The sequence below is a fragment of the Mustela erminea genome, chromosome 6, assembly GCF_009829155.1.
Source record: "Mustela erminea isolate mMusErm1 chromosome 6, mMusErm1.Pri, whole genome shotgun sequence".
NCBI classification, from domain to species: Eukaryota; Metazoa; Chordata; class Mammalia; order Carnivora; family Mustelidae; genus Mustela; species Mustela erminea.
Window position 1 is genome coordinate 17,973,830 of NC_045619.1, and position 288,358 is coordinate 18,262,187.

The following is a 288,358-nucleotide window of genomic DNA, read 5'->3' on the forward strand; positions in this document are numbered from 1 at the left end:
TGACTCTGAATAGCATTTCTGTACTCTGCAAATCACTAGAAAATTTTTAATTTGAAAGCTATTGCTTATAATGTGAAACAACCAAAACCAACAAAACAACAAAACCCAACAATACTTAGGATTGTATCTTACAAGAGGTGGTCATGAACTTTATATAAAATGGCATAACATTTTATTGACAATCTTTGGAAAGAAATATGTTCATATTTAGGATGGCTCAACATTTAAAAAAAAAGTCAGATTTCCCCATCGTTGCAATATTGTAAACCTGCTCTTCTTTCTCCATCAATCATTTATAGGGAGTTGAACTTACCAGATGGATTTCTAAGTGACATACTATGGAGCAATGGGAGAAGATGCACTCCTGCTGACTACGTATCAGAGGACCCTTAACAACAAGGATGCAGGTAGTGTATGAGAAATAATACACTTTTATACATTTTAGCTTCATTTCAGCCAATAATTTTGATTTTTAATTTAGTGCCATTTGTTGTATTTTGGAATATTCTCTTGGTTTCCATATTTATCCACATTATTGTGAATTATAGCATAATTTTACATGTCCTCATAAAAAATATATGTATTTTTGCCACCCTAGGGACACACTGTACCTCAGCTAGGAAAACCTGGAGACACAGCCCATGTTTCCTTCACCATTCTTTCTTTTGTGTACTTGTAAGGTGACCCTAGACCATTGGGGTGGGGCACGTGTACTCACTTTAAAGTAACTGATGTTGTTCTTGACAAGTTGCATGAGTCAAAGCTTTTCAGTACAGAAAGAAACTTTCTGGCATAGAAAGAAAGCAAGAATTGTCTGGTAATGTTAAGAATGGTATTACACAGATTTCTATTGCTGCTGTAACAAATCATCACAAACTTAGTGGTTTAAAACGATGAATTTATTATTTTACAGTTCTCTAGGTCCTAAGTCTGGCATGGGTCTTACCAGATTAAAATCAAAGTGTTGGCAAGGTTACATTCCTTTCTGAACACTTTAAGGAGACATTCTATTTTCTGGCTTTTTCCAGCTTCTAGAGGTTACTCTCATTTTGTGGCTTATATCATTTTATTCCATCTTCAAATCCAGTAACATCAGATCGAGTCTTCCTTATATCACTCTAACCTCTTTTACCTCCTTTTCTACTTTTTAAGGACCCTTGAGATTACACTGGGCCCACGTAGATAATCTAGGATAATGTCCCATTACAAGGTTCTTAACTTAATCATATCTGCAGAGTCCCTTTCACCATGTAAGGTCACATTTTCTCAGGTTCTGGGGATTAAGACATGGACATCCTGGGGGTGAGTTGGGTGGGTGGGCTGTTTAACGTCACTTCCTGTCCCCTTCACCTGCTCATTCTGCTCTGGCCACACTGTCACACTCCAGAGTCAGTACTCATTATTCCCGTAGTGTAGAATGCTTTCCCTTTCAAGGCTGTCCCCTTTAATTTGCTCACATCTCTGCCCAGATGTCCCTTCCTCAGAGGGCTGGCCTCTACCTGAAGTCCATTCTGTGATTTTCAACCTCTTACTATGTTTCATTGTTCTCCATAGTGCTTCTCACTACTCTCTGGCTTCCTTTCTGGAAAGTAAGCTCCTTCTATATAACTGACTTGATCACTTTGGCTCCCCTGTACCACCCAGTGTCTAAGCCAGTGCCTGGCACATAAGAACTCAAGTAAAGGCATGAATGAATCAATTTCTTACTTTTGTCTTTTACTTCAGTGAGCTGGACCAAAATGAAATCTCTATAACTCAAACTATAAGTTGAATTCAAATTGAAGTACAGAAAGCATGACCATTGCACTTAGCTATTTCACTGAGAGTGCTATTTGAGTATATAGTCTAAGTAACCAGATTAAGACTAACATCAGTTAAGTATGAACTTGATGTTCATCAATGTTATGTTTCTGTGAATGCTCCTATTATTGGTTATAACTTTTGAGACTAGAGATTGCCTTCTATGGAAATGCCTGGTACTAAATCCTTTACATGGATTCTTTTATTTAATCTTCTCACTCCATGACATCACAGAGTGTACACATTTACTGTTTTGTTTACCCCAGAAAATTATTTCCCCCTACTCAACACTTCTTTTGGGAAACTACTTCTCACTTCCACTGAGTGGTCCTAGAGGCAGCCCATTTACAGTACCCCAGCTATGCATGGGCACGTGACCCTGTCTGGGCCAATCAAAGTGGAGGTCTGGAGGTTGACACATAACCTCTGTCAAACTGATCAGAATTCTTCCCATGATTTTTTGGACTCAGGCTGGGAAGAGAGGTTTCCTTTTTCTCTTGAGTCAAAAACTGCCAAGGATATGAGCCCACAGCTGCCTGTGGTCTGTGGAGAAGTAAATCATCAGAGAAAATGGAACAAAGATTAGAGTTGAAAAATCCTCACTTATACATTATATATTTTTTATTTTTTCTGTTTTACCAATGAACAAACATATTTCAGGACAGTTAAATAATTACCAGAGCTCAAGTAGCTAGTAAATAGCTAGTAAATGAAGGACTCTGACCCTAAGTCAGCCTAACTGCAATAACCATCTTTTCTTTCCCTTTGCTGTACTATGTCCTGGTACCCCAGATTCGTTAAAGATAGCTACTCTTGCCCTTCTACCTGGTTTCTGAAAACACACAGCAGGAAAAATTCATGCTCTGCAGTACTAGAAGGGGACATTAAAAAAAAAATCTATACATCTTATATTCTGATACATTTGTTCCCTGAGGCTCAAGGACTCGCTAGAATGACAAATATGTTCTATATTTTGTACTAATTCCACTGGAGTGGGAGTGGCTTCTTAGACATTTGTGTTGATAAGGATTCTGAGGCTTCATCTTGGCTAGCAGAAGAAGTGGAGGAAGAAATAGGCTACTCATTATCTCTATGCTTCATAATGTTTGATAATTTGGATGACATTTTTGGAACTATTGAGCTATAAATTGTAGCCTACACATTTTTCAGGGAGTGGTGAAAGAAAGGCTCATTATTCAGTTCAAAGAATGTTTCAGTTGTTGGTCAAGGGCTCACCTGTGTTCCAGGCCAAATACCTTATTTATCTCTTCTTTATCAAACACCTTTTACAAAACTCCCAGACAGCCCTATCCCACAGTGATGGGAGCAGCAACATGACCTGAATTTTTAGATTCTAGAACTGAATGTCATTTATTGGAACCTCTCTTTTCTGGTGAAGGGGTGCTAAATCACAGCCACCCTGAAAAATTGTCATGCACTGGTATTGTTGAACGTTTTCTTACAATCAAATTGGGCCTCGCATTTTGTTGGGTGAAGTTCCATTTCTTCATCTTTGGTCCAAGTTACTTAGCAATGGCCATCAAACTATGCACCCACCATATTGTTTTGCATGTTTGACTAGAACATTGACAGATTAATAGGAAGGGTAAATAGCAGAGCACAACTGCAGGGGCCCAGTGTGGGGTGGCAGGATTGACTGCTCTGGACTTTGTTGTGTTTGCTCAGAGGAAGCCACAGCAAAAGCCTGCTGGGAGGAGGTGACCCGGGTCACAGGCGTTTGTTTCTTGTCTCTATAGAAAACAATTGTTTTCTCAATGGAAGATAGCTTTTTCTGAATCTACATGGTTCCACTGAGGAGGAAGCATTTGCCATTCCAGGGTGCTTGCTAAAACACACACATACAGATAAAAGGCCACACAAAAGTTCAAATTTACTGTATTTCCCCCGAGAATCCTTTGTCTGATGTGAACCAGCCTAACTTTGGAAAGTTTATCTAGAGGGTCTCTAAACCTTCACTGCTTCATGGTTAACTCCCAATATTTGATGTCTGTAAAGTTTTTATGAAGTTTCAAAATGATCCAACCACCTTCCCACACCTCTGATTGATGAGTGTGGAATCCATTCACGTTTAGCACTGTTGACTTTGTAGACTCTGGCTTTGCTGGAAAGCTATTTTGATCTCGAAATTGTTCTATTTGGAATTAATATGAGTGAAATATGTAAATGGTGAAGAAAAGTCTACTGTGCAAATTTGAATCAACCAAAAGTAGTGTAGTGGATCTATTTAAAAGTGAGAACTGTGTTTCTGGTTGATAGATTTTGTTTGTTTGTTTTGAAAATGGCTGATTTTATATTTGCAGAGTTTTAGGAGTTTTTGGAATCACGTTTATTTCTAATAGAAGAGTTCAAAGGGTTCTACACTGATTTTTGATTAGTATTTCTTGATCTTTCTCTGTGTTTCTCTCCCTAATACATATAATACATTATAATATATATTGTAAATAAATAACATGTAATCATTATTTTTGCTATATACATTATATCTATATTCTACCTACCTACCTATCTGTCTATCTAATCAGCCAGACCTTCTTCTGGATTTGGTGGGAAAGAGGTGTGAACAGGTGGCTCTTTAAAATTCCTCCTTTTGGTACTTTAATTAATTTTGCTTTGTCATGCTCAAATGCCTGTGAACTCTATTCCACCATCTCTCTCCATTTTCACTTCCTTTTCTCTCTTCTCCACACTTTTGCTTACTTTTCTCTTCTGCCTTCCATCTCCCTAGAGCTCAGATCTTGGATATTGTATGGAAATGTTACCCCTGGTGGTTTAGTGGAAGCCATTTTAATTCCTGGCTGTTTACTTCAGGTTCCACCGAGTTATATGTACCTCGTCAGCAGAAACCCACCATGTGGGGAAAACACAACTCAAAAAACTCTGAGGAATAAAAATTTTCATGACACTAAAAACTGGGATCAATCTGAGAATGAAGAAAAAACAAGGCAGCTGCACTTCTATGAGAAACACTCTTTTATGGCATTAAAATCCTCTGACTCTGTGCTACTCCAAGCATAGTTCTTGTCCTTAGGGAGCTGACAGACTTGGGTTGAGGCATGAGGACAGATCATTATTCAGAGAGTTATAAAACAGCATATCCAGTGCCATGGTAGAGTGACCCCAAGAGGCTGTGACAGGCACAGAGGAGACACCAACTCTAATTTCTCAAGATACAAGAAGATGCATGTATAATTGTTTGCCTACAATTGTATTGCAGCTTAATTTAAACTCCTTTGCAAGGCATAAAACAAAGGAAGAGCAAATATTTAGTTGATACCTGTATTGTAGACACATGATAAGCCTTGGGGAAAGAGCACTTGACTGTGGATGTAGAAATCACATCTGTCACATTCTCTGTGTAGGGTGTGAGCCTGACACTGATCCTGGGACTCCATGAATAACTGTGGAATGAATAGATGCATGACACAAAGCCCAAAGACCTTAATTACCAGTTATCAGCTGTGTAATCTTTAGCATGGCTGTGGGTCTCTCTAAGTGTCCCATTTCTTTACCGATCAGATGACTCCATAATGTCTGCCCATGTTCCAGTATGATCATAAAGTCAAGTCCTATTTATTGAGGACCTACTATGTGGTAGGTATTAGTCTAAGGATTTTCATGTGTTTGCTCATTTAATCTCCACAATAAAAATATGAAGAAGGTAATACTATTGTCTCCAATTTACAGATGATTATGTGTCATCAGTTTTTTTTTTTTTTTGGTGGACTATAAAGTCCTTTATCATTTAAATAAAAAGCATCGCCATTAATATCATTCATATTTCCAAAACAAAAAGCATGGGAATAGTCTTCTAGGACGTCCTATGTCTTGTCTGTGACTCTGTGGCTGTCCCACACTCAATTCTGACTGGGAGAATATTTTTGATATCCAACTTAATTAAGGATCTTTGGATCATAAAGAAGTGAAAGCATTTCAAATTTTCAGGAAGATCAATAGGTCTTTATTTTGAGTGTACATGTTACTGGAATTGGAAAGCCAATTCCCAGAATGCTAGCAGGACAGGCTGCCATGCGAAGGACCAGCTTCTCTTTGACAGAGCACAGGGCCTCTGCTTCCCCAAATGAGCCCTCCATTCTCCTCTCTTTTCAGTGGCATCTTTGTTTTTTTCACCATTGTTCTTTGTCACCAAGGCCCTTCCAACTCCAGTGATGCCTCAAAAGATGCCTTTTAGCATCTTCTCCCAATTCTTGGGTTACTTCCCTGTTGTATTCATTCTAGTTTATGTCATTGGTCCAGCTTATTTTCTCATGCAAATTCACCTCGCAACTCTTTAGTCACCAAAGGGTCTGAACAAGGAGAAAGGAGGGATCAGCAGTGTTCTGTGCCCTTGAGCCTCCTGGAGGCTGTGGCTGGTTCCTTTCTAGAAGGAGAGGAAAAAGGCAAACCTGAGACGGACATCTGTCCTTCATCTTATTCCTGTCCAGCAACTGGATCTAGTGTGAACTGAAGCATCAATTTTATTGTTTGCTAAATTTACCCAATAGAGCTTTTTTTGCAGAGTCTCACATTACAAAGGAAAGAGGTGGATAGAACTTTTTCTTTTATTGTTTCAGAGGTAGAATTTAGTAATTTATCAGTTGCATATAACACCCAGTTCTCATTACATCAAGTGCCCTCCTTAACATCTATTACCCTGTTACCCCACTCCCCACCCACATCCCTCCAGCACCCTCAGTTTGTTTCCTAGAGTTCAGCGTCTCTTAATGTTTGCCTCTCTCTCAATTTTCATCTTATTATATTTTTCCTTCCCTTCCCTATGTTCATCTATTTTGTTTCTTAAATTTCACATATGAGTAAAATCATGTGATATTTGTCTTTCTCTGACTGACTTATTTTGCTTAGCATAATACCTTCTAGTTCCACCCATGCCATTGCAAACGGCAAAACTGCATTCTTTTTAATGACGGAGTAATAATCCATTAAACACACACACCCACACCCACATCTTTTTATCCATTCATCTATTGATAGAGGTCTTGGCTCTTTTCATATTTTGGCTATTGTGGACATTGCTACTAGAAACATTAGGGTTGCATGCAGCCCTTTAAATAACTGTGTTTATATCTTTTGGATAAATACGTAATGGTGCAACTGGAGGGTCATAGGGTAGCTCTATTTTTAACTTTTGAGGAACTTCCACACTTTTTCCAGAGTGGCTGCACCAGTCTGCATTCCCACCAACAATGTAAGAGGGTTCCCCTTTCTCTGCATCCTCACTGACATTTGTTGTTTCCTGACTTGTTAGTTTTAACCATTCTGACTGGTGTGAGGTTTTGATTCGTATTTCCTTGAGGGGTAGAACTTTTAAGGATTGTTTCTAACTGAAAAAAAAAATTAAATGAAAACTTTGGTTTTTAACTTGTCGTTAAATAAGAAAATGGTCTTGGGGTAATGACTTCCCAGATTTTAAGTCCAATTAGAGAAGGTGCAATGATTTTGTAGTGTCTGTGTTGTCAACAATTAGCAACAGGTTATGCAATTGATTTGATATTTTACTACCTACGTTTTAAAAAATGGAAAATAAACAGAAAAGAATAGGGGTTAAGGTGCTGTGTACTTGAAGGTATTCATTGTTTCTTGGCACTTTTATTGCAATAATCTATGTGTGGTCGTGTTCATTGGTCATGGTGGAAGATGCATTTTTAACTATGGGATGTGACCAAAAGATCTGAAAAGTACTGATAATGGTTAACACCTGAGTCTGGGGTCCTGTGGTTCCTGGTTCAAATCTTGACTTTACATTTTGGAGCTATGTTACTTTGCCTCACTGAACCACAGTTCCCTCTTCAGTAAAATGGGTTAAGAATACTTAACTCATGGGGCGCCTGGGTGGCTCAGTGGGTTAAGCCGCTGCCTTCGGCTCAGGTCATGATCTCGGGGTCCTGGGATCGAGTCCCGCATTGGGCTCTCTGCTCAGCAGAGGGCCTGCTTCCCTCTCTCTCTCTCTCTGCCTGCCTCTCTGTCTACTTGTGATCTCCCTCTGTCAAATAAATAAAAATAAAATCTTTAAAAAAAAAAAAAAAGAATACTTAACTCATGCAAACAAGATGCTAAGGTAATGCGGGGAAAGTGTTTAGCATAGCATTCAAATAAATGGTAACTTTTTAAAAAAAATTAAATTGACCTCTGCTAATTATTACTTGATTGAATGTGGAAAGTTTCTGGAAATTCTGTACATTCAAGATGTGGATAGGCATCAGGAACTGGGAAATTGATGGCAAATAAAAAAGAGCAGAGAAAACATTTGACATTTTAATGTCATCTGGAAAATCCATTTCTAGGCCCCTTCGTGTTCTGGGTGAATTTAAGTCTCTTTTTCAATGCAACCATCAACAAAATTCATACTAAATATTGTTACAAATGCCCCCAATCCAATCCTCAGAGATTTTTGGAAGTAAGGTAGGGGAAATGGTAGTTCATGGCCTGGTGAGGAAAAGGAAGAGGTGGAGAATAGTTGTCTTAGTCCATCAGGGCTCTTATAACAAAATACCACAGACTGGTGGATTGTAAGCAACAGAAACTTACTTTTCTCAGTTCTAGAGGTTGAGGTCCAAGATCAGGGTGCTGGCATGGTCGTATTCTTGTGAGGACTCTCTTCTGGGTTATGAACTGCTGACTTCTTGTTGTGTCCTCTTGTGGTGTGAGGGGACTTCTCTGGGGCCTCTTTTATTAAGAGCACTAATTCCATTCATAACACTCCTCACGACTTCACCACCTCTCAAGGGTCCCATCTCCTAAAACCATCACACTAGGCATTAGGATTTCGACATATGAATTTGGGGTGTGGGGGAAAGTCACAAATATTCAATCATAGCATTAATGAAATAAGATGGGGCTATTTCAGGTACTTAGTGGTGTGCGACAAATGCTTCAAACATATTGTCATAAAACAGCAATCATTCTATTATGCTCATTAATTGTGTGAGCCAGGAATTCAGCCAAAGCACAGGGGGATGGCTTGCTTCAGTTCCATGATGCCTTGGGCATTAGCTGGGAAGACATGAAAGCCAAGGTTGACTCAAATGACTGGGTGCTGGAATGGTCTGGAGACTTCTTCACTTCTCTGTCTGGCATCTGGGCTGAATGACTTGAAGGCTAGGTTTAGCTAGAACAGTCAATCAGCACATCTACTTGTAGCTTCCCCAAATGATGTGAATTTCTTCATCGTATGATGGCCTCAGAGTGGTCAGACTTCTTATGTGGTGGCTCATGGCTCCCAGCACAGGTATTCTTAGCGGGTAAGGAGGGGGCTATATTGCCTTCTGTCACCAGGCCTTGAGCATCATGTGGCATCACTTCTCCTGTGTTCTATTAGTCAAAGCAGTCACAAGCTTGTGTAGATTCATGGCGAGGGGTCATAGAACCACCTAGCATCAGGAAGAATTTATGACTGTTCTCAAGCCATGACAGGGTCAGATGGAGAAGATGTTTGAATGCAGAAATTAAAAGGTGCTTTTATATGGGAAAGGTGGTATTACAGAGAGTCTTCAGTCAGGCCATGACTTTCATGTTCTTGTCATAAAAGGCAAGAAGGGAGGCAACTCAGGATGAAAGACAAAGAGGCAAGAAAGTGTCATTCGTATTTGATTTTAGATTGTCACTTGAGATATTTTCAGAATGGACTGAGTTTCCTCCTGACAGTTGGCTCTATTTAACTCAGAAACAAATTTGAATTTTGGGACCCCTCTTCTCCAAAAGGACCCTGTGGGAGATGTGGAAGTTGATGGTGAACTGCGGGGTGCAGGAGTAGCTGTCTTGTGCACTGCTGTAAAGATGTGGACAATGGATGGGGAGGAAGTTTATCAAATGAGCATCAGAAGTCTCCTCTATATCTCCATCTCTGCTTTGCAAAAATGGGATGGGAATTAGAGCAATTCTCAGTTTTAGTTCCAAGTTCATCACTAAATGTTTGCATGACCCTGGACAAACCACTTCACCTGGTGGATCATGTGCTCTGTGAGGTCACTTTCAGTTCTCAGTGACTGATTTCATCCCTTCCCAAATGGGCCAGATATGTTAATTTTATGAGCAAACCAAGCTATACATAATGCATTTTCTATCTATAAACTGAAAAAGTCACTTTCCATCTGTAATTTTGCCTGTCAAATGAGCACAGATTAAAAACTGAATGTGGCTGAAGGGCATTAATATGGGACTCCTGTTCTGTCTAATGGCTGCAGCTTTTCTGGAAAGCAATTTGACTCAATTTTATGTACCAAGTATGTTGACATGTCCGTATCTATTGATACCATTCATCTCTTCTGAGAATCCATCTTAATAAAATAGAGTGTGAGACCAAGATTTCTGTACAAGGATGGTCCCTACAATGTATTTATAGTTATGTAATAATGGGAGCCACCGCTGTGGTCCCCTAACAGATGACTTAACAGTGCATACAGACAATGATATTAGGTGACTATAAGAATCTTATTTTCAAAAAAAAAAAAAAAAGAAGGATTCATTCACAATAAAGTTGCATACAGTAATTAAATTCTGGACAGAAAAGGACTGGAAGAGGGCCCTCAGTAGGTTAAGTGTCTGCCTTTGGCTGAGGTCATGATCTCAGATGGAGCCAGGCATCCGCCTCCCTGCTCAGCCAGAGTCTGCTTCTCCCTCCCCCTCTGCCACTCCCCTTGCTGTGCACTCTCTCTCTCTCTCTTTTGCATGCACATGCTCCCTCTCTCTCTCTCAAATGAATAAATAAATAGTCTTAAAAAAAAACTGGAAGGAATAGAGTCAAGATGTCTAGATAGAATTATTGGTGATTTTGTCCCCTTTTGAGCCTTTCAGTTTTTTGAAAATCTTCATAATCAGAAAAGAAAATGAGTAGTATCGATAGATGTCTTTTACATATCTTTTTTTTTTTTTAAATTTCTTTTTTGTCTTGCTCTTGACAGAGTGCTCTAAAAGAGAGCTGCCAGGTTAAGACCTCTCAGAATTTGAGTCTTCGGAACACCAAGCCTTCTTCCTGAACCCTCCCCAAACTCCTTGCTCTCTCTCCCATCCAGCTGGGCTTCCCTCCCTGGGCGCTGGCTCTGAGGTTGTAAGGTGGGGGAAGTGGGCAGGACAGAGGTGTCCAGCAGGTCCAGTGGGGAAAAAGTTTAGCAGCGGATCTGTGAGTGGCTGTGGGAGACTTGCAGGCACCAGATAGCCTGTGGGCATGCATGTGGTCTCCCTGAAGGAGGCCTCAAATCTCTGCAACTATTAGCTAGATTTTACTGCAGTAAATTACCCTTGCTCTGCAAGAACATTAACAAATTACCATGAAAATGCTGTCCTCACCAGCACAAATGTCTCTCAAATGCTCACTTCAGTGTTTTTTTTTTTGTTCGCACTATAAGATTCACTTGTTAGTTCTACAGAAAAGGGGAGCCTGAGTCTCATAATTTGCACTTTGGGTGAATTCATCCTTCCCCTCTTTTTTCCCCCATAGGGTTTGTTTTCGCAGCCAGGCTTCTAGACGCTTGTAAAAGACAGGAGCAGTTCTGTGGGCACGTGAAATGGGGGGAGAATTCCAAAGTTGGTGCCTCCTGTTACACACCAAGAACGAGGAGATTGCCTCTTCGTCTGGAGTGAGAGAGGTCTGAGTTAAGATCAGTGAGAATTTTACCCGTAACACTCTGATTAGGAAAACCCCCACAGTTTACATTCTAGAAGTTTGCTCTCTGGTTGATAAAATTACTTAACCATTCTATGAATAACCATCACATGCATTACGTTTACAGTTCTTTGGAGAATAAACACCTTTCTTCACGCAGGGAATCTTAAGCTGTGTAGAGGGTAAGTCTGGGATTCAGAAAGGCAGGCCCCATTTATGAGGAGGAAGACCATACTTTGCACATCAACTCCTCTCTGAATGCTAGCTAGAATTTTAGGCTTTTCTGAACATTACATCTCATTAAGAAGTAAAAGCTGGCTTAAAAAAATCAGAAGGGTGATGAAATAAATAGCAGGTTATGAAATAAAAAATAGTATTCAAAATAAACATTTGTGGGTTGAACTTCTGTTACCAATTAAAGTTTTATTCTATAAGTGCAATCATGTTCAGACATAAGTTATTTTGGGGGAAATGTTATATGATTTATTTTGCATTTTTGAGAGTTCTTGTTTTTCTACCCATTCCACCCCTTGAGACTAAGTTAGAATTTTAACATGGCATTTCAGAAACAATGGCCTTGGAAGCCAGTTTTCAATTGTGAGAGTCAGGTGTCTGAGAGAGAAAAGATCCTTTTGAATTCTAAAGACTTTCCTAGCAATAATGTTGGCAAAGTGACCAGAGCTTTATCATTACAGAGTAGATGGATCCTGGAAAAATTATCTGGCAGCTTCCTTCCAGATAGACGAGAGATAGAAAGACTTTCTAAGCTAGGGCGAGGGGGAAGGGGAGGGCTGATGAGATATGGAAGGGAAGGCCCAGAAGATGATGGGCTGTGAGAGAGAGAGAGAGAGAGAGAGGAAGCAAAATGAAGCAGCTCTCATTTGAGAGGGCTGTAGGGGAAGTGAGATCCTCAGTAAGAATCTGGGTTCAGATAGAATAGTCTTCTTAATGTGTTCTTCTAGATCAGCATCATCAGTTGAGAACTTGACAGAATTCCAAATCTTTTGGACCCCACCCCAGACATACTGAATCAGGACTTCTGGGATGGACTCAGCAACTTATATGTTAACAAACTGTATTGGTTAGGTATCGGTGTGTAACAAATTATGCAAACCTCAGAAGCTGAAAACAATGGATATTCTCTTTCAGTGTTTGAGGGTCTGGAATCCGGGAACATTAGCTGAGTGCCTCTGGTTCAAGGTCTGTCATGGGGCTGTGGTCAAGCTGTTGGTTGGTCTGCAGTCATCTTGAAACTGATGTAGTCTTAGAAGGGATAAAAAATGACTTCTGTGTTCTATTCTTAAGAATAGCTCACATTGGAGGGTATTACACAATGTATGAATACTAGGAATGAGGGATCATTAGGGACTATTTTAATGGCTGTCTACTACAGAGTTCTCCAGGAGACCCTGATGCACTTCAAGTCTGAGTAACACTGAGTTACAGTAAGAGGTCAAGAGGACCATTCAGAAAAAAGTCTGAGAATATAAGGAATTTTGTACACCATGGATTAAGGATTCCAGAGGGCACAAAGAAAGGACTTAGGGTTGTAGCTTTGAAACATTTTTTTTTTATTTTTTTTTTTTAATTTTTATTTTTTTTTAATTATTATTTTTTTTATTTCCAGCATAAAAGTATTCATTATTTTTGCACCACACCCCGTGCTCCATGCAATCCGTGCCCTCTATAATACCCACCACCTGGTACCCCAACCTCCCACCCCCCGTCCCTTCAAAACCCTCAGATTGTTTTTCAGAGTCCATAGTCTCTCATGGTTCACCTCCCCTTCCAATTTCCCCCAACTCCCTTCTCCACTCTAAGTCCCCATGTCCTCCATGCTATTTGTTATGCTCCACAAATAAGTGAAACCATATATGATAATTGACTCTCTCTGCTTGACTTATTTCACTCAGCATAATCTCTTCCAGTCCCGTCCATGTTGCTACAAAAGTTGGGTATTCATCCTTTCTGATGGAGGCATAATACTCTATCCCCAGGGGTACAGGTCTGTGAATCACCAGGTTTACACACTTCATAGCACTCACCAAAGCACATACCCTCCCCGATGTCCATAATCCCACCCCCTTCTCCCAAACCCCCTCCCCCCAGCAACCCTCAGTTTGTTTTGTGAGATTAAAAGTCACTTATGGTTTGTCTCCCTCCCAATCCCATCTTGTTTCCTTTATTCTTCTCCTACCCACTTAAGCCCCCATGTTGCATCACCACTTCCTCATATCAAGGAGATCATATGATAGTTGTCTTTCTCTGCTTGACTTATTTCGCTAAGCATGATACGCTCTAGTTCCATCCATGTTGTCGCAAATGGCAAGATTTCATTTCTTTTGATGGCTGCATAGTATTCCATTGTGTATATATACCACATCTTCTTGATCCATTCATCTGTTGATGGACATCTAGGTTCTTTCCATAGTTTGGCTATTGTGGACATTGCTGCTATAAACATTCGGGTGCACGTGCCCCTTTGGATCACTACGTTTGTATCCTTAGGGTAAATACCCAATAGTGCAATTGCTGGGTCATAGGGCAGTTCTATTTTCAACATTTTGAGGAACCTCCATGCTGATTTCCAGAGTGGCTGCACCAGCTTGCATTCCCACCAACAGTGTAGGAGGGTTCCCCTTTCTCCGCATCCTCGCCAGCATCTGTCATTTCCTGACTTGTTTATTTTAGCCATTCTGACTGGTGTGAGGTGATATCTCATTGTGGTTTTGATTTGTATTTCCCTGATGCCGAGTGATATGGAGCACTTTTTCATGTGTCTGTTGGCCATCTGGATGTCTTCTTTGCAGAAATGTCTGTTCATGTCCTCTGCCCATTTCTTGATTGGATTATTTGTTCTTTGGGTGTTGAGTTTGCTAAGTTCTTTATAGATTCTGGACACTAGTCCTTTATCTGATATGTCATTTGCAAATATCTTCTCCCATTCTGTCAGTTGTCTTTTGATTTTGTTAACCGTTTCCTTTGCTGTGCAAAAGCTTTTGATCTTGATGAAATCCCAATAGTTCATTTTTGCCCTTGCTTCCCTTGCCTTTTGCGTTGTTCCTAGGAAGATGTTGCTGCGGTTGAGGTCAAAGAGGTTGCTGCCTGTGTTCTCCTCAAGGATTTTGATGGATTCCTTTCGCACATTGAGGTCCTTCATCCATTTTGAGTCTATTTTTGTGTGTGGTGTAAGGAAATGGTCCAATTTCATTTTTCTGCATGTGGCTGTCCAATTTTCCCAGCACCATTTATTGAAGAGGCTGTCTTTTTGCCATTGGACATTCTTTCCTGCTTTGTCGAAGATTAGTTGACCATAGAGTTGAGGGTCTATTTCTGGGCTCTCTATTCTGTTCCATTGATCTATGTGTCTGTTTTTGTGCCAGTACCATGCTGTCTTGATGACGACAGCTTTGTAATAGAGCTTGAAGTCCGGAATTGTGATGCCACCAACGTTGGCTTTCTTTTTCAATATCCCTTTGGCTATTCGAGGTCTTTTCTGGTTCCATATAAATTTTAGCATTATTTGTTCCATTTCTTTGAAAAAGATGGATGGTACTTTGATAGGAATTGCATTAAATGTGTAGATTGCTTTAGGTAGCATAGACATTTTCACAATATTTATTCTTCCAATCCAGGAGCATGGAACATTTTTCCATTTCTTTGTGTCTTCCTCAATTTCTTTCATGAGTACTTTATAGTTTTCTGAGTATAGATTCTGTGTCTCTTTGGTTAGGTTTATTCCTAGGTATCTTATGGTTTTGGGTGCAATTGTAAATGGGATTGACTCCTTAATTTCTCTTTCTTCTGTCTTGCTGTTGGTGTAGAGAAATGCAACTGATTTCTGTGCATTGATTTTATATCCTGACACTTTACTGAATTCCTGTATAAGTTCTAGCAGTTTTGGAGTGGAGTCTTTTGGGTTTTCCACATATAGTATCATATCATCTGCGAAGAGTGATAATTTGACTTCTTCTTTGCCGATTTGGATGCCTTTAATTTCCTTTTGTTGTCTGATTGCTGAGGCTAGGACTTCTAGTACTATGTTGAATAGCAGTGGTGATAATGGACATCCCTGCCGTGTTCCTGACCTTAGCGGAAAAGCTTTCAGTTTTTCTCCATTGAGAATGATATTTGCGGTGGGTTTTTCATAGATGGCTTTAATGATATTGAGGTATGTGCCCTCTATCCCTACACTTTGAAGAGTTTTGATCAGGAAGGGATGCTGTACTTTGTCAAATGCTTTTTCAGCATCTATTGAGAGTATCATATGGTTCTTGTTCTTTCTTTTATTGATGTGTTGTATCACATTGACTGATTTGCGGATGTTGAACCAACCTTGCAACCCTGGAATAAATCCCACTTGGTCGTGGTGAATAATCTTTTTAATGTACTGTTGAATCCTATTGGCTAGTATTTTGTTGAGTATTTTCGCATCTGTGTTCATCAAAGATATCGGTCTATAGCTCTCTTTTTTGGTGGGATCCTTGTCTGGTTTTGGGATCAAGGTGATGCTGGCCTCATAAAATGAGTTTGGAAGTTTTCCTTCCATTTCTATTTTTTGGAACAGTTTCAGGAGAATAGGAATTAGTTCTTCTTTAAATGTTTGGTAGAATTCCCCCGGGAAGCCGTCTGGCCCTGGGCTTTTGTTTGTTTGGAGATTTTTAATGACTGTTTCAATCTCCTTACTGGTTATGGGTCTGTTCAGGCTTTCTATTTCTTCCTGGTTCAGTTGTGGTAGTTTATATGTTTCTAGGAATGCATCCATTTCTTCCAGATTGTCAAATTTATTGGCGTAGAGTTGCTCATAGTATGTTCTTATAATAGTTTGTATTTCTTTGGTGTTAGTTGTGATCTCTCCTCTTTCATTCATGATTTTATTTATTTGGGTCCTTTCTCTTTTCTTTTTGATAAGTCGGGCCAGGGGTTTATCAATTTTATTAATTCTTTCAAAGAACCAGCTCCTAGTTTCGTTGATTTGTTCTATTGTTTTTTTGGTTTCTATTTCATTGATTTCTGCTCTGATCTTTATGATTTCTCTTCTCCTGCTGGGCTTAGGGTTTCTTTCTTGTTCTTTCTCTAGCTCCTTTAAGTGTAGGGTTAGGTTGTGTACCTGAGATCTTTCTTGTTTCTTGAGAAAGGCTTGTACCGCTATATATTTTCCTCTCAGGACTGCCTTTGTTGTGTCCCACAGATTTTGAACCGTTGTATTTTCATTATCATTTGTTTCCATGATTTTTTTCAATTCTTCTTTAATTTCCCGGTTGACCCATTCATTCTTTAGAAGGATGCTGTTTAGTCTCCATGTATTTGGGTTCTTTCCAAACTTCCTTTTGTGGTTGAGTTCTAGCTTTAGAGCATTGTGGTCTGAAAATATGCAGGGAATGATCCCAATCTTTTGATACCGGTTGAGTCCTGATTTAGGACCGAGGATGTGATCTATTCTGGAGAATGTTCCATGTGCACTAGAGAAGAATGTGTATTCTGTTGCTTTGGGATGAAATATTCTGAATATATCTGTGATGTCCATCTGGTCCAGTGTGTCGTTTAAGGCCTTTATTTCCTTGCTGATCTTTTGCTTGGATGATCTGTCCATTTCAGTGAGGGGAGTGTTAAAGTCCCCTACTATTATTGTATTATTGTTGATGTGTTTCTTTGATTTTGTTATTAATTGGTTTATATAGTTGGCTGCTCCCACGTTGGGGGCATAGATATTTAAAATTGTTAGATCTTCTTGTTGGACAGACCCTTTGAGTATGATATAGTGTCCATCCTCATCTCTTATTATAGTCTTTGGCTTAAAATCTAATTGATCTGATATAAGGATTGCCACTCCTGCTTTCTTCTGATGTCCATTAGCATGGTAAATTCTTTTCCACCCCCTCACTTTAAATCTGGAGGTGTCTTCGGGCTTAAAATGAGTTTCTTGGAGGCAACATATAGATGGGTTTTGTTTTTTTATCCATTCTGATACCCTGTGTCTTTTGACAGGGGCATTTAGCCCATTAACATTCAGGGTAACTATTGAGAGATATGAATTTAGTGCCATTGTATTGCCTGTAAGTTGACTGTTACTGTATATGGTCTCTGTTCCTTTCTGATCTACCACTTGTAGGCTCTCTCTTTGCTTAGAGGACCCCTTTCAATATTTCCTGTAGAGCTGGTTTGGTATTTGCAAATTCTTTCAGTTTTTGTTTGTCCTGGAAGCTTTTAATCTCTCCTTCCATTTTCAATGATAGCCTAGCTGGATATAGTATTCTTGGCTGCATGTTTTTCTCGTTTAGTGCTCTGAAAATATCATGCCAGCTCTTTCTGGCCTGCCAGGTCTCTGTGGATAAGTCAGCTGCCAATCTAATATTTTTACCATTGTATGTTACAGACTTCTTTTCCCGGGCTGCTTTCAGGATTTTCTCTTTGTCACTGAGACTTGTAAATTTTACTATTAGGTGACGGGGTGTGGGCCTATTCCTATTGATTTTGAGGGGCGTTCTCTGAACCTCCTGAATTTTGATGCTCGTTCCCTTTGCCATATTGGGGAAATTCTCCCCAATAATTCTCTCCAGTATACCTTCTGCTCCCCTCTCTCTTTCTTCTTCTTCTGGAATCCCAATTATTCTAATGTTGTTTCGTCTTATGGTGTCACTTATCTCTCGAATTCTCCCCTCGTGGTCCAGTAGCTGTTTGTCCCTCTTTTGCTCAGCTTCTTTATTCTCTGTCATTTGGTCTTCTATATCACTAATTCTTTCTTCTGCCTCATTTATCCTAGCAGTGAGAGCCTCCATTTTTGATTGCACTTCATTAATAGCTTTTTTGATTTCAACTTGGTTAGATTTTAGTTCTTTTATTTCTCCAGAAAGGGCTTTTATATCTCTCGAGAGGGTTTCTCTAATATCTTCCATGCCTTTTTCGAGCCCGGCTAGAACCTTGAGAATTGTCATTCTGAACTCTAGATCTGACATATTACCAATGTCTGTATTGATTAGGTCCCTAGCCTTCGGTACTGCCTCTTGTTCTTTTTTTTGTGTTGAATTTTTCCGTCTTGTCATTTTGTCCAGATAAGAGTATATGAAGGGGCAAGTAAAATACTAAAAGGGTGGCAACAACCCCAGGAAAAAATGCTTTAACCAAATTAGAAGAGATCCAAAATCGTGAGGGGGGAGAAAGGGGATAAAAAGAGGTTCAAAAAGGAAGAAAAAAAAAAAAAAAAAAAAAAAAAAAAAAAGAAAAAAGAATAGAAAAGAATTAAAAAATAAAAAAAAAGGAAAACACCTAAGAAAAATGTAAAAAAGAAAAAATATATATATTAGATAAACTAGTAAAAAATCGTTAAAAAAGAAAAAGGTAACAGTTAAAAAAAAAAAAAAATTTTACCCGAAGGCGAGAAAAAAAAAAAAAATGAAAAAGAAAAAAATTAAATTAACTGCAAGACTAAAAAAAAAAATCACAGGGAAAAAACCATGAGTTCCGTGCTTGGCTTTCTCTTCCTCCGAATTCTGCTGTTCTCCTTGGTATTGAAACCGCACTCCTTGGTAGGTGAACTTGGTCTCGGCTGGATTTCTTGTTGATCTTCTGGGGGAGAGGGGCCTGTTGTAGTGATTCTCAAGTGTCTTTGCCCCAGGCGGAATTACACCGCCCTTACCCGGGGCCGGGGTGAGTAATCCGCTCGGGTTTGCTTTCAGGAGCTTTTGTTCCCTGAGCGCTTTCCGTAGAGTTCCGGAGGACGGGAATACAAATGGCGGCCTCCTGGTCTCCGGCCCGGAGGAGCCGAGAGCCCAGGGCCGCACTCCTCAGTGCGCCCTCCGAGAACAGCGCCCAGTTACTCCCGTCTGCCTGACCTCCGGCCGCGTTCCGAGCTCTCCGAGCCTGCGACCAGTTCAAGGTAACACCGAGCTGTGAGCTTACTGTCGGCTCTGTCTCTGTAGCCGGCTTTCCCGTTCCAATACCCGCAAGCTCTGCGACACTCAGACACCCCTGCTCCTTTTGTGACCCTGCGGGACCTGAGGCCACGCTGAACCCGCGTGGGCTTCGCCCCGGTTTAGCCTCTGGAGCGATGTCCCTCAGCGGAACAGACTTTTAAAAGTCCTGATTTTGTGCACCGTTGCTCCGCCGCTTGCCGGGAGCCGGCCCCTCCCCCCGGGGTCTATCTTCCCGTCGCTTTGGATTCACTTCTCCGCCGGTCCTACCTTTCAGAAAGTGGTTGTTTTTCTGTTTCCAGAATTGCTGTTCTTCTTCTCTTCGATCTGCCGATGGATTTTCAGGTGTTTGCAATCTTTAGATAAGCTAACTAGCTGATCTCCGGCTAGCTGAAGCAGTCTCAGCCTGCTACTTCTCCGCCATCTTGACTCCTCGCTTTGAAACATTTTTGATGGTGTCCCACATTAGAAAATATATTTTTCATCCTTATGTCAGTAACACACACACACACACACACATGCACATGCACATCCCTGCCCCCCCAGCTGCACATAACAATATTAATCTCATTACATGTGATGTATTTCCTTTTCTACTGTATCCTGTCTTACTCTTTCATGTTCCATCCCTTTGCATTATACTCCATTCCATTTTCTCTAAATAACTGGTGATTGTATCCCACTAAACTGACCCTATGATATGCCAAGAGGTCATAATTAGCAGTTATAAAATATTTAGGAGAGTCAGGGAGAATTAGAAGATAGGGTCAGAACAGAAAGCAGATCTCAGTGAGTCTTGATAATCCTGGCTGATGATAATGCTATACTTACTCCCTGTTAGGCACAGTGCTGAGCATTCTATATAGGTATATATCTGTATATATTGTTATATATATATAACGATGTATATATTGTATATACTATATATATTGTTATATATATATAAAATGATATATATAGATGTATATAGATATATATATATAGATGTATATTATATATCGTTCTATTACATTTGGAGGAGCAGTTTCCTTAATACAAGGGGAAACTGAGGCACAAAGAACTTAAGCACTTTGCCTGATTCCATAGAGCAGGCAAGTGACCCACCCAGGATTCGAACCCGCCAGCGGCAGCTCCAAAGACTGGCTCTTCATGATTACCACCTTCTTGCTCAGGACACGGCCTGGACCAGGGGGAGGTGAGAAACAAAAGGTTCATGCATTGGTTTTTAGGACATTTTCCACTGATGGACTTTGGTGAGTAATGTGATCAATGACCCTACGACATCTTTGATAATACTTAGCCATCACACTGACAGTGCTTTCATGGATGTGCAGGCACCCCTAGTATTCTTCAAATCAAGTCGGGTCCATTGGACTTCCATGCCTTCCATGCCAGAGTTTACCAGCCTGGCTCCCTCATAGTAGGTAATGCCCTTCCTAATGGCAGCAATGCTTTGTCTTTACCCAAGGAGTTTGCTTTCCTGTATTTTAGTTTGGTAGACACGCTCTGTGTGTGGCTTTTAGGGGACATTCCAGTTGGAGTTGCTAAAGAAGGCAGCCTACAGTAGCACCCTATTGTGTGTTGTGGTATTAGGAGGGTGCTTTGGTTTCTGGCGGTAAACAATGTTTCTTTGTCTGGACTTCAGGCCATCTTCCATACCTTGTCAAAAATGGAAATAACACCCAGCTTTCTAGATGATGTGTAGATGGATCAGCAGAGCTAAGTCTTAAACTCCACTGTATCTACTCGGGTTCCAGACTAAGCAAGCATGCAAAAGATTTGGACAGTATGAATGTGACTATTTCTCTTTAAAAATCTTACATTTGCATAACACTTTGCAATTTCCAAAGCTTGTTTCCATATACTTCTTTTTTATAATCCTTAAGAGTATTTTAAGATTAAAAAGGGGTGGATAGTTTTTTTTTTTTTAAGATTTTATTTATTTGTCAGAGAGAGAGAGAGGGAGGGAGAGAGAACGCACAGAAGCAGGCAGAGTGGCAGGCAGAAGGAGAAGCAGGCTCCCCACTGAGCAAGGAGCCCTTATGTGAGACTCCATCCCAGGACCCTGACCAGAGCAGAAGGCAGATGCTTAACTGACTGAGCCACCCAGGCATCCCCAAGGGTTGATAGTTTCATAACCAGTTTTCTGTTTGTGGAAATGGAGACCCCAAATGTTAAATATATCATATAGAATCCTGGATGTGGAAAAGTTATGTATGTATGTATGTATTTTATAAAAATTTACTCATTCATTTATTTGACAGAGAGAGAGGGGGAGTGAAGGAGAGGGAGAAGCAGGCTCCCTGGGAGGCTTGATCCCAGGACCCTGGGATCATGACCTGACCTGAAGGCAGATGCTTACTTAACCCGCTAAGCCACCCAGGCACTCCTGGATGTGGCAATGTCATTTAACCTAAGTCTTTGTTTTACAAAGGAGGGAACAAAAGCCCAGAGAAGTCAGGTGGCTTGTTCAGGGTCACACAGCTAGTAAGGGCAGAGTTGAATCAAGAATTAAAGTCTCCTCGTCTTATCACAATCCGCTATCGCTAATCTAATTTCCTGAACGCAAGTGCAGACATGGCAAATATGGTATCATTTATGTCCACATGTCTATAAGTGTTATGGAAATGTTTTATAAATGCAAAGTGCATCTGGAATGCAGTCTTTGCATATTTCTCTAATCAGGAATGTATTGTTCAACTTCTTCAGAGACCTAAAATTTCCAGACTTTAATTTGTAAGCTCATGATATTGTCTGTCCTCTACATGGACGATGCAATGCAGGATTATGTTGTTAGGGGATTATGAAGAGCTATTTGTCATCTTCAAAGTAAGGGGAAGCTCTGATGTGGCTTGAAAAAAAAGACACTATTGTTAATTGTCTGCGCTAAGTGGCTGGATTGCCGGCAGTCTTTGCATTCTCTCTAAGCATATGTTTGAAATGGCATATTTGCATTTAAGTGTGAGAATATAAAATGAAATTTCATCGTAATGCAGTGAATGTGGTCCTAAAATTGTATTCTTATAAGACAGATTGCTTCATTGGAGGTTAGTGGAAGACAGTAATTTTAGTCGACTTGTCACAAGGACCGCGGAAGGAAAGATCCGTTTAATGGTGTTTTCAACAGACAGGATATTGGACCAAGGAAATACCTAAATGATCACAAGTCTCACTTCCTAACATACCTTGGATCTACTCATGCCAACGATAAGAATTTAAGTTTGTTAGAGGCTAGGAACCAATCATCAATTACCTGATCTCCAAATTCACATTTAACATATGTGCATTCACTCACATGTATATATTTAGCTCCTCTAATTTACAAGTAGGACTTTCTTACTAAAGTCTGCTTATAAATAGGTTGTTTATTTTCCACCTGGAAACATGTACTAAGTGTTCAAAGCTGAGCTCAGTCCTGCGGGTAGGCTCTGAAGCCAACCTCAAAAGCATTTGAAAACAACACTGTAAGGGTCTATTTAGCCAGAGCAGCCCCACCTCAGTTGAACAGCCATTTTGTTGTTTATGCAGTAAAACTTAAATTGACCCTGCACCCCCCAGGGGAACTTAATTAAAAGCAAGTCCAGGAAACCAGTTCCAGGTAGCAAAGCCCAAATACAAGGGTGGGTCAGGTCAGGTGGAGATAACAGCCCAAATGCAGGGATGAGTCTGGTCAGGTGGAGACATCCAATCAGTAGAGCCCACATACTGTCTCCCTAGCTACCAAGGAGTATGGGCCCCGCCTTTTGGGTGCCAATTCTGACCAAGTGATAGGCTAGTTCAAATGTCTATTATAGGGTAAATTGTAATTCAATTGGTCACTTATGTGTGACCTAGAATGACTGTGCAGCTTTCTCTGTGTGTTACAATCTCATTCGCCACCTGTGTGTGGCCAGGCCCAACCGCATGGCCTTTGCTCTTAAGTTAGTCTGTGAGGCAGGGAGGGGTCGCTCTCTCTGTAAGGGGCAGCCGCGACCAGTCTGTTTGATGGTTGGTTTGATTCTTGATGCTTGGCGTGAAACAAAACTTTGCTTGACCTTCGTTCTGTATCAGTCTCTCTCCTTTGACCATGGACCCATTATTGGGGGACCCAACAACACTGCAGCCCCCATGGCATGGGTAGTAATTTCAGTAAGTCTCAGATCCCAGTCCCCAGGTCCCAGTGCCCCAGGCTCCAGCACTGGGTCCTTTTTCACTGAGCTGGCTAGGTGCTAATCAAATCTACTCCTTCTCTGGAGCGCACAGTGGGACTGTAATTTCCAGCCTCACTTGCAGGTAGATGTGGCCTTGGAATTTGTGCTGGTCAGCAAGATGTGAGTGTGGAAGCAATCGATTCCATGCCCAGGCTTGGCCCAGAAAAGTCTCCCAGGATTTCCTATATTCTTTTCTTTTCTGTTCACTGGCTGGAAGAGAAGGTCCCCAAGTCTCAAGGGGCTCATCCAGTAGAGGTTCCTGAATGATTGTGTGGAAGGCTGACTGTTACATATCTTCAGGGATTATCAGGTATGCAAAAAGTAAATTTCAATTTTGTGAAGCAGTTGAACTTTTGGGATTTATGTCTCACAGCAGTGAGTGTTAACAAATACTCTTTTATGAATCCTGTGCCCACAGAGTTAAGCCACTTTGGTCTGAGCTTTTCAGGAAGACGGGATGGCTTAGGGTACAGGAAGCTCTCAAGGTAGCTGAGGAGGAAGGCTTCTTGCAGCAGAGGTATGGAGAAGGACAAGGGTATCAGGGTCCTCAAAATTGGGTGAAAGAGTGTCCTCTAGCTGTGGCAACAGTTTCAGGTAGAGCAAAGGCAGTGTCTTCAGCAGCTCTGTGCATTGCTTGCTTCATGTAATATTTCTTAATTGAGAGATTGGTGCTACACACACACACACAATCTTTTTTTTAAACATCTAAATTTTAATTTAAGATTGTGTCAATATCTGGAGAAAATGTGAAACCTAATTAGAAAGCTGTGGTTACCATAAGAATTCCCCTCTCTGGTCTGTTAGGAGGCCAAGCATGATAGGGATACTGAGGCCCATCCTAGGAGGCAAGAGACTCTTCTGACGGCTGACTTTGGCTTGAGGACTCCCAGGCCTTCTAGATGTATTTTCCATAGACGGTGTGGCAGTATAGGAAGCTTCCACCCAGCCTCCACTCTTTTCCTTTCTCCTTGCCTGCAGGGGTCAGACTTGTTTCTCCCCATTTTTTTTAAGAGTCATTTCCCCTAATACTTTTCTTCATTGTTTAATCTGTTGTGGCATCTTCTTCTTGGAAGATCTGAACCAACACAAAAATCATTCTAATCTGTTTGGAGGTATAAAAAGGGACCAATTCTCTTAAAATGTGAGGGAGCTGTGGTTGTCTCATCTAGTTCCCTGACCAGGTGTGACTCCATTGCAGAGCACGACTTGGCCCTTGAGCTATAGATGGCATCTTGGGCAGAGACCCCTGTGGTCCACTCAAGAAATAGGACCAGAGTCATTAAGAAAGAGAATTTTTGCTTTTAGGTCCAGGGATCCCTGATGGAGATGGGGACAATAGAAAAGGAGGAACATAGACTAAGACCTTGCTCAGCTGGATGTTTTCCACAGGGATCTCTTAGGATTATTAAATGGAAATCCATTTCGGGTAATATTTTCATCCCAAAGAAAGGACGATGCTCAGACACTGTAAGAAACATCACAATCTGGCAAGAGGCAGAGCTGGTATTTGAACCCAGATCTCAGTGTCACTATTTGTTTTACTCTTTCTAATTTGCCACATGCCTCTTTTCAGAGAGCAGTTTTGCTGTGAAATCTTGAAAAAGCACTGTCTGTTTTCTTTCTTACAAGCTGATGCTAGAAACCTACTAGTTTCAGAGTCTGGAGAAGGAAATGCCTCCTCCCATGGTTGTTGGATTCGCCCCCGCCCCCCATGTCTTCTTTATGTGAAATGTCTCATAATTAAAAAGTACAGATTCTATACAGACACAGAAGCTTTTCAGTATAGACCACATTTCCAAAAGTGGTTATTATGCATGGATGTGCTTGGAGAATTAGATTTCTGTGCTCTTGACTTTAATTGCCCTGTCTAGATATGTGATTAAGCTTTTGTTCTTTGTTTCAAGATGACCAGTCAATGGAGTTGTGTGGTTTTCATTCTATCTGAAGTGCAGTTGGAGGACAGGCAACTGAGCCCGCTGCTTTTCCCCACTTCTCCTTCCTAGTTGCTATGATTATTATTTCAATATATTCAGGTCTTATTAAACACCAAGACTGATATAAAATAGCACTACACTATGGCCAATTTTTTAGCTATGTGAAATTTTATTTTATTTTTTTAAAAAAAGTCGTACAGGAAGATAACAAAGACTGAAAATTTTACTTGTGCCTTTACCCCACCCCACCAAGACAGAGCATATAGATGTAAAGTTTGTGGGAAGTCGGGGCAAACATAGTTTAACACAAAACTGTAGGGCCCTGTCTTTGAACATCTGTTACTATGGCAACTGATTTAAAAGCTTGAAAGATCAGGTTTTTTAGGCAACTTAACTAGATGTTTTTGAAAGTATGGGAACTAAAAATATTTAAAAAACAGACCCTTGTAGATCCCCATTCAGCTGACCTGGCTGACACAGCAGTAAGACATTGTTGTGACAACCGGAGAGAATGCACAAAGGAATGTGGCTCATAAACAACAGCTCCAGCCAGGAGAGCTAGCCTGGGCACTAAGGCGGCCATTTTCTCTCTGTTTTCCAAGAGATGGTCAGCTGGGCGGAGCTTACAGACTGCCGCCCCTCCCCCTCCCACTACAGCAGTACAAGGGTGCTATTCGCTTCATCTTCTCTGCACCTTTCAGTCACAGATGAAGGAGCCAGCTGACTTTCTCATGGGGCACAAGCATGGAAAGGAGAGAAGTGAACTTCCTCAGAGAAACACAGTATGCATCTTGGAGTTACCTTCTGTGGATAACTATGCTAAATGTGACTTTCTTGGAGGAATATGATACAGAAATTGAGACTTACCTGCATGTTCATTTGGAATTGCAAACTACCAGAATTCTCTCTGTTGCATCTTATGCATAGGTTCAAAGTAGAAAGTAAACAAATAACAGTTTCCAGGGACGACAAACAAAAGGGTCCAAGTTCTGTGAACACAGTTCTTCAGCCATACTGGTGAACACAGTAACTGAGGAAAGATTACAAAAGGAAGAGGAAGCCTCAGGGTCATGCATCCTTCCCTCTGTGTCAGGAGTGGACCATTTAGGCTTCTTAGGAATTGCATTTTTAAGATGGTAATTGGTCAGATAATCTTTGTTTGAGAAGTCTTTTCATCATTCTTGTGAATTTTTCAAAGCAGATTATATTACCTTAAAACTCAGACCAAGAAAACAGAAATCACAAGTGACTGGATGAAGGATTTTACTAGCTTATTGACTTACTGCATAAAGTCACACATAAGAAACATCCTTAAATCTGCAAGGAATTTCTGTTTATTTATTTATTTACTTGAGAGAGAGAGACTCTTGAGAGAGAGAGAGGGAGAGCAGGAAGAGTCGGGGAGAGGCAGAGGGAGAGAGATAATCTAAGCCTGCATGCCCAAGGTGGAGGCTGATGTGGGGCTTGGTCTCACCACCCTGAGATAGTGACTGAGCTGAAATCAAGACTCAGGCACTTAACTGTTTGAGTTACCCAGGTGTCCCTGCGAGGAATTTCTAAAAGGAAAGAGAAATGGATAAATTCAGACTTAAGAGGAAAACTACACCTCGATTTCCAAGGTCTATTGAAAAAACAACCTCAGTCTTTAAGCAAGAATTGATTTGTAGAGAAATGTTTGCAGTACCATGTAACTAACTGGGCAAGTGCCAGAAGAAATATCCGGCTCAATTTCCAAACACTTACTTTATGTTTTGCTATTGGTTCTTTTCTCATGTGTGCTGTGTTTTACTGTTTGCCTGAAGAAAATGGTGGATATGGAGTTAAAAGTCTGCTTTTCCTGGTATAGTGAAAATGGCAGCTCTCAAACTCTGGACTTTTGAACCCAAACATTAGTGAACTGAGGCAGGAATGAAATGTCTTTGTACTGATCTTTGACAAGATTTGAAAAATCTCTGTTGTTTCCAGAAAATGTCCTATAAATGTCAAAAGCCATCATATTCAAAGGGGCTGTGTTCTAGAGTCATCAACGACAGCAACATCTAGTAGGCAAAGAAGAACACATAAGTCTGGGATTCTTAGTGAAGTTTATCCTGGATAAAGTAAAAAGGAATATTGTACATGTAGATGTTTTTAATAGAAAACAAGTAGATAATTTTAAATATCTCTTATTAAACTCATAAATACTTACTCTAAGCTTGACAGGTTAAAAAGTAACATGCAGATTCACATCTTTCTTTTCCCTCTTTCTAAGGAGATAATAGGATGAAAAGATCCATGGGCTTATCCTTAAGAGAAAAATCAGTGAAGGTAGAAAGAGGAACCTCACATCTTAGGGGATATGAGGGAGCCAGGAGAACTCTCAGACAGTGTGAAGAGGAACAGAGAAGAAAGGGCCATCCAGGATGGTGGAAGGAGACCTGAATAGTGGGAGATCTGTATGGTGCAGACGAGAGTTTATTTGAGGAAGAAGAACAAAAGACTGTATAAGTAAAGATAAAAAACAATGGAATATTACTCAACCACAAAAAGAATGAAATCTTGCCATTTTCAATAACATGGATGGAACTAGACAGTGTTATGCTAAGTGAAATAAATCAGAGAAAGACAAATACCATATGATTTCACTGGTGTGGAATTTAAGGAACAAAAGATCATGGGGGGAAAAAGAGGAAAACCAAGAAACAGACTCTTAACTATACAGAACGAACTGATGGTTACCAGAGAGGCAGTGGGTGGGGGGATGGGTTAAATTGGTGATGCGGATTAAGGAGGGCACTTGTGATGAGCACCAGGTGATGTATGGAAGTGTTCAATCACTAAATTGCACACCTGAGATGAATATTACACTGTTTGTTAATTAACTAACTAAAATTTAAATAAAAACTTATAAAAAATTTTTATTAAACATTGCTTTGAACCCAGGAAAGGTTTATGATGGACATTTCTACTTATTCCATTCTTCTTTGAAAATTATATCACTCCAGAACCATAGTATAAGAGCCACTTTTTTGTATGAGTAATTCAGATGAATTTAATCCAAGAAACATTTGTAGGTGTGAGAGACTGCTATGTGTGTACTCAGCTCATCATTTTGAAATAGAAGTCTCCATAGCTTCCTTTTACATGGTTTTTCTTCCTAGCCTCTTTGCTATGTTATCTGAAAGATAAAAAGACGAGAAAGACAGTTTTTCTCTCTGAGAGCTAATAATGTAGTAGAAAAGACTTGTATGTTCCTTGGTGTAGCAATACTATGATTGTCAGTGACAGTTATGTATATATGTATATATATTTGTATATGTATATATATAAAGTAACAGTTGTATGTAAGTGTTGTTCTAATTGTGAGGAGAATTCTAGCAAGAAGACAAGTAGATGGGATTGTTATTGTTGTTGTTGCAGGTTGGTGATGAAACAAGGAAATCTTCAACAAATGGTGCTTGGGCAATTGCTGACTCCTAGATATATCTAGATTATCCTTAGGAAAAAAAAGAAGTTTAACTCTTTACTCATACTTTACATAAGAATCAATTCAAGATAGATTAGAGACTTAAATATAAAAGACAAAGCTATAAACATTTAAAACACAATATAGGGGTGCCTGGGTGGCTCAGTGGGTTAAGCCTCTGCCTTCAGCTCAGGTCATGATCTCAGGGTCCTGGGATCAAGTTCTGCATCAGGCTCTCTCCTCAGCAGGGAAGCTGCTTCCCCCTCACTCTCTGCCTGCCTCTCTGATTACTTGTGATTTCTCTCTGTCAAATAAATAAATAAATAAATAAATAAATAAATAAATAAAATCTTTAAAAAAATAAAAAAAATAAAAAATAAAAGCAATACAGAAGAACATTCTCATGATCTCTAGCTAGGGAAGATTTTTGAGAACAATATATAAAAATATTAATCGAAAAGTCTTGATAAGGACAATGTATTAAAAATTAGTTCTGTTCATTTAGACACCACAAAGAAAATGAAATAATAAGTTGAAAAAGGGGAGAAGATATTTATAATACACATGATCCAGAAAGCATTAATACCCAGGATATACAAACAAGTCTCAATAACCACTTTACTATATATATTCTTTTATATATGCCAAATATATATATTTAAAATTATAAAAATAATGTATTTAAGTGAAATAATTTAGGAAGTAACATGACAGAGAAAGCATTTGCATTAACATTAATTTCAGAAAAAATAATTTCAATGCAAAGATATTTAAAAGGAAGAGGGAAATTCTGATATTTGTATAATTTCTAATACTTGATCTTATACAATTTCTGATATTTTATTTTATACAATTCTGATATTTTACACTTAAAAATGATAGTAATGCAGTAAACATTACATATATGTATGTATATGTATATATCTCCTGATAGAGGAGAAAAGATGTTTATTTGTATAATTGAAACACCCATAAGGAGAAACTAAATGTGGGTGAGTCTTCAGATAGAAATAAATGAGTCCAGTAGTCAAAAATTATTATGCCTATGGAAAATTAAGTAACATAATTAGCAGTTATTTTTTTTTAAAGATTTTATTTATTTATTTGACAGACAGAGATCACAAGTAGGCAGAGAGGCAGGCAGAGAGAGAGGAGGAAGCAGACTCCCTGCTGAGCAGAGAGCCCGATGTGGCACTGGATCCCAGGACCCTGAGATCATGACCTGAGCCAAAGGCAGAGGCTTTAACCCACTGACCCACCCAGGTGCCCCCCAACATAATTAACAATTAAATCCAAATATATAGTAAGCATAATTTAAAAATACATTTGGACAACTTATAAAAATCAATTATGTATTTACACATTAAGTACATAGGAACACTCAATGAATTTCAAAATTTGCTATCATAGAAGCCACATTGATGACAATCATGCAATAAAAACTTAGAAAATGCTTTCATTTTACTCTAAATTTTTAATTTGGAAGTGTAAAATTAAGAAGTAAAGGGTAATAAATGGAAGCCCTTCATATCAACACCAACCAGAGATCAGCCATACAGGGGCTAGGGAAAAATATCTAGCTTTTGGTGGCATTTAATTAAAAACAAAAAACAGTAAGAAAAAAAAGAAAGAATCAAGCTTTCAACCTAAGAAGCTTCTAAATGAGTAACAACATCCACCCTGATCATTACAGTTACTGAAGATAAAATTATTGAAATGGGAAAAAAGCTAGTAAAGTTGACCCATAAAACCAAAAGTTGAATGTTTGCCAAAAACAGTAAAATATTTGTCATATATAATAAAGAAAAAAGAGAAAGAATGGAAGAATTTTTATTTGATACAAATAAATGTATCAAATTGGTAAGACACAAACAGATTTTAGAAACATTAAAATGAAGAAGTACAACATCAAATCTATAAATATGTAATAACATTTCAAGGATTCAGCCACACGCACTCGATGTGAATTTAAGTGTGTAGTAGTCTCTGTCTTTCACAGTCTAAGGCCCTGAAGAAAATAAACTGAAGACTGATGCCAACTCAACATGACTTCATATGCTACCTCTGGTAGTGTTTATGGTCCATGTCTCCCCAGTGTATTTGGGTAAGTTCTGCTGAGCAAGATGTTGGCAATGTTTCTAATGGACTGTCAGCATTTGATTACAGATGCGCTTTGTTTGGCCTGCATAGCATTTACAAATTATTTCTGAATTATTACCAGTTTTTTAAAAAAAGAAATCCAGAGATCTTACTTAAAAATCTAGGTTTCTGGGGCACTTGGTTGGCTCAATCAGTTAATGGTCTGACTCTTGATTTTGGCTCTGATCATGATCTCAGGTTCCTGGGATTAAGCCCGGCATCAGGCTCCGTGTTCAGTGGAGAGTCTGCTTGAGATTCTCCCTCTGGCTATCCCCCCACCCCCTTAAAAAAATCTAGATTTGCATCACAGTAAAATTGGAGTTAGTGAGGGTTGGGTCGGGCCTGTGTTTTTCTACTTCCTGCATCCCCTGTGGAGTGAGGGGACCTCAATTTTAATCCCACTTCTGCCACACACCAGCAGGATTGTTTTGAGAAAGTTACCCTACTCTGAGTGTGTCAGTTTTCCATATTTGCAGGGTGGAGGAAATATTTGGCTTATAAAGTGATGGTTCAGGTTCATGGGTGTTAACTAAGGTACAGAACATGGAAACATCAACTAGTAGTTTCCTCTCTACCCTTTGTTATTGTTCTTATATAAAATCACTGCCAGCTGTTATTTAGTCGTAGAAACAAGATGTGCAACACAATTATTTGACAGAACATTCTGTAGTAAGTCATATCCTCTGCTTGGTTATTTGCACAATGATTTGCATGCTGTTTGATTTGGGTTTAATCTCATGATTAAAACCTCTGCTGGTTGCTAGCCATGCACCTTCTCACTAGCTTATGAACTCGAGACCTGTTTCTTTTCATGACCTCCCCATCGTATCTTCACCTGTCAGCTCTCTTCATTAGACTGTAAGCTTACCTAGACCCCTTAATCCTCCATTCTCAGAATGTTGAGCAAATCTTGGCATCTAATAGGCAACTCATTCATATTTGCTAAGTGACTGATTTTAAGACATTATTATATACAGAATTATATATTACCTATAATTATCTATAGTTAAATATAAAATACATAATTAATATATTTATATTATGTTCCATAATATGAATATAAAACTAAACATATAATTATAAAATTAAAAATATATTATGAGACAGAAATAGTGTATGTATAATTTCCAAGGCAATTTTCCTTTCAAATAATATGAAAAATTGTTTCTTTGCTCCTTAATGGATCTGTTATTTCTTAGTTCATTTGTTCTTTCATTTTCTTTTAAAACATCATTTGCAACAGAAGGAAAGCATATAGGATAGTGTCTGGCACATAGAAGGAATTTATTTGCTCATTCAACAAATTGATCTCCACTATTGTAATCACAAAGCAGTGTGATTTGTTGATTTGTTAAAATATAAAAAATAAGAGGCACCTGGGTGGCTCAGTTGGTTAAGCATCTGCCTTCAGCTCAGGTCATGATCCAGGAGTCCCAGGAAGGAGCCCGGCATTGGGCTTCCTGCTCAGCAGGGAGTCTGCTCCCTCTGCCCTCATCCTATGAGTGCTCTCTCTCTCTCTCCCTCTTTCTCAAATAAATAAACAAAATCTTTAAAAAAAAAGTAAGCGTAAAAAATAAAAATTCAGTGATTATCAAGACATGCATAGAAAGGTTGCACCAGGACCTACAAGGAACTGGCTGAATGGAGGGCTGATTTGATTTCATCAGGAAGAAGCCATGATGAAATAATCTAGCGCACCATTTACCAGACTGGAACACCCAGCACAGGGTTTTCCAGGGAAAACTACCGGGTTTTCCAGGGAGAACTACCTTGTTTTCCGCCTGTTGAAGATCTTGGGAGATCTGCTGGCTTGCACATCAGTAAGGTTCAGTGCTTGCAGATGTCGTTGGTCCCAGAGCTGTCATACCCATGTGATTGTGGCCCGGAAAGCAGATAGGAGATCATCAGTTACTTCTCTCCTTACTTTTGCGAAGAAATGGCAGTGAGCGTGCACATGTGTTACGGTTACACTGGCGTGATCTTGTAAGAATCAGATTTCACAAGATGGAATAGGGAATTAGGGTAAAGGTGTGAATGCGGAGGAAAACGAGCGTGTTGTGAAAATTTTAGCGGAAGTTGTAAAGGTTATGATACAGGTTCTTGATTTTTAAGAGAGAAGATTGTTTTGAACAATTGCATTTCCTTTCCAGTGGAATGACATTTCTCCCTTTCTCAACAGAAGGTTCTGTTTTTCTTTTTGTCATTTGAGAACACATTCCCTGATTTCACAATTGCCCATCTGAAAATTGCATGGGACCTGAAACATGAAAGACACTGTGGAGAACATCCTGAAGGTGGGGTCTTCTTTGCACAGCCCCTTAGTACAGTTCATTGTCGTGGCAGCTGAGGACTCTTCTGTGCTGAACTGTAAGGGTTCTTGTCTGATTGGAGCTGCGCTGGGTGCTGCTCTAGACCTCAGAGGCTGTTGCTCTTGGGTGGCAGATCCACGGAGTTGTCTGGGTTCAGAAATGTATGAAAAATAGAGACATATGGAGACGGAAGAAGAGGTGACAAGTTTTTGGGTATGTGTGGAAAGCGTTTCTTGAAATAGCATGGTTTGACATTATTGCTCCACTTTCTCTTTTTCTTTTAATAATCAAATTTCAGTTCAAAGGCTTTTACATTTGGAGAAATTTATTTTTTTTTTCATTTCTGAAAATCGGGCCCAAAGCCTCGGGTTTGTATTAACATTAACAGCAGTATAAAAGTACAAGACTGTCTCGCAAAATGTAAATTTCCTCCACCCCTTTTCTGTTCATTTTTCTAGTTAATGAAAGTTCCAATGAACTTGGGTTGGCTAAGGGGTGTTTAAAATCTCATGACCTTTTGGGAAAGTACAATACTAGGAGTCTAAATACTTGAAAGGAAATAGTATTGCTTTTCAGGGAGCAAAAGTAATTGCTTGTCAATGACAAATGATGCTGGTCATATAGCCAATTGTTTGCTTGCTATATAAGTGCATTTATTCCTTTCCCATTTAATGGTATGCATTAACATTCCCAAATCAAAAATGATGGGGATAGAGTAAGATTCCACCCACTGCAAGCACAGAGCAATAACACATTTTTCAAGGTGTGTTCTATGGGCAAATGGGAAGTTAATAGATGTTAAATGCTAATAAATAAATAAATAAATAAATAAATAAATAAATTCCATGGTCAAAGTTTTGGAATTTTGACTAAGCCAAAGTTTGCTGCAACTCATCAGGATGGAAGCTATAGTATGCAGAGATTGCCACACTGATTTGGCCCCAGGACCAGAGACATGAAATCCTCTTTTGATATGAAGTCAGACAGGTCTAGGTTGACCCCTGTGCCACTTTGGGCAAATCACAAAATCTCTTTGAACTCTGGTTCATCGGCAAAATGGGTCCAATAGCACACACTCCATGGCTTTTTGAGAACATCAAATGAGGTAATGCATATAAAACACTCAGCAAAGCTACTCCATAAGAATAAATGTTAATTTAAAGTTATGCCTTTATCCCAAATTTTGGAGTAGGGGTCTATAGTGAAATACCCATATGCATGGGACTAGGATTTAGAAGCAGGTCCTGCTACTTTCTTACTAATCTCAATAAACCTCTTAACTAAAAGAATTGGGTTCCTGATGCCTTCACCTTAAAAACACCATCATCATCATCATCAACGTCATCATCAAAAATAACTACAACAACATCTGTGCTCTTTTACAAAGCACATTTATGAGAATCAAGTTAATTTTAAACTTGTTTTGGAAACTCTCAAACATCATGCCATTTTATCCACCAATTCTTCAGTATGTATCATTAATACTTCATACCGAAATTTACATCTCTCTGTATTTGCACATACTTACCATGCTATTATTATTCCTGAAAAAATTATCAATAATTCATCAACATAATGTAATGTTAGTCCACATTTCTTTTACCCATATTGTCTCAAAGTGTCATTTTTCCATTTCATAAGATTGGGTGAAGTATCAAGGCAATTGCACATACTGTGTATGTTGTTATATCTTTTGAGTTCACTTTTATTTGTAACTCTCTCCTTGTCTTTTTCCTTCCAACCCATACCACTCTTTTGTAAGAAAAAGTGGGTTATTTTTTTGTCCCATATCCTGGATTTTGCTGATTGCTTCATGGATGTGTCTTTTAACTTGTTCTATCCCCTGTATTTTTGTAGACAGGTAGTTGGATCTAGAGGTTCAGTTAGACACTGGTGCAATTTTTATATCTATCTATTTAGATAGACATAGATATATGGTATATCATGTATCTATATCTATATAGATATAGATACATGATGTCTTCTTTATATAGATATATACAATATATATCATATATATATCACCTCTTCTTTATCCATTCATCTGTTGATGGACATGTAGGTTCTTTCCATAGTTTGGCTGTCGTGGACATATGCCTCTTTGGATCACTATATTTGTATCTTTAGGGTAAATACCCAGTAGTGCAATTGCTGGGTCATAAGGTAGCTATATTTTCAACTTTTTGAGGAACCTCCATACTGTTTTCCAGAGTGGTGGCACCAGCTTGCATTCCCACCAACAGTGTAGGAGGGTTCCCCTTTCTCCGCATCCTTGCCAGCATCTGTCATTTCCTGACTTGTTAATTTTAGCCATTCTGACTGGTGTGAAGTGATATCTCATTGTGGTTTTGATTTGTATTTCCCTGATGCTGAGTGATGTGGAGCACATTTCATGTGTCTGTTGGCCATTGATGTCTTATTTGCAGAAATGTCTTTTCATGTCTTCTTGCCCATTTCTTGATTGGATTATTTGTTCTTTGGGTGTTGAGTTTGATAAGTTCTTTATAGATTTTGGATACCAGCCCTTTGCCTTATATGTCATTTGCAAATATCCTCTCCCATTCTGTTGGTTGTCTTTCGGTTTTGTTGACTGTTTCCTTTGCTATGCAAAAGCTTTTGATCTTGATGACATCCTGATAATTCATTTTTTCCCTTGATTCCCTTGCCTTTGGCAATGTTTGTGGGAAGATGTTGTTGTGGCTGAGGTCAAAGAGGTTGCTAATTGTGTTCTCCTCAAGGATTTTGATGGATCCCTGTCTCACACTGAGGTCTTTCATCCATTTGGAGTCTATTTTTCTGTGTGGTGTAAGGAAATGGTCCAATTTCATTCTGCATGTGACTGTCCAATTTTCCCAACACTATGTGTTGAAGAGACTGCCTTTTTCCCATTGGACATTCTTTCCTGCCTTGTTGAAGATTAGTTGACCACAGAGTTGAGGGTCCATTTCTGGGCTCTTGATTCTGTTCCATTGATCTATGTGTCTGTTTTTATACCAGCACCATACTGTCGTGATGATTACAGCCTTGTAGTAGGGATTGAAGTCCTGAATTGTGATGCCACCAACTTTGATTTTCTTTTTCAACATTCCTCTGGCTATTTGGGGTCTTTTCTGGCTCCATATAAATTTTAGGATTATTTGTTCCATTTCTTTGAAAAAACTTGGTGGTTTTTTGATAGAGATTGCATTAAATGTGTAGATTGCTTTAGGTAGCATAGACATTTTCACAATATTTGTTCTCCCAATCCATGAGCATGGAACATTTTTCCATTTTTTGGTGTGTCTTCTTCGGTTTCTTTCATGAGTACTTTGTAGTTTTCTGAGTACAGATTCTTTGCCTCTTTGGTTAGGTTTATTCCTAGGTATCTTATGGTTTTGGGTGCAATTGTAAACAGGATTGACTCCTTAATTTCCCTTTCTTCTGTCTTGCTGTTGGTGTATAGAAATGCAATTGATTTCAGTGCATTGATTTTATATCCTGACACTTTCTTGAATTCCTATATGAGTTCTAGCAGTTTTGGAGTGGAGTCTTTTGGGTTTTCTACATAAAGTATCATATCATCTACAAAGAGTGAGAGTTTGACTTCTTTGCTGATTCAGATGCCTTTAATTTCTTTTTGTTGTCTGATTGCTGAGTCTAGGACTTCTAGTACTATGTTGTATAGCAGTGGCACTAGTGGACATCCCTGCCATGTTCCTGACCTTAGGGGAAAACCTCTCTGTACTTCCCCATTGAGAATGATATTTGCTGTCGGTTTTTCATAGATGACTTTGATGATATTGAGGTATATACCCTCTATCCCTACACTTCAAAGAGTTTTGATGAATAAAGTGATGCTGTACTTTGTCAAATGCTTTCTCGGCATCTATTTAGAGTATCATATGGTTCTTTTATTAATGTATTGTATCACATTGATTGATTTGTGGATGCTGAACCAACCTTGCAGCCCAGGAATAAATCCCACTTGGATGTGGTGAATAATCCTTTTCATGTACTGTTGAATCCTACTGTCTAGTATTTTGGTGAGAATTTTTGCATCTGTGTTCATCAAGGATATTGGTCTGTAATTTTCCTTTTTGATGGGGTCTTTGTCTAGTTTTGGGATCAAGGTAATGTTGGCCTCATAAAATGAGTTTGGAATTTTCCTCCCATTTCTATTTTTTGGAATAGTTTCAGGAGAATAGGTATTAATTCTTCTTTAAATGTTCGGTAGAATTCCCCTGGGAAGCTGTCTGGACCTGGGCTCTTGTTTTTTTGGGGGGGGGGGGGAGATTTTTGATGACTGCTTCAGTCTCCTTGTTATGGGTCTGTTCAGGTTTTCTATTTCTTCCTGGTTCATTTTTAGTAGTTTGTATTTCTCTAGGGATGCATCCATTTCTTCCAGATTGTCAAATTTGCTGGCATATCCAATTTGCTCATAATATGTTCTTATAATTGACTTGTATTTCTTTGGTGTTGGCTGTGATCTCCCCTTTTATTCATGATTTTATTAAGTTGGGTCCTTTCTCCTTTCTTTTGGATAAGTCTGGCCAGGGTTTATCAATCTTATTAATTCTTTCAAAGAACCAGCTCCTACTTTTGTTGATTTTTTCTACTGTTCTTTTGGTTTTTAGTTCATTGATTTCTGCACTGATCTTTATTATTTCTCTTCTCCTACTGGGTTTAAGCCTTCTTTATTGTTCTTTCTCTAGCTTATTTAGGTATAGTGTTAGGTTGTGTACTTGAGACCTTTCTTGTGTATATACCTTCCTCTCAGGACCACCTTTGCTCTATCCCAAAAAATTTGAATAGTTGTATTTACATTTTCATTTGTTTCCATGAATTTTTTCAATTCTTCTTTAATTTCCTGGTTGACCCATTCGTTCTTTAGTAGGATGCTCTTTAGCTTCCATATATTTGAGTTCTTTCCAACTTTCCTCTTGTGATTGAGTTCTATTTTCAAAGTATTGTGGTCTCAAAATGAGTCACAGTGATCCCAATCTTTTGGTACCAGTTGAGACCTGATTCGTGACTCAGGATGTGATCTATTCTGGAGAATGTTCCATGGGCATTAGAGAAGAATGTGTATTCTGTTGCTTTGGGATGGAATGTTCTGAATATAACTGTGATGTCCATATAGTGTATTGTGTTATTTAAAACCTTTATTTCCTAGTTGATCTTTTGCTTAGATGATCTGTCCATTTCAGTGATGGGGGTATAAAAGTCCCCTACTATTCTTGTATTATTGTTGATGTGTTTCTTTGATTTCATTATTAATTGGTTTATATAATTGACTGCTTCCATGTTAGGGGCATAGATATTTAAAATTGTTAGATCTTCTTGTTGGACAGATCCTTTAAGTATAATATAGTGTCCTTCCTCATCTTTTATTATAGTCTTTGGCTTGTAATCTAATTTGTCCGAGATAAGGGTTGCCACCCCAGCTTTCTTTTGATGTCCATTAACATGGTAAATTGTTTTCCACCCCCTCACTTTAAATCTGGAGGTGTCTTTGGGTCTAAAATGAGTTTATTGGGGCTCCTGGGTGACTCAGTTGGTTAAGCCTCTGCCTTTGGCTCTGGTCATGATCTCAAGTCCTGTATCAGGCTCTCTGCTCAGCAAGGAGCCTGCTTCCCCCTCCCTCTCTCCCCATCTCTCTGCCTACTTGTGATCTCTATCTGTCAAATAAATAAATAAATAAAATCTTAAAAAAAATAGTTTTTGTAGACAGCATATTGATGGGTCTTATTGTTGTTGTTTTTGTTTTTTAAATCCATTCTGATACCCTGTGTCTTTTGGTTGGGACATTTAGCTCATTTACATTTGCGGTAACTGTTGAAAGTTATGAATTTACTTTCAGGGTGACTATTGAAAGGTATGAATTTAGTGCCATTGTATTGCCTGTAATGTGACTGTTACTGTATATTGTTTCTGTTCCCTTCTGGTTTGTTACCTTTAGGCTCTCTGTTTGCTTAGAGGACCCCTTTAAATATTTCCTGTCTGGCTGATTTGGTGTTTGCAAATTCTTTTAAGCTTTGTTTGTCCTGGAAGCATTTTTTTTTTTTTTTTAATCTCTCCTTCTATTTTCAATGACAGCCTAGCTGGATATAGTATTCTCGGCTGCATATTTTTCTGGTTTAGTGCTCTGACTATATCATGCCAGTCCTTTGTGACCTGCCAGGTCTCTGTGGATAGGTCTGCTGCCAATCTAATATTTCCATTATTGTATGGTACAGACCTCTTCTCTCTGCTTTCAATATTTTCTCTCTGTCACTAAGACTTGTAAGTTTTACTATTAGATGATGGGGTGTGGACCTATTGTTATTGATTTTGAGGGGGGTTCTCTGTGCCTCCTGGATTTTAATGCTTGTTCCCTTTGCCATATTAGGGAAATTCTGTACTATAATTTACTCCAATATACCTTCTGTCTCTCTCTCTCTCTCTTTCTTCTTCTTCTTCTGGTATCTCAATTATTCTAATATTATTTTGTCTTATGTTATCACTTATCTCTTGAATGCTCCCTTTGTGTTCCAGTAGGTTGGTTGTCTCTCTTATCCTCAGTTTCTTTTTTCTTTGTCATTTGATCTTCTATATCACTAATTCTCTTTTCTGCCTCATTTGGTTGCACCTCATTAATAGCTTTTTTGATTTCAACTTGGTTAGATTTTAATTCTTTTATTTCTCCAGAAAGGGATTTTATTTCTCCAGAAAGGAATTTTCTAATATCTTCCATGCTTTTTTTGAGCCCAGCTAGCACCTTGGTAATTGTCATTCTCACCTCTAGTTCTGATGTGTTACAAATATCCATATTGATTAGGTCCCTAGCTGTCAATACTACCTCTTGTTTTTTTTTTTTTTTTTTTTTTTGTGATGAGTTTCTCCACCTTGTCATTTTATCCAGATAAGAATAGATGAATGAGACAACAGAACAATAAAAGGGTGGTGAGGACCCCAGTAAAATATATGTTAACCAAATCAGAAGAGATCCAAAACTGGGGGGAGAAGTAAGGGAGAAAGATAATAAAAAATAAAATAAAAAATAAAAAATATATATATTAGACATGAATAGAACAGAGCCACACACTTGATTTTGGGTGTATTCTTGTCTCTTAGAAGAAACTACTTCCCAAAATTTTAAAGAAAGAAAAACTTATATATATACAAAAATAAGGGTAAACATGATGAAGAGTTGGACTATGACTGTAAAGATGAAAATTTAAAAAAATTCTAAAAAAGGTATTGATAAGTTGGTTGAAAAAAGAAAAAAAAGAAAGAGGAAAAAATGTCATCAGGTTGAAGAGTAGAACAAAGTCATATGCCAGATTTAGGGTGTATTTTGATCTGTTAGAAGATAGTACTAAGTAATCTGCTCGGGTTCACCCTCAGTAGCTTTTGTTCCCTGAACCCTTTCCGTAGAGCTTTGGAGGATGGGAATGAAAATAGCCGCCTCCCAATCTCTGCCCCTGTAGGAACTGAGAGCTCAGGGCCCCACTCCTCAGTACACCTTCAGAGAAAAGCAGTCAATTCCTCCCGCCTCCCTGGTTTCCCACTGCACTCTGAGCTCACCTGGCCTGTGACCGAGTGTTTCTATCTCTGGTGCATGGCTCTGTTTGGAGTCTCCAAACCCAGCTGATTCCTGCAATGTGCTCCTGCACTGCTCCTTCCAGAGGAGGAAGGTGAGTCTCCCCGGATCTGCCACGTGTAGGGTCCTTGCTCAAAGAGTAGTGGTCTGACTGTGTCTTGGATCATGGTTTAAGATAACTCTGAGCTGAGAGCTCACTCCTCACCTCCATTTCTATAGCTGGCTTCCCCAGGCTGACACCTGGCAGTTCTGTCACACCAGAGTCTTTCTGTGACCCTGCAGGTCCTGAGACCACACTGTCCCTCTGAGGGTTCCACCCCCTGCTTAGCCTCTGGAACCATGTCCCCCAGTGGAGCAGACTTCTGAAAGTTCTGACTTTGTGCTCCACTGCTCCACTGCTTGCTGGGAGCTGGCCTCTCCCACTGCTGTCTATCTTCCTTTCACTTCAGATTCACTTATCTGCATGCCCTGCCTTCTAGAAAGTGGTCAATTGTCTGATCCTAGAATTGCTGCTCTTCTTCTCTTCCAACTCCTGTTGAGTTTGTAGGTGTTAGGAATGGTTTGATAACTAGCTGAACTCCGGGGACCTGATGATATTCCAGTCTACTCCTCCTCCGTCTTGCTTCCTCTGGTCCAGCTATTGTTCCTTGAGCACTTATTATGGGTCACGTTATTACCTTATTTCAACTTCAAAATGACCCTCAACTTTGACTTTTATTATGGTCATTATCATTCCCATTTTTAAGGATGAGGAACTTGAGGGGGAAAAGAGGTTATTACACAAGAGCTAAGCGTAGGATGTAGAATTTGAATCCAGTGTTTATGGTTTTGCCCCAATATTTTGCTGCCTATGATATTTAGGTAAATGTTTTATAAATGGTAGACCTCCATAAAAGGTTAGATATTTGTTTGGTGGAAATAGCATGGACTCTAGAGTCAAAACAGCCTCTATTTACCTTTCGACTTCATCACCCCCAGCCCTGTGGCTTTGGGCTCCTAATTCCTATTAGCCACAGTTTTTCAATCAAGAAAAGAGAAATAATGATGTGTAACTTGATGAAATTTTGTGAGTATTTGAGAAAGCATTAGAGTCTATGGAGACTCTAGCACAATGTCTGAAAGCATAGATTCTAGATCAATGGTAACTATTATGCCGGACCCCTCACAGTCTCTTGCATATTTTCATACTCAGTGAGTTTTTTTCTAATTTGATGCTAGGTAGTTACCCTCAAGGAATGGAGACAAAGGGGTAGTAGTGGCAGGTTGCATTATTACAGCTAACCCCAGAGATATAGATCTAGTTTGTAAATTCATTTATCAGCTCATCCCCACACCATTTATTTCTTGCCCATGCTGTTTGAGAAACTGGGAGAGGCACTGTCTACAGGGCAAGCAGGATCACAGGTGGAGCGTGTCCTCGAAGGGCTTCACTTCTGCATGGTGACTGGTATCGATGTGTTTCTAACAAGTAGGTACCAATGCTTTCCATCCATCCATTTGCCAAAGTAGGCCAAATGTCACCCAATACATGCAATTATAACAAACGTATAAACTGCACAAACCACCAGTGTCCTGTACTTTAAAAAAAAAAATCCATCTTTGGTTGATAGAGCTGAGTGAATTTTTATATTAAGCAAATAAAAAGACATTTTGTATATATATTTCAATAGAATTACAAATTACTCAGAAATAATTTTCAACTTGTTATCTTAAAAGGGGATGCCAAGAGCTTTGACTTCCTTTGGAACGTTCATTTGCCATAATTCTTTTTTTGAAACTCATTAAATTTTAACTAGATGCACACACTTTCTGCTCAACTTGGGGGAAAACATATTTTAAATATCTGTCAAGTCTGTCATCATTGCTCATAGAAATGTACCTAATTGTAAGCCTCGAAATGCTCATCTGCTCAGAGGAATGCGAACATGTCAACCAGAGAACACGCAGGGGATGCACATGTACAAATAGAGGGACACAAAATCTTCCCAGAAGTTTCCCGGTGCCTTAAAACTGGAAGGCTCAGTTTGGAAATTTTTCACTCAACCTTACTAAGGACTTGGGGGGTGGGGTGGGGAGAGAAAACCCACTTATCTTAAAGATTCATGATTCAAACGCCTGATAGAATCTGCAGTTTCCATAGTGCTGGGCTCTAGATTTCCCTTTAATGTAATTAAGCCTCAAGATTTATGAATACAACAGGCCAGAACTTGATCCGTGTTCATTTTCAATTACTGCAGTGAAAGGGCCCTATCCAGATGTCTCTATTTACAGCATTCAGGCAGGCCGGACCAGAGGCCGAGGGGGGAGGGCCCACAAATTGTCACACTTGTTAATTCTTCACAGAGGATACTCAGCCGAGGTCCTGGCTTTGACCCTGTGACAAAAGGCTGGGGGCCCCCGGGGCAAGGGCATCAATGCTTCCAGGGACAACACGGTGACCCACGGGGGTCACTCCCTCTGCTTTGTAGGTATTTGTGTAATAATGGGGTCCATTCCTTATTTTTATTTCTGTTACAGTTCTGGGAGCATCCAAGGGAAAAGACTGGCTCTGATGTGAAAGACAAACATATATAATGAGAGCATCAAGTGTCCCCTGGCAACAGTAACCACGATAAAATGCTACAGGGGAAATACACAGTATGCAGTGACCCACATAATCGGGCCTATTTTGGGAGCATTGTTTTATTTTTCTTTTGAAGCGTGTTGTGTTTTTTTTTTCTTCCTTTTTTCTTTTCTTCTTTCTTTCTTTCTTTAAATATTCCCAGGTCTGCAATTTAGTTTTGCTGGGATGATTGGAACACAAGTGTCTTATGTACTTGTTACAGTTATAGTCCTGCTCATGTGCATGTGGATTTTCAACCACCAAATACCCACCTGCTAGGGCGGCCTAAAATATTCCATTTTATTCCCTTTATTTTTGCTTTAAAATATTTCTGTGCTTTCTATGACCATTCTACAGGTTTCTTAGACGTGTGCTAAGTGTTTTCTTACACTGATGTGGGCGCTGGCATTGAGGTATCATTTTAAAAGGAAAATCCCACACAAAAGGCTTAGAAATAAGAGCCCAGCGGGAGACTCAGAACCTCTAATGAAATGAACTGCAGCCAGTAAAAAGCCCCAAATCCTACCCCACGCTTTTCCTCTGTGGCGTGTGTCCGGTCCACCATTTCATAGTCTCAACTCACAGACCAGAGTCGTTACCTTGTGAAAAAGAATGAATTGGGATATTGCTTCTGCTGAACAATAATTGGCTGTTCTATTAACGGGATACTCAGGAAAATGGAATTGTTGGCCAATTCTCTTCCATTTCAGGAGGCTGTTTCGTGAAAGTATTGCAAATCTCTCCTTGATGAGCCTCTTTAAATCAATTTTGGGTTTCTTTTTTCAGTCATGACCTTCACAGGACTCAAATTCATTTCTGTCAATTTAAAGAGATTTGAATGGAACAAGGGATCATTCAAAAATAGAGGTTTTTTTTACCCCCAGATTTATTTCATTCTTGCCCCTCAGACCGACATCTCCTTTTTTCTTTAAAAATTTGATTTAATTATTTAATAATTTTCTTTAAAAATTGATTTAATAATTCAATACTTTTAGTCCAGTCAGATTCAGTAACATTTCTCCTGCTGGCTCCAGTGAATATATTTCAGATACAAATGGCATCATTTCTGACCATCTAGTATTTCCTTTTTTGGAAGGTGCGTCGTACGAGGTATATAGGGCTCGAGAAAAAGGACTCTGAAGCTTTTTGTGACTAGTCATTCCTTCTGGAAAGCTGTTATCTTGACAATTCCAGCAATTGATCTGTACATTTTATAGAGGCACTTGTGATCACTCCGACTGTACTGCGAGGGAATCCCAGTCCTGTGGTATATACTGGAGCAGTTTTCCTCAGAACAGCACTGAGACCATTCAAATGGACAGGGATATTTCTTTCATTAAGTTGTATTTACTTAGTTCTTTTGCTATTTCTGATTGCTCTATTGATTATCAGTACATTTTGTTTTCTAAAGTATCTTCAAGTTTACATGGATTTGGTCTTCCTCTTCTTGTGGCCTCTTTCCTTCTCTCTACAGTCTTTTCCTCCTTCTCTCTTGTTCTCATATTTTATTAATCTCTGGATTTCTATGTTTTTGGTTATGACGATAACGACCATGTAAAATGGTTGTATAGGAAGGGCCGTGCACCTTTTTCCCTTCCTCACATACCCTTTGGTTTTTAAAAAAATGCTATTTTGAATGAAGTATATACCTTTGCATAATTTTGTACAGCTAATAATAATTATGGAAATTTCTGTTGCAAAAAAGTCCCCACAGCTTCAGTTTTGTGCCAGAAAACCTTTTGTGTAAAATCCCTTGCGTTAAAATCCCTGCTCAGGCAAGATCCCTGCTCTCTGGAGGGATGTGATACCAGGTTTGGGCTCTAGGAGGCAGAGCTATGGCAATGTATCCCCAGAGGACACCAGGAATGCGAACCACTCTCATGTAAGGTTCTCTGAAAACGCAAAGGTCAGGCTGGAGAAGCCCAGTTCAGTTAAAAGAGTGGACACAAACACGTCTGGAGGGCTGGCATGGGCACAGAGCCAACTTGGAGAACTTGGGAGCCCCGCCTGCAGAACTCTGGGCTGGGGCCATTCTGAGAGCTGGGGGTCACTGAGATCCTTATAATCATCAATGGTGTAGTCTCCTGGGTCTTATTCTGCCTCTTGTCTATTGCATCCCATAACCCCTCCACATTTGGGGCCTAGGTGGTCTTTCTAAAATGTATCTTTGCTTTAAAAGTCGCACCTTGGCTTCAGACTTCTACTGCCCTCCCACTGGCTCCAGGATAAATTCCAAACTTCTTTACAAATTTGTAAGGTCCTTTGCCATGGTAAACCCTGCTTCCTCTCCAGGTTTTTTCTGCCACTAAACTCACTTTCTTCTCACTTCTGCCATTTCTCTGAACTATTTTTTTTTTCTCTGCACATGCCATCATCTTTCTGTCATTGTATATGCTGCCTTCCTGCTCCCCCCAGTCTGAGCTTCGTTTGGACGGAGCTTCCTTTAGGAAGACTTCCTGCACTTTCTGGTTTCCCTGGACCAAGTAAACAACTCTCCTCTAGTATAGCAGCTGTGTGGGACACGTCTATTGGATTTTCTCTTTCACTGGTGGGTTCAGAAAACCAGAAGCACATGGGTAGAGAATGCTGGGTGTTTGTCAACAGCAGAGACAATATAAATAAGCCATTTATGCCTTATAAACATGGCTACCAGAAAACCCCCAAAACCCAAAACTAAAAATCCAACAAAAAACGTAATGGAATGTGGCATACAGAAAACGAGCTTCTTGGGGCTCCTGGGTGGCTCAGTCTGTTAAAATGTCTACTTTCAGCTCGGGTCATGATCCCAGGGTCCTGGGATCGAGCCCCACATCAGGCTCTCTGCTCAGTGGGGAGTCTGCTTCTCCCTCTCCCTCTGCCTGCTGTGCTCCCCGCAGCCCCCACCCTGGCTCTCTGTCAAATAAATAAAGAAAAGAAAAGAAAAAAACCAAGCTTCTTAAAAGTTCTTAAAACTTAAAACTTCTTAAAAGTTTTAAAAAGTGTTCCTGCATCCCGCTTGGCAGTTGGCTATAAATCATGAGTTTTGTCTGCAGTAAATAACTGGTTTATGCCAGATCCTCCTGCTGTATCCAAGTAGCTGCTTGTCATCTGCTGCTTGATGGAGATCAAATGATCCTGGTAGCACTGTGTGTTGTCTAAGAGTCTCCAGGTTTAAATGAAGGCTGCAAACCCTTATCTAAGAAAAGTACATGCCTGCTGATATCAGGCTTTTACCATCGTTATTTTGGAAACTCAGAGACCCATGTTGATTATTATAGAAATTTTCAGATGGAAGATTGTTGTATTGAGAAAACAAAATATTTTCCCAGTCAGTGAAAGGAGGATTTGGCTAGGTAGTACTTTAGAAATAGATCTGGGCTGAGATTAATTTAAATGCCACTCCCATGCTAAGTATAGAAATTAATGATGATTCCAAACAGCTCTAGGCTGTAAGACAGGGAAGCAAAGTTATCTTTTAGAAATGTCATTGACAACAAAGTTGTACTAGACTAGAATCAGGGTTCAGTTGATGTTCTTTTCCAGAAAATTAATGTCTAGTGACTTTATTAGATGTTGTTTCTCTTACTTTGATCTCCTGTATTAGATACACTTTCATCAGCTCATTCATCTAACCACTGATTCATCCATCCATCCATTTACCTATTCATTCCTTACCCTCCCACCCACCCATCAGTCCGCCATGTTTCCTTCTATCCATCTCTGCATCAGTCCATTTATCACACAGTAAATCTTTTGTAAGCATCTACCCAAAATGAGACATTCTTAGTTACAGAGGAGATTAAAGAACAAGCAAAACAGTCTCTCTTCTCAAAACGCTAAAGGTCACTAGTGGACTCTTAGATCACCACAGCGGGGTCCTAGATAGACTAAGGGTAGACTATGAATGTTGCTGTGCACTGGAAAGTGTGAAGCATGGTGCGAACAGTGAGGTGGGTGGAAGGGGGATCTGGGGTTGTGTGCAGGGGAAAATGGTGGCTCTGGCTGGAACCATAGCTTGGATAAAGGGACAGAGGTTCTTCAGTGCCAAACAAAAGAGTGTGGAGAAACTTTGGTGATTTCTTACAGGGGAAAATAATGTGAAGGCTAACTAGTCTTTAGGAAGATCAATCCAGTCGACTGGGGAGATGGATTGGAGGAGGGGATAAGAGAGAGATAAGAGGCAGAGAGACCTGTTAGTGCTTCAAGATAATTAGGTTGGCTCTGATCTGGGTCACTTACAACACATGGACTGGGCCACAGTTAAGTTAGGGGACTTTCCCATTCAACCTCCTCAGGTATGGTCACATGTCAGGATAGAAGAGAGAAGTTATGGTTATGTTATTCTTTTTGGCTTATGTTTAAGGTTGACTTTCTCCTAGATATTTAGGAGGGTGATTTGTTTATTCAAAAGAACTGTTCTTGAGCTAAGCATTCAGGTGGCTTTTGCTTAGAAGGAAGATAGAGTTACCAAGCATGAGTTGGAGAGTGGGGGAAGGAGAGGCCCTTTCTCAGAAACCAACCTTTTGTCCTTGCACATACTAGTTGTAATATCTTTTGTGTAAGTACTGTGAAAACAAATATTTGACTCATTAGTGATGTAGCTTTGAAATACAGCACACTGGGTATGGAAGGCTAAAACAGAGGTGAAGAATTTTGGATCAATTCTCAAGGTCACTAATATGAAAGAAAACAAAATTGGAATCATGCAAAGTATGGAACAGTAGATTCTTTTTATAGAGTGATAGAATATTTGTAAAGTTACTTCAGAGAAAAAATGTCTTCACTGTCTTGGAAGACAAATTGTTTCAACTCCCTGCATACATCAGTAAACACAGCACATATATGAATAAACTTGCCCCTTTTTGGTAGTGGGCCACTGCAATGCTTTCTTCAATGTTAAGAAAATGTCTTGTCCCCATGAATTTATTATCCTTGCATAGCCCCGTTGAAGATAACCAACCTTAAACCTCATTGCAGAAATGTTTTCTGGCTACCACTGAATTTTCAGTCTCTCAAGAAAATTGTCCTAATATGTTGAGCTCAACCCAGGGTTGGCTGCTTGTTGTCCCCTGAAATGCACTAAGCCTTCAGTTCATAGAATGATCTCTCAGATCTTGAGGGCTTGCCCAGCATTTCAGATCAACTGAAAAATTCTGGGAGTTAAACTCTTTTTCTACACTGTTTTTATGTCAACTTCTGTATTATCTATAAAATGCACATATCTTCGTGGAATAACACACATTTTTATTATTAAAAAAAAACAGCAGCCAAAATGATACCCAACCACACACATGCATATGCACTCAGTTGCAAAAAGGCCAGGAACAAACATTTTCAAATGAAGACAAAGGTGCCTTAGGAATCACTGCTAAATCACTGGGACCCATCGGAGAATGAGGACACTTGCAAGAGAAGGCAGAGGGGTTTTCTCTTCCTGGAAACGGGGGCGGTGGGGGAGATTGAATAAAATTTGGCACTTTCTCAGTGTAACAGCTGTGCCTGTCTCCACAAGAAAACACCATCAAGCAATTCGTGAATTCATGTTAAATAATTGCTCTTCACGTAAGGTGACTATTGTGTTCTGTCCCTCATTATGAAAATCTTGTGGTCTGATTTTCAGCACATTTAATCCTGTTCAAAACCAAATTAAACTCTGAAAGCATATGTTACTGTAAAGTATGAGTCACAGACTGTCATGATATTTTGCAGAAGATTATTCAGCAGCTGTCTTAAAAATAAAAAAGCAAAGAGCTACATCTACTCTCTGCTTGTTATGTGCCAGAGCCTATATTAACTGATTCATGGGCCAGCATTAGGGGAGTGTGGCGGGAGAGGCAAAGCTTTGCATTCAGAGGGTCTGGGATTAGAACCCACAACATCACCTTTTACCAGAGAGGAGAGTTTTCCTGATGGGAGGCCTGCTTCACTGTCTAGAAAATGCTGGCAAGAGATAGTTTGGCTGAGCCTCCCCTGGGCTGACCCTACATTCCCCAGACAGTGCTGGGAGAAAGGGAGGCTGTTGAGAAGAAGTCACCTAATGGCTCTGGTGTCTCAGACTGTGGCTTCCTCCCAGTAGCAGGGTTGAGTGGTTTAAAGGACACATGAGACAACGTGAATATGTTGTTACAAAATGATTAATTTCATTGACTTGACCAGAATCCACAAGAAAAGAAAGGGGTCTCTGATGCCAAGAAGTTTTCGACAGGCATGCTTGGATTTATAATATAAACAATTACACCCTTCTAAATATATATTTTTTTATTGTTTCTTTTGGTTTCCATAAAATATCCCGCCCCCCCCGCCAGAGAAAGCCTGTACCACATTCAGGGTACAGGGCTGCCTACCTCGCCAGAGTAGGCTTGTTCGTGGCCATCTTTATCACCATGAACATCGTGGTACCCTAGGCTACTCTCATTGCTGGCCGTGCAGCTCTTCTTCAGCTGAAACCAAGTATATACAGGTCTGCTGGGCTGCTGGGGTTGAAATCATGAAGTGATCCTTTACTCAAATCCGTTACCTCTTACAGACCCATGTGGTCTGACATTCAGAGGTCTCCACTGTCCTTGTATATTTGGCGCTCCTATTTGGTGAAGACTGGCATTCTCTCAGATTGTTAAAAAAAGTTTCTTTCTCAAATACAACTTTAACTTGTGAGTCAAAGAGCTAATGCATGTGGATGCCTGGCACATGTAGGTGTAGGTGGTTGATAAATGGTTGCTTTGCTTTTGCTATTAGTCATTGGAGGTCACAGAGCTAGAAAGGAAGGAAGAGACAAATGAAACATGTCAGGCTCCAGAGCCCATGTTTAACCCTCCTCACATACGACTCAGCCTCTCCTGTGAAAAGAAAAGCCAAGTTCACTCTTTTGATATGAGAGATTGGTATCTCTCAAATTTTGTTCCAGTTTATCTGATAAACACCACAGAGTGTGTTTGTATCACAATGATATTTATTTGGTTATTACTGTATAGTTGAGGTAAAATAATCTTAGTGTTTAATTGAAAGGCTTTTAATAAAACAGGGCTTGGTGTTCAATGCATTTCTCAATTTGATTTTGAAATATGACATTTTGCTTGTGCTCATTCAAAGGTTAAAAATTTGGACCTAGTTAAAATGTTAGTGAACAGAAAGAGTTCCAGAACATGTGATTTATAAGGCTGGGGTATCAGATGGTGTTTGCTGCCTTGGTAACAAGTCCAGTTGTGGCACCTGTGTTTATGTGTCATCTTACTTAATTATGCTCTACAAACTCAGAGCACCCTAGTTAGTTGTGAGGGCTCATTGCCCTGATCACTCAACCCATTATCAGGAGAAATAATACTGGGCTCCGTTATGACCTATATTTATACGAGTAAGAGTAGTGGATGGAATTCAAATGATCAGGGTTTTTTTTATGATTTTATTTATTCATTTATTTGAGGGGAGGGGAAGAAGGGGGAGGAAGCGAAACAAGCAGACTCCCCACTGAGCATGGAGCCTGACTTGGGGCTTGACCCCATGACCCATGAGTTCATGACCAAGATCCGATGCTTAACTAACTGAGCCACCCAGGTGCCCCTCAAACGATCAGTTTTATGTCCTTTTTCTCTCTCTCCCCTTATCTTTATCACTTTCTAATTGTCCATATCGTAAATTTACTTTCTGTAATTTTATTTTTGGAATTTCTGTATTTTATAATACCTGATGATACTATCAAATGGGAGAAAAGAATAGAGGGTTCTCTAAAGAATATATTGCTATAGTTTTGTGTAATCAAATTGACAGTAAGTCCTCCTTGATCATTCCTTCTTTTAAAATGTTTGCTTATTGAGAAAGATTAATAGGGTTAAACATATATCCCTCTTAGAAGAGTGTTATTGCTATAAAAGAGTGATGATTTTTTAGGTACACAGAGAGTTGATTAGTTGCATACGAGCTTGTATCATGGATAAGACTGGTAAATGAATCTGCCAGTGTTCAATCGAATGTTCAATAGAACGGATGAGAGAGGTTGGGAACCACAGCATGGTCTTCTGTTGTTCTTCCATCTTGAAAGGAATTAAGATATTAGTGAAAGCTCCTGGGGGTATATTTAGAGGGATTTTGAGGAGAGATTTTAGTGCAAATCCCTTATTTAGTAGCTGAGTATCCTTGGGACAGTCAGCCATTCTCTCATCTGAAGAGAGAGCATAATACCTACTCTGCAGGGTTGTTGAGATGTACTCAGTAAGTGCTGATCCCTCTTTTTCCTTAACCTAGTGCTTAACTTCTAAGACAGTGAATGGATGTGAGTTTAGAGAGTCATCTACTTTTAACCAGATTTGCCAGACAAAGGTTGCTCTGATCCCTATGGTGAGATCTCTCTGGAAGTAATTGTCAGTGGTGCCAGTCTCCCAGCTGTACTTGCTGGACAATGTTACAGCCCCAAATGTTCTTCTTGCAGCTCTTCTCTAGGCATTACCTAGAACGAAGATGGTAAATAGAGGCATACATTCCTCATCCACATGGGACTTGGCTGTGCTGTTGAGAATCATGCAGTCAGTCATGGTGCTCTTTCTCTAGAAACCTGGAAAAACTCAATGTCCTGATAACATTCCAGGCAGCCAATACCAATTGATCTGAGTTGATGTTCAGGTTGGAGGGGATTCACTCTTCTGACCAAACAGCTCTACAGGAAAAAATTTATAGCACACACATTTGAACACAATGATGGACACTCAGCGATAGGCACAAAAATATTTCTACCTTTTATTTACACAAGTACAGAGAAATTAAATGAGTTACTTGAAATCCCAAGTTGGCTACAGAACCAGGATTAAAACTGGGGGCTCTTGATCTCAAAATTAAGGCTCCTTTTGTCTAAGTTTTCACTCTGTGCTTATGAAAGGGTTGCCTCCCTGCAAATACTACATGCTGGATGACAAGATGGCAGTAGTCCTGGGGGATTCAGATGTCAGCGAGGATGTTGGATTAAATGGTTTTGAGGATGTCTTCTGGGCTCCAGATTCTAATATTCTCCCAACGCTGTCACTGAGGAATGCAATTTCCTAAACAGGAAAAGTCTCAGGAAGTAAGTTCCATGTCCGGAGCTCATTTATAATTACATATGCAAGACGCTAAATAAAATTTTGGTTAATTAGCTTTTCTCTGGTTTCATGAAGCGCAGCTAGTACTTCTGACCATGTCAGTGTGTTTGCTCATTGAAAGGTTGTGAAAATGGTGAAATTTGGAAAGTAAGGATGGCTATATAAATACTTTTACTCTTTTAAAATCAAGGAGCTTCTAAATGCATGAGAGAGATCATTTTCTTCTTGGTAGTGGAGAAATCTTATTCCTCTAAATATCATTTTTAGATAGGCTCTGTAAGAAAGTTGGCAATTGAAGATAATTCATGGCATATCAGAAGTGCACATCTGTCTGTTTCTGACCACGATGAATATTAAGTAGATTTTCAAGTTTTTTATTATGGGTAACACAGTGATGTTCTTATTGAACCCTAAAAGCCATAGTGAGCCTCTCTTGTCTCCCATCTTCCCCTTGCAGCGCTGTAAATCCAACTTCTGCCTGTCCTATTGTTCAGAAAAAAGCAGCCATATTGTGCTGATTGGTATTAAATTAAAGCAGAAAGAGAGAGGCACAAATGTGGAAGCCCATCTTACCAGCAGGGATACCGCTATCTTTTATTTTGCATTTTGGGAGGGTCAGAAAGTCATGACAGGCATCTGACCTCTGATAACCTCTTTGGTGCTTCTGTGCGCAGTTTTTGGGGGAAGAACTTAATTAAATACAATTGAATTTCCCTGCTAACATTGCCACTGAAAAGACTCCTTTTAAATGGCTTGGTGTTTGCTGGTGAGGAACAAACAAAGATGCTTCTTTTGTTCCTCAAAGAAAAGTTAGCATATGTTAGTTAAGGATTTGTGATTTCTTTGACTAGACTGGCGGGTTCCTAAAAATTCAATGAGTCTTCTGAAATGAGACCCACAATAAAAGATAAAGCATACAACTAGCTAAAACTCTAACTCTTCTTATGCATGATAATTATGGTGGAGGTTAGTGTTTTTAAGACTTCACTATGTTTTTTTGTACTCAAATAAAAATGAGGACCTTAGATTTATGATGAAGTTGCTAATATTTGGCCACAAAAAATATAACTGGTCTGTCTCTTGGATTCTCCAGCTACCAGAAGAAGAGAAGAACTGCCGGCAGTTGTATATCTAGTACTTTCTGTTAGGAAACCATTAACAAGAGGTGTTGACAGAATATGCAGTTTTGGTTATGAACAATTTATCATGCATATTAATGCTGATAGGAAGCTCATCTACAAGCTACACTTTAATAAAAAGCAATAACCATATAAATATGTGGGTTAAAAATCCATTTTCCCATTTTGATAATGGGAAAGTCCATTTTGATAATTACTAGGTAGTTATTTGTTATTCTTAGGGTTCTGAAATCAGAGGAACTGAAGAATCAATTTTATAATCAAGACCTAGAGAAAGAGTGGGTTATTTTGTTCAAGTTTGAGTCTTAGTGCTCATTTTGAGAGGAATCAGGTTTGTGTCTTAGATGCAAAGAATCTTTTAATCCCACATGATTTTGTTTTCCTTGAAGAGAGGATTAGAATGAGAAACTGATGCTTTTGAATTTAAAGTTGACTATTGTGTGCCCTAAGCCTACTTCCTTGACTCACACCCTCTTCCACTATTTGAGCTTTCTCAGGTCTCTCTAATTATTTAGAGGGTGAGGGGAAGTCAACACTTGACCCTGCTGACCTGTCTGGCTTCTGTCTCATCTCTTGTTTAATACTCAAGGTTGAACTGCTAAAAGTAGTGTGTGCTACACCCACAGCTTTTCTTTCCATGTCACTATCTCTCTGGAGTCTAGTCTCTAGGTTCACCCATGTGGGGTACTATGTACCCCAGCTGAAGCCTCCAGCTTTGGGGCCACCGTGTTAGGTTGAAAGCATGTACCCTTAGCAAGGGTTCTAAGCCAAGAGGATAAATGGAGGCTGAAATCCAGGTGCATTTGCAGCTCCATCAAACCCTGTCATGGGGATGTATTGGTGAAGAGAGGGCAACATTTTGTGTTTTGTAAATTGCCTGAAAGCTCCACATTTCTATTTCCCTATTTCTATAAAGAAATGCTCACACCCCATCATGGCAAATGTAATTTTTTTTTTTTTTTTTTTTAGTAGCAGTTAAATGACCTAAGTGAGGATTTCAGAGTTCTCTCTTGGTTTCCATTTTCTCTTCCAATCTCAAGGAAAAGCAAGTATTTGCTTTTAGCATAGTTGATCCCCGAGCACTTTGCAAATGTTTCCACAAAGCCAGCTGCCCTTTATAGATCCCCCTGGGAACCTTTCTTTTGGTTACTAACCCTTAAGCACCCACAAACCCTATTTGCGAAGATATTTGTCATACGGGAAGGGTCCATGAATCTTCAGATTTTCAGAGGAAAATGCTTAACTTCCAGTTTGGAAAGCTCTGTCCTTTGGCCAGGACCTTTGGGCTTGTCTGAAGACTAGCTTCTCCAGCCAAGGGAAGACAAAAATATGCAAAAAAACCAAACAATACCTCTGTAGTGTATCTTGGCTCACTCTGGTAGGCTGGAAAACTCTTGAGAAAATTCATCTTGAAAGGTTTCTTGGATTTTTTAATAATTTTGGAGCTAAGTTTCTGGTTATGAGTATTGTAGCCACATGGAATCTCAAGTTCACTTCATTTGCTTCCTCATAGTTCAGTACTGATTCTTCCCTGGGACTTTCTTTCATCACACCTCATTCTGCTCTTTCCCCTGGATGCGTTTAATGACTGACCTTTAATGCCAAGTGTTAAATTGAATAAAGGACTATAGTCAAATACTAGGAGGAATCAAATTGCAAAAATTGTCAGTGGCAGAGCCTCCGTAACTCCTGAGATGCAGTGCTGTCCAAAAACCTGATTGCGGATTCACACATCTAAGAGGTAGTTCAAATATGTCGACTCTGTGTGTGTGTGTGTGTGTGTGTGCGCACGCGCACACGCATGTATGTTCATGCCTGTGTGCACAAACAGAAAACTTGAACTCTCCAGCCCATACCACCTGTTTTCACATCATTGTTGTCACAAAAAGGTTTTCTTTCTTTCCTTCTTTTAATTAGCTGAGCTGTCCTATTTTTCAGTAACTTGCCTCTTCCCTAACATACAGGCTGTAAGCGTATTTCTTTTCATTAGACCTGGGCCTCGTTTGTCATTTATACCATACTTTTGCCTTTCTCTTTCATTTTGAAAGAAAGAGAGGTTTTCCTATTATTTTAGAGCAAAGCACCTCTGGTTTATGTGGCGACTCTTGTGGCTTTCTAAATGCACTTGATTTAGCTTTCAATGTGTAATTACTGCCAAACAAGTTAATTGCTTTATAAGTGTCCAAAATTCCCTGGTTTAATTTTGCTTTCATTTACCAACCTTCATTATACATCCACTGTTCAACATAAACACAAATGATTGTTAATGAATGCCTAATGCCATATTCATTAGAAAATCAGGTTAATGACTGGCAATGAATATCCCAGCTCCTTTATTCTTCCAAGACATTTTTTTTTTGCTTGTTGATTACAATAGTTTTTTGTTTTTGTTTTTGTTTTTGTTTACAAAGAAATTCTACCTGCAGTATAGGCTTGCTTTAAAGTTCAAGATAAAGCTTCTCTAAGAAATCAGAAAACCCCAACCCCTGATTCTTTCTGCTTACCTATGTCTTTATCCTTCAGAAAGAATCTCCTATAAAATGGAATAGTCAGAATAAACATGATTCCCTTGGACTATTGGCTATCATAAAGCCTTATTGTTTGGACAGCAAAAGTCTCAGGATTTTTGTATACAGGTGTTCAGGTGGTGCACTGAACAACTTGAGGAGGTATTGTTTGCTTTGCACTCTGAATGATGTGGAATGTGTTATCCACAATCTGAATAACTCAGGCAGTAGCACTGAGAAATCTGCGTTGAAATATGTCACAGCAGTGTCACTTGGGAAAGCATTCAGTGCATGCTGCTAATTGCCCTAGACAAGAATTACTTTCCAGAAGACAATCAGATATGTGAAGATACATGGTTGGAGTGCATGGCAGAAGGTCCATTGAGGAAGAGAACTGAGGTCCACATCATGGAGACAGGCCGATTCTTGTTTTGTAAGTGAGACCCCTTCCCTTTCTCACAGATGTGGAGTTGCTTTCCAAATCAAACTTGACAGCTGGGTTTTGAGGGCCATTTGTGTGCTGACAACAGAACAGAGGATTATGTATGGGTTTGAGCACAGAACCCAGGTGCTAAAATTTGGTCACTGGCTGGTTGCTACATGCTGGTGTGGACTGAGCAGTATCTAATAGGAATGTTGGTGATGTAGCATTCCTTCCAGTTCTTATGCTCTGTGACTCTTTTTTGGTATCATGAGTCAGTCCACCTGCATTCTTTAAAACTATTGATTGGATGCTTACTATGTGCTTGGCATGGATTTGATGTCAGGGATATTGTATTGAACACACATTTCCTGGTGCTGTGGGAAGAAAACAAGGGTGACTCAATGCCCCAATGCACTTGTCAGGTAGCACCAGGGTGGTATACTTACAGTCGCTCAGTGTCAGCACTCTGAAATCTTGTTATGCTCCCCACTCTTCTTTGGATCTTTTTTCTTTATTCTTCCATCTGGAAACTTCTACTTCTCTTGCCACAGTCCTTTTGTTTTCGTATTTTGATCTCAGAGACACCCCTGTCTTTCCCAGTTTTGTCTCTTTTTGGGGTTCTGTTTCCATCAGCTGAGTCTGCATCATCTATAGTCCTTGGCTGCACCTATGTCTGTACTCCATGTGTCTGTCCCTCATAACATTTAGGGTCACTGAACTTTCGCCTTAATTTGTGTGGTTCTCTGAGTACTAATTCTACCTTAGACTCTTTAACTTCCTCAGGGAAATCATGTAGTAGACTAATTGTTTTCCTGGTGTCTGGACATACGCTTGTAGCCTGGTCATAGATCTGTTAGGATATTGTCTTCATGACAACAGGCTTTGCAGGTCAATGAAAAGCTGAGGCATGATTTTAGCAATTATTAAACAATAAAAGTTCAAGGACCTGAAGGTTGTGACTAAATAAACAAATAGAATGTATCAAATTGAAAAGCAGAAGTATGAAAATAAATCCTGATATTATCTTACTGAGGTTTGATATTTTAGTATCAAAGTTCCAGGATTCTATACCATCAGCACATCCTCAGGGTGACCCCCAAATGGACCTATTGTAGGAATTGTATATTTGTATCAGTCAGGTTTCTGCTATGATAATTCTGCACAGCAAACAACTCCAAAATCAGTGGTTTTCAACAAGCAGCATTTGTTTCTTATTTATGTTCTCTGATCTGCTTGTTGGCCATGGCTCTGCTATGCTCAACAGGGACTGGCTTAAGGCCATGGCTCTAGTCTATTAGATTTGTCTCCTTGTTCTGGGACCAGTGACTACTTGGGGCATGTTTTTGTTTGTTTGTTTGTTTGTTTTCTCCTAGCTAAGATGGAAACATAAGAGACCAAGGCAAACCCTGTGTGTACATTTAAAGCTTCTGCTCCTGTTATGTGTGAACATGTCACTGGCTAAAGCAAGTCATGGGGCCTAGCTCAACATCAGTGGGACAAGGAAATACTTCATTTACTCAGGTGGGGAGGACTTCAAAGCCACATGGCAAAGGATATAAATGTTTAAATCTATTTCATCCTACTATATTACAAGGTTCTCAAAATACTTCATTTCTCTCATTCATAACATTTGTTCCAGTTGAGATTTTGCATTTTTTGATATGATACTTTAGCTACTGCCTGTGTTTTCTTCTGGACCTTGAAGGTAGGAATCGTGTCTGTCAGGATTCACTGTTGTTTCCCCAACACCTAGCACAGTGTTCTGGAAGATATCAGGTACACAACGAATGAAGAGCCATTGTTCAAGTGAATTAGCTTCTAGTCTCCCTAAAAATTATCACAGGAATGGAAATATATCTTTGTGAGAATTACTGGTGTGATACTAAGGGCTTGTTTCAAACCTTTCAGAAATCCTCTCGCTACATTTCCATTGTGAGACCTGCAACCCTATGGGAGAGGAACATATCCCATGCAAATGTGAGTAAGTAGAGTGGTGCTATGCAGAATGGTGTCCATAGTGGAATTTTTTGGTTTCAGTTGCTGGATGCATAAGAAAATTTGTATTTTGCTTTTACCTTATAACTGGGAAAGATTTTCTTTTAAATTTCAAAATAAGGAGAACATTAAAAGACATATCCTATGGAATTTTGTATCTCTGTCTGAGATTTATAGTACATTTTTATCTTTTCTACGCGGATTATGTAACTGAGAAAATAACTTATTCATTGGATAAGCAATAGTAGAAGTCACCGCACATTAGGTGTGTGTGCAGTGCTTGTGTGTGGCACAATGTACAGAAACTGGGACAATAATGCCATCTAATATAATCAATAACAATAAACGACTGAGTTCATCAAGTGAAAGACTGACATGTTTGTCATGTTCTCCCCCGTCCCATATTCTACCCACGGGTTGCTAATGATGTCCTGTTGGTGAGAGCCACAGTGTTTGTTGCTACAGCATGCAAATGCATGTCTATAAATGACTGCAATGTGCACATGGAGATGGTCGCCATGGCTGGCCTGTCCAGTTGTCATGGAGCTGTGGGAACTTCCCAGGTTCCTCCCACCAGAGCTCTGTGGACAAAAGTAGGATCTGGAAAGAAAAAAACCTTTCAACCAACACTTAAATTTACATCCAAAGGGCTCTAATTGCCTTCATTTCCTTACTATTTACCACACCAGAATGGCAAAGCCCTTTGGAGAGGACCACACAGCTCACTGACACTGAGGAAATCACAAAGTCCCAAGCATGTGTGGAGAGGGCCATGCTAATTATGTCTTCCAGAGTTTCTGCTTTCCAAAATTTGGGAATCAGGATTGCTCCAAATTACTACTTGTGGAGAAGTAGCATATGATAACTGCAAATATTCAAGAGAAGAAATCAAGAGACGTGAAAAATCATATTCTAAGAGTAAAGAAGAAGGCCAACTGTGGGAAGAGGAGAAACATGACCTAGTTGAAAAATGTGACCTGGTTTTCTAACTGTTCTTATATACCACTAAAGCACAGAATGTATCTATATAAGGTGTCTGAAATATGCTCTTCTACCAGTCATTTTTCCATTTGGGCTTCAAGAACCTCTTAAGAATTAACCAGAGGATTCCATGACTTTCCGCATGGACTGTGTTCAGGAGGAAACAGACCCCAGTGAAGTCCCTCTATTTCACCACTAGTATTTTAAGGCACTAAGAAGGCAAAGCTTTGTGGAAGGGGATCACAGGCCCATTTACTTGACAAGGAGTGACACACATCATAGGGAGGATTGGCGATTGCTAATTAGCTTATACTATAGAGATAGAGCGCTTCTCAAGCTTATAGACGGTGCCACCTGGGTGCCTAGCGCGCTCATCTTCCTACAGCTTAAGTGAGCACCAGGAAGCAAGTGCAGGCCTACATGAGATCAGGAGGTTGACATAGCTGGATCCTCTTTCAAATTATTTTGTTCCCTTTTTTTCTTTCTCTGTTTTCTTTTCCTTCCCCTTCTCTTTCTGCATTTGTGTGACTTTGGAAGAATTACAGAAGAGGACTAAGAGATTTTGAGATGTATATCTTCTAAAAACTTCTGTGTTATTTGTCATTGTTTTAGTATACTGACTTTATTGCATATTACAGAGTATAAGTTGTATATTATATCTTGTACATCATATACTACATATAACATATCTCATATAGCATTAGATATCATATCTAATATATTGCCATATATTACATATCGAATGATCTCTATTTGTATGTGTATATTTTCTAATTCCATACATTGTATATTAGATTTACTGACCACCTATGTTGGTCAGAAGGCTCTTCTGAAAGCAGCAGTAAAGAAAAACTCTTTGCCTTCCAGGAGCCTGTCATATAATGAGGAATGTAAATAATGGATAATTAAAAAACAAAACAGCAATTGCAGGTAGTGAAAACTGCAATGCTGTGAAGAAGATAAATAGGAGTAATCAGGTCAAAGATGATGTGGGTGGCAGGAGTATATGGCCTTAGTTAGGGTACAGTGGTCTGGGGAGTCCTCTGTAAAGAGGTGATATTTGAATCTAGTCCAGAGCTGTGAGAAAGAGACACCCAGGTAACATTCTGGTTCACAGAAAGTTCTTGGAGGCAAACTATTCCAAGCAGAAAGGACAGACTGAGACAGATTGGGTTTAGAACACTGAAGAGTGGACAGAATGTGACTGCACTGGAGTGGAGACTGGAGTGGATGGAGCAGTGGCAGGGGCCAGAGCACAGAGGGCCTCCTGGCCAGTGAAAGGACTTTGTCTTCTACATGCAAGGCACAACCTGTAATGAGAGTTTATTTTATAGCAGGAGATGAAATGATCTGATTTATTCTTGAATAGGTTCAGTAGGTACTGTATGCAGGATGAATTTTTGGGAAATAAGAGACCTTGAGTCCCATTAAGAAATTCTTGGATTGTATCAGAGAGGGGAGACAGTGGCTAGGACTAGGTTTGTAGCAGCTGAATGAGTTGGAGGAGGTAGTCAGACTTCAGAAATATTTTGGAGATGTAACTGAAAGGCTATCATAATGAATTGAATATGGGGTGTGAAGAAAAATCAAGGAAGAGTTTTGGACTTTTGGCCTAAAACCTGGGATGGATTGTGGTGGAGGTGGTGGGAATCTTGAGAATAGGTTTTTCAGGGAGACCATCAGTGGTTGCATTTGAAGAATGCTAAGCTTGAGATGCTTAGTACTTAGTATCTCGGTAGTTAGAACTTAGTCTCATGGTCAGACCTTGCTGCAAGAGGGACAAGGAAATGTCCGCTTACTGGGCACATCATAACCTCAAAATAGGGTTCCAACATAGAGGATGAGAGGATAATGGATGTGGGGGTAGGTGCCTAACAGTATCTGCCGTAGAAATAATAACAATGCGACCCAAAATATGGTTTCTAAAAATAATTACTCTGGAATGATTCATGAGCCAAAGAGGAAATAATGATGAAAAGTAGAATACTCAGAATGGAATGATAATAATTTTAAAAGTGAGAGATGCAGCTAAAGTGGTTCTTAGAGGTAGACTTATACTTTAAAAGTTATCATAGAGAAAAATGAAGGTTGAACAATAGAGAGTGAGGCATTCAATTTAAGGAGGAGTTACTCAAACAACAAAATGAATTCAAAGGAAGCAGGAAAAAGGAACTAATCAAAGTAAGAGGAAAAAGTCACCAAAATAGAAACCAAAAAATACAGTTAGAGATAATTAACAAAATCAAAAACTTGCTATTGGAAGGAGTGTATAAAATAGATAAACCAACCAAGATGGATCAAGGAAAAAAAAGGAGAAACAATATTATGGATGAAAAGAGAAACGTAAGTACTGATACAAGGGAAACTTATAAAACCTGGAGTCAATACTATAAATAACTTAAGTGAACAATTAAAAACACACTATTGAATCAATATCCAAAAATTTCCATTTTCTCAAAAATAGCAGGCCAAGAGTTTTGAGGCTGAGTTATTAAAATTTCAAATGTCAGGTAATCCTTATATAGAGGAAAAGGAGAGCCTCTTCTAAGTTATTTTTTTTTTGAAGTTGGTAAAACTTTAAAAATAAAATGGGATACTATGGATTAATCTCATTTATGAAGACTATTATATTAAATACTAGCAAAATCAAATTCAGTAATGTATACAATAAAATGTATCATAATCAATTAGAATTTATTCTAGGGATACTAGAAGAGTTTCTTATGAAAAAATCAATTCATGAGATATATAGCAAGAGACTTACAGAATAGAATCATATAACCATCCCAGTGGATATGTCAACATTAATTTATGGGAAAAAAAGCCTCTTTTACGAAAATGGGAATAGAAGGGAACTTCCTTAACTTGAAAAAAATCTATAAAAATCTACAGAAAAAATAATTAGACTTAATAGGGAGACTTCGGAAGCATTTCTATTAAAGTAAGGGAAAATAAGAATGTTTACTATTATTGCTTCTATTAAAAAATGTCCTGGGGACCAAAGCAATGAAATATAAGAAAAAAAAAGATATAAAAAATTTTTGGGGGGGAAAATAATATTGATTATATACCTTCAAAATCTAAAATTATTTCATAATATTAAAACTTATAAATTATTAAAACCAAAATTATAATTTACTTTGGAATAGGTATAACAAAATATTTGTAAAGCATATATGGATAAAAGTATAAAGCATTACTTAAGTGTGTGTAAAGGAGGGTCTGAATAAAGGAAGAGATGCTATGCTAATGAGTGAGAAGATTATCTTGGAATTTTCCTGAAGTTAGAGTGGGTCATACAAATTGCATGAAAGATAAAAGACTAAGAGTAAATGAGAGAGCTATGAAGAATAAAATGTGGAAACTTTCTGACCAGATATCGAAATTTTTGTAAAGCCATAAGACGACAGTGAGCTCAAGCAATGGCTGATGGGGGCACCTGGGTTGTTCAGTGGGTTAAGTAAGCATCCAGCTCTTGGTTTTGGCTGAGGTCATGATCTCGAGATCATGAGATTGAGCCCTGTGATGGGCTCTGCACTCAGTATGGAGTTTGCTTGACATTCTTTCTCCATTCCTCTCCTTCCTCCTGTGCTCCTTTGCCTGCTTGTGCTCTCTCTCTCTCTCAAATAAATAAAATCTTTAAGAAAAAAAAAAAGAAGAGGCTGATAGAACATAGTAGAATACATACTGCTTTCTGGAAAGGATGGCTTTAAGTGGTTCCCCATTTGAATCATGGAGCCATATCAATGATTGTACACTAAACACATATTTTAAAGTCATGAGCTATTCAAGGCTTGTATATAAGCTGTCGTGGATTTGAGTGGAGAAAGATGCAGTAGAGGTAGTCAAAAAACAAGTTAGTAACCTTGCAATGGATCATTTCCACAGCAAGTGGTAAAACAGTCATTTGAAGGAATGAACCAGGAGGTCGCTAGTCATGGGTGAGCTGAGGACTGTGGAAAGTAAGGTAAATGTAGGGCGGGTCATGAGAGTTATGACCTAGACAAGAGCATCAGTTCCTCAGCAGGTGTGTGTGAGTTAGATTTGCACAGGGAAGGCATTTTTAGATCTTCCATGAATGAGTTATTTGAGAAGTGGTGTGTCTTCATCTCAGCATGCCTCGGTAGCAAGCTGATTCTCCATCTCCTCTGTGATTTCAGCAGGAAATGAATCCAGCTGTGGCTCAGATGATCTGGGGACACATTTTATGTTCGACTAAAGTGCGTTGGCAAACTTTTAAGTGTGGCCTCTAAGTAATTTTAGAAATGTTTTCCTTTTCCAATATCCACTATGAATATCTGAGAGAAAAGAAGAGGAATGCCCATTCACTTTGACCCAAAACTGAAAAAAACTGGCCCAGAGGATAACTGGAGATTCAGTGTCCCACAGAAATGACACAAAGGTGGCATATCTGCATCCCTGGGGGAGGTCCTCTTAGAGACTCTGCTGGTGCCCAGGAATGTGCTCTGCCCAGAATCAGAGGGCACAGAGCTGGAAAGGGTTGCATTGCAGAGGTGGAACCATAGGCACAGAACTATGAATGAATACCTCATGCTTTGCCTTATAACAGACCTGGGTTGTTGTCAGTGTTAAATGAGTTAATTAGGGTTAGGTGTTTCATTCATTCAGAAAACTATATTAAGTGCAATTTATACCAGGCACAGTTTTAGGCTTTTAGCAGTGAACAAAATAAATGACCTTGACTTCATGGAGATTCCATTCTAGCGTGAGAGTCAGACAATACACTGAGAGGTCAGATAATGGTAAGTACTGTAGAGAAAAGGTAGGATCACAGAATGGGGGCATGTGCCATTGTTGAGTGTACCAAAAAGGATTGTTATTTGCACTCAACAGAAGCTGACTCTGGTTGATTTGTCAGAGAAAGGATTGAGCAAAATAAAATTGGTGGTTCACGGGATCTGTGGGAAGGCCACGGAACCAGATCTGGGGGTAGGCTTCCTGGAAGAGTGATTCAAAGAACATGGTACAGCTGATCGAATCGGTGGCCACCTCCATCACCTCCACCACTGAAAATGAGATGCCACAGTTTGCACTGCTGTCATTTCTGTAGGATGCTTGAACTTGCAACAGAAAGAGAAATAACTTCCTGCCATTACCTCCCATGTTACTAATTCATGAGTCTGGCTGCTGGTGTCAGTGCCTGGACCTTGACAGTGTCCCATTCTCAGATTTATTTTAAGATTCAACAAGTTAGGGCTAATAAACAACTTCAGCAAAGCTTCAGTAGGCAAAATCAACATGCAAAAACCAGTTGTGTTTCTGGATGCTAGCAAAGAAGAGTGAAAAGGAAATTAAAACAGTTCTATTTACATATTTATTCCATTTATGTATCTAGGAATAAATTTGACCAAAGAAGATTAGGATTTATATGTTGGATACTATAATAAATCCTGAAAGAAATTAAAGACCACCCAAATAAAGGGGCAGGCATCTGCATTCATAGATTAGAAGGTTTGGCATTACTAATATGATAACATCGTCCAAAGTGATCTACAAATTTAATGCAATCTGATCAATATCCCAACTTTCCTTTTAAGAAATAGAAAAATTCATCCTAAAATCTATGGAATCTCAAGGGACCCCAAATAGCCAAAGCAATGTTGAAAAAATACAAATTTGGAGAGCTCATACTTCTTCATTTCAAAACTTATTACAAAGCTATAGTAATCTAAACTGTGTGGTACACTCATAAGGTTAAACATATAGACCAATGGAATAGAACTGACAGCCCAGAAATAGACCTTCACACATATGGTCAATTGATTTTTGACAAGCATGTTAATACCATTCAACGGGGAAAAGGACAGTCTTTTCAAGAAATTGTACTAGGAGAGCTGGATATTCACATGAAAAAAAATGCAACTGGACCTTACACAAGATATGCAAATTAACTTAGAGTGGATCAAAGACCTAAATAAGAGTTAAAATGGTCAAAATCCTAGACGAAAACAGGGAAAAATTCTCATTCATTGCCATTAGTATAGCAATGATTTCTTAAAGATGATACCAAAGCAGAGGCAACAAAAGAAAAAATGAGCTGGATTTTAACAGAATTAAACACCTTTGTACATCAAAGGGCTCTATAAAGAGAATGAAAAGACAACCCACAGAATGGGAGAACATATTTACAAATTATATCTGATAAGGGGTTAATATGCAGAATAAATAAAGAGCTCTTACAACTCAACAACAAAAAACAAATAATATGATTTAAAAATGGCCAAAGGGCTTGAATAGACATTTCTGTGAAGAACATATATAAATGGCTAATAAACATATGAAAGGATACTCAACACCATTAGTCATTAGGGAAATCCAAAACAAAACCACAGTAAGAAACTACTTTACACACACTAGATGACCATTATTAGAAAAACAGAAACTACCAAATGTTGGTAAGAATATGGAAAAATTGGGGGTACCTGGGTGGCTCAGTCATTAGGCATCTGCCTTCAGCTCAGGTCATGATCCCAGGACCCCGGGATCAAACCCCGCACTGGAATCCCTGCTCCATGGTGGGCCTGCTTCTCCCTCTCCCACTCCTCGTGCTTGTGTTCCTTTTTCGCAGTCCCTCTCTCTCTCTCTCTCTCTCTGTCAAATAAATAAATAAAATATTAAAAATAAAAAGAATATGGAAAAATTGGAACCCCCTGTGCATTGCTGGTAAGAATGTAAAATCGTGTAGCCACTATGGGTATATACCCAAATGAATTAAAAGACTCAAACAGATATGAGTATGCCAATGTTTGTAGCAGCTCTCTTTACCATAGCCAAAAGTTAGAAACAACCCAGCGTCCTCAATAGGTGAAAGAATAAATATACTGTGGTATATACATTCAATGGGCTGAACCATAAAAAGGAATGAAGTTTTGATACATGCTACAATGTGGACAAACCTTGGAAACATTACGCTAAGGGAAAATTATTGTATGATTATACTTATATGCAGTCTGTGGCTCCAGCGTCGGAAACTAATCAGATGGCTTGCTGAATGAATATGCAAACATCGGGTAGAAAGAAGAGGGGAACTCAAGGGAAGTTCTGTATTTTTCATTCATTGAAATAGAAAGGATGGAACTGATAAACAGGTCCTTGGACCATCAAGTTAAGAAAGTCATGACATATAGAGGAAGTATATTCCAGGTAGAATGAACGGCAAGTGCAAATGTCCTGAGACAATAAGGTAGGATAAGATATTGAGGGAATAGCAAAGTCACGAGTGGAGAGTATTAGATGAAATGAGAGATAAGAGGACTTCCTTGTTGCCTGGACAGTCCAGGTTTATACCTGTCATTTCAGGATAATTGTCAGTAAGCTCCCTTTTTATACGAAAAAACGTACTGAATTGGGGCGCCTGGGTGGCTCAGTGGGTTAAAGCCTCTGCCTTCAGCTCGAGTCATGATCTCAGGGTCCTGGGATTGAGCCCTGCATTGGGTTCTCTGCTCTGTGGAGAGCCTGCTTCTCCCTCTCTCTCCGCCTGCCTCCCTGCCTACTTGTGATCTCTGTCTGTCAAATAAATAAAAACAAACAAACAAACAAACAAACAAAAAAACACATACTGAATTGGCCAATACCATTGTGTAGATGCCAGATCCTGTTCAGCCTGTCTGTCTGTCTGTATCTATGCGGGTTCCAGTCCTTTTCGGTTCAGGAAGATACCAATGGGGATTTTACTCTGAAGAAGATGAGGAGCCCCTGGAGGGCTGTGAGTAGCAGGATGTGACTTTGGTTTAACAGGACTGTTCAGCGGGCTTCTTGGAGGTTGCAGACAAGTTTGCAGGCGTGCATTTCTCTCAGGAGATGGGGCTCCTGCAGGAAGAGTGCCCAGGCAGCTGGCCCGATTCTCAAGGTCTCTTCCCAGGCCTAACATCTGGAGCCTCGGGCAAAACTTCAGGGTACCTGAGGGTGTTCAACCCACTTCGAAGCTGCCTTGCTTCCTGAGAGAGCGAGGGTGACTGCAGTCTGCTTGGTGTCTTGTAAGCAATCCCACACTGCAGGACCGGTTGCTAGAACTCGAATCCCGTTAACTTCCTTCTGTGATACACACTTTGTGCCTGAGCATCAAGGCCTGACATTAATAACAATTTCAGGAAGACTGTGAGTGGCCAAGGACTCTGAGCGCTTAGACAGCCTCCTTCACTCACGGTAGAGGTGACGTCGTTCAATGAGCTTCAGGGCTTTAGAGTGTTGAGAAAGGATGAAAGAAGCCAGAGAAAACCTGAGAGGCAGGACAGGATGGATTTGCAAAACACTGGTTCAGTTCCAGAGTCGAGTTTGGAATTACCATCGAGCCCTTGACTATATACTCCAGGTTCCTTAGCAATGTGATGTTGAGGGTGCTGGCACCTGCTTTCAGGTGGCTGTTGCTTGAATGGGTGGCAAATGGAACGAATGGTGAAAGATGGAGATGGTACAAGCAAACCCTGGGGTCCGATGGCCTGAGTTCAATTCTGGCTTTGCTGCTTTCCACCCTGTGAGATGCCCTAACTTCCTCATCTTCCCATGCCTCGTCTTCCCCTGCTTTCGCTTCCTCATCTGTAAGATGGGATAATGCCTCATAAGGCTGTTGTGGATTTAACGTACATTGCCTAGAGCAGTGCTGGCACATGTGGAAAGTCTGCCACACATGTTAGCTTTTGCTACTATTCCTTCTGACTAAGGCACTCTTTATGCCCCTCTTTCTCATGAGAACACTCCATTTTTTAAAAAAAAGAATGAAACTGTTGTCCTATTGTTTGTTTGTTTTTGACTTTTGGAAGTTAACTGGTATTGCATCTTATAGACTAAGACGTTGAAGGTCTTTGGAGGCTGGTCCATTTTGATTGCAGTGATTGAGCATGTTGTCCTCTGTTTTGGGAAGTAGGTGGATTATTTCCTGTGGAGGCCTCTGTTCATCCATCAGCCAATGTTGCTGGTTTTAAGCAAAGTCAAGCTTAGCTTTTACCTCAGATTTTCACTTTCCTTTCATATATGAGAAAAATCAAACTAAACTTCTGAAATTTCAAGGGAAAACCTTTTTTTTTTGGTTTATTTAAATCTGACTAGACCGGTAAAATTTAGAATCCTGGTGAACAGAAATGATGAAATTGATTATCCTCAGAAAAAATAAGGCAAGGATTCACTCATGTAGAAGGTGACATCATTACAATTCATTATAATCATTTAAAAACTTTTTTGAGGAGCACCTGGGTGGCTCAGTGGGTTAAGCCTCTGCCTTCAGCTTGGGTCATGATCTCAGAGTCCTGGGATCGAGCCTCGCATCCAGCTCTCTGTTCAGCGGGGACCCTGGTTCCTCCTCTCTTTGCCTGCCTCTCTGCCTACTTGTGATCTCTCTCTGTCTGTGTCAAATAAATAAATAAAATCTTAAAAAAAACTTTATTGAGTATTATCTGGATATAGTTATGAATCTGTTTTACCTGAGTAGTTTTCATATTCTGTTAATGGGTTACTTATATAACACAAGAACGAGTATATCTCAAGGAAAGATATATTTGGATGCATTACTCATCATAAGTATAATTATTGTTTAATAATATTATGAAGGGCTGATGATGAGATGCAGGTGTTTAAACATGCGGTGCCCATAGATCTGACGTAGTATTCAGTTCTAGGCATATACATTTTTAAAGACTTCTATTCACCAAGGAGACAATAAAACTCTATACAATGGTAAGTGTGTTTGCTAAAAACATGACGTGACTGGTTAATTTTTAATCTTTAGATTTTAAAATGGATTTTTTGGTGTGTGTGCATTGACACTTGTTTCTTAGCTTGCTGGTCTATACTTTAAACTTTAGCGTAAAAAATAAAACAGAGCTGTATCGACAAAACCCACCTCTCTGGGCCCTTACAATTATCTCTGGAAGGTGATGGGAGGGTGGAAGACACATGTGCCTTTCGACTTCAGACTATGCAAATAAACTTCAGAGTGGTAGTCTGAAGTTTTGACACGTATTTTCTACTTAGAATTATTGGTACCTTGGGAAGGATGGAGCTCAAACTTCTCACTTTCGAAGTGAGAAAACGGAGGCTGGAGAAGGTCATGATTTACCCAAGAAAAAATTGCTGGTGGATCACACTCTTCGTACACTCAAACTTGAACCTCTTTATTGTTGTTACAGAACTTTTCCTAACATGCTGTGTTGCCTCCTGTCAAATGTGAAACTCTAGCTATTTGAATTCTTGATTAATATATCCAGTCAATAGACACTTTTGAGTATCGACTATGTGCCTGTTCTAGGCTCTAGGATCTCTAAATTCTTAAACTTGGTTTTGATGTCACTATTCTGCTCTTTATTCTTCTATGGGCTAATGTTTCCTTCATTAAGTTCTGTGAGTGTGTTAATATGTTTGTGGCTTATCTTAAATTTTTAGCCCTTAATTGGGAAGGAGCTAAACTGAGAAAGAAAATTTCCAGTTTTAAATTAGGAAGAAACCAACATTTACTGAACACTGCTATGCACTTCATAGGTGCCTTTATGAAAAACTTACGAGCTGGCATTGAACCCTAAAAAAAGAAAAGCTAAATTATTTGATGAGGTTTAAATATCTTTTAAGTTAGAAAGCAGGGAATTTGTTCACCCACAGTTAAGATAGTGTCTGGCATCCAAACCACTTAAATTTTGTTGAATGAGTGAATGCATGTGTGATTGCTGGGCTCTAAACTCAGGTCTATATGGCTCTAAAGATCTTTCCACTATATTCATTTACCTTTTTTGTATCCCCTAGGGTTAGAAACATACTGGCTTTAAATACCACCTAGCGTATAAGCAATGTTTTCATAAAAACTTTTGCTTATAATGGCATATAAATTCCCTAAGACTTAGAATGCTCACATAGCTGTCATTATATAAATCTTTGAAGAATAAGAAACTAGATACCTAAAAAATTAATTTTTAAAATTATCATCAGAAGATCGAAGGAGATAACAATGAGCATAATAGAGCTGTGAATACTCTTCGAAATCCTGGAGGCATGAATATGCCCTCTTGATTTGAGGCAGCTCTGTCTGCATTGTGACTTCCAAGCTCTTCTGGTAATTTTCCCAATCCATGAAAGGGTCACAGCACCCAGACCTCACTTAATTAAATGATTTACATGGATGTATGATTTCAGTTCAAAATAGCTTACATTTCCCCAGGCTAAGCAACTTTTTGATGTTACCTCATTGTATCTTTCAATGGTTTTTAAAAATATGTTCCCATTTTTTAGGTGGGGAAAGTTGAATTCAAGAATGGCTAAGTAGAGGGGTACCTAAGCAGCTCAGTCTGTTAAGTGTCAGTTTCTTGGTCTGAGCTCAGGTCATGATCTCAGGGTCCCGGGATCCAGCCCCACATTGGGCCCCCCACTTACTGGGAAGTCTGCTTGTCTCCCTTTCCTTCTGCCCCTCCACCTGCTCATGTTTGTGCTTGTGCCCTCTCTCTCTTTCAAAAAAATAAAAAAAAAAAGTTAAGTAGAGATCAAATCCCATAGCACAAGTCCAACTACTACATTACCTTGGTTGTGGTTTATTTTCACACTCCCAGTAATTTGCTACCTTATTCATTTAAAGAATGAATTTAAAGACCATGCATTACTTATTATTATATTATGTGAAGCTGAGCCAGAGAAACACAAGTCAAATGGTGGCATCTACATTTTCTCACGTATAAAGAAATATGAGAACCAAGTTTATTCATTGCAGCATTCACCAAAACTCAGAAAATATTTATCAACAGGGACTGGTTAAATGCATTCTTAATACTATATAATAATATAGCCTTTAAAAGAATGAGGCAGGATGCTATGTGCTGATGAGAAGACATGCCCTTGATGAATCAATAAGTAGAAGAAGCAAATTGTAGGCAGTTAAGTATCATATTGTGAGAAGGGTGACAAAGACAAGGTGCATATGTACATTCAAAATCCTTGACCTTCCTTCGATGCTGAATAGATCAAAACAAACGAAAAAGCCAGACAATGTTTATCCTGAGGTCTATGGGATTAATAAATAAAACCCCTTTCTTCTTTGAATGAATTTTGAACCAGTGAGAAGACAGAGAAGGTGGCTGATAGATGTTGAATTACCAGATAGGTTAGGAATGTGATTCAGGTGTTTGGGCAACATGGGCTTTCTGTTCTGACCCGCAAAATGGCAGCCTTGCCTGAACTACCATGGTAGAACTTGGAAAAGGGAGAACTCCCCAAGGGTGTTTGGAAACAACAGACTCTTCCTGATAGGCTTATCTCATGACTAAAAGCAGACTGGAATCACCTGCTTTTTGTAGACCCCAAAGACAAAGGAGAGTGCATTGAATTAAGCATGCTCAGTTCTTTACTCCAAATTCCCTAATTAAGTAAAAATCTCTAGGAATTGATGAGAAGGCAGGAGTGATTTGCAGGCAGGGTCTTCTCTTCAGGACAAAACTGGAACATATGTTTTTCTAAAAAAAGTGAGAGGTTTTAATGGGGGAGGACCTACACTCCTCATGTGGGAATTTGTTCCTTAGAATGAAGCCGCCTCATTCTGGTGTTCAGAGGAGCCCTAGCCAGATCACCCACCCAGAAGTGAACCCAGTCAGTTCACATGCCTTGACCACCTCTACCAAGCTCATGGTCATGGGAATAAGCCTTGAATTCTCCAATAAGGGAAGCACATCTGCACAAACAGAAAGGAAACTCATCAACTAGGCTTTTATTCATAATATAGGCATACCTTGTAGATATTGTGGATTTGGTCCTAGACCATTGCAATAAAGTGAAAACCACAATAGAGTCAGTCAAATAAATTTGTATTGTTTTTTTGTTGCTTATAAAAGTTGTTTATACTATACTATACTCTATTAAGTGTGCAATAACATCATGTCTTAAAAATCCAACACATATATACATTAATTAAACTATACTTTATTGTTAAAAAATGCTAACCATCATCTGAGCTTTTAGCAAGTAGTAATCATCAATCACAGATCACCATAACAAATATAAGAATAATGAAAAAGTTTGAAATATTGTAAGAATTACCAAAATGTGACACAGATGCACCAAGTGAGCAAATGCTGTTGGGAAAAAGGTGCTGATAGATTTTCTCTATGCAGGGTCGCCAGGAATTTTCAATTTGTAAAAAATGCAATATCTGTGAAGCACAATAAAGAAAATGCTATAAAAAGAGGTATGCCTGTACCAAGGATCACCAATACTTAAGGGAAACCAATTGCACAAAAATAACCAAGAAGACCCAATAGAGAAATTGGCATTGGAAAAAACAGATATAATTCAGAAGCCAGAAGATGATATCTAATTAGTGCCTTCTGGGGAACTCTGAGAGAATCCATGAAATAAGAACAGCTGTGTCCTTGAAAACGAAGCCCTCAACAAACAGAAACTGTTCATGGACTCAAATATATGCTTGTTAAAAGTAAATAGTTTAACAGAATACTGCAAGAAGAAGTTGAGGAACATATTCCAGAATGTAAGGCAAGAATAAAACATAAAAATGCAAGAGGAAAGTTAAGTCATGGGGAATCAGTCAAAAAGTCATCAAAGCAAATATAGAAGATAAAGAAGCACAGGATAGACTTGGCCTGAAGCACCAGTTCCTCCTCACTGGTGTATCAGTGAAGCTGCAAGCAGGAGTGTGTAGGGCTGCCATGCCTAGGCTCTGATCCTCATCTTCTTGCATCAGGTTCTGTGTCACCCTTTCTCCTACTTCTGCTGTTCCCATTTGACTTCTCTCTCTCTCTCTTTAATGTTCAATTAGCCAACATATAGTACATCATTAGTTTTTGATGTAGTGTTCAATAACCCAATGTACCCAAGGTTGGAGAGCTCATTGTTAGTGCCTGAGACAGTAGTGGAGCTATGCTGACCAGTCTTTTTTTTTTTTTTTTTTAAATTTTATTTATTTGACAGACAGAGATCACAGGTAGGCAGAAGCAGGCAGAGAGAGAGAGGAAGGGAAGGGAAGCAGGCTCCCTGCTGAGCAGAGAGCCCTATGTGGGGCTTGATCCCAGGACACTGAGACCATGACTTAAGCTGAAGGCAGAGGCTTAACCCACTGAGCCACCCAGGCGCCCCTATGTTGACCAGTCTTAATGAACCTTTTGCTTCAGGATGATGTCAGAGTAAGCACTGTTGTAACACAAGTAGCCTGAGTATAGACTTCATAGAATAAATTCTGGACATGCCAGGGGAAAATGATTTGAGCTAAAGATTAGAAGTTTGAGATCTGAAACCAAATCAAGTTATGAAGATGCATAAAATTGATAATCTTACATATATTTAAGTTTGGGGTAGAGAGAGCCATTTGGACAGTTATTGGAATTTCTGTGTGACTCATTTTCCTCCTCTGTAAAATGGGGAGAGGAAAGTACTGATTTTATTGGGTTACCATCTGATGAATTCACAGGTCTGAAGGGTTTATAACAATGCCTGGTCTATACAAAGTACTCAAGGGTTTGTTGTTACTGCTATATGATGAATAGCAGATTAATAATAAAAGTTATTCCTAAAAGAATAAAAAATCTAGAGTTAAGGACAATCATGCCATCTTTCCCTTCTAAAAACAGGTGCTTCTCTATGTTTTTTTGGGAGGATCTCAACACTCTTATTTTAGAAATATCACAACTTCAGTTTCTTTTCATCCTTCTAATTAGATCTGCTATTATATATCAAACTTCTAACCCCTAGTTCAAAATAACTTTTCCCCTCTGAATTCCCAAAATTTATTCTTCATGATATATACTCAAGTTGCTTGTTTGCATTAGTACAGCAGTGCTCACTCTGACACCATTATCTTTGCCAAGAAGTGCTTTTCAATCTTCAGATTTTCGATAATGTTTGGTGGGAAGCATTGCATTTATTTTCAACAGCACAGGATTAAGAAATAATACTTTATGAAAGAAAAAATACCTCATTGTAGAAGCTTAGCATCTGTTTTTGCAATGACCTCAATAGGTAACTCTGAATCCCCTTTGGTAAATTTCCTATTAGAATTCTGGCTGGTCTACTTCTTATTTGTTAGAAATAGCTTTCACCAGAGGAAATTGGGCAGAAAACCTTGCCAGCATATTTAACTTCTTGTCCTTTAAGAAATTATACTTTGATTTTAGAGGTTTGACTTTGCTAGATAATGAAATTATCATGGTGGAACAAGCCATAGAAATAATAAATACAGTAATTCTTCTTTGCCTATTGTGTGTCTTTGCTATTCATAAATTTTAGGGCCTTAGATATTAGATACACTTACGTAAGGCCTCACGAACGGTAATTATCTTTTGGCCAAAGAAAAAGCCCAAACGAATGCTAAGCTGCATTATCGCTTGGCTTCTGACATGAGCTGATAATCAGATTTTCTTGCTTAAATCCATGGTGCTCGAACAATGCTACCCACTGTCTGTGCTTCCCGATATTACCCTTAATTAGAAAGAACAGAAACACAAATCTGAATTATTTCAAAATCTGGTTTCCATGGTCAGTGGTTTGAAGGGCTTAACTTTATTATAAATAAACCTGGCTTTATTGGCTAATGAAATCAGAAATGTGAAGCCTGGGATAGAGGGAGTGTAATACTCTGATGTTTACACATCAAAATATCCAGTGTGGGCAAAGTGTTTTGTAATAAATCTTTGGATAATTGAATTATGATTCCTTTGTCCAAGTACAATCTGAACCTCAACACTAAGGAGAACCTGAAAGGAACTTTAGTTTATTTTTCTTTAGAAGTAACACCTTTACATTTAGTAATATATGTACCCACAGCTGTCAAGGAGGTGTTGACCTTTCACTTTAGTAATATTTTTTTCTTTTTACAAATTTGGTCCATAGTTATAAGTGTGTGATGTTCTGGATGTATTAATTTTAAATACTCACATTGGGCTCTCTTTGCTACATAGAATTGTGCGTGGACTAGCTTCTGAGCAAAACAGATGATAGAATAAGACATCAGCTGTACTTTTGTTTATGCACTTGTTAAAAGAAGGCGAACAGTAGGCAAGGATGCCTGACCCCATTTGAAGGGCTAATTAGTAACTAAGTGGAGATGATAACTTTGTTCTTTTCCCGGAAAACAACATCAAGAAGCTAATTCCTAGAACTGCTTGTAATGTACATTGCATGTAAGGACCTCAGATGCTATTGACAAATATACGTATACACATGTATACATCACACAAGTCTATTTATACATATGTCCTATATTATAAATAGTATATCTTTATATGTATGTTGCTTCTATGCAGATGGCGGGGGCCTAAGTATCGGTGTGTTTGTAAACTGTGGCCCTAATTCCTTTTATTCTTTGTTTAATGGTATTTTTTATAAGGCCCTATCTTTTCTTCTTTGTGAATATTATCTTTTTCCTTTCAACCCTCATTAATATTTTCTCTGTGCTAGGCACTTTGCAACTGCTTTCTCACTTAAACATTCAGGGCAACCGGAATTACTCTTCAATCTGTTTTCCAAATGAGGATATTGAAACTTAGAGAGCTAGAATAATTTTCCTAGGATCACGTATCTAGTAAGGGGTGGAGGCAGGCTTTCAGTGCAGGTATTATCAATTCCAAATCCCACAATCTTGAGTACTGGTTGGACTGTCCCATCAAAATGTGTTAGCTTCTTTTAGTTTATTTCCTTTGTCTTCTTTGCAGTTCTGTCTCATTGGCTGGGATAGATAGGACTCTTTCTCCAGTGTTCAGGGACCTAGTTGGATGTGTCTAGAGTTCAGGTTCCTGTACTTAAGAGTCATCGTGGAGCTAGGTACTTGTGGAGATATTGGGGTCTTTACTACTTCCAGGGATAGCAATCATAGAGAAGCCTTTAGAGCCTCTGGTGTTCCTGGTAAGAAGTATCAGAAAGATACCATTTAGGGGCGCCTGGGTGGCTCAGTGGGTTAAAGCCTCTGCCTTCAGCTCAGGTCATGATCCCAGAGTCCTGGGATAGAGCCCCACATTGGGCTCTCTGCTCAGCGGGGAGCCTGCTTCCCCCATTCTCTCTGTCTGCCTCTCGGCCTACTTGTGATCTCTGTCAAATAAATAAATAAAATATTTTAAAAAAAAGAGAGAGAAAGAAAGATACCATTTAGATCAGCTGGAAGGATACTCTGGGACCAAGAAATGGGGGGTAAAACATCATTTAACCTAGACAATATAGAAGAGTGAGCAGTGAGTCGTGGCTGGTTAAACATGGTAGACTGATGACATCTCTCCTCTCCCTTTCCCCAGACCCTTCAGATTCAACAACAGAACAAAGCCTCCCAAATGGTATGTTGCAAATGGGTCACAGGTAGGCTGAGATATTAATCGATTTAGTCCTCTCGGTAGTGTTGTGAAGGGTAGGATAGCAGGTAAAGTCAGACCAATTGCCTTGGCCTTGAATAGTCTTACCCATTTACCCCATTGCTCCCTACAAATGTTATATATTTTTTGTCTCATGTGATTTTGAAAATGATTGGGAAGCACTGCTTTAAAACAAAATGCATTCACCCACAAGGTAAAAAAAAAAAAAAAAAGAGAGAGGAGATAACATTGAGTGAGCAATTTCAACAGTTCTTTTGAAAGCTGTCAAATTGGTTAAAATGTGGTCACTGACCTAACAGAAGGAGTGATTCCCAACACAAGTCTACACAGGGATGCTACAAGGAGAAGTGAATCAATTCATTCTACTCCCAAGAAACCTGGAACTTGAAGGTTTTTCATAACAGGCACAGGGCCTAAAATAAAGGGCCAGCGATAGTTTGGTTCCAGAGCTCCATTTTTCCTTGGCTAACCCTGTAGAGTCAAGACAAGGATTTATTGTCTGGCAAAATTAAACTAGAGAGGCTCTCAACACAGGGTCACTGGACTCAGAGATGATGTGGAATCTCCAAACACGGGTTTCTTGAAATTTTAGGTGGTAGTCTTGTGGGAACTTCAGACCCTTTTCCCTGTTCTATTCCCAGAATTTTGTCAGCCAGATAAGTATTTCCTGGGCTGGTATTTGGAGCATTCTTCTGCAGAGAAGGCAGAGAAAAGCCCTTCACAATCTGACATTGAGGGATCTGTCATGGGAAAGGCAGGCTCACTGCGTGTTGCTACAATGAAGCCCAGTAGTCAACAAGCCTTGCTCTAGGGAACCCAGTTTGCAGGCTGCATTTTAGTGCCTTACTATTAAATGTCAATGGGTAGCCAAGATTGCAAATAATTTTTTTATGATTTTTAATTTTCAGAAGAATCTTTCTGCTGATGCAAATGTTTCTCAAGCTGTTAAGAGTATTTTTATAGACAGTGACAACATTGGGATACATTTACGATAAATTGTTTTGAAATGTAAATTTTAGTACATCTAGAGTTGAAGATTTTTGCAGGCAATATTTTAAAAAATATTTAACTCTTCATACACATTTGTTTTGTGTAAATCTGAATTTAATTTTGAACTTAAATTTATACAACAGTATTTCCATGTTTCCTCTGACATTTCTGTCACTTGTGGAGGTCTTACAAGAAACCGAAGGTGGCTAAGTGATTTTCATATAATTCAAAACATTTGTTATGCAATTTCAGGAAGATCATCCTAACTCAGTGCAATTAGGGAGGCTGGTTTTAGCTCCTTACTCTGTGGCTTACTACATATGTTAACAAAAGCAAAATACCTCTTTTAGTTGTGAGTGTTTGTAGCAAGTATCATATTTTTCATTTCGAGGATAAGGAAAGTACCTAGGATTTTCAGACTCAGCTAATTGGAGAATGATGCCAACTAAGGCAAAGTGGGCATCATCTTTTCCAGTATCAGTACCATCTTTATCAGAATTAATCAGTTTAACCCAGAGTGAAAGAAACCATTCCATGACCGCAGACTGCATTTTAAATCCTCATGTCACTAATACATGTCCCCGGCACCAGTCAGAGCAGGAAGAGGGTTTAGCTCACCCAACTCAAGCCATTTTATCCAAAAAGCAATTCAAAGCCAACTTGTGCTTGCCACGTTGGTAAGGTGCCACGTTGGTGAGGTGACTGTGGCAACCCCAGACTCTGTACTCTCACCGTCAAACCTTGAACCTGGAAGTCTCAACAAAAATCTTATGATACTGGTTCTGAATCTCAATCCCTGTAGCCAACAGAATGTAATGCACTGTTGTGCTCAGATGTGGGCATTTGCTTTATCTCTGAAGTCTGGGAGTCTGGGGGGAGACACACATTTAACCAAAGGCATCATGATTTGGAGTCACATGGATGTCTAAATACTTGGTCCTGGAAGTAGGATCAAAGAATGTAGGGGCTGAAAAGGCACACATACCTTCCCCAGTGGTGGTGGTCATAGAGGCTGTAACCCTTTTTTTGGAGGAGACATCTGCTTTGGGTTAGAGAAAGGACTGAAGCTTTCCACATAGACCATTTTTGTCCCTGCACTCATTTGCCACCTGCACTGGATGGTCACCATGCCTGGCTGCATTTCTTTTCACACTAATGTTCAGTGGGAAGAGATTAAGAGCAAAGATCAAGATCACACAGGGCATGATCCTACTCCACCAAATGGTGCGTAATGCTTCATGTAGAAGAAATGATCGTTTTATTCCATATTTATGTTCAGACCCTGGGGGTGATATTCTAAGTGGCTGCCTTCAATCACAATTTGAATTTCCTGTTGCTGAAATCCCACCCTTATTTCTTGTTGTGGGTCTTCAGGGTCGGTTAAAGAATGATTCTGGATTTTCCCAAGTCAAATTGAAGAACTCTCTGTCAAAGAATAAGTTTCGTGAGGAAATCCAAACCGTTCTTTCTGGACTGCAGAGGTGATCTATTTTCATTATCCCATGGGGGCCGTGTTCAGTCAGAGAAGCTCCAATTTCTGTCCTTCTCTTCTTATGTCCTCTCATTACAATTGCTGCTAGGTATCCTGAAGCTGGTGCTTCCCCTGCAGATTGCCAAGAGAGAAAGAAAATACACCGTCATTGGCTACTGTACTTAGAATGGTTCCTAAACCCAAGCAAGAAAACCACGGTGATGTTGGCAAGCAAACAATTGAAAAGTACAGGTGCTGGCAGTATGCACAGCCCTAAAATCAACATGACTTAGGAGGAGAGGAGGTTGGAGAACAAAGAAAGGTGCTTTTCATTCAGAGAAATTTATTTCTTTTAAATATTTGCAATCTGCAGCCGATCGCATAGGAGGCCACTTGGCATTATTTCCCCACAAAAGGGAGGGCTGGGTGGTAATGAGCAGATGCTTGAGTGGCCTGTGGCGTGAGGTGCGCCATCCGTCAAGAAGATCAATATTGACTGTTCTTGTATCTTTGTGACGAAAGTTTGCTCTTCTTAAACAAAACAAAACAAAACAAAAAAATGGTCGGGGTTGTGCTTTAATATATAGAGCATGGATTTGACTTCAGGCAGTAAATCAACTGCGAACAGTAAAGACTGCACAGACAGGACTAAGTCCCCCCTTCCCCTGCCCAATGATAACATGTTCAGTGTTTTAAGGAGTAAAATATATCCTTAAAAAAAATTTAAGGAGTAAAATATATAAGGAGTAAAATATAAAATATAAGGAGTAAAATATATGACTCTGACCATCTTTTCTCCATCCATTCTTTTTCACTTCAGTTAAATCATACCTTGATGAAGATACCGTATGAAAGTCATGCTGTACAAAATGTGTTTTAAAATACACACTGAAGTGGTTCACTTTGACTCCGCCTATATCAACAAAGCAGCATGTCTTATGTAGCAGAGAGTGTGCTAGGCACTGGGGAGACCACGATGAAGAAGACAGTTGCTTTTTTGTGCCTCAGTTTCCCCAGTTTGTCAAGCTTAGATCACAGCAAGAATTCTGGTCATGACCAGCCTCCTATACCATGGAAAACGATTTATTCTTTAGATCAAAGTGTCATCTACATCTTTGACATGCATTCAAATCAGCTGAGAACTCTGTTAAAATTTAGATTCTGATTAAGTAGGACTAAAGCCAGGCCACAGAATCTCCATTTCTAACCAACTCCCCAATGGTAGTCTATGGATTTACTTTGAATAAGAAACATCTACATATTACTTTTATCACTCGTGTATGATGCTTATGAACTGTGCCCATTCCTGGGCCCCCCTCTCAAATTTTTGAGTCAAAAAATCTGCATTTTAACATGTTCCCCAGGTGATTTCTATGCACAATAAAGTTTGAGAGCCATCAATTAGTCAATGGGAAGCCACTGAACAGTTAAGAAGGTGAATGTTATTGTCTATTATTGTATTTATTCTATTGGATTTTAGGAAGAGAAGGTAAAAAGGGAATTCCACTGAGGTGAATGGTGGGAACTGTAGCAGGGGGATGGGTTTGAAGGACATTGAGATGGGGGTGCTGACAGGATTTTGTTATGAGTGGATCTGGGGGTGAAGAAGGTAGGAGGAGGCCAGGGTGACTTTCCAGGTTCTGGTTTGGATGTCTGGATTGCTGGTTGTGCCAATGATATGGGGAAGCAGGATGGTGTGGGGTTAAGAACACAGAGTCGGGAGTGGGGAAGAGTAGATTTGAGACCCATCTTCAGCACTGACTTATTTACATAGCCTTGGTACGTTAATTTTTTGTCAACAAAACATGGTTGATGGTTTTTATGAGGTAATATTAGCCCCATTTTGCAGAGGTAGAAACTGAGGAGTAAAGGGTAAATTGTCCAGCTCCTATGTGTGGAGAGGAGTGGGGGTGGGTTTTCCGCATACAGCCTTCCTTGTTGGATAGTCCCTGCTCTGAACCTTTAGCTCTAAGGTTTCTCCAAGGACAGATGGGCTGGGGTAGTTAGCGGCACTCATTTAGCTACTCAAAGTTTTCTCTCACTTCATGTTCTCTCAAGGTCTCTTACTGTCACCTCTGAGCCACCTCCTCCCTTTAAAGTGTAGCAAGCCCCTCCCTTTCACTTCTCTTCGCTCATCTGAGATATTTTCAAAAAGAGTTTACTTAAGATGGAACAAATACCTCTAGAGATAAAGCAAAGGCTGACAGCAGTGGAGACTTACAAGTACAGGTGTCTGACCTTGACTCAGTTTATCTCCCACATCCTGTTGCTGGTGCAGCTGGCCTGGGGCACTGGGTTCCTGGCTCTCATTCCACCTTTTAACATATTATGTGTCCTCTTAAGTTTCATCCCAGTAGGTCTGTCCTGCCTCCTTGGTCTGTAGTCATGGCCAAGGAAGAGTTCCTCCTCTGTTCCGTCTTAAGACCCTCCCTCTCCGCTTCAAGTTTCTGGCTTGAGAAACAAGCCTTTTCCACAGGGAATGGCTGGGGCTGGGGGAGTATGGCTGTGGGATGAAAATCTCAGCCTTCAGGAAAGACCCCATTCCTCATGCAAGGGTTGTTTGGTCTTATAGACCCAGTGAACTAACACCACCTTAAACATATATTGATCCAAACAGTAATATCCAATCATATCCAAACAATCAGCATTACGCACAAATGCTAGTGGGCAGTTGGTGCTGATTACATGTTTGTTGAATTGTTTAATTTCAAATTGAATCAGGCCATCCTAATTTATGACCTTGCTCCTATTAATTATCCAATATCTTTGCATCTTTCTTCTCTTTATTTTCCCCTTTTATTTTTTATTTATTATTTCAAGGAGACAAAGCTCAACTTCAAAGCTTGCCCTGCTTCAATCTTCTGTCATCCTTCTCTATGCCCTATGTTTCCAGTGACTGTACTCAGAATTACCCTCATCAGGACATCACATGGCTGTGACATCTCTGCTTTCAAATCTTTGCTTTAAAGTTACCCAGTCCAAGAAGGCATCTCTTATTTATGTATATAAATTGGTACATTATCCTCAACATTTTCCATTCCCCTTATCTTGTCTTATTTTTCTTTTTAGGAGTAAAAAAAATTGCCACCTGATATATTATAGATGTATTTATTTATTTTTATGTCACCTTCACTTAACATGTCAATTTCATAAGGACAGAGATTTCATCTGTTATATCCCCAGTTTCTGGAACAACATCCAGCATATAGTGTAACTCAATAAAAATTTGTTGAATGAACAGATAAATAAGTTAATTAGCCCCTTTAATGAAATATATGGGAAGGATGTGCATATGTAGGTACCTGGAGTCAATTGCAGTTACTATCAGGATTATCTTATTTAAAAAATAAAGAAGATTTTAAAATAATATTTCATTTATGGAAGTAAGCATGACAGGTGGCATGGATTATTTTCGGAACCATAGACCAATTTTATTTTGTGTATTTTTCCCTTTACCTTATAGCCCAGCCCTCCTCATGAAAGAGCTGTCTTACCTTGCTCCAGATTCACTGGTCACATGAAGAATTTCTCTGAATCTCTTAAACTTAGAAGTTTATGTTTTCTACATTTTCCAGGTAAATTCAGAAATAATGTCAAGAAAGACCAGAGTTTCTAAAGAAGCTCTAAAATATGTACAGGTAAAAGCATAAAGACTTTATTGAAGAACACTTGAAATATGTTTCAAAGTAGCAACAGTAAAGATTTCATTGGCTTGTGAAGTTGGTAAATCCATGGGACAGACTGGCTCAGAGCATGGCTGGATCCACTGTTCACTGATATTATCATGATTTTCTTTTTCTTTTTTAAAAAATGTCCATATTGATAAAATTCTCATTTTGAGAATGCTAATGGATAGCAGTAATGGATCTTGTCAGCTACAGGTTTATATGATTCTTAGAACTTGTCAGTTCAAAAATAGAGAAATCCTCTTTTGCTCGGCATCTTTAACAGTCCCCACCTCCTATCCATTGACTCTGCTTGGTCAGATCTGAGTCTCATGTTCATTCCTGGAACAATCAGGGCGTGTGGGAGAATACAGCACAGCAGTCAACTTTTGCTACCCCAGCATTTAACTCTGACAGCTGCATTTAAATTACACAAAATCGTGTGTGTGTGTGTGTGTGTGTGTGTGTGTGTGTGTGTGTGTGTGAGGGGTAGGGGGAAGGAGAAGGGGAAGCATAGTTACAGGACAAGCAAAAAGTATTATTTTGTGTCAAACCAAAATAATAAGTGGTTGCATTAATTACATTCTGTACAGTGCTGTCACAATAAACTATTGTGACAATTTTGGACCATTTCACTAACTTGAAAAGATAAATGAATTTATATGTCTTACCTAAGAGAAAAAAAGTTTTTAAGACGATTGATAAAGCTGATAACTGCTACACTCTCATTTGGACAATGTCTTATTTTAGAATATATTTATTTATTTACTTATATTTATTTAGCAATCAAGTTTGTTGCATATATATAGATATCAGGACTGTTTGAAAGGTTTTGTTGATTTTATATTTCCAAAGTTCTGGAGTAATGTGGTTTAAATGGGATCCTGTCACCCTGTGATCTCCACACAAACTCTTCTTTTTCTTCTTCTTCATCTTTTTTTTTTTTTTTTTTTTTAACAGAAGTTAGGAAACCATGTGTGTGTTGGTGGGGTGGTGGTGGTGGTGGTAGTGGAATTCATTCATATGGCTCAAAACCCAAAATTTAAAGAGGTTTATAGTGAAAAGTCTTGTTCCCACCCTTGCTTCAATCTGCCTCATTCCCCCTTCCCCATAGGAAGCTGCATTTTCTGGTTTCTTGGCAATCCAGCCACATTTTCTCTAAGCAAATAAAAGTGTGTCTGTGAGCAAATAGAAGTGTGTGGATTAGTAGCAACATTCCGGAATTTGCTGTCTTATTGAACACGTTAACTTGGGTCTCTATACACAGTGGTACACTGAGAGTTTCCTCTTCCATTTTTCTTGCAACTTCAGAGTAACATATTTTATGAATATACTTTAGCTGGTTTTCTTTGATAGACCCTACTGATTCTCTCTCCCCTGCCAAAAACCTCAATGAAATAATTAGGATTTCTCAGCCTTGATGGCTTGTATTAAAAATTACTGAAAATTTTGACCCAGTCCACTTTTGTTAGTTTTACAGAGAAAGAGTAATTTAGGATTCGTTTCAGCCAGCTAATGTAATTCAATGCCAACCCCTTAATTCTTTTTGAAATACAATGGAAGAATGGAAAGTAATTACCACTATCAGTATCACAAAAATGTGTGGCTTCAAGAGTCAGTATACTAGGATCTGATGGTTGAGAGAATGGGTATAACTTTGAGAAGTGTCATAGTTAAAACAACTACATGGCTTGCTCTGATAGCTCTAAATTCCTTGCCGTGCTGATATTCATCTTAAATTTGGGGACATGAAGTCTTTAAGCATGCTAGAATTGAGGGGGAACCAAGGAATGGGGATATGAAGAGAGCAGAGACTTTTCCAGAGATGAGGGTCTCACCTGGCCATAGGCAGGACAGATGAGCAGCAGTATCTTGGCTCTGGGAGCCATATCTTGACAAGGGCAGAACCCTATAAATAGCAAGGAGAGCAGTTAAGGTTAGACACCTAGGAGCAGAGGAGAGTCGGGCTACTTTGGTTTGGTTGCTTGGCAATGGAGAATGATTACTTATTTACTTATTTATTTTTAAGCAAGGAAGTAATGTAATTTGATTTTACCTAGATTTGTGTATTTACCAAGATTTGTATATTTCATGTGTTCAGAAAAAAAAAAAAGAGAGATCAGTGTGACTAGAATATTGTTAATAAACAAGAGAGCTGTATAAATAGAGATTAGACACAAACAAGGTCCATATTGTAAAGAGCATTTTTAGGTGACCATCAGGAGTTTTGGATTTTATTCTAAATACAGTGGGAGGCCATCGAAGATTTTAAGTGGAGATATACCATCTTCTGGTACATGTTTTAAAATGATCCCAATGTGGTTGTTTGGACAATAATTATAAAGAGGACAAGTGAGGAATCAGGGAGACCAATGAGGGGACCACAGTAAAAGTCCCAAGTGAAAGATGAAGGGAAGCAGATAGCCATCATGGCAGTGAAGATTTGAATAGGTGGATGTTGGAAATAAATTGTAGACAGATACTGTGGATGGTTAGGAAATGGGAATAAGGGACAGGTAGGAATCCAGAACGATTCTCATTTCTTTGGCTTGAACCAACTCAACAATGGTACTGTCACTTACTGGGCTGGAGAATTACTGAGTGAGGACCTGTTTTAGGGAGAAAAGTAAGAAGTAGAATAAGACCTTAATTCTATCATACTCAGTCACAAAGTTTGGGAGATTTTAGAGATTGCTGTCTTAATCAGTCTAGAGCAATTACTTTCACCCTTGAAATGGCTTCTCCATGCTGCCTCTCAACCCACTGCTTCTTGAATAACATCAGTGATCTCATATGCCTGGGATTTTTCAAGTTTCTCTTCTTATGACATGACTAAGGAAAATTCACAAAATTACAAAAGGACCATAGTAATTCATTTCACCCCCAAATGTCTCTTTGAAATGTGATTTTTTCAATTCTCCAATGAAGAGGTAGAATTCATTTCTCTATGCTTTGAATCTGTAGTTGGCTATGTGACTTGTTTTGGCCAATGGGACCTTAAAAAAATATGGCATGAATAGAAAATTGGAAAGTGTTTGTATATTGAGGCTTGCCTCTCTCACTGCAGGAAACTCTTCCATCATTCCATGAATGAGTTCAGACTATCTTACTGGATGATGAGAAACTTGAGATTGTCACCCCAGTTAACATTATGAGTGGAACTTTAATTTTCCTCTCCTAGGTGTGATCATGAGGTCAGGTCCAGACCCAGGATGATGGCAACGGCCAAAGAAGGATCTTTTGGAGTCCTGATTGGCGTGAGAAACTGGGATCTTCCTTCAGCAGACAGGTGGACCACACTGAGGACCACAGGGGAAGGGAGGGAAAACTGGATGGGAAGAAATCAGAGAGGGAGACAAACCATGAGAAACTCTGGACTCCAGGAAACAAATTGAGGGTTACAGAAGTGAGGGTGATGGGGTAACCAGGTGATGGGTATTAAGAAGGACATGTGCTGGGATGAGCACTGGTGTTATATGCAACTAATGAATCATTAAACACTAAACAAACATTTATGATGTACAATATGTTGGCTAACTGAACATAATAAAAAAATAAAAGCAACAAACACATTACTTAAATAATGAGAAGGAAGTAAGAGTGCTTGTTTTGCTTTACATGAACCAAATCCAAGTGGTGTGAAAAGAAGAGAAAAAGGAAGCTAAACCCATTTTCTTATCAGCTGAGCAGAAGTGAGCAAAGGCTATAGTTCTGTCTAATGGACCTTAACAGACACAGACATTCAAATGGCTTATTTATAGATGTTTCCTTTGTGACTTAGAATAAAGCTCTGAACTGGGGGAAATGTTCTTTTCAGAACTGAGAGCTAAGCACTTCCCATGTCCCTAGGTGTGCTTTGGGAAGGTTTCTGTGTTTACTACCCCATAATATCCTTCTGTTTGTGTTAATATCAGCCTCAACACAATGCATTGTCTGGAAAAGTCTCACCAAGATTGGAGACTCCTGTATTACAGACCACAAGGGCTTCCTGGAGAAGACTCATTTCTCCTCTTCCCAGGTAGAATATGAAGAGAGGAAATGGCCTCAAAATGTCTTAGTTTTTTCAAACATATCTCCTGCCAGTTTGCAGAATCACATCATAGCCGACCCCAGGTGGATGAAACTGACTGGGTCTTGCAGAGACAGCTTCCTCTTTGTTTTCCTGAAACTCTCTTGCTCTTTCTTTGCCAAAGTCAAAGACTCTCATTCTTTTTCTGCTAAAACTTGTGAGGAAACTCTTGGATTCTGAAAGGACTCTTTCACTTACCCTGGTGAAGAAATGCTGGCTCTCACTGGAACCTTAAATGCTCTGTACCTTTCTCACCACTTTCTTGCAAGAGCTCAGAGTGGGATTTACCATCCACCCATTCCTTGCTGAAAACACTTCCCATGGGGGTTGACAGAAATCTGCATTTGGGGCAATTTCCAGTTGTTTGGCTTTTGAGGGGAAATAGTGCAAATATAAACCCAAGGCTTTTCTTGGGAAATTTATGAAGCATCTTGTAGAAAGGGAGGGGGAGAAGGACATTTATCAAAGTGCCTGTGCTGCTGGTCCTCATATAAATGCTCTTTCTCCTTCGTTCCTACCAGACTCAAGAATACAACTCAAGCACAAAGCAGAGGAGGCACTGACAAGTGACTGCAATGGTGCTTTCTAACCTGTGTGGATTGAAACCACACAAATTTTGATTCTGTAAAGTCTTCCTTAGCATGCTGGATTAATCACATGGATTAATAAAACACAATTGCCTCCCCTCACTGGTGCCTCCTAGCTTTTGTACTTGCCTTCCCCCAACCCCCTTCATTTTTAAATTCTATGGAACTCTCAGGGAAAAAAAAGCATTTTCTGTGAGTATCCTGGCCATTGGTTCATTGGTTGAACCCACCTGGGAGGATGGCTCTCCGAATTTTTCAGTGTGCAGACCTCTTCTCTGAGCTTGTATAGCAACCTCTGTGCTTTGGGGAGAACTCAGGGTGTCTTTTGAACCCCACACTTTTTGCAGAGTTTGTTGTGAGTGAAAATAGCACACTGCAATTATTTACATGTAAACACAAGCAAAGACTACTTTAAAGGGGTTTAGTACTTGGTGGAGGATATTAGTTAAGGGCTTGGTTAGGGATATATATGTTGTTCTCAACTCTATTCAGCCTGTTTAGCTTCCATGAACCCAAGCCTCCCTGTCTTCTGGGATAAGATCAGCCAGCCTATGTCTAATTCAACAGCAGCTAAACTTGACGAATGTGATTACGGTGTCAGGCATCATTTTACCACTTCATATTCACTTAATCCTTACAGAGACCTTAGGATACATCATACTATCATTTCTATTTTCTGAAACTGGGACCAGAGATGTCCACTGTCTGACTTGAGGTCATACCACTGCTAAGTGGTAGAACTGAGACAAGGCAGATCCGGCATTCTCCCAAGTTGTGATCCTAACCATTGTACCTCCTTGCCTAAAGCCAGTTCCTTTCAACCTAGGTCAATGCTGTCTTCATCTAGTAGGTAGATTTCTAGGCTATGTTTGAACATTTCTTCATGAACTTTGCCTTTTTCAAAATGATAGCATGTCAGACAATTTTCTATTTCAGCCTCCAGCTCACAGTTATCATTCATTAGGGGGAAAACCCTGATGAAACCTCATAGGGAAAAGCAACAGAGAGAAAAATGGATGGAGAATAGGGAGCAGATAGTAATGTGAGAAAAAGCAATGTCTTGGAATGGATGGGCATGGATTTGGCACCTTGTGCTTATGCTTGAGTGCCATTATGATGTGGTGCAGGGGCTTGGTTTTACTCTTCAGGGTCTATCTCCTGTACAGCCCCCTCTTCCCTCACCTTCCCTCAGAGGGAGAATTCTTTCTTTTTCCTCAGTCCACTTGGTCTCTTCTTCAAATTTATCAGCAAAGAAGAATTCTGCCCTCATCAATTAGCTCCTTGGCTTTTAATATCAGACCAGGCTAATGGTGAGTGAAGAAGCAGGAATGTAGCAATGACAAGAGAAGAAGAAAAATAGTGTGAAGGGGAGGCAAGAGGAAAGGACAGGGAACCTGTGGTGCCAGCTGGTGTGACGGGGGGACGTTGGGGGTTTGGGAGTGGGGCAACATGGTGTGGGAGATATGGGGACAGCTGCTATTTTTATAGGAGAGAGAATGAGGGGAGAAGAAGGGCAAGGAAGGAACAGAATGAGAGGGGGAGAGGGAGAAAATAAGGAAGAATGGAAGAAAGAGGCTTTCAAGGAATTTGTTGTGCCTTATGCATCTAGACATTCTTCAGTATCTCTGAACTAGACTGAAATTAAGATGGAAATTGATTTTCAAAAATCTTTAGACACCCATTAAATTTATTTTATCTAGGCACATCTAGGCAAAAAGGGGCCACATATGGGATCCCCTCCTTAGGGTTTACCCATCTTAAAATCTCCAGGTTGTGGGCACATGCAATATCTTTTTTTTTTTTTTTTTTTGGTCTAACTTGAACCCCTTCGCTAGAATATGTGACCCATGACAGTTGTTTCTCTTTGCACATACACAGTGTAGCTATTTTATCTCTTCACTTTTGATTCAAAATAGTATTTTCTGAGTGCCTGCTCTGTGCAAATCAGTACCAAACAAGATGTAGTTCTTGGCATTTAGAACTGGCTTTTAGGAGAGGATGCAGAAAATAAGCCACTAAAATATATAAACAACATAATTACAGATTGTGAAAAAAAAAAAAAAAAAAAACCATAGTAGAAGTAAACTTGGAGCAATTCCCTGTAAAAGTGACAGTTAAATCTGGATCTGAAAAATAAGAAGGACCTAGTTACATGAAAAGCTCTGGGAAAAAAAGTATGCTATGAATTTTTAGGGAAAATGTCTTGGAAATATATTTTTAATTAGATTTCTTCACATATCTATTTTTTAAAAATCAGAATCTTGAGGAAGATCAATAGAATTTACCAATATGAACAAAAGAAAGAAAAGAACATTCTAGTGGACATGTGGGACAATGACCAAATTGCTAACACTTTTATTGTTGGAGGCCCAGAAGGTGAGGAGGAAGAGTGAGAATGAAGAAGTATTTGGAGGAATAAAGGCTGGAAACATCCTAAATTTGGTGAAAAACATAAACCCACACATTTAAGAAACTGAGAGAATCCCAAATGGATTTAAAAAAAAATCCACATTAAGATGTATCCAAATTAAACTTCTGAAAACTGAACATAAAATGAGCGTATTCTCTTACCCTTAAATCCCTGGTATACATTTTAAAAAGTGAGGATTTAATGTTTTAGGGGCAGGGGAAAAGTGATAATTGGTTGTATCAGCAGGACACAGCAAGAAATATTTGACACAGTTGAAAGGGTTTCACAGAAAGTAAGTTAAAGGGACCATATGCAGAGAGGAGTCTTGCCTATCTCGAAAGGAATGACATATTTATCTTTTCTTCTGAGGGAAGATTTTAATCTCTGTATACCTTTTCCTCCCACTGTAACATGCAGATAATAATATGGTCTTATTTTAGGAGCTACCTTTAATATTTTATAAAATACTATCCCATCTGTAGATCTGTGATGAAAAATTTATACAAAAAGTGTATTTTGACTTTTCCTTCATAAATAAAGAATTTAGCAAACTATGCTTACTCCCAGTACCTCTTAACTTCCTGGTCTTCAGTTATAGAATGTGGAATACTAATTTTAGTAAATCTTTGATTTAATTAATTATGAATACATTGATTTTAATTCAATTATGTATCCTTTTATATCTGAATCATATTATTTACCACAATTCTTTAAAACCAGTCTATAGGGGCGCCTGGGTGGCTCAGTGGGTTAAAGCTTCTGCCTTCGGCTCAGGTCATGATCCCAGGGTCCTGGGATCGAACCCCGCATTGGGTTCTCTGCTCATCGGGGAGCCTGCTTCCTCCTCTCTCTCTCTGCCTACCTCTCTGCCTACTTGTGATCTCTGTCAAATAAATAAATAAAAATCTTAAAAAAATAAAAAAATAAAACAAAATAAAACCAGTTTATATGCTTACATTTTTTTTTTCTATATTCACCCTCAGCTTTCTGCTCTTTCATTTTTAATTCTTACTCTTGATTAATTTTTCAGCTTATTAGGGACATTTTCAAGTACAATTTTATTTTATTTTATTTTATTTTTTAAAAGGATTTCATTTATTTGACCGAGAGCGAGAGAGGACATACAAGCAGGAGGAATGGGAGAGAGAAGCAAGCTTCACATTGAGCAGGGAACCTGATGCCAGGCTCGATCTGAGGACACTAGGATCATGACCTGAGCTGATGGCAGATGACCTGAGCTACAGGCAAATGCTTAATGACTGAGCCTCCCAGGCGCCCCTGAAGGAAAATTTTAAAGGAGGATGTTTACTTGGTTTGCTCTTTTTTATTTCAGAAAGGGTGAGCTTCTCGTTTGTCTTGCACATCAGTATTCTTTTAAATCCAACCAGCAAAAAGGCTGCCAAGGCTAGTGTGTGTGGGGGGCCCTAATCTTGAATTAGTCCCCCCATGCTAGTAAGACAGCCTCACCTTCCAGAAGAAAAGCAGTCTTCCTGTGTGTGGACATCTTCATTAGCAAATCTTCTCAGAAGCCCCCAGAAGACTTGCCTATAGGTCTCATTATGTTTAGCTAAGTCATGTGTCTTCCACTGGACCAATTACACTGGATGGAATGAGATTACCATTATTAGGGATTTTCCCCTGAGCTGGGAAGTGGGCTACTTCTTGGAGGTGTGGATACCTGAATGAAAGGTGACCTCTCTTTGTAGAGAACATGGTTTCTGCTGCACCAATAGTGTCTACTGCGTCTTCCTTACTCATGATTTGTTTTTTTACATAATGTTGGTTACTCCATTTAGTCATCCAAAGAAGATCTCAATTTTTCTATCAGACATTTAATTTATTTGGGATTGTTCCTCATCTTACCCTGCTCTGTCTTCTCTCTGCTTACTGGTTTTTGCCGGTCATCCTGTTGTTTTCATCTCATCCATTCTTTTGCTGGTTTCTGTTCCTGTTCTGTAAGGCTGTATCTTCTTTCCGTTAAGGATGCCAAGCTCTGTTTGGTTTGTTTGCTTGTTCCTTTCACAAAAATCATTTCATCCTTCTACATCAGCCACTTTTACTTTCCTTCTAAGCTCCTCAAAAATCTCCTCTACTGTCCAGAGCAAGAGTGCATCCCTTCCTATTCATTCCCTACCCTGAGCCCCAGACCATCTAAACATCTTGGCAGCTGGATCTACCATCTTGTCTTTCATCATAGAAGTGGATAAAATACGTGAGTCTTCTAGCCAGCCCTGGAAGTCTGCTTCTGTGCAGCTGTCCTTACATTCTTCCAAAACTCTTCACATCATCTCTCTCTTACTCAAGATCTTTCAGTGGCTTCTGATCACACATTCCTGTTCTTAAAAGGATGGACTGATTGGAGGACTCTGCCTCTTGCTGGTCAGGAAAACCAATCTGTGTCTATGCTGCCGAGCTCTGTTTTTGAAAATTCCCAAAGTGATTGATTGCAGGAGGTTTTTTGTGAGCCATTGGGATGATGCATTCTCTCCTTCATTTTGCTGTATATAACTGCATTTCCATTTGATGCAGCATTATATGAATTCATATTTTTTTCATCTTTGAGTAAACAGGAGTCTTTCTGGCCCTTGGTGCTTTCTAGAAGACAAGATGTACAAGTATCATTTGCTTCTGTTCATTATCCACTCAGAAGTTGTTAGAATCTTTTTCAGGCCTATTGCTGAACAGTAAGGTGTTGGTACAGACCTGTTCCCAGGTTTAGCTTCCATTACAACCCTAAACCCACCTCCACCTAGCAGTGCTTTCCCTTGAGAAGCTGGGACCTCCCACCCACTACCTGATTCTTCTTCTTCTTCTTCTTCTTCTTCTTTTTTTTTTTTTTTTAAAGATTTTATTTATTTATTTGACAGACAGAGATCACAAGTAGGCAGAGAGGCAGGCAGAGAGAGAGAGAGAGGAGGAAGCAGGCTTTCTGCAGAGCAGACAGCCTGATGTGGGGCTCGATCCCAGGACACTGGGATCCTGACTTGAGGCGAAGGCAGAAGCCTTAACCCACTGAGCCACCCAGGTGCCCCCACTACCTGATTCTCTGATACTCATGGATTATAAGAGGGATGACAACTCCAGGAAACACTGTTACCATGAAGCTCTTCTCCGACCTAACACTTGACATGTAAGGTCTACATCTTTTGGCCACTGTTCTCTCTCTCTCATACATCCAAGCACAATGTTAGGGCAGGGACTGGAAAAATACATAGCCTACCTCTAAAATCACTGGACACAATACATAGAGGTGACTATGTTTTATTGTTGTTTTCTTTTTATCTTGACCACAAACCCTGGACTGTGTTGGGGAAGTGGACAACTGGATGGAGGCAAAGCAACTCCCTCCTATTTTCCCATCAGCTGGGGCTATTTTGTTCATCTTCTAAAGTATGGATATTGCATTGGAAGTTCTCTTTCTATGTCATTCTTCATAAAAATGCCCCTCAGAATCCATCATGGAGTGTCTTACAGGCTTAGAATTAGTAAAATGTGAGGAGAGGCTGCACCTGGGAATGATGGCTGAAAGTTCACACGACTCTTCCAATAATGGATTTTTACCTGGTCGTGTGGGGATCATAGAATTTTTGCCATGTAATCTCATTTACATTTCATAGCATCCATACAAGTGGCAATTCCAAGAGATGGCATAGATAGTCGTGGCACTGTGATATCAGCTCTGGGGTGGACTGACAACAGCTTTTCTCATACTTCTAATCACTTGATACATCACTTCATTTTTTAACACTGAGTTTATCGCCCCTTTCTCTCCCCATTAATGTTAAAGAATAAGACTACACAGATAAGCAAGAATGAATTTTTTTTCATTTATTTATTTTCAGCATAACAGTATCATTATTTTTTCACCATACCCAGTGCTCCATGCAATCCATGCCCTCTATAATACCCACCACCTGGTACCCCGACCTCCCACCCCCCACCACTTCAAACCCCTCAGATTGTTTTTCAGAGTCCATAGTCTCTCATGATTCACCTCCCCTTCCAATTTACCCCAACCCCCTTCTCTCTAACTCCCCATGTCCTCCATGCGTTTTGTTATGCTCCACAAATAAGTGAAACCATATGATAATTGACTCTCTCTGCTTGACTTATTTCACTCAGCATAATCTCTTCCAGTCCCGTCCATGTTGCTACAAAAGTTGGGTATTCGTCCTTTCTGATGGAGGCATAATCCTCCATAGTGTATATGGACCACATTTTCCTTATCCATTCGTCTGTTGAAGGGCATCTTGGTTCTTTCCATAGTTTGACAACCGTGGCCATTGCTGCTATAAACATTGGGGTACAGATGGCCCTTCTTTTCACTACATCTGTATCTTTGGGATAAATACCCAGACATTTCTCCAATAAAGACATACAAATGGCTATCAGACACATGAAAAAATGTTCTTCATCATTAGTCATCAGGGAGATTCAAATTAAAACTACATTGAGGGACGCCTGGGTGGCTCAGTTGGTTGGACGACTGCCTTCAGCTCAGGTCATGATCCCGGAGTCCCGGGATCGAGTCCCGCATAGGGCTCCCAGCTCCACGGGGAGTCTGTTTCTCTCTCTGACCTTCTCCTTGCTCATGTTCTCTCTTACTGTCTCTCTCTCAAATAAATAAATAAAAAAAAATAAAATCTTTAAAAAAAAAAAAACTACATTGAGATATCACCTTACACCAGTTGGCCAAAATTAGCAAGACAGGAAACAACATGTGTTGGAGAGGATGTGGAGAAAGGGGAACCCTCTTACACTATTGGTGGGAATGCAAGTTGGTGCAGCCTCTTTGGAGAAGAGTGTGGAGATTCCTCAAGAAATTAAAAATAGAACTTCCCTATGACCCTGCCATTGCAAGAATGAATTTTTGATATTATGTCATTTGAAACTTGTCTTCACTCATAAATACCTTGTAAACTAGTCTTTGCTTCTAACTGTGACTTTGTCAAGGTGTTTTCAGACCGGATAAAGAAATTCCCAGGACCAATGTCATAGAGCATCTGGATACAAGAGGCCTATATAGTGAAACCATGTTAGTTGCTAAGGACTTCTGCCCAGGATGGCCCCACCATTGGAAACAGATTCATTTGTGTGGGACCGCCTCCTGAAATCACTCTTTCTAAGTCACTTCTTTGCTAACTAGATCTGGTAGAGGCGCATTTGATTTCAACATTCTCTAGCATGGTGTAGAGATGATTTATGAAAAGAAAGCTCTGTTAAATAGTTGACCTTGAACAACACAGTTTTAAACCACATTGGTCTACTACTATGCAATTAAAAAAAATGTAGTACAGTACTGTAAATGTATTTTCTCTTCCTTATGGTTTCCTTCATAACATTTTCTTTATGCTAGCTTATTTTATTGTAAAAATACAGTATATAATACATATAACATACAAAATATGTGCTAATTGACTATCTATGGCATTGGCAAGTCTTCCGGTCAAAAGTAGGCTATTAGTAGTCAAGTTTTTGGGGAGTCATAAGTTACACACAGATTTTTGGCTGGAAAAGGATTGGTGCTCTTAGTCCCCATGCTGTTCAGCAGCCAACTGTATACAGTTAAGTGCTAGTGTTTATAGTATTTATCCACTCATACACCACAGTTATATGCTGTAATGAATTAAGGTAGGTTAACCCATAGTTATACCAGCAATAACGTATTATTTATTTAAAGATTTAAACTTTGAAAACTTTTCGATGTTTAAACATCAATTTTATTTATTTTTATTTTTTATTTAATTTTTTAACTTAAATTCAGTTAGCCAATGCATAATACATATTTAGTTTTTGATAAAATTTCCAGTGATTCATTAGTTGCATATAGCATCCAGTGCTCATCACACCATGTGACCTCCTTATTGCCCATTATTGAGTTACCTTTGACAAAAAATTTGATAGATTTTAATTTAATATTTGATGGAGTATGATTAAGGAAAGTGATTACTGTCAAAACTGTGAAGGATTATCCTATGCTGCTTCTGTATTTGAAAACAACAGGATTTATTTTCAATGACTTTGTCACTTAACATTGGAGGAATCTAATTAATAGTGTACAATGCAAGTATTTCTACTATGAAAAATTCATCGCAGAAAGTGTGTCAAAGGAGTGAGAATTCTCAGATCCTCCTAACTTGACAAAATGTATCATTGTTTCAAAGACTTATTTAGACTGTCCCATATGCATAGATTTTATCATAGGGTTTCAATCATGGAAAATGTATGACTGTATATTCTGCTTTAACTTACCATCATATCATTTTTCTATAATGCCTCATAGTTCAGTTCAACAAACATTTTTACATTTTCTTTCAGTGGCTCAACAATTTACCCAGTTGACCTATTATCACTGAATTAGTGTTATCATTAATATTATAATATTATCATTTCTCCCTTATGGGACATACAGGTTGCTTTTACTCATTTTTTTTCCTTTCATGAATAACTTTGAAATGCTTGCCTTGATAGAACTCAAGAACCACGGTAACATCAACTATTAATAGGAGTGTCGGTAAGAATAGCCCCAATGAAGCATCCAAGACTTAGGAAGTTCTGAACAGAGGCAAATATAATTCCATCATTTGCTGATTGACTAGCTTAATCTGCAAATGTGGTGACGTTAAAAACACTGCTGGGTTTGGCAAAGGGCTGGGATTACAATAATAATAGCGGTAGTAATCATAGGAATGAGAACAACAATATCAACAATGATGGTAGTGATAAGAATGGCATCTACAGGGGTGCCTGGGTGGCTCAGTGGGTTAAAGCCTCTGCCTTCGGCTTGGGTCATGATCCCAGGGTCCTGGGATCGAGCCTCACATCGGGCTCTCTGCTCTTCAGGGACCCTGCTTCCTCCTCTCTCTCTCTCTCTGCCTGCCTCTCTACCTTTGTGATCTCTGTCTGTCAAAAAAATAAATAAATGGCATCTACAATTTATGGGGCACTTTATGCTGAGTGCTCTTCTAAATGCTTTAAGTATATAAACTCATTTGACTTTCACAACAACCTTATGAGTAAGATGCCATTATAATTTTTATTTTATGGAAGAGGAGACATACACAGAGGTTAAAAATTCCTTGTTATTGTAGTGCTGATTAAGATTTCTGTGGTGGGTCTCTTTCTCTCAGAAGGAGATATGGGCAACAAAACAGGGATCGGCATCTTTATTGTTGACTGAAACCAGATAGGCAAAACCCAGAGCTTTCCTGGTAGAGGGAAGAGACTGTGTGGTCTTTGCCACCTACTGGTGCTTCCATTGATCAGCCCACGGAGTTCTCGGATATAGTTCTTCATGGAAGACTTCAGTGTCCATTGGCTACACTCTGGCATCATCATGAACATTTCAGCAGTGGCCTCTGTGCCCTGAGAACACAGCTTGGGAAAGTTTGAATTAGATTAATTTTCATCTTTGTAGATGAGGTCAGGAGAATTTCTTTATTTTGATCCAAGACCCAGCTGCCCCATCTCCTCTCTTTATTTGTATCACAAAGATGAAAATGGCTGAAAATAACTTAATTTTATACAAATGCAGGAGGGGCCTCAGATACACGGCCTTGCCCTGTTTTGATCACTTCAGCTGACAACTGGTAACATGCCTAAGCCGAGCTACTACTCCTTGTCCAGATTTAAAGATGAAAGAGATAAAAATCTTTCCTTCTGGATATGTACATTCAGGGAGCATGGATACACTAATTGGTAGTGATTATTATGGTGCCAGTTCAATGAATTTGTACCATTAATGCTAGCGACCCTGGAGAAAAATGTTGAACTTTCTCCCCATGATTCTATTCAAGCATTACTAAAATTCTGGCTTCTGAAATGCCATAAAAAAGCATGTCAGGAAGCGTTCCTTAGCTGGCCTAATTGATTCTCTTAAGATTGTTCAACTACATAATGACTTTTATAAATATTCTTTTCAAAATGGAGAACTTTGTCCAGAGAAAAATCTTTGATTTCAGCATGTTTCCCTTTTTATAATTTTTTTTTTTTTTAAAGATTATTTATTTATTTATTTATTTGTCAGAGAGAGAGCGAGCGAGAGCGAGCACAGGCAGACAGAGTGGAAGGCAGAGGCAGAGGGAGAAGCAGGCTCCCTGCCGAGCAAGGAGCCCGATGTGGGACTCGATCCCAGGACGCTGGGATCATGACCTGAGCCGAAGGCAGCTGCTTAACCAACTGAGCCACCCAGGCGTCCCATCCCTTTTTAAAGCAATGTTTTAATTTTGCTGCACTGAATTGCTTCCCCCCCCCCCCCCGGGTAAAAAGAAGTCAAATTGAATTGATTTTTGTGTTTCAAATGCCTACATAGAAACATATTGAAAGACGATATTAAATACCTCCATTTTTTATGACAAGGCAATTGGGGAAATCATTCTGTGTGTGCTGGGGTATAGAAGAGTTTTGCTTTCATTCATGAACATTAGAATTTCATTTCGTTAAATCATATTGGCAGCAAACGTTGGTATTTTGGAAGTGGATCACTCCATTTGGATTTGTACTAAAATTTTGATAGCCTATTTTCCTCTTATTGTTTTCAATGTTACAACATCTCTATTGGGATTTTAAAATTCTCTGCTCACTGGATATGGAGTATGAGTTGTAAACAGGGGAGTGGGCAAAGTGTTCTCAAACACTGTTCTTGAATCTGTCCCTGGTACTTGTCTGTTTTTTTTCTTTCTGGCATCTGGAAGGGTGGCAGAGACCTGGTGACAGGACAATGAGGTTTTCCTATCAATGCTGACCCTCAGAAACAGACGTCATCTCTGTAATGTAATTCAGTCCAGCTGTCTCTGCATTCTGGAGCTTCCATCATGGAGTTTTATTCAAGAGTAGGCTTGTTTTTATAGAAAGAGGAAAATGCATATTTAATCTTTGAATTTGCCTTTGTATTTTTTTTAACCTAAAAGAGTTAAGATGTTTTCTAATTTGCAAGCTTTCTGATTAACTCTGCTTAAGCTTCTTCAGGAGTATGTATTATGAGGTAATAATACAATATAACTCAGGCAGATTTGAAGACTAGTTTGTGTATATAGAACACCTAGTACAATGCTCAGCAAAAGGGATCTCAATGCATATTCATTATTCTCCATCACCTCTCTTTATTTGAACATCATTTGTAATGGGATCCAATAAGACATCATTCCTTGTCTAGATCTCAGAATAAAATAACATATCACATACGAAATGGGATGAGAGGGGAAGTCTGATTCTGACACTTGATATCTTTATATCATTTTCAGTCTTAAAAAGTTGGTTCTTCTGTTAAAAGTAAAAGGTTGAGAAGGCCCATGAATCTTTTGAGTATCTGCTAAATTTTGAGGTTCCTCATGTGCCACATGTATCTAACCCAGTACCTGTCCACCTGGGAGATCCATAGAAATGCATACATGCCGGTGAATTGATCAGCTTGATGTAGATATATATATATATATTTTAATAAACATATATTTTTATCCCCAGGGGTACAGGTCTGTGAATCGCCTGGTTTACACACTTCACAGCACTCACCAAAGCACATACCCTCCCCAATGTCCATAACCCCACCCCCCTTCTCCCAACCCCTCTCCCCCCAGCAACCCTCAGTTTGTTTTGTGAGATTAAGAGTCACTTATGGTTTGTCTCCCTCCCAATCCCATCTTGTTTCATTGATTCTTCTCCTACCCACTTAAGCCCCATGTTGCATCACCACTTCCTCATATGATCTCCCTGATGTAGATACTTTATCCATCAATTTCATCCGTTCTCCATCCATCCATCCATCTTTATCTACCTTGCTTTTTCTTCTTTTTCCTCCTCCTCTTCTTCTTTACTTTATCATAATCATCATTACCATTCACCTACCTATACATTTGAAATACTGATCATGCTACATATCTAATAGGTGCATGGTAGGTAGCGGCTATCCTAGAACAGGAGGAAACTGAGGGATGATGGGCATGTAACACCAAAGTGTAGTCCCTCCAGTTAAGGGAAACTTTCTTTCTCTCTTTCTTTTTAAAATGTAAATGGACTTAAGCTAGGAGACCTTTTAATCAGGGCCTAATTGGCATAAAATAAATGGCACATATTTAAGGTACACAAATGTAATGAATTTTGACATACATAGACACTTCTGAAACCTTCAACACGTTCATGACCGTGAACATACCCATCATGCCCCCAAAGCTTACTCCTTTACCTTGTAATCCCTCCTTCTGGTCCTTCCATGCCTCCCTTTCCTGGGCCATCCACTCAATGACTGGTCTGCTTTCTGTTACTATAAGGTAGTTTGCATTTTCTAGAATTTTATGAAGGTGACATCAGGCAGTATGTCCTCTTTTTGGCAGGGAGAGAGGAGGCCTGTCTTCTGTCACTGTAATTATTTTGAGATTCACCCACATTATTGCATATACCCGTATATGCAATACTGGTATTTATCACTGTTCAGTAGTGTTGCATTTTAAGGTGTAGTGCAACTTGTTTATTCATTTACCTGTTGAGAGGCATTGGATTGTTTCCAGTTTGGAACTATGACAAAGTTAGTGCAAACGTTTGTGTATAAGACTTCATACGGACATATGTTTTCATTTCTCTTGGATAAATTCCCTAGGAGGGAAGTGGTTGGATCATCGGGTAGTTGAACTTTTTTCTTCCCTGTTGGTCTGGGCAAAGTCACATCAGCAGTGTTGGGAGTTCCTGTTGCTTCACAATCTCTCCAACAGTACACTGGTTTTGATTTTCATTCAAACAGGTGTGCAATGGCTTTCATTAGCATATTAATGATATTAATTGATAGTGAGAATCTTGTCACAGGCTCATTGTTATTCACATATCTTCTTGGGTGAATTGGCTATTCAAATTTTTTGCCAAGGTTTCCCTGTCCTTTGGCACAGCTCAGGGATTCTTTGAAGGCGGTGAACTGGACAGTTTCAGTGATTACCTCAGTTTCTGCCTCCCCTCCAGAGTCCTTGTGCTTTCCGATTTATGTTAATTTTTTTCTAACAGCTTTTTATTAAGTCCTTCCAGCTTTCCAAGACATACTGTTAAAGGCATTTTGTAATGTGACAATAGTTTACTTTATTGAAATTCTGATTGAATAATTTGAGTGCAGATGATCCTTTGAATATCACTTCAAGTTCTGAAATAAATGTCCTTGCTAGAATAGCACACAGATGAAATATAAATTCAAATGTGTATTTGAATTTACTCAATAAAATATGTATCTCAATATGTCACCCTGCCTAAGAGACCCAAAATGCAAATAATATTTATGTCTTAAATTGTTCTTATTGTGGGGCGCCTGGGTGGCTCAGTGGGTTAAGCCGCTGCCTTCGGCTCAGGTCATGATCTCAGGGTCCTGGGATCGAGTCCCATATCGGGCTCTCTGCTCAAGCAGGGAGCCTGCTTCCCTCTCTCTCTCTCTCTCTCTGCCTGCCTCTCCATCTGCTTGTGATATCTCTCTGTCAAATAAATAAATAAAATCTTTAAAAAAAAAAATTGTTCTTATTGTGGAAGTTAAGAAAAGTCCTCTAAATGTAATCTGTTTGTGGTTTAAAAAATCAGTAAAATGATGAAACATGGACATATTTATGCTTAATGTGAATGAATATTCCAGATTGCTTTTACAAAAATGTGCTTTTCTATGAATCCTTTTTTCCCCCCTAATTATGTCATGTTAGTCACCATACAGTACATCATTAGTTTTTGAATCTTTACCACAAAATAAAGATGAGCTCGTGCACTGAGGCTAGGTGGCTATGTCTTAAGGGGATTGGATTCAGCTAAAGATTTGATAAAAGTGCTGGAATCAGTCAAAATGTCTCCTGTCATCTTCCTCTTCTCCTGCTCCCACTCCTGTTGCACTGTTTCCCATTCTAACTCTTTCTGCAAATGTATGCATCAACCAGCCTTCGTGAACTGAGACTCAGCCAGAGAATCCACCTCTGTTATTAGATGTGCTTCAGGGACCCAAGAACTATAGGCAACAAAGTAAGTCTGTGGCCTGAAAACTGAAAGGGGTAAAGTGTTGGGAAACAAATAGAAACACTTTAGGAAGTTCTTACCTTGAGAAAGGGCTTTATAAAGAAATACAATGTGGAAGGAGAAGATTGTAATGATAAATGCAGCAGAGCAATTCCAGATGACCAGGAAACACTTCTTCAGTCCTCGTTAGAAGAACTTGCTGTGCAGAAGTCAGATGCTACTCTGAACTTTGCCAGGATGACATCAGTTTCAAGTGCATAAGTATAGGAGTAAAACACAGAATCTGAAATTTTGAGTTCCAGGAGTTGGTGAGAGAGTTGTTATAGATGTTCAAAAGGAATCTGGAAATGTGGGTCTGTTTCTTGTCCTACTAGAAAGTTTTGGTTGTCCTCTGCAGAGGGGAGATAGGGCCAGCAAGCAGAGAGGGTAAAGTTTCTAAGGATGCACAGAAGATGAGACAGAATTCCATGGCTGTGCTGCTTAATATACTAACCCCTAGCCACATCTAGCAATTTAAATGTAACTCAATTAAAATAAAATAAAATGAAAATTGAGCTCTTCAGTTGTGCTAGCCACATTTCTTATATTTGTTAGCCAGATCTGGCTAGTGGCTGCTGTACTGGACTGCATAGATATAGAACACTTTCATCTGTGTGGAAAGTTCTTGTACAATGCTGCTTTAGGGGAAGCTTACATTTTAGAAGCTGGATGGTTAGACAGAGATGAAAGGAACACCAGTAGGCAGAAAATGATAAAATCAGAAATGTAAAGGGAAAAGCAGAGAGGACAATGTGTAAAGAGACTGGGGAAGTTATAGATGTAAGGAGCGCACAAAATAGCAAAATGCTGCAAACAAATTTAGTGAAATGCTGCTTAGTGGACAAGAAGGAAGAGGACATAGAAGCTGGGTGGGCTCTCTGGGTGCAGTGATGACCGTCTGGAGAGCAGTTTCAGGAGTGGAGGCAGAATTCAAATAGGATTAAGGAATAAATTAAGAGTGAGAAAATGGAGGCATTCAGAGTGGGCCCCTTTCCCCAAAAGATTGGTTGTACAAGAAAAGAGTAAGTTAAGATAGCTAAATATCAGATATCAGAGCTAAATCATCTCAGTTGTTTACAGGTACAGAAGAAGAGATGGAAATTTCCAGCAGACACAGGGACAGTCCACACAATGTGAGGCAAGAAGGGGCAGAGGGTGAAAGGAGGAGGCCAGGCAGAGGTTTACCTGTGTCCCGAGGAAGGAAAGAGGATGAAGAGTAGATGCAAGGGGACAGACAGGCAGTCCATGAAGGGGTTCCTGGTGGAAGGCTTCATCTTCTCAATGGTGTTAGGGTCAACATGAGGTTCTGGGCTTGAGGAGCACAAAGGAGGTTTGTCTGGCCACCATGGCAAGGCCACAGAGATGAAGTCATGAATGCAAAGGAACTCATGCAGTATCTCCTTCCAAATTAAATGTTGGTTTTCTGGGGGTGTGAGTGGCTCAGTTGGTGAGGCATCTGCCTTCAGCTTGAGTCATGATCCCAGAATCCTGGGACTGAGCTCTGCCTCAGGCTCCCTGCTCAGCGGGGAGTCTGCTTCTCCTTCTCCTTTGTCCCTGCTCCTATGCTCTCTCTTTCTCTCTCTCTCACCTGCTCACTCTCTCTCTCAAGTACTTAAATAAAATCTTAAAAAAAATTAAATGTTGGCTTCCTAATGGAGACTTCTAGAGACAGTATCTGAACCCCAGATCATGACTCCCTGTAAAGAAAAGGAATTTAAGGGTAACCTAATAAGTGCAAGTAGACATACATTGGGCAAGGCAAGGAGACTTGATAGCACACGTCAGCTGGCCTCATGTGAGTAGGGGCCTGCTCCACCCTCCCTAGAATTAACCCTGACTGTCACCTCCTATTTACCCAACCAGCTCATTTGAAGCTGAGCAGTTTTTTTGTAGGGGACTATTCAGAGAATCATTTTTACAAAGCAGCCATTTAACCATTGATTAGGGAGGTTTGGTAGCACCATTTAACCATTGATTAGGGAGGTTAGGAAAAGGAGAGTGGGCTTGGACAGGTGGCAGAGTGCCATGGTGCATGTGGCTTGCTCTAGGAGACCCAGCTAGAGGGACACAGTCCATGTGAGAAGCCATATCCTATATTAAAATTCCCTGTCCCTCCAGGTTTCCAGTCTGCTGCTCCTCACGGCACCAGACCCTTGTCCCAGACCGACATCAGGGACTTCTAAGCTGCTGAATATGAGCGAACTTTTCAGCTGTGCACAAAGGGAAAGGTAACACTGCAGCAGACTAATGCTGACACTTTTTGCTTTGGCTTCTCCTTGGCTATCTTTCTGGGCCATAGACCAATCAGAACAACTCTGCTTTCATGTCTCCAACTCACTTAACTGTAACTTTCCATTAAAATATTTTTGATTATGCAGCAGAAGTACTTCCTTTAAGAGCAGGTTCCTTGGTGAAGCATCCCCCACCTTCCCTCAAGGGGCTAAACTTTGAACTAGATTTGATGTCCACTGACAGGATGAAAATAGGATGCCAGAGACTTGGGAATGGTTTGTTGGACCAAGTTATTGCTAATTCTCCTTAGGATGGAAGCAGAAGGGGGCCTGTTTCTAGTGCCCGAAATGATCCATGAAGAAAGCCACTTTAAGCTGTTTTATTTTTTCTCCCCCAGGGATGCATTGTTAGGGTTTTATGAGTTGATACGTATGGGGGAAAAAAAGGCTTGCTTCAAAGTAAGAGAGTAGACCCATAAGAAACTCCTCGCATGTTCCAAGTTAGCATTTGTTAATGGTTCCTTCAAATCAGAAACCCTAGGATTAAGCAGGTTTGATGTTTTGAGAATAAATTCATGGACTGTGAACTCAAAAATAGCCAAGCTTTGACATCTGCTTGGTGTTCCACACCATCTGAGGGAGTTTGCATGACTTATTTTTTAATCCATGAAATACCACAATGGAAGTATTTTATTCCTTTCCTACTATATTTTATCAACAGAAAGGAAACAAACTTGGAGGAATCAAGAGAGAGGTACTAATGGCGAAGTGTGGAGGGAAGTATGACATAGATGACTTTCAAACTATGCTGTTGCCCCTATATTTTCTGGCTAAAGGTGTATGGAAAACACTTTGTCAGCTGCTCTTTGACCCAAAATAGAGCGTGTTTTCCCTACACTTAATATTTTAGAGTGGAAATACATAAAAACTATAATTTTTTAAGTTCCTTAAAATTTTAAAATATTTGTGTATTTATTATTTATTTATTTATGAGTATAATTAGAGGCCAGTGGTAGTCAGAGGGACAATGCCATTAAATGGATATAATGTCTAATATCCACTTACAGTGCCCTCTGGCAGAGATTCTCCGGCTGTGATCTAGAAAATACTCATGGTTTCTAGACTGGTCTTGCACCATATTCAAGATTATTTATAGTATTGAAACTATTCACTCAATAATTGCTTATTGAAAATTTATCCATTATAGTCCCAAGCATCTACCAAGAATACAGTAGTGAGCAAAAAAAAGCAGTCCATGTCTTCAGTGAGTTTAATAATCTAGAAGGTGATACCGGTGTTATTCTAACTGATCACGAATGTAAAGAGAAAATGACAGTCGTCATTCATAGTTACTGGCCCCGATTCACATTTTGCTTGTGAGATTCCTCTCAACTGTCTCATTAAATCAGCACCCCTCTGGTGATTTATTCCAACAAAGCATTTCTTTTTTACCCGCAAATAAGAGGGAAGATCTTTAGGAACTTCTGACATGGTACGATGCTCTGCAAACTGAAGATATTTGAGAACCACTGACCTATAGCCAGACTCTGAGAATTACATTAGAGAACATGACAATTGCCTGTCTCTTTTTCTCAGGCTTTGTATGTTTGCATGCAGCATTTGCACGAAGGCCAAGGTCAAAAAGCAGTCAGACTTCCAAAAAAAAAAAAAAAATCTAAAAAACTTATCAGGAGTAAATCAGTGTTGCCTCGCCCTAGAAAATACAAAGATGGGTACAAACTTAGGTACTTTTGTCTTGCAGCATGTATACTAAATGCATGTTTATTTTCTGACTGCACGAAGATCTTTTTCTTTTGAGAGAAAATTGCCTATTAAGGCATTTACTCTTGGGATAGTGAACTTGAAATCTTAACTGGGTTCCTAAATCATGCTAAGAACATCAAGTGCATTTTCTGTTGGAGCAAGGAGGTGAGTGTTTAACAGTTAAAGAGGCCCATAAGTGCATCATCCTGCTTGAGACAGTAGTAATGGCATTCAACATAAATTTATGCCTACCTCTTATGCATCAAGGGCAAAAAAGCATCCTGGTGCTTGACTTTGACGTCCCAATCTTTATGTGGACTGAATTCATCATTTTGAAAAAAAAAAAAAAAGAAGAAGAAGAAGAAGAAGATTGAAGCCATTTTATTAAGAGAAAGATATTTGGTTTTAAAATCTGGTCATCGCTCATTGGGCTGTAGCCTCTCATGAAAAAAAAACAAAACAAAACAGAAAACCCCCCCACAAAATTACAGTTTGCTTCTAAATGCTATGGACTCCAGACTGTCACCTATTTGAAAGCAAGCAAAAGCAAACGGGACAGAGCTTGAAGCTGGAAAAGAAAACACACGCACACACACACACACACACACACACACACACACACACAACTTTTGTTAATGTATAGGCATTCAACTCCCACTGTTCATTAACACACATATTGCTAATGCTTGGCAATGAAGCGGACATTTTTCTTGAGTGGGGTCGAAAAACTAATTATTCGCCATATGGTGGTTGGCTCAGCAACAATTGCTGAAGCCGTGGAAGCAAAGGGAAGTTGGCCGAGCGATTTCTTTGGGCAGTTTGCACAGCTCTGACTCTCTTGACATATGCCATTCATGTGGCCTCTGGAGAACAGATGGGCCAGGGCTGGGAACGGAGGGGAAATCATGGCTGGGATCTGGTGGCAGCCCCTGTCTCTTTATCCTTCAGAATGACTTGGAGTCACATGGCATGTGAAAATAACAAGTAGGGGATTGTACTCAGAGAACTTCCCTGCCTTCTTTTTATAAAGCCACGGCGTAATTTTGACTGCCTTTTCGTATTTTGTTTATTAAAGGGATCAGGATTTTAGATGAAAGAGATTCCTTGGTTGTGGGTAGGGTCTGGCCTATGCCAATGACACTTGCTCATTGTCAGCAGGAAAAATGCTGGCAGTTTGATAAGGGATAAGAAAATAGAGGGTTTTTTAAATTAAAATTTAAATTACTCTTTATTTGTTCTCTTCCCATTTGTAAATCTCACATAGGCAAGTTAAGATAAGAGCTGGTTTAGATTCAGGATACTCAGACCTCCTGAAATGAGTTAGTGTGGGCTTTTTAATTTTTTTCCTCTCCTGAGGATCCAATGCAGGAAAGCCAAGAGTAATGGGCACGTTGTGCAGGCACAACTTGGGTGCTTTCTGGATTTTACATTGTCCTAAAGAAACAAAAGAGGAGAAGGAGAAGATATTGCCAATTAGAGATTAACTGGGCATTTATATGCATAAAAACGGCTTAAGCTAAAATTGTTCACTCAGCAACTTAAATTTTAATTAAGAAGCTCTTGCAGTTAGGGTACCAAAGTTACAGTCCTGGGAAGGTATTTGTGCTCCTGTTCTTACTTTTTCAATTATAGCCCTGGTACTCCTACTAAATATGAGACATTGTTCTTGGTCTTAATTCTGGAGATTGACTTCCCAAGCTGACTCCTCACAGAGAGGCATTCTGAATGCCAACTACAGTCGTTCACATTTTGTGAGCTTCTAAAAGCAAAATCACTTGGTGATTTGAAATTGAAGAATTATAGATCTTATTTTTTTTTTCTTTTGATTTTTTACATTTCAAATTTCTATCTTTCAAACTTTGGTGCTAATACAAGATGGTATTGAAAGAGGACAGTGGAGTTTTTTTTTAGCTCATCTGGGAAGTTGATGTTTTGAGTTTTTATAGCCAGAGCACGGTTTCCCTACTAGAGCTGAAAAAGGAAAAATGGGTTTTGTTCTTCTTTATGTTTATTTCTTGTTTCTGAAATTTATTTTTAACTTTTTTTTTAAGGACATATTTATTTGTCTTGGGATGTAGGGAGAGAGAAAGAGGGAGAGAGCGAGAGAAGAGCAGGGGCAGAGGCAGAAGGAAAGAAAGAATCCCAAGCAGACTCCCTGTTAAGCGAGGAGCCCTACCCAGGGCTGTATCTCAGGACCCTGAAATCTCAACCCGAGCCAAAACCAAGAGACGGTCCCTTAACCAAATGAGCCACCCAGGTGCACCTGAAATTTATTTTTAACTTCGGCTAAGTTTTAGACAGAAGGCCATGACTCTGTTCTCAGGTTTGTGTAGTTTTCCTCTGTGGCCCTATGAGGCAAGCATGATCAGCCTTTTATATTTTCATTTCTTGCCATCTGAAATTCCTCTCTTTGTGTATCGTGTCTTCAGATTACAAGTTATGCAGTTTGGAGTGGCTTCCTAAATATTTGTTTGATTCTCAAAACAGAGAGACAGACTGGTTGACTCAGGGTCAGCAAAGTTTTTCTGTAAAGGTCAGGGTAGTAAGTAGTTTAGGATTTGCAAGGCATTGGTGGGCCATATTTGGTCCCTGGGCCATAGACTGTGGGTTTACACAGTGTTGCTGTGCAAGTGTTGTAGTTTGTTCAAGTATTAACATCTCTCCAGCCAGGTCATTTTTCATTTCAGCTTCTCTTGGTCCTGCTGAAACCATCCTTCAGAGTCCCTTAAAAACTAATGTTCTCTAGCTCTGCCCCCACGGCTCAAAGTGTGGTCTGAGGACCAGCCTTATGGGCGTCACCGCTCAGGAGCTTGTTGGGGATGCAGACTTTTCCCCAGACCTCCTGAAACAGAGTCTGCTTTTTAAAGAGGGAGCACTGGGCAGACAGCAGAGCCCACTCAGAGAAACCCAACAATTCTCCAAGGCCATGCCTCTAATAAGAAACCAAGCCCAGATTTTTCTTAAGCCTGTCTCATTAAATGCCTTACTCTTAATCATTTGGGTACAGTGTCTATGTAGATCTAGAACTGTGGAATTTGAGGATCCACAACCAGAATCTTCCCAAACTGGAGTGAATCCTTTCAAGAATGACTTTTCAGCAGCAAGTTGGAAACTGAGACTGGGTCCTTCCTAACAAGTCCTGTTAGTGCTTCCCATGCATCTGCTTCCTGTTCTTTCCATCTATTCCTGCATGGAACTCTCCCTCCTTCCAACTTGTGTCTCTATACAGTTCATTCATTCAGAGGATATTTTTCAAGTGCTGTATGAGTTTCCTGGGGTTGCCTAAGAAATAGCTCAAAGCAAGTAGCTTCCCCCACACAAGTTCATTCCCTCACAGCTCTGGAGGCTGGAAGCTTGAAATCGAGGTGTCACACGGCGATGCTCTCAGCAGGCTCTAGGGGAGGGTTCACAGGCCACTTCTTAGCTTCTGGTGCTTGTCAGCAGCTCTTGGTGTTTCTCCACTTGCAGCGATGTGGTTCTAACCTCTGCTTCCATTACCAACTGACCTTCTCTCTGTGTGTCTCTGGGCCTCTTCTCCCTGTCTTAGAAGGACACTAGTCATTGTAAATTAAGAGCCCTCCTTACTCCAGTATGAGCTCATCTTAACTTACATATTAATTTCACCTCTAAAGACTCTTCAAATAAGGTCACATTCACAGGTGCTAACAGTTAGGACTTTAGCACCTGCTTTCTGGGGACACAGTTTAACCCCCGACAGTGGCAGACCAGCTACACAGTTTTGCCTTTAAGGAGCCTCTATGGAATAGAAAGAAAAGCACATAAAATATTTTCAGATAGGGATGAGTGCTGTTTAGAAATCAAACAAGGTACCAATATAAAAACTCAAGTAGCTTTTTTCGCTGGTGAAATTGTTGGAGGCCTCCTTGGTTTCCTCCAGATTTATTGAGCTATGATTGACAAAAATTGTATCTATTTAAGGTGTCTAAGATAGTGTTTTGAAATATTGTGAAATGATTACCAAAATCAAGCTAATTAACACATCGATTATTTCACATAGTTACTCTGTGTGTATGTATGGTGAGTACCCTTAAAACTTAATCTTGTAGGAAATTTCAAGGATACAATGTAATGTTATTAATTGTAGTCACCATGCTGTACATGAGGTCTCCAGAACTGAAAGTTGATACCCTTGGACCAAGGTCTCCCCATTTCCCCCACCACTCAGCCCCTGGTAACCACTTTTCTATTCTCTGTTTCTATGAGTTCAGCTTTTGAGATTCTACATATAAGTGAGATCATTGGTATTTGCCTTTCCATGTCTGGCTTATTTCACCCAGCACAATGTTCTCCATGACTCCTGCTTCATCCATGTTGTTGCAAATGATACATTTCCTTTTTTCTTAAGGCAGAATTATATTCTATTATCCACAGATACCACATGTTCATTATCCATTCATCTGCTGATGAACACTCTAGGTTTTTTCCATATCTTAGCTACAGTGAACAATGCTGTGATGTGTGTGGGAATGCAGGTATCTTTCTGAGACATCTTCATCTCATCTTCATTTTCTTTGGAAATATACCAGAAGTGGGAATGCTGGATCACACAGTATCTTATTTTTAAGTTTTTTTTTTTTTTTTAAGATTTTGTTTGTTTATTTGAGAGAGAGTGAGAGAGAGAGAGAATACCAGAGGGGAGAGTTCAGAGGGAGAAGGAGACTCTCCACTCAGCAGGGAGCCAGATGCAGGACTCAATTCTGGGACTCTAGGATCATGACCAGAGCTGGAAGACTGTCACTTAACCCATTGAGCCACCCAGGTGCCCCCTTACTTTTAAGTTTTTGGAGAACCTCTATATTGTTTTCCATAGTAAGTGTACCAATTTATATTCCCACCAACAGTGAATAAGGGTTCCCTCATCTCTATATCCTTGCCAACATTTGTTATCATATAACTTTTTGATAATAGACATCCTAACAGGTGTGAGATGATATCTCACTGTGGTTTTAATTTGCTGTTTCCCTGGTGATTGATAATACTGAACACCTTTTTGTATACCTATTGGTTATTCATATGTCTTCCTTGGAAAAGTGTTTATTCAGGTCCTGTGCTCATTTTTTAATCAGTTTGGTTTTGTGGTATTGAGTTATATGGACTCCCGTATATACTTTAATTATTAACTCCTTATCAGATACATGGTTTGCAAATATTCTCTATCATTCCATAGGTTGCATTTTGATTTTGTTGATTGTTTTCTTTTTTGTGCAGGAAATTTTAGTTTGATGTAGTCCCATTTGTTTATTTTTGCTCTTGTTTCTTGTGCCTTCTGATCTTTTTAGTTTGCTAGTACTTTGTTGATGGTCTTGAATCTATTTTGGTCAGGGATATTGACCTGTGATTTCATTTTCTTATTGTATCCTTGTCTTGTTTTAATATTGGTGTATGTTGGACTTATAAAAAGAGTTTTGAAGTGTTCCTCCTCTTCGATTATTTTTGAAAAATTTGAGAAGGATTGGTATTAATTCTTCTTTAAATGTTTGGAAGAGTTCACCAGTAAAGCTATCTGGTCCTGGGCTTTTTGTTGTTGTAGTTGAGAGATTTTTGATAGTTAAGGACTCTTAAATGTGAGCTACCTCACTGTGCTGTCCTTAGTTTCACATTTTGAATCAACTTGCACTTCGTTGCTTAAGGAATTTGCCCAAAATACTGATTTCACTACTCTGACTTATTTCCTCTATAGTAAATTTTAGGTTTGGTGAGTGAACCAGAGAAGTCATCACTTACTTTATGACCTATAAGAAAGCAACTTTCGAAGAAAGCTTTAGTACTGTTATCAGTGCAATGCCATTATTATGAAAATTAAATGAGCCAGTTTACACACAGTGTCAAGGCCAGGGCCCAGCACTCAGGTCCTTGATAAGCAATTGCTCCACGATGTGTGATTTTTCATTTCCTTCTTTTACCTCTCCTTTATACCTCTTTTTGCACAAATTGCTTTTATTGTTGCTCTCCTAATTAATCTCTAGATCTCTCCTAGAATTCCTTCCTCCCAATTTCTATTAATTGAAATCCTCTCCATTTTCCAGAGCCCATCTGGAATGCCAAACATCTTTTCCCATACTTCCCTCTGTGGAGTGTGGAGAGGTTAGAACCCTTCCCTATTCTGACTCTCCATAGGACTTTATGCCTCACAGCCTGTACTGCTGTATTGTATCCTAACCTACCGCCCCTTGTGGGCATGAACTATGTCTATATTCACCTCATTTATTTAACTCTACCTTTCTAAGCTAGTGATACATTTGATTTAGCCCTGCTCACTTCCCCAGCATCCTTGTTCTTCATGGTGAATTCTGATGCTGGGCTCCTCTCATTATTCTGCTTTTCCAATCCTACCATATCTCTCCCATCATTCACAATGCAGTTCTCTCTGTATGCGAGTGCTTCTACCCCTTTACGTCAGTGAACTGGGCCACACGCTCTTCCTATGTCCCCCTTTAGCTCCTTGAGTTTACCTTATCATCGTATTTTCCACATTGTCTGAAAATTGCAGTATATGGACCAGACATAAATGAGAAATAGCCTTGTAGAGTCCCCTTCCACCTAACAATCCCTCAAACGTTTTATGAAGAAATGAGTGGACTCTTCCTTGCAGTTGGAAGTATTTAGTGCTTTCATCAGGGTTAACCATGAACTATTATATCTTTTATGTTTGTTTTATTAAGAAAGATATACCAGTTAGCAGATATGAGTCTTCTCTACCATTCTAGGTACTTTATGTTTTTAAGATAAATGTATTATTTATTTGGTAATAGACTTGAACTTCATGAACTTCATCAGGGATTTTCTGAGGGTTAGAACTGTAGTTGAAGAACTATTGGATATATTAGACTGGTTCTCTTTCTGTAAGAAATGTGGACATTGGGGAGGGTATGTGCTTTGGTCAGTGCTGTGAAGTGTGTAAACCTGGTGATTCACAGACCTGTACCTCTGGGGATAAAAATATATGTTTATAAAAAATAAAAAATTATTAAAAAAAAATGTACAGTTGATGGTAGTTGTTCTGCAGGCCCGATCTAGGTATTAGATATGCTTGGTGTTTCTTGTAAAGCAATGAAAGATGGAAAATAAATAAAATAAATAAATAAATAAATAAAGGGAAGAGGGAAGGAAGGAAAGAAAGAGAGAAAGAAAAGGAAGAAAAAGAAAGGAAACAACACTAGGTGGGTATTGAGGATTTTTAGTTTTTGTTTGCAGAACAAGTAACTGACTTGTTTCTGTTTGTGTTATTTGCTTGGCCCATAGATATTTGAATTTGTAACTCCTTGTCTTTAGGTAGGAACAAGATATTTGAACAAGAATCAATATGTAAGAATAAAAGCAAAGCATTCCATGGTTTACCAGAAACTTTCTTACACATTGAATTTGCTTCACACATCAAGTTCCTGAGATAGATGGCAATAGTTATCTTTGTATTATGGGTGATATTACTGAGGTTCAGACAGTTTTATTTCAGTTCTCCTGTCATGAATGAGCTAGTATTCATCTCTAGGTTTTCTGTCTCTGTGTTTATTTGCACCCTTGCCCTGACTTGTGGGTAGTTAATGCTTCTCTGCCTCATTGACATAGGGCTGGCTATGTGATTGTTCAGGCCAGTGAAGGACAAACAGAAGTGTGTAACTTCTTGGCTTCTTTTTCCCCTGCTATGATAAGAGCAGTATCCCACATAGAGACCACTCCTTCTACACGAGGCTCAGAATGAAGCTGACATTGAGCAGAGCTGAAGCTAACTTGCTAATAAACATGAATTGTGAATTATTGAGAACAATTCTTTTATTCTGTTAACCACTGAGACTTGTTCGTTATTGTGGCATAACCTGACTTGAAATCAGATGCTAGGTGATTTCCCTAGCAGCAGTAGGGTCTAGAAGAGTGGTTTAGAGAACAATAATATCTACATAAGCTAAAGCAATCTGGTGTATACATAAGGCAATAATGCATGTCTTCCTTAAACATTTTAGCTTCCCTTCCCTTCTAAGATAGCTGAGGTCCTGTAATTCCACAGCCGTGCCATGCTGTAGTGCAAATGTAATGGATAAGAGATTTCTTTAGCTCTAACTATCTTGCGCCATTTAACCTTGACGAACTTAGTGTTTCTGGGCCTCAGTTATCTCATCTGTAAAATGGGAATATTAATGTTTGCTGACTCTATATCCCAGAACTACTACGGGAGGTTCCTATCCCATTGGTGCAGGGTTCCATGACAGTCTTTATCACACTATGTGGTGATTATTTAGTTGTCTTACTGTCTCTAGGCTAGGGCATCTAGGGGGTAGAGATTGGGCTTCATTAATTTATTGCTCTATGACCAATGTTTAGCACAATGCCTTGCATGTAGTAGATGGTAACAATGACTTGTTAGGTGAACTTTGAAAGTTGTAAGTCCTCTTTGAGAGAGAATGATGCATGGAGAAAAGGCCTTTCTAGGAAGTGGTATGAGTGTCTGGGACAGGCAGCTGATTGCACTCTCACTGAAGCACACCAAGCCATGTGCACATCCAAAGTATGGGAGTGATGGAGGTTTGGAGGGAGGCAGTCACTAATACTTCACCATCCAATTAACAGTAAACACAAGGAGGCAGAATAGCATCAATGCTTCAATGAATGGTAAAGCTGGGTGGGAGAATGTGGCGGTTTTCCTGGTGTGCTTACAGCATGGGCAATGGAGGCATCAAGTGAACCTGCCCTCAATAAGAGCAGGCTTATAAGAAAATAGCAATGTGACAGAAGGCATAGATTCTTTTTCCCACTTTGGGGTACAGTGATCCTGGAGCTGATAATCTGTCTAGTTCTGGCCTGAGGAAGGGAGTAAGGTGAGGGGTAAGAGGGAGGAATGGTGAAACGTTGACGTTGAGTTCCTCCTAAGCTTAAATTTAGATGCATGGAAACAAAATAGGTGAGGAAGACATAAATAGTCTTTGCAAATAGAGAAGTCAGGTAAGGACACAGATGATTGTAATTCAAAATGACACAGGTGGTGAGATAAAGCCCTCAGGGGAGTTAGAGCAGGAAAAGATAACGAAAAGTCATACAACTGGGAAGCAGAAGGTGAGGATTTAGGAACAGCCGTGACAGTGGACAAATGGCTTTCATCCTTTCCCACAGGGTCATGCTTGTCTTGGCCAACCATCTACAATAAATTCAGATCCAAATGGTGCTTCTATGTTGTGGGCCTGAGCAGCCAACCACATCAGTTTAAAGTTAATAGTCACAGATTATCCAGACTTTGACACCAAGGGATTTATTGAGACTAATGGGTCTAATCCTATTAGAACTCCCTGTGCACTCCTGGGAGCAATTCCTTTACCTCCAATGGAACTACCTCATTTTTGAATTTACAAAATAAGATAAGATAATCTGAAAATCATTATTGGTATTTAACACAGATGCATGCCTGTGAAGTCAAGAGCCACACCCTTTATATATAGGTCCATCTGGAATAAGATTGAATTCATTAAATTCTTTTCAATGGGGTATGAAAAATAACTGAGATTCCTCCCAACCCACCACTATAAATGTAATAAAAATGCTTTGATGCTGGTCCAAACAGGAAGGAAGATATAAAATCACATGAGAGTTATTTGTTAATTCTAACTGCTTCTATACTTGGAGAAAGGTAAATGAGCAAAGGCAGTCCAACAACATTTTTATTTTAAAGTAGGCTCTATGCTCAGAGTGCCCAAAGCCGGGCTTGAACTCACAACCTTGGGATCAAGACATGAGCGGAGATCAAGGGTCTGATGCTTAACCGATTGAGCCACCCAGGCACCCCAAACAACATTTTTATCTCCCTTAAAGTTTATGGCACTTCAATTTTCTTAAATTTTTGGAATTGTAAATCTCATCTGTTTTGAAGTTTGACGTCTTGACCTGACAAAATGAGTCATTTCACTTGGCCATTTCTTTTTATTGCTTCTGTCAAAAAACTGTCCAGAAGGAATGGTGATGTTATCACACAGCTATATTATAGAGTCGTAAAAAAGTCTTGAAGGGATATTGGCATGGCAAATGTCTAATGATGGAGGGTTAAGTTTAAAATATAAAATCATTTATATTACTATAGGTGTCATATATATTTTCATGGATATACATATACTTTATACATTTTATATCTATCATATCAATACATATATATTACAATAATCCATTTCTAGACAGAGAAAGGAGAAGACTAGATAAAAATAACATAAAAGTGCTAAGAGTAGTTATGTATTTTTTCCTTGTTTCCATGTCTTTTCTTTATTTGTCAAATTTTGTACAACAAATATGTATGCTTTTATCAGCAAATGAAAAGCCTTTATGTTTTATAAAAAGTAATGGCTCCTCATTTTTTCTCTTTTGGACTATCTTACTAACCATTGAAACAGCAAGGTGACAAACTGAAAGAGGTTAGAAATCCTTACACACAAACATACAGCTCTTAGACTTGAAAAGCATAGAGATAAGAGCCCTCCATGTGTCCCCATTGTGTTAAGTACCACCTCCTGTGTTGTCATAGCCCTGAATGCCTATCTGCCTTTCTACCCTCATCACGTCATTTTATAATCTCTGCACTTCTTTCTTTCTCCTTCACTAGGTCTGGATATTCCAAAGTGCACTAACCATGCTTTAGTTATCTTTGTATTCCTAGTTTTGGAGGTGCAGTCCTTGGAACATACTAGGTGCTCAATAATTGATTTCAATTCAGAAACATCCAAGAAATACAAAGGTGGTCCATCTCACTCTCTCCTTCTGAGGTACTGAATTTACTAGTGTTGGAGCACTCTGTGGAATTGATCTACCCCACCTAGAAAAGTCTGCCCCTTCAGAGTTCATTCCATTTTTTCAACCCCATAACTTGCATGAAAACCACTGCTCGAGAGGCAATCTTCTCCACCATTGCCTTTATATATATATATATATATATATATATATATATATATATATAAAAGAAAACTTGTCTTTCTAAAGAATTAAGATGTGTTCTGTTCAAGAAATGTTTTCACTCCAACAGTATGAAGTTTCCTCAAAAAAACTGAACACAGAGCTACCTTACAACCTAGCAATTGCACTACTGGGTATTTACTCCAAAGATACAAGTGTAGTGATCTGAAGGGCCACGTGCACCCCAATATTTATAGCAGGAATATCCACAATAGCCAAACTATGGAAAGAGCCTAGAAGTTCATCAACAGATGAATGGATAAAGAAGATGCGATATACATGCACAAACATACACACAGTGGAATACTCTGCAGCCGTCAAAACCTGTGAAATCTTGCCATTTGCAACAATGTGGATGGAACTAGAGGGTATTAGGCTAAGCAAAATAAGTCAATGAAAGAATGACAATTATCATATGCTCACACTGATATGAGGAATTTGAGAAATAAGACGGAGGATCATAGGGGCAGGGAGGGAAAAATGAAACAAGACAAAATCAGAGAGGGAGATAAAACATAACAGACTCTTAATCTCAGGAAACAAACAGAGGGTTGCTGGAAGGGAGAGAGGTGGGAGGAATGGAGTTGCTGGGGATGGACATTGGGGAGGGTGTGTGCTATGGTGAACACTGTGAATTGTGTAAGACTGGTGAATCATAGACCTGTACCCCTACAACAAATAATACATTATATGTTAATTAAAAAAAAAAAAAGTTTTCACTCAGTCGAATCTAACAGTGGGCAAGGGGTAGAGTTTTGGGAAGCTGGGGAGATGCATCTTCCTAGTGTGAAGGAAAGACTTGTTGAAATTGTGGAGGCATAGCTGGAGGAGGATGACTGAAATAAAAGTATGTTAGCTTGAGCGATACTATTAATATCAATGCATAGACTGAATTTGGAATATAGGACTTTCTGGTATTTTTATCTGCTCAGCTTCCGATGTCTCTTTTTTCTAGTAACATCACCCTCCTCCCCAATTCTCAGTCTCTGTAACTTAGGTGGGGCTGACGCTACTCCTAGTTTCATGAGCATATATGACCAAATGAGTCTCACCAGAGCATCTGATTCTCTTGGGCATTGTAATATTGATTTGAGTGTTGGTATCTGACCCAAAGCAGGCCATAAGATGCTGTCCTTGCAGTTTTGCTGAAACTTTTGAGAAAAAGAATCCTTTTTTCCCGAAGAGACTGCTAACCTGTTAAGATGTTGGCCTGGGACCACAGGTGATCATTTTGTCACCATGAAAGAGGAGACTGTCAAGAATGAAGCCAGTGCATGGAAAAATAGTGGTGAGACTTGGATCTGAATCTTGATGACATCATTTCTTCATATCTGAATTCAGTCATTCCTGAATTAAGATCCTCCTGGATTTTTCAGTGTAAAATAATAAACTCATTTTTTTGCTTAAGCCCATTTGTGTTGGATTTTGGTTGTTTTCTATGAATGGAGTCCCATTTAATACAGAGAAGGTCTGTCTGTTCTCACTCCATCTATGGAACTGAATTCCTAGTTTTGGACCCGTCTTTGGAATTGATCCACCCTCACCCAGAATAGACTCCTTTCATCAACATTCAGTTCTTCCCACAGTGTGACTTGCATCCTCCTGGAGGACCCCTGCTGTTGGACAGCAACCCTTACCACCATTCCCCTCCTATACTGATTGAAAAGATGGTGTCAACGTCCGGTCTTAGTTCTGTCCTCTAGAGTCACAGAAACTAGAGGTCTTTTCTCTTCATATATTTGAGGGTTTCTGTGAATCATGTCTCTTTCTCAATCAAACTGATTTTCTCCAGACTGAATATCATCTCTCTCCATAATATAGAGTTTTTCTTTGAGTGTGATCCACAGTGTTTTCAGAAAGACTATAAGACACTCAGTTTACCCTTCAGAATATTTTTTAGTATAACCATGTCCCATAAAATATAATGTTTCTTTGAAATTCAGGCTTACAGAGGCATTCTATAGGTTATTTGCTTAATCTGACAACCTTCTCCACACATCGTTTGAGTTAGAGTCACCTAGGAGCTCCCCACTTTAGGGGTCCTGACACTAAAGGTACATAGTTGTTCACTGGAGTTTGAGAACCACTTCTTTAACCATTTCATACACTCCTACATGTCCTACTTTGGGCATACTTTGGTTGGTCAGTGTTCCAAATTTTTGAAACTTCTGCAGTTAAGCAACATTTAGGCTCTGGGATATTTCATAAAATGAATTGAATGGCTTTTGTTTTTGTTTTTTTTATATGGCAGACATTGGTCTAGGCAATAAACATTAAGAGTTCTGCCTTACGGAATATACATTCTGGTGGGACAGCCAGACTGTAAACAAGTAAACAAACAAATGTATCATAACATAATTTCAAGCACTGGTGAGTCCTATGAGGAAATGTAAATCAGGGTAAGGAGAGACCAATGAGATGAAGAGATGTCTTTTTAGAGAAGGTGACCCAGGAAGGCCTCACAAAGGAAGGGGGATTTGCACAGATCCTGGAGAAGGCAAGAGAAATAATATTCTAAAGTAGAGGCACCAGGAACGGCATGGAGCCTGGGTGGGAACAAGCTTGGAGCGGTTAAGAAGCTGGAGTAGAGTTAAAAAGATGGAGGGTTGGAAGGTATGTAGGCAGAGAGGTTAAGAGGGGCCCAGATTGTGGAAGGCCTTGTGACCATGATAAGACATTTTTATTTTTTTGTAAGTGCAATGGGAAGTTGTCGGAAGGGTCTGAGTGAGGAAATTAACAGGATTTGATTTCACTTCTATGGGGATCCTCCTGGTGGCTCTATTGAGAATGAACTGAAGAGCATGAGAATGAACACCAGACCCTAGTTGTGAGGCCAGTAATGAAGGTTTGGTTCTTGCCTTTGACAACCTGTTCTTGTCTTGGTGATCTTTTCCCAGTGTTCTCAAGAGCACCACATCACGACAGTGAAAGAACATGGGCTCTGTAGCCAAACGGCCTTGGGTTTGAATCCCAGTTCTGTCAATTACTATCTATGGGGTGCTGCCCCAAATTCTTAACTACGCTGGGCCTTGTTTTCTTAATTTGAGTAAGTGAGGGTCATAATTATACCTACCTCATTAAGCTGTTGTGGGGAATTAAATCAGTTTATATAAGTAAAATGTTTTGAACGGTTCCTGGCCCATCACGAGCGTCCAGTAAACATTAAATTCTATTATTATTGAGCACAACATCCTCCTTCTTGCCTTAGGACACCGCTGTCCATTTTCCTCTTCCTTCAGGCTAACGTCTGCTCATCCTTCCTGCTTTGAACTGTCCCAGGAAGCCTTTCTTACCACTTTCATCACATCCTCTTAGGCAAAACAAGTCACAAGATGAGCCCAGATTAAGGGATGGGGAAACACACTCTATCTTGAGATGGGGCAAAGTCACACTCTAGGAGAAAGTGTGGAGAATTAGGGCCATTTCTGCGATCTACAACCAGAGAAACCAGGAGAACTATTGGCGAATGTTGCCATAACACACTCTTTCAGTCATCTCCGTACCCAGAGGACCCTGTCTCCAGACAGTTTCAGCATCCTGTTGTGACCTTCTACCTTGGTGTTGCGAGACTCCACTCTCCTGTTGTCCAGAATGCTGGCTCTTCTCTTGGCCATATTCACTGGCTTCTAAATGGAAACATTGCCAACAGCGGACTGCGTGCACGAGAGTGGGATGGGGGATGGGAGGGAGAACCTATGTTCCAGCAGCCATGTGCTCCTCGGGCTGTGTACTGAGTCCTCAGTGGAGAACACTGGGGTTTGATGCCAGATCTGAACGGCTCGGGACCACAGGCCTTGAGGTCTGTAAACATCAGATGCTTTTAATGCTGCCTTTCTTGCTTTGCCACGGGAGCAGTCGCTCAAAGAGGGAGTCCCTCCCTCTGCCCGTGAATGAGGTCTGCCTGCCAACACCAATTCCAGCTGTGAACATGTAATCAGCTCTTCTATGGCCCCAAAAGGGGAGTCCCAGAGGCCTAAATTTAATTTTCATGCATATTTGTCTTCTCCCTCCACTTTATGCAAACACTATTTTGTCGCCAACACAGGCGCCAACTGTTTTGTTTGGATAATTGCTCGAAGTCAACCCCAAACTACAGGGAGCTCCTTTTTTCAGAAAGCACATTTTGGTTAATTTTCGGTGAACCAAATGATATCTTCCTTCAGCGCTTCCTTCAGGGTTTCAGCAATGATTTCTGTAAACATTTTATTCATTCTGAAGCAGTTCGACAACAGCGTCAGGTTTATTCTCCTCCATCCTGGGTCGGTTGCAATGAGCAAAGAAAACAGGAGCTGGGCAGCCCCGCGGATCATCTGCTACTGCTGTTTTTCTTTCAAATAATTCGCTATTCATCTTGCCACAATCAGCTGGTCCTAGAGTGGCTGTAATAACCCAAGTAGGGGTTTGTGGCCATAATAGGGAGGAAGGGAGAGAGAAAAATGAACTCTTGTAAAACAAAGATCTTATTTTTATGGAAATGAATAGAAACTCTGAAGTAAGGATGAGACATATGGAAAAGCATAAAATATGAACAGAACGTTTTAAAATAGAAGGTCCTCAGAAATGCTCCATATGGCCCAGCCGTATTTAAGGTAACAGAAAACAGTTCACGTCGCAGCTGCAAGTGTTCATTCCTGGGGTTCAGGACTCAGTTCACAAAACTGTACTCTCCAATTTGTCTTGAAGAATGCTTTCTTTGTCTAGCTCCTGGGGCTAATTCTCTTAGGGTTTGGGGGGAGAGTTAAATGAGTAAGTTATTAATTAAGACCGACAATTTTAATTAATTGTATTTCATTCTTAATGAAGGGATAAATTACTCATAAATGATCTCTCCTCCTCCCTTACTTAATAATCAATAGTTATGAAAGAGTTATGAAAACTTCATGGAGTTTTAGAGCCTCTTTAGAGCTTAGGAGATCTACATATTAGAGCATAGTAACAACACAGTGCTCATAAGGAAAACATTATTCTAAAAACAAAACGACCCTGGACATTCAAAGGGCATCTCCTAAAAGCACAGCTCAATAATTAAGGCTAGCCCACAGTTACTATCTAAAGAGCCAACCAACAAAAATCACACATTTTACCAAAGATTTTCTGATTTTTACCATGGTATTAAAAATGACTTGGGAAAATCGGTGTGAACATCAAATGAGTTTTGTTATTTAGAATTCTCCATAGATAATATGCGTCTCAGTATTCTTTTTGCCCTGCAGAGAATGAAAGGAAGATTTAATTCACCAAATATGAAACTAAGTCATGCTGAATGCTTGAATCATAATACGTCCTATGCCGGCCTTACCATAGGAAAGCATTCTTTTTTAATATCCTGTGCTAGGGTGTAACTCAAATCTTTGGATACTGGCTTTGTGTTTTCATGATTTCCATCTGAAATTTGAATGCAGAAGATGAGATAGAAGGAAATGGGAACATAATAACAGAATGAAGGAATCTTTTTTTTTTTTTTTTTTTGGTATGACCTTTTTATTTTTCTGACAATAGAAGTCTCATTCTTACTTTTCTTTCCTCTTTAAGTTTGTAAATTCTGCCAGAACGTTTACCATGCCATTGTAGTGTCATTCTGTTCTCATTTTACTTTGTCTGTACAGTCCTGGTCAACTAATTTCATTTTTCCTGCTGCTAAACTGCTGGTTTTTTTTTTTTTTTTTTTTTTTGGGGGGCTGAATTGACTGGATGTTTGGCTTTGTGTAGACACAGCCTCACTGTAAGTTGGCCCCCTAATTCAATAATTCACCATGAAGACTGGTTTTCATCCTCAGTGTGTTGAACAGGCATCTAATCAACCATTAATTTCCTTTTTGTTGGATGAACATAGTAACTATTTCTTTCCTTCTGATGAGAAACAGAGGCAGAGAGGATTAGGGGTTGCCCTAAGTCAGAAAGGGAAGTTGCAGAATTTAGCCTCAGGAACCCGTACAGTAGGAGTGAAGTGGTAGAGAAAGGCCAGAATTTCTGGGAGAAAAGACATGGAGAAGACCTAATAGGTAGGTGCACAAATTCAGTGCTAGACATGGCTCTCAGCACTTTAAGTCAAGCCTAGAAGGTTCTTTTATCAAAGAGTTGGACGACCTTGGACAAGTCTCCTAGATTCTCTAAGCCTATTTCTTTATCATCCCAGAGTGAAACCGATTGAGTGGAACTGAGCAATATTTTATCTTTTTATAATGCATAATTGTAATATTTCCAATGACAAATGTAAAATTATGCATACTGTTATTTGGTGTCTTGTCATTTTCATACTTGTCTTTTGAATTTATTAAGGGATAGTAATAAATTTTACCATATTTATGAGGATGAAAAGTCTTCACTACTTATCTAAGTAACTTTGTTATAAGCACTCCACTTATTTAAGAGAAATATCAGATAAGCCTAATAGCAGTTTAATGAATTTAGACACTTGTGGTGGAGACCAATTCAAACTTTAAAAAAAGTGCAGTTACAGTTAACATAATACAATACTCTTGACTAATTTGGGGGGACCTGGGTGGTTCAGTCTGTTAAGTGTCTGCCTTTGGCTCAGAGGTCCCTCAAGTCCTGGGGTCCTGGGATTGAGCCTTGTGTCAGGCTCCCTGCTCAGCGGGGAGTCTATTTCTCCCTCTCCCTCTGACCCTCCCCTTGTTCCAGCTCTCTCTCTCCCTTTCAAATAAATAAACAAAATCTTTAAAAAAAATTGACTAGTTTTATTAAAGCTGACATCATGGATATCAGTCTGAATTATAGTGATCTTATTTATCTAAAGTAAATGCAATTTGGGCTGAAGCCTCAAGGATGATCTGAACCAGAACTTATGAGAGCTTCTAGGACCTCCCAGCTCATGCTTCTCCTTCTTCCTGCATGTCACCTTTTTCTTCAGAGCAGCATCTTCAACGAGGACAGAAAACATGGTCTCTGATAACTCACAGCTCATATTCCAGAGCATCTCTTTCTGGAAAGGAATAGGCATGTGGTCGCGTGGGTTCTAAGAATGAAAATATATTCAAAGAATCTGGTTGTTCAAGCTTGAGTCAGTTGCACAAAACTGTGTAAGGGAGTGTGGGGTATCATCTTAAATGATTTTCCCATTGTAACTGAAAGGAAGAATATAATAATATAATAATATGGAAACTCCCCTTTAAACCACTTTGAGTCATAGGATCTTTGTCCCAAAGAAATAATGTGTGCGTATGTCTCTCTGTGTGTGTGTGTGTGTGTGTGTGTGTGCGCGCGCAGACAGAATAAAACACGATTACTAAAGTTTAATAAAGCATTGACAAAAGAAATTCTTTTTTTAGAATTTGCTTAAAATATTAGAATGGTTACTTTTGTCTGTTAATGAATTTACTTAGAAAACATTGCCTCAGCTCTCTGAGTGCAACATGCTAGGCCTTGGGCTGGATTCAGAAAAGTATAAAATTGCAGATTCTTTCCTCGATTAATTTACAACTTGTTTTGTTAAAAAAAAAAAAAGGACATACCTAAGACTTTAAAATTTTTAAAAATTATTTATTTAGTATTTTTGAGAGGGAGAGGTAGTGGAGGAGCAGAGAAAGAGAGAGACAGTCTTAAGCAGGCTCCATATCTAGTGTGGGGCCTTGATCTCATAACCCAGAGATCATGATCTGAGCTGAAATCAAAAGTCAAATGCTTAACTAACAGAGCCAACCAGATGCTCTATCACCTAAGACTTTGAATTATAATGAGGTTAGGGTCTAGTGAGAATACAGGAAGAATTAGAACCACTTACCCTGAGTGTTGGGAAAGCACTGTGAACATAGGCAGCAGGGAAAGGGTTCATAAAAAGAGTGGTACTTACCCTGGGTCTTGAAGACTAATAGAAGGCAGACAGGTAGACAGCATTCCTTTGGAGGATATTCTAAGTGGAGTCAATGTACAGCATTGGAACAAAGACTCAGAGCCAAGGCAAGCAGCTGAGTGTTTCGAAACAATTTCCTGAGATATTATGTACGTAATTATTTTGCCTAGAAAATGCCTTTTTCAAAGATAGTTCAAAATTTGGCTTCCTTTTATCCCGTATTTGGTTATGCCTTGTTCTGAAATAATAGAATATGAATTTGTGAGGCTGTATTATAGTTAGTTGATACCTCGTCTATAGTACAAAAAAAGTTAATTGTTCCAATGCTAAATCCCTCCTTAATGTGCATAAGAATTTCTTTCATTTAACAGAAACTTATTATAGGTCAAGAGGTGATAAATTAAGACTTTGATCCTGTTTTATTATTGAAAGTTACTATTTATATACAAAAATTTATGGAGTACCTACAAAGATGAAATTGACATATCCTGTCTCTGTCCTCCTGGAGCTTGGAACAGTTTTGAAGGCAGGGTAATTTGATAAGCAATTTCAAGTGTTAATTGTTATGATAAAGCAAGTCTAAGGAACGATGAGAACATGCAGCAGAATGAGAGAAGCCATTCAGAAGTTAGGGAAAAGAGCAAGAAAAGGAGAGGAGTAGAAATTGGTCAGAGGAGCAGGGTCTGTGAAAGAGATGCCACAAAGAAAGAAAATGTCTGAATGTTAGGATATAGTATTGAAAGTATGACGTATCCAAGGATCTAAAAAGAACTCTCTTCTTTATCTTTCCATTTCCTGTCTCTCCCTCTTGACCCACACCATGACTATGACTGAGGTCAGAGTGACCTTGCTGAGAGATACATGCATTTTCACTACTCTTTCTCTGGCTTATTTTCTTTTCAGATTTCGTTGAAATAAATTCCAACTCTTTTTCAAGATGGTGCTTAACAACCAGAACTCCATAGTTCTAATATCGAACATAGACCTGTTCTGACCAAGATTGTCAAACAGGGAAGCTTGCTGTCTGCTCTTGGGTTTAGTAAATGCATGTGACACAATTTGTTCAATTCTGCCATCACACTTCACTTTGAATAGCCTTTACCCAAGACTCAGTGTTGTCAACAGACCCAGATCTTGAGTTCTTTTGTACCAACTGTATTAGATCTCACTGATAGAAATTTCATGGGCTTGTTTGTCTTTACTGTTAAGAAGACCATTCAAGACTCTGAGATGTTAAAATAAGTAATTTCTCTTTTCAGTGTGGAAGGCTATTCCTGTCAAGAGGAGATGCCATTTGGTCTAATGATTACCTGTTATTAAATTAATAATTTAATTGGATTGCCTGGTTATTCTAGGGAAAAGAGCAAGAAAAGGAGAGGAGTAGAAATTGGTCAGAGGAGCAGGGTCTGTGGTATATTCCTTATGGCCTTGAGGTATATTCCTTCAAGATGATCTCTTGCCATAATGTCTGCTGCTGATTCAGAGTAGTGAAAGGATATTTCTTAAAAGAGGAGCTCATCACTCAAGATCATTTGCCTCGTTGGTGTCAGCCATCAGGCTAATACATTTATTTGGACAACAGTAGGTTTTGACAGAACTTAGAAAGTTCTCTTTCTCAGTTGTGAAATATGATGGATGTGCCATACTGGTGACCTTTACACAAGGCCACATGTTAATATTCAGGAACTCCCTTTTGTTGGCCTCAAACAATGGCTGTCATTAAGAAAGCTTGGTTTGCCAATATGCCCTCTGTTAGGATGCTGGACCACTCCTGATTGGTCACCAGGAAGTATCATGTGCCTTTGATGGAAATGACATGGAAGATGTATGGTCAAAGTGCTGTGCTCAGCACCACTGCTGTGCAGGGGAGAAAACCACTATGACCCAAATAGCCCTGTGCTCAAACAATGTCGCACCAACCAAAGACAACATATTGGGAAGAAAAATGCTTGTAAACTGCGTGTGTTGGAAGATGTATTGGCCAGACGGCCATAGGGCAATCTTTGAACTATAGAAATCTTTAGAAATATTGTTTGGTCCTGAAACAATACTTACAAACCTAATTAATCAAGCATAGATGGTTTATTTTCAGGCTTTCCATAGTGTGTTTCTTTAATGCAAGAAAGGGTCTGTCGGGTTCTTTTTGCTGTTTCACAGAGGCACGTAGAAACTCAGCATGGGCATTCATGTTCATACAAGTTGAAGCTCTAAATTTCAAAATAATATCTACATAGATCTCTGGTGATCCCTTCAACAAAGGCCGAGATTGGGGGTAGCCTGGATTCCTTTTTCAATTGTTCCTGATTCTATGTGTGATTTTTCTTTCCACACTTCTTCATTTTATTTGTCAGAATCAGAATCACTTATTCATAGAATCATTGAAGAAAGAGCCTTATTTCTGTTGCATAATCTAGCTTGAGGAGAAAACACTTTTTCTTTTCTTTTCTTTTCTTTTTTTCTTTAACAGAATACCTATCATGAAGAGTTACTTTCCTGAACATGTACTACTGAATGGTGTGATTTAAATTGTTTTCCAGTCTTAGTATCATATTTTAAAAGGGTCATTGGGAAACTGCACATCCTCCAGGGGAAGGGTGAGAGATATGAACAACATTTCATGCAAGAAATCTAAGGTGCCATCTGGAGTGATACCATAGGCAGGTAGCACAAGCCTTTGTGTCTCAAGTAAGCCGTGGCTGAAATAAGCTAATCACTCAAATAAAAGAATTGTCCAAGTCCTTAGTTTCATGCAAAACAGTGCTGGGCCACAGTTTCAGCAAGACATGAAATATTATACGGGTCATGCCAGTTGAATGGTATGAGTACAATCCCCGAGGGTCAACTCCTGGTTATTTATTTAGAAGCAGGTTATCAACTGGGTGGATTATTCAAGCTCCCCACGGTGTCCTCCAGGGCTAATGTCACTATTCACCAGCTGGTTAGACTACGAAGAGCAGGAGAAGGAAAGGGGTTAAAATTCAACACATGCTTATAAACTTGGTAAGCAATTCAGATGAAAGATTTGGTGGGAAGAGAGATACTCGGGCTCATTAATTTCAGGAAGATATGCAGATTAAAAATGCAGTAGCGGTACTCTTTTATACTTGCCCGAATGGTGAAGATTGAAAAACATAGTCAGGTAATAATAGCAAGTGTTGGCAAGGCTGTGGGACAGTAAGAAGCCTTGTACACAGCTGGTAGGAAAGTAATTTGCTAAAAAAACACTCTGGAAAACAGTGGGCTCTGTACAATAAGGTGGAAGATTTGCGTACTCTGTGGCTTAGCTATTCCACTTCTAGAGAGACTAGTATACATGAAGCAGGAGTTGTGTGCAAAAATGTTCACAGCAGCCTTGTCTGTAATATCACACACCAATCAATAAGAAAATGGATGACTAGGTAGTGGATATTTATATAATGAAGTTGGGTTGGTCTGTGGATTTTTTTTTTTAACTCTGCATCTATGTTTTGCATAGTCTGGTAGACATATTAAGCTGCAAAATATGAAATTGCCTATATTTGAGCATTTTTGTCCTACAAAATAGCAATTTCATATGTTGACATAATGTTCTAAAAATAAAGAAAAAACATGTTCAGTGTAGTTAAGAAATATTCAGAGACTCACAGGACTGGAGGCCTGGAGAATAAGGCTGGAGAATAATGAATAGATCATGTTATTTCATCTATAGATGAGGAAGCCAGGGTCTAGAAACTTTCATTCAGTGAATCCATGAGAAACTGAGTACGTTGGTTCCCAAATTATGCCCTGTGTTTGAAAGAATCTGTCACCTATCCAATCCACTTCTGTGTTCCCTAGGCTGGAAAGTTTTGTGATTCTGTGAACTTAAAATTGAGAAAGGTTTATGTATCATGGGGAACAGGTGGTGTCATGGGAGGATAGTGAGGTATGTTTGAATGCTCTTCAGTTCTGATGTTCTGGTATGTAATGAGAGGCTGACTCTGTGTGTGTCCTTTTACTAGAGTGATATCAGAAGAAGAAACACCCCTCTTGCAGAAGGCAGGGACAGGCACGGTCACACTTAGCAGAATACCTGAGCTATGACAGGTGACTGCCCCTCCAGTGGCTACTTCATTCTCCCACACCCATGGTAGACATCAGCAATTTCCCCATGAACAAAGACACAGCCATGGAACTCTTTAAAAATTGGTTCCACCTCCAATTTGGGCTTCTGGTGTTTGAGATGAAACTTGTTTGCCCTTTTTTATAAGGGACAATGCACTAGAGCTGGGATTGTGGTTGTGATGAGCTGAGCAATGTGGACTAATCCCAAAAGAGAGAGAAGGTAAGTCATTACTCTTAGACAAGTCTGCAGAAGGGGAGGATGGAGGTTGATGTGCACAATGGAGAAAAGTAATGTTGTAACACTGAAGAGCATCCATCAGAGGGGTGAGAGATCCATTCAATTGTTTATTCCAAGAGAAGTTTCTGAGTATGAACTTCCTGCCTAGTGTTTGAGAAACTGTGGAGAATGATTCAGAGATGGTACTTGCCCTCATAGAGCTTACATTCTAGCCAGGAAGATTGGCATAAACTTGTAAATGATTACTTATATAAAATATTATTGTAATATGTTGAATAAAAATAAAGCAGAGTACAGAAGCATGATGGGGTCAGGAGGCCATTTGGAAACAAAATGGAAGAGTAAGATTTTTGAGAAACAGTTACCTTTTAGATTAAAAATAAAAAAATTTAAAGATTTTACTTATTCCTCTTGGAGTTCTTTTCTTTATGTAGATCTGAATTTATGACCTCTATTATTTTCCTACTCCTTGAGTAGTTGTTTTAACACTTCTTGTAAATCGGTCTGTAAACAATAAATTTTCTTCACTTTAAAAAAATATATTTTACGCTCTAGTTCCATCCATGTTGTCGCAAATGGCAAGATTTCATTTCTTTTGATGGCTGCATAGTATTCCATTGTGTATATATACCACATCTTCTTGATCCATTCATCTGTTGATGGACATCTAGGTTCTTTCCATAGTTTGGCTATTGTGGACATTGCTGCTATAAACATTCGGGTGCATGTGCCCCTTTGGATCACTACGTTTGTATCTTTAGGGTAAATACCCAATAGTGCAATTGCTGGGTCATAGGGCAGCTTAGCGAAATAAGTCAAGCAGAGAAAGACAACTATCATATGATCTCCCTGATACGAGGAAGTGGTGATGCAACATGGGGGCTTAAGTGGGTAGGAGAAGAATAAATGAAACAAGATGGGATTGGGAGGGAGACAAACCATAAGTGACTCTTAATCTCACAAAACAAACTGAGGGTTGCTGGGGGGAGGGGGTTTGGGAGAAGGAGGTGGGATTATGGACATTGGGGAGGGTATGTGGTTTGGTGAGTGCTGTGAAGTGTGTAAACCTGGTGATTCACAGACCTGTACCCCTGGGGATAAAAATATATGTTTATAAAAAATAAAAAAATAAATTAAAAAAAAAGACGAAAAAAAATATATTTTTTATTCATTTATTTGAGAGAGAAAGAGAGAGAATGAGTGGTGGGAGGGGAGAAGCAGGGAGAAGCAGACTTCTCGCTGAGCAGGGAGCTCAACTCAGGGCTTGATTCCAGGACCCTTGGATCATGACCTGAGGTGGAGGCAGATGCTTAATTGACTGAGCTACCCAGGTGCCCCTCTCCACTTTTTTATTATTGTTTGAGGAAGTATTTCTTCTTAAGTGTTGAAATATATTTTTGCTGGATATAGAACTCTAGGTTGGTGTTTTTGTTTTTTTTTCTTCTGGTACTTTGTAAATATGTCATTCTACTCTCCTCTTGTTTGCAGTTTTGAATAAGAAAACCACTTTAATTCTTATACTTATTCTTCTAAAAGGGGCTCCCTGCCTTTCCCCACCCCTGATTCTTTCAAGATCTTCTCTTTGTGTTTGGATTTCTGCAATTTGAACATGATATGCCTAGTGTAATTTTTTTTTCTTTTTGGTGTTCATCTTACTTAATGTTCTTTGAGCAGCCTGGATCTATTGTTTGTGTCTGCCATTAATTTTGGAAAGTTCTCAACCATCATTACTTCAAATATTTCTTCTGCCTCATTCTCTCTCTTTTCTTCTTCCAAGAAGGATGTGTATGTTGTATCTTATAAAATTGTCCCACAGTACTTGTAAGTTCTGCTCTGTTTTTTAAATTTTTTAATTTGAATTTTCCTCCATTCTTTTCTCTTGGCATTTTAGTTCAGAAGTCCTTACTGACCTATCTTCATGCTCACTGATTCTTTCCTTGCCCATGTTCAGTATACTGATGAGCCCATTGAAGACATTATTCATTTTTGTTTCAGTATATTGTATTTATAGCATTTCTTTTTTTGTTGTATTTTTATTGTATTTCATTTTTAAATAAAAGCTGTATATATTTAAAGTGATGATTTGATACACACACACATATATAGTGAAATGATTAATACTATAAAGCTAATTAAAATGTCATCTCTTCACATAGTTACCATTTTTGTGTGTGTGTGATGAAAGCACCAGAAAATCTACTCTTTTAGCAGATTTCCAGGATTTGGTACAGTATTATTAACTATAGTTACTATGCTGCACATTAGATCTCTAGATTTATTCGTCCTATATAACCACAAGTTTGTGCCCTTTGAGTAGCCTCCCATTTCCCCCACCTCCTTGCCCCTGGTAACTTGTGTTCTGCTCTCTGCCTCTATGTGTTCAACTTTGTTGGATTCCACAGATAAGTGAAATCAAGTAGCATTTCTTTTTGTTTCTTTTAGTTTCCATCTCTTTGCTTACCTTACTTATGTACTCTTTCTTATGTACCTTCTCTATTAGAGCCCTTAGCATATTAATCATAGTTATTTTAAATTCCCTCTCTGATAATTCCATCAGTGTCAGACCTAAGTCTGGTTCTTAGGCTTTGCTTTGTCTCTTCAACTGTGTTTCTTCTTGCCTTTTGGTATGTCTCATAATGTTTTGTTGAAGGCCAAGCTGGATATATGAAAATATAGGAACTGAGATAAAGAGATCCTTGGTGGTAGGGGGTATTGATATGAATCTGGCTAGGTATTGGGTTGTGTTTAATGTTTGTTGTAGCTGTTGGTGTTTGAAGCTTCATTATTTCCTGCATGTTCCCTCTCTATTCTTCCTCAGAGTGAGTCTTTGTCTTCAGCTCTTTCAGCTATAATATACTAGAGACCTGGTGGTATGATGATAAGGTGTGGGTGGGGAGAAACATTTTATGATCTTATTATTAAACCTCAGTATTTTAGGAAGTCTGTATTTCTGGGCTGTGACATTCACACATATTTCTTGTCTTTTACTTCCCTTATGTGAGACAAGATGGCTAAATGGGGCTGTAGTGGAATAACTGCCCTTCCCTGGGCTGAGATAAGTCTCTGGTATGTCTTTGCTATGGAGAATGCTCTGGGCATATTTTGCAATGACTATTCTTCCCTTTTATGCATCAGAATTGTAAAAGAATCTTTCTCAGGTCCTCAGCTTGAGGTGGTTCTTCTGGGGTGGGGTGCTGTGAGTGGGATTCTTCTAAGGCAAAACCCACTGAACTGTAGAGACCCCCTAAAACTTCACCATCAGGAGGTTCTCACTCTCAAGCTACTCTACACTTAGCCTCCAACAATTCATCAAAATTACCATTTAAATGATCCTACCAGTTTATGGCTTCAGAGGTTTCTACTCTAGGTAAACAGACCTTGATTTGAATCTTTGGATTCACCTGTCTCCAGATTGTTGGGTGCCAGTTTGTCCTGTGAACTCAGTTCTCAGAAGGGTCCAAGTAAAGCTGTTGATTTTTAGCTTGTTTAGCTCCATCTTGTTGCAAGGATAGGAATGTCAATATCCAAGCTGTTTCCATGTTGGAGCTGCAACTGAAAGTCCATTTCTTATATTTTCCTCCATTTTTGTTACCATTATCCCCATTTTACAGATGAGACAGATCCAACACAGACTCTCTAGCTCATAACTGCTATATAAAACTACCAGGCACATCCAAGTTACATTACCAGTCACTTGTCTGACTGCCAACTGCCTTCTGACTGACTTCCATTCTTGTCCCCTTCTGCCCACTTTTCCTTAGAGAGTTTTACAAAGGTATGTGCTACTGTCATCACTCATCTATGTGAAACCTTCAGTAGCTTTTCATTGCACCTTGTGCAGTCCCCCAACCCCTCCTGCCCCTTTGCTTCAGCTCAGTTCCATTCAGCCACTGAGGCTAGCACTCTTGGGAACACAAATCAGTATTTGTCATGCTGAAATGCTCTTTTCCCTACTCCTGAACAAAAAAGTCCTTTTCAGTCTTTGGGTCAGTCTCAGAGTCAATGTTACCTTCATGGATCTCTACCTATATTTCTCTGTCTGAGCCCCTTGAATTTTCCCCGACTTCACTCACCACAGTTTGTAACTGCTCAGTTATGACCTGTTTTTGGCATCTTCCCCAGGAGCTTGCAAACTCCATGAAGGCAGGGGTCACATTTGACTTAGTCTATTGGCCCCCAGAGCTAAATGCAGGGCAAAACACATTAGTAGGCATTCGAGAAATATTTTTGAATAAATAAAATGAGGCAAACCCCAGGTGGATGGAAAAGATATTATTTTCCACTCGAGTCCTTATTGCTGAAAGAGGTCATTCAGGAGCTATGGAGGGAGACTGGAAGGAAAATTTTCTTTTCTTTTTTAAAGATTTTTACTTATTTGACAAAGAGAGAAACAACGAGAGAGGGGGCATACGCAGGGGGACCTGGAGAGGGAGAAGCAGGCTTCCTGCAAAAAGCAGAGAGCCTGATGCGGGCTGGATCCCAGGACCCTGGGATCATGACCTGAGCTGAAGGCAGATGCTTAACAATTGAGCCACCCAGGCACCCCAGAAGGAACATTTTCAATAACAACAACAACAACAGTAACAGCGAAGCCTTGCTGAGTACTTCCTGTGTGCCAGGCACTGCTTTGAGCCCTTGTTTATTAACTTACTCTGCATTTGAACCTCCTCAAGTAGGTATTATGATTATTGCCACTTTATGAATGAGAAAACTAAGACAGAGAGCAGTTGAATGACTTGGTCCTAGTAACACAGCCAGGAAGGAGTTAAGAGAAATTTGGTCCAAGGAGTCTGGGTGCAGAACTTGTACACTTGGTCTTAAAGCTTCACCACTGCTCAAGGCTTAATGCATCACAGCCTCCTCTATAAACTCAACCCCACTTGCTTTCAGATAACTCTCACTCCATAGCTAGGAGACATGGTGTGAAGGGGCAGATTCCATTTAACTCCACGGTGTGGTTTAAGAATCTTTTTAAAGAGTATATTGTTGGAGTTTTCAGCATTAATTAAAGACCTATTTAAGGGTTGTATTTTATTTTCTATGAAGGAGATGACATCAATTAGTTTTAGCTCCTATTTGTGCCAACAGTCAAGGACAAAATGAGCTTTGGGAAATTAATCATCTCTGGATTTTATTCCCCTTCTAGGATAGTTGCCTCTGGTCCTCCCATAACATGAACATGCTAACTAGAAGCCCAAGAAAGCAAAGAGAGGATGGGGAGACACACACATAGGAGTTATATATTAAGGAAGGTTGCTGGGCATGGATGCAAAGGCCTGTGGCGCCGTGCCTGCTGATATTGTAGAGAGGCTGAAAGTGCAGGAGCTAAATGACTAGAAAACGAATAAAATGAATAAATCAGAATCTGTCATGACTTATCATGAACTATTTTGCTGCTCAAGAGAAAGATAAATTGCTTCTGTGGAAGACAGTCAGCGCTGAGGCTTATTTTATTGTACCTTGAAATCTCCTGTCTGCCACAATATTACTTCCAATGAAATTAGCAGCAGATGGAAGACCTGAGCGGCGAGATGACAGGCGGAGTCGCCTACACATGAAAAGAACTTGCAAAACTGGGATAATGGGAAGAATTTTTTAGCAAACAACACACCACAAAACAAGGGCCTCAACTAGTGAGAAAAGTTGGAGGGGTGGCTGGGGAAGCCTTGAAAATGTAGGCTTTCATGGGAGCGAATTCCAGTTATGGGGCCATAGGCAGGTGCCCTTTCTTCTTTGGCACATCAGAAGCCCAGCTGATAGCACTGATTACTGCCCAAAGCATGGACCCTAGGACAATGTCAGATCTGTGATCAGGGGCCACTGCTTGTTAGTTGTTATTGTGCATACTTCTGTCCCACTCTTCATCAAACCCAGTGCCCATAGTTTGCTCTGGCAATACTGGGATTGATTGTGCAGTAGAAAAACAAAGCCCTCTCAAAATAAGATGTAGGTCCCCACCCTAGCTTCTGTGATGCTTGACGAGTGGGGTGGAGAAGGTGCTTACTTGCTGACTTCAGTTTTCTCCTCAGAAAAATGAGGATGCCAAAGGACTATTGTCAGTCTCAAGGGAGATTACTGATGGGAAAAGAAATAAGATGTAAAGGAGTGTACAAGCTGTAAAGTGATACATAATGCCATTTTCCGAAATGAAGACTTGTCCACAGAGAGATAGTACTCTGAGGAGAACGACACCTTTGACTTCATGCTTCAGCATATTCATGATTGCTTGGACTAACTCATAGTTATAACAGTACCTGAAATTTCTAGTGAGTGAATTAGACACATGAAAGTTTCCCTGCTCACTAATTATAATCCCCATAGGGCTTACAAAGTACAGGTCCTGGGGTCCTGGGACCACATACCTGTATTTTTCAAAGCATGCCAGTTACTGACTAATGCACAGACAGGATTGAAAAATACTGCATTAGATTCAAGGGATGGCTGACCTGACAGAGTACTTGACTTGAAATCATGAAAAGTGGATTTTGGCTCAAGTTCTGTTACTATTTTGGTGGGGAAATTTGAAAACTTAAAAAAAAAAAAAAAGACTGGAAACCATTGGAGATTGCAAAATGTCCTTCCATTTGCCACAGTCTTTTGTTTGTTTGTTTGTTTAATGTTAAAACAACTGGTTGTTCTATTCAATTCAGGCAACCTGGAAATTGTATCAGAGAGGAAACTTGAAATTCACTCTGGTGTCCACGAGGGGCTCCGCATTGCTATGCTGAAGTCCATTTTGCTATAAATCAGCTGGTCAATTTAGTCTCAAAATGATCCATTCTGTTGACCTGAGTACCCTTTTGTCACTAGAGTAGTACCTAGTATCTGATAGGAGCTCAGTAAATATTGGTTGAATAATTAAATAAGAATAGTCACCACCTGTCCCAACACCATACAAGGAGGCTTTAATAATTATTTCCCATATATAGTATTACATATATCCCTGTGTATAATATGCTTATTATATTGTAAATACAATGTTACTTATTTGCTCTTCTAATAAGCAAGGAAATCTCTGTTGCAGAGGTAGTGAGATTCAGGTTCCTAGAGGCATTTAAAAAAAAAAGATGTTATTTATTTGAGAGAAAGAGAGAGAATATGAATAGGAAGAGGGGCAGTGCAAGAGGGAGAAGCAGACTCCCTGCAGAGCAGGAAGCCAGATGCAGGACTCAGTTCCAGGACCCTGGGATCATGACCTGAGCTGAAAGCAGACATTTAACTGACTGAGCCACCCAAACACCCCATAGATTCCTAGAGGTATCTAAGCAGAGGTGGATAGTGAGGGTGGTGGGGTACAGCCTCAGGTGATCTATAAGATCTCTTTCAACTCCTAACTTTTAGGATGTGAAGGTGTGTAAAGTGTCTTCGAAACTTCCATCCTGTTCATTGTTTGACAATAAAACAAGGGCAGATCAAATGCCGCTGGTTCTAGTGCTATAAAATTTCCACTGGGAGTAAGAGTCCCAGAGCTACTGTTTTGAAAGATTCCAGATATTGCTTTGCATTTAGGAAAGCCTGATGTATTTGTGTACCGTTTGAATTCTGGGCTTTAAGATGAAATGAGGCAATCAATTAAATATAAATAAAAGTTCAGTCTTCCTAAAGTGTTGAAGGTGACAAGACTTCTGGAACTCTAAAATTTGCTTATGCACAAAGCTTGCACATGCATCCCCATGGTGCCCAGCTGAATATTTATAAAATCAGATTCTGAGATGAAGATGGTATGAAGGGAAGCAAATGATACTGTGACTTTTACAGGGCTGGCCATAGGCCAAAGATGCAAATTGATGGCCTGTGGTGATTCAGAGAGCAGATGTGTTTTGTGGAGCCCACACTGTGTTTTTTAAAAAATTGAATGAGTTACCAGCATTGAAAAATTATAAGTTTTTACATATATAAAAAATATATTTCTGTTTCTCCTGAAAAGCCAGAAAAATCTGTCTACACTGGGACCACCTGCCCTCATGCCCTCAGGCATGGTCTGAGAAGTGGCTGGCCCCAGTTAACAAGACATATACTCCCAGGGTACCCCTCCTTGGCCTTTTCTCTCATTTCTGCTATCTGCAACGCCCCCCTCCCCCGAGGTATTTGCTTTGATTCCTCCTTTTGTAAACAAGCCTGTGGTTTAGCAAAAATGTGTCCTGGTACCCAACATGGCCAGCATCCTCTTTGCCCCATGCCCACAACTTGCTAAGACTTGTTGTGCCCTGGCACCATTTCTGCCACACAGTAGAACTCCTGCAATAGACTCCCTTCCCCTTCCCATTCCACACTTCCCACCTCTTGGTTTTACCTTTTTTCTACTTTCTACCCCCCAAATCCGAACATCTTTTTTTTTTTTTTTTTTTTTAATTTTTTTTCCCCAGTATGAAAAGGGCTGCTGTTAATAACTGCTCTGGGACAATTGGAACTATTGTGGATACCTGTTTCCTAGCACTGCTGTAATAAAGAATCACAAATGGGATGGCTTAAAACCAAATTGTTTTCTCCCAGTTCTGGCAGCCAGAAGTCAGAAATCCAGGTGTCAGTAAGATTGGCGCCTTCTGGAGGTTCTGATGGGGAGTTCCTTTCATGCCCTTTTTTTTTTTTTTTTTTAAAGATTTTATTTATTTATTTGAAAGAGAGAAATCACAAGTAGACGGAGAGGCAGGCAGAGAGAGAGAGAGAGGGAAGCAGGCTCCCTGCGGAGCAGAGAGCCCGATGCGGGACTCGATCCCAGGACCCTGAGATCATGACCTGAGCCGAAGGCAGCGGCTTAACCCACTGAGCCACCCAGGCGCCCTCATGCCCTTTTTTGAGCTGCTGGTTATTGCTGTAATCCTTGGCATAGCTTGGCTTGGAAATCCCACACTGCTATCCCTGCTTCCTTCATCACGTGGTGTCCTTCCTTTCTTCCTGTGCACCCCTGTTTGTTTCTCCTTCAGATAAGGACGCTCATCATATTGGATTATGGCCTCACTCTAACAACCTCAACTTGATTACACCTGCAAAGACCCTATTTCCAAATAAGGTCACATTCCCAGGTGCAGAGGGTTGGGACTTCAACATATCTTCTTGGGGGACACAATTCAACCCATTAGCTTCAAACCAGCTTTCTGACCTATGAAATGGACTTAATGATAGCATCTGTTAGTTATAGTTTATGTGAGGACTGATTGACCAACCTGTCTAGCCCTTCATACAGTGCTTCCAACAGAAGCATGTTCAGCCTCTTACCTCGCTTACCATGTCTTTACCCTCTTCACCTTCTCTCACTTTGGCACCCAGGTTCTTGGCTTGTCATTTCTGTTTTCTCAGTGTAGAAATATGAAACAAATAACCCATATATTGCCTGATTTCATTCTTCTTACCATTAGTTTCAAAGGTAATATTGAAGTGCATTCTTTTAAACTAATACGTTTGCCTTTTTCTGCATCTCCAGGAAAGATTCAGACTCCAGGAGCATGTAAAAGCCTGCTTTGTGCCCACCCACACACCATCCCGAGGTCTCCAGTTTTGAGCGCAGCTTCTTTGGAAGAAGAGAGCCATGCAGAAGCCAGTTCCTTCCAGACACCATCCAGTGAATGTGATGAGGCCCTACTGATCTTCACTGTCAGACGAGAAATTAAGAGAGCCAGAGCAGCACCTAAAGAGGCTTGGAAGAGTCCAGTTTTGACAAAGAACATGACAAAAAAGCCTATTAGATCCCACTCAGTCACTCCTTTGGACCTGGAGGCTGCAGGCACGCACATCAATAGGCATGCGAGAGTTCAGAACCGGCCCTCCTACAATTCTAGGGGTGATTCTGCCCCACTGGGTAAGGATTACTTTGTGGTTTTTGCTTTTTTTTTTTTTTAATTAATTAACTTATTTCAGAGAGAGACAGAAATAGCACAAGTGGGAGGAGCAGAGAGTGAGAATCTCAAGTAGACTCCACACTGAGCTCAGAGCCTGATGTGACTTTGAGATCATGACCTGAGCTGAAACCAAGAGTCAGATGCTTAACCAACTACCACCCAGGTGCCCTGACTTTGTGGTTCTTAATTCTTTGTTTCTCTCTTCAGTTGGTCACACTTTGTTTTCAGCTTCATATAAACAGTAAAATTACTGACTCAATGGCAGATCCTGTTCTAGAAAGTTCTATAAGAGCTATATCAGTCTTCTCAAATGGAAGTCTACTTGTTGCCAAGTTACTTTATTGGAGGAGAGAACAAGTGTGATTTGATGACAAGTAACGTGATGATTCAGGTATTGCACCAGAAAATAATGACAATGACAGTTATTGCTCACATATCAATCAGTCCAGCCCTCATTTAATTAGCTCTCACTATGGGCCATACACTGTGCTGAGCATTTCACATTATTTCCTGAAACCCTCCCATAACACCTTTAGGCAGGTCATGTCATGATCTCCATTTTACAGGTAAGAAAATTGTGAATTCATAGCACAGGATGACATATATTATATATCATATAACATCATATAACATATCATATATGATGACAGTGTCTCAAAATTGCTCAAAGGAGGAATGAGTAAAAATAAAGAAATGTACCAGAAGGAATGAGCTTTGAAACCAAGGACACCTAGGCTCAAATCTATCTTCTCCCGTTTCTGTTCTGTAGCCATGATCAGTCCTATACACTTTCTTTGAGCTCAATACTTTCATCTGCAAACTAACAACAATGACTGTTTTTAAGGGATGTGGTAATTAGAGAATTGATGTAAATGAACTTCATTGAACACAGCAGGGACCAAACAGGAATGGGGTGATGGTGGTGGTGTTTATGGTGCTCTTGTTCAGGCTGGAGGTAAGAAAATGTGAGGGAACAGTTGATATTCTAGATGCTCTAGAACTGTCATGTAGAAGGATGAGATTAATTTTACATAACTTTTTTATTGGAAACTTTTTTGGGTAGATTTCACTTCATAGGTTTATGAAGTTTGTTGGAATGGACCAACAGAAGAAAGAGACTGGGAGTGCCTGGGTGGCTCAGTGGTTTAGGCCTCTGCCTTCGGCTCAGGTCATGATCTCAGGGTCCTGGGATCGAGCCCCACATCGGGCTCTCTGCTCAGCGGGGAGCCTGCTTCCCCCTCTCTCTCTGTCTGCCTTCTGCCTACTTGTGATCTCACACTGTCTATCAAATAAATAAATAAATAAATAAATAAATAAATAAATAAATATCCTTAAAAAAAAAAAAGAAGAAAGAGACCGATTTTTACTCAATACAAAGGAGAATTTTCTTTGAACTGGAGGATAATGTCCTGTTTGGACTAGAAGTGGCAAAGGAGGGTCCGGTAGACCCTCATTCAGAAACACGCTCATGCAGAGATCACTTCATTCTAGGAAGCTGGGCTTGAGGATGGGATGCTGAGGGTGCTGGTTCATCAACTTTTTTTTTTTGGTCTTACTATGTGTATTGCAATGTGCTAAAATCTGGGCATACATCTTCAGTTTTGATCCATATGGCCATCCTCTGAGACAGGAACTGCCTTTTTCTTATGCTTTAGATGCAGAATCTGAAGGTCAGGGAGATTCTGTAACTTTAGGGCTGGAGCCAGGATTCAAGCCCTCTATTTCGACTCCAGGTCAGAGTATACCGATATTGATTTCAAACATGACAATAACAGCTCTTGGGTATGGAGCACTTACTATTTACTAGATGCTCTACTTTTAGCATGGTCCTCTCTCAGACACTTAACTAGTTTGCTTTTTCACTTCCTTCAAATCTTTATTGAAATTGTTTCCTTTGTGTGCATTATTTTTCTACTTTGGATTTATTACCAGCTGACACTCCCTCCGTTCTTCATCTGCTTCTTTGGTCATCCACTTTCCCATCCCCAAAACAAGAATGTAAGCTCTTGTAAGTGCAGATATATTGCCTGTTTTATGCTGCTCTGGATTTCCAGTGTCTAGAACACTGGCAGACATATAACAGACAAATTCTAATGAATGAATAAATGAACGAACAAACTTAATCCTATTAGTGACCTTGTGAAGTAGGTAATACAATCTTCATGGTTCAGGTAAGGACAAAGAGGCTTAGGCCAGGTGATGTGCCAGGATTTGAATCTACGATGGTCTGACACCAAAGCCTTGTTGATTCCATTACATCACACTCCCTAAGAGAGTTACAAAATGCATCATTACCGAATTGCATTCAGGAAAGGAATTCCTATTCTTTGTTTATTACGGAAACCTGACCTGTCTTAACATGTCTAGGTTTTATACTGTTGCTCCAAATTCCAGAACCACATCCATGTTCTCCTATGGAATTCCCTTGCACTGATTATTGATAGCAATGAACTGGTCATCTGCCATGGCTGCAAATCCAAATCAGCAAATATCTATCAAGACTCTAGTTTTCAGAAAGTAGTGTGTCTGCCATTCTGAAAGCTCTCACTTACATGGAGATATTGAAATGCCATTCCACTTTTATTTCCAGGAAATAATTCTTACACTGAAAAATCAAAGTCACTAAAAGTTTTCCAGTGTTTGATTTGGGTATGATGAGTGTGTAGTGAGAGATGCCTACTACATACCAGGCACAGTATGTAATGAGCTAATTGAATTGCCTAGATATAGACTGGCTGTTTGACACAGGTACCATGCATTTTTAATTTCATGCATATATTTTTTAAAGGTGAGTGCTCCTGTAGGTTGCTCCAAATATCCTATATATTTACGTGCTATTCAAAGCCCTTTAAAACCTGTGCAAAGTGATTTAAAGCACATACATTGTCTTAATTTACTACTGAAGAATTAGACTTTATGTATGTCAATGGGTAAAATTTCTCGGGGAAAATCTATGCAAAAGCAAATTTTATATATATATATATATATATATACATATATATATATACACACAGATACTCTCTCTCTCTCTCTCTCTATATATATATATATATATATATATTTAACAGTATTGACTGTATTGTAAAAATCCTCAGCTTTTACATAAAAAGTATTTGGGCAATTAAAGAAAAACATCAAATTGATTATTAGTATTAGTGTGTATGTATGTGTTGTATAGGTCTGGACCATATTAACTCCCTGATTGTTTTAATTTTCAGCTGGTTGAAACTTCTAATAAAACTTATATAATATTGCCTCTTGGGTGTTTAAATTATCAGTTGGAAGTCTACATGGGCTGTGGATCTGTTTGCTTTGTCCGCTCTCTAATTCCACTTAATTTTCCACTCAAACTTTTCCCTGATTTAGAACTTGTGGTCCTATTTTCATCACCAATTCTGTTTCCCTCCTCTCTGGAGCTGTTTTGAACAGCTTTCCTTGAACTAAAAAGTGTTATGAGGAGTCTGTAAAAATGATTTTTGTTGTTGTTGTTGTTGGAGGGGGTGCTTTTAAACAACAGGAAAGGAATAGATATCATTTTATTTGCTTAAGGCAATGCCGGGGAAGTATGCAAAGAGAATGTTCGGGGCCTCTCTCTCTCAGCACGTTGCAAATGTTGATTTCTCCATCAGTTATCAGCCGAGATTTTCTGAAAGCCGCGGCAGGGCGGCAAGGCCGGTGAATTCCGCACACTTCAGGGCCACTCCTCCCTTGTCTGTCTTCCAGGTCCCGCTGCGAGGCCTTCCACCGCCATCGGCCTCTGCAGGAAAAGCCAGACCCCCTCGGCTTCGTCGGGTGTCCGGAGTTCCTCGGAGCTGGAGCTGGCGGACAGGAAGGCAGTCCCAGCAGGAGCTCAGGCGGACCCCCATCGCCAAAGCCGGCCCCGGGGCGCGGCCCTAAGTCCGGCTGGAGGAGGCGCAGTTGCCATGGCACCAGAGATGCTCCCCAAGCATCCTCATCCCCCGGAGAAAAGGGGGCCCAGGGCGGACGCCTCTCTTCACGGCAATCTGGCAGGAGCTCCCCTTCCTCTGCGGGCCGGTGCTCCCACCCAGCTCCCCTCAAAGAAGTTAATCAAGGTTCGCTCTTCTCCCTCTGCCCGCCCACCCCAGCGTTTCCATACGGTTTGTTCACAGACCCCTCCTAGGCCGGGGTTGGGGGTGGGGGGTGGGCGGTGAATGCTCACTTACATTGACCGCTGCGAGGGAATTGTCCGCGGGTGCTGCCCATCTTCAAATCAATGCCTGCCCAGAACAACAGAAAAGGCCTCAGATGTACTGGTTTCCACAGAACCATTGTTAGGCTTTTGTGAAGCAGTTTTGAACCTAATAAATAATGTCAAAAGTCTCTATCGCAGCCAAAAATGTTCCTTTTGAAGCATTTCTAATAGTATTTTTGTTCTGCGGTGTCTCCCAGTGTCACAAAGAATTTGTGCCTCACAATGGGGATGGGGTACATCGCGTGCCACTTTGCAATGCGCCCACAGGGATTGGACCCCTCTTTGTTTTGCTCTCACAGGTAAACGGTTTCATTTGCCAACTTGAGCTTTGGTTTAAGGATGTTTTCTAAGGGCCTTTTGAGTCTCTAAACAGAGGTTTGGAAAACATAATTGAATGTCTGTAATTTAATAGTTAACATGAAATTTGATTATTCCTGATGTGCCTAGGGGAATTCTTCAGACTGTATTAGAGTTTTTATGTCAGAAACCTGAAGCTGGATCCTCCTTTGAGGTCCTAAACACTTGGAACTCAGTACAATGCAAAAAGAGATACTGAGTTTTCTTATTTTGGAATAAAACAACAACAACAACAACAACAAAACAACAACAACAAAACAACAACAACAAAAAAACACACCACTGGAGAGCCTTAGGCAATATTCTATCAAATTGGTCATTTTGGGCAATATTTTTTACTTCAGTAAACATAGTTTCAATGGCAGCTTTTTCCATGGTTTAATGCAGAGACTAACTTTATCACATGAGTTTATGTTTTTTTAATGTAGTATTCTTTTTTCATCATTGAAAGAGAAGCACAAATTAATGAGACCAATACATCCATGTGTAGTTTTACACTCAAGTTCCTTGCATTTTTTTCCCCAGGCTTGAATTCAGAGAGTCTCACAAGTGGAGTTTATAATTCCTACTGCATTTTCCACTGTTCAGTTCAAATTAATGAATACAGTATGCCCATATTCAGGACTTATCAAGTCTACAAGTCCAAATTTAAGTCTCAAAGTTTTAATAGGAATGAAATGTTATAGCTAGTAACTGCTTAATATTTAGAAGTCTGTTTAGTCCTTTAAGGATGATTTGATTTCTTAGCATTCTCTAGGGGGTAATGTATTTAAAAAAAAAAAAAAAAGATACCGAAGCTTTAGAGCATTCCTTCTTCCAGACAATGATTTATAATAAATATGTTATTTTTATTAGTTATTTATTAATGTGATTTTATTGTAAGAGAGCAAACAGGTAATCAGTGATAGTTGCTGTAGTTCCTTGAGGGGATAGTGGCATCTGCTCACTGGAATGCAGATGACAATCCTAAATTCAACTTCATGTCATTTGGTTGGAAAGAAATGTGTGGGTTGGGACACCTGGGTGGCTCAGTGGGTTAAAGTCTCTGCTTTCAGCTCAGGTCATGATCTCAGGGTCCTGGGATGGAGTCCCACATTGGGCTCTCTGCTCAGAAGGGAGCCTGTTTCCTCCTCTCTCTCTGCCTGCCTCTCTGCCTACTTGTGATCTCTGTCTGTCAAATAAATAAATAAAATCTTAAAAAAATATTAAAAAAAGAAATGTATGGGTAAACTCATGGCTTTATGTGAAATTTTGATTCTGGGATATTTTAATTTGTTATATAATTATGAGTTTAGGACAACTGATATTTTTTCAGATAAAGAAACTATTGCTTTGCTTGAAGTGATTCTAAAACAACTAACCAGAAATCTGTAATGGTCAATTGTAGCAGTAGGAAGTGTTTTAATACAGTAAATATATTCTTTCATCTGTGGAAGTACAAAATAGTGAATTTACTAAAAATACAATAGAGTAGAAACAATTCTATTCATAATTGAGAAAGGGGATACAAGCAAAAGATGTGAAATATGTGATATACCATATTTTATCATTTAAAAAATTTATCTTTTGGTAAGAGAGAGCAGGGGTGAGGGGTGGGCAGGGACAGAGGGATAGAGAATCTTAAGCAGGCTCCAGCACAGTGTGGAGCCCAACGTGGGCCTTGAGATCATGAAATCAAGAGTCAGATGCTTAACCCACACAGGCACCCTGATATACCGTATTTTAAAGGAGTTTCCCAAAGTGTGTTCCATGTGTATCTATGTATCTATGTATCTATGTATCTATGTATCTATCTATCATCTATCTATATTAAAAAATAGCACCTGTCAATCAATATCTTGCAATACTAGTGTCCTGTGGAACACTTATGAGAAAACTTTGCTTCAACTCTATTTTAAATACACCAGAATTCATATAAACAGGTAGGGTTCAAAGTAAGGATTTCTTTTCAAAGGTAGTGAAGAAAGAATCAGAGCTAAAGAAAGCAACCCTTATTAAATACCTCCAGGGCCCCATTATTCTTTGGGGGAATGTAACTAGCTGTTATGGTTATTTTTTTCTCATTTTGGGTGCACAGGATTGGGAGAAGGTTAGTCAATCCAGCCATGATCATGTTTTGACAGTGATAGATAAGGAACATTTCCATTGTGACTGTTAGAGTCATGGGCTATGAGCATTCAAGTTCTTCTGAATGACAACTACTTTTGTATTAGAATTTATACACAAATACACCAATATAAATGTAGTTAATCTTTTCCAATGCAATTATTTCTGAAAACAATGTTGAATTAAATAGCATAATTGAGGACGAATCAATTTTAGGATACAAATTGTATGTATTTACTTATAGTACTGTCACTGAGGAATAGAATAAGGTCCTATGGTATAAAATAATTGTTACTAAGATTCTGATTTATAGCTTGCCTGTATTTCTTCAGGGGTGTCTGATTTGACTTATGGTACATTTATTACACATATTGTCAGTGTCTTCTAAAGAAGATAATATACCAGTTTGCAAAAAAATGTTTTTCTGAAAGTCTCATAGGAAAATAGATATTGATCAATTTTTTTTTAAATTGGTGTGTTAAAGAAGCTAAGTGTTTAACACACTCTAGAAAGTGATATTTACAAATGAGGAATCCTTTTATAATATATAAAATAAATAATTATAATGACAGATAACATTTATTGAGTGTATATTATGTATTAGGGACTGTTCTAAGCATTTAGTAAATACGAATTCATTTAGTGACATGGTGGCTTTTTTTTTTAAGTAATATTACTAATGTCTATTTCACTGATGGAGGAAGCTTTACTTCAGCAGTTATAAGACACATATGTACATGTGTATGTATATAGACACAAATACATAAACCTTTAAAACTTTATTATTATATGTCCTACAATTTTATTTCATATATAAAGCTATCTTATTACATACTGTATTATTAAAGCTGACATGTGTACATATATCTATGTGTGTGTATTCCACTTATACAGATAGCATCTATACATCTATAATATATAACATGCTATTGGTCCCTAAGTGAGGGAGCTATAGAAACTCTATTTATATTCCTTTCCTCCTGACAGCAAGGTGCAGAGTGGCAGTTGCTAACTGTGGATTGACGTCACTTAATATGATGAAACTCTTTGAAGAGCTAAGTTGGGTCAGAGACTTATCAAATAGTTTTGCCTGACCCATCATCTCTGTGAATGAAGGTTCAGAAAATAAGGGAAGAGTGGAAGGATTTAAGGTCCATTAAAGATGACATCACTTTCTGAAGGCAGCGCTGGAGTTCACTGAAATCAGACTTTGTGGAAGGGATGGGACGTCAGAAATTGGGGAGCTAAGGAAGGTGTTGGGGTCCATCTAGATACAAAGAACCAAGAATTCATTCTAGTAAGTGTGACCTGAACATAGTGTCCCTCCATCATTTGGCTGGAGTTTCATCACTGTGAAATTGCGATGACATGTTTTGTTCACTGCAAAGGTGAATTTGGGAATTAAAGCATTTTGAAAAGAGAACATGCAAATGCAAGTCATTCTTGCGTGACTAATATCAACAATAACTGCCATAAACATTATCCTTGGTTATGCAGGGCTACTTTAAGGACTTACCAATGGCGGCTCACACTGACATAAGTATTCCTTCTGGTGACCATGCAATCTATCACGTCCCTCTCCGAGAAGCTTTTATATGCTAGTTCTTTACCTTCATCACAGCACTGTGGGGTAAGTCGTGGTATCCCATTTACAGATGAGGAAACCGAAACACAGACACAAAGCAATTTGTTGCAATGACGTTTGGCTCCAGCACAGATGCTTGCAGACATTCCATATTTAAAAAACAATGTACACTGGGGCGCTTGGGTGGCTCAGTGGGTTAAAGCCTCTGCCTTTGGCTCAGGGTCCTGGGATCGAGGCCCGCATCGGGCTCTCTGCTCAGCAGGGAGGCTGCCTCTCATTCATCTCTCTCAGCCTGCCTCTCTGCCTACTTCTGATCTCTGTCTGTCAAATAGATAAAATCTTAAAGAAAAATGTACGTAGCTGAGAAATTAACAAATCATTCCATTTAGAATCTCCAATTTGGAAAAGTTCAGTTGAGAGCACAGAATGCCAGTCAGCATTCTCTATCATCACATGCTATCTTTTGGTCCAACTTTCTATAAAAGTCTCAAACTACCCAGATAAGATGTGGAATAAGGCAAAGTTTTTATGAACTAGAGATGAGATGTTAAGGATTTAAAAGTCAAACAGTCAGACAGGGACCCAGGAAAGAGCTGGTTGTTTGGAAAGACTTGACATTAAGAAAGATTCTCCAGTGTCCAGAAGGTGGGTGGCATCCCTCCCCCACAGGCCAAGGTCATTATGAAGTGCAAGCCCCTACATCAGGACTTCAGTACAAGCCTGTCCCTATGTCTGGGCTTTTTCTCCTACCACTTCCTCCATACTCATCACCCTGTGTTTTCCTACTTCTACCGGAATCAATCTGATTTTTAAGTCAGTGATATTGGGGTGAGTAATTATAAAGTGTTTATTGGGTGCTTACTGTCCTAGGTAGTCCTATTTGAGAAGTGTGACTTCACTCAGCTACATTTATTGGGCATTCCCCAGGTGCCAGGCACTGGCCTTGGTGTTGGGGATATTGACTAAAAAGTACAGAATTCTTTTCCTTGACAAGTTCCACCTGGTCTAAGACTCAGTTCTTTCATTCATTTATTCTATCTAATTTATTGAATACTCATGATATTCTTTATAACATAGTGGTGAAAGCCATTTTGGTGAAGTAAAACCTAAGGAGTGAGACATGAAATAATGACACGATGATGTTAAGGTCTATAGTCCTTTAATCGTTGTTCAGAAATCCCAAATCTCAGAAGACTGAAAATTCTTTTATAACTCATTTGACATCGGCTATGACCCAGACTGGAGAAAGGCAATTTATAGCTTTGTCTCACTTAGTGTGAACCGTCATGTATTTTGATAAAGATACATTAATATATTTAATTATGGGATGTTACCTTGGACCCTAATGGATAGTGTTACATGAAACATAATTTGTGCACCATTACATAATACATAATTTATGCACTATCATATACAAAAACATTTAAATTCTCAAACTCAACCTGGGGGGTTTTGGAAAAAGGCTTTTGAAGTTCTCTAACAGATAAATACAGTGGGAGCTTATAGAAGGGAGAAGTCAAGCCAAGTTGGAGCTGGCACAGGCTTCCTGTGGCAGGATTTGGACTTGATTTTGAAGGATGGAGGAGTTGAAAGAACAAGGTAGTGAATGTGATGGAAAGTAATGATGGCAATGATGCCAATGATTGGAAGTTCCTTGTTAAATAAGGAACATATACACTTTTATGGGGCCTGAAGGTTATACATTTTGAGGGGATCTTTTTAAGGAAAATAATGCAAAATTATGGACATTGTTAAATGGGCTGGGAAAGACCTTTGCAGATGAAAAGCTCAGAAGCATAAATTTTAGTTATTTTTTTAGTAAATCCATCTTTGAGCAAGGCTAAAAACGTAGATCCTTTATTTTACAAAGTGAAATATACCTGTAGATTTATGAATAAATACGTATGTTGGTAATTGGAGGAGAAAAAACTTGAGCTCTTGCAGGAGAAATGAGTGAATTTGACTGTTTTCATCTTTTTGATTTGTTTGATATTTTGAATATTGATAACCACAGCAAACTGTCCTTTTTAAAAAAATCTAGGCATAATATGTATGACCTTTGAAAAATGGTTTAAAGAGTTTTTATTAAAGAATGAATCTAATTATGATTATATTTCAGAATGAATGGCCTTTCTCAATTTTCTCATGTTCGATTCTGTAGCTAGTCAACTTCTAAAGTGGTAAGACTTGACAATCATAAATAATTTGATATACTTAAGTGGCAAACTCTTTAAAGGAGAGAAGAAGCCATATGTCATTTAAAATTTTCTTTTTAAATAGGCTAGTCATAGACTGCCTTTAGATTTCAGGGGATACACTTGAATTTAAAAAAATCTTTAGAGATGAATAATTCAAGATAAAAATGGAAATTTCAATTAGACTACCTAGCAATAGTCTTTTCCGAAATTATGCACATTGATTTCTATTTATTCATAAAAATAATACTGATAGTTAATGTTTTGTGAGTACTTATTATGGGCCAAGGACTGTTCTGATTTCTTTGCCACAGTGTATCCCCACCCTCCTTTCTTTTTTGTATCTTTCATTTTGTTTTTGCCTTGAAGCTCTGACTGCCATTCTTGCTTGGCTTCTTTTATTTATTTTTAATAGGTTTATTAAGGTATAATTCACATATCCTACAAGTCCTCTTTACAGTGTACCCTTTGCTGTCTTTTTTTTTTCTTTTTAGTATTTTCACAGATCTGTGCCACCATCTTCACAAATAGTTTTGCATTTCTATCAGCTCATATAGAAACTTTATACCCTTAACTATTATCTTCTCCCCTCCTGGCTCTAAATGATTACTAATCTCCTTTATTCTCCTACTCAGTTCTCTATTCAGGGAATTCAATATGAATAGCATTATATAGTATGTGGCATTTTGTGGCTGGCTCTTTCCATTTTACGTAATTTGTCAAGATTCATCCATGTAGCAAGTGTCGCATTCATTCCTGTTCATGACCAAACAATATTTCATCATGTGCCTGGACCATACTTTGTTTCTGCGTTCATCAGTTGATGGACATTGGGGTTATTCCCACTTCTTGGTCATCCTGGATGATGCTGCTATAAACAGTTGTTTGGGAGTTTTGGAGTAGGCATATATTTTCATTCCTCCTGGAGGCAGTCTCTGCATTAGTCCTCCTGTACTCCCATGGTTTACTGTGGTTATCCCCTTTCCCACAGGTGGAAACAGAGTTGCGAGGTTAGAGCACTTGTCCAAAGTCATGTGACTTGCGCAAGGCGGAGCGAGGCCACAAACGTCGTGCTTCTCTCTAGACCTGCTCCTCTCAGAAGGGTTTCTAGGCTCTCCTTTTAAGGACATCTAAGAAATTGTACAAAAGTAATAACTGCCCTTTAAATACACTCACCCTCTGCCATTTACCTGTCATCTGACTAAATGCTACGCTCGTCTCCTAAAGTGCATCCAGAAAGTATCATTTTTACAAATGTTATAGCCTGCAGGGAATTAGCACCCCTTGCACATTTTTCATCATTTTAAAAACAAATAATTACGTTTTCCCCACTTTGCTCCAAATGACTTATGTTTCTAACAGGCAACGTGGCAAGAGGTTCGAAATGGCAAAGACCATCCCAAAACTGTCTATTAACGCATCCCCCCGCCCCCGCCAATTTTTCTCTGGGATGAAGTCAGTATTGCGTGTTAGTTCCTTCCTTCCCACACCTCCTCTAGGTTAAAGTTGAATTCTTTGAGATCGCGATTTTTTTTGTGTGCGACTTTAACAATATTCTCTTCACATGTCCTTGCATAAGCCCAACAATTGCTTGTTGACCCATTTTAACCTCTTTTGAGCGTCATCTTCAAAGTGTAACTGTCCTTGACAATGAAAGAGACCTTCCTATTGTCTGGTCCTTCCAGGCAATCTTTAGCACTGAGCTAAATGGCTTTCAGATGGAGGAGTTGGCCAGAGGAAGGAGACAAAGTAAGCTGTTGTTCCTGAGTGACTTTGCTTAAGTTTCCCTTTTCTCTCTTAGAATGGTGCCTTTCTATAGAAGATGACAGACGTTTTGACAGGTGCAATATGCTTTGAACTGTTGTGTCCGATAATTCTTTTGTCTTGGTTTTTCCCAGCAGAGTGGTACATCTTAGGATGCTGATATGCATATTGTTTGCTTTTCATTTAGTGTGGTGAAGCCTTCCTTCTCGCTTTCCCTCCTCCTCAGTCTTGAGGCCCTTTGCACGCATGTCACTAACCCAGACGGGAAGGCAGGCACTGGTGCAGGAACATTTCCCCAAACCTCCCCCCACTTTTTTTTTTTTCTCAAAATGGAAATCGCTTCTCACATAGTTTTTGCATTATTGTTTGAAAAAATAAAGAAAAGAAAAAGAAATTACTTAGAAAAGGACAAAACACAGTGACACATCAGACGCAATGGCCGGCAGAGCTAAAAACCCTAATAATGATAATACCTAAAACATATTGTGTCAGATCTTATGCTAAGACCTTGACATTGCTTGTCTATTGTGGAAAAAGTGGAAATTATCTATGACCTAATAACCCAATGACAACCATTGTTTACATTTTGGAGCATATCCTTTCATACATTTTTCTTTGCATATTATATTTTGCACTTTCTTGAGAAAAATGAACCACACTGAATATGCTGTTCTTTACACTGATTTTTGTCCCTATCACAGTGAATGTGCATATCTTTGCTAAATTAACAAATAGTTTATATCATACCATGTTAAATGTCTACATCGAATTTTTTTGTACCATCATAATTTAATTAACCAATTCATTGTGTTAGAGCATTTTTGGTACTTCCAAGTGTCACTATTGCGGATATTTTTTGTGATTAATATGATGAATATATCTTGTATATTCTTAAATGTACTTTTCTGATTATTTTTAAGTGTAAATTCCTGAGAGTGGAATTGCTGGTGAAAATGCATGCAAGCTTTAGCTTTTGATTATCTTTTGCCCCTGTCCAGAAAGATTCCTAAGTATTTCATCTGACATGCTCTCTGACTTCCAGAACTTAAAAAAGAGGTGATGTTACAAAAGAGTTAGCCTAAACAAAAATAGACACCAAGGATCCTGAATTAATCATTATGCCTCTTCACTTTTTATCATGGTAAATTAGAGCTACACAGATTTTTCTGCCTTGGTATAACAGGGGAAAGTTTTTATTTGACAAAATAGGGGACTTCTCTTATTTTAGGAACTAAAACTGAGAGCTTCCATGTATATAATGAAATAACACTAATTGTCCCATATCTAAACTGATAAGGAGACAGAAACTTAACATTGTCCTATTTGTTTCTCTGGATGTCCTTTTGTGTATTTTCATTAACTGTGGTCATTGCCTAGTACCTTGTACCAAGTATGACTAAGAAGAACAGGCTGAACCAAGATAGAAGGGAATCATCAATAAATAAAATAAAATAAAATAAAAATTACCTGGTTCCCTATAATAAGTAATTTTACTTTTTGTTTTAATTCATATTTTTTATTTTTATTTTATTTTTTCATATTTTTTTGTGTTAAGAAAATTTTAGAATTGGTGAAAGAATGAACCTACAAGGAATTTGGAATTGGGAGTATTGCTAACATTAGAAATAGAGAGATGTTGGGATGCTTGCCTTCGGCTCAGGTCATGATCTCAGGGTCCTGGGATCGAGCCCCGCATTGGCTCTCTGCTCGGCAGGGAGCCTGCTTCCTCCTCCTCTCTCTCTCTCTCTCTGCCTGCCTGTGTACCTGTGATCTCTGTCTTTCAAATAAATAAATAAAATCTTAAAAAAAAGAGAAAGAAATAGAGAGATGTTGAGATGTTTATGTATCTACTTTCAAAACCAGTTAAACATACTTACATATAAAGTGATTCCATACAAGCAGTGTTGAACAGAAGTCAATGAAGAGCGAGATCTGTTACAAGTCTGACATAATGGCATCTGGTTTAGAAAATGCCTGAAAAATCAAAATACTGTGCTCTGTGGAAAACGATGAAGTATGGCATCTGTGGTTTGGACCGGAAAAAAAAGACAAGATTAAATGTAAATATTTATTGAAAACAATGAGAAAAATTACTTAGAATTTTCAAATAAGGACACATTAAATTAAACTGTGTAGAATGCTACATGTAATTTTTATTTCTAATTTGTTTTTCTTGTAAACTGTAAGACCAATTTACTCTTCTTACTTGGTGACTCCTCAGTCTCCACCCATTGGCCCCCACCTCTAGCTTTCTATTTTGTCTTATACTGGGGCTTGCTACAGTCTGAACTTAACGGTGGATATAAAACATCGGCATAGGTTGTGAATTCTGCGGAGTGGGAAGAGTTACAAAGTCACTTCTGCTTTAGTTGAAGCAGCAGGACACTGGCAGTTTGGCAGGCCATGGGCCACGTGATCCGCTGACCTCTATCTGGGCTCCGTGACTCTGCCTAGTAACAATTGATTAATGGCGTATGGTAACTCTGAGAACAGGTCTCATCCGTTCCCCTGAGTTTGAAGACTTCCTCATTATCAGGCCTTTCACTGCTGCCCTTAGGAAATTTTACTCACAAATTAGGTTGAACAAAGTCTTCTCAAAGAAAATTATTTTCGGTGTTTGGTCATCAGGGAGCAGAAGGCCTGATGGTCATTTACTGCATTGACAAAGGGTATGGGAGGCAAGTGGCGATTATAGGGCCCGGACACTGTTTGGGCCTCCTCCCTCTGTGCCCCGGGGCTGGGTTTTCAGAAGAGGCAGTGTAATGAAAACTCTCATTCGAGTGACAAGTTGGCCTCAAACTTTTTTGGAGTGGGGACAGAATATCTGATTTTCGTGCTGGCATAGAGGTTATGTACACATTTGTTTATTAAGCTTTAGTATCCAATAGCCATCTGGATTTGTGACAGGCACTGCTAATTGTCTACCCAATACTCATTCTTTGCTTCTTAGTAACAGAACCCTGGTTTTGTTTAGGGCAACAATATGCTAGGTTCAAAATACTCTCATCTCCATACTTCCTGGTAGCTAGAGTCATTGTGTTAACCTGTTCTGGTGGACAAGTTATAAACAGAATTCTACTGAAAAAGCTGCCGTTTTCCTGATACAAGGAACACACACAGTTGGCATGTCCTTTGTCCCTTAACTTTTCTCCTTTCTGCTTCATGACAAATGCAATACCCAGAGAGGGAGGAGCCATTTCCTGACCCTGAGGACAACGGCCACAGGCAGAGGATGGTACCGCTGGAAGCTAGAAGGAAACTGAGCTGAGGGATGAGCCCTGAATTCTCTGGATTTCGTCTTATGTGAGAAAGATTAAACTCGTTTGGTTAAGCCACTGAGGTCTGGTGTCTATCATATACAATTGAATATGTTCAAATCCCAGCCTATCATTTTGCACTTGGGTGATGCTCTCTGGACCTCGGTTTCCTTCATCTACCAGGTGGGGTTGGCAATAGCTGTCCCTACCTCAGATGGTCGTTGTGAGGGTTCAGTGCAGTGGATAATGTGTGTCAAAGTCTTAGCAGAATATCTGACACGTGGAAGGTGCTAATTGTGTATTAACTATTATTATTATTGCTAAGGATTTAGCACGGGTGGCCATTAACTCTGATGTGCCACTGTGTTTTGTTTCTCTCAATATTCAAGTTTATCTCATCTTTTCAGAATCCAAAAGATGATCAGGTATTTACATTATTTACATTGAGCTAACATTTACTTCATCATCACATGATTCACTTCTCATCTATTGTATGTGTACCCAGTCCATGGACAAACTGCTGATTCACAAAGTCAAATATAAACTATTAGACATAATTGGATTATGACTTTTTAAGATTCAAAATCAATTAACATAGAGCGTTTTATTAGTTTTTTTTTTGGAGGTAGAATTCAGTAACTCATCAGTTGCAAAAACACCCAGTGCTCGTCCCATCACATGCCCTCCTTAATGCTCATCATTCAGTTCCCCCATCCCCCCACCTCCCTCCCTCCCAGCAACCCTCAGTTTGTTTCCTGGAGTTAAGAGTCTCTTACGGTTTGTCTCCCTCTCTGTTTTCATCTTATTTTATTTTTCCTTCCCTTCCCCTATGTTCTTCTGTTTTGTATCTTAAATTCCACATGTGAGTGAAATCATATGATATTTGTCTTTCTCTGATTGACTTATTTTGCTTAGCATAATACCCTCTAGTGCCATCCATGTCATTGCAAGTGGCAATGGCTCATTCTTTTTGATGGCTGAGTAATATTCCATTGTGTGTGTGTGTGTGTGTGTGTGTGTGTGTGTGTGTGTATCACCTCTTCTTTGTCCCTTCATCAATCAATGACATGATTTGCGTGGCTGTTTCTATTTCCAGAGGGACAAAGAAATTGGACTTTTTAAAGGGAAAACAAGTCATGATTTGAGCCCAGATCACCTACTGAGTATTAAATTAGAGATTTCCCTTTGTTACCAGGGGCAAGAAATCAAAAGTTCTGCTTGTGACCAAACATACATGATAGATTTGGAAGTTATATCTACCAGACTTTTGTGCCATTCAACTAACCAAAGAAACTTTGGAATTCTGTGTTGTCAACAATCAGAATACTTTTATTTAATAACCCTTCTATGCCAGGATGGAGGGATAAAAGTATGTCAGATTGACAGCAATCCATTCCACAGATAATTTGAGTCTGTTTTAGGTATTTTTTTCTCTCTTACCCTTGAAGTGCATTTTTGTAACATTTTTTTTTTTTTTAAACATAAGCTTCCGGAGACCTGATTTCTAATTTAAATTCCGTATTACCCTAAATATATTATTTCACTTTTCTGGGCCCTGGTTTTCTTATTTGGATAATGAGAAGAACTTTCAGAGCTGATGGTCTATGATTCTATGCTTTTTCCAACTTTGCCAAACTCCCTCTACTGTACCTATCACATCTTGGTTTACCTACTTTCAATAGTGTCCTTCCTTTTCACTATCCCATAGAATGCCTTAACTTACTCCAATTCACTTCCATACTCTGTGATCCATTCTTTTTTCTTTTTATATCAGACCTTAGAAAAGAGGGACAAACAGATCTAGAAGCTGAGAGATGTCTTAATTATAAGAAGAAACTACATATGTTTTGCCTCTTTATTTGCAAAGTCACAGAAATGGTAATACTGATGATGATGGGGCCATTTTGGTAGCTCAGTCAGTTAAGGGTTTGACTCTTGGTTTCAGTTCAGGTCATGATCTCAGGGTCCTGGGATTGAGCCCTGAGTTGGACTATCATACTCAGTGGGGAGTCTGCTTCTTCCTCTATCCTTACCCCACTCTCTTTCTCTTGGATAAATAAATAAATCTTTTATTTTATTATTTATCTGAGAGAGAGAGAGAGAGAGAGAGAGAGAGAGATTGAGTGTGGGAAGGGTAATGGGAGAGAGAAAGAAGCAGACTCCCCACTGAGCAGGGAGCCCAATATGGGGCTCAGTCCTAGGACCCTGAGATCATGACTTGAGCTGAAGGCAGACACTTAACCAACTGAGCCACCCAGGTCTCCCAAATAAATAAATCTTTAAAAAAAAAACAAAACTGATGATGATAGCTAAAGTGGATTGATTACTTAGTATGTGCTAGTCCATGCTAAAGCATTTTATACATACCTCTGGCCACTGAAGTATCAAAGAAATCTGTTGGGCTTCTCAGGAAAGACCTACTCATCATTGTTAACGGAGAGGCTCATGAGAAGTCCCAGTTCAGAGCAGCAGCAGCCATTTCTACACTAGGAAGGCAGGTTAAGAGAGTTCTAGAGATGCTGAATAATATCCCTGTGATTGCTAAACAGTGAATGGACAACCCACCTCCAGACTTCTTGTCAACAGAATAGCAAATAGTTACATGATTTAAGTCAGGTTTTTTGCCCCTTGTAAGCAAAAGCATTCCAACTGATATAAATGATTACGTGCCAGACAGTGCTAAGCCTTCTATACCTTATTTAATCTCACAGCAATTCCAAGAAGAAGGTACTCTCACTTCCCTCAATTTTGCAGGCGAGGAAACAGATTGAGAGAGCTAGTGCATCAGACCCAAATCACAGACTATTAGTGGCTTTGTTGTGTTCCCATCAGGCCCTGAGCCACCTGTGGTCAGAGAGCATCAGTCACTCCTCCTTGTACTTCTAGGTGGCAGGTAGATCTCCAGAGAGCCAGTGGATTACTGAATGAATGCTCTATTTTTCATGTCTAGTTCACTCTACCTTTTTTTTCTTTTTTTAATATTTGTCTTGGGCCGATATAAGGTCATGATCAGAGATGATACTTGTGAAGAGACCTTTCTGTTTCTAAGCAGGCACAGTGGAATAAAAAAATAAGAATTACAAATAATTGCTTACATCTGTTGTAGTATTGAAATTTTGCAAATGTGAGAAGCCCTTGCCATGTCACTTAATGTTCTTGGGGGACAGCTTTTATTAGGAACACTCAGGTGTCAAGACTCAGGAGAATTTCATAAATTCTGCCACAAGTCTTTGATGATACTCTGTAGCTCAAAAGCTCTTTTCATCCCCAAATTTACCTAAATGGTATCTTAGATGAAGCTGGCACAAAGTTTTCAGGCTAACTTTTTCCCCCTCCTTCCTAATTAGAATGGACTTTTAACAAAATATGTATTGCATTTGAAAATACTTGCAAGTTACTTTTTCTCTCTCCATCTTGGTTTTCTGGAACTGAAAGAAGACAAACTATTTACAAGCTTTTTCATGCATTCTGTCATTCACAAAACATTTATTGAGCAGCTACTACATGTGAAGGAAGGTGATAGGCACCTGAAACAGACTGGTATGGGAAGAAAACATTACCTTTCTCCTTAAATGTGAATAGAACCAAGTAATAGCACATAGAATCAAGAAGTAGCACAGATGGCCCACAAGAATGTCTGGGTGATATGTAATATTCAGCACCTGACCAGATGGCTTTCAAATTCAAATCTAGGAAAACGAAAAGTAAAATGAAAATGGTTTGGCCTAACTTTTTCTTCTTTCCTAGTAAATATAAAAGACAACAATTATGGTTATGAGCTTTATTAGTGTAATTAAAAGTGGTAGCTTGCTCTTGAAAAAGGATCTTGCATAGAAATCGATTTGGTTTTTCAACAAATGTGACCTTAAGTTTATTACATAAATGAGTTGATAAGGTGTTGATACACTTTAAAACTCCTGGTGAAAGGTAACACTGAATTCAAGTCAAATCTTGGGCAAGTGATGATGATGTTCATCAAAGTCAGAGGGAGTCTCCAAAGAGGGAGCTGGCTCTGGTGGTCGGGAGGAAAGCCATTTCCTTATTTGCTAATACCAAATCAGAAGAAGAATGGAACCAACTTCGTGAAAGACCATTTTCCCCATGGGTGCATGTGGGTACACTTTGGAAGGATCCATGGCACAGCTAAAGAAGGGCCTTGCCAGTACTGATCCAGTGCAAGCCTTTTAGAATTCTGATGAGAATCCCCCTTTGTTGGTCGCAGTTGATGGGATGCTTGGTTAAGCTGTGCGGGCCTCTCCAGGCTCTACTGGTTAGAGCCAAGCCCTCAACTGAGGGATGTGACTAGACTTCACAGCTTTGTTTGAGTAAGAAGTACGAGGAAATCAGAGTCATGTCCTGATGCTCTCTCTCTAATATTAGATGATATTTTCAAAGAAAAAAATGTCTAAACTGGAAAACCATTTTATCTTACCCATCCCACTGGTATTGCCCTAGGGAATTCTAGCTCCCAATCTATAATTTTCTGCCTTGGGAGACGAAGGCTAGTGGTATTGACACTGCAATTTAATACATTTTTTTTCTATAGCAACCCTTCAGCCAATGTTTTTGTAATTTACCCTTAGTTTTACAACTCCTTAGAACTATATTCTGAAGATGAGAACAGAGCACTTTAACATACAAATTAATAGTTTTTCATAAAACTAAGTGGTCCTATAAGATATTTTTGCTCTCCCTAAAAAAATTGTTATTTATATTTTAAAATTTTCATTTTTGAATGATTTGTTAAATTTTCTTATCATCTCTGCCCAAGGGAAAAAAAATCTTGCTGGAATTTTGATTGCACATTAAGCAATTTTGTACATTAAGCAATTTTGAGAAAGAAATTTACTTTAAATAATGTTGTCAACCTATCCATGAAAATGATTTATTTTCCTATTTATTCAGGTCTTTGTTGTATCCCTTAATAGAGTTAAAAATTGTCCTGTTCAGGGTCAGATGTGTTTATTTATCAGTGGTACTCAAGTGTGGTCCAGAAGCTCCTAGGGATCCCTGATACCCTCTCAAGGAGCCTGCAAGATCAAAATAATTTTCAGAATTATATTAAGAAGTTATTTATTTTTTAGTCTCATTTTCCAGAAGCTAAATGACATATGATATAATAGACTGAACACAGAAGCAGATTTGACAATTAGCCAAATGTTAGAGATTTCCAGAAATTCCAATGCCATTCTTACTAATTTTTTGGAAACACAGCTATTTTTCATTTAATAATATTACTCATGTTATATGTAATAACTTTATTATAATTCTTAATATTTAAATTAAATTTATCATTGTTAATGTTAGGGTCTGCAGTAACTTCCCAGTGTGTAAATGGGTCCTAAAATTTAAAAATTGGAAAACGTCTGTCTCAGGTTACTGTTTGTTGCTGTTGCAAGTGGTATTTTATTTCCTATTACATTTGCTAGTTGGTTATTGCTATTAGCATTTAAAAAAATAAACTTTATGTTTTAGAATAGTTATGGATTTCCAGAAAAGTTAAGAAGATAGTACAGAACACCCAGTTTTTCCTATCGTTGGCATCTTACATTAGTCTGGAGTATTTCATACAAGTAATACACTGATATTAATATATCATTATTAGCTAAAGTCTGCACTTTATCCAGATCCCCTTAGTTTTTACCCAGAGCCATCTTTCTCTTCCAGGATTCTCTCCAGGATACCAACTACATTTAGTGGTGATGCCTCCTTAGGGTTCCTCTTGGCCGTGACAATTTATTAGACTCTGTTTATTTTTGATGACTTTGACAAACTGACCTTCCCTCAATTAGGATTTGACTGATGTTTGCCTTATGATTAGGGTGGGGTTGTGGGTTTTGTGAAGAAGGTAATAGAAGTCCCAACATGACTTAGTCTTGATGTTAACCTTGATCACTCAGCTGAGGTGGTAGTTGTTGGGTTCCTCCCCTGTAAGGTCATTCTTTTTATTCCCTTTTTATGGTCCTCTTTGGAAGGAAGTCACTATGGGCAGCCCAAACATAAGAGATAAGGAATTAGGGTCCCTTTCTTTGAGAGATGAGTATTGTTTGCAAGTTTTTGCTGATTTAAGTTATTGATGCTTTGGCTGATTTTTGTATTCAGGAACCTCCTTGAACTTTATTGTTCTAATAGTTTTTTTGCATTTCTTGGGTTTTTATTGTAAATTGTTATGGAAATTTTGTCTTTTCTCTTTCATTCCTTATATCTAATTTAGAAGATGTTTCATGTTGAAACACTCCTTTAGGACTGTATTGGTCAGCTTTAATTAAGTTATGACATGATAAGAAACATTCCCATATCTCGAGATTTACAAAATCAAGATTGATTTCTTATTTATTTTTTATTTAAGATTTTATTTATTTATTTGACAGACAGAGATCACAAGTAGGCAGAGAGGCAGGCAGAGAGAGAGGGGGAAGCAGGCTCCTTGCTGAGCAGAGAGCCGGAAGAGGGGCTTAATCCCAGGATCCTGGGATCATGACCTGAGCCAAAGGCAGAGGCTTTAACCCACTGAGCCACCCAGGCATCCCAAGTTTGATTTCTTGATCATATTTACTCATCGGTAGCAAGTTGGTTGCAGTTGGCTGCAACTCTGTCTCCCTTCTTTAGTGACTCAAGTGGAAGAAGCAGCTCCTGTCAGAAAAAGCCTTCTAGGGGCTCCTGGGTGACTCAGTTAAGGATCTGCCTTTGGCTCAGGTCATGATCTCAAGGTCCTGGGATCAAGCCCCACATCAAGCTCCCTGCTCAACAGAGAGTCTGCTTCTCCTTCTACCTCTGCCCTGTTCATGCTCTTGCTCTCTCAAATAGGTAAAATCTTTATAAAAAAGAAATAGAGAGAGAGAGAGAGAGAGAGAAAGGAAGAGACTTCTAATGGAAAAAGGAAAGGAGCAATGGCTGAAGTAACTCTTCAAGTTTCTTGTTGGATGTGGCCTGGCCAAACTTGGTGACAATGGAGTAGGAAGTCCACTCTGCTAAGGGAAGGATCCCAGGATACAGCTCACTAGAAATGAGCCTGGTAGAGAAGACGGAATAATTAGAAAGGGTATTATGACCTTCCACAAATGCTACGAGTAATAACAATGAAAAGAGAAGTCTTACTATTCTTTTTCTAACATTAAAAGAGTGAAAAAAAATTTTTTTTAATTACGTGTAATTCTTGCTTTATGTCTTTGGTAGGTAAGTAGCTTCTTTCCAGGTTACAGAAGTTCTTTCCTATTTGTTGTTTTAATTTTTTAAAAAATTGATGTTGATATTGATAGTCATTAAAGTTTTTCCAGTATCTGTTGAGGTGAACATGTAATTTCCCCTTTGGTTCATTAACATAAATTAAATGGCATTTTTAAAATATCTATTTTGGGTGCCTGGGTGGCTCAGTGGGTTAAGCCTCTGTCTTTGGCTTAGGTCATGATCCCAGGATCCTGGGATTGAGCCCTGCATTGGGCTCTCTGCTCAGCGAAGAGCCTGCTTCCCCCTCTCTCTGTCTCTGCCTGCCTCTCTGCCTACTTGTGATCTCTGTCTGTCAAATAAATAAAATTTAAAAATCTTAAAAAAAAAAGATCTATTTTGCTTTTTGGGGAAAAAACGTGCTACTTGACTATGATATGTTTTTAAATATTGGATTGGGCTTATCTAGCCAATATATTATTTGGGATTTTTGTGTCTATTCTATGAACTGAGTTTGTAAGTTTTTGGTTTTTTTTCTTATATATCCTTACTGTGTTTTGGTATAACTCATAGCCTCATAAAATGAATTGGGCTGCTTTCCTTATTTTCCTGTGCTCTAGAAGAATTTATCTGAGATCAAGATTACTGGTTCTTTTAAAGTTTAAGAGGGAAATGAGAGGTATAAACTTCCAGTTATAAATAAGTCACAAGGAAGAAAAGTACAGCACAGGGAATATAATCAATAATATTGTAATAATGTTGTTTGGTGACAGATGGTGACTACACTTACCATAATAAGCATTTTGTAATGTATATAGTAGTCAAATTATATGTTGTACACCTAAAACTAATATAATATTGTGTGTCAACTATACTTCAATAAAAAAATAAAGTTTGGCATAAAGTTATCTGAGCTAGGGCTTTATTTTGGAAGGAAGAGAAAAGACCTTCTACATATAATTTCATTGTTTTTAATAGATGGTGCATTCAAGGTTTCTGTTTCTTCTTGTGTCAATATTGGCTTTTTTACATTTTCCCCCAAAACTGATGTGTTTAATATAGGTTTAAAAATTATTGATGTATGGTTATTCACAATATTCATTTATGGCATGAAAGGTAACTATTATATCCTTTTTTCCTAATTCTATCAATTTTTTTTCTTTGTTAATTAAATTGTTTTCAATTTTCACAAAAATTTATTTTCAATAAAATTATTATCCCTAATGTTTATAGATGAATTATCCCCAGAAATAAGGTTTTTCCTTTCAAAGGGTCAGCCATAGGAAAATGGAGATATAGGATATGCCAATAAAAATACAGAGTTAGGGGGGCGCCTGGGTGGCTCAGTGGGTTAAAGCCTCTGCCTTCGGCTTGGGTCGTCGTCCCAGGGTCCTGGGATCAAGCCCCACATTGGGCTTTCTGCTCTGCAGGGAACCTGCTTCCCACCCCCCCACCTTCCTTTCTGCCTACTTGTGATCTCTGTCTGTCAAATAAATATATAAAATCTTTAAAAAAAATACAGAGTTGGTGTTTAAGGATTAAAATTCAACTGAATTTAGGTAAGGCATTTACTTTAAGACTTTTAAATAAACCATAGATGACGAAAAAGAATGATTTTATTTCCCTCCAAAACTTATCTCTATTGTCGCAAAAGAAAACTCTAAAATGTTCTAAATGTGGATAGCCCCAAGTAGTTAAGATATCAGGAAGAAAGAGAGTTCAATTCTGGCATATCAGTCAGGACTCTGGAAACTAAAGGAAACTAATTCCAAATTGAGTGAGTATTTGGCTAGATTGAAAGAATAACAGCTGGAAACTTCTGCTTATTAAATTTGAAAAAAAAAAAAAAACCCAGTATTTCTGGGTCTTTTTCTCAGGCAGCAAATGCTAACATTTGAGAAGAATCCATTTATTCAGTACATATGAAAATATGGTTTCCCACAGTGTGTACATGCAGGCACACACACACACACACACACACACACGCTCACAAACCCCAGGAAAAATAAGTACCTATTTCTATGCCCAGATGAATCAATGTATGATAAATCAGGTTCCCAGATCAGCCACAATGAAAAAGGAGAATGAACAAGGGATTACCCATAAGCAGCGTTACAGCTCTGTAGGCTGCAGAATGGAGAGACCTAACGTGAGACTTCCAGGGGAAAGAGAAAAAAATTAAACCTTTCATATATACTGTATATCATACATACTTAATAACCACAGAAACCCAGAGAAACGGGTTTTATGGTTCTCAGATTAAAGATGAGGCTTGGTTTATTTACTTTTTTTCATTTTTTGAAAGAGAGAGAATTAACACCTTTTTTATGTGATAGATACATAGAGCATGAAATTTATTATTTTTACCATTTGTAAAGTGTATAATTCAGTGTCATTTAGTACATTCCCAATGGCTTGGTTGTTTTAAAGATGTACCTAAGGTCGGCCGTCTCATATGTGGAGACATAGGAATATCTGACTCCAGACAGCCAAGGAGACGTTTGGAGCACAGACATTGCGGCTGAACTGAGCTTGAATTCTGCTTTGCCACCTGACAGCTGTGTAGCCCTTGGATATACTACTTAACCTCTCTGTGTCTCAAATTCCCGATCTGTAAAACAGAATTATTAACAGTACCTACATCCTTGGGTTCTTGCGAGGCTTAAATGAATGCATAGTAAAGCATGGAGAATGATATCTGTCCCTGACTGTGTCCTTGTTAATACCCTCTTGTGAACCCAGAAAGGAGAGAAAATGTGGAAGCAGGGGTGGGCATAGGAACGCTCTTGGGAGGACTTTTCTGGACCCTGGACAGCACTCTGAATACTTACAATTCTGTTTTCCCTTCTTGGACTTGAACTTCCTAGTTAAAAGAGCCAGTATCTGGAGACATTCCGTAAGTGTGTTATTTTGAAACTGCAAATATGTCAGTGCTGCGTCAGACCTATTCAGTAATCCGGCAAGAGGCTGGGGCTTCTCCTCTTCCCCTTCCTGCCCCTCCCTCTGCCTTTCCCTCCTCCCCCTTCTCCTCTTTTTCCTTTCCCTGTTTCTGATTTCTGAGGTTGCTTGTCCTATTCCCATACCACCTCCTTATTACGCCTTCGACTTTTAGACATTGCATTCCTGCATTTTAATAAACTTGACAGATTTTCAGTCATGGGATTAGGAATTAAATGGCCCAGATCTTTCGTTTCCTTAATGAGAAAATGTGCCAGGAGAGCTCAGTGAGGTGCTCAAGGTGACGGAGGAGGCGGAGCTAAAATAACAGGGAGCCAAGGAGTGTCCTCTTGCAGTAAGAGTGGCCTGCTTGCCTTTACAGCAGTGGGGGAAGGGCACTATTTAATGATGTGTTCATTTTTTAAATAATTATTACAAACAATCATTACGGCCACCAACATTTTATGTATCATTTTAATTAGAAATTAACTACGTATATGCAACACCTTCTTTCATTATTACCTTTTTTTTTTTAACCTTAGTGACCCTAAGTGGAAAAAGAAGGCCATGCTCTTTTCCTTATCAAGCTGAACCCTGGCCAAAGCCTTCACCTCATGGGTCGCTGGTGGATCCAGGCTGGAAACGTGAATTTGAGCGTCCAGATGGTCTGATACTGAGTCACACCAGCACAGAAAGAGTGACTAATATCCTGACAGTGAAACATCAGCAGGTGTTGAGATTTAAGGAGGAAAACAACCTGTATTAAAAATACTCTTCTATTAGTGTCTAACAGGGAACACACTTGCTTAAAAGGTAATATAAAAATAAGCTGGAACAAATGAGCAAACTAGACTTCATGTGTGAAGATAATGAACTTGCCATTTATTGGAAGCAGAGAGCCTGACCAAGTACTGAGCAGAAAGCATGCTTGGATGACAGTCAAGAGACAGAGAAAAGCAGGTCACACACTTGTCAGGAGGCCTGAGAGGTCCTGCCGTGGCCTCTAGCCAGCTGTATGGCCCACCTACCCGGGCCTGTTTACTCCTGGGTGAGAGGAAGTGTTCAGATGGACCAGTCTCTAAATTCTCTCTAAAGAGACTTTCAATGATTCAAAGTCTACAGCTCTATCTCGTTTTGATCTTACATTACTTTCTATAAAGCTTACATTCTGCAGGAAAAAGAAACCACTGCCATTGCTGTGGCAGGTGTTGGAGGTCATAGGTTAGGAAACAAGAGTGCTCTTTATTGGAAAAGTAGGAAATAAAATCCAGTTTTCAAACCAGTTTCCCATGAGGGGTATTTTGACTTAATGACTGGGTGCCTAGGCCTTGGAGAAGATCCTGGTGCCATCACTGCTGAGCTGTGTGTCCTCGATCAAGGTGTGAAATTGCCATCATCCTTGGCCCATCATCCCGTGGTGAGTGTGCAGTGATTTCATACAGTGCTTGGCACACAGTAGGCACTCAATGTTTTTGTCATTCTCTTACCAACTCAGCAGATTGCCTGACTGTCTCTTTAAGGTCAAGACTGTTGAGTCAAAGCTAAAGAACTAGAAATAACATAGTCACGGTCATCATGATGGCTTAGGACAGTGTGTTCCTCTGCCCACCCAAGGTTCTTCCATGACGCCATCTAACGTCATGCTTCATTTAGTCATGCTCATTTACACCACCTCTCTAATCTCACCTCTTGGGTCTTTCATCACTGCGTTCTGTGTATTAATAAACTTGACAGATGTACACTCATGAAATTAGAGAATCCGTACTTTTCATTTCATAGATGAGAAAATATGCCGGGAGAGTTCAGGGATGTGCCCAGCATTACAGAGCTGGTGATGGAACCAAACTTCTGCTGTGAGGGGGCCGTAAGTCATAGCCATGTGGCCACATTAGGGTTTGTGTTTGTTTTTGAAATAACGATCAAAGGCTCTCAACATAATGATTGACTCCTCCAATGGCTGGTGTCTCTGTTCTTACTCATTCCAGTTTTAACAATCCAGGCTTCCTGTCACCCACCCCGAGTTTGCATTTACCCCACAGTCTTGAAGCGCTAGTCAATAGTTCTGAGCATTCTCTGTACACTGTCTTGTTTATCTTCCCATAAAAATTAAAGGCCTCATTGTCTCCATTTTACAGATGAGTAAACTAAGGCTCAAAAGGAGTGTCTTGCTGAGTCACATGAGTGGCATGGAGGCAGACTCAGGATCATAGCAAATGGAGTTTTGCTCCTCTGCGATGCACCTTCCTGCTCTCCCTCTGACTCAAAGCCACTTTCTAGAGCCACCTGTTTGACACAGTCACAGACAGACATGCAGAGTGGATTTAATCTCACCTCTCTCTGAAAATCGGATCTGAACATTGTGTCTTCCCAAGGACAACTATTTCGAAGTGGCTTGTCTAGTTGTTGTGGTTAAGCTCTTGTAGTCAATCTGGTAACAAGTGATTTCCAACTTAGAGTGTAAACAGGACACCTTCAAGCCCCTGTCCCCATCTACAGAGGAGGCCACAGTGGCTTGCAAAAACTGCACAGCTCTTTGTGACACACAGCAAGGTGCCCTTTGGCTATTTTAGAGCTGAGAGGAAAAACAAAACAAAACAAAGCAAAAACAAAACAGTTCCTGAATTACTGCTTTGTCCCTATCAGAGAAAAGAACACAATTCACATTTCCGGGTTCTTGCTTTTGTCCTTTATTTCATCATTCTTTCCTACCCTGCTCTAGGAAACTGTCAAAATTATCTCACTTAGCTATTGCTGTAATTAAAGAATAGCAAGAGGTTTCAGTTTTTCGCTCCTTTTATGTATCAATCTGACATGATTGCGATTTTTTTTCATTTTTCAGATCTAAATGTAAAATTGAAAACAGGAAATGAATAATCAAAATCCAATCTGAGGTTTCTTTAGTTTTTCACAGTTCTGTAGAATTTTTTTCTTTTCTCCTTCCTTCCCTTCTCCCTTCCTTCCTTCCCTCTGTCTCTCTCAGGGTCTCTCCTCTCCCTCCACCCAGCCCTGCCCAATCTAGAAGAAATGTTTTCCATTCCTTGTGTCTGGTGTACTCCTACGGATATTCTGAAACCCATTGTAAGTGTGACTTTTTCACTTTCCTTCTCTTCATCCCCGAGTAAGAGCTGCTTTTCTGTATCTTCATAGTACCCTAAATCATGTTTCTATCAGAGTGCCTTGCCATGTTGTATGATAAATATTTGCTGCCAAATATTTATGGATCACATGGTTCCTCTACTCAAATCCTTTAGGGACTTCTCATTAATTTCAGCATCACTTCCCAAAATCCTCACACTGAAATCCAGAATCCTTTGCTGTTAAATCCTGAGAACCTTTCATTCATATCTGACCATCCACACTTTCATCCTGAGATCCAGACATAAAGCTGAGATGCCAAAAAGGGTGATGCTATTCATATTTATATATCTGGCCCATTCTTTCCTTTGTGCTTAGAGGACCTCCCTTCCTCCACCTTTGGCCAGGAGACATCTGAACGTCACCACTCTTAGGAGCCCTTCCTGAGCCCACCTGGCTCCCAAGGTACAACTTCCATGCTCTCCCAGAGCACTCCTTGTACTATTACCACCATGCTAAGCATTCTGCATTGAATTTTTCTCCCCCACCAGACTAAGTCTTCAGGGGAGAGTCTGGGTCTTCTGTCTTTCTCCAACACCCAGATGAGTGCCAGGCACTTTTTGGGTGCTCCATCAATCCTTGTTGAATTTAATAAATTAAGAACATCCATGGCCAGTGGTGATTCCAATAGTCATTGCATGAATAATAAAAGCTGATGTATAAACTTGGCATAGGATAACCTGTGGGCAGACAGATGTTAAATAACAGACTGATTCATAAAACCATGCCTACGATTGCTACCATTGCTATTCTTTTCTTCTGAGTTTTGGAGAAGGAAACACAAGATGAGTATGGCCCTATTCAATGCGGTGGGCTTGGGCAGCCAGACCAGAGTGCTTCCCCAGAGTTCAGCCCAGGTGTTTCCTCTCAAATGAAGCTCCAGCCACACTTCACCTTTGCTTTACCTTGTCATCTGTCTACTCTGGACATTTATTTGCTTTCACTGACCAGTTCTTACTCAACTCTGATTTTTTATTTGACTTTGGCAGGTGTATAACATCATATTTTGAGGTAGTGCATAATTGTTTTAGAACAGTACTTCATTTTGCAGGTTACAAAACTAACAGTGATCCTTGAAATACCACAAAGATAATGAAGACAAAAAGTAAACACCTCTGAAGTTGTAGTCAGAAGTCATTTCCCTCCTAGTTTCTGGTTACTTTCCCTCTTAATTCCTGGCAGGCTGCAATCATAGGGCTCTGGTCGCAGGCACCAAATGGTAATTTATCATCTTTCTTGGCAGGCTTCCTGCTTCATCCTGCACCTGCCTTCTTGAAAGAAAACAAGACATCAGATACTTATTCAAATAATGGAATAGCTGATCAACTAGGTCTCCACACAATAGTGAGTTATCCATGATAAAAGAAGAACTTTTTCATGCATTTTATGTGACATATGCATCCTTTCTCTTAAGATTTATGAACCCATGACTATTAGTATTGTTAATATAATCAAACCTTTTACAACCTCACTCCGAAGCTTAAACTTATTATCAATTGGTTGCTGGAGGGGAGTCAATCAATTTCATAAATGCTTAAACACCTGCACTCTCTTTGGATCGGGGGAGAAAAATCAATACTAAGTCTTCATTTTTCTCCAAGTATAATGCAACCAAATCTTGCTTACAAGTTTAGTAGGAGGACTTGTAATTCAGACAGCCACACTTAACAGACATGGTGACCTTGATCCTGAGTGGTGGTGGTGGTGGTGGTGGTGGTGGTGATGGTGGTGGTGTGTGTGTTTTAATCACTCTTCCCCTTTTTTATTCCTGAATCCTAATGAAAGAGCGAGGAAAAAAAAATGAAACAGGCTTTGTTAATACCATTTAGAATTAAGTTCCCATTTGTGGTGTGTGTATTTTGCAACAAACATTTATTACATCCCTATTAAGGAGGCATGGTGCCAGGCCCTGCATATAGGAGGGTGCCTGAGATGGGCTTTTGCCCTCAGGAAGTTCCCCTAGGTGAATGAACAAAGACCTGTAAACAACTTATTCTAATGGTTATATAAAATCAGATTCATGTAATTGCTGAAGGTAGGGGAAAAGAAAAGAGGACAAAAGCAAAGGAAATGTAATGGAAAAGAAAAAAAAAAAAGAAAGGACAGCTTCTTAGATGTTAATTGCTGGTACTAATTGCAGGCTAGGACCTCCACTTCTGGAGGACATTTAACGTTTTCAATATATGGTGAAAACACGGAGGCAAGTATAAGCATTTTTAAAATACTATTAATTCCTTTTTGGTCACAGCTTTTTATTTCTTTGATATTTTGGAAAGATGTTTTTCAAAATGTAGAAGGACTGTGTCATATGGAGGAGAAGCTTACTCATCACAGGGAATTAACCAATGTTCACTTTTTGCCCTTTCCACTTAAATCTTATTTAAATAAAAGAAATAGAATGTTGCTCACAAACTTGAAGTCACCTTGGTTCCTTTTCCCACCCCAAAACTGGCCCTTCCTCCCTCTATCTGGGGGCAGCTCCTTGCTGAATTTGCTGTTCATGTGTTTATAAGTATACGTCACTGACTTACTCCTTGCTTTGTCATCTATAAAAGAAGCCATTGAGGCTAGCTGTCCTTCCCATCCAAAGGGGCTTGCTTGAGCATCAAATCCGATCCTGATGTGAAAGTGCTTTGTAAACTGAAAATTATGACTAAAAGGTTATTTATTATTTTTAATGGTGTTACTCCAATTTATGAATAATGGTCACAAGGCTTATGTGCTTATAACTTTCATAAACTCTCTCACACACAGAGACACACACACACACACACACACACACACACACACACACACACAGAAGCTCCTTTTTTTCCCCTCTCAGTCCTAGGCTCTGATATCTACCACATTAATATGTGTTATTGGAATGGTGCCAGGTCCACTGTAGGTGCTCAATGAATGCTTGTGGACTGGATGGTGTCTCTCTTTCCATCAGATGCTCAGCAATATGAGGCCAATGTCTATTTTCATTGCTGCTGGCTCCTCACTACCTGGAACAGTGTTGCTGAATTGACTGCAACCAGAGGAAGTTTCCAGAATGACGGCATCCTATCTGAGACAGGAAGGAGATCCAGGATTTCCACAGGTGAGCGAAAGATGGATGGACACTGCCACTGGGAATAGCGTGAGAAAAAGCTGGTAACACTGAGAACAGGCACCCTGTGCTCCTTCTACTCTGCTCTTTGTATGCTTCTCCTTGGATGTGGATTAGAAGGCATTCCTAATTAGCATATACCTTTTTAATAGTCATATTTTCTTTGTAGTTAAGTTGCAAAGCAAAATGGCTGCCAGGGGTTAGGATAATTACTGTCTGGCCTTTCTTGGAATTTTCCCCAGATACCCTAGAAGGTTATTTTTCCACTTTTTACACCTGGTGTGCTGTTTGATAGTGTGACACCTGGTGACTGGAATTTTCTAGCTCCCCACCTGCTCACAAAATATGTTATTTCTTTAATCTAAAAATACTCTACTTTTTTTTTTTAAAGATGTAGAACAGAAAAAAATGAAATTAAAAAGTTTGAACAGTCAAATGAAGCAAGAAACATTTGAGACTAACCTGGGTTCCATCTGACTAATGTTTTTTATACCTCAAATCTATAAAAAATGGAAGACATAGCCCCCACTTTTGTGCATGCTTATCTTGACCACGCTGACATTCCCTTGATTTGCTTTTTATTATTTAAAAAATTTCTTTAGAATTTAAAGACCATAGAGGAACACAAACACAGCTACTTTAATAATAGAGAAAAAGAACTTTGCAAAAGGGGCTGCTCAGATGAGCTAATCTAATAGAAATCTCCCATCCCGGATTTCTCTGGTAACACAGAGAACGTGCACGTTCTCCTCAGTAATAGCAGTCACCTGGATTGGCCAGGGCTAGGCCATCTGCCTTGTAACATAAAGGATGCAGACATAAATACATCCCATCCTGTGGATTTTGTTTTATGAGATCTCTTCTTTCTATTTTGGATATCTGGTTTTCAGAGCTCTGGTATCATTTCCAAATAAAAATATACTTTTGTATTGAATTATGGTGATTTGATCTTAAAAAAAGATCTCTTCAATAATACACTTGTCTGGTGTCTTTAGGAGATTTTGTGGGAGGTAATCGAAGGAAGACACAGTGCCTGTTCTCTAAGAGTGCAAATTCACCACAGATGATGTTGGCTAATTTGTCTGGACAAACATCATGTCCTCCGCTTATAAGGCTGACAGGTGACACTCCAAGAGGAGTCTTCCCACTAAATGTCAGTGAGAGGATATCTGTTTAAGATGATCAAAAGTAGCCTTGGTCAACAGATCTTCCAAGACAAGATGTTCAGGCATGGAGGTAGACAGAGTTGTGGCAGTGGCATGTGTTCTGTGAAAGTCAAACCAACACACCAACACACAAACCTGTCCAAGAAATTTCAAAGGGTGTTAGTGGGCAGTGTGTATGGATTGTATTTTCTCCAATAGATGCTAACTCTTGTCTTCTGCCTTTCCCATTGTCCATGTCTTCTACCCAAAGTGTATCTCAGTTTCTACGTACCGTACTGTCATTATGTTCAATGCCTTGACTTTGTCATCTGTAAAATGACATCAGTAAAACCAGTCCCCTGTCTGACCCCATGGGGCTTTTTTGAGCATCAAAAAGATACTGGATGTAAAACCCCAGTCTCTTTGTTAATTTTAAATTACTATTAAAACAGTATTTACCATTTTAGTTTCAAAATATGGGAAGTACTTGTCTGCCACTTTGGTAAAATGCAAACAGGTCAGGGACATAATCAGTCTTGTTTGTTGTGGCATCCCTGATACCTGGCATAGCCCCTGACCCCATGGAAGTCCCTGGATAATATTTGCTGAAGGAAAGCAAGTTTTGCAAAGAATGAGCAGTGATGTTGCTTAGACGCATTTGCCTAGGTAGCCAGGTCAATAAAAGAGAGGAGGAGAAACCATCAGAGATGAAAATAATCATTTCATCAACTGAAAGCAGCATATGATGAGAGTGTGCTATGGCTCTAGCTCTAGACTTTAATTTTGGAGGTATAAATAAATAATCACTTATTAGTCCATCTGTTTCCTATTCTTCTTTGGGATAGGCCCTACAAATTCCAGTCTTTAAGTAAACTACTTGAAGAAAAAGATAGAATAACCTGCAAAGTTGTGGAGTGTTGGATGGGATATGTCAGACTTCAGGAATTTATAGGCTAAACTAGTTCAAATTATGTAGAGTGGCACTGACACCCATTATTCAATGAGCTAATAAGAATGTGTCGAGGGTCTACTGTGTGCTAGGACTGTGCTGGGGATGGCGGGTGCCAGGGTCCATAGGGTCCTCTCTTTGTCTCATTGGGGCTTGTGCTGATTAGATGGTGGTAGTTCATTTCCTTTCTTATTCCTCTGGGGCACGGCAGTCAATGGGGTAGTCTACTCTGAATTAAACCCCTTCCTCTTCTAACCATCTCAGCAGTATCTGTGACAATGATTTATTTCATTTTAGATCAGGTGCAGTGACAAAATTCATTCTATTGCTGCACCACTGCCCCGCCTCTATGACCTAAAACCAGGCGAAGCTTCAAGTGCACATTTACTCCAGGAATGGGTTCTAGAAGTATCGTCACTCTCTCAGGTTTGAAGCTAACAATGCAGAGCATTAAGTAAATATATTCCAAGCCAAGGTACGTGCTGATGGCATGAACTCCACCAGAACTCAGTTTTGGGGGGGAAATTGTAGGGGGTGGGGCAGACCGTGTTTCACAAGCCAGCGTGAGAAACATAGAGGACAGGGAACCCATCCCCCAAGCCTGGTGTAGAGGATGAAAAATAGCCCCTATTCCTAATTCCTATTCCTAATAAGGAATAGCTCCAGGGGACAGTCAGGTTGCAGTTAAAGAGCAAAAATGAGGAGGATGTTCAGAGAAGAAGTTGCCAGTATGGGGCATTTGGCAGCTGACCAGTCTTTCCCAGGCTGCAGGGGAAGGGTCTGGAGTCACGAAGGAGATAGAATCAGATTAGGGGATGTACAGAGATGTATAAGGGTGAGAGTCAGACGACATGGGAGGTCCTGGGGTCATCAATAAGTATGCAAGGGCACGTCAGTGTTAGCCTTATGGTCTCAGATGCAAGCCCGGGTGAGAAGGCTGAGTGTGTGGAGCAGGAGGAACACAGAGCCTCGCGGGGAACACATGACCAGGCTGTCAAAGGTCAATATCTTCTTGGAACATTTATGGCTCTGCGTGTGTCTCCCTGTCCCCCGGTTCTGTCCAGATAGAAAAGATGACATCATGGCAGGCCAGCAGTGAAGAGACCATTAAAAAGTTTAAGTTTACTTAAATAAATTTTTTTCTTGTGGGTGACTGTTCAGCTTGGCCACCTGCTTAGTGTACCTTGAATAGAAGGTATTCTTAAGATAATATTCATTTTCGCTCCCCTTTTATACATGCATATGTGTTTGTTTTATAAAATTCGATAGGCAGAAAAAATATAATGAGAAAAGTAAAACCATGGGTAATTCTATTACTAAAAAACAGACCAGGGGCACCTGGGTGGCTCAGTGGGTTAAAGCCTCTGCCTTCGGCTCAGGTCATGATCCCAGGGTCCTGGGATCGAGCCCCTCATTGGGATCTCTGCTCAGCAGGGAGCCTGCTTCCTCCTCCTTCTCTCTCTGCCTGCATCTCTATCTGCTTGTGATCTCTGACTGTCAAATAAATAAATAAAATCTTTAAAACAAACAAACAAACAAACAAACAAAACAAAACAGACCAAACCCATCAGTATGGTTATAATCACACTTATAAGTTTGGTCTACTTTCCTTTTTTTAGACTTTTAAAAAAAGATTTTATTTATTTATTTGACAGAGAGAGAGAGAGAGAGAGAGAGATCACAAGTAGGCAGAGCAGCAGGCAGAGATCGAGGAGGAAGATAAGCAGAGAGCCCGATGCTGGGCTCGATCCCAGGATCCTGAGACCACAACCTGAGCCAAAGGCAGAGGCTTAACCCACTGAGCTACCCAGGCACCCCCATCTACTTTTTTCAGACTAGAATGTACTACCTCACACACCCAATTTCATTTTACTGAACGGAAATTAGACTGTAGCCAATTTAACCTTTTCAAAACTTGACACAGTAAGGAACCAATAAATAGTTGTTAAATAAAGGGAAAACTGAAAATTACAGAATTTAGTACAGAGTTATACCTTCTTAAAAAGTACTTAAATTTACTTCCATTCAAAGACTAATTTACTTTATATACATATAAACAGAAAAGCTTTGCAGAATTTTTGCATGAAGAATCATATATGAGGATGCCCGGGTAGCTCAGTTGGTTGGACATCTGTCTTTGGCTCAGGTCATGATCCCAGGGTCCTGGGCTTGAGTCCTGCATGACAAGTAGCCCGCTTTTTCCTCTGCCTGCCACTCCCCTTGCTGTGCGCTCTCTCTCTCTGATAAATACATTTTGAAAAATCCTAATAAAGGAATCTTATATAAATTTTGATGGGGAAATAATTTACAAATAAATAGGAATTATGACAATTACTCTTAGAGGAATATGGTCTCATAATCAGAGACAGAGTTCATGGACCCTGGTAAGATACATCAAATAAAGTGGTAATGAAATGCTAAGGAGGTAAATGATATAATTAAGAAATTTTGTAGCAAGTATTATGTTTATCCTAAGTGTGACGCTCCTAAATTTTCTGAAGGAAAATATCAGAAGAAATAATATACTATATTTAGGAAAACTATCCTCAAGTTTGTCAAGGTGAGAATTCAGCACACTACTAACATGGACATGAAAACTAGTTGAATTTGGCCCTATTGCTGAGACTTAAGATATGCCTTCAAATCCACCACTATATTAAGGTGGAGAAACTCACCTCAGCTTCTTGGAAATGATTTCTGAAAAAGCCATGCAAAAACAGACACACGTTTGCATGGCATCCTAATTGTGATTGTCATACTTTGGCAAAGCTCTGAAGATCACTTTGCCCACATTTAGTGAGGACCACATGATATTCAGTAAATTAATCTCCTTGCTATTTTTGTTTGGGCTCTTGTGGTTTATTATTATTATTATTATTAATTTTTAATTTGCTGGGTCACCTTGTACTCTTTGCCACTGGTTAGCATATCCTAATTTTCCCAGGGAAGAGTTGAATAGATAATCATTTACTTCAGACAACCTTAATGCCCATGACTTAGAAGGTTCACTCAGAAGCCAAAAGAGCAGAACTAATACACAAAGCTTGGTGTATCTGGTTGCCTGGGCGAGTCGACTTGCCTTGCATATGTGAAGATATTAAATTCCTATCCAGTTAATTAAAAGAGCTTCTTCATGTGTCAATGCAAGACCTACTCCATAAATGGGGCATTAGGGGTTTACTCATGTTTCAGGACACAGCACACTCTCCAAGTTTCTCACACTTTTAAAATTTGTTTGTTTTGTTTTATTTTTTATTTTTGTTTATTTGTTTTGGAAGTGCCTGCTGGTCACCTGTGCATTTATTGGCAGCAGACTTCAAATTTTTATTAAAAAAACAAAGTTGATATAGTTCTACAAAGATTTTTTGGGAGAGATAACTGGTTGGTTTTAATTTATTCAGATTATATAAGTTTTCCTTTCCTCTGATGTTAAGGTGAAAACGTACCAGTTCAATTTTGAACAGAGCAATGGCAATATTTTATGGAGAGACTGCAAAGTAGTAAATAAGAAACCAGGTGCTGCTGTTCAACAGACACAGGTATAAGTCCCATTCCATTACTTAATATGCAGTTGACTTTGACCTTGGGAAAGTTACCTAATTCCTCCTAACCTCAATGTGCCAACCCTAAATTGAGTATGATAATTGCACTTCCCTCACAAGGTTGCGTTCAGGATTAACTCCTATAGTTCATATGAAGTGTTCAGTACAGTGTCTGAATCATGATAAAGACTCCAACAGCTACTACTGTTACTACTTTTGGCTGTGAGACAGAAGAATACCTGAGAAATTTTAAAACACGTTTGTGAATACTATTGCATTTTATCATCAAATGGGAAAAGGGTGAAGTCATTCACAATGAATCTTTGATAAAAGGCGACATTGCAATTAAATTTGCTGACCTTCTATGCCAAAGTCTTCTACTCTACCTTTGTGGATAGTCTAAAAAAAACCCCAAACCGTGTATGAAAACTGAACATCTCAAAATATAAAGTTATTTTATATCTAACAAGATAAGAAAACAAATGGAGGGAGAACCCATTTTGTTATTGTCTGATTCCAGTTCAGTGTCTTTATATTAATAGTGAAATCTAAAACCTGACAAAATACTGGATTACAGACTCTAAAACAGAATCAACTAAAACAATTAGGAGTCAGGGTTACAATTTTCATTTATGTCTTTCAGTTTCTGGATCCTTTAACCTATTCAGCTGGCTGAGAGGTTTACTTTAATCATTACAGCTTTCTAATTAATCTTGATGTCTGGTAGGGTGAGGACACCATCTTGTCTCTTTTTCTTGTTTTTATTTAGATTCCAGTATGGTTAACCTTCAGTAGAATATTACTTTCAGGTATACAAGATAGTGATTTGACACTTCAACACAACCATCTTGTCTTTTGTAATTGTCTGGCTGTTTGATCTCTCATGCAAATTTTAGGATCAATTTGAAGGGTTTGAGTTAAAATTATGTTAAATTAACAGATTAATTTGAGGAAGCTTGATATGTTTATAATGCTAAATCTCTCCACCCATGAATGTAGTGTCTTTCCTTTTAAGAAATTTCTGTGTCTTTAAATGAAGCTTTATAATTTTTTCCAATAAAATTTTGCACATATTGACTTATGATCTCTAGAGGTATCATATAGGTTTTGATGCTATTATCAAAGGTACCTATCTGACCTTTCAGAATGAGGCAGGATTCAGAAAAGCTTTTCTATTGTCACAAAGCTCCCTGATTATTTTTGTTGATATATGGAAACAAACATTTTTTGTATATTGATCTTATATCCAGAACTTTAAAAATCCTTATAAGTTCTAATAGTGCTTCTTGTCTCTTGGACCATCATGTCTGAATGATAACATTTTTTAATGCTATTTATTTTGTATATTTTTTTGCCTTTAAACTTTTGTACAGGTTTGAGCCCTGGTATGATGTTAAATAGAAGTGGTGATGGGGTGTCTCCAACTTGTTGATGACTTCAAATTGAATGCTTTATCATAAAACATCCATTTGCTCCAGGTTTTTGGTATGTGACATATTTCTTGCCATTCTGATCACATTTTGATCTGCACTATGATATCTACATTGTCAGAGCATCCGTACCAAATTCTTTCCCTCAAGCTCTTATTTAGTCTTAGGTCTCCAGTCATTTAGGTTGTTTGAAACTTACTCTGTACTAAATTCCCCAGGAAGGGCCTTTTGGAAGAGTATTCCATTAGTTCTTACATGTTGGTAACAACTTCTCTGTGTCTGGTATTCTTTAAAGTCATTTTCAATGAGTATGAAAACAGTTGCTCATATTTCTGTCCCTTAAATATCTATCTTAGTGATGCTATTGATTTTCTTTTGGAATAAAATATTACTGTTAAAAGTCTGGTGTAAATGCAATAGATTTCCTTTATAAGTCACATGGTCTTTTTCACTAGATGCTCAAATGATTTTTTCCCTTCTTCTTTAAAGTTTATTGGTTTTGCTAGGATTTTTCTTTGCTATTGGTCATTTTAAGTCAATGTCAGGTAGTTAGTATGATGTTTCAATATGGGGTTTCAAACTTTTTAAAAATAATTTCAGAGGAGGGTTTTTTATAAAAATTAAAAATGTTTCTACTTTTTATATTCTTTTGCTCTGGTTTTATTCTTCAGGGTCTCCTAGTATCTGTATGTTAGATCTTCTTTGTCCATCTTTGTATTTGTCACTTTCTCACGAACCCTTTTTAGTATCTTTATTTCTTCTGATTAAAAAAAAAACTTTTCATTTTCCATTTCCTTTAATTCATTCATTTGCTGTGTGTTTTTTCCACCAGTATTCCTTCTATTTTATTCTTAATTTCTTAAACTGTATTTTCTTTTATTTTTAATTCTTTCCTGAGTTCTTTTAGTTTAGGTCTCAGCTTGAAAAATTCCGATTCATGTTATTTTTTTCATATCCTATATAATTTTCTTAATGTCTTTTAACTTATTTTGAAATGGTATATTCCATGTTGATTTGTTTGTGGACATACTTTTCTGGCTTTCATCATCTCTAGAAATGTTATGTTCCTTATTGCCTCATTTCTTATGACTTTATATGGGATTTGACCTTGATACTTCTTTTTTGCTCATTTTTACATGAAACTAATTTTCCTGACCTTTCAGACTGAGGCAGGATTCAGGAAAGCTTTTCTAATGTCACAAAGCTCCCTCTTCTGTTATTTTTATGTAACGTTAAAAAATATAGCTTCTTGCTCCCTAAGATTTTCTGACTGTCTTCTTTCCACTTGGATCTGAATTCTCTCTTTTTTAATCTTAATTTCCCTTAAATTGCTCAATTTTATTCTACTTCTAGTGGTTTCTCCACAGCATGGTTTCTTTATTGAAAGGAAGCCCATTTCAGGATTGAGAGTTCATAAGGGTTAAGCTGCTCCAACCCTTTCAATCAGTTGGTTTTAGAGAGAGAAAAATTCATTCTTGGTTTCATCTGGTGGTTTCAAATTGGCCCACTGTGCTTCCTAGTAAATAACTATCAGTTTTTTGGGGGTTCTGGTTAACATTAGACACAACCCTATTTGCTTCCCTGTACTTTGTCCTGCAGAGATGCTAATACCATATGTGTCTTGTGGTTGTTGGTGGTTTGTCTCCAATTGCTTGTATTACGGGATACATTGTTGCCTAATTCTATTGTAATTTTGTACATGGATCTTTGGTTTTGCCATTTAATTTCTGTGACTGCTTTGATGTGTGGAGGGGGGATTCAAACAAGATCAAAAACTACACTGCTACTGTCACTACCATTTCCCAAATCTTTAGATTGGGCTTTAAAAGCAAAACCCACAAATACAGTAACACATTCAATTATTTTTTTAAATACCATTCAATTATTTTTTAATAAGAGGTGTACCTGTGACCTAGTTATGCAGAAAATTTTAATATAAAGGGATAGAAAAAGATACACCATGCATTTATAAATAAAAATATAACTGGAGTAACAATACTAATTTAAATTAAATAGACCTTAAGATAAAAAGAATTATTAGTAAAAAAAATAAGTATCATTACATAGAAAACAATTTACCAGGAATATATAAATCATGAAAATAATCCCTAAGAAAATAATTTTCCCTAAGAAAATAATCCTTAAAACTGTATAGAGCAAAAACTGAAAGAAACTGGCAAATCTGTGATTTACAGAGACAATTTTAGCATATCAGTCCCATGCTTATTATGATGATCTAAAGAATATACAGAGAGAATCCTTCACTAAACAATTGTAGGATATGTTTTTTAAAGATATATGGAAATTTATAAAATACAAAACTATAGAAGTTCACAAATGAAAAATAAATATCAGGATTAATATTTCATAGGCCACATTCTTCAACCACCAAACAAAAATAACTGGACAGGAAGAATATCCCTCTTTCCAAATCCACGTTTGGAAATTTTAAAAACACCCATAATATGCTATGAAACAAAGATAGAATATAATGAAAGTTTAACATATTTAGAACTTGAGAACAAAAATACTTACTGCAAAACTTAAGGCATACAACTAAAGCTGTAGTCTTAAATGTATACGCCCAAAAGAAAGATAAATAATTAATGAGTTAAGGGTTCCACTCAAGAAGTTAAAACAAACAAACAAACAAACAAACAAACAAAAAAACCACAGAATAAACTCAAGGAGAAAAAGAGCACAATATTTTGAGAAAAACACTAATAAAACAGAAAAAAAGAGATTTTAAAAAGATAAAAGATGGTTCCTTGAGGATTATCAATTAGCCAAAATTCTAACAAGATTCATTCTTGTAGAGTTCACAAAACTGTGTTGAATCTTTTAATGATTTTTAAAATTTTGAACCTCGTTCATTTGCAACAATGTAGAAAAATTCACGACACTTCTTTGAGACCGTTTGGTACTTTACTTCCCTCAAGGCTGCATGTCTTGCATGTAAGAAAATACAAGGAAATCCTTCCATGAATTTACCTCTTCTGCTATCAGGAAAACAAATATCACATGCATAACACATGGCGATTTTTAAAAGGAGAGTGTAACTGAACATGACAAAGGAAAATACAGTTACTGGTAAACAATAAATTACTTGTAAATGGATTCTTGGTTCTACCGCTGCATTCACAAGTTAATTCCTTTAACTAGCAAGATCACCTACTGTATTTAAGCTATTTTGTTTTCCTTTTAACAACTTTCAAGGAATCCAACTTACCTAAAAAATGAGTAACTCCTATATAAACTGTACACCCACCAGGGAATTCAAGTATTGAAATTCCAGCCATTCAGCTTTTCTCTTTAAAGCCATGACATAGGTACTTCCATGGTCCTGAGCTTGAGTACCTCCTTCACTGTTGAGCTCTAAGCATCTCACTCTCTTCACCCTGGTCTTGATTCTGGACATATCTTCTTTTTTTTTCTAAAGCTGATCTTAAAGTGTGGTGGAGCCAGCCAGGGAATAGAGAGAGTAATTGTAATTGCATTGAACACAGTCTCAGAGGTGGTACCTTTCAATCATTTTTCATATATGAGTCTGACGAATGTTAGGTCTGTGGTGTAGGGACAGGGAGGGTGGAGGGGAGAACAGTCAGCCTGCAGCAGGTGACAGGATGTCGGTGTCAAGCTGCCACGCTTGAATGGATACTTGCTAACACAAATACAGTTTATTTAATCTTCACAATATTGTAAAAAGGATGCTATTATGATCCCCGCTTCCAAGTTGCTCAAGGTCACAAGGCTACTAAGTGGCAGAGCCAAGGTGGGCACGTAGGCAATCTGGCCAATTCCACTGGCCAAAAGATGAATCTTTTCAATGCCCCTCTAATTGAAGATGCAGGTCCCACATCCAAACCATCTACCTGGAGAGTAAAACTTGGCTATGCTGCCATCCTTAATTAGAAACCGAAGCTCCCCCATATACCTGCATTGCCTAGAACGGCTCCTCATGTTTCTCACCCTCCATCCCCATCACATTTCCCAGTGGGAAGTTGTGCATCGCTTATTTATCCCTGTATGCCCCGCTCTATCAGGTCAGCCCTGGGAAATCATTATCCTCTCTTCTCAGTGATAGGGAAAGTCAACTCAGTGATAGCCCAAAGAGGGGATGTGGAATCAAGTATGTCTGGGGTGGAGTATACGCCTATGACCTCAGACCCATTGTAGAAGCTCAATAACTTACAGACTGTATCACCATGCTCTGTATCACCAGGGGCATGGTGATACAGTCTGTAAGTTATTTTATACTCTTTTCATGCTGTATGTATTCATTTGTAGAATCAGTATGATAATGTTAACCTACCTCATAGGTGGATCATGAGAATTAAATGAGATAAGGCTTGATAGTTCTCAGGACAGGGCCTGGTATGTAGTAAGCACCCAACACAGATAACTTCTGTTGCTCATTATGGGTATTTTACTTCCTCAAGCATCTAAGTTTATACAGCCAGGGATGGTGGACATGCAAGACACTTGCTGAGCTGTGTTCACAAGCCAAAGAGGGTTCCCTTGGGTCTCCCAAGGGATTTCTCAGCAATAAATAAAGCCAGAGGCAGCTCCCTTTGGGAACATAATACTTCATTTATTCCTATAGGCTGAGGTTTCTGTGTCTCCTATCTAAGCATTCATTTGTCTGGAAAAGGCAGTGGGCTCATGACCTATTTCTTTCCAAGAATCTCCAGGACCTTTACATTTCTTATCTTCTGGAAATATTTCTAAGACACGTAGACACCTTCCTTCCTGTTCCCTGACATTTGGGAAGCTCACACCCTTCTTTAGCTTTGGAACAGGAAAGAGAAGGTCAGACGTTGTTGTCAGCCCCTTACACTACTTCAGAAGAAGCTCCCCTGTGGAATGCGCAGGGACATCTTTGCTCTTGGCTCTTCTTTGACACTGGGAGCAGGTTTGCTAACTCTTCCTTGGCTCAGATTCGTTCTCCCCGTTGTAGGGGATCACAAGTGGTTTAGCCCAAAGAGGGGATGTGGAATCAAGTATGTCTGGGGTGGAGTATACGCCTATGACCTCAGACCCATTGTAGAAGCTCAAGTCAGACAAACTTGTGTCCAGCTCTATGAGCTTAAGCTCCTCCTCCTTTTATCCTCAATTTCCCTATCTGTATGTAAATAATGTGGTAGGTAGGAATTCTTTGTTCCTTGGGATACAAATAAAATGAGCTCAAGCATAAAAATGTCAGGACCCTCTCTTTGCTTTCTGAGAGTTCCTTAGAGTGCTTATCTCTCATGGTCACATCACCGAGATTTTGCTGGACCACCTTTCTACATGTAAGCTCCACCCCATCATGTTCCTGTTCTCCCATTTTCTTGACCATTTTCATTTTCCTTGGGTTCCTGCTAACATCCACACCTTCAGGATTCCAACTTCTATTCCTACCACATTATTTACATACAGATAGGGAAATTGAGGATAAAGGGAGGAGGAGCTTAAGCTCATTCCAAGCTGTTTATCAAGATCTCTCCCCCCAATCATAGAGTTTTTGTCCTAAAAAACGTTTTGATGTCCACCATTAAGAAACTGTATATTTTGGGGGGCACCTGGGTGACTCAGTTCATTACACATCTGCCTTTGGCTCAGGTCATGATCCTGGCATCTTGCAATTGAGCCTCACATAGGGTTTCCTGCTCAGTGAGGAAGCTGTTTCTCCCTCTCCTTCTGCCCTTCTCCCCTCCTTGTGCTCACTCTCTTGTGCCCTCAGTCTCTCTCTTTCTCAAACAAATAATATATTTGAAAAAAGAAAATGTATTTTTTATTTCATCATATATGAAAATTTGATTTCGTTACACTGTTAAGATCAGAGAGACTGATAAAGGTCTGGTATTGTGCTATGTACACAGTAGGGAGCAATGCACACATATTAGTGGCAATTGTGAAGATAAACTGATACATGGGAAAAGACTCTGACACACTGTAAATGTAAAGTGTTCTCATTATCAGTGCTCATACTCAAGTCCTAATAGATGTTATATTGTGCAGGCCATGTTCAAAATTTGTTGAGATAATGATAGTACATGGTCAAGTTCTTATTTCTTTGTTTGAGAAGCCTTCTTTAGAGTAGGAGATACGTAAAGCAAACTAAAGAAAATTCCTTGGGCACAGGCTTAGCACAAGGACTACATGTATCAGAATAGGGAAAAAGGGACACCTGCGTGGCTCAATTGGTTAAGTGTCAGCTTTTGGTCCAGGTCATGATCCCAGCATCGGGCTCCTTGCTCAGTGGGCAGCTTGGTTCTTCCTCTGCCTGCTGTTTCCCCTACTTGAGTGCACACTCTCTCTGACAAATAAATAAAATCTAAAAAATAAAAAATAAATCAGGGAAGAAAATGCAGGTTTCATACAAGACATCATTATGAAAATGTTAAAGGAAAAAAAAATGCAGACATTAAATCACAAAGTCCCTTCTTTGAATGGCAGTTGATGACATAGAAGAATATTTGGACTTCCAAAGCCAGCATTCCAGGACCAAATGAAAAGGCATGAGCACCTAAACAGATTCTTAGTAAGAACTCACATGAGATCATTGACAGTGCAAGGTTTCTGAAGATGATCAAGGATAAAATTAGCACAATAAAAGAACTTGCTATAGTGAATAATGTCTTCAAGAAATATCAGTACCAGAACTCCAGGGCAGTTGAACAGCAAAAGAAAAAATTTATAAAGTAATCCAGAAGTTTCATGGACACTCTGAAAACCTCTTTTAAAGATGGCAAGGCAATAAATATGTTTGTAACTGCCAGCTGACTCATTCATCAAACGGACTCAATACTTCAGATCTTCCCAACTGTGACCTCCTAGTTGAACATGTAAGAGATGCACTTCTCAGTTGAGTACTGACCTGCCTTACTTGTAAATTTTCAGGTTTGACTGTCTAAATAACCAGTCTCTCTTGAAGGGATCAAATCCAGGATATTATGGGATTATTGCCATCTTACATCTTATTTTTGTAAAATGTAGCTTAATCATAATCTCACACTGAGGATTTTACATCACTTTTGCTAGTATCATTTTTTAAGAATTATAAGTGAAAAGAATTTATGCCTTGATGTGTCACTATATAGCATTCCTTACATGAATTGTAAATATTAGTGTTTATGCCTTAAGTTTTAACTTGAATGCAATTTAGGATTTGGTAGTAAATATTCAATAAATACTTTATTTATTGGGATTTGGTAGCAAATATTCAATAAATACTTTACACCTGTTGAAATAAATACTTTACATCTGTTAAAAAAATAGACAACACTCTATGAATTATGGATTAAGGAATGTGTTGCAGGCGTGGACTTTATACAACATGGAAGGAGCTGGGGATTAAAGGGGAAAGGGAGGACCAGAGAAGAGGTACCCATCACTCATCCTGAGACATAGGTACCAATGGACTATTTGGAACTTAAAGAAAACTGGAAGCTCGGTACTCTCAGCTCCCAGAGTAAGGGTGTGAAAGGGGCTGGTGTAGAAGTCTTTTGCCTCCGTGGACACTGTTCTGTGAGTTTGAAACCAAGTTCCTTCTGACAGGCTTAGGTTTGCTTTTGGTCTGCAAATCAAGCAGTGGGAACAAACTGGAATGTGCTGATACCCACCCAACTGAATTTTGCCACCTCTAGCCACAATTACCTTTAAGAGTATCATGGCTACTGCCTCACTTCTGCCTTCTAAACCTCCCAGAAGTTTCTTTTTGACCAACTCTTCTCCAGTACTATATAGAAAGGAGAGTCAAAGAAGTGGAATTCCAGCTTCGCCAAGCTGATACAACATAAAATCACCATAGTTCATAGTGGAGATGGGGCCTTACCTGATGTGAAGTGCTTCTTTCTTTCTTTTTTTTTTTTTAAGATTTTATTTATTTATTTGACAGACAGAGATCACAAGTAGGCAGAGAGGCAGGCAGAGAGAGAGGAAGGGAAGCAGGCTCCCTGCTGAGCAGAGAGCCCGATGTGGGGCTCGATCCCAGGATCCTGGGATCATGATCTGAGACGGAGGCAGAGGCTTTAACCCACTGAGCCACCCAGGTGCCCTCCAATAATACTATTTCAATCCAGTGGAGGAAATGGTAGGAAGACATCTTTCATGTACTCATTAATTTATTCATTTTGTATTAAAAAATAATCTGCCATATTCTCAATGCTCTTTTTTTATGGCCAGGAAATAGAGAAAACTATTATCCATGATATTATATAGTTTAATGTCCTATTTCTAGTAAAGCAAGTTAAGGGGTTCAAGCAGCAGGTCTTGGAGGTAAAGAGTGAGAAGGGAAGAATGAATTGTGAAGATGACTCCAGGGGTTAGGAGAAGCATGTGAAAGAGTATGTCAAATTCAAGGAGTCAAGTTCACTGAAACTAGAGTTAACATACAGAGAGAAATAAAAATTAGTAAGATTTAGTGAACTGTGAGAGAAGAGAAGGGCAAGAGTTGAGGCTTTCAATCTGAGAGATAATGTGGTTGATGGTTTCATTAAATGTGACACCAGATACAGAACATGAATTTGGGGAGAAGATGTGAATTCATATTTGAAGTTATGAAGACATTGGAGAATGCCGAGTGGAGGCATCCAATAAGCATTTTCACTGTGTGGATCTAGAGAGCACCAGTCCCTCCTGTTCTTCTCTTGTCACAGCATTAATTACATTTGCAAGTACTCAGTACCTACCTTCCATGTTAGAAGGAGTACTCTTTGAGGTCAAGAGCCACATCCTGCTTTTGCTTTGCTGTTACCATAACATATCAAGTAGTGAATGGCATATTGCAGGTGTTTAATATTAGTTGAGTGCAATTTAAGAGCCCCAGAAAAGGGTATCCTTTGGGAGCACCAAAGAAGGGATCGGAATTTGAGATATGGATTTGAACAGTGCTTGAAGCCATGGGAGTGTATGGATTTATGCAAGGATATATACACAATGATTAAAAAAAATCCCCAGGGCATGTCTTGAAAGTGCACTCATACTCAAGGAAATGGCAAAGAAGAAGTATCTGGTAAAGGATTCTGAGATGAAGGGATTAGAAAAAGTGACATTTGTGAAAAAACAACAACAACAACAAAAAAAAACCCCATCATTTTAAAATAAAGCTTGCTATTGAAGTCTGCTATAAATCAGCCTCTACAGGGATGGTGGCTTTCCCTTTCACCTAACATCCTCTTGAAGACCAGTTTGATTTGCTTTTATTCTCTTCCTTTTCTCCTTTGAAGAACACTTGAACTCTATTTCATGAACACTGTGTATTCATTGTTCACCTCTTCTTTCCCTGGATTATCAGCATATTGCATTCCTGTGCCCATAAAAATTGTTTTCTTCTGGGGCGGGCAGAGTGCAAAACTATACCAACTGGGTTGTATCTCCGAACATTTTCTGGTGTATTGGGGGAAAGTCTTGCCTTTCCTCCTGAAAGTGAGGGTGAGAGGTATGAGGTTTGGGACCGCTTAGGCCATCTTGCAACAATGAGAGGGGAAGGGAGCCAGCATGGAAGACGGAAGATATATGACAGGAAAACCAGGGCCTAGTGACATCAATGGAACTGCCAGTCACACCATGTTTAAGGCAAGTCCTATCTCTATTGTAGGAGCTGATAAACTTCTTTGCATTTTTATCTCAGTGTCTTAACTGACATTTTAGAAATAAAATGTATTAGAGTCCTTTATAAAATTACACACACACACACACAGAAATATTTAATTTTTGTAAAAATGGGAAAAAAATTTATTTACCTCAAACCAGATCATGACTTTAACTGTGCAGAGACTGATGTTCTGTAGGGAACATTGTCATAAATTGAAAAAAACTTTGTGGGTGTAATGTGGCTCTCTTTCTAAATAGCAACCAGCCCTGCTGAGTCAATGTTGACCTATGTAACTCTTTCCTGGAAGGCAAGAAAATCTAAGGGTTGACTGGTTTGTTCACTCACTCTGGCTTTTGTTTCCTAACGAATGGGTAATATTAGTCTTTCAGTATGATAACATAAAGCTGACTGATTTGCATCACTTAGTATTGTCCACCCTGTGTGTTTGGGTTTGTTCTCTTATTTAATAGGAACTATACTGAAACTAGGTAGTCTCTGTTTATTCAGTGGCCTCTTGTGAGTGCCCGCCTTCTCTCCTGGATTGAGTTGGACCAGGAAAAAGAGAGATGTGGGATAATGTGAGGAGGTTTTCTTAGCTACTGCAGACATTTCCTATCCTTTACCACTCCAAAGATTTCTGATAAGGCTTTTGGTGTCTTTAGAACTCTACTCAGTCCAGCCTGCAAGAGAGTTGATTTTTGTCTCTTGCTTCACTTACAGTGACATTCTGTCCCAGTTATGTAGTTTTAGTCAACTGCCCTCTTTTGCCATGTCTTTGAATCATAGCCTAGTATTGGCATCCCCATTTATTCTCTGGTATTTATACATGTGAGCATTGGGAAGCATTCTCCAGGCTCTGCTATTTCATCATCTGGAAAGTGGGAAGGGTTATAAGTAACTTGCGGGTTTGTTGTGAGAAGTAAAGTAAAGAAACGAAGTGAAGAATGTCCCTCTTAGTCTCTGGGACTGTTCCCAAGCTTGGACCACCCTCCTCAGACTCATCCTTTCAGAAAGCCCTCACTCTGACCAGTCTGTGCACACCTCTGTGCAGCACGGGTTGGGTTGGGTTGTGTTTCTTGGTCTTCAGATCATTCTTATTAAACCGCAGACTCTTTTGGAGGTTTCATTCTGTCTTCAATATTTGTATTCCCAGGGAATGAACCATGAGTAGAACACTAGCAGGGGTTTGATAAATGTATGTAAAATGTTAAAAGAAAGAGAAAAGGAATTAATTATTTTTAAAAGTTGACAAGTATCAAACATTGTTAAGGAACTTTCACATACATAATTACATTCAATTCTTTTAATCAACCAGTTTTTCAGATGGAGAAGAGACAAAGGAATCATGTGATTTGTGTAAGGGCCCACAGCCAGAGAGCACCAGACCAGAATCTCATTTCATTTCTATTTGTCTCCAAAGAGATTGCCTCAAGACAATAGAAAAACCAAGTCCTTATGACTTCCTTAATCTTTGGAATTATCAAGGTTACTCTTACATCTTTATGTTTCTCAAAGGAATGAGAAAATCTTTTTATATAATATGTAATACGTATTATTCATATGTATATTACATAAGCATATATATGTGTACCTATATGTATATATAAATATCTTTTTTTAAAAAAGTTTGGAAGAAAGACAACTTAATTTTCAAATTAAAACTGCTTTGTTGGGGTGCCTGGGTGGCTCAGTTGGTTGAGTGAGTGCCTGCAGCTCAGGTCATGATGCCAGAGTCCCAGGATTGAGTCCTGCATCGGGCTCCCAGTTCTGTGGGGAGTCGGCTTCTCCCTCTGATCTTCTCCCCTCTCATGCTCTCTCTCACTCTCTCTCTCTCAAATAAATAAATAAAATCTTAAAAAAAAAAAAAAACCAAAACTGCTTTGTTCACAAGGAATCCTTAAATGAATAATTGTCTTGCCTTTACTTGAATTATCATTTAGCTGTGAAGACTGTGCCAGATAGTTTAAATCAAACTATTAGTAGTTTATGACACCCAATACTCATCACATCACATGTCCTCCTTAATGCCCATCACCCAATTACCCCATGCCCCCATCCACCTCCCCTCCAGCAACACATCTGATAAATTATTGAACACTACATCTGAAACTAATGATGTACTATAAGTTGGCTAATTGAATTTAAATTAAAAAAATAAATCAAACTATTTCAAGTACTTTATTGTTGACTTACTGTAATGTCAGGTCATGATGTTGACTAGTGAATGTTCAACATCATCATGTTGATATCCATAGATGTAAATGAGTAAGGGTAGTGTATGCTAAAAATTCATTATATAATGATGAAACATTTGAGAGGAAAAACCAATTAATTGTTTTAAAAAGCCAATGAAGTTGCTTTCTTTTCATAACTGCTTCTTATAAATGTTGAATTTACATCTCCAAGGAGTATTAGGTCTTGAGCATAGAATAAAATGCTAAGGAAAGGTAGTATACCACAGTGATTAAGAAGACAGATGAAGTCAGGAAGACTTGGGTTGAGGAGCTCTCTCACTGCGAGTGACTTGCAGCATGACCTTAGGGTAGATTGCTTCTCTCAAACATCAGTGTTCTCATCTGTAAGATGGGAATAACAATAGTGTATACCAGTTAGGAGTTTGGAATGATAATCTATACAATAGGACGGAGCAGAGCCTGGCACACAATAAACACTTAAGAACTATTAGCTATTTTTTTCCTTTTATAACTGGTCTTAAGTAGCTCATTATGGCTAAATTATATTTTAATACAAATTTTACATTTCCAATCTGTATAGCTAAATCCAATCACTAGAGATTAATACAGAGTAGTCAAGAAGCTTACCCGTCTGGACTGGGGCAATCAGGCAGAGTCCCAGAGAGAAAATTGTTGGGTTAGGTTAATCTTAAAGTGTGGAAAACTCATGAGAAAAGAGGAAAGAATTGGGGTGTGTGTAGGGAATGCAAACTGGCCTGGAGGTAGTCATGGGAACTGGAGGGTGAGAACGTTACTACTGCTTTCTCATTTCAACCTCACAGCATTTCAACACTTAATCCCAAATGGAATAATGAATAGCTACTTTTTGGAATTGTGTAAGAAATACTGACTTCACAAATGATATGCCTATAACATAACATTTCTTTTGAGGGGCACTTGGGTGGCTTAGTCGTGTCCAACTCTTGGTTTTGGCTCAGGTCATGATTTCAGGGTTGGGAGATCAAGCCCTGTAGATGCTCCCTGCATAGGAAGCAGTCAAGATTCTCTCCTTCTGCCCCACCCCCCACCCCACACATGCCTCTCAAACAAACAAACAAACAAACAAACAAATAAATCTTTTTAAAATATTTCTTGACATAAATTGAGTAACATTTTAGACAGGAACAAAATTATTTTATGCTGTCAGGGAAAAAATGAAATCTTTGTTTTTGCTCTACTGAAATTTGAAACTGCTCTATTGAAATTGCTCTATTGAAAGCAAAACTGCAGAAACCTCAAGGCACTTACTTAGCTATGTTAGCTTGTGTTTTATGTGTTACATGTGCATTTCTAGTACATTTTCTCAGTATCAGTTGATTAAATGTTAACTCAAAATATTAACATGATGAGGCTACTGATAACAGGTTTTTTTTGGTTTGTATTTTTTTGTTATTGAGAAAATGGTGCTTGTTCCTGTGAGAAAGAGACCTTCATTTGACCAAGTTAAGAATTTCCAGGCTTGAAATTTCTTATCAAATATTTATTTTTACCATTGGTAAAGACCATAAAAATTTTGTGTCTTGCAAGGCATAGTATTATTAAGATAAATATTAAAGGAACTGAAATAAATTATTGCAAGTAGAGAAAACAAAATATGATAATTTTACTTAATGTAGGTTTTATAAAATTAACTATGCATATTAAAATCAAGCCTTCCTACTGATGAATAAATACCATAGACTCAGAAATTTCAGACCCAGAGGATTTTGGTGTTTCCTTATACCTGTAAGGATGAGCCTGGAGGCTCACACTGAGTAGGGAAGAAGGTTTTGTAAAACATAGTTCAAATGGTCGTTTTAAGCTCTGCATTTTTATTCTTCTCTGCTTTCTCCTTCCCAGATTCAAAGCCTCCATCTGTTGGGCCCAAAAGTGGGTTGTTTACTCTGACCGTATGAATGGATAATCCCTTTCTCTCAAGGTCTAAGTCTTTAAAAAGATATTAAATCTTTGCACGGTTGAACTACTTTTATGACTTCATTTCCAATATTTGGAATGTTTAGGTTCCAAGGGTTATATCCACACTGTAGGCAAACAATGACATCTTTTTTAAAAAAATCAGTTTAATTAAGTTTGATCACATATGGTACAGAGTCATATGGCATAAGATCATTTGAATATATTCTGGTATTCTTCCAAATCCTTTAAATCCTGCCTTCTTAAAATAGAAGTAATTGCTAAAGAGGTAAATTAATGTATGGCAAATGTTTATCCAATGAAACTTCCTTTAGTAAAAGTCACTTCAGTTTCCAGTTGTGTTCTCTCAAAAGAAACTGACAATCCAATTTCATTTGGTACGGGGAGAGTTGATATCCTCAGTCACATGGCATCTTTCTGTCACAGTGTTCTTAAATGACTTTTCTTAGAGTTACATAGAATGCTTCCATGTTTTGACTTTTAAAATATTAATTCATTTTGGATTTACTTTGACGGAATCTGTAACCTGGAATTAAGTTGATAGTTTTAGGATGACTTATAATAATTGGTTAGCAATCGAATTACTGCTGATTACTTCTGTTCTGTCAAAAATATGACCAAATTAAGTAAACGTTATCCATTCTTTCGGCTGCTTTATTGGCTAATTCACATTTGTCTTTCCTGGATGTTCTTTTGGCCCATCCAACTGCTTCAGGGTCCAACTAAAAGGCCCCTTCTTCCCTTTAGAATCTAAATTGCTCTTGCTGGAAACATCTCGTTTTCTATTGTCTTAAGGCACTTGGTCTGGCCAGGTGCTGGCACTTAGTTGTCAACATACTGCTTGATCCAACAGTTATTTGTTTAAGTATGATATGTCTGTTCTAAATTATTACTAATTGAGGACAAAGGAATATTGTATACATTTGTTTTTTTAATCTCTCCATAGTGACTTCCATGCATCAAGGCTTAATATAATTTATGGAACAAATTAAGAATTTTTGCTCAGCTTTTGGCTCTTACAATTGCAATCTTTGCAGTAGCTTCCAACTTTAGGAGAAATAATAATCAATATCAATTATAAAGTGCTTCGAGTACTCACGACATTTAAACAGACACTTTATACATGTTATCTTATTAATCTCTTGAATAACTGTCTACTTTAAGGGATTATTTCACTCTTTTCACATGAAAAATGTGAAGCTCAGAAAGGTTAATTAACTTGCCTGTAATTGCTTAGCCAGTGTTTAACAGAAGTGGAATTCAATGACACGTCTTTTTGACTCCATAGCCATGCTCTTCTGTGAAGCAGTTATGTCCCTGGGTGGCTCAGTGGGTTAAGCCGCTGCCTTCGGCTCGGGTCATGATCTCAGGGTCCTGGGATCGAGTCCCGCATCGGGCTCTCTGCTCAGCGGGGAGCCTGCTTCCTCCTCTCTCTCTCTGCCTGCCTCTCTTCCTACCTGTGATCTCTCTCTGTCAAATAAATAAATAAAATCTTTAAAAAAAAAAAAAAGAATTACCAGCACCATACAGGTAAAAACACTGGAGCTCAGGGAGCTTAATAATTTTGTTTAAGGTTCTATAGCAAATGACCACTTGTAATTTCTTCACTAGGTGGGTTTTCTAATGTCTGTTTCCAATGAATTTTTCTTATCTCAAGGTAATAGCGTTAGATGCTTTTTATACGGTTGGGTGTTCAAGTTTTGAAAAATACATTCTTTATATCAATCCTCTGAGATTACTTAAATTCTATTCATTTCAGACAGTTATTCATTACATTTTCTCTGATACTTGGTGGATATAGGATAATACAAATAATAGTCTCTTTCTTTTTCTCTTTGCTTCCGTTTACTGCATACTGTTAAATATGTTCTTTGAAGAGATGAAATAAGACTTGCTTTTGAAATCAGCTCAGATAAAGACCTTTTACAAAAAGATGTTTATGTATTTGGGAATTATCATTGGTTATTTAGCAGGAATATTAGTTTGAAGATAGTGTATCTTGACACACTGGATACATCCCTAAATTAAATGGAGAATATTAATGGCATCAATAGGGGTTGAGAGTGAAGTGGGAAAAGAAAGTAAAAAGTACATTGTGTCTAAGTAAAAAAAATAAGCTATATATGTGGCCTTGGAGTCAAGGCAAGGAAGGACATTTTGGTGTAGTTATTTATTTACAATATAGTATGGTATGTCTACAGTACCATTTTTGGTTAGAATTCTACCTTGATATTAACTCAAGTATTTTTCACCTCTATTTTCTTCTTCATGAACGTTGGGCATTGCTTAGGGGACGAGGTAAACTTGAAATTGATAGGTAATTGTCAGAACAGGTCTTCAGGAGCTAAGAATGAACACATGGGAAGACTCCTGTAGTACAGGGAGTGACACCATCACTACCCTTGTCTAAACATCCATGCATGAGCCAAGCTACACATGGACCAAGCCATGCGAAGCAGATGACCTCAGAGGGAAAGCCTTTCAGCTGGTGGAGGGACTTGGAGGAGATGGTCTCCATCTTCTCAGAGGGCATAGCTCTTCCCTGGAAGAATCCTTCCAGGGAAGTTCAGGTGGCGGAATGTTTTATTTGGTCACCTCATAAATGTGATCTACTGGAAATGAGAGACATGAGGCATTCAGAGGTCAGATTCTTTCTTCTTCTTGTGTGCCTTATAACCCCAAGTTCTCAACTAAGTTGCACATTTGAATTCATTCTGAGAGCTTTATCAGATACTGGTGCCGGGGCCACACCTCCCAGAGATTCTGATTTATTTAGAATGAGTGTAGCCTCTGGAACAAGATTTTTAGAAGCTTCTCAGGTAATTCTAATGTGCAACTAATATTGAAAACCACTGTCCTCAAGTACATCTTTCCTGCTGATGTAACACATTCATTTTATGCTCTTTCTCTTCTGACATTGCCATAAATAACAATCATTTTTCTAACAAAACATAAGCAACTTTACTTTGTTCTCTACAGCTGGGAAAAAGGGACAAACCTAAGCATTTTCATAGAATTAAATCTAGTAACTAAAAATAATTGTCAGTACATTGTTAAGCTTATTGTGAATAAAGTTTTGCTAACAAAAAGAAACATTTTCTACTTGTAAGGGCATGATAGATCATTAAGTGTATAATTATAATATTAATATGCCTTTCAGGCAGATTTTAAAAATGCATATGGTACGACACTGAATAAAACAAAGCATTATTTCTTGAATATTTAATTGAAATTATTTTAATGATTATAAAAAGGTTATTGTGAACATTTTTGCAGAGATTGCAACACGTACAGCATGGGGACATTTGCCAACTACTTTGCCTTTTTCAAAATTTTGTTTTCCCATTATGATTTCAAATACATTATATAGTAGGGTTTTCCTTACCATTCAGATACTCAGTGATTTCCCACAGAAATCCAGGGAGTTAATTATGATTAAATGACAGTAAATGACAAGTAGTAAAATAAGAGTTTTATAATATAATAATACTGAAGATCATAATTACCATAATAGGTAAGTGTCACTAAAATTGGATTTAGGTAAAATCTATATTAATAAACTTCCTTTCAATGTATCAGGAAAATTTAATATTCAATATAATTTTATTTTGAATCTTTTTGGAGAATGAATCATCACAAACATAGTTTTTGTATACATGTGGATTTTCTTATATTTTTCCCTTAGTAGCTACTGAAATATTTCTTTTTATTTCTTGAAAATGATGTTTAATCACTTAACTGAAGTTGATTGCCATATATTTCTATTCCAAATGTTGGGGTGGCAATATCTTGTTGGTACACATCTGATACTTACTTTATTGCAGATGGTTAGTGGGATAAAAAGACTTCTCGGAAATTAGAATTTTGGTGTTTAGTGACCTTTTAAGATTTTTTTAGCAGTAAAGAGAAGTAATTTGAAAACTGTCATAAACAACATTTTTTTAGACAGACTAACGTGTGGCAATATATTAAAAATAATATATCACGGGATGAACTTTTTTATGCAAACTAATACTATAAAAAAGTTATTGCTATGGTTATATTGGTGTAGAAAACACAACTTAGCTATTGATACAAGAGTTACTGTTTTAAAAATTAAGACCAAAATTAAGTCTGGAAAAATGCTTCATACTGCAAATGGAAGAAAATAAATTTAGGTGAAACACAATTCCAATCTCCAGTGTCCTCACATTTTCCCATGTCAAAACAGGTGGGTCTCAGAGCCAGGTTCCAGTGCTGACTTTGGAAAGCTCAGGAAGAGAAGGTTAACAGTCAGTTCCTTTGTTGGTTTATTGGAGGAAAGAAGTTAGAGAATCCCGTGATTCATGTTCTAAGACTTGAAATAATAGTTAAATGCCATGAGCCAAATGAAGGAGAAGAAAGAGAAAAAGATGCACCCATCACGGCAAAGTGTTTCTCTCACTTACTACAGCTTTCATTTTTAATTGTCCTTAGAGGAACTTTCTAGATTAATTAGGATTCAGCAAATGTTTAATTAAATGAGTGAATAGGTATAAACCCCTAGGATTAATAAGGAAGATCATGCTTTGAAAATTTATAACATAGATTAATAGATAGCCTTAAAACAAATGAATTCAACTCACATTTCAAGCTTGCTTTTTTTTCTTTTTAACATATAAGGTATTATTTGTTTCAAGGATACAGTTCTGTGAATCATCAGTCTTCCACAATTCACAGCACTCCCCATAGTACATACCCTCCCCAATGTCCCTCATGCAGCCACCCTATCCCTCCCAGCCCCCTCCACTCCAGCAACTCTCAGTTTGTTTCCTGAGATTAAGAGTCTCTTATGATTTGTCTCCCTCCCCAATCCCATCTTACTTCATTTTCCCCTCCCTTCTCCCATGAGCCTCTGCCTTGCCTTTCAAATTCCTCATATCTGAGAGATCATATGATAATTAATTGTCTTTCTCTGATTGACTTATTTCATCAAGCTTGTTTTCAATCCTATATCTGTGCTCCTGTTAGTTTCAAGCCCTGAGACACAGCAGAAGCCATGTGGTGTTGCAACTCCATATCCCCAGCAATGCCCTACAGAGTGTCTTACTCAGAGTGGGTCTTGAGCAAATATTTATTAAATGAACAAATGTAGAATTTTAAGATGGGAAAGATTTTCAGAGGGAATTTGGTTCAACCCCCCATTTAAAGACCAGGAAGATGAGACCTGGAGAGGAAAGTGACCAACCAACGGTCACACTGCTCTTAAGATCAAGGCTCTGGCTGTGACTCAGACTTCCTAACTCTTGTTCCAGCACTCTTTCTACTCCACCTTCAGAAGGTAAATACAGAAATTTGCCAGATATTTTTCAAATTGCTCGTGGAAAGTGGTCTGATGGCAGGTGCAGCCACCGGACGTAGTTATTTGATCTGTTCAGTTGTATTTACTTTTCAATATGTTTGCTTTCTGTACGAGAGAGACCAGGTCCATTAGGTAAATGACTAATCCACTAAAATGGAATCTAAATAAATGAAGTGGCATCTTAGTGCTGCCTGATGTTATGGGGTAGGGAATGGGAAATGTAGGGACAGGGGAAGGAGGAAGTAACACTTAAAAAAAATTTTTTTTAAATGAAACAGCTTTGTTTTTCACAGAGATTTTAAAACAATGTCACGGTATATTTTGAATCGATGATTTTTATAATCTTCTTTGTCAATAAATTTGATCATTTTCCCCTAAAGATATAATAGAATTTAATAATAAGCAATTCATAATCATAAATAAATGTAATGCAAATTTTATTAGATATTTGCCTTTCTTTTAGTGACATTATCTGAATGTCTTTTCACAGTGGCTGAATGATATAAGAACATAGATTTCTACCATGAGAAATTTGTTATATCAGCCATTTATTCATTCTTTCATCTATTTACCAATATGTATAGAGCATCTACTATGTCCTGAATGTTATATTAAAACTTGGAACACAAAGTCAAAAGAACCACAGTGCTTGATATCTAGGAGCTCATTTCTTGGGCAAATGTACATATACTTAAGTTCAATGCAATGTAGGAAATGCTTTGATAAAGGTACATACAAAATATTGCTTATATCAAGGAAGACATGCCTTTATTTCTGTATATGGAGCAGAGTGGGAACACTTAGGAAAGGCTGCAAGGATTGGATTGAAGTCCATTGTTTGGACCAATCTTGAAGCAGGAATTGATTCTGTTATCCTGTTATCCTGGGACATGAAACCCATTGTCCTTGCATAAATAAAAACTTCAGCTATAGGCCTATACATAATCCAACTAATATTGTGGTAGGCAGGTACCATTACTTCAATTCCAACTAATTGAGGAATAAGTATGACTCTTCACAGCTCCAAATTTTGTAGGTAAGGATATCAGAACTCTGGAGTTATATAGCCTTAGGTTCAAATACCCAGCACTATAATTTGCCAGCATGTGTCCTTCCTTTTATGTCTTGGTTTCCTCATTCACTAATGGTGATAATAATACAAACCACATCTAAAGTTGATGTTAAACCTGTATCTTGTGTCTAGCTGACATCTGTTAAGACTTTTTGATGTCTGGGTCATATAGGCTGTGAGGAAATTTGAGGGTTTCCCTATCTGACCCAGATTTGTTGCGAGGTCTAAATAAGAAATGCATGTTAAGGCCTTATCTTACTACCTGGCACATGGTGACACCCAGTAAATGTTGATTTTTGTAATATTAATACTAATATTTATTATTATAAGTAACCTGCTACATGGTAAATGCTCAGTGGTATTTGATAACTCCAAATATGAAGTTCTCAGTAAGGGTCTGTGCATATGAGGGAAGATCCCTAATTAGTGGGTTGAATGTCTAGTTTTCAGAGTTGTGTTTATTGGTAATATCTCCTTTTCCTTATTTATCCTTATTTCTTTCCACAGTTCTTCTAAGCTGGAAACTCAACCAGCCTCCAGATGGAAATTCAGGCACACTTTATCTCTAGATTTTACCTTCATCCTGACAGTAAAGCAACAGCTTGCCATCTACATCCTCAGGATCTTGTTCCCCATCCCCCAGACCAAGCCTCAGCATCTCTCCCCCTGACACTCTTTTCCAAGGAAAGCCACCCACCATCACCCACACACAGCTGATTGGACCAGGGATGGACAACTGACCCAAGGGGAGTCATAGGCTGGCTATCTAACCACCCTCTGGCCAGTGCAGAATGAGATGGACCAATCCCTGACTCGTATGAGTGATATGTAGGGAGGAGACAAGTGAGAGATGGGAGGAAGGTGAGAGGCAATCAAGGACTGAAGCTAGAGCAGTTGCTTAAAACCCTAATGACATTTAGGTTCTTGTCCTGATGATGATAATGATGATGATGGTGATGAAAAAAAAATAAGAAAATGATTATAACAACAGACAGCATTTCTTGAGTGTTTTGTAGGTTTTAGGCAATACTTTAAGCCTTAATATGAGTTAGCTCCATACTTACAGGAAATCCACAAGGAAGCCTATTTATAGCATTGTAGAAACCTTTCATAAGCATTTATTGTCATTAATATATTCTTGAGGGTTTAAGAGACTGCAATCCCAAGGAGACAACCTGAGCAGAGACTCCACGCCACTGCCAAGCACAGGCACGGTGGCCCAGTCTCAGTTGTACTATGGGTCTCTGCTGTTAGCCACACTCAAAGTCTGCAGTGCGAGGGTGAGGGTGGTTCCTGAATTGCCTGCTTCTCTTTACTCTTTTAGACTCCACCCAGCTTATAGTTGGCTTCTACCATCTTGATTCAGACCAGGGTACAGATGATTCCCTGGTCCTTCCTTTTCTGATTCCCCAGAAATCAGAGACTTGTCCTGACCAGCTGATCTGCCGGGGCATCCCATAGCCTCATTGTCACCACTTTGCATTTATGGAACCTCTATTCCCTTCGTATCCCTACGTCGAGGACATGCTTTCTGCCAAAGAATGACAGAGGTCCTAGAATCAGCACAGCAGGCAGGCTGCCTCCCAAATGAACAACAGCTGCTGGGCCTTATGGTCTCTTCAGGGGTGATAACTGGGGCCTTTACACTCCTCAGATTGTGCCCAGACCATCTAACTGCTATCTAGTCCAGCACTGCTCAAACTTTAGTGTGGTTACCAGAGGGACCTTTTTGCATATTCTGCAACAGAAGACCTGAAATTCATATTTCCAACAAGCTCTCAGGTGATACCAAATATGCTGGTCCATACAGCAGTTTTGGGGAAGTATAGCTCTGGAGCAGACTTCTTCCATAATGAACCAAAGTGTAAGTATCTTGGACTTTGCAGGCTATAGCATCGGCATTGCTGCTACTCATCTGTGCTATGGTAGTGGGTGAATCATAGGCAGTATATCCACAAACAGGTATGGTTGTGTTCTCATAGATTTTTATTTTCAAAAACCAGTAGGGGCTTACTCTACTCCAGGAGGTAGATTTGTCTCTCCATATTTGTCTCTCTGTCCATATTATAGTATATTTGTTACACTGGTGACATCAGTAAATGGCTTCTCTGTATCTATGCCCTTTGCAATATGACTTCACAGATCATTTCTTTAAGAGACGGAATTTATTTCCCTTTTCCTTGAATTTAGGCCTTCCTTGTGACTTGCTTTGGCCAATAGAACATGGCAGAAGTAGCACTGGCCAATTAGAGCTCAGTTCTCAAAAGGCTTTTTGCACGTCTGCTCTCTTGGATCTCAGGCTCTACCAAAGGAACAAGTAGTGTTCCACTAACTAGCACAGGATGAGAAAACACAAAAAGGAACCATGAAAAATGGCAGATGCAGAGCTGTTGAGAGATGCATGGAGGGGGCCAGCCAGGACCAGAATGGCCCAGCTGAGCCCAGTCTAAACTGCCATGGTTCAGAACCATAAGAAAACTACGTAACTTCTGTTTTACACCACAGAGTTTGGGTTGGTTTGCTATGCAGTGAAAACTAACTGATAAACACTTACTATGGGATAAACTACATAAATTATCAAGAATCCTTCCAACTATCAACTGATTAAGTTTAATCCCCATTTTATACATAAGGAACCAAGTTTCAGCTAGTGAACTTGCCCAAGGTAGTCTGGTGGGTAAGTGATAAAGCTGGAATTTGAACTAATCCCAGGGCTGAGGCTCTTGTTACTATGCCAACATCTCAGTTTGGTTTGCTGGTCCCCTCTTCATCTCCATCCACAATCACAACATGTCCCTGCACACACACACACACACACACACACACACACACACACACCATTGTAGAGGAATTGATACTGGAAGTTCAAACCCACCAGGAAACAACAGCTCACTTGGATGATAAGGGGTCCCTTTATAACAACTCTACAGACTGTGTGATTTCTCCCTGCACAGGCTGCATGTGTTACATTTCAGAGCATGCAAGTTTAACTTCCAATATATCCAGACCCACAAGTCACCAAACTACTTTAGGAGCATTGACATCTGTGTATCTGTGTAAAACTTAAAAGAAAAATGGCCCTTCCTTAAAAAAAAATATTAATGTACATGCTGCAGTGTGTGGGCATTGGGTGAGGAGTAATACTTCCCTGGACACCCTATATTTGACACTCTGCTGGATCTGCCAGGTCTATAGTCCTTTTGGTAAGCACAATTTCTGGTCTCACAGATTTAATGAAAGATTGATTTTCTTCCTTCCCAGACAAAGATAAACCTCATGAAATGGTTATTTAATTCACAACACAAAAGCATGAAAGCCCTCCTCAAAATTAAAAGAAGTCTTCACACACACACACACAAAAAGCAGGTTCATTCACAGTAATAGACCACTTTATTATTATTTTTTTAGGGCAATAGAACTTTGCTAATTCTCACTAATGACAGAGGAGGCCCATTGTAGAAGAACCAATTTTACTGATTACTGAATCGTATAAAATATTCTGAGAAAGAAATGAAATCTTGGTCATTCAAGACCCTGTTGTGGCTCCATGTGTCTTGCTGAGAAATAGGCAACCACTGCTGTTTTAATTGGGAGAATAATCAGGTTTGCAGTTTAGTGAACTGAGATAATCACAAATGCTATCCAAGTGCAAACCTACATTTCAGCCATTATTGAAAAAGACACTTTCAGGTGATAAAAACCAGTAAGTCCCAAGGGACAAATCAACAGCTCACTGAGTCCAAGGTAAGTGTTTTTAGAAGTGGCTTAATTTTTAAAGCTTATAAGCAAATAAGTCTTCAAATTACACTTCAAAAAGTTTGCCCATGGGGCACCTGGTTGGCTCAGCCATCAGGTCTGATGGCTCAGACCTCTGCCTTTGGCTCAGGTCATGATCCCAAGGATCGAGCCCTGCATCAGGCTCTCTGCTCAGCAGGGAGCCTGCTTCCTCCTCTCTCTCTGCCTGCTTCTCTGCCTACTTGTGATCTCTGTCAAATAAATAAATAAAATCTTAAAAAAAAAAGTTTGCTCATTCGGCCACATTGACCTAGTAACATATTATCTCAATGTACACTTAGAATCCCAGTCTTAACATAGCATTTGACATAAAAGGTCAAAACCAGATGTGGAGTTGGAATACTTACTCAACTCAAAATTGATGATTAAGATGCTGAAAAATATGATTAATTAAAATGTTTAAATCAAATGAACATATTCATACAATAAAAAAAGAACAATAAAACACTTGGAAAATGCAAGAGTCCCTTAAATATTCTCTCAGAACATTTCAGCAATGGCAACTGGCAGATGGGGACCCCCAGAGAAATTGTCTTGAATTTGACTGAGAATGGTTTCCTACTCTATTTCTGGGAGAATCAGGAACATTTCTGAACTATTTTGTCAACATCAGACACCACCAGAATTGGCAAGAATCTTAAAACAAGTCACTCTGAAGTTATGACATATATATTTTTTAAGTTAGATTTTCTACATTGTTTTATTTGAGAAACACATGGATTCGTCACTTAAGTGAAGATACGGTTGTATTTGGATCTCCAAGAACAATACTAACGTGATAGGAAATCAATACCTACCATACGAGAAAGGCATTGTTCTAGAAGCTTTGCATAAATAAACTCTCTTAATGCTCATGTCAACACTATTAGACAAGTACTATAATTAGCCATCAGGGAAATTCAAATCAAAGCCACATTGAGATATCACCTTATACAAGTTAGAATGGCAAAAATTGACAAGGCAGGAGACAACAAATATTGGAGAGGCTGTAGAGAAAGGGGAACCCTCTTACACTGTTGGTGGGAATGCAAGTTGGTACAGTCACTTTGGAAAACAGTGTGGGGGTTCCTCAAAAATTAAAAATAGAGCTACCCTATGACCCAGCAATTGCACTACTGGGTATTTACTCCAAAGATACAGATGTAATGAAAAGAAAGACCACATGCACCTCAATGTTCATAGCAGCAATGTCCACAATAACCAAACTGTTGAAGGAGTTGAGATGCTCTTAAATAGACAAATGGATAAAGAAGATGTGGTCCATATATACAATGGAATATTACTCAGCCATCAGAAAAGATGAATACCCAATATTTGCATCAACATGAATGGAACTGGAGGAGATTATACTAAGTGAAATAAGTCAAGCAGAGAAAGACAATTATATGGTTTCACTTATTTGTAGAACATAAGGAATAGCATGGAGGACATTAGGAGAAGGAAGGGAAAAATGAAAGGGAAGAAATCAGAGGAGACGAACCATTGGAGAACTTTGGATGCCAGGGAACAAACAGAGGGTTTTAGAGGAGAGGGATGGGTTATAGCCCAATGATAGGTATTAAGGAGGGTACGTATTGCATGGAGCACTGGGTGTTATACACAAGCAATGATCCTGGAATACTACATCAAAAACGAATGATGTACTGTATGGTGACTAACATAATATAATTAAAAAAATAAATGAAACTTCTAAAATGACAGGTAGAAAATTATTTTCTTGACCCTCACATTGAGCCTCTCTTGATGTCTCTACCTTGAGCCAGTTCATATTGGAGAAAATGAAGACAAATCCAGCTAAAGACAAAATGCGATTTGACTTGTCACAAAACTTGCCATGGGTGTGAACTGAGTCAAATTGATTCAAGTTGTTTTAGTACAACAAATCTGGAACATCTGGGTCTTGAATTACACAATAATTAATGTAAAAAATGTCAGTAATATTTATGGAAGTTTATTCAGATGTTAAATTAGTTTGTTTTAACTCAGAACATTTATGATGTTCAGGCAGACAGACTCTTTCAAAGTGATTTTTAATTAGTGAAGTTGCAGCCGTGAATGTTTTTGCATTTAAACATGGAAATCTGCATATTCTTTTAGCATTTATATATTGGGCCTTCCTAGGTAATGTTGGGTTACAAAAATGCTAAAGATTAAGTTCCAGACCTCAAGGTCCTTAGTAAGCCAGTAGGAGAAATAATATGTGTTCACAAAAAAATATGCAATGCAAAATAGGACAATTCATAACTGAGAAATAGAGCAAGTGCTGAAAGGGTTCATTAAGAACACAAGAAGTTTTGGTACATGTATGTTGGTTGGGGAGCTTTATCCTAAGAGGAAGGAACAGAAGGAGAAAAGGCAACTCATGGGAGAGAAATAAACCAAGTGGTCCAATGTGTCAGCAATGGTGAATGTGTGAGGGATTTGTGGGAAATTTTAAGAAAGTAAATTAAATGCAAAGTTGTGATCTTCCAGCACACCAGTCGGTAAGTGGAATGTGCTGTGCACCAACTGGGCATGGGCAGGCGAGAGAGCATCATATGTTCCTCTTACCCATGTAGATTTTTTTCTGAAGATATAACACCATCAGAGCCCCAAGTACTCTTTCTTCCGTCCTCCCATTTCCTCAGCAGTCAAAATCAGACAAAATTTATAAGCTAGACAAGACCTGAAGAATAAAATGAAAGATTATTCTAATGGACAAATATGTAGTAGTGCCTAAACACATGAGAAACAGTTCTAGACATTGATCACGTTATAGATCATAAAAGATACACAATAAAATTTAAAAAATAGTGTGTAAAGATCACAATTAGAGATTGATATAAAAAGGGATCATTGTTTAAAACTCCATACATTTGGAAATGTAAAGTATACTTCTAAATAATTTATGGGTTATAAAAGAATTATACTGAAAATTGTGGTGTAAGTACAATGTGAATAATACAAAAGGTACTTAAAGAACTTGCAGGACGCAACTATAGCAGGAAACTTTATATTCTTGAATTCTTATATCTAGAAAAAGGAAGACCAAAAGTTAACAAATCAAATCTCTAACTTTAGATGCAAAAAGAACAGCATAATAAGTCCAAAAAATTAAAAAGAAAATATATTTAATATGAGAACAAAAATAAATTAAAAAGCAAAAAAAAAAAATAGAACTGAGAAAATCAATAAAGCTAAAAGTTAATTCTTTTACATGACCAATATTCTTGCCTTTGGCAGAATCAGTGGAGAAAGTCAGAGAAGGAAAACTCAATAATATTAGGAATGAAAAAGGGACATGACCATAAATTTCTGTAAAACAGAAATTTTAAAAGATAATAAGAGATAGCTACAAATATCTTTGCACCCCAAATTTTGAAAACATATTCCTAGAAAGTTACTGCAAATAATGGATGCAGACTAAAAATTAAATAGAAAATCAGTGTGGTCTAATTCCAATAAAAAAATTTGGATCTGTTGTTTAAAACCTTCCCACAAAGAAAACATCAGGCCCAGATTATTTTTATGGGCTCTAGAAAACATTCAACAAATAGCTAACTCCAACTTAGAACTTTTTTCAAAAAAAAAAAAGTTTTACTTTCCTGCTTATCTTATAAGATAATGTAAGATTGATACCAGCAGACAAGAAAACTATAACACAGGGAAATCAAGTTAATTAAATTAATAACTCAACTTGTAAATGTAGATGAAATTCTCAAAAATCAGTAACAAAGCAAATTCAGAAATAAACTATATAATTTGAACTCATTCCAAAAACAGGTATTTGGATCAACCTCAGATAATCTATTATTCTAATTCATCATGTAAACAGATAAAGAAAAATCAATAAATTTAAAACATATTTATTTAGAAAAAAACTCTCAGCAAACTAAAAATAGAATAAGCTTCACTTGGCAAAATATATCTAATAAATATTTACTGAAAACTGTAAAGGAATTCTCTTTAAACTCTGCAATAAGACAAAGATACCCACTGTAAACATTTCTAGTCAATCTTATATTAGAAACTCTAGACAGAGTAATAAAACAAGAAAAGAATGGAAAATTATAAAAATGGAAAAGAAAGAAACACGTTTTAATAAAAATAATTTATAGTTTATGAATGAATAAATGAGTTGAACAATTTTGTAGATAGAATAGAAGCTGATGGAGAGGGAGAGCTTGGAGGTATAGAAGATGAGGGAAATGTTGGAGTAAGATTCCCAAGAGAGAAGCAGGAAAGGTAAGTCTCCTGAGCGTGATGGAGCCCCCTTCTTGAATCCTACACAGGGTAAATTCACTGCTGTATTTGCCATGTTAGATGAGATGTCTAGGTGGAGCAAGAAGTAGATCTACACAGAGATAGGAGAAATTGTTCTCTTGGGCAAAATATACTCATTATGAGGGAAATGTATACTTTATATTTCTATAGCTATTAAAATTTCCATAGCTAGTATTTCAAGATCTACCAAGGCAGCAGCCTTCCCTTCATCCCCAGTCCTACTGCCTATACATTTTTACCTGGAAACCCTTGATAAGATTATCTACTACTATCTGCAAGCCTCATGGACACTGGTAGCTATTGGTTGCCCTCAAAAATAAACATATATAATCTTGGGTCTGATTTAGACTTAAGCCTATCCCCATTTTTTCTTGCCTGCTTCGTAGTCTCAGCATAAATTACAAATGTGTAGATCTTTACTGTAGGGCACTATATCCAGTAAGGATCCCCAACCCTGATATTTAGTCTCCTTCTACTGAGGTCACAGAATCAAAGAATTGGCACTGGAAGGGATGATGGAGGGAGGCTTTCCACATTTCCACTCTTTCTGGAGATGAGTGGAAAATAAATGCAGAAAGTCAAGGACCCACAAGGGATTTGCCCATGATCATGAAATCAGAAACAGTAAAAGCCTCGGATTCCCGATTAGTGCCTTTTTCTGTACCATGAGCAGCTACCATTTGGGAGATTAGTGTGAAGGATAGTAAGGGATGGTACAGGATGAAGGCACAGTCCTTGACCTTTAAGTTTGCACAAATAACAGGCCTAGTCCCAGGTAATTATCTTGTTGGGAGGTTTTTTTGTTGGTTGGTTGGTTGGTTTTGTTTCTTTGTTTGTTTGTTTTTTAATGACTAAATGCTGAAATGAGTATGTAAGTGAGTGCAACAGAAGATTTTTGAAAACTGGGACTGGATTTTATTCATTTCTATTTCAGCACAGTACTTAGCACATGGTAGGTTTTCAATAAATGAATGCTATTTGGCTATTGAACTACAAAATACATAATATGTTTGGAGAAAACATTTCCTAGAATCTGGACTTAAAGTAGATGTTTTATAGATTTTTCTTTGAGATGGGGTTGGCTGTGATATAACATTTTTCAAAATGTTGCTTCATTAAAAAAACAAAAACAAAAACAGAAATACAAATGTTGGAGTTCTCAGTCAGTCCATGTTAAATTCCATCTCTCTGGAATGTTCTAGAATCCTCTCTAAGTGGTATTTTTTTTTCCTATATGGTATTTTCTCCCAACTTATTGCCAACATTTGTATGGATTTGACCAAAATAAGACCAGTATTTCCTGAATCATTTGACATTCAGCTGTTGCTGAAGATGTTAAAACTACAAGCAAACCTGCTAATCGTTGGCAACAAAGCAGCTTAATCCTGGCTGACCAGCGATTTGTTTTGGAGCCTGTGGAGCAACAGAGAGATTCAAGTTTATAAAAAGAGGTAAATAGTCAGTTAGAGATTAGAAGCAAAAAAAAAAAAAAAAAAAAAAAGGAAAAGACTTCTTTCCCCCAGACCACACACTGATAGGGAATCTTCCTTGAGCAATTGTTTGAGAATGTTTCATGTTTCATCCCCCTCCCCTCTCCTCAGCTTCACTGCCCATTTCTCTCCCTTCCTCAACCACAGAAGGTTTGATTGACACTTGTCACCACTGATAGAGAGAGAAAGATGTTTGGAGAGGGGAGGAACCGGGAGGGAGTAGCAGCCTCGTTAAAAGCAGCCGTCCTCAAGAGATGATTCCTTCTTTCTGCATGTGTTTTGTCTCTCTCTAAATTATTCAAATCTGGGTGGCATCTAGGATAACTGGCATTTTGACACAGCTTAAGGGATTGTCTCCCTAGAACTATTGAATTGAAACTACCACCCTTTAAAAAAAATGTATAAAGAGATCTTTGGTATAATCTGATACATCTACAAATGAAAGGCAGTTTCATGAAAAAGCCCTTAGATATTTTGGACTTATTATTTTGTTTCATCCAATCTCACGAGTAATCTTTACTAGCCTGAGAAAGAGAAAAGCTCTTACTTGGATTTCTTTAAAGCATATGTATAATAGCTTGGTGGATGATGGTTGGTTACACAGCAGCTGGTTGAGAACATAGGTGTGGACTTTCATGGCCAGAAAGATTTGCCTTTGTTAGAAATATCTTTAGTGTAGGATATAGAAGGAGTGCTGAGGAATTGAGGGGATCTCCTTATAGCCCTAGATGTGCCACTGTCAGTTTTAAGGTCTTAGATAAGTCACAGAAGGGCTCATTTCTCCTACGGGTGGGCCCTGCCTCCTTCCAGATTTAGGGATATGTAATTATTGGCTTATTCTGTTATTCATTCATTATAGTAGCATTTTTCTGTCTTTTGTGGATAGAGATACTTAGTGTAATTTTAAAACTTTAGGTCAACAATCTTTTATTGATGCCTCTGGGTCAAACACTGTACTGGGCACCACAGGGGTGTGTGTGTGTGTGTGTGTGTGTGTGTGTGTGTGTGTGTGCACATGTATATGTGCATGTGAGAATGGGTGGAGCAGATTCTAAGGTAAGCTTCCTGGCTCCTATACTCTAGGAGTCTGCAGTTTTCACCTCATTTGTTGGCTTACTTAAATTTCCTGTCAAGAAGATCTTCTTACCATAGGGTCAGTAAATTTAATCATCAAAAACACAAGATGCCCAGTTAAATATAAAATTTAGATACGTGACAAATAATACTTGTGCAATATTTGGGGTAAGCTTAGACTAAAACATTATTTGTTGCTTATCTGAGATTCACATTTAACTGGGCGTCGAGTATGTATTACTTGGCTACCCTGAATGAGGTCACCACTGAGCTCTTCCCTGGGATGTCGGAAATTTTGCTCCTATCAGAATTTTTGAGTCTGAGAGGAAATTAGAGATATATTTCTTTCACCTGGTAGGATTGGTTTATTCATGCATTACACAAACACGTGTTGAGGACCTACCATGGGCTGAGAGCTAGGCTAGGTCTTGGGGATACAAGTGGAAGAAGAAAGCATAGCTCACGGTGTTACAAAGGTTATGGTTTCCTGGGAGGGAAACAGACATTTTAAAACTAATCACATTTAATAAGGACTTAATTCCAATTGTCATAATGCTCACGAAGGAAAATGTAAGGTACAATGAGAATGTTTAAACAGAGGTACCTCATCTCATCTTGGAGGTTGGAGCAGGCATCTTCGAGGAAATGATCGTTAACCCGAGACAACTGGGTTCTGGAGAAAAGTGATGTAGACAGAAGAGCCACTAAGGGGTTTTTGTTGCAGCCATGGGGATAAGTTCAATCCAAGGGAAATAGAAGTAACAGTGAATAGTTTGTTGTTTGTTGTTGTTTGTTGTTTGTTGTTGTTTAGTATAAATGCAAGAGCAGCTATTACTACAGAAAGGATCATGTTTCTAGAATCAAATATTAGTGTTGCCAAAGCCCATGTAGCAGATGCTCAGATCAGAAGGAAGGGGGCAAGACAGAAAAAATTGTCTTGGTTTCTTTGTCAGGATGCCAGTGCGTCTGTGCTCATTACCAAGAGCCCATGATCTGTGAACTTAAACACAACTGGGAGAAGTTGCCCATCAAGAGAGCAATTCAACATGTTTTTTGCCACTTTGGTATGGTGGGTGGTGTATTTGTTTTCTAGGGCTGCCATAACAAAATACCAGACTAAGTGGCTTAATTCAACAACAGAAATGTATCTCAGTTCCAGAGACTAGAAGTCCAAGATAAAGATGTTGGCAGAGTTGGTTTCTCCTGAGGTCTCTCTCCTTGGCTTGAAGTTGGCTGTCTTTTTTCTGTGTTTCACATGATCTTTCCCTCTGAGTGGATGCATGTTTATGTCCAAATTTTTTCTTCCTATAAGGACACTAATCATATTGAATTAGGGGCCTCCCTAGTAACTTCATTTAACTTAATCACCTCTTTAAAGACCTTGTCTCCAAATATGGTTATATTCTGAGGTCCTGGAGGTTACTTCAACATGATTTTGGAGTGGGACACAATTTGTTCCATAACATGTGGCATGGAAAAACAAACAGTGTTTGTTACCTCCTCTCTCAGAAGGATAGGCAAATGGGCTGGCTTGCTTTCTGTGCCACCAGCTCTCAAAATCCAAGCCTTTAGGAAGGACCTCAAGGATACTGGGTCCTACAGACACTCTTAACCAGGATTATTGTTTTTGGTGGGCAGTGCTTGGATAGAGAGGGATGCCATGATGAAAAGAATAAATCTTCAGAGATTACAGCCTTTAAAATGATCAGTAGCTGTTACTCACCCATTAAGCTACTCATTTATTTTCCATGGAGAGGAATAGGTAAGAAAGGGGCTAAGAGGCCAGGAGTGTTACATCCATGGAGGAGGAGATCGATCCATGTGGGAAAAAACCCTGAGAAATGGTTGATTAGTACCAGTATCATGATCAGTCTTTGCACTATTATTGGTACTGATAGATAGTATCAGTATTTGTATTAGTATTTGTACTAGTATTGATATCAACATTATTATCAGTATCAGTGTCAGTATTTGTTAGCATTAAAATTGGTGTTGGCATTAGTATTAATATAATAAAACATTTATAACAATGTTTTGGCACAAATAGGGTCTCAAGAAATGTTAATTTTTTTTCCCACTTCAAACTTCCTTTCACTGAAAGTTCTCCTTTTGTTTTAGGGAAAGACTGATTCTCTTCCTTCCAATAAATATTTATTGAGAATCGTTTTACTGAATCAAATGAACTGCCATTGATCTTGTAGTGTAGAAAAATTCTTGGTTGAAAAGGACTTTGAATGGTGGAGTTATTCTTGGGGAACATGAGGGACTCCCTCCCCACCCCAACCAACCAACAGAGAAGGGAAACTTTTTTGGCAGTTTCAATGAGTTGTTGTCTTGGAGAGATGAGTAAAGCGATTAGGGCAGTGATAGCGGTGGGGGGTGGGAAGGGTGGCATAAACAGAACTCCAAAGTCTCCAGCCTTACAGAGACACAACAGGAAGCGTAAACAGACATTTCAGGAGAGTCAGTGAGAGCAAGGGTCTTGGGGTTTTCAGGGGTGTCCCTTGATGATGACATTTGTTTCCATACAACAAACAAAGGTGGTGGGGACATTCCATCATAAGATGTCTTGCCTGAGGACGATCGGCTCTCCTGCAGGTTTGATTTTGGTACGTTTTTACATCAGCAATCTTATTACTCGGGATTTATTTTTTGAGTAACATCTTGTCGGCCTACTTTGTTAAATATAGAACACCACATGCTAGATAAACTGGACGTTTATGTGTGGGGGATAATTGAGCTGTTAGTGCTGAAATGAAGCAGGATGTCAGTGGAAACTGCATTTGTCAGTTTTTAGAAAGGAAGTTATTTATTTATTTATTTTTCTCTTTTTCCAGATTTATTGAGACATTATTGTCATATAACATAAGTTTAAAGTGCACATATTATACTCTGAAATATTCACCACAATAAGGTTATCTAATAGATCCACTAGCTCACATGCTTACCAATTTTTATGTGTGTGGTGAGTTTTACAATTTAGTTTCTTAACTTTTAAGTATGTAATACTGTATTGTTAACTAATCACCTTATTATATGTTAGATTCCCAGAAATTATTCATCTTATAGCTGGAAGTTTGTACCCAACATCTCCACATTTCCCCCATTTTCCCCAGCCCCTGGCAATCAGTATATTATTAATAAATTCATTTCCAAATTAACATTCGGAAATAATTAATATATATTTCCAAAATTCAGCTTTTTTAGATTCCACATATAAATAAAAGTACACAATATTTATCTTCCTCTGTCCAAATTATTTCACTTGGCATAATGTCTTTGAGGTTTAGCCATATTGTCAAAAAGACAGTATTTCTTTCATATGGATGAATGACATTCTGTTATATATATATAACACATTTTCTTTATCCATTTATCCATTGACAGACAGTAAGCTTGTTTCTATGTCTTCCTTAATTTGAATAATGCTTCTATGAAAATGGGGATGTAGATATCTTGTCAAGATAGTGATTTTGATTCCTTCGGATACATACCCAAAAGGGAGATTCCTGGATCAAATTGTAGCTCTAGTTTTTAAAATTTTATTTATTATGTTATGTTAGGTACCATACAGTACATCACTAGTTTTTAATGTAGTGTTCCATGATTCATTGTTTACATATAATACCCAGTGCAATCATGCCATCCTTATCACCCATCACCAGGCCCACCCGTCCCCTCCTACACTATTGGTGGGAATGCAATGTGGTATAGCCACTTTGGAAAACAATGTGGAAATTCCTCAAAAAGTTAAAAATAGAGCTACCTTATGACCCAGCAATTGCACTACTGGGTATTTGCCCCAAAGATACAGATGTAGTGAAAAGAAGGGCACATGCACCCCAGTGTTCATAGCAGCAATGTCCACAATAGCCAAACCGTGACAGGAGCTGAGATGTCCTTCAACAGAAGAATGAATAAAGAAGATGTGGTCTATATATACAACAGAATATTACTCAGCCATCAGAAAGGATGAATACCCAACATTTGCATTAGCATGAATGGAACTGGGGGAGATTATGCTAAGTGCAATAAGTCAAGTTGTTACATGCCATTTTTTTCTCCCCTGCAAGGTTAAATATCATTCAACAAGTCTTCATGAAGTACAAAAGATATCCCCTAAGTCATCACTACAAGACAAAAAGAAAAGAGAGAGGCAAAAGAGAGAGAGAGAGAGAGAGATCACAATATACCAATAGACTATACAACATGATTCTTACATTTATATTCTGTGAGCTTAAGGAGAACTAATATTCTAAAGTCTAAGAATTCAGTCATGGCAGCTCAGGTGCAATTGTTCAGAGTACAGTAGTGCCCCCCTCATCAGTGTGGTGACATGTTCCAAGAACCCAAAGGGATGATGGTTGTTAGATGCCTGAAACTGTAGATAGCGCAACACACACACACACACACACACACACACACACACACGTATATGTGCACACATATGTAAGTATACATACATGCACACACATACGTGTACATATTTATATATATACATATGTGTGTATATATATGTTTTGTGCTATCTACAGTATATATATACATATACACACACATATGTATATATAATAAAATTTTGACAAATATATACATAATGTTGACATCAGTACTAGTACAGATACTAATATATGTATATATAATACTAATATATGTATGTAAAAACTATACATACATACCTATAATAAAGTTTAATTTATAAATGAGGCATAATAAGAAATTAGCAATAATTAATAATTAATAATAATAATTGATTAACAATAAAATAGATAAATTATAACAATATATTGTGGTTTTTTTGTTTTGTTTTCTTGTTTTTAAAGATTTTATTTATTTAGTTGACAGACAGAAATCACAAGTAGGCAGAGAGGCAGGCAGAGAGAGAGAAACAGGCTCCCGGCTGAGCAGAGAGCCCGATGCGGGGCTCGATCCCAGGACTCTGGGATCACGACCTGAGCCGAAGGCAGAGGCTTAACCCACTGAGCCACCCAGGCACCCCTGTAACAATATATTGTAATGAAAGTTATGTGAATGTGTTCTCTCTCTATCTCAAAATATCTTATTGTACTGTATTCATCATTCTTGTGATGGTGTGAGATGATAAAATATCTATGAAAGGAGATGAATCAAAGTGAACACTGCAGTTGTTATAACATAACATTAGGCTACTATTGACCTAGCAATATGTCAGAGGGAGATCATTTGCTTCCAGACCATAGCTTCCTACAGGTAACTTATACTGTGGAAAACAAAACCATGGATCAGGGGAACTACTGTGTAGGCTCCTAGTTCAGACTGCATGGGTCCAACTTCAAGTATTATAATTTACCAGTTGTATAACTTTAGCCTACTCTTAGTCTACCAATTTCCCCAAAGAAAATGAAAACATTGATTTGAAAGGACATATGCATTCCTGTGTTTCTTGCAGTGTTATTAACAATACCCTGGATATGGAAGCAACCCACGTGTCCATCAATAGATGAATTGATAAAGAAGGTGTAATATATTTACATATACAAATACACATATATGTACACACACACATATACACAAAATGGAATATTACTCAGCCATTAAAAAGGGTGAGCACTTGCCATTTGCTACAATACGATGGCCCTAGAGGGTATCATGTTAAATGAAATAAATCAGAGAGACAAATACAAATACAATATGATTTCACTCATATGGAATCTAAGAAAAAAAAAAACAAGTAAATAAACAAAAAGTAGAATCAGACCTATAAACACAGAGAATAAACTGATGGTTGCAAAGGGATATACTATTTTTAAAAAAGCACACTTATAAAGCAATCCAATAAATATGAACATTCACCAGTTATTTGATGTTATTGAGGAATAATTTTTAAATTTGGTGAGTAATAATGATATTGAAATTGTATTTTAAAAAAAGCTCAGGCCAAATACTCTTTTCTTTTACTTAAAGAAAATAAACCATTGCAAAAGGAAAGATCTCTCTCTCTCTCTTCGCACTTATGTACCAAGAAAGGGTCTTATTTACACACAGCCACAAAGCAGGCATCTGCATGTCAGGATAAAAACACTTGCCCAAATATGACCATGTTGACATCTTAATCTCAAGCTTCCAGCCTGTAGAACTTTGGGAGAACAAATTTCTATTGTTTAAGTCACTGAGTCTATAGTATTTTGTTATGACAGCTACAGATGAATTCAACAGACACCATCACTTCTGCCTTCTCACAGACCAACCCTGATACAACATAGGAAAGTATTACACAAGGAAGCAGGAACATTGGAGGCCATCTTGGAGACTGGCTGCCATAGCTCATCTCCAAAATATAAAAATAATTGCTTAAAACAAATAAGACAAATGTAATGTAAATGTAAACATAAAATGCAAAAAAATTAAACAGACATTCTCCAGAAGATATATAGGTGACCCATAGGCCCATGAAAAGTTGCTCAGTTTTCAGGAAAATGCTAAATTAAAACTACAGTAAGGGACACTCTATACTCACTAGAATGTTTAGAGTAAGAAGATAGATAATACCAAGTGTTGGTGAACACCCACAACTAACATATATTACTGATAAGAATACATAATGCTAGTCATTTTTGATAGAGTTTACCAATTTTCTTATAAAGTTAAACATGTTCTTTCTACAAAGATATGAGTACTCTTACCAGCACTCTTATTATTAAATATTATCTAAGAGAAATATTATCTAAATGTCCATACAAAGATTGTATGCAAATTTTCATAGCATTAATTATAGAAGCAAAAGCCTGGAAACAACCAAATGTCCATAGTCTGGTATATCCATACTATGAAGCACTTTACAATAGAAAACACTACCTTGTTAATGCACTACAGGGATGGATCTCAAAACAGCATGTGAAATAAAAAAATGAATAAATAAAGACCGTATATTGTATGACACCCTTGACATGCAATTCTAGAAAAGGAAAAACTATAGTTACAGAAAGCAGAGTTCTTGGGCCAAAGATTGAAGGAATGGATTGTCCATAAAAATATGAAAGATATTTTGGGCGTGATGGAAATGTTCTCTATCGTAATTGTGGTAGAGTTTATACAAGTGTATATAACTATCAAAATTCAAAAACTGAATACCAAAAGTGGATCATTTTATTCTATGGAAAATTATACCTCAAGAGAGCTATTAACAAATGTAAAAAAGAAGAAAGAGTGAAAGGTAAAAAGTATTCTTTTTGCACATTCATATTACTCACATGCCACTCGCAAGAAAGCCTGGGAAGCATCGCCATTAGGTGGAGGGTACCTTCCTTTGCTAGGTATTTTCAGAGAGATGTCGTTTAGAAATCCAGAAGAGAGAGCTGAGATACCAGGAATGGGTGGCTTTTACAGAGTAGGGCAGGATTCTGTAAGCACACTTGTTCAATTTTTTTCTCCTTAAACATGTGTATGGAGGCTGTTCTTTGATAAAAGCAAAATTTCATCTCACTGGGAAAGAAACTGTTTGGAGGATGAACACTAAAAATCCCAAACAGAAAATACACTTCTAACCATCTGCCTCTGGGCATGTGGTGCCTGAAGGGATTGAGCCAGCCCTGTGGGGTTGCCTGGTCATGCAGGACAAGGCAGAGCCACAAAAGGGATCATCAGGGACCAGGGAAAGTTTGAGCCCCTCCAATCTGCTGGGAGGTAATTTCAGGAATGAGAGTTTCTCCAAAGAGTACCCTCTGAGACCTCTGCTTTGAAAAACAGTCCCAATTCTGTGACTCACTTCTGGCTGCTCTGTGGGTATGAGTCAGGTTCAGGGCATTTTAAGAATGGGATGACACTGGTAGAATTTTATTGACTTGCAAATCATCTTTTATTAATCCTGTGTCCTAAGGATTGTGTGACGTAAGCTAACGAATGGAGACCAGAGAAAGAAACTTTGCCGAGAGGTGCTTACATAAGTGGCCTTCTAATGAATTATATATAGTCTAAATACTGAAGCAGGAGTCTGTTCTATTCTCTGCTATGTTTCTCAGACCATGTTACAATGAAGACATATAATGGCTATATGGACATACAATGGGTATTATTCCACTGAGTGGAATGAATAAATTGCCAACCATTGAAATTTTAAGGACTTTTTGTATTTCTGAGTGAGGTAAATAGGCTGCCCAGGCAAATAGATCTTATGACAGATAGTAGAAGATGTGTTATTCCATAAAATAGATGTATTGAGTACATTCTGAAGAAAGTTCATTTTTTAATATTTCAACATTTCACTTTCTGTCCATAACCTCTCACCCCAAAACCACATTAGGGAGTTGCATTAATGATCCTCAAACGCCATCATTTATCCATTTTACTCTGCTTTTTACCAAACCTGAGGAAAAGCACTATGGAAAGGAAATGGGAAGGAACAGCCGCCCATCTTGACTAAACCACTTGGAACCATTAAGAGTCCACAGGGACTCAGATAAAAAGAATTTTACTTTGTTTCTATGAAAATGAGGAGATTAAAAAAAGGGACAAACTCTGTCCATGAGGATAATTCTTCCTCACTTAAAGGACTGAGGGCTTTTCTAATGAGGAGTAAACATTAAGGCCGTTTTATATCGCCCAGAACCCAGCATGGCCACCTGCTTCGGGTAAGAGCACCTGGAGTCAAAATAGCACACACGAATGCAAGAAGCTACGTCAAAATGGTTCTGCTCAAAGCTTCAAGTGAGAAAATGTGCATGCATATTCTGTGGCAAAAATGTGGGTGAAGAACGGAATTGCTGTTGTTCTGAATGTTTCCGTAAGTTGAGTCTGACCAGAGTCTAAGAGAAACATGTGTAAGATAAGGTCAGGAAGTTACTCTTTCTTGGTAAAAATCGTATTAATTCCCTTAGTCGTAATTTAACGCCTTCTTCAAAATTTTACATTTTTTTCTAGTCAACAGTGTAAAGACAAATGTATTGTGGATCCGAAAGTTGTTTTCTCGTGGGGCATAAAAACGCTTCATGGTTTATATAAATGTAATAATTCTTGAGATTACCATTTCATGGTACACCGCGCACCAAAGAAAGCAACCTGTGTCTTTCTTGAAAATGTGCGGGTGGGTGGGGGAGGTCCAGAGGGTGGGTGTGGGGAGCGCCCAGCCCCAGAATGTAATCAGATAAAGCTAGTGGCGTGGTATTAGTGTGTCAGCTTTGCCTAAATCCCAGCATCTTCAATGGGCCAGCCCTTTCCTCATTTGTCACCCCAGCGCACCTTTTGTGCACATAATTTCCCATTGGTATTACCCAGAGCTTGGAGTCGATAGCCAACTAGCCTCTTTGCTTGTACCATTATTTCCGGCAAGCTTGCTACATCTGCAATAAATCCTGGAGGATTTGGTGGACTGAGAAGTATGAGTGACAGAATGAGGTGATAAGGCCTGGATGGGGCTGAAACAAAAGCCTTCCCATGCTGGTCTGATGTGACCGAGCTGCAGCCTCGCAAGGCTCAATTTGATCAAGTTTTTGCCAGCTGTCTCGCAGAGTTCAGCAAGTTAAAAATGGAGCCCATGAACATTTCTTTCAAACTCTATTAAGCTTGCCTGAGAAGACTAGTGATGAAAATATCTCTTTTCTTAGCTGTTTTATGCTGTGGTGATGGTGGTGAACATTGGATATTTAGGAAGATGTGACAGCTGTGCCCAGCAACTGTTTTAAGTGACAGACCCAGATGAAAAGGCAGGCTGTGGCTTTATGTGGCAGGCAGTCCCAGACCATTTTTAGGTGTGGGATCAAGAAAAGTGGTTTAATAGAGATTTCACACTTTGCTTGCAGAGGGGCTATGACAAACTCTTCAAAGCAGGATCAAATTGTGGCTGTCATTTTATATAAAATTTTCTCTTCTTGGGTATTATTATTATTATCCAGGAAAGCTTAGCTTAGAAGTGGTGTCTCTTTATCAGGGATGGCACAGTGTGGTTGCCCTACAGCTCATAACCAATCCTGCAGGTGTCTCTGAAATGGGTTAACCCTTCAGTGTTGTCCTAAATTGAGACAAGTGGGCTGGACTTTCTTATTCCCAAACAAGCCAGTCATTAGACCTAAGTCAACCCCAAGGGAGGCTGGGATGTGGCCCTCGGTGTATAGTTTCCTGTGGCCCAGGGTAATGCCCAGTGAGAGGCACCCAGCTGTGAGCCATCAAAAGAGAATTATTCTCAACAGCTAAGAAAGGTACAGGGCTCCTGAAGAAGGGATCCCATGGAACAAAACAACATCTGTAACTCTAGCTCTTATGGTAACCACTGCCTTCATATACTTTTAAATTTTAACATTTATGTATCCCACATGCATTTTTTAGGAATATAGTTTGTTTTACCTCACATTACATTTTTAAGATTCACCATTTTTGTCTATGATTGTAATGTATTCTATTTTATTATACCCCAATTTATTCATCCATTCCCCTGAAGAGGGACATTGGGCTGTCTCCCACCTTTGGTTATATATACCTTATACCATATGAATATCACCATATAAATGGTTCCTGGTGCATATTTGTATGTGTCTGTCTAGATTAGGCAATGAGGAGCTGCTCTGCTTGGATATAGTCTATACAGATTTTCAACTTTCTAAAGAATGCCAACCAGCTTCCTTTCCCATCAACTGCATTGACACTTGCATATTGACAATTGTTCCCATTCTCTTCAGAAATCGGTCTTTTTATTTTTGTCATTGTTGTTGTTTGTTTTGAATGCAGCCACCAGGTGGTTATACAGCCCTGTGTCATCATTGTTTTATTTTCCATTTCGTTGATGACTAATCCATTTGAGTACCTTTTTATCCACTTCTTTTTATGTTTAGATTTTCCTCTTTTGTGAGGGCAACCTGGTTTTGTCCATTTTTCTTTCGAGGTCTCTTTTTCTTAGTAAATTTAAAAAGATCGTTATATATTTCAGATATGTAAGATATAAATTAGATATGTATTGCAAATGTTTTGTCATTCTCTATGGTTGTCTTTCTTAATGATGTCTCTAAAGTTCTTAATTTTAAAATAATCAAAATTTATCAAATTTTTTTCCTTTTGGTTGGTGTTTTTTTATGTGTCTTGTGAAATATGTTTATCTTACGCTTGCAAAAGTATTTTAGATGCAGATACCATGTGAATTATGCTGTCTCATTTAGTTCTGAGATGAGAAGGTATCCTGTACTATTCTTTCCTTTTAAAAAAGCATTTGAATATCTGGAAAGAAAAACCATTTTCTTTGCAAAGAGATCAATTTGCTTTCATTTTAACTTCAAGTTCTTTTAAGTATAGTCATTGAATCCATAAGGAAATGGTGCTAGTTGTTTAAACAGAAAAAAAGAAATCACCTTGCAAAAACATACAAACGCCATTCAATTCAGCTGAGTTTTTAAAGTTGAAATCTCTTTTCAGGAGGCATGATTACTAGAATAGTTAAAAGGAAAAAAAAATTAACTCTTAGCAGGAGGTGGCAAAGAAAATCTGTCAGATGTAGTCTGGAAAAATGAACAGACCCAAAAGGGCTTAGATAAGTTCATGAACTGATGGTTTTATAATGGGATTATTTAAGGAAGTTGAGAGTTTTAGGGTCTATCCATAACCTTTTAAGAGCTATGTCACTCAGGGCAGTGACTCCCAGCAGTGCCCTAGAGCCATCTCATTGGACATTAGTAAGACCATTGACCCTAACATATTCTAAAGTGCTAATACCCCTTTCCCTTATGCATCTCTCAGGGCCAAGAATGTAGGCATGGATTTAAGATGGCAGAGGCTAAAGCTGTGCCTTCAAGTTGGAGCTCAACTTGCACATCTGGTTGGTTTTACCAGGTGAAGGAGTGACTTCGTTGTCATTACTGTTGTAGTTTATGGGGAGAAGGTGAGCCGATCCTGTGAGGGGGCTTTCTTCCAGTTATGCATTTCTTACCAAAAACAAGTTCCTGCTCTTCCCCTGCACCTCTTTCCCCTTCTCTGGACTAAAAGTTTGGAAGCTCATTTTTCCTAGAGCTATATCTAAATTTTCTGTAGACATTGCTTACAATTACCCGTGCAATATCACCAAGGTTGAGAGAATCACTGACACCAAGCAACTGTGCCCTTTCTCTTGTAACTACCTCATACTCTTCAACATGGGAATTTCTATGCTATTATGTTTTGGGAAACTCAACCTGTCATTGTACTGCAGTGTTGCCATTGGTGATTTCTTACTTATATATCCTTGTCCCAGGAAGGGGTTCCATCTGAAAAGATAAACTTCCATTTCAGTTTCAAGAAAGGATGTGAGCAAACCATGACTTTCAACTAATCAACTTGGGCAAGATGTTCTTCCTAAGGTAGTTATGAACTTTAACTGCCCACATTACCACAGATTTTGGTTAATATTAACCTGCTTGGCTTTAATCACAACTAAAAATCAACATTTTCTTAGTAGCCTTTTCATAGGCCCTTTAAATATTCTTTTCACCACCTAGGTTCTAAAGCACATTGAGAAAGTAAAGAAGTTGAGAACTAAGGGAGCTATAATAAAAAAAATCTTGTTTTAGCAAGCCTTGTGATCCTGCAGGATTAGAAATTAGGGTCAGCTCTCTATTCTGCCCTTTCTCAAATTTCAAGGGAAAGGGGAATGTGGAAGGGAGGTCAAATCCTAGCAAGGTAACTTCAGGTAACCACATCTATAAAAAATGGAGAAGTGAGGGGTTGGTCTCCAGATCTTCAGGATTCTCCTGGTCTGATATACCTGAATCAGTATGAAACATCAGGTATAAAGTAGCTGAGAGAGTCTGGAGCTGCTGCCACCATCCAGTCCAGCTGGTAACAAAATTTTGAATTGACCCTTCTCAGTGAGGTATTGTTAGGAAAGATTTTGGTCCCAAATTGGAATGCCAGAACTGTTGGCCAGTTAGCTACTCAAGCTCACCAATTAATCTATCAGTCTCCTAATTAGCTATCCTATAACTGAATTATTTAGTACTTTATTAAAAATGAAGGCTAAGTTGAAGGAGATAGTTTAGTTTGAGATAAATAAGCCTGCTGACTGAACCCCAGGAGTGGACAGATTTATCCACCAGATATAAGCAATACTCCACACATTAGAATTAGGGAAGAGAAACGTGAATAAGACTTAAAGCATAGAAAGACAAGGAAACTTCTATGAGCAACCCTCCCTGAAGAGGAGAAATGGAAGAGCTGAGTGAATCATATGTAATTTAATCTTTCCAGATTTTCCAGTTAGACACAACTGCTAAAACCCACAGGTCTTCTCTCAACCAGACATATGCTAAGTACCTTCTATGCATTTTCGGGATACATGATCTGAAATCTTTTGTCCTTACAAACTTAAAAATTGTTTGGAAGATTAATATTTGTAGGAACCTATCTGAATAATGGGTAAAAAAAAAATTTCTCTGGGTCACTAGTTCTTAAAAGAATTTTGTTCATTTGTTGAAAATATCTCTAATAAAAATCTTTCTCTCTCTCCTCCTCTCTATCTGTCTTTTAAAGTGAGGATATAAACAGATCCAAGTAGAGACTCTAGTTAAAGAGTGAGTGGGGGGCACAGATCCTTTTTCATTTATCCTTGATTCTTGTGAACTTCAGAGAGGTCTTCAGGGGTCATTGGGACTCTCCCAAGGCTCTACAGGAAATCATGACTCAGAGAATCAGAAACATCTCCCCGGATTAATCCAGGGCTACAGAAAGCTAGATTTTAGACCCTGCTAGAATTATTTTTACTAAATTAAATTTGGTTGTGATGTCTTCAGCATACATTAAGGGAGTTTATGAAAATGCAAATAGGCACACAAAACTAATTTTCTTTGTTGTAAGGGTATTACTGAAGATATTGTTTACCACATTAAATCATGTTCTCTTTATGAAGACCCAGGGGATAAATTTTTCTTAGGTTGTTCTTTCTAAGAATAGTTGTTCTTTTTCTAAACATCGGGCTTGTTTTAATCTATAGACCCTATGAAACCTGAAAACAACTCTCTTACTTCATTCAGGCTACTATAACAGAATATTGGAGACTGGGTGGGTTAAAAACAATGAATCTATTTCCTCACAGTCTCCAATATTCTTTTATAACAGCGTAAATGAAGTGAAAGAGTTGTTTTCAGGTTGTTTTCTGGAAGCTGGGATGTCTAAGATCAAGGCGCCAGCAGCTTTGGTATCTGGTGAGGGCCCATGTCATGGTTCATGGATGTCTGTATTCTTGCTGTGTATTCACAGGTGGAAGGGGAAAGAGAGTTGTCTGGTATGTCTTTTAATTTTATAAGGACACTAAACCCATTCATAAGGTCTCTGCCCTCAAGACCTAATTACCTTCCACTCTACCTCCAAGTAGTATCACATTAGGGATAGGATTTCAACATCTGAATTTTGGGGGACACAGTCAGTATATGGCAACAGCTGTTCATACTTCTGCTTTGGTATTGACTGCTAAAAAAGTCAGACTCAGATTTGTGACTCACCTGAAGCTAGTGGATGTATTTCATGTATTAACTCCAGCCTTGCCTTTGTTTTTGTTTCTTACTCTGTCTTTTGACCTATGTGTTAATTAGGAGTCTTTTTGGCAGATGACAACAAATCCAATTAAACCTATTTGGACCTGAAGATGAGACTGATTCCACACAAGACACATTTATGTACAAGAGAGATAAATTTCCAAAGGAAATTCAAGATAGTCTTACCAGTAGGAGAGAAATGAAGAGAAATTATGGCAGTATAATGGCTGCTGTGGCTCCAAACCTCATATCCAATCACTGCCAAGTCAAGTGAAAGAAAGGAAGATTCTTTCTTCCCCAAAAACTTTGGCAAATGTCTACTTTTCCCCCCTCACTGTATGAGTTAGTGTTAAGTGCCTATCCTTGAACCAATTTAATGAAAACATTGTTTGGCTTTAGAAACCATTAGCCAATACACTTAATGCTATAACATGGGTAGGAAGTGGTAGAATATGGTTCTCTTGACGTATGAATTTTCCTGCTCTGCCCCTCTCCATGACATTTTCTTTAGAATGTATCTATTTCACATCTGTTTCTTTGCAGTTTTGCCCTAAGCTAGAATGGGTCAATCAGATAACTAATCCCTGCTCAGCTGGTAATTTCCAGATTACATAATGCCTTGACCTCACTGAGTCCCTTAAAGAGTTATAAATGCAGGGGGCCCTCGGTTTACTTTTTTTTTTTTTTTTTTTTTAAGGACACAAAGTGGAAGTAAGAACAAGGCTAATAAAAACAAACCTAATAATTGAGTCCCTTCTTCTTGCCACTAGTGGCAAGTAATTATGACTTTTGCTTTTTTCAGCAGCCCAAATGCAAGGGGATGATGCTTCATCTTCATTGAGGGGTGGATAAAAGGGTCAATTGTAGGTCTTACAGACAATCTCTATAAATATTTTTTTCTTTGAGGAGTTTTTGATGTATATTGTACAATTCCAGAACTTAGGCAGTGCTTAGTACAGAGTAGAATTTGCTAGGTGAATGAGGAACTTCATGCTGACATGCTCATTGTTTATGTAGAACTAATCTCGCTGGGCCCCCCATGAAGACCAGTGTCTGCCAGTGGATTCACTCCTCCTTTCCAATTTACACGGGCCCCTGATGTTCCAAACTGAAACAACTATAGCAACATTGCCAGAGCTCCCTCTGCCTCTGTCTTTCTTTTATGAAGAGAGACGGGTTGCCCACTCTAGGGTTTGGCAAATGAGATCTGTGCTCCCAAATTCCACATATAAGATTCTGGTACTTTTCCACTATTTCTTTTCCTTTCAATTTCATACCACCATTAGTATATTATTGCTTTTGAATTTTGGCTCAGATCCCTGTATTTTTTAATTGGTTAGGGCAGGGAGTGAGAAGCAATTAGTCAGTTTATTTAAAATGCAGATTACTAGGCTCTACTTATATGGAATTCTGAAACAGTATCCTAGGAGGTGGGAGTCCTGTAATCGGCATGTCAGTACCCAAGCCAGATTCACAATTCAGTCATGGATGCCAGCTCTCTTATCAGCTTTTAACACCATAAAATAAAACCATGGTTTAAGTTAGTCTTTCTCAACCTTTGGTTCATTATTGCCCTCCCAAGGAGCTTTTATTGGGTGATTATTTTTCTTACCCACCACCTACCTTCTCATCCCCCATCATGAAATTTTAATACCATCAATATATGATAAATACTTTTAGGTTCTGTGATCCTTTGAGGAGATACAAACCATGGTAATAGTTAAGTGTTCTTCTATCCCCCCCCCGACCATGAATACATTTTCACCCCTTGGGGAGACATTGGTCGTGTGGGGAATACATGGCCTACATCAAAGGCTTTTGGAAGCTCACTGTGCCCATGCCTGAGTGCCTACTGTGCCAGTGGGCACCAGAACTCACCATGCTTCTTAGTCACTTCATTCTCCCATCCTCCATCTTAGTACTACCCTTTCTGAGTGACTTCTGTCGATCAATTGCATGGTCCAGCCAGAGGGTTGGAATTATCCTAGTTTCTCCTTTCCCCTTGATCCTGCTAATTCCATTTGCCACACACTTTACAAACATAAATCTTCTCCTGTAACCCAACCACCAAATATCTCATTCTGAATGTCATCCTTTCTTTCCCAAATGGTTGCAGTAGTAGTCTGTTAAACTCTTTCTCAATCTCTGGTCAAGTCCAAAGATTTGACTAAAGATGTACACAAAGATCTGACTTAATTCAGATCTGATCCTCTTCACATCCTTGATGTAACCTTTCAATGGCTCCCCAATGCCCTTGAAATGAAGCACAGACGCTTTAAAATGGTGGCTAGACCCTCTAAAGTTTGGTCGCCTATCCTGTTTCTCCACCCCATCCCTTACGTTTCTATCTTCACATGGTATGCTCTGGTTTTCTGAATGGTGAATCTCACTGTTTTATGCTTCTTTGTCTTTCCTTATGTGGTTCTTTCTTCCTGGGATTCCCTTCTCATTCTTTGCTAACTGGCTTCATATTCCATATCCTTTAAAACTGAGTCCAGTCTTTGCCTCTTTGAAGAGCCATTCCCCAAAACCCAGACTGTGCTAAAGCCTGCTCCACAAGATCCCAGGCCACTCTGAGTTTCTTTTTGGGGCATCACTTTGAAATCACGTCTGTCTCTCATTAAATTCCATACTTGTGGATAGCAACAACCACTTCTTTTTATTTTTCCATCTCCAGAAGCTAGCGGAGTGCTTGGCACATGACAAATGTTCAATACAATGTTTGTTGAAGTAAACCCAACTACCACCCCAAGGTTGGGGGTACTAATTAGTATTAAAATGGACCAAAAAAGCAGGTGCCCAGGAAGGAAATAGAAAGGCCTTGAGAATCCACCAATGGGATAATTACTTCTAAATAATCCCGATTGAACTAGAGTTGTTCCTGAAAGATGCCAAAACAACTGGTCAGTTCATTGGAAAAGTCAGCCAGTTGGCATCGTGGAGACCAAAACATTCAACCAGTCATTTCACTAGACTTGTGACTTTTCAGCAGGTGTCCGTGCAGCCTGGGATGGAAGAAGTTACTGATCACTCTTTGTTTTCTACTTTCTCTTCCTTCCTACCCTCCCACTCACACCCCACAACCTATGCTGGTGTTCCAGCACCCATGTGAATATAAGAACACTTTCAAACACTTATATTTGAAAAAATTCCCTAAGCTGGCCAGGAAATGCCCCAAACTGGCCACATGGAAAATCCTACAGACGAAAAGGCAAGTTTAACCAAGTTGCTCTAAAGCACTAGCCCCTTTCAGGTTTTGGACACGTGGCCTCTCTGGCTGAATGGACCGAAAGTCTGAATGTGTAAAAGCAGCTAAAAACAACAACCCAAACAAGACAGCCATTCTCACTCCCCTCAGACCACCGCTCCTAGAGGCTTGCTCTCCGACGGGCTCTACATGCTAAATAACCCCCTATTCTTAGTTCACGTTGATTTGGTGGCCTGAGCCAGGTGAAAAGACAATTGACCCAAACAGCCAAATTGAACTCAAAACTTCACTAACGAGGTGAATATTTTCTAATCCTGGTCGGCATTGTCCCTTACCGAGTGCCACTTTCTAAAAATATGTCCTTCACGTCAAAGGAAAATTGTTTTTTTTTAAAAAAAAAAAAGGTGGGGGTAAGCAGAAAAGGAGTCCCTTAATGGACTGTTTTATAGTTTTGTTGTGTGCTTTCTTGCAGGCGACTTTTTGGCAAATACTGCATCTTCAGCCAGGAGAAGTTGGCTGAGTACAAAAGAGCTTTTGAAGCGGTGAGTGTAAATTCAGACTCCTTTTCTTTCTTCCTTCCTTCCTTTCTTCGCCCTCTCTCTTCTCCTGTGTCTGGACACTGCTAAGCAGAAATAATGAGCGCTGTTGCTTGCAGGACACGTCCCATGAATGACTCAAACATCAAATGTAACTTTAGGACGGAGACATGCTTTATTCTTTTCTGCAAAAGTTTCCCTGTCCATTCTTTATTTACATGTCGTGGTAAGGCTAAACAATGTACAGCCAGTCAGAACACACACACACAGACACACACGCTCATGCATGCACGCACACACAGAAGAGGCCATTAAACAAATTAAAAGGGATGGGGATGACTAATACAGTACTCTTGGAATCCCCAATTTGATTAGTCTGAGTTTAATACACAAAAGCAGCGCCGGAGAAAGAGAGGAGGCGAACTGCTCTTTAATAACCTGTACAATTAAATTATGGTGATGAATTTAACTATTCTGTGCTTCTTAAAGGAGTCTTATTATCTGATTGCTTATACGAGAAACTCAGTCTTTCCTCAGGGTTTCAGAGTGTGTCCCCTGGACGTCCATGGTGGCAGCTCTCAACTTTAAAAGATGCTTCGTTCCTTTTTTGGAGCTGCTTTCCTGTTCCTGAATTTTGTTCTCCAAAAATTATTCAGATAGTTTTAGCTCCTTGCTAGTCCTTGCCTTTCTTTAGCTCTCTGGAAATCTGGAGTCAGAAAATGTCATATAAAGTAAGAAGATTGTTTTTTTTCCTTGGTGACTATAGCTGGATGTTTTGGGATGACTTTTGGTCAGAGCCTTAATATGCTTTATGTATGTGAAGAGCACCCTGCTTCTTTTTTTATGGAGGCCCATTTTACCTTAGGAATAGAAGCATCTCACCAAACATCAGGGGCCATACTGCATCAGAAGCTGAACTTGATTTTCTGGGGACCAGGCTGCCATATTTATTTCCTTCTTGTTAGTCATCATTCCATTATAAAGCAGCGTGTGAATCTCCATCCAACGGTTCTTTATAGAAATGTGTCTCCATTGCCTTTACTTGAAAGGTATAGTCCAGGCAGGTGTTATTCCAATAGGAGGTTACTTTATACATTTCAGGGCACATTCCCATAAATTGTTGAATGATGAACAAAACTGGAGCAAGCAGGGGCAAGGATAGGGAGAATTTTTGTACTGTTGGCTTCTAGCATAGCTTCTACTAGACCTCAGGTGCTATTAGGAAAACAGACTTACCTATTCCCACCTCAAGTGTAAGTGATAAATAATAATTATTCACAGTGACATCATTTTTCCCATGTGAATGGCTGCAGTTTCTTACTGACACCCTGAGTCCCAAGTCAATATTGCTCTGTGGTTACCAGACTGGACTTTGTTTCAAGGTGGTACACAAAATGTGAATTAAAGGTGCAGATTCTGGGTCTGACTTCAAATCCTGGTTCTGCCACTGCTCACTTCAAGATCTTCTATATGTTGTATATCTGTGTGTGCTTCAGTTTCCTCATTGCAAAATGAGGAACTTTTTGTGGAGGATGATGCTACCACAAGAAGTTGTGGTAAGAGTTAAATGACATGTGTAAAGCCATAGAATGAGGCCAGATACATGAACTGGGACCTCATTAATTATGGAGCAATTACCATATGCCAGGCACTCTGCTAACCCTTTATGGGCATTCTTACCTTATTTACAAAACAAACCTAAAATGTAACTGCTAACTTCTGTATTTGAGAGATGGGAAACTGAGGTTTATTGAAACTAAGCAACTTGCCCAAGGTCACAGAATACAAAATGGTGAATCACAGAGTTACATCTATGAATGTGGGCAGTCTGACTCCAAAACAGGGGTGCTCAGCCTCTTCTTATACAACATATATTTGAAAATATTTACCTGGTTCCCCAAAGAGTATTCTCCAATAGGAGAGAAAACAGTAGGAACCTTTGGAAATGCAAATAGAATACTCCCCTTTACTCAGATTCATTTGCTTCCCAAATCTGTGAATATCTACAGTAGGTACAGTAAGAGTGAGTGTGTGGGAGTTCCTGCAATGAAACAACCAGGAAGGACATGATGAGAGAATGGTGAGTGTGAGATATAGTGGAGAAGGAGCCATGACAGTGATCAGAAAACAGAAAAAAAATGAGGAGCAAGTGTTGCCACCTCTGTTACCTTCTTTTGGCACAGGAGAAAATCACAGGAAACAGGCTTTAAAGAGGGAAAGAGTATGACCCAGCAATTGCACTACTGGGTATTTACCCTAAATATACAAATGTAGTGATCCTAAGGGGCACATGCACCCAAATGCTTATAGCAGCAATGTCCACAATAGCCAAACTATGGAAAGAACCTAGATGTCTATCAACAGATGAATGGTTAAAGAAGATGTGATATATATATATACATATATATATATATAGAGAGAGAGAGAGAGTAGAGAGAGAGAGAGAGAATGAGAGAGAGAGATGTAATGGTAAGATACACACACACACACACACACACACACACACACACACACACTGGAATACTATGCAGCCATCAAAAAACTCCAAAATTTTGCTATTTACAATGACGTGGATAGAACTAGAGGATATTATGCTAAGCAAAATAAGTCAATCAGAGAAAGACAATTATTGTGTGATCTTTTGATATGAGGAATTTGAGAGGCAGGGTTGGGGGTCGTGGAGGGCAGGCCAGGAAGAAATGAAACAAGTTGGGATCGGGGAGGGAGACAAACCATAAGAGACTCTTAATCTCAGGAAACAAACTGAGGGTTGCTGGGGTGGGGGATAGGGATAGGGTGGCTTAGTGATGGACATTGGGGAGGGTATGTGCTATGGTGAGTGCTGTGAATTGTATAAGACTGATGATTCACAGACCTGTACCCCTGAAGCAAATAATACACTATATGTTAATTAAAAAAAACAAAAACAAAACAAAACAAAGAACAAAATAAAGAGGGAAGGAGCACTTGTTTAATGGAGGCTATTGACCTGAGAAAAAAACAAGGGATGGCAATTTATTTATTTATTTTTTTTAAGTTTTTTTTTTTTTTTTGAAGAGTTTATTTATTTATTTGACAGACAGAGATCACAAGTAGGCAGAGAGGCAGGCAGAGAGAGAGGAGGAAGCAGGCTCCCCGCTGAGCAGAGAGCCTGATGCGAGGCTCGATCCCAGGACCCTGGGATCATGACCTGAGCCGAAGGCAGAGGCTTAACCCACTGAGCCACCCAGGCGCCCAAGGGATGGCAATTTAATGAAAGTTACAAATACTCTTCTGTTGTTTTTCCTTAATGTCTAAGATACAGGGGCAGAGGTAAAATTTGTCTTCTCATAGCTTGAGGTACTCAAACCTGCATGAGAAAAGGGTAATGTCAGGACTCAGAAGGTTCTCAGGCCTTCTTTAAGTTTCCTTAGTGACTGTCAGGAATCATGATCCAGTTTCATTGAGTTAGAGTGGGAAGTAGATTTTCTTTAACACAGAAATGCGTCCGTGAAGTATATTTAGAGAAGCACTGGCTTATGCAAAATGTCCAGAGGAGGAATAATGATGTCGGGATATCAGCTTTTGCTGATTTCCCCTGTGAAATCAGACTCATCGCTTAGCTTCTCTTCACCTCTGTCTCCTACCTTATAAAATGAAGGTGTTAAACTCAATAATCCTTGATCAATTATATTTCATGAATTTATATATTGGGCATCTAGATGTCAATAAAAATGCAAAAAGACAAGTATGTGGATTTAATAAAGTGCTCTCTCAGCCCTGGAACCTTGAGAATATCACTAACATCTTCAGTAACCTTAGGTGAAGTCTGAATTCAAGGACCCTGGAGTGAATTATCTCTAACAGCCATTGTGGTGCTGATTTTCTCAAAGAACAATTTTGTTCCTGGAGAGAAGAGGACACACACTTCAAAGCCTTGACTGGGGGAAGCTCTGTCCCTGGACATCAACTATTGGGCAATCCAAACAAAAACACCCATGGAAATTATGTGGTGAGAACTTTAATTATTAACATAGGGTCTGAGTTCAAGAGATACACTTGATGAAATTTGGATTCTAGGCACAAAGGAGGCTGGTGTTAGCTTTAGAATTGGGTTATTACACCATGTTCTTTTTTTGGATTAAATTCCAGGAAAAAAAGAAAACACTAAAACTGGTTGAAATATTTTGTAAGGCTATCCTTGAAACAGGCCAATAAAATCTGGGTATGGTTTATTAGGAAATAAAATGGTTTTGGCGGAGGACTTTGTGAATTTGCTACATGACAGTGCAGTGAGAATTGGCTTGGGGACTGGAAACTTCGCTGAGCCTCTGTTTACTTATCAATAAATAAAGAGGGGATATTATCTCTCAGATATAAAATGAAGAATAAATCAGACATGTGGGCAGGTGGAAAAGTAAGCAGACAAAAGGGAACAGGGAGTTCTGTAAAATATGGTTGTTACCACTATCATTGTCCTTACAAGTATGGGCTGCTTGTCTTTTGCTCATTCTCTCGACTTCCTCAAACCACCTTGTGACTTGGTTAATTTACCATTTACTCATGAGTTTCACTTCCTTCACATTATTATTTCTATCCACTCAGCTCCCCAGACTTCCCTACTTCCTTTCATTCATAGTTATTCTCTTCTGTTTTTCCTGCCATCCCAGACTGGGACGTCCTTGAAATTAGGAGAACAATCTTATTCATGAATTTTAGTAGCCTCCCTCCTGCCTAAAATTTGGGAAATGAACAAATGATGCCCATTCTTAGAAATAGACTGGACCTGATCTTCACCTCTGGACTTTCCATCCTGCCTTATCTTGTGCCCTACATGATCATTGGCTCTGGTGGCCCAAACTGGCCTAGTTGTGTTCAACACAGAGACACTGACTTTTTATGCTTCCTCCCTGAGTATTTCCCACCTTTCTGTGTCCCTTTCATTGGGCTTCCCTTCTCATCCCTGGCCCATCCACCAGCTTCCCTGTAGGTAGGTACATCCTCTACTCCCAAGATACCACTATAGAGAAGAAGGGAAAAAAAGTCTGCCTTTTCTTCCCAACCTTAGACATGGGTAGACCCCAAGGATTAATCTTTGACTTTGTGCTCTTCTCTTTATTTGTTTTCCCAGTCTGAAATCTTAGCAAAACCCAGGCTTCCATACCACTGCCTCTCAAATAACTTCTGAACGTCCCTCTCTAGCACTTATTCTATTTCCCAACTCCTTAAATTTTTGAAAGTACTCTTTTCCCAGTGCCTGAGACTTAAAATCTCTTTGACAGTTTTTTTACCTTTGTTCTCTTAGAACTTCTCAGAAAGGATTATAAATTATTCCTTCCTAACATTGCTCACTTCTGGCTCATCTTTCCTTATACTTTTTAAACTTCTCATACCTGTCCTTCTGTTCTTTTATTTGCTCATGCAGTCCTTCGTTCAACAAATATGGTGAACAAGGCAGACAATCTCCCTCCTCATAGAACTCACTCTCTAGGAAAGGAAGATAGGAAAAAAAGGCAAATTAATAAACATATACTTGGGTGTACATATAATGTCAAGTAGTGATGAGTGATATGAAGTAAAACTGAGCAGGTGAGTGGATAGATGGTATCAGAGCGTTGTTATTTTAGTGGCCCCTTCCGAATAGGTGACATTTAAGCAGAAATCTCAATGAAGTTCCCACTTCATTGAGCAGGTGGTTATATGAGGTAAGAGTCATCTTGAAGAAAGATGACTGGAAGTCCCAGGAGAGAATGCATTTAGATTATTTCAGGAACAAGACAGAGATCTGTGTAATGGGCATGTATACAATAGAGAGCAAATATAGCATGGTGGGAAGAGTATTGAGTAGAATTCCACCTGTTTGCATTGGAAGAATTAGACTGGATGATCTCTAAAATATCGTCAGACTATGAAATATTTTATCATCTCAACGAGACTATCAGTTATCTGAAGGCAGGGAACCAGTTCATATTTACATCCTCCATAGTTGACAAAGCAGTAGCATACACTGCATTAAATCGAGTACACTGGGTATTAATTGTGTGATAAAAAGGAGGTGGAGATGAGGACAGAGAGCAAGGGACAATCCATGTGGGACAATTCAGATTCTACTGAGATAGATAATCAGTGGGGGATTTTGAGCAAGGCCAAGGTATGACTTGACTTCCTTTTTAAGAAGGAAAGTGGTCAAATTTTGAAAAAAAAAAAAAAAAGTCAGTTTGTTGATAAAGAGTGTGAAAAAGAAAAGTCAAGACTGACCTTGAGCCACTAAGTAGAGAAGAAGCAAGTTTGGGAAGAATACCAAAATGTCAGTTTTTCACCTAGCTGTATTTAGGTCCAGACATCCAAATGAAACTGTTGAGTATGTAGTTTGGAATAACCAGTGTAGGTAGGGCATTTAAAGTGAAATAAGGTCATAAGTATAAATAGAGAAGAAAAGAGATTTCTTTTTTCTTTTTTAAATTCTTTTAAAGATTTTATTTATTTATTAGACAGACAAAGATCACAAGTAGGCAGAGGCAGGCAGAGACAGAGGAACGGAAGCAGGCTCCCAGCTGAGCAGAGAGCCCGATGCAGGGCTCGATTCCAGGACCCTGAGATTATGACCTGAGTCAAAGGCAGAGGCTTTAACCCACTGAGCCACCCAGGTGCTCCAGAAAAGAGATTTTTTTAATGTAAATCTGGGACACTCCAAAATTGAAAGTTCAAGAAGATGAAGAGTACCCACAAGGGAGACTCAAAGGTGTAGCCCATGGACTGGAAGAAGACCAGAGTGTTTGCCACCCAAGCTTGGATTACTGTGCTGGTATCTTGCATTTCAGCCTCTTGACTTTCCCATTTTTTTCTGATGTGTTGCTATTGGTTTCATTCCTATACAAAACTGAAAATCATTTTTCAATTACTTATGTTTAAAGTCTTCCATTGTGGAGAATAAAAGCAGAAAATATCCACAGTAGTAATCATTTCTTAGCTTTCCCCCATTGTCTCTCCCTCATTTCCCAATAAAGACATGTATGTACATGTGAACATAGACACAATTTAAGACATGGAGATTATTTAGAATTAAGTTTTAAGAGAGAGTTGTTTGTAAGCATTTACATATTTTCATACACACGTATGCACATACCCCACGGGGAGAGCTTGTTAAATACTTCTTTCTATTTCTAGCTTACTTTTCTTCATATCTCCATCTGTAACTTTTTTTTTTCCATTTACAGTTCGTTTGTCCCGTAATGCTGAATGTTATTCAAGAATAAGTCTAATTTTTATTTTTAGTTGGTTCAGTGTTTGATCCCAGAGATGATGTTTACTAAATGATTATTGAAATGAAGTTTTAAAAATCTCATCCAGTGAGTGGAAGAAATTCAACAGGAGATTTTTTTTTTAATTTTTTTTTTATTTTTTATAAACATATATTTTTATCCCCAGGGGTACAGGTCTGTGAATCACCAGGTTTACACACGTCACAGCGCTCACCAAAGCACATACCCTCCCCAATGTCCATAACCCCACCCCCCTTCTCCCAAACCCCTCCCCCCAGCAACCCTCAGTTTGTTTTGTGAGATTAAGAGTCACTTAATAGTGGGTCCAGGATAGCATGTTCCTTCCAGGGGAATCCATTGGATTGAATCAAGAAAGCAACCAATGCTTGGTTTTAAGTATGTATGGAATGTTATGATAAGACATAGTAATAATGGTGGTCAGACAAATGGAAATGGTGTGGAGACAAAAATATACATGTGAAATAAACTCAGTATTTTAATAAAATTAAAAAAAAAAGCAGCCAATGGCTAAGGAGATGCAAGAGGCAAAAATTTATCAGGGATTCAGTGGGTTCAAGATAGGACACAGCTTCCAGAGATGACTAGTGTACAAATCAGGGACTAGAGATTTGTGGTCTGAGACCACATAGAGGAGATTAGCCAGAGAAGCCTCAATTTGGGGAAACACAAAATTTTCCAGTGATTCTCGAGATACCTTGTGGACCAGGCTTAGGGAAGTAAATGCTAAATATATGCATGATTTACTGGTGGAGATCAAGCTTTTAATCTCTTGTCAGTTGTAATTCTATTTGGAAAGGGACCATAGTGATGCTGAACTGAACCTGAAAGTCCTTATTATCTAGAGCTAGGCCAAGTTGGAGCAGGTCAGGACATACACCTCGAAAGTACTGCATGTGAAAAAGACCATGATTACACAACCAATGAAGCTATCAGGGTCATGGAGGCCGTCAAACTAGAGATACAAGGTGACAGAGGGGCCACATATACTGATGAGCACAGCAATTCAGCTCAAAAATATGATTATTTATTTGGTAAGCAACAAAAAGAAATTATTGTAGAACTAGAAATACCAAAATGGATTTCAGGTAGATGTTTTTAAAGAGTCAGGAAAGGCGAAGACTAATAATAATAATAATAATAATAATAACCACCACCACCAACAACAATCTCCCGAGCCATTAATAAGTACCAGGCTCTGCCCTGAGCTTTTCATCTGTAGAGCAATTTATTTTTATTTCTTTATTTATTTTTGTTAACATATAATGTATTATTTGTTTCAGGGGTACAGGTCTGTGAATCATCAGTCTTACACAATTCACAGCACTCACCATAGCACATACCCTCCCTCATTGTCCGTTACGCAGCCACACCATCCTTCTGTAGAGCAATTTAAACAAAAGAACCAATGCATGGAACTTTGTCCCCAGAAATTAATTAGCCTGTTGAAAAGGAAAAAAAAAATTGCCCATCAAAATCAAATCAAATGAATATGAAGAAAGAGAGAGTGAAGATAGTGTGAGAAAAAGGAAAAGGCTAAATATGAAATGAAACATCTCTACTCATCCCAGGTAAGAATTTTAAAAATGGGAGAAGAGCTTATTGCCTTTGAATTGAAGGGTTTGTTCAGTAATATTGGATAGCTGAAGGGGCATGATCTTAGGGAACAAACAGGCTTCACTTCAGATCTTGAGTTCATTTATTATAAGATCATAATTAAATTATTTTAAATTTTTAAAATCTTTATATTCTCATCTATAAAATGGGAATAATATTACCTACTTCATTGGGTTGTTGTGGTAGTCAAGTGAAATGAGATAAAATACCCAAAATGTTTATTAGAGTATCTGATTCTTGAAGCTAAGGACACTTTCTTTATTATATTATACATAGTGTGTTATATATGTTATAGTTTGTGTATTATAACAGTAAGACTAACCTCTTTTTTAAGAGAGGGGTTGAGAGCAGAGGGGGGCAGGAACAGAGGGTGAAGGAGAGAGAATCTTAAGCAGGGTCCACGTCCCTATGCGGAGCCAGGGATGGGGCTCAATCTCACAACCCTGAGACCATGACCAGAGCCAAAATCAAGTGTTGGACACTTAACTGACTGAGCCACCCAGGCGCCCCCAAAGCTAAACTTTATTAAGCATTTATCCGAAGGAATATCACTAAGTTCTTCCTATATAGTATCTCATTAGATAGAATAACACCTTTAATAAGAATAACACCTTTAAGAATAACACCTTATGACACCCATTCCCTGTTCTCACCAATACATAGGTGAGGAAACCTAGGCACAGGACCATTCACATTTCTTACACAAAGACTGAGACTCAACTTGCTGTGGAACAAGGGTTCAAAGAGAGGAAGGCTGACTGCAGGGCCCACGCTCCTGACCACAATGCCATGTGGTTTCTTCAGATTATAAGCTCCTGAGCAAAGTGATCTCGTTTGGCCTTGTCATGCTCTGTCCACAGTTCTTGGTACAATATCAGGAGCACAGTAGGTTGAAAGGCTAACCTGTGTGGTTTTCTCATGGTTTTTGTTAAAGAAAAACAAAAGGGAAATCATCCCTAGCTGGCTACATTACATGAGTTTGAAGGCCTGCCTACTATTGTTTTCATACCTCTTAGACCTGTTATTATCTTTGACGTATACTTGCAACCCTCTCCCTCACTGAAAAGGTGGATTTCAGTATGAAGAAAATGCCCCGGATTGCATGCCTGTTGTGGCGAACCTTACTGGTTTTATCTGAAGATACTTAGGAGTGCCATGAGTACCACTACCCAAGATTTCCTTAACTCTGCACATATTTTGTCCTAATATCCTAATATTTCCCATTTGGGAATATATTAATAGGCATATGTCACCTGCCAATTTATCTTGTTTCTTTCTTTTTAAAAAAATCTTATTTCTTCTTTACTAAGCCAGTAATTCAATTCAATATGACATAATGCAGGGTGTTGTCTGGAGTAAATGAATGGCTCCTTCTCTCCAGGAGCTTAGAATCTGGATGGGACTGAAAGGCTTACAAAACTGGCACAAACAACGGTGAATATGAGTATATGGAAAATAATGTGATACCTAAATTTCCTGAGGACAATGTCTACTTCCACTGCCACCTCTCTGGACCTACCTGGGACTTAAGAAGACAGCAGTCCTTCTGTGAAGAGCAAAGAAATGCACTCATTCATTCATTTATTCATTTTTGTCTTCATCTGACATCTGTTAGCTCATAGCTTACCGTGTGTTAGGCACTGCGCCAGGTTGGAGAAGCTCAAATAGCATCTGGTAATACCTTGTTTTCAGGGAGTTGCTGCCCAGAGGAAGAAAGGGTATATATAAATTGATAATTTCCATTAAATGGGAAGCAAGATTCTAGAGGTATAGCTACATAGCTGCAATGTCAGAGAGCAAAAAGTGACTACACATGTCCCCAAGACTCACGATGGTTGTGGGGGATCATATGGAGATAGGAATAGCATTGCTACTTCTGTAATGACAGAGTCTCTTTGGGGAGTCTTAATCTGCTTACGCTAAGCCCTAAACATAAGTGCTCATTATCTAAACTGCTTTGGAGACAAAAAATGACACCCTAGATTTCTTCTGTCCCTCTTTACGAACCTTAGCAGAGAGCGTATCGTGGAAGGCGTCTAACGATCACTTTCCATCATGGCCACCTGTCACGGAGGAGACTGTTTAGACTTCAGTGATCAGTAAATCCAATATGGATTCCCTAATTCTGTGACTTATTAGCAATGGGATCTGAGACAACTCCTTTTCTCTGAGCTTCTTCCCCTATCTGTAAACGAAAATGAGTGTCATCACAGCTGCAGGAAGTGCTTTTTGAGGATTGTCACTTTGAAACCTTCACTACCAGTCTCCCAGATTTACAGAGGAGAAAACTGAGCTTCAGGGTGTGTATGTCACTTGCCTCAAATCCACCGCTAATCCTTGGAAGCTGGGACTCACTCCCCAAGTACACCTTCTCCATTATACTCCACAGCTGACTTTTCAGGTCTACGGTATGGAAAATAATTTTGTAAACCATCTAGCCAGGGCCAGAAACGCTGTGGCTCCTCTCTGCTATTACTGTTCAATTAATTGGGGATAAAGGACCAAATGCAGGCTTGCCAACCTGTAGGAATCACAAACGACACGACGTCTAGATCTTATTTCTCTGGTTCTTTTTCTCTGAACCTATCCCTCCGCTCAGAAGAAAGGGCAGACCTGGAGCCATGATTCAGCAGCCCCTGTGTTTTCAGGGGTAACAAATCCAACACGAAAGGAAGGTATTTTTGCTCCTTGAAGTCTGACTTCCACCCTAAAAACAGTGGACTGCCTGATTTCTTCCCTTGATTGCACATCACACCTCAATCTGCCACTGATTGGATCTAGATGAAGCACCCATCCTATGAAGCAGGATCAATTTAGCCCATTTGTCTGGTATAGGTGCTGCTGAGATCAGTTCCTTGAAGCCCAGGATTGGCAAAGGGCAAACTCCTTTATGCGAATTTGTATTTAATTAAACTGCTCCCTGTTTCATTAGTAAAATTCTCCCCTTAGTTGCCAGACACTGGGGTGAGCAAAAAAAGGACCTCTGAAGTTAGACAACCGATATTAAGTGTTGCCATCATGCAAACAGAGTGGCTCCCAAGGAAGAGATATTTTTTTCCCCCTTCAATAGAAATGGTTTTCAAATATAATTTACTGTTTCTACCTGGTGAAAGGGCATCTCTCCCCATGAATCCCCAGGATGCTGAGATGAGTGCCTTTTCTTTCCAGAAGGCCATGTTTCCAAATTAACTTGTTCAGATGCTAAGCAGAGAAGCAGCCACGCTGCTAAGAAGAACAATTACCTTCCCTGGGTCGCCTCCATGCTGCTTCGTTCAGCTCTTTTTATGTTCCAAACCTTGGCCGGCTCTGGAATGGTGGTTCAATACTGCAGGGGCTCTGAGTTTTTATTTCAGTCAAACTGGTGAAAGGAAAAAAAAAAAAAAATGAGAGCCTGGTGAGAATCTTGTAATATGCCAGGTTTATGCAACCTGTCTTTGGCGTGACTCGGGCAGACATTGTGTGCACACACACACACACACTGCGCGCACACACACCACTGTAGCCTCGGATGCGTAATCGAAGGTGCCTTTGAAAGGCCGTTTCACCTGCAGTTACAGCTTCCCCCTGGCCAACCTTGCAAAGCAGGCCTTGCAGGAGGTTTGGACTTGGTTACTTTTCCTATTGCAGTGTCTGGTGAGCTAGCAGCCTACGCTGGTGGGGCCTGCCCTCGAGGTAGAGGCTGATCATGACGATGGGTGGTGGCGCGGCCCCCACACGCCTGCTCCAGACTGTCACTGTCACCGTTCACGGCCCCAAAGTTGCCGCCTCTTTACCGAGGCTGCTGATGCCAATTCACTCTCGGGGGATACGGGACAAAGGCGCACGCTGGATCTTCACATTTTAGAATGAGGATAATCAATCTTACTCCATGTATAGAACGAAGCCAATGTCAGGGAACAGCAATAAACTCTACCAGCTGCTCGGGGGCATTGGAAGGCAAAAGGGAGGGGGGGTCTGGGGGGCTGGAGGCCTTTTTTTCTTCCCCAAACCTGTGGGAACAGATTCTATAGTAGATTACTACACAAAGAAAGAGTGAGAGGCAAAAACATATTGGTGTAGAATGGAGCTGAATGATCTATTTTCTAAGGAAGACAACTTTCGTTTGAAAAAAACCCAAAAAGCAAAGTCAAAATCAAGCTATTTGTGCTATTTCATAAGCATTTCACATAAAGCATTTCACAAATAAGCAGGTCATCTGTGAATATAAGACTGCTGTCACTGTCCTGTCACTGCGAGATCTCAATTCTGTGGCCAGGTGTGATCATTTTACAAAAGGACAGCCTAACTGTGGCCAATACTAATTACAGGGCATTTTAAAAAATGTTTTCTGAGGATTTGCAAAAATTGAATGGTGGCTGTTTCTGGTACATGTACTGGTGGTTGTTGTTTTGACATCTCCCTCCATTTCCAATGTGTTTTCCGAAGACTACAACTTCCAAGGTATTAACCATAGGGTCTGCTGTAAAATAAATGGCAGAGATACTATGTGAGATGAAGTCAAATATGTTTATTTCCTGAATGATCTTTTTGAGCCTTTCATATGTTGATGAGTCTGAAAATCTCCAAGACCAGGAAATGGTAGCAGTGTTCTTAAAATGTGTTTGCTCAGAACAGTCTTTTCTTGACTGGAACCTCATAGAACCAAAGCTGGGAAGAACTTGCACAGGAACATGATAATGTGAAGGCTGTCCCCCACCCCTGTCCTTTATTACTTTAATAGGATACATCCCCGAGTCAGCCTCTACAATGCTGACCTATTGGGAGGTCATAAGATCTCTGCTTGAGTTTGGAATTTGGGATAAGAAGTGGAGACATGGGGACCTCCAAGAGGAACCTTGTGAGTTAGAATCCCTGCAATGACAAGAATGGGAAGCCTTCCCCCGCAGTCCCTGCCCTTGAGAGGGGATGGTATTCGTTCCACTTTTTGCATCTGAGATCCAGTGGAGTAGGACCAATAAAAATTGAGCTGTCAGGTATGGGAGACATTATGCTCAACATTTCCCTGGGTCATTTCATCTCCTAAATAGTTCAGTACGTGTTGTTGTTACCATGAGACTTCTGAGGAAGGGGAGTTAAGCAAATTGGCCCATGGTGTAATTGTTTAACGGGTGGTAGAGCCAGGATTTAAACCCAGGCACAGTGTCCCAAATAAAATGAGGCAATCTGACTTTTAGCCACTGGGTTATGTTGACATATCTGTATATCTTAGCTTGTCCAAGTCACAGTTTACTGAAGTCCCGGAACTTCATTTTCTCATGGAGATGGAAACCCTCTGGGCTATTAGGTTAGCTTAGTAGGAGTCAAGACGCCTTTGGGAAGATAAGAGCTGGGATTCAGCAAGGATTGGGGGTACCCATCTGTTTCATGGCTCCCCAGCAAGGGATCTGATGAGCAAATGTGAAGCGTTGTGTTTGCAGTAAGCTTGAGAGCTTTTCTTTGAGGGATCCAGCCCATCCCCTGCAAATGGTGACCTCAAGTCCTACCAGTGTTTATTTTTTGCTTTATTTGGGGACAACATGTATTTGAGAGCAATTGGTCTATGCTACAGGGTAATCCCCTACAAGCCTTTTTCACTGGCCTTTAGAATACCTGGACCCCTTTATGGGAAAAGAGGGATGGGGATGGGCTAGCCCTGGACCCCTTTGTTCAAAGGAATTCTTGTGTGGTTATAGGGATTTTTCGATTCTCCTTCATCGTAGAATCTCAGGAGTTTTTGGTATCAGGCCAGATTCTGGGAAGGACCCGAAGATTGCATTTTTATTTAATGCTATCTAGATATTTTTTTTCCCACTGAATTAACTTTAATAAGGGAATCATAGTACTCATTATCGTCACCTTTGGCAAACTCTCAGCAGCTGATAACACATCAAACCCCACAAGGTGAACACCCCATTGACTAGTGCTCTGTTGTTTCACCTCTGGTGACCTCATCCCAAAGAAGCACTTTTCAGTTAGACCACCTGGTTTGTTATAAGGGATAAGGGGTCTCAGAGTTATTCAACCAATCATTCAGCTGATCAACATTCCTTCTTTAACTAAGTTGAGCGAACAAGGCATTCTAAGCATGCACAATGAAAACACGGAGTTCTTGCCTCCAAAGAGTTGGGGAGATCTAGTTGGGAAGATGAAACCCATGCATACGCGTATGTGTACATGTACATAGGCACACACACACCCCCAGGCTACAAGTGGAGGGTGCCATGAACACAGCATATGAACAAATGAGACCATGAAAAGGAAAGGGTGACCATGTGCATGGAGGAGAGATTAAATGGGTTACAGATAGTGTTTGTTGCAGAAGATGAATGCCTTAGTGGATGAAAGGTTGAGGGTGTTTCAGCTGGCTTAATCGAAGCAAAACCAATGGTTCTAGAAGTAATCTATAGATACAGGCCAGCTCTGCAGTGGTTGTGAGGCTATGGGATCCCAAACCCCTTAGGGACAAGATTGGAATCTTCTCAAGGAAAAATGTCTGACTCACTGCTATATCCTCGGCATCCAATATATAACACATCTGATAAATGGCAGGCTCTCAACAAAGTTTTTTTTTTTTTTTTTAAGATTTTATTTATTTGACACAGAGAGAGAAATCACAAGTAGGCAGAGAGGCAGGCAGAGAGAGAGGAGGAAGCAGGCTCCCTGCAGAGCAGAGAGCCCGACGTGGGGCTCGATCCCAGGACCCTGGGATCATGACCTGAGCCAAAGGCAGCGGCTTTAACCCACTGAGCCACCCAGGTGCCCCACTCAACAAAGTTTTGATTTAAAGACATGATGAATCTCTGTGTCAACTCTAGCATTAGACCAGGGACTCCTGCAGACACCCTTAGAGCTCTAGCCAAAGTAGCGTAACTTTGATGGAGCAGAAGTAAGGAGAGAGGAGTCTATTCACAAAAGCAATCCTATCAACATAATTTGGGTCTTTATGTACATTTTTTTTTCTTAAAAGTCCAGTATCAATAACTTCACCTCCTTATCTCCTTGCAAAGAGATAGATAAAACATCTGAAATTTTCCTGTGCCATACAGGGTTGGACCTAGAAAGCATTATGTCTAGTGAAATAAGCCAGACTGAGAAAGACAAATATCATACGATTTCACTTACATGTTGATTCTAGAAAATACAACAAATGAAAATGGAAACAGAGAACAGACTGGTGGTTGCCAGAGGGGAGGTGGTTAGGGGCATGGGTGAAATAGGTAAAGAGGATTCAAAAGACAGAAGCTGAAAGTGAAACACTGATAGGTGTCACGGAACTTCACGTGGCATCTAAATAAGATGACCCCTGACTTAGGAAGACTAGGGTAAAAAGTGCTGGACTATGGAATCACTGGGGAAGGGAAAGGAAGGCACATGGGTTCTCTGTCTTTAGACAGCAGCGCTGATGGTCAGTCACTACTCTGTCTCCAGGGGACATCTCAACAATCTGGCATCATCCTGAAAAGCAGACAAATGCATGACGCAATATTGTGTAAAAAGAACAGTTTGGGGCTGAAGCAAACTTGAGTTAAAAAAAAAAATCTGTGTGGCCTGGGCAAATTATTTTGTCTCTGAGCCTCGATTACCCCACTTTGCAAAAAGGAATAACAGAACTCATCTCACCAGATATTGGATAATTAGAGACAATACATGCAATGCTTGTGATATGTATTAGACATTCAAACACATGTACCACTTTTATGGTTGATGTCCTAGCCCCCAGAATAAAAAGACTTTTCCTTATTTCTTAATCATCTTTTTGAAACATAACAGAATGGAAATTAAAAAAAAAACACGCAATCAAGAACTATTCCTTAGTACGAATGATACACCGATGGATGAGGAAGATGTTGTAGGATAGGAAAACATGATTTTATAAAATTACAATTTGTAAATTTCCATGCCATTTGTGTATAGTAACTTTTTTGTAAAGCATGTATTGACAATGATTTGAAAAAATTTCCTTTTTATTTTACTTTTTATTGGAGAATAATGCTTGTGCAGAGAAGTCCTCAGAGAAGCTATGGCTCAGTGGTCTTTTACAATGAGCACCCACACTGAGAAGAACATTACAGCATCCCAGAACCCCTGCCCCCTTCATGGCCCTTTCTTCATCACAACCACCCTCACACGTGACCGCCAGGCTGACTTACACACACTGTAGGTTAGTTTGACCTAGTTTTATATATACATAAATGGGTTTGTATACGAGTTATGATTCTGTGGCCAAGTTGAACAAGTCTTGTTTTTAAATGTCAGACGAAACCGTGTGGCCTAGAGATTGAAACATTTAGAATAATCTGGAAGGGATCACTTTTCAGCTCTGACCTGCCCCCAAACCAACAGGCACTAGTCTACAAACCAATAGATAGTAGAAATTAGGATTATAATGATAATTATTGATATTCTTAATACTTATTCATAATGAGATATTATTGGGTATTCATGGGTATTCAAAACACATGAACAGATATCTATTTTATACTAATAAAAAGTAAATGCCAGATGTAGGAGACAGCAAAGGGTAACTTTCTTCAAAGGAAGCATATGTATCATTGTGACCCGCTAGCAGATAATCTTAATAACTTCTTTAGAAATAATATACATGAGCAATGTGAGCATTCCTCTGGGCTCTGTGGCAGCTCCACTGAGCCTGGTCATTCCCATGTGGTGTAGGCCATAGTATCTTTGCTCACAAAACTGGCTCAGTGTTTCTGTTCAATTATTAGTGATGGGAACAGCCCTTGTTATTAGTGCCTTTGTGGCTCATCTGGAAGGTATAGTTGAGGACCAAAGTCAATGTTCGTGATCAGGTTTCACTGTGGCATTCCCTACAGCTTGAGGATGCACGCCTGTTAGATATGCTTGCCACCTACCCCCGAGTCCCACTCAAATGTGATCTACTCTCCCTGCCTCCGCCAGCACTGTGGTTTGGTCATGGGGCTGGAGGAAGAAACTAAGGCAAAAATATAATTTAGGAAGACCTTGTTCAAGCGTGATTTTAAAAACCCTGAACTAGGGCAGGAACAGTGAGAACAAAGAGGAACAAACTGGTATGTTCAGATTAATTCCAGGAAAATGTTTATAGTAGAATATAAAGGGTGTATACTGATTCAGAACAGAGAAAGAGAGAAAGAGAGAGAGAGAGAGAGACACGGAGGTTTTCAGCTTTGAGCACCAGCTCACTAACAGAACACAGCACTAGGCATTTTGTCAGAGAGGTAGTGGTGGTTGGCTTGGTGAGTTCTGTTCCAGACGTATGAAATTTAAAGTCCAACATGGATGGACCTAGAGCGTATTATGCTAAGTGAAATAAGTCAGATGAAAAAGACAAATACCATAGGATTTCATCCTTATATAGAATTTAAGAAACAAAACAAATGAAAAAAGGAAAAAAGAGACAAATGGAAAAACAGAGTCAAATAGAGAGAGCCAACTGGTGGTTGCCAGAGTGGAGGCGGGTGTGGGGAGGGGTGAAAAAGTGAAGGGGAATAAGAATACAGTTGTCATGCTGAGCACTGAGTAATGTTTAGAAATGTTGAATCACATGAAACTCATGTAATACTGTATGTTAATTCTACTTCAATTTAAAAAAAAAATTACAAAATAAAAATTAAAAAACCAGGTATAGCCAGAAGCCAATAGACCAGTGTATATACATAATCACAAATTCAACTCATTTTTTAAATGGAAAGTTATTTCTAGTTAAGCAAACAGTGTGACAAACCTCATTTTCTGATATTGTTTTGTCTGAGTATGATCATCTTCTGAAAAAAAATTTTTTTTCTTTTCCCTTATGAAAGTAATTTATCCTTCTTAAAGAAAATCTGAAAAATACAAATAAATTGAGAGGAAGAAAGAAATCATTCATCATCCTATCTCCAAATAAATTATTATTATTTTAGTCTATACTTTAACTTAAGTCTCTTCCATGCTATTGCAATACTCTACATAGTACTGAATGATTGTCTAATGTCTTATTGAATCGATGAAAGTGCCAGGGTCTACTTATCATTATGTTTTTGTACCGTATTCAACTATTTTCTTTCCTTCATCATTCTAAATACTGCTTTAAAATACAACATTAGTCATAGGCTTTCTCTATAACTCATATTATTTCCTTAGTTTACATTGCCTAAAGAATTACTAGATGAAAGAATTAAAAAAAAAAAAACTTTCTAGATTCCAGTTATGTATCACCAAAATACTTTCCAAGTGTGGTTAAATCAATGTGTGTCTTCACCCAAAAAAATCACTTCTTTCATAGCACGGGAAAGGGCCTTCACTTCCCAATTTGACAGGTAAAAATAATATTTCTCCATTTAATATGCATTTCTTGACTACTAATTAGGCTGACACTTTTTTTTATATGTCTTGCATTTCTGCAAATAATTTTTGATAGAATTTAAAAGTAGGATGGTTCCTATCACCCAGTGTGAATGAACTGTCTTCTTCTGCTAGAAGTAGCCCTCTAGGCTGATCACGAACGCTGATGGATGCCTGACCTGACTGCAAAACATGGGTATTTTTTTTTGCTTGTTTTTAAATTTTACTTTTAATTGAGGTAAAAATATTCCCTCAGAAAAAAATGCACATATAATTACACAGCTCGGTGAATTTTCTTTCACCGACTAACCCTAACCTGCTCCTAAATTAGGAGATAGAACATTACCAGCACCCCCAGAAGCCACTCCCTCAACTTCACAGCCCATTCCAGTCATTTCCCCACACACGTGGAGCCACTGTCTTGATATCTGTCAGCAGTAATTAGTTTTATGTACTTTGTACTTTTGATACAAATGGAATTTCATTGCATGACCACATGTGTCTGGCTTCATTTATCAAAATTATTTTTCTGAGATTCATCCCCATTCTTGTATGTCCTTGTAGATTGTTAATGCTCACTGTTGTGTAGTATTCCATTCTGTGATTACACCATAATTTACTTACTAGTATTGAAGGGGATTTAGTAGTTCCCAGTTTTTTACTATTATGAAGAGTGCGGCTATAAAATATTGGAGTATGTGTTTTTGGTGGACATATGTTTCAATTTCTCTTAGGCATACACATAGGAGTAGAAATGCTGGGTCATATAATGTGCATATATTCTGATATTATAGGTACTCAATTTTCCACAGTGGTTGTACCGATTTATACTTGTGCTATTTGTACATGAGAGTATCACATGCTCCATGTCTTAACAATACTTGGTCTATTCCATTTTAATTTTTCTAGTGTGAGTGTAATATTTTAATTTCCCTGATGACAAATGAATTTGAGTATCTTTTTATAAGTCATTGGCCATTCAAATATCTACTTTTATGAAGTATTTGTTCAAGGTTTTTGATCATTTTTCTATTGGGAAGTCTGACTTTTTCTTCTTGAATTGTTGATGTTCTTTATATATTTAGGATATGAATTCTTTACTGAAAATACCTTGTCCCACTCCGTCAGTTTACTTGTAAGTCTCTTATTTGTATATTTTGAAGAACACAAAATTTTAATTATGTATAATTTCATTAACAGATGGTTTTCTTTTATAATTTTGTCTTTTATTTTATTTTATTTTTTTAAATATGTGCTACCCCAAGTCAGGAAGATGTTCTCCTTCAATTTCTTTCTGAATGACATACTGTTTTATTCTTCACAATTAAATCTGCAATCCACCTGGAATTTAATTTTCTATATAATGTATGGTAGGAATTATGATACTTTTTTTCCTGTGAAGATATTCAATTGATACAGTGTTATTTATTGAAGAACAATTCTCGCTCTACCTAGCTGATGTATCACAATAACCTTTTCTTAGCTCTTCTTAGACTTCTGCATGCTAGCATAAAAACAGGCAAATAGAGCAATGGAACAGAACAGAAAGCCCAGAAATAAACCTACATGTATGTTGGCAACTAGTCTTCTAAAAGGCTTCTAAGAACATACAGTAAGGAAAGAATATCTCTTCAATAAGTGGTGTTGTACATATGCAAAAAATAAAATAAAATTAGACCCGATTTTATACTGTTCACAAAAATTAAATCAAAATGCATTAAAGACTTAACTCTAACACCTGAAACTAAAAGTTCTAGAAGAAAATGTAGGGACAAAGTTCCTTGACATTGGTCTTGGCAATGATTTTTTTTGGATATGACACTAAAATCACAAGCAATATAAGCACATTAAACAACAGGGACTACAACCTGTTAATTTTATCCAAAAAATTTAGAACTGCTTCTCTAAGTAACCTAGGGCTTCTGTAATTATTTACTATAGACTGATGGCTTAAATAACAAATTTATTTCTCACAGTTCTGGAGGCTGGGAAGTCTATGGTAAAGGAGCTGACAGATCTGGTATCTGATGAAGGTCCATTTCTAAGTTTGCATGCAGGTTACATTTTGTTACTTTTTCACATGGCAGGGAAAGAGAGAAAGAGATGGAAAACGAGAGAGGGAGGGAAGGAGGGAAAGATGGAGAGAGAGAGATTTTAAATTTTTCTTCTTATAAGGGAGCTAATCCCATCCATGAGGACTGCACCCATATTACCTAATTACTTCGCAAGACCCCATGTTTTAATATCATTACAGTGGAGGTTAAGATTTCAACATGTGAATTTGGGGGGGGGTGCACAATCATTCAATCTGTAACACTGCTGGAATTTATATTGGGACTGCAGTAGGTAAATAAGTTAATTTGTGGGGGCTTGATATCGTCACAATTCATCAACATGGTCTCTCTATTTAAATCTTTAATTTCTCTCAGTAATATTCTTTTAGTTTTTAGTCCAAAGTCTTGTATATCTTTCATTATAAGTCTCAAATGTGTTTGACTATTTTGCTATCTTAAATGACATTTTTAAAATGTTATTTTCCACTGTTTGCTGCTTACTAGGGTAAAATACAATTATTGCATTTTATAAAAATTTTAATAAATTTTATTTTATAAAAATACTGTTGCATATTGACTTTCCTTGTACTGAGCAACCTTGGTACATTTGTTTTTAATTCTAAAAGTTTATAGATACTTTGGATATTCTAGGTCCACAATTATGAAAGCGATGTCAATTTTATCCATTTCTTTTCAATCCTTCCTGCCTTTTATTTCTTTTTGTTTGTTTTAATGTATTTGTTAAGACAGCCAGTGCAATATTGAATAGAAATAATGAAAGTGGGCATTTCTGATCTCAAAGAGAAGTTTTTAATATTTGTCATTTAGTTTGATATTTCTTGTGGATTTTTTAAATACAGTTTTGAACTGCTTTTCTATTGCTGCATAACAAATTACTACAAAATTCAGCAACTTGACACCACAAATTTATTATCTCATAGTTTTATAGATCCCTGCCTTGGGGTTTCTTGGAGCTCCTAGTGGCCACACTCTAGTCCTGGACACTTGGCCTCTTCCTTCTTCAAGGCTAGGAGCAGGAACCCTCTTTATATCAAATCTCTCTAACTTCAGGGAGGACTCAGTTCTTTTTAATGGCTCACCTGATAAGGTCAGGCCCACTTGGATAATCTGACCTTTGATTAACTTGACATCACTCATTATTAACTTAATTGCGAAGTGATCCCATCATATTTACAGGTTCTGCCAATATTCAAGAGGAAGGAACTGAGAATTCTTTTATTAATTAATAAATCTATAACTAGTTTGTCAGAAGTTATTTTCACAAGTGTATATTAAATCTTGTCAAATTTTTGCATCTCTTGAGATGACTAATAATTTCTCCTTTTCTTAATGTTAATGTGAGTTATATTGATTGATTTTTTTAAACTTCATTTGATTATGATGCTACTCTTCTTAAAGAATATGCTAATGTTAGTGTTAATTAATTAATGTTAGTATTATTAATTAATATTAATGTTAATATTTTTGTTGGGTTAAAAACAGGTTATTCTGACCTGTTAGGAAGTATTCTTTTTCTATTCTCTTGAAGAGTTTGTGCAAGACCGATACTATTTCATTCCTAAATGTTTCAATTAATTCACTGGTGAAGTCATTTGGGTGTCTGCCAGTATTAATCACCTTGGAAGATACTCTTCCTTCAGATGATAGACAGGTTAAGAAATCTAGGATGTAATCTATGATAGTTTTCTGGAGCAAAGTGATGACGTTGATGGAAAAAAAGAGCAAGGCTGTCCAGTAGAGAAAAACTCTGATATAAGCAGTTACTAATCCACAATACTCAGCTCTTTCAGTATTTTGTATTAGAAATATGTGCTCCGCTATTGGTGATACCTCCAGGAATCTACTTGGAGCAAACAAAAACCATGCATCACTTTGAGTCAGTCCTATATCCCAGTTCTTTGGATTCATAGCAGGCATCAGCTGGGCCACCTTCCAAAGAGGTGTGCCCTGGGGCATGCGACTCTGTCTTGCTGTGCCTCAGTTTTTCATCTGCAAAAAGAGAATAGAATAATGTATGTCATAGAACTATGAGGATTCACTTAGATTATGGATTAACCTAAATTAGCAGAAAGGCTAGCCTATAATAAGCATTCATTAAAAGCTAACTTCAAAAATGTTTGTCTAGTCACTGTTTTAGAAGCACTTTGGTTTTTTGGAACGTGTATTCTTAGCAGAAGTAACACATGTGTGGGTGGTATTTCTGAGGTATTTTGGCTACAATGACATTTTCTTGAAGTTAACTTACCTTTTTTTTTCTTTTTTGTCAATTTGACTATGAGATTCTTAAAGAAAACAACATGATTTCCTTCATATTTATATATCCAGTGCCTGACACAGCACAGATGCTCAATAATCTCTACTATATGACCAAATAAAAAGAATCTTGCAATACCGGTGACAGAGATTCATTAAATTATGTCATTATCTTAAATTTCAGGACATGTCTATTCTTAAAAACTTTGGTTTGACAATTCATCCACCGAGATTTACTTTTATAAATTCCTTAGATTCGGGATAACTTGGCATTTTTGATATAGGTGCTAAAAGTAAGTCATTTTATTTAAGAAGTGACTTTACAAAAGTAATAACATATATTTATGAGAGAATAGATTATTCTATTAGATTATTCTATTAATAGATTAATTTCCAGATTATTCATTCCAATCTTAAATATCCTCTTCATTAAAGAAACTTTGAACATGAGGAGTGAATTAAAAATGAAATCTTGGGGAGCCCAGGTGGCTCAGTCGGTTAAGTTCTGACTCTTGGTTTCGGGACAAGTTATGATGTCAGTGTTGTGAGAAACAGACCTGCGTCATCCTCTGTGCTCAGCACTTAGTCTGCTTGAACTCTCTCTCCCCATCTCTCTGCTCCTCCCACTCGTGTGCATGTGCCCTCTCTCTCTCAAATCAATCAATCGATCAATAAATCTTTTTTTAATGAAATCTTATTTCATGACTAGATTGCTTCTTAAGTATTTTCAGAAGGCATAGGAATATACTTATATTTCTGTGTATTAGGAAGTACACTTTGTTTATCTGAAATTCAAACTTAACTGGGTGTCCTGAATTTTCATTTGCTAAACTGACAACTTGAAAAATGTCATTTTAAAGGATGGAACCAAATACTGAGGCAGTCTATGTCATACAGCGTTCTGTGGGGGCATGATTTACAAATTGCTATTTTTTTGGTCCCAAAATCAGAATGAAAACTTCAGGTGTTCTATCGACAGAAAACTAACTCTAAGCAAAGGTTTCATTTTAAAAATCAGTGAAAGGGGAATACAGTTTAGGCTCAATCTTTGTACTTCAAAATGGATTTTTTTAAAGATTTTATTTATATATTTGACAGACAGAGATCACAAGTAGGCAGAGAGGCAGGCACAGAGAGAGAGGAGGAAGCAGGCTCCCACCGAGCAGAGAGCCCGATGTGGGGTGATCTCAGGATTCCGTGATCATGACCTGCGCCGAAGGCCTAGGCTTTAACACACTGAGCCACCCAGGTGCCCCTCAAAATGGATTTTTGAAGACAAGTAAACATTTAGGTAGGAAATAGTTAGGTATTGGGGCTCCCTGACCAAGTTTGCCTTTTGGATAAATGAGAACAGGGAATTGTACACCAGCTATGTTCAGTGCCCTATTTTATAGCTTTAATATAAATCTGTATAAGGAAATGCCATGATACACAAATTCCTTCTTGAGTGGTTGAGGGACCCATAGTTCTTTGGCTGCACAGACATCTTGGGAACCTCTTCTGCAGTTTCCCTAGCCCACATTTTTAACCAGGTGCATGCTAGCACATGACTTTTTATAATGTTCAACTAATCTGCACTTAGTTTCCCACATGGAAAGTAGAACTAAAATCTATGTCCACATATATTACATTACAGAGATAATTAGAGAAAGACTGATATAATATGAAATCGATACCAATTTATATCTTAGTTATTCTGAGAGACACCCCACGTTACTAAAGTGGATACTATTTATTTATATCTGCTAGCAAATCCCAGTATAGCTGGGATGAGTCCTATTTAGCATCTGCTCAGTTTATGGTCCCGGGGCCCAGAGAACAACACACAGGGCTAAAGGAAGAAGTTTTCTTTCTTTCTTTTTTTTTTTTTTTAAGATTTTATTTATTTGGGAGAGAGAGCGTGAGAGAGGCGAGGGGCAGAGGGAGAAGCCAGCTCCCTGCTGAGCAGAGAGCCCGATGTGGGACTCTATCCTGCGACTCCAGTATCATGACCTGAGCCAAAGGCAGTTGCTTAACCAACTGAGCCACCCAGGTGCCCTAAAGGAAGAAGTTTTAAAAAGACCTTCATGATATAAATCTAACCACTAAAAGAAAAAGAATCTTCTTTATTCACACTCTTCCAAGATGCTGTAATATTTCAAACAAGGACGGTAGATAAAGAAGTAATTTGGGGAACAAAAAAGTACTGGCCTGTAAATAAAGTGGGATTTGCAGAGAATTTGCAGCTAGGTGTTCCTGTTGATACAGTATGGGCCACAGAAGACCATAACAAATCCAGCTTACAAACTAGACTTAAAAACATAATTAGAACTATGGGAGTGCCTTGATTAAAGCAAAACATACTTTGGTCTGAAACTGATAAGACAGAAGTCATATTCAACATTTGACTCTTGATACAGGCATACAGTGATAGCTACAATATCAACCTTTATTAATTAGCAAAGGCTTGTAAGTGCAAGAACCTAAAATAACCTAAAATAATTGGAATTCTAGCAGACCCACACAGAAACCTGATCACATCTTTTGTGTACCATAGGGAGGATTCATTTCCACAAACCTACCTTTTTTTGCTTTTATTGAACAAAGTCAGTTTATTTTTCCATCTGTCTGCGGTACTGTCACCCATCAATAATACATAAAGAGAGGTATGCTTCTCCCACAGATGCTAGTCCTTTTAAAATTAAATGGCTCTCTTTTGTATGACTAATAAAAAAAGGAGGGGATGCTACCAACATTTATTTCCCCCATTATTCCCCAGGAGCTTTGTCCTCTGGTCGCTACTTATGAAAAGTTAAACCACAAAGTTGGTCAGGCTATTTTGGTTTCTGGTCCATGTGCCTTAGGTAAACAGACTTTCTCTGCAATCTCTTCCCTCCTGATTTGCAAGGCATTTTGTTCTCTTGCAACGGCTGAACAAGGTTTTTCAAAGCAAGATAGAAAAGGGGGCCAGGGACCTAAACAAGATGACGTGTACTGTACCAACACTCCAAGCGAACACCAGCCTTACACAATCACGGCTTCACAGAGCACACTTTGTGTAGTAGTGACTGTTGTGCAGTGCAGAAAAGGGAGGGAAGCAGAGGCATAGTCTGGTGGGTTGCATTCAATTCTGAGACACAAAGACAACTGGCAGGAAAAAAAGAGAGAAAGTTTCATTAGAAAGAACAACAACAACAAAAAAATTAACCTCTGCATTGCCTCTGGGACATAGCCATGGATTTCTATGTAGAAAATGCTTCATTCATTGCAAAGCCCCAAACTTTGGCATAATGTTAGTTCTCCATTCTACGAAGTGTCTTTCATCATATTGACCTGAAGGTTTTTTTGTTTTTGTTTTTGTTTTTGTTTTTGACCTGAAGTTTCTTGATAAGCATCTGAATTAGAAAATAATTGTTGAGAAAAATGAAAGCTAGAAGCCAGAAAAGTGGAAAAGAAGTAGACTAAATTGTTTTCATTCTTTGGAACTTCATTTTGACCACAGCACAGGGTAACACTTTAATAATGCTTGCTTTCCTGCCTCTTTTATGGGGCTCCTTATTTACAGAAACCACTATTATTAAAGCTTAACTTAAATTAAAAATGTACAAATTCATCCTGAGCTGCACTAAATGAGTGTATCTTCTGCATCCTAAGGCCCTCTGAGTTATGCTCCAGGAGCCAACTTTGCCCTGGAAATAAGGGGCTAGGACATCCTGCTTACAGGTTTATCTATTGATCTCACATCTAGGTCATGTCTGAATGGCATTTCTGGGTGACCTTAGTGGGTCTTGTTTGTTTGGAAAAATGCAGTTTTCTGCTCTTCCACCCATGAGCAAAGGAAGGCAACTTCTCCCAGTGTCCCAAGGTTTATGCAAACCACATTAGTAGATAATTAAAAAAAATTTTTTTTACATATCTTTTTAGGATTTTTATTTATTTATTTGGCAGACAGAGACACAGTGAGAGAGGGAATACAAGTAGGGGTAGTGGGAGAGGGAGAAGCAGGATTGCCGTTGAACAGGGAGCCCAATGCAGGGCTCGATCCCAGGACCCCAGGATCATGACCTGAGCCGAAGGCAGATGCTTAACGACTGAGCCACCCAGCGCACCAGATAATTTTTTTTTAAATGCCTTAGCCTCATGATGTGAAAAAGACATAAGAAAGAACATTATGATCTATCTTATAAACATGTAAGGACACTTTCAAGATGTTTTTTCAACTTGGGCAAAGAGGTATTTTTTTCTGAAAAGAGCACAATTTACATAAAGCATATTCTGAAATAGTATCTGTGACATTGATCTTGCTTCTGCATGCTCATTTATGTTAGCTTATATATTCTTAACCTTAAAAGGCCTTATTAAAAATGTTTATTATATTTTGCTTGTATTTATAGTACATAAAGACAAAAAAATCAAACAAAAACACAAAGAAAAACATAAAAATCACACCGTAATCACAAAGAAAAACACCAAGTCATCCATATTCCCCTGCAGTTATCCCCAACACATTGGGGTGGCTTTCCAAACTTTTTCCCTCTTTCTGTATTTTTATATATATTAATCCATACAAACTTTATTTCCATTTTTTTAAATAAAAACTTTGCCATACTTCACATACTCCTTTGTAATTCTTTTGTTGTTCACCAATAATGTATCATAAATATCTTAAAATGTTGATAAAAATTCCACATCTTTTAATAACCAGAAAGTATTTCATCCTATGGTTGTACCACAGTTTAATCAACCAATCTAGCTTTTATTGGATATTTTTGTGGTTCCTAATTTTTCACAGTTATGCTCAATGTTATAATAAATATCCTTGTATTTACACTAATTTTTCCATTAGGATAAACTCCTAGACATTGAGTTATTAGATCGGGGATGTGGACTTTTTTTTTTTTAAGATTTATTTATTTACTGGGGGCAGGGGCATAGGGAAAGGATCCCAAGCAGACTCCCCACTGAGTGCAGAGTTGAGGGGGGCCTCCATCCCTGGAACCATGAGATCATGACCTGAGCCAAAATGAGGAGTCAGGGGCTCAAATGACTGAGCCTCCCAAGCAACCTAGAATGTGGGCATTTTCAAGGCTTTTTGGTACATAATGTCAAATTTCTGTTCGGATGGCCTGCACAAATTCAATCTCTTACCAGCAAAGTATGAGAGTGTCTGGTTCACTCTAACCTCATCACTGGTGGTTATTATTCCATTTTTATGTTGGTCAGTTTCATATACAAAAAGTAAATTTAACCCACACTTGTCAAAGCAACAGGAGGGAGCCTGAACTCTAACATCTCTGTTAATGATGTAGTAATGGTCATTACTATTTTTTCTCACAAGAGCTCTTTGGGATTGATTAAGATCCATAACCTACTGAATTGGAAATAGAAAACTCAGAACTCTAAGAATTACCTGTTTTAAGACAGGAATTTTTAAGAAAGGGTGAAAGATGATAATCATGATTAGAAATAACAGTTTAATTCTAACCTCTTGGAATGGTTAGAAAAGCACAGCGTATAAGCACCTTTTCTGGCTCTCCAACATCCAGTCCTAACCCTGATAACATCCTGATTGCTTTTCTGGGTTAGCCTTCATTGCGTGTAACCATCAGAGGAAATGGTGCCCACTCCCTGCATTGGAGGTAAGGAGACCACAGCCCCAGCACAGATGCAAGACAGCCAGGGTAGGTCACATGACTCGCCTCTGCCAGTCAAATATGCTTTCCTGGGATTCTGCCTCTTGAGGGGTGGACATGTTGGGAAGCTGTCAATGATGACTCTTAAACAGCAGAGGTGGGGTTCTTTCAGCTTGCCACCCTCCACCCCGTTCCAATGGTCCTTGCTCATTCTAAGGGTGGTACTTTTAAACAGTCTCCATATCATTCCAATAATCCCTTCTGCTAAAGTTGTCTGCAACTAAGAATGCCAACTACATGCAGATGGATTATGTGATATATATATACATATATATGTATATATATATATATATATATATATATATATATATGATGTGAATGGTAAGTTTTTCATCCACCCTTCCAAATTATATCACCCCCTATGATCATGAGGAATGTGTTAAAGCTCAACCGTCAAATGTAATAAATCTGTGTGGAAGATTTCCCCCATTGCCTTGCAATGATGAAAGCTGATACCAACATCTACTTTGCCTAGCACATTGCAAAACCAGAAAATTGTACTCTCTGCCTCTTTGGCATCTCATTTTTCATTAAGGGACTTACCTTATTACTGCAAATATGGCTTAAGAATAGAAAAATACCATGGGACTTTCCTCAGTCTTGCTTAGGTGACTGCAAATAGCAACCAATATCTGGAGAGATAAATGGTTTTTGTTTAAAGCCAAGATTGCCTACAAATAATGCATTCTTTTAGCTTTTTCTTCTCCTCCTCTTCCTCTGACTTTTTTTTTCTTTTAAGAGAAGGAAGCTAAAGAAACACTGAAAAGCATTTCAGCCCAAGATTGAGAAGTACACGTGTAGGACTCTTTAGCCAGGAGCCCCCATTAAATATATTTTATGGGAATTCATATTTTCTTTCTACTCAGAAGATAATGATAACAAAAAACTGGGCAGTAGTTGATTTACTAAGCAGTTATTAACACTTGACTGTGAAGCACTGCAGTATATGCTCCGTTTGGATTAGCTCCTTTGAAACCTGCAGTAATCTTGTATTAATAATAATGATGAGAATGATTAATAGTAGTATTGTCTTCTTACTATTATCATCCCCATTTTACATATGGGAAAGCTGAGACTAGAGTTACAAAAACCTAGCACACTATACACAAGGAGAAAATGGCAGAGGCAACTGGTTCTCAGAGAGTCAGACTTTTTTTTTTTAAGATATGTATTTATTCATTTTAGAGAGACAAAGTGTGCAAGAGTGGAGGGGGGGGAGGAGGGGAGAGGAGCAAATGGGGAGAGAGAGGGAGGGAGAGGAAAGAGGAAAGAAGATCAAGCAGACTTCACACTGATCACAAGCCTGATAAGGCGCTTGATCTCACAACCCTGAGACTCTGATCTGAGCAGAAACAAGGAGTTGGGCACTTAACCAACTGAGCCATTCAGGACACCATCGGACTTTAAATCGGTGTTTAGTTTGTTTGTGCTTCAGAGCTTATAATCATATAAAAAGTTTCCCAAACATTTCTATTATCCCATCTGATAAATTCTTCAAAGGTCTTTTCTCCTATGAGAGAAAGACTTTGTAGACAAGCATTTGGAATTCCGTTTGGAATTGCAAGGCATTGTAGATCATTGTTACAAAAAAATATGAGGTGAATTTTCACTCTTCTCAAATAAATGGGGTGGGGTTTTGCAAGTCTAGGCACTGAGTATGCAGAAACAATTGGGCAACTGGTGGCAGTTTGCCTGCGGTTCTTGGTGTCTGAGGTGGTAGTATCCAGCTGGTTCTCAGGCCTGGGATGTGACCCAAGGAAGGAGGAAGGAGTGAGAGAGGCCAGGAAAGGCATTTGAGGTAACAAACAGAGAGTCTGGACTCTTCCAGATCCTCTGCCTTATTTTGCTCTTGAAATTGCATCTACTTCTACCCAGCAATTTTCCAATACTGAATTCCCAACCTGCCATTTGGCGGGCATTGAGCTACCAATGTCTCCTTTCATGGGTCAGGGCATTGAAAATGCTGTTACTGGCTTGGAAAAGAGGTCACCCCACAGTGTCTACTATGGACGCAAATACATTTACATTTCTCCCCCCTCTCTTTTTTATCCCCTGAGGTAAAAACTTGCAGACAATAACCTTGTCGCCTGTCGCATTCCAGTGTAAAATGTGCTGCTTACAAACAGATATTCTTTATTTCCCCCAGTGTTCCAAAATTCATTGTTCATGTACCACACCCAGTGCTACGTGCAATACGTGCCCTCCTTAATACTCACCACCAGGCTCACCCAACCTCCACCCCCCTTTCCTCCAAATCCCTCGGTTTGTTTCTTAGAGTTCACAGTCTCTCACGGTTTGTCTCCTCCTCCGATTTTCCCAACTCACTTCTCTCTAGCTCCCCATGTCCTCTGTGTTATTCCTTATGCTCCACAAATAAGTAAAACCATATGATAATTGACTCTCTCTGCTTGACTTATTTTGCTCAGCATAATCTCTTCCAGTCTCGTCCATTTTGATACAAAATTTGGGTATTCATCCTTTCTGATGGAGGTATAATACTCCATTGTATATATGGACCATTTCTTTTTTATCCATTTGTCTGTTGAAGGGCATCTTGGTTCTGTCCACAGTTTAGCGACCATGGGCTTTGCTCCTATGAACATTGAGGTACAGATGGCCCTTCTTTTCACTACATCAGTATCTTTGGGGTAAATACCCAGTAGTGCAATTGCAGGATCATAGGGTAGCTCTATTTTTAATTTCTTAAGGAATCTCCCCACTGTTTTCCAAAGTGGCTGCACCAACTTGCATTCCCACCAACAGTGTAAGAGGGTTCCCCTTTCTCCACATCCTCTCCAACACTTGTTGACAAACAGATATTCTTGCACCAGCCAAGCCTTTCATCTTGCCCCCTTTTGGTCTTTCATGTTCTGAGCTGGGATGTTACCCCACAAGATAGTTTTGTATGGAATTGGTTTATGTCTTCATCTGAAATTCCAATGTGAGGTGTTTAAAAATTTGACTTAAACACATTGGGTGGAGTTGGTAAAAAAAAAAAAAAAAATATATATATATATATATATATATATATATATATATATATGGCTATTTTATTACAGAAAGAGGTGATTTGCTACACTGTTGAATTACACATAAAATGCCCTGAACATGGAGATTAAGCCTTTACCCAGACATACACAGACAGATGCATATGAAGATTTTGTTACCCTTTGAATTTCCTCTTTCTTTTTTTTTTTTTAAGATTTTATTTATTTATTTGACAGAGAGAGATCACAAGTAGGCAGAGAGGCAGGCAGAGAGAGAGAGAGGAGGAAGCAGGCTCCCTGCTGAGCAGAGAGCCCGATGTGGGACTCGATCCCAGGATCCTGAGATCATGACCTGAGCCGAAGGCAGCGGCTTAACCCACTGAGCCACCCAGGTGCCCTTCCTCTTTCTTTTTGATTTCTTCCATCACTGATTCAATCCTGCCATTTCATAGTTTAGTTCAAAGAGATAAACAAAAGGGGATCTTTGGAAAGAAAAGTTTTCTCTTTCTCTGTCCTTGATATACAAGAGTCTTAAATTGGGGGCCAATCCCTCAAAAAAAAAAAAAAATCTAATGAGTTTAGTTACTTAGATCCAGTGAAGGTTTGCAAGAAAACAAACCAGATACAATCATCTTCACTGGAGTGAAATTTGCCAAAAACATTCCAAAACCCAAAAGTACTCTGAAATATCTGACATTTTAAACTGGTTTGGGGATTTTTTGTTTGTTTGTTTTTTGTGGTTTTTGTTGTTGTTTTGTTTTTAAGTGATGATCAGTCAGGAAAAGGAGCTGGTGAGGAAGAATTGAGAATTTGTATTGTTCATTTCAGAGAAAGCCCATTTGTGGGAAAGTGACAAAGAAAATCTATTTTACACCAGATTCTGACTTTCCACAATCTCATTAATTTTAGTTTCCTGAAAACAACAACAAAATAACAACATTGGAGTAAGCACAGTCGCAAAACTGGTCTCCAACTTGGCAATCACATATTTTAATCCATTTCTTTCATTTCTACTTCAAGCGACATATTTGGAAACAAAGCCACATCAAAGAAAAATGGAAATTAAAGGGATGAATAACTGGACGTTTTTAAATATCTAGGACTTTAGCTTCAATATTCATTCCCTTTTAATTTTTGGAATTACACATTCATTTATTTTGTTTTGAACATCTGTGGACATTTTCAAAATCAGACAGGAATTGCTCAATGTGTATCCATATGGCCCACCACCTAGATGCCACAATTAGTATCTCTCTATATTTGTTTTGTAATAAACTGATCAATTCATGAATCCATCAGCCCATCAGTCTATTTGATTATTGGTTGCATTTCAAGGTAAGATGTAGACATCCATAGACAGCCCTACCCTCACCCCTGAAAGACTTCAGCCTGCACACCATTAACTAGTGCTCAATTTTTGTTGCCAGTTGGTTGGTTTTTAACATACTTTATTTCTGTACTATATTTTGGACCTCTCTACTGACATTATGCCTTTTCCAGATTTTCTTTTGTCTCTTTTGTTATTTCTCTTTCCCAGTTGTCTTCATCTATGGTTTTTCCTTACTCTTTGTCACCTTGTTCCTTCTTTTCCTCTAGAAACAGTATTTCTCAGGTGGAATGTTGCAAGTCAGAACTGGGAACTGACTTGTGCCTAGTAAGATTACAGTTTCCTGGCAGCTCCCAGGCACCTGAAGAGCCTAGTCATATCAAATGTGAGGCCCTGGCTTTGTTGAAATATTCTAAGTGTGTCCGGCCTCTTTTCCGACCCCATAATAACTAAGGTGATTCGCTTGGGTGGTGGTGAAGTCCCAGTGTCTTTTTCCCAGGCCTGTAAGCTTTTGAAATTCAGGTCTAGGCTTATATTTAGTGTTTGCGTCCAGCAGCAAGTTCTCTCCTCTGTCACCGCTGTGTGCGCGTCTGTGTGCCAGTGCATACATTGTGTGTTGTTACTGTGTGCGTGTCTCCCTGTCGCATTTGGGGCCCCTGTGACCTACAATTCAACGTGGGGTTTGTCACCAAGACTCTTTAGACTGTCAGCTTTATTGGTGCCATTTTTTTAAGTTTGTTTTGTTCCGTATGCTAATAAAGCTTGTCTCTGCCTCCATCAAAGCATATTATCTCTCCCGTTTTTTCCCGTAAGTAAAGCAGCAATCTGTTCTGTTTAAATGCCTCATCATCTTCACTCTCCCCATCCCTGTTTCCCTAGATTTTTGAGATTGTTGACTATTATGTAACAGATGGCCCGACAGACCTCCGACTCTTTGCGATGTTGGCCAGCTTGGCTCAGAAAAATCGCAGCACTGGAGTAAATTTTCCCAGGCATGGGGCGCTCATGAATTTTAACTCCTTTGCAACAAAGGAATTCAAAGGGGGTAAGAGCCAATCTATCAGGAGCCGAGGCAATTAAAAGATGTAGGTTGGCATTCTGCTGCACAAGGATTCCCTTCTAGCGTTCTGAATATTTAGACTAGATTAGGTCAGCCTGGCTTCCATTCATCGGGTGCCCTGCCACAAGGCACCAAAACAATGAAATGACTCAAAAACAGAAGCCAGTGGGTTTTTAGCTTTTAATGATAGAATGTTTGTATTGTTACAGAAGAATACCAGGGGGGAGGGGACAGAGGAGCTACAGACAAGAGCCCACCTGATCTTCCCAAGGACAGTTCTGTTGACAACTGGAAGAAGCCACCATTTCTGGCTTAGATTCACTGCCCAGAGCCCTGGGTTTTAGTATGTTGGCCTCACAGAGGTTGGGCTTAGAGCACAGGTAGCTTGTACTTTGGCAATTATTTCAGGTAATTGAAGGGAGACATGTAGAGCAATGAGATAAGGAAATGGAGGAGGAGTTTTTGTCTGTGCTTTAACTTTAAAACTATAGAAATGGACAAAGAAGAAAATAGTTATTTTTCATAGTCCTACCATCATAAAACTTTGGGGCAGTTTGCCTCCTGACCTTTTTTTTTTACTCTGTATTTGCATTTTTTTTCTTTAATTACACATAGCACATATGTCTTTTTAAAAGATTAGACTATTACAGATAAAACTTGACAGATGTAGCACCTGAGCTTCTGCAGCAGGACCCACACCCACGACGGACCCTCTCTGTGCTTCAAAATCAGCCTGAATTAGTTTCTGAGTTTTCTGTGTCTCCCTTTCTTTTTTTCTTAAGAGAACCATGCACTTCATAATTTTTTTGGTCACTGGAAATCTCTGTTTTTGCTCTTGAGTTCAGCTAACTGTGTATTAATATTTTTAAATACTGTTCTCTATTACATCTGTTGATGTAATAGATGTAATAGAAGCAGGACAGGGATGATTCTGTGTGTTTACACCACCACTTAGAACATCAGGAACAAGAACTCTGAAGGTTTTATTTTATTTTATTTTATTTTTTATTTATTTTTATTAACACATAATGTATATTTTTTCAGGGGTACAGGTCTGTGAATCATCAGTCTTACATAATTCATAGCACTCACCATAGCACATACCCTCTCCAGTGTCCATAATGCAGCCACCCTATCTGTCCTCTCCTACCCCCAGCAACTCTCAGTTTTTGTTTCCTGAGATTAAGAGCCTCTTAAGTTTTTCTCCCTCCAGTCCCATCTTGTTTCATTTTTCCCTCCCTTCTCCCCCTGAACCTCCCCACCTTCCCTTTCAAATTCCTCATATCAAAGTTTTTTTTTTTTTAAGATTTTATTTATTTTAGAGATAGATAGAGAACACAAGTGGAGGGGAGGGAGAGAGAGAATCTCAAGCAGACCCCACATGCTGAGTGTAGAGTTGGACATGGGGCTCGGGCTTGTGACCCTGAGATCATGACCTTAGCGGAAATAGAGAGTTGGACACTTAACCAACTAAGCCACCCAGGCTGACCTCTGAAGTTATTTTTTAACCCAAAATAATAGTGAATTCAGAGATTATAAGTGAAATGCATTGAATAATGCTGCTTGAAAATAAGAAAAAAATTTATATATCATCCACATGCCTGGAAAACAGTGCTGAATAATAATAATAGTAATCATAAATGTATTAATATTATGTAAATATATTATATAAAATTATTACAGTATTAAATTTATTAATATTTATAATAATAAATTTATTAACATAATGTATAACTTACTATTGTTGTTGTTGTTGTTGTTATTATTATTATTAATTTGGTTCAGTAATGTACTTTACTGATGAAGAAACAAGACCAGAAAAGTGAAATAAAGATGTAATGGATGAGGGGCAGAGCCAGGGCTAGGGTCTTTTTTTCCAGTATGATGTTCTTTCTTTGTGCTTTATAGTAACGTATGGTATTCAGCTAAGTACCTACTGAGTGCTGGATCCCCTGGAGAATATGAGGAAAGCACAGGACAAGGGCATTGTCCTTGTGGAGCTGCGAGTCTGTCTGGGGAGATGAGATGACCTCGCATGGCACTGTTTAAGAACAGCCCAAATACGTAACTGTGCTGAACCTTGTGGTATTGATGGTCAAGGGAGTCAGAATTCTACAAAGGTGGAGGATTCACCCCATAAGGAATTGAAATTCAAGCTGAATCTTCAAAGATACAATTGAGAAAAGTACAAAAGGGGATGGATTTATGCTAAGGAAAAGCAAGAGGTGAGGAAAGGCAAAGTGGAGAGTGATGTGGCTTGTCAGGGTCTGAGGAAGGAAACACTCTCACCAGCATGAGAAGTGTGCTATGGCATAAAATGATGACTTTGGTTTCTCAGGAAGGGCAGGAAATTTTCTTCTCTGACTTGTTTTCTGGGGAATATATAGTTTCCTGGGAAAGAATTTTGAATGAGCACCTCAGAAAAGGATTTTATCCAGTACTATTTACCCTTTTTTTGGCTCAAATCTTGGAAGAGCAGGACAGGAAGCAAATGTGTTTCAATCCTATTTAGCTCCTTTTCAATAGATGGTCTAAACTGTGGATTTTTCAGTATGAGAACTCCTTACCTCCATCATGATCCAAACACTCTTTTACCACCACAACCAGTAAGAATGTCAATACCGCCACAACCATCACCCAACACCCAACAACAAAACCCCTACCTTGACAATACCGTATCCCCAACATCACCACCACCACCAAATACAATATTGCCACCACCACCCACATTCCTCATCAGAACTCCCCCTCAAGTGACTACAACTGTCCGATTCTCTGAGAAAAATCTTCAGAGGTGGATCTTTCTGGTTTGAATTTCTTAGATTCCTTCTGAGAAAACAAGATAAGAATGAGCAAAAATAGTACAGATAATTCAAAGGATATTGGAAATTGAAAGTAATATGAGGACCTAACTAAACCACAGATGATTTGATTAAAATTATCAAGGAAAAAAATCTGACAAACTATACCATGTGAAAGTACATGACAATGGATACTTCCCAGATTATGACTTTTGGATTGGAATGCAGTTTGGGGCCAAAAAAGCAAGTGTTTTAAAGTGACTTGGACTAGAGGAAATACCAAATGTATAACTTTTAACAAGTTAAAAGTCAGGACTGATGCATGCAATGGATTTTGTATGTATTTCCAAAGAATTAAAAATCCTTCTCTTTCTATGTGAATTTTCAAGGACACCGAATCATTTACCAATGCCTCACAGTGATTTCTATTCAGGGAAGTTTATTGTCCTTTTATAATAGATGGAATGAGCTAAGTTCCACTTTTATCAGTTTTGTTATGCTACCTGGGGCCCCCATAAATCCCACTAACACACTCACCAACATCTACTTTGGGTACCCATGTAGGCAGCTTATAAGTATCCAAATGGTCAGTACAAGTTATTGGATTCTTACTTTGCTTCAAAATCAACAAAGAACTGTCAATGCTGGGAAGGCTATGGCAATGTGACAGACTCTCTAGAGAAGTGCAAGCATGTCCATGTGGGCGTCCCAGAACCAGCTCCTCATTCTCACTGTACTGTTGACTAGCTGGTAACTGTAGGGAAAAACCCAATGCACAACCCACATTCCCCTCAGCTACCAGGGGTTGTAGCAGCAGCAAAGAGCTACCTGGCAGAAGGTCATGAAAATTTCTGAGGACAATCTACATCCAATGACCAATCATGGTAATATAATTAGTCTCAGTCCTCTCACCCCTACTCAAGGTTACTTCATCTTTAGTTCCCCAACCTTGGCCAAGGGTGCCATTGAGTCTGCACTGAGCTTGAACTTCTGCCTCTGCCTGGTCCACTTCCCTTCCTTCTTTGCATGAGTGTTGATTGGCAACCCTCTTTCCAAGAAATGACTTAAACACTAATCCGCACCTCCAAGTTTGCTCCCTGGAGGACCCAGGCTGCAGAAGTAACACCGGTCCTTTTTATCAACCTCACTGACTTCTTCCAACCCATAGAGCTCTTGTGAGCATCAAATGAGCTGGTTCAGTAAAATCTCTTTGAAAACCACAGTGTAAGTTTTTTTTTTCTTTTTATTTAAAATGATGGTTAAAGACAAATCCTCAGCCAAGCCACCCAGTATGGAATTTGGAAATACAAACTAAAGGTGGACTAACTTGACTTAGAGTTGCTGCTTTACCACCTATAGCCACATGACCTTGGGGAAATAACTTGACCTCATTCCATCTCAGCTCTCCAATCTGTAAATTGAAGACAATAATTACCAAAGAGGTTTGCTAATCAGATGAGCCATAACACCTAAAGGGCTTGACACCAAAGTTGACTTGGAGAAAGTGTAACTATGTTGTCTGTATCTGTGGGGAAAAAGTTTAAAAATGTGAAGTTCTTACATGTTTCCAGGAACGAGTGATGCAAATCTCCATGGAATAAGCACTTCTCCCAAGGGAAAGGGCTGGGGACAATATTCAGGAGTCTGGGTAGTTAGTATCCTCAGCATTTTTCTGGGGGTTTGCATGGGCACTGGAGATGAGAGGTGGGCAAGACAGGGAGAAGTCCATACATAACACAGAAGAGAGGTTCAGCCAGGCAGCAGTAGGTGGTAGCTGATATCCTCTGCATCTGGGCCAAGAAGACATTTGGGGTAAAGTGGGTTAGAAGATGCCAAAGGGTGCTTTGCAGGATTAAAAGACAAAACATGTTCAGGTTTCTGGAGTATGGTGGGTAGTGAAGACTGGGCTGGAATGCCTTCCCATGTTATTTAGGAAGGTGTGAAGAGAGAAAAACATACCGTAATGGTGAGAAAGGAGATTTTAAAAGGGGTTGGGAGGACTTGGACTCTGGGAGACATATCAAAAGGAAACAAAACCAATAATCACTTAGGATGGATCTGATATGTAGTAGTTGCTAAAGAAATACTTTGATTTATTGATTGGGAACGTGGGAGAGGCAAATAGAACAAACCAATGAAATATGTTCAAAGAAACCTCCACCCATTCAGTTGATTTCTCCTATCAACCTTCTCATCTTTCATCCCATCTGACTCAGCTCTGGTCAAGGTTCAGCGTCAACATGCCCTGATGCCACTCTGTCTCATATATTGGAACATACTGGAATCATGGGCAAAGTCTGGACAATCAATAGTTTTTTCCCCCATCTGTCCACAATCTCATTCCCCTAGCATTTTTCTGGGCCATGCGTCAGCATTTCCTCTCTCTCCATGTTCCTACACTCCAGTCCATGATTCTGATGTTGGTCCTTAAGTATATCTTCCAAGAATACAGTACGCAGTCCCTGTGCTTGTCAAGGGTCATAGAGTAGTTGAGGCAGATTGCTAAGAATACTGTATGGGAAAGCCACCCCACTTATGCAGTGGGTCTTCCTCACCACTCCCTGCATATCAACTCCCAGATTCTGCAGTCGGCCAGTCGGTATGATAATCCAGGAGGAAGTTGAGATTTCTTCCTTTATGAGTGTATGAAGCACTGTGCCACCCTCTATCAAGCTAATAATTCATTTGTAGAAATAATTTCAAGACATACTTTACATCTCATAGTCCATTAGGTCCATTAATAACAAAGCATCTGCAAAGAGTTCATTGGATGATCAGGATGAGAAAGATAATGATGGTGACAATGATGGTGATATGGGCCTATCACACATTGTGGCCTGGCCATAACCCTGGGCATACATGATCACATTTACACTTCACAGCACTGTGCAAGGTACTGTTGCTCCCATTTTGCAGATGCAGAATCTGGGCTCTGAAAGACTCGTGTGTCTGCACAAGATGACACAGTTAACAAATATTTGTAAAAAGTTTAGAAAGTGCTTGGCAAATGGAAAGCACTGTGTGTTTGCTAAGGAAAAAAAAAAATTGAAAACCCCAAAACAGTGAGTTGCAGAATCAAAATTTGAACCCATTTCTCTAATTCCCAAACAGGTACTCTTTCTACCACCCCACACTGCACTTTCTATACCATGCTGCGGGCTCGGTCGGCTGCCCTGTGCCAGATGGTGCCGTGAGAGGAACAAGGGAAACTATCAAGATTTATAAAGTTAGCAACTTCTTCTGCTTTATCCCTCCCTCACTACCTGTCTCTCCTCTTTCCTTCCTTCCTCTTTTCCTTGTTTTCATACACAGGTATCAAACACTTCTCACATGTTAGGTTTGGGGGCAGACAGCTGGGGAACATGATCCCCCTCTGAAAGTTTTCAGGGTTGCAAGACTTCCGGGGGTTTATAATTTAGTTGGATGGTGGAGACAATAGCCAATAGACCAGAATAAAACCAAATGGACTAGAATTGTCCTAAATGGTGTGATACCACTGGAAGTATTATAGTAGTCCAGAGGAGGGAGAGGGGGAAGGATAGTAAAGAATAAGAGGCAAGCAGAAAGTGACACTCTAAGGGCATCTCCTCCTCCACCAAATTAGAGAATATTTCATGATTTTCCTGACTCTAAAAATAATCAAGCTTCTTGGCCAAAAACATTGAAACCAATGAAGAATACAAAGAAGCAAAAGCCAGAAACAAAAGCCCGAGTAAAGAATATTCCCATAAGTACTATACACAGAAGTGTATATGTAAGTCTCAGGGCTTCTTTGGCACTATTGACATTTGGCTCAGATAATTCTTCGTTGAGGTGAATTCTGTCGTGTACATTTTAGGAAGCTTAGCAGCACTCCTGGCCCACTAGATGTTGGTACGTTACCCTGCCCAGTTGTGAGAAGCAAAAAATATCAATTGACCAAATGATTCCTGGAGAAGAGGCAAGATTTCTCCAAGAGAGCTCTTTGTTTTCTCTCTCTCCATATGTACACACACACACATACACACACACACATATACATACACATTCATGCACACTTACCTTTTAATTGCCAGGATTTTTCTATGCAAACAATATACTTGTGTATATTAAAAATTGGGTTATGTTATGCACATTGTTTCATAACCTTTTGTTTTTATATAGGTAAGAATATCTAAATTATAATATCTTAGATATTTTGTAATAATAATGCATTTTATGCTTAATATTACAGAATACTGCATTTTATCTTTATATGATACTTATCAGATAAGGAAACTTTACTCTAGTTTTGCCCCTTAAGGTAATTGTTTTTCCAGCATAAGAAACACTGCAGTGAATGGTCTAATGCATAGATCTTAGTAAAGGAAGTTTTTTGGTTTTTGTTTTTTGGTTTTTTCCTTGATAAACTCCTAGAAATGGAGTTTCTAGGCTGATGACCTTTGTAGATTTTGTTAATTTTTCTCCAGAAAGTAATCAAGTCATTAAGTAATGCTCCTCTTGGTTCCTGGGTGGTTTAGTTGGTTAAGCATCTGTTTGACTCAGGTCATGATCCCAGGGTCCTGGGATTGAGCCCCACGCTGGGCTCCCTGCTCAGCAAGGAGTCTGCTTCTCCCTCTCCCTCTGTTCCTGCTCTCATTCTCTCTCACTTCCTTTTATTCGTATGCTCTCTCTCTAATAAATAAATAAAACCTTAAAAAATGTTCCTTTCAGCATTGCATGACAGTGCTTATTTCTCACATCATCATCAACAGTTGGTATTAGCAATATTTTAAATCTCTACCAGTGTGACAGGTAAAATGAATAACATCACATGGCTAATTTGAATTTCTTGATTACTAGTAAGATTGAACATCTGTTTGCATATTTTAGCTATTTGCATTTCTTGTTTTTGGAATTGTATTCTGTGTCCTTTGCTTATTTTTATCTGACTGTTTTCTTTTTTAAGAGTTGATTTTTATAAGAATTCTTTATATGGTATATAGAGTAACCCTTATTGTTCTTATATACAATAAATAGTTTCCCAGTTTGCTACTTGTCTCTTAATTTTAGTTATAATTTTTGTAATTGTATAAGAATTCTTAAAAACTTTTAATATTTATTCATTTAAAATTTGTTTAACATTATTCATAAAATTTGTAAGTAATCCAGTGGGAAATTTTATTGGAATTACAGTCTTTTTAGGTTAAAAAATGATAGCATATTGGCAATTTTATATGTTTCAAACTAATACTTCAAATTTAACGTTAATTTTGGGAAAGCTGACATTTTACCATACAAGGAATATTGTATGCTCTTTCATGCATTTATGTCTCCTTTTATGTCCTGCAGTGAGTTTAACCCTGTATTTTTACAAAGAAAAAAATAATGTAATTTTACTCTTAGCTACTTCTTATTTTGTATTTCTTGTGAATAGATCTTATTTCAGAAAAAAAAAATATGTGGGAAACTAGTAGGGAGTGGTATCTATGAGCACTCTTTGTGGTCCTTTCTCTCTGTTTATTTTTTCAGATAATGCCATGAAGCTTTCTATCACATCTCCAAATATCTATAGGTTTACATCTCCCTAATACATAACCTCTCCACCCATTCTTGAGCCATTACACTGATTGTGTCTTCCAGAACAAGCTGATAATTGCTCTCGTAATGGGTATCTTATCTTGTTCCTGATATTAATGGATCTGAAATTAACATGTCACCTGTAGGTATAATTATGGTGACTTTTCAGATAGATAACTTTATTATATTAAGAAATCACTCATCCTCTTTACAATGGTGTGTTTCTTGTTTGTTTTAGAATCAAGAGTGGGTATTGAACTTTTTCAGGTTCTTTCTAGAAGTGACATGGAAAAGGCCAGAGTTGTGGGCCCAAGTGGGGTCTTTCTTGGCATCATTTCCTTTTTGTTTTCAACAAATCAAGCATCACTAGGAGATTTTTCCTAACAGCATCCGCTGTTTCCTGGGACAGATAGATACAGGGAGCACTGCTACCTACACTTCTTCCTTGAGTGGTTAGCCCAAACGGGAAACAGCTCCTGCCATCCTGTGGTCACTGTCTCTGCCTTCATCACGCATAAATTCTGAGGTGTCCCAGAGTTACAAGCTGCTTCTGCATAGGCTCATAGATGTGAAGACAGCTCAGACTTTTGGGCTTTCCATTTCCTGTTCACTCTAAGGAAGAGGCATCAGGAGTTGGTAGTGTCTCAGTCTGATGTGGTCTCTCTTACACTATTTCTAGCAGAAATCTGTCGATGTTTCTGATTTAGCAATGACATTTTTCTTTAGTTTTTTTGTGATGTAAATCTCTCCCACCTTGTCTTCTACATCACTAAGGTAGTTTTGTTGGGAATTGGGAAAGAGGGAAATGATCTCTTGTGAACACATTGCCATTTGACCCAGAGGTCCTCATCAATGGTCAGTTGCAATGGTAACTGGCCTACTGCTTTGAGAACAAACACATTACTTCTGGATACACAATACAGAGACAAGTGAAAGAGGTACTCTGCTTTCTCAGTCATTTGTTAGCATTCTACCAAGTAGTGGGTCCATCTCTTTTTTCTCATTAACCTCTTACAAAGTTTTCTTTTTTAAAAAAAAAAATCTATAATTTCTTTCTAGCATTCTTTTTTTTTTTTTTTAAAGATTTTATTTATTTGACAGAGAGAAATCACAAGTAGATGGAGAGGCAGGCAGAGAGAGAGGGGGAAGCAGGCTCCCTGCTGAGCAGAGAGCCCAATGCGGGACTCGATCCCAGGACCCTGAGATCATGACCTGAGCCGAAGGCAGCGGCTTAACCCACTGAGCCACCCAGGCGCCCCTCTTTCTAGCATTCTTTATCTTGGAGTACTCTGCACTTACAGATAGCAGACAGTGCTGTGTGGTCTTCAGGTAGTTATTGGACAGTCTGAGCTCCTAGAGAGTCCCCTGCATCGTCTTGCTGGAGACATGAATACATCCCTCTCTTCTTCCTGGATTGAGGTTGTAGCATTAATTTTAATGTCAGCCTCTTAGGATTTTTTAGGGTATCCTATGAGTCTTGGATTATTTTATAAATTGGGGTTTCTGGCTTTGGGGTTATAGCTATATTTTCTCTGAATATTTTAAAAGCTACGATTTTTAAATCTAGCTTGCTATAACTTAGGATGAATAAATTCAGTCTGTAGCCTTTTCCCTGAATTTTTTGAGAACCAAAAGACAGAATATGAAAGAATGATAGGGTAAAAATCACCATGAAGTTTGTGTGAACAAGGCCTTTTAGGAGAGTAGAGAATTATTTTCATGAACCTCATAAACGAAAGCCCACTTTACCAATACTTACTCCTGGCCCTCGTCCCAAGTATCTACAGCTACATCTATGTCAATATCCCAAGTGTTTGAAGATAATGCTACACAGTAATTACTTAGGATGTATAAGTACAAAGGCCACTAAAAAACTAACTGTATTCTTATGCTGGATTCAACCATAAATAACTATGGCCCTTTGATTTGAGTCCGTGGTCACTTGGAATTGCTGGCCAGTGTTTAATTCTTGACTTTCCAGATACTGCAATGCCCAAAATAGTTTTCAAGAGGTCTGAAAGCAAGGTCAGTTTATGACTGTGAACTGTGTAGTGGTAACATCACCCAGACACCTATAGGGGCTTTGAGGTGTCTATGATCAGAGACTGTGTGATGCCAAGGGTGCCATTTGGTTCTTCTCAAGGTCCTTTACTGATGTTGGTGACTTGCCATCCACATGCAAACAGCCCACTATTACCACAAACCCACCTCTTATCAATAACTTTCAGCCTCAGTATGGAAACCCCATAAAAGTTCTTTTTCTCCCCTCCTTTACATTCTCTAACAACCCCTAAGAAAATCAAAACCAACATATTGTGTAGAAAAGTATCTTTTGGAGTCCTACAGAATTGCATGCAACCTATCTAGCATCTTGGGGTCATAATGAATAGGAACCCTATGGCCAAAGGAGCAGACACAGCAACATTATAAACAGAACTACTATACAAAGTTAAAGCAAATAGAGCAGTTGAACTAGCAGAGATTTTGAAAAGCCATTAGTTTGCTTTGCTTCCATTCTTAATACATAGTTTCCTTCTCATGGCTGAAAGAGTAGGAATTCCAATCACTAGCTAGGTATCCTTTGGTAAGGATTCTCTGTACTTTGACTTCTTCAAGGAAAGCAAAGACAAATTTACACTTACCTTGAGGTGTTGCATGAAAGCATTTTATACAGAGCAGCTCTGCCCAATAGAAATATAATGAGGGCCACAAATGGGAGGCATAGTATAATTTTACACCATTTAATTAAAAAAAAATTTTTTTTGAGAGATAGAGAGATAGAGTGCGAGTGGGGGGTGGTGCAGAGGGAGAGGGAGAGAGGGAATCTTAAGAAGGATCAACACCCCGTGTGAATCCTGACATGGGGCTCAGTCTCACGACCCTGGGATCATACCTGAGCCGAAACCAAGAGTTGGATGCTAAACCCACCGAGCCACCTAGGCATCCCATGTATTCTTTTCTTTAACTGAAGAACAGTTGACATACAATAGTATATTCATTGCAGGTATACAACATAATGACTTGATAATTATGTACATTGTAAAATGCTCACTATGAAAGTGTAGTTACCATGTATCTCTATACAAAGTTATCACAATATTATTGGTTATATTTTCTAGGCTGTATTGTCCATCCCTATGGCTTATTTATTGTATAATTGGACATTTGTACCTCTTAATCCCCTTCACCCATTTCTGCCCATCTGGAACCTATTTCTGGTTCCCTTCTGGAACCACCAGTTTGTTCCCTATATTTATGAGTCTGTCTCATTGGTATGATTTTAAGTTTTTTAGTGGTCACTATATTTTAAAAAGAAGGAAGTGAAATTAATTTAATGTTTTAACATATTTCTTTAAAGTTTACCCAATATGATTTAAACATGCAGTCCATATAAAATCTATTAAAGTGATATTTTACCTTTTTGCTGTTCCATACGAAGTATTAAAATCCATATGTAGTTTACATCTTCACCACATCTCATGTCAACCAGGAATTTTTCAAATGCTCAATAGCCACATGTTACTAATGTCTACCATACCAGGAAATGGTTCTAAAGCATTAAATATAGGCTTCCTATTTTTATTATTATTTTGTTTTTGGTCAGGCACTAATTCTTCCTCACTGAGTTCCTTAATTAGTGCTTCGGGCTGAGTGGTGAAAGTCTTAATTCTCCAGGTCGTATCTCTTGACTATTCCTTCAAATCCAGTACCTTCTCTGACCTAGCGCTGAGAGACCCATGACCAGGGTCATCCCAGGATTATCCTGGAAACTGACTTCCTGCCACCTGCTAAAGCTGGCAGCCTGCTTACTGACCTAGTCAGTTGGAGCATCTGAGCAACACTGCGGCCTTTTGCACAACCTGTTTGTGATTACTTGTCTGCAAACACTTGCCAACTGGCTGGACTTTTCCTTGACTAACCTCGATTGAAGATGGTTGTGGCTCTCTAGCAACACAGAACAGGTGCTAGTCCATACAGATTGCAGCAAAGTCTCAGAAATTCCCAAATTTGAACCCAGGAGCTTCCCCCCTAACATGCGTCAGTCTCTACAGAAGACCCTGTGAACAATATTTCCAATGAAATATATCATAATTTCACCACTTCCCACCGATTCACGGCTAACAGCTTGATTCAAAACACCATCATCTCTTGCCTGGGCTATCATAGTAGCTTCTTATCTGGTCTTCCTGTTTCTACCCTTGCCCCTCTTAAGTATATTCCGCACACAGCAATCAGACTGATTCTGTTAACATGCAAGGTGGTTCATACCACTCCTGGATCCACACCCTCCAATGGCTTCCCATCTCAGTCACAGTAAAAAGCCAAAGTCCTTACACTGGCCTATAAGGTATTTTGCAATAACTCTCTTAGGACCTCACCTCCCCACTTTCTTAACTCTGCTCTAGACCTTCTTGCTGTTCCTTCTGCAGAGCAGGCAGAGTCCTCAGAGCCCTGGCACTTGAGTTTCCCCTGCCGGGAATGTGTACCCCCAAGATAGTCCCATGGTGTGTTCTCCTATGTCCTTCACGTCATTAGTCAAATGTTACCTTATCATCGAGGACAGGCCTTATCATCTTATTCATTACGGCAGTCCCCTGCCAATACTAGATCTCCTTTCCTTGTTCAGTTCTTTTCGTAGAACTTACCAGCATCTAACATTATATACATTTTACTTACATATTTATATGTATTTTTTCTTGTCTGTCCAGTTTTCTCCTACACCGGATATGTCTGGTTTACGCCTGGATTTCCAGAAGCTGCATAGTGCAGACACATAGCAGGTGACCAATAAATATTTGTTGAACGGCTGAACGAACAAAAACAGTGGCTGCAACCTTGCCCAGGATTACCCTCTCAAGTGGCAAAAGGAAACAAAAGTGTCCTGATGCACCCAGAAGGCCCTGGGCCCTGCACATTAGGAAGTCTGGCTCTGCTCCCTCGGGAACTCTGAAAAACATTTCCTGGGAACCCCTCCCATAGATCACTGCCCATTTCTTTCTGACATGGGGGTGGGTTGTCACAAATGCAAACAGACCGGAAGGAAGAGCAGGAAGAATGGAAGAACAAAATCATCTGCCAGCCCTCTTGGTTTACCTCCTTGCAATCACGAAGCACTTCAGGCTGTGTCTTTGGTTCTTCCCTCAGCCTGACCCATACTTGGTTGCTTTCACAGAATTTAACATAAAAAAAAAAAAAATTATGCTGGCCACTTTGAGCAGACCCGGAGGCTGTAGGTACACATATAAAGTGTAGTAAAAGATTAAAGCAAATTTTCAGATTACAAAAAAAACCCAGAATCCATCAACCAGATGGCTTGTTCAGCCTGAGTAATGACTGAAGTTTCCTGCTTCTCCACTCTCTTTGAAACTACACCTTTAACCCCCAGTTCACATATTTGCTCAAAATACCATCTCTACTAGGCAAGGTATTTTCCATCTAAATTTCCCTATATAGATGTTAAAGTACTTGTGTTATTAATTTCCCACTGAGTTGAAATACAAATGACTTTAGCTACACAATAGAGTCATCTAGCTATTCAGGTCGTAAAAACTAGCAGGGGCTAATCTTTTTACTCAGTATGAGTGAAATCTAGAACGCTTGGGTAGAGCAAATCTTGGACACCAGGGTCATTTGAGGCAGACTTCTGATGTGAGAAATATCTGAGGATAAAACTCCAGTTGGATCTGATGGACAATTGTGGACAATGGCGGTGTGGTTACTGGGGACAGCCTGCCAGGCTTGGCCCACTGAGTCAGATCCCAGAGACCGCCTTTTCTCCTCCCACATGTTGATCTGGTCCCTCCCAGACAGCTGGTACAGAAGTCCTGCAGACGAAGGACGTTCCACATTTGTTGTAGCTTGGCATCTTTAGATTTCATGGGAACTGCAGTAGTTCAACATTCCTTTGCATGCTGGCCTTCTTCCTGAGACACAATACCATGTTCCAAAGCCACAAATAGTAGAAAGGTCCGATAGAGTTTCTGCCCTCATGGAGCATGTAGCTGACTTGAAGAAGACAGACTTTGAACAAGTGAGCAATCACTGCATTCTCTGAAAAGTTATCTGGATCTGCCAGATGATGAGTCTTCATGGATCTTCTATTAGTTAACATCGCTTTTCTCTGTCACCACCTCCTCTGTCCTGGGGTCTTTCCTGAGGCTCAGGGCGGATACCACCAACGACATGGAGTGGCTGTGCTGCACTTCACTGGGACAAAAATGAGAGGGAGAACTACATTCGTAGCTGTTAACCAATATTTATTGAGTGTTTATTTTACAGCAGACTCTATGCTTCTCATATATTATATCATTTAATTATCATAACAACTGTCAAGGTTGATGTTATTAGCAATTCTGGCTTTTAAAAAATATATATTTATTTATTTATTAAGTAATCTCTACCCCCAATGTGGGGGTCAAAGTCATGGCCCCAAGATCAAGAGTCATATGTTCTTCCAACTGAGCCAGCCAGGCACCCCAGTGATTCTGTTCTAATAACAGTAATTATAACATTTAGAGAGGTTACGTAAGTTGCCCAGGATTAAATAGTTAGTAAATTAAGGGTCTGGAATTAAGATCCAGTTGTTAGATCCCAAGGCCTATATGTTCAAACCATATAACAATACTGCTTCCCTCATTTCTAGTGGCAAAAAAGAAATTCAGCAAGTTACATTCATGCCAGTTTTTCTTAATTATCCAAAACAGAATCCTCTGAAGAATGAAAGAACTATTAATAATTAACCCCTCTTCAGGATAGCAAATATAAGCCAGGTCTTTTTTAGGCAAATTGGGGCATGTATTTACTTTTATATGCAATCTTGGGCTGGATTTTCAGGAATGTATAAATTTAAATCACAAAAATGTAAAGTATTAAATACTTTGGTTTCCATAAATTCATAAATCTAAGACACAGCTTATGATTGTATAAAAGCTAATGTTTTCATAGTTCCAGGTACCTAAAGAAAGCTAATGCTTAGAGAGAGAGGTCAAAGAAAAATATACTAAAGATCCATGTCTAATCTTGGACCAACTCTCATTTCCATTGGCGCTCATGAGTTAGCAGGGGAGACGGATGATGAATTATAGGACTTTATGTTCCCCTTATGATCTTATCTCCCAGTAGATGGTTGGATTCATTCATTCCTCAAAATATTTATTATGTGCTCAAGTGTTTTTTTGTGTATGTGCGTGCCAGGCACTGGAGATAAACAAGCTGAGTAAGTCATAATGCCTGCTCTCTAGATTTTCCATCAAGTGGTAGAGGCAAACACACAAATGATAAACTCAGTGGTGTAATTTCTGTCCAGGCATAGGCTTCCGCTAAGCCTCCCAAGTTATGAAAACACTAGCCTTCTACCACCATGAGTTTATGCCTCCAAGTTAAAATTTTAAGGATACCAAAGTCTAGTGCTTCACTTTCCTCTGTGACTTACAGTTTCTAGATCATTTTAACATAAATTATTGCTTTTAATCCTTACAATAACAATGGAAAGAGAGTACTTCAGCTTCAGTTGGTAGATGAGAAAGCTGCACTTTTGAGTTTTCCAAGACCATAGGGCTAATAAGCTGGGGGGTCAGGATGTGAAAATTCAAGGTTTTTATTTACAAATCAGAGCTATAGCCAGAGTGCCTTCATAGAATACACTGGAAGGAAATGAATAAAACCCAAATCTTTTACTAATAAACTCTTGCAGAATTAAATTTGATCTTCAGAGCTATTACAACTTCTTTTCTATCCTTCTGGAGATTATTCTTAAAATATTGAAATAGTCATTATCAACCACATACATAAAAATATATTTTAAAGACCAAGCAATCTCTACATTAACATAAATCAGCTAATCTCAAAATTAGCCAGCAATATCCATTTCTTAAAAGGAGAGAAATCACTTTAATGCCCGAGGTGGGACTGTTTGATACTCATGCACCATACCCAGCCAAAAATGTGGTCATTGTGGAGGCCCTGTGCCACTGCTCTCACAGCTACTCAGGATAGAAAGTAAATCCAGTGCATGAAGTCAGTGAACTGACGTTGAATGCCAGCTTTTCCACTTATTTAACTTTGGGATCTCAGTTTCCCTCTCTGCACGTGGGGATGGTAACAGGGACAAGCACTCTCCTCCTTATACTGAAGGTTATAAAAAAAAAAATGTAAGCAGACAACCAACACAAGTCATAAGCAACCTGTACATGGATGGCAGTCATTGCTTAAACCTTGAAACGTGCCTTAAACACGACAAAGTGCAAAGAGTTATTCAGAATCTATCACTGCTCCATTGAAAGAGGACTTTGAGTTTACCATTCTCATGACACAGAGGGTTCAACACCAAATATAGCTGGAGATTACCAGGCATTTTGAAAATAGGATTGGATTAAGAGTTAGGGAAACCTGGGTTTGAATCCAGTCTCTGAGAACTTAAACTTTCTGAGTCTCATTTCTGTAATCTGTGAAATGGGAATAAAAACATCTTTCCTGTAGTGAAGACTATAGTAAGTACAAAAAGCACCCAAGGGTTAGGGTAGGGGGTTGGTTTTATCATGTGGACTGTTAATTTCCCAGTGTGTCACCCACGGTCTCCACACGCCAATGTTCACTAGTGAACTGACGGGGGCACTTTGCTGGCTCAGGATGAATGCTCAATGGGTCATCACTATTTTTAAAAAAATAGCACTTTCTGGTATAGAGATTTGGGACCAAGGTATTGAAGGGCACATCACAGTATTCACAATGTAATGGAACCACTGGGCTTGGATGAAATACCCAACAAGACAGACACCATGTCACCCCAAATTTAAATGTCATCAAGAGGCAAATAACGCCTTTCTCAACACCCCATTTTGGCAATACAAATTTTCTCTGTTTGACTCTCCTTATCAGCAGGGGCAATGGTATGTTCACATATTGATCTATTGTTTCTCAAATGTCCTTTTATAACCCAAACTCCAAGTTCAGAGCTCCCCGTGACTGAAATCCTGTTCCACTCACTACCTATGTAGATAGCTAGGCAAAAAAAAAAAAAGCTATAGTTTTTGTGAAACCCACCATTATAGTCACGATTTCTACAACTGAATCCAGCCATATTTGCCAAGAAAATTCAAACACTGTGGGCAGAATTGGGAGAGGTCCTTACATGTCCACAAAAGCAAGCCTGAGCGTTTGAACTGATTTTTGCAGATAAATACATATGATCTTAAATGATCACTTCCTATGTGCCATCCTCTGCATGAAATTTTTCACAAAATTTACTATGTACTATGTACTAAACATCTTATAATCCATTAAATTATCCAGACAAATCTGATAGGTGAGTGATATGATCCCACTTTATAGGTGGGTACCAAGAACAGAACCTGCTGTGAATAAAAGCCCCCATTTCTCTACATGCTCCAAATAAAAATAGCATCTACTTCAATTTTACTTCGTCACCCACACAATTTTCTAAGGTACCTATTTGGCTTTATGAGATAAAGGAAACAAAACAGCTTAGAAGTCTTATCTTCCAGGAAATAGAGATTTTGGGGTGTTGTGGGGGATGCAAGGGTGGGGGCAAAAACCCTTATAATATCACTTTGGAATCTCAACTAAAACACTCAGCATCTCTAGATTATTTTATAGTCCTAATCAAAAAATAATCCAGTGAGGGGGGTGTCTGGGTGGCCTGGTCGGTTGAGCATCTGACTCTGATTTCAGCTCAGATCATGATCTCAGGGTTATGAGATAGAGACCTACATAGGGCTCCACACTGAGCAGGGAGTCTGCTTGGTATTCTCTCTCTCCCTCTTCTTCTGCCTCTCCCCCTGCTCGTTCTCTTTCAAATAAATAAATAAAACTTAAAAAAAAATTATCCATTGACTCTTTAGGGATCCAGGAGATTCCACAACTTGTGTTATTCTGAGAGGATCTGCTGCTATGGTAACTTAGCTGAAGGGCAAAGAAGTGAGAGCAAGAGAGATTAATTTAGAGATGAATACAAAGACTCCATTCCTTTTTTGAGGCGATGGGTGACCAACCAGACCAAATGCCATTCCCACAGTGTGTTTTTAGTTCTCAGACTTTACCAGTGAGACTGAAGTTCAGGGTACAATTTGTTATCAACAAGGACCAAGTACATTGGGATACAGTTATGCCAGGATGAAAACAATCATTAAGTGTTTTGGGGTACCTTTTTTGCACAGCTTGCAAATTCTCTTATTTACCCTGGTAAACACTGAGTCATTTCTGTGAACCCTCTATCTGATTGATACATGGCCTAAGCCACTCATCCTAGGGGTGGATGTCTCCACTTTGGGGATAACGAACAGAAAAGGACAAGGACACATTTCTAAGGGAGGTGCAGGCCTTCTGTCCTCAACAGTGTGGATTCTGGTTCTGATGTGTTGCAGATTAATAATATTAGTGTTACACCATGGAGTTTACAAAGTGCCTTTATAGTGAAGTCTCCTTTTGTTTTCATCCAAAGAGGCAAATACACAAAGAAATTGAGGGTCATGGAGGGTCACTGACTTGCCCAAGTGATATGAGGGAAGTGAAAGAGCTTTAGGTCTGTGGTTCTCACACCTGGGTATGCATCAGGGTTATATGGAAGTCTTATGTGCCTGCCCCAGCTCCTGATGCACAAGTGAGCAGGTCGAGGTAGGGCCTGAGAACCTGCATTTATCACTAATCCCTGGGTGATCCTGAGGCTCCTACTGTTCCATGGACCCCATGTTGAGGACCGCCAGAGTAAAAGATGGGTTTCTGACTCCTAGCCATGCCTCCTCTTTCTAGACCCCACTGCCCAAGTACAACAAATCGCCACAGATCCACTGGCTATCTCCCTCCAGACACTTTAATCTTTCTTTAAAATGCAAACCACAAAGTCTTATTCGAACAATTCAAACGTTTCCAATGGAATACCTTCTATCTTATGAAAACATTTTAACAAAAATGGAAAACGTCTCTCCCCCCACCTTTCTGATAGGGGAAATCCGGTTATTAAAGAGTATATTTTAAAAACCTATGATTTGACAAGAGAATTTAAACTTTGACAAATGAACTCATTTGGTGAAAAGAAACACATACTAGATAAAGTGTGGTCTGGTTGGAATCGACATTTCCATATCCCAAACCCTATATGACCGTTCACAAAATGAAGAGTCTGAAACACATACTTGAAGGACTCCATAGTACGGTAGAGAAACCAATGACTTTAATTTAAAAAGCAGTTAGCTTCTTTTAAATCTCTGCTATTAAACTTGAACTCTGAGCCGGGGTCTCTCAACCTTGAAACTATTGGCATTTGGGTTGGGTCCTTCTTTGTTGGGGCAGGGGAGGAGGGCTGTTCAGTGTATTGTAGGATCTTTAGCAACATCCCTAAACCCTACCCACTAGATGCCGGGGGCCTCTCCTTAGGACAATCTGAAATGTCTCCACATGTGACCAAATGTTGAGAACAAAGTCTTCAAGAGAAGAGAACTCTAACTGACTGCTTGCTCTGTGTCCCAGACTGCATGGGGCATTTTGCATACAAGATAACTGAGCTGGTTAATTTCATGCGGCTCTAGAGATGCTGGGGAGACCTTAACCCCACAACATCTTCTCACTGTTCCTGAAATCCCACTGTTTGTTTTCCTTGGGGCTAACCACTAGCCATTTATTTCCATGAAATTCTTTGAAGGTACAGGGACTCTGAAAGCAATAATACACTACCCCTCCCGCTGCTGTAAGACTTGAGTTTAGGGACCCTGACTAATGTCAGAAAGGCCAGGACAGGGGAGGGGGTCCATGTTTTAAATATTACATGTTTTAAACTTAATTTTCTGAACAAGTACTTTCTTCACATTTTAGTTATTTTCCAACATCTTTTTTTCTTTTTCTGTTGTTGTTGGTTGAGACTGGTTTAAGAGACAGAACAATAAGACTATTGAAAGGATGATCAAAAATGGAAAAAAAAAAAAAGTGGAAGATGAAATAAATAAGTAAGACCCAAAACGAAGTTAAATTGGCAGCTGTACCTGATAATTCAGTGAGCTCTGAGTTTCCTGGAGGCCAAAGGACATAGAGTTTTGATAAAAAGCAAGAGTTGCTCAGCACTGTCTGCCCTTTCAACCCTCCTTGGTGAGAGCACCAGGAACGTGACATTTAATAATGACCAAATAGCCCAACTGGCGTTACCGACTTAAAATCTATTTATATATTTGCTATAAATGACTAAAAAACAAGTGCTTCCAAGATATTAGCATTGTTTGCTAATAAAACCCTTGCCAAATCTCTCATCCCAAACGTACAAACCAAATTCAAAATGTAGCAGCTTTTTATAATCCAGAAGAGTTTTGAAAATAGAAAATAGAAAATAAGGAAGTAGATATTTGTATAACTCATAGAGTTACATGGGTTATAGAGATAGAGATTTCTAACTCTAACTCATAGAGATTTCTGCTAATTTTACATAGTTTTTGCGTTAGCCAGAAAATTTTGTATGACTTTTAAAAACTTTAATTTTGATATATTTCAGACATGAAAAAAAGCCCACGGAACAGTTTTTCAGGCTCTTTTGTATCCAGTACTTAGATTTAACAAAAACTTTTTGTCATAATTCCTCCAGAGCTTTTGTTTTCCATAAAATGGGAAGATAACCTTCCCTAACCAACTCTCCTTTTCTAGTCCCAGACAGAACTCTTATCCTGAGGTTGCTTATATAGCCTTCCTGTGCTTTTAGTACATGTTTCCATAAACAGCAGGCTATCTTAATTTGTATGTTCTGAGAATTTACACAAATGGTATCATACCGGAGGTCCATTCTTGATTATTGCTTTGTTCACTCAACAAAGTTTTCCAGTTTTAACCATGTTGATTAACTTTCATTCATTGACCTCTGCTGTGTAGTAGTTCAAGTTGTAATAAATACATCTATGTACCCTCTATTGATGGACAGACTGATTATTACTCCCCAAAGAGGTTGTAGCAGACGGGGAGGGCCTGGGTCCACCATTAAACCCTCTGCTAGACATCATAAGACATCTGAGGTCATCAGACTTTTTATTGTTACATAGTGTAAAAAGTTAACATTCTTTCCCTGTTGCTTTACTGATTTTTTCTGATTACTATCGATATTATTATGGAGATTTTTATTTCTTTTCTGTGAATTTTTTTTAAAGATTTATTTATTTGAGACAGAGAGAGAATGAGCAGGAGGGACAAAAGGAGAAGAAGAGAGAATCTCAAGCTGACCCTGTGCGGAGTGCAGAGACCCATGCCGGGCTGGCGATCCGGACCCTGAGATCTTGACCTGATTCAGAAATGAAAATTGGGACATTCAAGGACTGCGCCAACCAAGCACTCCCTCTCTGTGAATTTCTTATTCATAACCTTTTCTCATTGCAGGGAGCTGGAGATGGGGGTGGGATTGTTTGACACTTACTTAACATAAATTGAAATTGTTTATACATTTTAGGTGCTAATAAATTGTCTTTAACCCTTTAATGCACATTTTAAAAAATCAGTGTCTTATCATTTTTATTTGCTCATGGTGCCCCTTTTTATCTAATTATTTAAATTTTAGTGTAGTGTCATTTATAAGAAGACTTCATTTATGATCGATGCTTTTGTGTATTGCTTATGATATCATTGCTTATCCTGATTGTATAGTGATATTTTCTTTTATTTTTCTTCTAAGCATATTAAAGCTTTGCATTTCACACTGAGAACTTTAACTTATCTAGAATTGCTTTTAGGGAAAGGCTTAAGATGGGGATTTAATTTTCTTTTTTTCGATAATGCAAGCCATTGGTCCCCAAATCAGATTGTAAGTGGCTCATTTTTCTCCACTCATCTGTAATGGCACTTGTCTCATAGACTAGCTTTGCAACACACACATATACACACATACACCCACATGCACACACCAGCACAGGTGTGTATATGGGCTTGTGTTTGAGTTGTCTGTTTTGTTTCATTGGTCCGTCTCTCTACACCTGCAGTAACATCACACTGCTTTCACTAATCTGGCTTTATAATAACTCTTAATATCTGATCAGGCAAATTTCTCCTCCTAATTCTTCTTCAAAATTTTCTTGATTATTCTTGGCCCCCCCTTCATCCATATAAATTTTGGGGTTAGTGTTCTGCCAAGCTCATGAAAAACTGTCAGTTGTGATTTGCTGCATTAAATTTAGACATTTGTTAGGTGACAACTGACACCTCTATGATATTAAATCTTCCTACAATGGCATATACATTTCTCCAAAGACTAATATCTTCCCTTATGTACTTCAACAAATGTTAATAATTTTCTCCATTGGGTCTTTCATATCTAGATCTATTTTAGGTAACTTACAGCTACTTATGTATTCCAGAATATTCTTTTTATATTCTGAACCTTTGTCAAACACATGTTTTACAAGTGTTTTACCTCAGTATATGGCTAATCCACTGTTTTTGGATGGCAACTTGGTTAAGATCTTTCATACAATGTTAAATAGAAATTGACAACTGACATCCTTGATTTGTTCCTAACTTTGAAAGGTGTACTCCTATGAGTAATTATGATGTTTGTTTTCAGTCTGAGGTAGATTTTCTTTATCAGATTGAGAAAGATTCTTTCAATACCGATTTGGCTAAAAGTTTTTAAAATAATGATTGCATTGTATGTTTACATTTTTTATAAATTACTATATGGTTTTTCCTCCTTTAGTCTGATCATGTGATAAACTATATTAACAAATATTATCTATTTATTTATTTCTTTGACAGAGATCACAAGTAGGCAGAGACAGGCAGAGAGGATGAAGCAGGTTCCCCACTGAGCAGAGAGCCCGATTCGGGGCTTGATCCCAGGACCTTGGGATCATGACCTGAGCTGAAGGCAGAGGCTTTAACCCACTGAGCCACCCAGGCGCCCCAACAAATATTTTTGTATTAAATCGTATTTACCTCTTATGATAAGTCCTACATGCAGACATATACATACACATTCTCTCTCATTCTCTTTCTTTCTCTCTCTTTCTCTCTCTCTCACACACACACAGGGTTGGATTCAATTTACTGGAATTCTATTTATGATTTTGCATATATACTCATGAATGAGTGTGCCTTGTGAGTTTTCATTCCAATGCTAGTTTGTATGGGTTTGCCATGGAGATTTTATTGGCCTCATGAGATGATTCAGGGAGCTTTCCTTCCTTTGTTGTTTTCTGAAACAGTTGCTATAACACAACAGTGTCTGTTCCTAGAAGATTTGATAGGCCGCTCCAGAAAAATTTTGTTGGCCAGTTCTTTTTCAAAACAAGGAAATTTTGGATGTAGATCAAATTTGTATAACGATTATAAATAAATCTGCTCATGTCATGAAGTTTTGTGTTAGTCAATTATAGGAATTAATATTTATCTGGACTGTTGTTTATTTTAATGATTTTAAAAATAATTGGCATTGAGTTGTTTCTCACTTTATATTTTTAAATATTTTATCTCTGTCTTTATTTGTCCCTTTAAACTTCCTGATTTTATTTGTTTATTTCTTCTGTCTCTCTTTTTATTATTTTTTTCCCTGTCTCTCTTTTTAAATCAGTCATTCTAGAGAATGATTTTATTGTCTTTGCAGTAGGATAACTTTTGGCTTAATTGTTATTTCTTTTTGTCATTAACACATTCTCTTTATTATTTCCTTCCTTCTACTTTAAAAGTTTACAGTGTTGCTTTTTTCTAATTTTTTTTTTTTTTAGATTTTATTTATTTAGTTGAGAGAGAAAGAGTGTGAGTGGAGTGGAGGAGGGGCAGAGGGAGAGAGAGAGAGAAAATCAGACTCCTGTTAAGCAGGGAGCCTAAGATGGGGCTGGATCCCTGGTCCCTGAGATTATGACCTGAGCCAAAGGCAGATGCTTAAGGTTTGAGCCACCCAGGCGCCCCTCTTTTCTAACTTCTTAACTTAAATGTTTAACTTATTCATTTTTAATCTTTCTCTCTTTCTAATTTATGTGTTAAAGATTATGAATTTTCTCTAAGTGCTGTACCATCTGTATCTCATAATCTTTAAAATGTAGTTCTTTCACTGTCACCTAATTTTAAAAATTGTCATTTCTGTAACACATTTTTAACCAGTAAACTGATTAAACATATATTTTGTTTAGTTTCCAAACATAATGAGAGGTAGGACTATAATTTTATCATTGCTTTTTATATTTACCTATATCAAGGGAAAAAAAAAACAGATTTGTACTTTGATTCTTTAATATTTTTGGCAATTGCTTTGTGACTCTGTGCATGGTTAATTTTATAAATGTCCACTGTGTGCTTAAAAAGAATACTGTTCTCTAGTTTTAAGATTAAGAATGCTGTTCTTTAATTTTAGGATTCCAGGTTTCAATAGGCAAGACATATATTCAGGAGTTTTTATTTTGTTTACCAAATGTTTTATGACTTTGCTAATTTTATCTGCTTAACTGACCTATCAGTTGCTCACAGAGGTGTGTTAACTCGTGAGTCTGTCATTATCTGATTGCTGCTTTAGATAGTGTGAATCTAGATGAGGCGGTTCTTACAGTCCAGGATTACCATAGTTTTCTCATAAATTATTCTTTTTAACATTTTTCATAAAGCTTTTTTCCCTTCCATAATGTTATACTTACTTTCTCTTTTTTTTTTCCAAGTTTTTATTTAAATTCCAGTTCATTAACATACAGTTAACATACAGTATAACATGTAACATCAGGTTGAGGTGTAGAATCTAGTGATTCAGCACGTACGTAAGATATTCAGTTCATCACAACCAGTGCCCTCCTTATTACCCATCATGCTTCTAGCTCATCCCCGTCCAGCAACCTTGTTTGTTTTCTAGCCTTAGGAGTCTGTTTTTTGGTTTGCCTCTCTTTTTTTTCCCCTTTATGTTCATCTGCTTTTTTTTTTTCCTTAAATTCCACATATGAGTGAAATCCTATGGTGTTTGTCTTTCTCTTTTTTTTTTTTTTTCGCTTAGCATAATACTCTAGCTCTATCCACGTCATTGCAAATGGTAAATTTCATTTTTTTTGATGTCTGAGTAATATTCCATTGTGTACATATACCACATCATCTTTATCCATTCATCAGTCAACGGACATTTGGGTTCTTTTGATAATTTGGCTAGTGTAGATGATGCTGTTGTAAATGTCAGGGTGCATGTATGTCTTCAAATCAGTATTTTTGTATCCCTTGGATAAATTCCTGGTAGTGCAATTGCTGGGTCGTAGAGTAGTTCTATTTTTAACTTTTTGAGGACACTCCATACTGTTTTCCAGAGTGGCTGCACCAGTTTGCATTCCCACCTGTTTTTTTCTGATTAATATTTTCCTGGTAAATAATTTTCCTTTAGGTTACTTTCAATCTTTCATTATTGTTGTATTTCAATAGTGTCTCTTAGAAACAGCCTTAGCAGGATTTTATAATTTTATTAATTCTCAGAATATCTGTCTTTTGACTATGGAGCTTACAAATTCATGCTTATAGTGGTTACTGATACATGTGATTTCTTTTTTTTTTTTAAAGATTTTATTTATTTATTTGACAGAGAGAGACCACAAGCAGGCAGAAAGGCAGGCAGAGAGAGAGGAAGGGAAGCTGGCTCCCTGCTGAGCAGAGAGCCCAATGCGGGACTCGATTCCAGGACCCTGAGACCATGACCTGAGCCGAAGGCAGTGGCTTAACCCACTGAGCCACCCAGGTGCCCCACATGTGATTTCTTTTTGTTGTTTAATTTTTAGTTTTATTTTCCCCATGCCTTCTTTTTTATTCTCTCTCCTCTTTTCCTGCCTTCTTGGGATTATTTGACTTTTCTTTATACCCTTTTCTTCACCATCAGTCTTTAGAAATCAAATATATTATTTTCATAGTTTTAGTGGGTACCCACAACTTTTAACTATGTATTCATAAAGTCAAAGTTTTAGCAGTGTTTCTGCATCCCTTCTTAGTGAAACAAAAAATTTTAGATCATTTATTCCACATTTCATGTTACTGTTACAAAATTATAATTCCATATTGTTATATTTTTAGAAAAAATAAATGGAATTGTAACTTTAAGAATTACTCTTTTTTAGAAAACAGTCCGTATTTGTTCATATTTTCTCTCACATTTGGTATTTTCTTTCCCCACCATTGCTAGTACCTGTTTCTTCAGGCTTGTTTCTTTTTTACCCAGGTGCATCCTTTAACAATCTTATTTCAGGGAGTGTTGGCAAGTGATAAACTCAGTCTTTGCATGTCTGACATACCTTTACCTTTATTTCACTTTCTTTCTTGAATTATATGTAAGCTAGGCATTATTCCATCACTTTCTGACTTCTATTTCTGTTGCTGGGGAGCCTTGGGAGTTGATCCACCATCCCTGAGGAGGACATTAAGTTTTCCCCATGGCTACATTAAAATAAGTTTTCTCTGCAACTGTAGCATGATTTATCAGATATGGTTTTATTCATTTTATCTTACTTGGTACTTATATGCCTCAGTCTATACTTTCACATTTCTAGTGAATTATGAAAAGAACTTCTATTATTTTATCTTTGAATGTATTGTCTTCTCCATTCTCAAACCTCTTCCCAGGTGCCTGTTGAAATGTTATATCGCTATGTTCCTGTCACTAAGATCCCTTTCAAATTTCACCTGTGGATAAAGGAGATTAAGAGTACACTTAATGTGA

At 38.8% G+C, this 288,358-nt stretch overlaps 1 protein-coding gene and 1 pseudogene across 1 annotated transcript; both read left to right on the forward strand.

The window, feature by feature from the left end:
* Positions 1-391: 391 nt before the first annotated feature.
* Positions 392-143,376, forward strand: C6H12orf42 (chromosome 6 C12orf42 homolog). The gene is given in 10 exon segments (XM_032346575.1): positions 392-407; positions 58,015-58,162; positions 58,550-58,618; positions 76,837-76,875; positions 79,276-79,382; positions 86,219-86,297; positions 86,299-86,326; positions 138,595-138,969; positions 142,733-143,172; positions 143,175-143,376. Coding segments are annotated over 9 exon segments (1,212 nt in total). The 5' UTR covers positions 392-407; positions 58,015-58,111; the 3' UTR covers positions 143,199-143,376.
* Positions 143,377-170,759: 27,383 nt separating this feature from the next.
* Positions 170,760-184,701, forward strand: LOC116593444 (annotated as a pseudogene).
* The last annotated feature ends 103,657 nt before the right edge of the window (positions 184,702-288,358 follow it).